Source organism: Cetorhinus maximus, chromosome 1 (assembly GCF_964194155.1).
Source record: "Cetorhinus maximus chromosome 1, sCetMax3.hap1.1, whole genome shotgun sequence".
NCBI classification, from domain to species: domain Eukaryota; kingdom Metazoa; phylum Chordata; class Chondrichthyes; order Lamniformes; family Cetorhinidae; genus Cetorhinus; species Cetorhinus maximus.
The window spans coordinates 130,255,670-130,544,027 of NC_135879.1; the positions used below are offsets into that span (position 1 = coordinate 130,255,670).

Genomic DNA, 288,358 nt, shown 5'->3' on the forward strand with positions numbered 1-288,358 from the left:
GCCATTTTACGTGAATGGGCCAATTAAGGTCTGTCCAGCATAATACTCAGCCGGTAGCGCTCACCTGGACTGGCAAGGGGAGGAGGGAGAGTTGGGGCCAGTGCTCTTTCACACATGCGCGCGAAAGAGTGCAGCAATCTCCCTGAGGCACATAGCTGCCTCAGGGAGATTGAATGAATATTAAAATCATAAAAGAATTGATTTTAAAATTTATTTAAACATGTCCCCTCATGTGACTGTGTCATCCCACTCGTGGATGAAGTTTCCTGAGAAACGCGAAGGCCACTTGGGCTTTCCGCCTGCCCGCCAACCTTAAGGTTGGATGGGCAGCGTTCTCAAGTGGCTCAATTGATTACTTAATGGCCTTAATAGGCTATTGACATTTCGCCGGGTGCGCAGCTGACTCCGGTGCGTGCCTGGCGAACGAAATATCGCGATGGCACACAATGACATTGGGACGCACGCCCGATGTCATTGCGCGTCCCTTTACGCGTCGTCGTGTCGGGCCCGCCCCTGCACGCTGTCTGGAAGATTCTGCCCCAGGTTTATTTCTAACTTCACCCAAGAATTCTCTTATATTTTATGATATCTTAGAATCATCTACATCTGTCAGGACCACCCAAACATATGCCACAGTCCTCTGGAGAATTCTCCTCATCTCCAGCTATTCTCAGTGGTAAAACTTTGATTTACCCTCTCTTGACTGTAGATGTTTCAATCCTTTGTTCTGGTTACTTTACAGTATTTCCAAGATAATTCAGCTGAGTAATTTCTTTTGCAATAAGACATTTTGAGGCCCACAGTAGATTCTCCCACTAGCTTCAAACTAAGGAATCTTCAGGCCTCTATTCCCTCACAAAATTCAAACTGAGATTAAGCCTTATAATGAAGTTAGGTTTTTACTCTACTTACAGTGTAGGTCAATCTGTCATTTACTTTAGCTATCTTCTTTCAGTGAGCTGCAAACCACACGGGGTCCAAATTGCAACTAACTCTCTCAGCAAACACCCAGATAAATTGAAAACCAGAGAGTCCCCTAAGCTCCACCCAATTCATTGATGACATAGCCTACTTTGAGCTGTCCTCAAACTGACCTTTGGACTAGTTATCTCCCATTTACGTTTCTTTATTGATCTGATGCAATAAATGTGTTTTCCAACCTTTCAGGGTTTATTGAATGCTTTAAAACTAATTTAGCTCTACCTCCAATAACAAATATTATATTCTAACACATGTGAACCATAAACTAGATATTCACATTGGGGTGTGGGAGTAGGAGGGTGGGGGGCATCTGACATTGGAGTAGGGGTTGGGGGGGGTCAGATATCATGGAGGGTGGGCATGTGTGGGTGTGGTGATGTCAGACATCAAGGGGGTCCAGACATCGGGGACTGGGGGAATACAAATATTGGTGGGCGATGGGGGCGATGAGACATTGGGAGGGGCGTGGAGGGTACTGGACATTGGGGAGGGGTCAGACATTGGGTGCAGGGGTAGGGGGGTGCGTCAGACATCGGAGCGAGTGTTGGTGGTCATGGGGGAGGTCCGTCGGGTCAGGAGGGGGTTCAGATCTGCAGGGTGAGGGGGAGAGGCGGGTGTCCAGTCTGGTCGGATGGGGCGAGGGAGTGTCGGTACTGCCAGGAAAGTGGGTTGTCGGGGCTCAGGTTGGGTTGGGGGGGTGGGGCTTGAGTGGGGTGAGGGGTTACCTCAGGTCGGGTGGATCGAGCTTGCGGGGAGGTGGGGGGTCAGATAGGGGCATGGTGTCAGGCCTTCCAGGGTGTTGGGGATCGAGCTGCGCATGTTGGGGGGAAATCCCATGGAGAGTCGGGGGTGGGGGGTGAAGGTTGTGGGGAATACCGTATGGGGGGGGTAGTTGGGAGGTTGGGGGTGACCCCTGGGGGTTGGGGGGAGTCCTGGGGGTTGATGTCTGTGTCTTTACAATAGTTACCCAGAAGTAGAAGAGGTTTTAATTCTTCTAACCTATTCTGAGTAACTATTTGTGTGACACAGCCGGAACAATCCAAAGTTTGTGATTTAAATTGCATTTTCAGATGGTTCCCAGAGCAGGGCAATTGCCCAGAGGAAGTTTGCACTTCCAGGCAATTGCCATGCAAACCCTGGCCTTTGAAGTTCCAAGAGGGGATCCCCAGTGCATCTTTGAGGTCCCCCCCAATCCAACGCTGAGGATCTCAGAACTTACAGCCCATTGACTCTGTCTGAACCTCTTTTTGTGCACATCAACTCTCTCTACAATATGTATTTTCTCCTCCACCAATATCATCGTTTTTCCTTTCTCATCCAATCTATCCCTCCCATATTTCTGGAAGAAACACACATTTATATAGCAACTTTCATGACTGTCAGACATCCCAAACACTTTACAACCAAGGAAGTATTTTTGAAGTGTAGACACCGTTGTAACATAGGAAATGTGGCAGCCAATTTGTGTACAGTAAGTTTTCACAAACAGCAATGTGGTAATGGCCGAAGGCTAGATTTTACAGGGTGCCGTGTTCCCCACACCCACCCTGACCAACTAAAAGGTCAGCCAGGAGCCTGCCCATGAGAAAGCTGGCTGTCCTGCAGCCCTTTTAAACTTTGCAAGGTTGTTGTACAAATAATTGTAGGGGAAACATTTTATCAACATCTACTAACAGCTTTGAATCAGGGAAAGACTTCCAGTGCCATTTGGAGAGGAAGTCCTCTTTAAAGAACTGCCAGTCAAATCGTAGTCCCAGCAGTATCAGGTTCAAGCAGTAGCCAATGCTGAGACTACAGGCAGCTCCTGAAGACGAGGGGTTTATGAAGGCCAAGATGAAGATAAGTCTGGCGTATCAGTGGGCCCAGGCTGGCAGACCCCAGGGAGGTGGGTGACTGTGGTGACATGGTAGGGGGCCGGGCTTGAGAGGCCGGAGAGCGCAGAGTAAAAGGTGGGGGCTGTGAACTTGAGTGTATACTCCAAAGGCCACAATGGATCCCCAAATGAGATCCCTGATCCCTTGCCTGACACCAACATGCTCAGTAAAAGCTGCCAGGCTTCAAACATGCCATTAATTGGCCACTTATGAGCCTCAATTGGCCCCAGGGCGGCGGGCTGCCCAAAGCTTCCACTGGCCCCTCGTAAAATGGGAGACAGGTTGGAGCTGGGTGGGAAGGCACTGGCAAGGCCATGCGCTGCATTTTACAAGCCCACCTGCCTTCAAACAGACCAGTGGGAAGCATTAAATCCAGCCGCAAGTAATCTGTTTTTGTGATGTTGATTGAGGGGTAAATATTGGCCAGGTCACCGGGGCTAACTCCCCTGCTCTTCTTCAAAATAATGCCAGGGGATATTTTATGTCCAGCTGAGAGGGCAGACAGGGCCTAAGTTTAACATCTCATATGAAAGGTGGTATCTCTGACAGTCCCTCTGCCCTGGAGTGTCAGCTTAGATTTTGTGTTCAAGTAATGGAGTGGGATTGAAGCCCACAACCTTCTGATTCAGAAGCAAGAGTTTTACCCACTGAGCCACGGCAGACACAAAACTAAATCTAATTCCTTCAGTTTATTTCCCCATGCTCTGAACATTGCAATATTTATCTTTCTCATGTTCATGTTTAAAGCAACTTCTTTTCCCTAGATTTTTCTCACCAAGCTGTCATTCTTTTATTTCAGTTTTCCCCTGCTTATAACTGATCATTTTGATTTTCCACCTCTACTCTTTCTTTTTCTCCATAGATGTATTTGATTAAGTTAACACCAGCTACTCGAAACTCCCACACCCTGTAGGACCAGCATATTGCTGCTCCTTTCTTATAATAAAGTTGAATTATAGTTAACTTTATATTCTGAAATTTTAATTTACCTAGTCTGTTCCAATTTCTTTCTAACAAAATTCACATTTTGAAAGTACTTTATTCATTCTGTTCCCATTTCACTTTGTTATCAGCTCACCACTAATGCCCTGTGAGCATTTACATCCAACCAAGAGAGAAGATGGAGCCTTAACAATGCAGCACTTGCTCAGTACTTCACTCGTATCAGCCTTAATTATGTGCTCAAGTCTCTGGGATGAGATTTGAACCCTTTGCTGTCTAACTCAAAGGCATCTCAGCTACCTACAGAGCCAAGGCCTGTAATTTAATCATCTATTTTTTAATTAACAATTTTATAGATCATTTAATTTATTTTCTTAGGTGTAAATGTGTTTTCCACTTCCCTGTCCAGGTCTAGTATCTTACAGTTTTGATGAAAGGTTCACATGCACAACTCTTTTGGGGACTAAATTGAATGTGTGATTAACCTATGTCCATAGCTTCCTGTGTAGGCAGCATGCCAACTTCATGCTACCATTTGCATGATTGCTACTTGAAGCCCACCACCAAACATGCTGTTGAATGGCTGCCTGTTTCAGCAGGGTGCCAAAGTTCATATAAGGTGAGCATCACTTAAAAGCAGTATGTGTTCCATGTGGTGTGTAAAATGACTATTGCCCTAAAAACTTTATTTACAAAAGTTGACAGAGGGTACATGACAATGACAAGCCACTGTGCACAAAGGCAACAGTGCATAAAGGCATTTCTCCAAACATCCCCCTTTTCATAAAAAAAGAAAAAAATTTAATTCACTATCATTTGCAGTTGCAAATTGCCAGGGGGGGGGGGGGGGGGGGGTGCGGTGGGGGCGGTGGGGGGCATAGTAGTAACATCACTGGCCTAATAGACTAGTGATCCAGATGTCCAGGCTAATGCTTTAGGGACATGGGTTCAAATCCCATCATGGTAGCTGACAAGTATCATCAATTGTCGTAAAGACACACTTGGTCACTAATGTCTTTTAGGGAAGGAAATCTGCTGTCCTTACCCAGTCTGGCCTACATGTGAGTCCAGAACCTCAACAATGTGGTTGACTGTTAACTGCCCTCTGAAATGTTCAGTTCAAGAGCAATTAGGGATGGGCAACAAATGTGGGCTTTGCCAGGGACATCCACATCCCATGAACGAATAAAGAAAAAAAATTGCCCACATACATGGTCTATATGGGATGTCATGACTGGATCTTTAGCTTGATGTTCAATACATTGCACTGACTGATGTGGTCCTTAATCTCATTGCTCATATTTGGCTAGTAGAACGTTTCACTTGCCTTCCTCAGACAGGACTCGATGCCTTGATGACTTGCACGGATGTGTTTCAGCAACTCTCTTTCTCATCCTTTTAGGGATGATGACTCTAATTCCCCTTGTACAAGTCGCCATCTTGGGTGATCACTTCTTCTCTGTATGCTCAATACTCTCTTATAGCAACAGGTGTGTCACTACTTCCAGTAGCACTTAGAGAGTTGCATCTTGTTATGTAGTTCTCTTGATCTAAGCAAGATGCTTGTCTGTCAGATTCAATGTCTCTGCTGGGTTGATGACTTCCAGAGCATGCCTTGCTTTTGCTTCTCATTGAATCTGGAAGATTTCACATCCTGTACTAGCATTATCAACTTCCTTCAAAGGGAGTGCAGCTCTCCACAGCATGTCAGTGATGCACATCTCTTTCTGCTTGTATTTCGCTTCCAAATGATATCTCTACAAGTAACACCCTTTGCAGATGCTTTGGAGCAGATAGAAGTGGTTTGAGAAAGGTGATTTGAAGTGGCTTGTGGTCGGACTCTACCATGACTTTCTCTCTCCCGAACGAATACTGATTAAAATGCTCGCAAGCAAAGACAATAGCCATGCACTCTTTCTCTATCTTTGCATAGCGTCATTCAGTTTGCGTTAATGTTCTAGATGCAAACGTATCATTGCTGCATGAAGATTGCTTCAAGTCCTGTTTTACTGGCATCACACTGCAGGGTGGCTTTGTCATTTACATTGTACCTCAGCACTAGCGTTGTTGTCACTAGCTGTTTGATGCGACTGAAAGCTGCTCCTTGTCCTGTGCCCTGATACCAATGAATATCCTTTGCAATGAATGTGCGTAGACATTCACACTCTGACGACAAACTGGGCAAGAACTTGGCAAGGTAATGCACAAATCACCTTCACATCTGTTGGTTGTTGCATCTCTGTTACAGCTCGCACATTATCAGGATCAGGGCAAAGGTCTTTCACTGTCCGTCATCTTCAAGAGCAGTTTTTTCTTGTTCAGATTCATGTTCATTTGGTGAGCTCTCTGTAACAGTCTCACTAGATTCTGATTATGGACTGCAATAGCTGCTTCCATTGTATCTCCACATTCATAGACTAGTAGATCATCTGTGATCGCTTCTACTCCTGGAATGTCATTGACTTTCTCATGCTGTTGGTGTTGATACTCTTCCAGAGCAGTAGAAATGCCAAACAAAATGCACGACCACCTGTACCTCACAAATGGTATCCAGAATGTAGTCAGGAAACTGCAGTTTTCATCCAGCTTCATTTGCCAGTATTCATCCTTAGCACCTAGGGGAAATAAAGACCTTTGCCTTGACAAGTTATGTTAAAATGTTTTCAATGGTTGGCAGAATTCGTCAAAGCTTTATTGAAGTCCTTTGGATCTAAGAACACTCTCAGCTTCAACGTTTTTTCACTGCTACCATGCTGTTAATCAAGTCTGTTCGGGTTGTCACTTCCTTGATTGCTCCCATCTTTTCAAGTTCCTCCATCTTATCTTTCAGGCTGGACTTGAGGGCAGCTGGAACGCTGCTTGGGAGATGCTGAGTTGAATATACACTCTCATCTACTTCAAGGAGATAGTTACCAGGACGACATCCAAGACCTGTTCAAACATCTTTGTAATTTGTTAGTATCAGTTCAGCAGTCAATGGCTTAATATTATGCAAAACATTACAAATCTCTTCTTGTACATGGTGGATTACCAGGCCAAGATTTTGACTTGTTTCAGCCAAGATGAGGGTATTTTGCTTAATGTCTACTATCTGGAACTTCAGATCTTTTTTTTTGCCTATTGCATTGGGCTTTCAGATAGGTTTGTCCACTTGGGGTGAGTATCATTTCATCATATAACCTCAACAGTACCTTCAACAGCTTCATTTGGGGTGAGTATCATTTCATCATATAACCTCAACAGTACCTTCAACAGCTTCATTTTCAGGTCACCATCTTGTGCAACTTCACACAGGTCTGCAAAGCTCATGATGTTGCGTGCAGCACCAGTGTCTACCTGACACTTCACATTAACTTGATGTGCTCCTTCTGCAGTCATCATTCCAAAAGTCACAAACAATCTCAACTGATGTCACCAATATTGCAGATACCAGTGTCTAAAGTGCCTTACAGGGTATCACAGCAATCCAGCAATTTGTCCTCCACAAGATTTTTAGCATTGCTAAGCCAGTGTCTCAGCGGGTGGCAATCACTCCATAGGGCATGAGCCTGCTGTCCTTTCTCAGGATGATAACATTTGTCTTCCCATTACTGCCACCATCACCAGCATCCTTGCTGTTGCCTGTCAGCCAGCCAGCCCCAAATGTTACTTCCCATGACAAGATGGTGCATTCTAAAATTGGACTTTCTAAGCTCAGGGCTGTTCTAGGTCAGCCTGCAAGGCTATCTGCAGTCTTTCCCAGTGAAGATCATATGAAGATAAGACATAGGAGCTGGAATAGGTCAATTGGCCCTTCAAGTCTGCTCTCCTATTCAATAAGATCATGGCAGATCTTCTACCTCAACTCCACTTTTCCACTATGTCCCTTAATTACCTTAGTACCCAAAATTCTATCAACCTATGCCTTGAATATACTCAACAAATGATCATCCGCAGCTCTTTGGTTTGCAGAACTCCAAAGGTTCACTGCCCATTTGAGTGAAGAAACTTCCCCTCTTCTCAGTCCTAAATGGCCAACCACATATTCTGAGACTGTGACCCTGTGTTCTAGATTCCCCAGCCAGGGGAAATGTTTGCTCAGTATCTATCCTGCCAAGGAGCGATGGGTAGATTCACTGTTGTTGGAGATGGTCATTGCCTGGCATTTGTACGGTGTGAATGTTATTTGCCACTTGTCAGTCCAAGGCTGGATATTGTCCAGGTCTTGCTGCATTTGGACATGAACTGCTTCATTATCTGAGGAGTCGTGAATGGTGCTAAACATTGTGCAATCATCAGCGAAAATCCCCACTTTTGACCTTATGATGGAAGTAAGGTCATTGATGAAGTGGCTGAAGATGGTTGGGCTGAGGACACTACCCTGAGGAACTCCTGCAGAGATGCCCTGGAGCTGAGATGATTGACCTCCAACAACCACAACCATTTTTTTTTGTGCTAGTATGACTCCAACCAGTGGAGAGTTTTCCCCTGATTCCCATTGATTCCAGTTTTGCTAGGGGTCCTTGATGCCACACTCAGTCAAATCCGGCCTTGATGTCAAGGGCAGTCAATCTCACCTCACCTTGGAAGTTCAGCTCTTTTGTCCATGTTTGAATCAAGGCTGTAATGTGGTCAGGAGCGGAGTGGCCCTGGTGGAACCCAAACTGGGCATCAGTGAGCAGGCTATAGCTAAGCAAGTGCCGCTTGATAGCACTGTTGATGACCCCTTCCATTACTTTACTGATGATCGAGAGTAGATTAATGGGGTGGTAATTGGCCGGGTTGGATTTGTCCTGCTTTTTGTGTACAGGACATAACTGGGCAATTTTCCACATAGCTGGAAATCTATCCCATTTAGCACGGTGGTAGTGCCACACAACATGATGGAAGGTATCCTCACTGTGAAGGCCGGACTTCATCTCCACAATGACTGTGCAGCAATCAAACCTGCCGATGCCAGTGTTGTAGCTATACTGGAACAGCTTGGCTAGGGGCGCGGCAAGTTCTGGAACACAAGTCATCAGTACTATTGCCAGAGAATTGTTAGGGCCCACAGCTATTGCACTATCCATTGCCTTCAGCTTTTTCTTGATATCACGTGGGGTGAATCGAATTTGCTGAAGACTCGCATCTGTGATGCCAGGGACCTCCAGAGGAGGCCGAGATGGATCATCCACTTGGCATTTCTGGCTAAAGAATGTAGCAAATGCTTCAGCCTTATCTTTTGCACTGATATGCTGGCCTTCCCCATCATTAAGGATGGGGATATTTGTGCAGCCTCCTCTTCCAGTGAGTTGTTTAATTGTCCATCACCATTCACGACTGGATGTGGCAAGACTGTAGAGCTTAGATCTGATCCGTTGGTTGTGGGATCGCTTAGCTCTATCACTTGCTGCTTATGCTGTTTGGCATGCAAGTAGTCCAGTGTTATAGTTTCACCAGGTTGACACCTCATTTTTAGGTATGTTTGGTGCTGCTCCTGGCATGCCCTGCTGCACTCTTCATTGAACCAGGGTTGATCCCCAAGTTTAATGGTAATGGTAGAATGGGGGATATGCTGGGCCATGAGGTTACAGATTGTGTTTGACTACAGTTCTGCTGCTTCTGATGGCCACAGTGCCTCATGGACACCCAGTCTGTTTGAAATCTATCCCATTTAGCACGGTGGTAGTGCCACACAACATGATGGAAGGTATCCTCACTGTGAAGGCCGGACTTCATCTCCACAACGACTGTGCAGCAATCAATCCTGCCGATGCTGTCATGGATGAGGATAAGGATGAGGTCAAGTATGTTTTTCTGTCTTGCTGGTTCCCTCACCACCTGCCGCAGACCCAGTCCAGGTCTCGGACAGCTCGGTCAGTAGTGGTGCTATCGAGCCACTCTTGGTGATGGACATTGAAGCCCCCCCACTCAGAGTACATTCTGCACCTTCAGTGCTGCCTCCAAGTGGTGTTCAACATGGAGGAGCACTGATTCATCAGCTGAGGGAGGATGGTACATGGTAATCAGCAGGAGGTTTCCTTGCCTATGTTTGACTTGAGACCAGGGAAACTGCCTCCCGACTCTATACCACTGTGCTGCCATCCCTGTTGGGTCTGTCCTGGTGGTGGGACAGGACATACCCAGGGATGGTGATGGTGGTGTCTGGTACATTGATTTTGTATGCTTGTATTTTTACTTTCTGGTCAAGCAAACGCTGTGATGGTCATGAACTGAGAGAAGGTGAAGGACCATTTGGTGTTCCGTATTGGTATCACAGTTAGATGAGTTGATCAAGGGCAGCCCAGCTGGAAAGGGGATATGTTAATTGCCTTCACCCTCCCTCTTCCTCCTCCTTCTGCTCCTCATCTGATTGCCATATAGCTGGCAGCAAGAACTGTGTCCTTATGATGGCGAGGTTCTGCAGCATGCAACACATCACCACAAACCTTGACTCTGCCAATGACCGTAGGGTTCCGCCAGTGGGGTCCAGGCAGCCGAAGCATTTTTCAGCATCCAAATTGCCTATTCTGTCACATTTTATTGGGGCAGAATCTTTTTTGTAGTATTCATGCTGCCCACGTGCACATGGGTTGTGTATCAGAGTCATGAGCCATGTCATCAAAGGATAGCCCTTGCTATAGAGTGTCCACTCTTCTGTTTGTCATAGTTGCTGAAAGGCAGAGGCACAGTGGACTGCCACAGAAGTAAGGCATCAATACTGTTGCCAGGATGCTGGGCACTGACCTGCATGATATGCTGCATATATGCTGCATGTACCAATTTGGAAATGAGTAGTGGAGTTCCTTTTGGTTGTAGTACATCTCAGAGTTGAAATGCAGTGCCTACAAAATGGCATTTGTGTGCCCAATATCACAGAGAAGCTTTTAATCCTCATGAAGCAATGTATTCACTCCGCCAACTTCTCTCTGGTAAGATACATCCTCTTCTTCTACAGTATAATAGTAATAATAATCAGTTTTTGTCTCTCCAGACTGTTTTGACTGGTAATTTTAAGGGAGCCATCCGTTGGTCAGTTTTTTTGGTGAGCATGCATGGTGCACGTGGAGGCATGTGGGCACCTGGTGGACTGGAACGTGTGGTGCACATGCAGCTGCCAATGGTCAGTAGCAATGGCAGCAGTGGGGTGGAAGGTTTGGTGGAGAACACAAACAGTGGAAGGAGAGGGCTGGCATAAGAAGGATGCAATGACATGGGATGGAGACTGCATTGGAATGTTGGATAAGATGGTGGAATTAGTTAAGTGTGGCAAAATGGCAGGGACAATTCTGTGATACAACTTATTATTCAAAAGCTATTTATTATGCTAAAATGAAGCTTCAATAGATTTGAATGAAAATGTTTTAGAAAAACTGTGAGGTGAATTAAAAGAATACACCAGCATTGATTTGTTATGGCACAGCTGATGGTAAGTGCTGATCTGCCCAAATCTCAGAGGGAAGCTTGAAACAGCTGCCAAAACATTTTTTTGCAATTTGCATAGTATGAGGAGAGGTTCTGAAATCAGGAAATTATGTCCCCAAACTACTGGTGATTATTTTATAGTAGAGTAAACGTTTATTAAAAGAAAATGGCAGACAAAGCCTTAGTGGCTTGCTTGTTTGCAACAGTGGGAAGCAATCTGGGAAATGTTGAAATTTTCACCTGCTCCACCCTGGAAAGAGCCCGATGCATTAAAGTTCATTCCACCATCACCTCCACAGCCACTTGCAATGCTGTTCTTACTGTGCTCAGAATTGCCCATCTGAGCCTGCAGCGGGTGGTAGATTTAGTAAATCACCAGATCTCTGATGAACTATTCCATACTGAGGTTCAGGTAGGACAGTTGCTCCCTAAACAGCCTGGATGGATACAGCCTCCTGCTGTGAGCCCTTCTCCCCCTTCCCCACTCGTTCTTCCAGTCATGCTGTAGTCCAAGAGGATTGCCCCTTAGAGCAAGTGGTTGGTGCAGAATCCTTGAAGTCAGAACAAAGTGCTTCAGCACATGCCACACCACTCCCTGTACACTTAGCAATTTTAAAGAACTCTGGACATCACCAAACGCTGCTGCAGTCGCAGCAATAGCAAACAGAATTCAATCAGTAGCTATCTTTCAAATCAGCAACTAGCCTGGCTGAATGATCCCTTTAAATAGCGCTGTTAGTTGGGGGGGGCGTCCTTCCAGTGTTCAGTTGTGTGTGCTTATGACAGGGTGTTAGCGAGAGTGTTGAACTCCAAAGATGCTGATTATGCCACAAGCTGCCTACTTTACACACAGTGGATATTCCCTGTGCCCCTGCTAACGCCCCCCAACCAGAAATGTTCACCTCCACCGCCAATTCGCAGCCTAAACGGCGCCAGCCAGGCACTAAGGAGCTGAGTTAAAAACAAAAAAACTGTGGATGCTGGAAATCCAAAACAAAAACAGAATTACCTGGAAAAACTCAGCAGGTCTGGCAGCATCGGCGGAGAAGAAAAGAGTTGACGTTTCGAGTCCTCATGACCCTTCAGCAGAATGTCAACTCTTTTCTTCTCCGCCGATGCTGCCAGACCTGCTGAGTTTTTCCAGGTAATTCTGTTTTTACTAAGGAGCTGAACTTTGCAGCCTTTATTTATCTCTACGGATCCTAGTTGATCTGCGGAGAGTTTTCAGAATTTTGTTTTCAAGAGTCTTAGAGATTCTAAACCTTTAGAGATTATTTTAGGAACAGGCAAGCTCCAGGATGTAAATTAGAAGAAGCTGTAAATTGCACAGCAGATTTGCTCCCGGCACTGAGTCTGCGCAGAAGCCGGGTGACGGCCGGATCTATGGTTGCCATGGTGACCGGACGCCCCGCCGCGTTGTACCGTGGGAAGACAAGGGGCACGGCTGCGCACGCGCACGCGCACGCGCACATGGACGGCGCGGCGGTTCCCGGGAGAAGTGGTCCCTGAAGAAAATAAAGTGAGAGATGAAGGTGAGAAAGGAGTGTGGCGCCCGCTGTTCTGATATCATCAGCTCTCCGGGTTAAGGGAAGAGTTATGCGTGCTAACAATTTTTGGGTTATTCATTCACGCCCCCGTTCTCACTGTAATTCACCTGGATTGATGAGCCACCGCAATTTGCAAAGGCCTCAGCCCCCACTCCCGCGGTTACCATGGAGACGGGGCTGGTAGTTTCAATGAACTTTAGTCCCTGAAATCCAAAGGACCCAGAAACTATTCCTGCCGAGACACGGGGATTCTACCTCCCCCGTAGACACTGCTCGAATAGCATTCCCAACCATCACACTCCCCCTCCGTCCCAGTGCGTTCACCACTCGCCTATCTCTTTCACTAATCCCTGACCGCACTCACTAACAACCCCCGCCATTTCTCCACTCCCGAAACTCCTTATCCCCGCAATCATACTTCCACGCCGTGCACGCTACTTCCCACACACTCGTTTAGGAGGATACTGTAGGTTTTCTGGACTAGATTAATCTGGAGACATGAGTTCACATCTCTCCACATCACCGAGCCAATTTAAATTTAGTTAGTTAAATAAATTTGGATTAGAAAGCTAGTAACAATAGTGTTAACCATAAAACTACCAGACTGTCATTTAAAAACTCATCCGACTCTTGAATGGAATCTGCTGCCCTTACCTGGTCTGAGCAATATTTGACTCGACCTATAGCAATGTGGTTAACTCTTAACCACTCTCAGAATTGGCCTGGCATGCCACTCAGTTGTACCAAATCCTTACCACAAAGTATAATACGAACAAAACCAGTCCAACCAACTAGCCTTGACCTAGGCTTCAGATTCAGACAGAACAAAGACACACCCTGCCCAGTTGAGCCTGCAAAGTCCCCCTCTCTAGCATCTCTGGTCTTGTGCCAAAATTGGGAGTGCTGTTGCACATGCTCATAGAATCATATCTTTCAACCAACATCCCAGACTTGTCCATTGCAATGCCTGGAAAGTGGCAGCACAGTGGTATTCAAATGGGAGGAATCAACCCTGGGAGTCCTCAACTTTGATTCTAGACCCCATGAAATCTCATGGTATCAGGTCAGACATGGGCAATGAAATCTGCTGCTTACCACATACTGCTATCCATCCCTCAGCTGATGAATCAGCACTCCTCCATGTTGAACGCCACTTGGAAGAGGCACTAAGGGTAACAAGGGCACAGAATGCATTCTGGGTTGGGGATTTCAATGTCCATCATCAAGAGTGGCTCGGTAGCACTACTACTGACTGAGCTGGCTGATGCCTGAGGGACATAGATGCCCTACTGGGCCTGCAGCAGGTGGCGGGGAAACCAACAAGAGGGAAAAACTTACTTAATCTCATCCTCACCAGTCTACCTGATACAGGTGCAACTGTCTGGTATTATTTGTGAGTGGCCACTGTACAGTCTTTGTGGAAACAAAGTCCTGTCTTCAAACTGAGGACACCTTCTGTTGTGATGTGTGGCAATACCCCTGTGCTAAATGGGTTAGATTCAGAACAGATCTAGTAGCCCGAAACTGGACATGCATGAGGTGCTGTCGGCCATCAGCAGCAGCAGAACTCTACTCCGCCATAACCTGTAACCTCATAGCCTGGAATATGCCTCAATCTACCATTACTATCAAGCCATGGAACCAATCCTGGTTGAATATGGAGTGTAGAAGTGCATGCCAGGAACAGCACCATGTGTACCTAAAATTAAAGTGCCAACCTGGTGAGGCTACTACACAGGACTACATGCATGCTAAACAGTGGAAGCAGCAAATACTCAGCAGTCAGGCAATCAAGTTCTGATGAAAAGTCATTGATCTGTTTCCACAGATGCTGCCTTCCTTGCTGTGTGTTTCTAGCATTTTCTGTTTGTATTCCAACACACTCCTGACTTGTGCTTTGTAGATGGTTGTCAGGAGGTGAGTAACTCATTGAAGAATGCCCAATTTCTGACCTGCTCTTGCAGCCACAGTGTTTATGTAATTGGTCCAGTTAAGTTTCTGGTTGTTGGAGGTCAATCATCTCAGCTGCAGGAGATTGCTGCAGGATTTCCTCAGGACAGTGTTGTAGGCCCCACCATCTTCAGCTGCTTCATCAATGATCTTCTCTCCATCATACAGTCAGACATGGGGATGTTCACTGATGGTGGCAGTGTTCTGTTCCATTCATAACTCCTCAGGTAATGAAGAAGTCTAGACAACATTCAGGCTTTGGCTGATTAGTGACAAAATATCTTTCATGCTACCCAAATGCCAAATACTCAGCAAGCAAGAGAGAGTCTAAGTACTTCCCCTTGACATTCAATGGTATTACCATCATCAAACCTCCCACCATTGACATCTTGGGGTGGGATCACCATTTGACCAGTCTTTACTTCCCATCCTGCAGGACCTTTGACATTTTTGGCTGATTTGGTAACACTGGCCTCTGATTCAAAAGTTTGTGGATTCTTGCTCAAGTCTTGGACTTAAGAACATAATCTAGGCACATGCTTCATTCCAGTATTGAGGCAGTTATGGGTGATCACAGATGTCATGTTTTGGTTGAGTCATTAAACTGAAGCTCCGTGTGCCTATTTAGGTGGATTTATAAGATCCTCTGTCGTTACATGAAGAAGAATAAAGAATATTCAGTGCCTTTTTATCAACACAACCAAAAACAGATGAACTTATTTGATATTTTGTGGTGATTCTGTGTGCACATTGGGTGCTGTCTTCTACAGAACAACAGTAACTATATTTCAGAAAGAAATGAATTGGATACAATGTCCTATGAGATCTCCTGAGGGTGAGATGATGCAAAATGTCATTGCTGATTTGATATTTATCCTAAGGTTCTAGCCTTAGTGCACCAATATCCTTTCTTACCTTTTCCTCATTACATATTTCCTCTTGGAGTTAATTTCTACATGTGTTGATGTCATTTTTCTCAGGGATTACTTCTGTGCTGTCAGATTGTTTGTCCAACATCAAGTCATGGATGAGTCAAAACTTCCCTCAGCTGAACATCTGGAAGACCAAGCTGCTTAAATTTGGGACCAATTAACAATGCTAATCTTGTTTGGATTTCATTGCACAATTTAGCTGCTTGCCAGATATATTCAGCCTTGAACTGAGTTTCAGACCCTTCCATCATGTGCTTCTTGTTGGTCGAAAACATCTTGGGAAAGTTTTACTTTAAGGAAAATGTTGAACATGGGTAAAGGAGGAAGGTGGAAAGGCTATTTAAGGAAATGAAAGCACAGCAGAGGAAGAGGGTTTTAAGGTGGATTCTGAAAGAAGGGAATTTGAGGGTAAGACAAACAGAACTGGGCAGACTGGGAGTTTGAAGGGGACTGTGTGATGGAAGTAGGAAACTTAGTGCAAACAAGGATGTGGGCCGTGGCACATGTATGAGTTGAACCTTTGGAGGATTTACGTGCGACACAGTGGCGAGGTTGGAAATAGGAGTCGAGCCCTAATAAGAGTTTTTTCCTAATGAAGTGATGTGGGCAAGTAAACTGAGCTTGGAACCAAGCTGAATTACAAGTCTAAATTGGCAGCTGGACAATTTGATGACATCAAGGCAAGAAGTACTGACAAAAGCTGAAGAGGATGACCTTGCTCTTACCAATATTCAACTGGAGCAAGTTTTGACTTATTCAGGCTTTGATAGCAATTTGAAAATGTAGCTGTCCATCATTAAGACTGCCTCCATGAACCTCTGCCAAATTGTCCACCTCCATCCTTAACTCTTTTGGAGCTTTAGCCCTGTATTCAATACCTACAGACTCATTTTATTTTTCTTTTAGCACCCTCTGCTGGTCTCATGATTTCCATCCCTCTCAAATAATTTGTCCAAAACTTTGCTACCCACACTGCTCTTGTCTATCTACATCACTCCTCTGTTCATCAATATGATTGGCATACTTCCTTCTACAAGAGATGATGGAAATGCAACCTCAGAATTTTGGTGACATCAGATGAGATTACCTGCTGCACTTATCTGATTGTTGAACAACTCCATCTGGAAAGGCAAAGTCTGTCACAAGTCCCACACATGAAGTTGTGTCTTGTGGTGGTGCGGGATGATCTCTGCTGATGCCTTGTTTGCAGATCTGACATCTGTGTAGAGCTTCTGAAACCACATGTCATGGTGGTGGCGAATTCTGCCTACAGATTGTGTCACAATTTACATTGATTGTCAGCTAGAGTTTCCCGCTTACAAAAACAAAAATACCTGGAAAAACTCAGCAGGTCTGGCAGCATGTGCGGAGAGGAACACATTTAACGTTTTGAGTCCGAATGACCCTTCAACAGAACTAAGTATAAAAAGAAGAGAGATGAAATATAAGCTGGTTTAAGGAGGGGTGGGACAAGTAGAGCTGGATAGAGGGCCAGTGATAGGTGGAGATAACCAAAAGATGTCACAGACAAAAGGACAAAGAGGTGTTGAAGGTGGTTGATATTATCTAAGGAATGTGCTAATTAAGGGTAGAAAGCAGGACAAGCAAGGTACAGATAGCCCTAGTGGGGGTGGGGTGGAGGAATCGAAAAAGGCTAAAAGGTAGAGATAAAACAATGGATGGAAATACATTTAAAAATAATGGAAATAGGTGGGAAAAGAAAAATCTATATAAATTATTGGGGGAAAAAAAGGCCATGGTCCATCTCTGACACTTCCCTTCCCTTCCTTGACCTGTCTATCTACACCTCCATCCCCCACCGGGATAGTCTGATGGCTCTCCGCTTCTTCCTCGAACAGAGGCCCGAACAATCCCCATCCACCACTACTCTCCTCCGTCTGGCTGAACTTGTTCTCGCACTGAACAATTTCTCCTTAAACTCCTCTCACTTCCTCCAAATAAAGGGTGTGGCTATGGGTACCCGCGTGGGCCCCAGCAATGCCTGTCTCTTTATGGGGTATGTGGAACATTCCTTGTTCCAGTCCTACTCCGGCCCCCTCCCACAACTCTTTGTCCGGTACATCGATGATTACTTCAGTGCTGCTTCATGCTCTCGTCTGGACCTGAAAAAATTTATTAATTTTGCTTCCAATCTTCACCCCTCCGTCATTTTCACATGGTCCATCTCTGACACTTCCCTTCTCTTCCTTGACCTCTCTGTCTCAATTTCTGGTGATAGACTGTCCACCAATATCCATCACAAGCCTACCGACTCCCACAGCTACCTCGACTACAGCTCCTCACACCCCGCTTCCTGTAAGGACTCCATCCCATTCTCTCAGTTCCTTCGCCTCCGTCGCATCTGTTCTGATGGTGCCACTTTCAAAAACAGTTCCTCTGACATGTCTTCCTTCTTCCTTAACCGAGGTTTTCCACCCACGGTGGTTGACAGGGCCCTCAACCGTGTCCGGCCCATCTCCCGCGCATCCGCCCTCACACCTTCCTCTCCCTCCCAGAAACATGATAGGGTCCCCCTTGTCCTCACTTATCACCCCACCAGCCTCCGCATTCAAAGGATCATCCTCCGCCATTTCCGCCAACTCCAGCATGATGCCACCACCAAACACATCTTCCCTTCACCCCCCCCGGCGGCATTTCGTAGGGATCGTTCCCTCCGGGACACCCTGGTCCACTCTTCCATCACCCCCTACACCTCAACCCCCTCCCACGGCACCTTCCCATGCAACTGCAGAAGGTGCAACACCTGCCCCTTTACTTCCCCTCTCCTCACCGACCAAGGGCCCAAACACTCCTTTCAAGTGAAGCAGCATTTCACTTGCACTTCCCTCAATTTAGTCTACTGCATTCGTTGCTCCCAATGCGGTTTCCTCTACATTGGAGAGACCAAACGCAGACTGGGTGACTGCTTTGCAGAACACCTTCGGTCTGTCCGCAAGCATTACCCAGACCTCCCTGTTGCTTGCCATTTCAACACTCCACCCTGCTCTCATGCCCACATGTCCGTCCTTGGCCTGCTGCATTGTTCCAGTGAAGCTCAACGCAAACTGGAGGAACAGCACCTCATCTTCCGACTAGGCACTTTACTGCCTTCCGGTCTGAATATTGAGTTCAACAATTTTAGATCATGAACTCTCCCCTCCATCCCCACCCCCTTTCCGATCCCCCCCCCCTTTTTTTCCAATAATTTATATAGATTTTTCTTTTCCCACCTATTTCCATTATTTTTAAATGTATTTCCATCCATTGTTTTATCTCTATCTTTTAGCCTTTTTCGATTCCTTCACCCCACCCCACCCCCTCTAGGGCTATCTGTACCTTGCTTGTCCTGCTTTCTACCCTTAATTAGCACATTCCTTAGATAATATCACCACCTTCAACACCTCTTTGCCCTTTTGTCTGTGACATCTTTTGGTTATCTCCACCTATCACTGGCCCTCTATCCAGCTCTACATGTCCCACCCCCCTTAAACCAGCTTATATTTCACCTCTCTTCTATTTTCACTTAGTTCTGTTGAAGGGTCATTCGGACTCAAAACGTTAACTGTGTTCCTCTCCGCAGATGCTGCCAGACCTGCTGAGTTTTTCCAGGTGTTTTTGTTTTGGATTTCCAGCATCCGCAGTTTTTTGCTTTTATCTTAGAGTTTCCCGCTTGTTATGTTTGATGTTAAGGGATTTCATGTCTCTTTTGATGGCATCCTTGAATGGGAGCTTTGAGGGCCCTGCTGGTGTCTTGGCATGGGCTATCTACCCATATAGCGTATCCTTGGGGATGTGGCCATCTTTCATCTGTGCCCAAGACAGCGAAGCCTACTTTGCATGATTAGTGCTAGCATGCTTGGCATGTTTGCCCTAGAAAGGACTGTTTCATTGGTGACTTTTTCTTACCATGTGATGCTTGGCACATCCTCAGATGGAAGTTATTGAGCCTTTTCTCTTTCTGTTTTTTTAATTCATTTATGGGATGTGGGCATCGCTGGCTGGGCCAGCATTTATTGCCCATGCCCTAATTGCCCTTGAGAAGGTGGTGATGAGCTGCCTTCTTGAACTGCTGCAGTCCATGTGGTGTAGGTACACCCACAGTGCTATTAAGGAGAGTGTTCCAAGATCTTGACCCAGCAATAGTAAAGGAACAGCGATATATTTCCAAGTCAGGATGGTGAGTGGCTTGGAGGATAACTTCCAGGTGGTGGTGTTGCCATGTGTCTGTTGCCCTTGTCCTTCTAGATGGTCATGAGTTTGAAAGGTGCTGTCTAAGGAGGCTTGGTAAGTTCCTGCAGTGCATCCTGTAGATGGTACAGACTGCTGCTACTGTGAGTCGGTGGTGGAGGGAGTGAATATTTATAGATGGGGAGTCAATCAAGCGGACTGCTTTGTCCTGGATGGTGTCAAGCTTCTTTAGTGTTGTTGGAGCTGCACTCATCCAGGCAAGTGGAGAGTATTCCATCACACTCCTGACTTGTGCCTTGTAGATGGTGGATAGGCTTGGGGAGTCAGGAGGTGAGTTACTCGCCACAGGATTCCTAGCCTCTGACTTGCTGTTGTAGCCACAGTATTTATATGGCTAGTCCAGTTCAGTTTCTGGTCAATGGTAACCCCCAGGATTCAGTGTGGGATTCAACGATGGTAATGCCATTGAATGACTAGCGTGTACATTGTCCAAGCTATGCTTCAACATTTATCAAAATACTCAATTCAAAATTCTCAATCCGCTTTATTACTTGGCCACCCCATTCATTTGCATTCCCCTCATGCCCTCAGCTGATGTTCGTACTGTTTGGTTTTCTTTCATTACTCCATCATTGGTGGCATCTGAACCCTACTCCCTGCTAAACCTTTCTGCCAACTTATTTTTAAAATCTTCCTCAAAACCTGTCTTTTTGACCAAGCTTTTAGTAAACTTACTAGCTGTTTGGCAACTATTCCTCCTCTAAAATGCTTTGGGACATTTCATTACATGCAAAACACTGCATCAATGATGGGCAACCTATGCTAGTGAGTAGACCACATCTCAGTGGGCCGCAAGATTGAAATTGGGTATGTGCACTAACTGTCACCCCATGAACAAGATTAAATACATTTAATACGCACTGACTATTTCATAGAGTTATAGAAAATGATTAATGATTCATATATTGATAGAATTGTCATCAACTTCAAATGGTAAAAACTAAACAAAACTGATATCACCTCGTTGCAAAATGGCCTCCCTTTCTGTTCAATAATAAAATAATCCAGCTCCCAACTCTCTTTTACCATTCTGCCCTTGTCACCAATTTTCCTCTTTTTACTTCCTTCTTCTTCCTCTGTACTTTTTAGTTTTACACTTGATTCTCCTTCTTTATCATGCCACTTCAACAAAAAGCAATCTATTATATAATTAGGGGCAAACTAAATTACTGGCAAAAGTAAAAAGTGCAACCTCCCACATACATTGGTGTCATAACCAAGTCTGTCTCCTGGGATAGGATAATTTTGCTAACTGTGCTTGTGTACCTAGAACTTGTGGGGCACGCCAGTTGAACTGTAGCAGCGCTTTGATTAGATGCAGAGAGAGCACATGGCTCTCAGTCAATATTGTGTACAGTCAGCATGCCCCTCACTTAACGTGCCCTTGCTTTGCGTGCATATCACTTTAGTAATACAGGTATAACACTTGGACGGAAACCAGCGGAATCTGGCAACCCTGTGTGCGGGCAGCGGTCAACAAAATCTCTCACAGGCCACACTCAGAACCCTGATGGGCCACAGGTTGCCCACCACTACACTACATAGATAGAAATTCTCTCTCTTCCCCCGGGGCCAGATATAACTCCCGTAAAAATACTGTGTTGATGGGAATGCCTCACTTCACCCCTGACCAATGCTTCACAAAGTCAGTCTTTAAAAAAAAATGGAAAAAGTTAGAGTGACTTGCAAACTCTCAGAACCGCAGAATCTCACAGTGCAGAAGAGGCCCTTCGGCCCATCAAGTCTGCACCGACACGTGAGAAACACCTGACCTACCTACCTAACCCCATTTACCAGCACTTGGCCCATAGTCTTGAATGTTATGATGTGACAAGTGCTCATCCAGGTACTTTTTAAAAGATGTAAGGCAACCCGCCTCCACCACCCTCCCAGGCAGCGCATTCCAGACCGTCACCACCCTCTGGGTAAAAAAGTTTTTCCTCACATTCCCCCTAAACCTCCTGCCCCTCACCTTGAACTTATGTCCCCTAGTGACTGACCCTTCAACTAAGGGGAACAGCTGCTCCCCATCCACCCTGTCCATGCCCCTCATAATCTTGTACACCTTTATCAGGTCGCCCCTCAGTCTTCTCTGCTCCAACGAAAACAACCCAAGTCTATCCAACCTCTCTTCATAACTTAAATGTTTCATCCCAGGCAACATCCTGGTGAATCTCCTCTGCACCCACTCCAGTGCAATCACATCCTTCCTATAATGTGGCGACCAGGACTGTACACAGTACTCCAGCTGTGGCCTCACCAAGGTTCTATACAACTCCAACATGACCTCCCTACTTTTGTAATCCATGCCTTGATTGGTAAAGGCAAGTTTCCCATATGCCTTTTCCACCACCCCACTAACATGCCCCTCCGCCTTCAGAGATCTATGGACACACACGCTAAGGTCCGTTTGTTCCTCAGAACTTCCTAGTGTCATGCCGTTCATCGAATACTTTCTTGTCAAATTACTCCTTCCAAAGTGTATCACCTCACACTTTTCAGGGTTAAATTCCATCTGCCACTTATCTGCCCATTTGACCACCCCGTCTATATCTTCCTGTAGCCCAAGACACTCAACCTCACTGTTAATCACCCGGCCAATCTTTGTGTCATCCGGAAACTTACTAATCCTACCTCCCACATAGTCATCTATGTCGTTTATATAAATGACATATAATAGGGGACCCAGCGCAGATCCCTGTGGTACGCCACTGGACACTGGCTTCCTGTCACCATCTGTCTCCTACAACTAAGCCAATTTTGAATCCACCTTATCAAATTACCCTGTATCCCATGTGCATTTGCCTTCTTTATAAGTCTCCTATGTGGGACCTTGTCAAAAGCTTTGCTGAAATCCATATAAACTACATCAACTGCACTACCGTCATCTACACACCTGGTCACCTCCTCAAAAAATTCATACTTATAGAGAGACATCTTCACTAACAATGAATGGAGTAAATGTGCCCCAATTTTTAAACACTAGACGCTGAGGAACTGAACAGAACGGTAAGAAGAAAGAACAGATGTAGTGGCCAAGCATTTCCATTTTGGGTGCAATCGGCAATTGGACAGAGATTACGCTCAAAACTGCTCTGGTTTTGCAAAGTGAATTTTTTGCACAAGTTTCTGCTCAAATTCATTTGCACATCATCTGTAAAATCTGCCAACACAATCAGGCAACCATTTAGAATATATTTTAAACTTTACATTAAGGCATATCCTTTGATATATTTAAGAGGGTAACCTGGGGCAATTTCATTAATATAGCTGAAAATAGATTTATCGTAAATAAGCATTTTAATAAGATTGCCTCAAATTGTGATCAATTTGATTTTAAATGACTCTTAAAAAACTGTACAGAACCATTTACTAGTTATATTAGTATACAGTAGTCAGCCCTCTAGTAAATTACAAAATAGTTCAAGCTTTAAAAGGTGCCTATTGATGCCCTTGTGCCTGAAGAGAAAAGCTTAATTTTAACAGCCTCAGAAAATGGGCACAGTTAGTGGAAAATCACTGTGATGATTAATTGAACCTGAGGGTGTGGCCAGTTTTTAGCACAATGTTTTTAAACCAGCACAAAAGATTGTGGTAACTTGATTTGCGCTGGATGTAATTTTTGTTTGAAATTCTTTAATCTTTTGCATTGCTTTAGCTAATTTTGGGTAAATTACACTGGAAATACTAGTACATCTTAGTGGAAAGTCCAGGACCGTGCCATTCACATCTCAGGATGTTTCAAGGTATTTCATAGATGTTGAATGGTTAGCATTAATGAAAAGAGATGTGGCAGCCAATTTGCACACAACAGGGCCTCACAATGTTGGTTGAGGGAATAAATATTGGCAAACAATGGGAAACCTTCTCTACCCCCTTCCCCAAATAACACTTCAGGTTCCAAAATGAAAATGCCTGTATTGAAAATGCACAAACGTGTTTAATTTCATGCAGAAGCTAATGATTATATGATATACCTCTCTCAGGTGGCAGTGGAAGTGCAGGATATTGTAAATGAAGTTGTACCATCAGATACCTAAAGACAGCACTGGGCCTGATGGCATTCTTGTCAGCTGTTCATGGTCAGGAATTTATGCAAAGCTATAATTGACAGGCTAAAGCCAGAATTTGGGACAATGTAACAGCAGCTTGTATTTGTAGCTTCTTTTAACTTAGTAAATCATGAATATTGCTGAAAAAAGAGATTTGTTTTTTTGTCAAAGCTTTTTTGTCTTGCACTCAGCAGGACAATTCACAAGAAAATACCGATGTTAGTAGATACAACGTATTTATACTGTATGAAAATAGAGTGCTGATTGATTAGCAAGTAGAGTTTGGAAGAGGCGTTGTGATGGAGAATGCACCAGTTGATGGTTACTGACAGTTAACTGCTGAAATTTAATTCTTGGCAGTTAACTGTCAGTCTACCAGAGTCCACTTGCTAACCAATCAGCACTATCTTTTCATATTGTATAAATATATTGTTTCACCTGACATCAGTATTTTCTTGTGAATTGTCCTAATGAGTACAAGATGAAAAGCTTCAACAAAAACCGCCTCTCTTCAGCAATACTCAAGTTCTGTACCACTAAATGACTATTAATAAACAATGTCAAACAGCAAAGAAGCAAACTTAGCTGGAAATTGATAACTGGAAGAATAAGGATGGAATGGTTAACAGTGTCAAACATCACAGGGAAGTTAAGAAGGAGAGATTAAGGTGAAACTGTGGATACGGTGAAACTGGGCTGAAGGATTCTGAGAGGGAATTACACTAACTGAATGTTTAAGGACTTTACTTTTAAGGTGTTATCTTTGGCTTAGTAGTAATAGTTTCATCTCTGAACAGAATGTAGTTGGTGCAAATTCAACATAAAAGACTTGATTACATAGTCTAATTTGGCACTTCTGTGCATATGGAGGAAATGCTGTTTTTGGAGGAGAGGTTACGCCTGCCTTCTCCAGTGGATGCAAAAGCTCCTTTGGCACTACTCAAAGAACAGCATTGCAGTTCTTCTGGTGTTCTGACCAACATTTATTTGTCAACCAACACCTAAAACAGATGATCTGGTCATTCATTTTATTGTTGCTTGGCAGAGCTTGCTGTGCTCAAATTGGCTGCCATGTTTCATACATCAAAATTGAGACTACACTTCAGAAGTACTTAATTAGTTATAAAGTGCTTTGAGGCATCCTGAGATCATGATGGTTCTATATAAATGCAAGTCTTTCTTCAGAAGGTTTGAAGGTGGAGAGGGGAGCAGGTAGTATCAGCAGTTGAATGCATTGTTTCAATCTTTGAGATGTGGAAATCCATGACCTCCTGAGAAAGTATTTAATGTGAAAAAGATGAAGCAGAAGAAAAGAGGTAGCTTGTTGTTGAGTAGATAAATCTAGGATTTTCTTGACCTTTTAGGACAATATTTGAGTACGAGTGATTGGGATGAGAAAAGGGAGGCACAGTGACCTGGATTTTGTAGTCAGTGACAAAGTGGTAACGTCGCTGCTGACCCCCAGGCTGCCCACTAAGATCCAGTGATCTCTGTGATGTAGATTTCACCTTTCCCAATGTTAACCTCATACCAGCATCAGCTCAAGGGAAACACCGGTGTCCAGCAACAGTGATATAATCAAACAGACTAAACAGCCAATCACATTGAAGAAACTTCAAATACAGCAAACCAGCAAGTAAAAAGCACTGATTATCCTTCGTTTTTTATTGATTTCACAGAGAACAAAATAAAAATCAGGATATACACAAACATAGTTTGGGATTGAGGGAGAAGCTGAAATATTATAAACTTTAAAAATAATAATTGTTATTTTAAATACCTATACATCTATTGAGTTCATTCATCATAATGAAGAAATTTGACATTCCACGAATATAAAATTTATTTTTCAGGGCTAGGTTGTTCAGGATTAATTATGAACTTAGTACACTGTTTAAAAACCCAATTACACCTCATTCAGCATGGCTTTTTCAAGGGTTTTTACATCGAGACTACTAGCATAAAAGTGGAAGTTCACATCAATTCAGGTGATTTCTAAGACTTTGTAAGATTAAGATTTCTGCAGGGGCATAAACCATTCACCCTGTGGAGGAATGGGAAAGCAATGACAGCAGCTTCTGGATTTCTTCATTTAACTGCGCATGTGTCAGAAGTTGTTTCAGTTTCACAGTTCTGATGATTAAATTGTCAGTGTTCTCTGTCATTATTAGAACCACAAAATTCAGGCCATCTTTATTTTGGATCATTGAGCAAGGTTTGGTGGTGAACAGCTAGGCCAGTTGTGCTGCAATTGCAGCCTTCTGCTTTAAGGGCATAGAGATGACAGTTGCACTAGGAAAATGGTTGGGATGATGTGGCATAGTGAGTGTCTGGAGGATAGTGTTATTCATGTTATTCAAGGGTAGAGGGTAATTTAGAGCATACACTTCTTCATAAGTAATTTGTTCTATATTGCATCTGAGAATGCGTGATGCTGAAACTGAGTGTAGAAAGTTTTCTATTCATAAGCATGAACAATTTTTAAAGTGTCTTGCAGTTGGGCTGAGATGTACAAAGGTGGAGGGATCAAGAAGAATTTCAGAGTACATGAGCATGATGGCTGAAGATTGGAGTACAGAGAAAAGAAGGGGCACATATATATTGGTCTTGGAAAAATTGAAGTTGACCATTAAAAATGACAGAGGGATCCCAGATATTAATAGACCTATTAACCTAAGATCTGTGGGGAAATTGCCAACGTCTTCGACAAATCTGATTGAATTCTTTGGAGAAGTGTCTAAAGTAGTGGTTAGGGGAATGTCTATTGATGTTATTTTTACGGACTTCTTGAAGGCATTTGATAAAGATCCTCATAAGAGATTGTTAGCTAAAGTTGAAGCTCATGGGATTAAAGGCAATTATTGACCTGGTTATAAAATTGGTTGAGCAGAAGGAGACAGAACATAAGGATAATAGGCAGGTACTCTAACTGGCAGTCTTTGAATAGTAGTGCATTGGAACCTGTGTTTGGGGCTTCAACTATTCACTGTGTTTCATTAATGATTTAGTTGCTGGATTAGAAAGCCACATATCCAAATTTGCCACTGACACAAATATGGGCAGCATTGTAAGCAATGTAGGTGGAAGCTTAAGATATTAATAGATTATGTGAATGGGCAAAAGTGTGTCAAATGGATTTCAGAGTAAGCAAATGTGAAGTCATCTACTGTGGACTTAAAAAGAATGGTGAAAAGCAAGAAACACTGGAGGTCCAAAGAGACTTGGTAGTCCAGATACACAGATCAATAAAATGTCACAAACAGGTCCAGAAAATAAACAAAAAGGCTAATGGAATGCTGGCCTTTATATCTAGAGGACTAGAATACAAAGGGGCAGAAGTCATATTTCAACTATACAAAGCACACCTGGAGAACTGTGGGCCTTTACGGATACCACACCTTAGGAAGAATATATTGGCCTTGGAGGGAGTGCAGCTTGGATACATGGATTGAGGATTAAATTATGAAAAGAAATTACACAAACCAGTGTTGTATTCCCTGGAAGGCTAGAGGGTGATTTCACAGAAGTTTTCAAGATATTAAGAGGAACTGAAAGGATAGAATTGGATAAACTATTTCCACTAGTTGGGGAGTCTAGGACAAGGGGACATAGCTAAAGATATTAAAATCAGACCTTTCAGGAGTGAAATTAGGAAATATTCCTTCATAAAAAGGGTGAAAGAAGTTTGAATTCTCTTCTGAAAATGACAGTTGATGCCAGATCAATTTTTAATTTACACAGAAATTGATAAGATTTGTTAACAGAAGGTATTAATGGATATGGGACAAAGGCAGCTGAGTATATGGAGTTAGGTCGCAGATCAGCCATGATCTCATTGAATTGTGGAACAGGCTCGAGGGGCTAAATGGCCTACTCCTGTTCTTATATCCCAATAAATTTGTCTAAATATTCACTTTGCATTGCTGTTTTTTGGTTATTTGAGTAAATGTAGTTCCTGTAGCTAGACACGGCACTCTAACCATAGGTTAAAACTAATATTTTTGTGTTTGCAAAGATCTTTGTTTATTGCTCTTTTTCATGTGCAGCGAGTATTTACCATCTCGGAGAAAATCGTTACAGGCAACCTTGTACAATACCACTGGCAGAAAACACTGGGAAATTATATAGCTATCACTGGGTAAGCCACTTACATTTTCAATGCAACCAACCTGCTGGAAGACCAAAATTTTTATGTCATAGATTGACAGTTAAGGCATGACTATTACATATGATTAATGGCATTGTCTCAATATTATAATATTCTAATGGATTGTCTGTTTCGAATCTGCAAAAATTGAAGGGTAATAATATTCCTAGGCAATATGATTGATATTAATGTACTAGTTTTATTGGCTTCATGTTTAGTGCAAACAGTTCACATAAGATTTACATTGCTGGTAAAACAATCTTTTAATATAATGTTAGGTGGCTGTCATGTTTTTGGAATTCACACCAGATATTCTACTCGGGTTTGATATCGTGAACCACTTCTGTAGGAAAATCTCGCATCATCTACGATTTAGTGGACCTTAACTAAAACAATTGCAAGACCAATGGCTCAGAGATCCCTTCCCACTATATCCAATTTATTGAAACATTTTTTACCACCATGTGATTTTCCTCCATTTGATAGACAGATTGATACACAGGCTATGTATTAACAGTGTATTTAAATGAAGGATGCAAATTAACATTATGCTATGCAAAGGAGTATGCAATGGTAATTATAAATTTTATTATTCACTACAATTTGTATTCAAAACAATAAAAACCATTTCCATTAGGTACCTCCCAATTGAAAGCAGTTGCTCATTTCAACACTACAGTGGAGTCAGCACTCTTTTGGGTACAGGTTGTTGACAGCTTAACCATTGACTGACCAAGACCTTGGTTCAGACAACCTCAAATAAAGTCCCAATCTTTGGACTTTCAATCCCAGTGCTTTGAATGAATAGCTAATCATTTTCATTGGCCAATTTTGGGATTCTGTGAAGTTTTAGCAGAATGAAAGTTACCTAACAAATTAGTGGTCTGGATTTTGCAGTCAGCATCAAAACAACTGCACCTATGGTTAACTCTGAAATAAAGTGCAAAATTACCTAATGCAATGGTGAGGGTGAGAATTTCACTTGCAAGGAGAGAGGATTTCCTCAGCATGGGTCTCAGTGTGGGTCTACAGCGTTCTCTAATGCAGGCAAAAAGGACAGATCACGTGGTGCAATGAATAGAAGCCACACCCACAGAATCTATCAAAACTAAGCTGCAGCAATAGTAGATTCATGTTAAAAAGTCATTGAAGTAAAAGATTAAGTCAGATTAATTTGAGCACCATCATTTTAGAAAATCATAAATTTATATGTATTTTGAAAAAGTGAGATAAATTATGTTGGAATACTGTTTGAAAGTCTTTAAATTAAATAACTTAAAAAGTCAGATCTCTCCCACAGCCGTTCTGAAGGTTGAAATGCCTTCCAGCATCAGTGTCCTCATTGCAAAATGTTTCCATATGATCTTTCTGCCCGTCCTAAAATGTTGTAGCGAAAATACTTCGTCACTAGTGAGCAGTCAGCCTAAATTCTCACCCGTACCATTTCTTCGATTTTAATCTTAAAGTGGGTGAGTGTAATAGTGAAGTGTCTGGAGCAGCGCAGAATAGCCCACCACAACTTCCAGATTTATGTGCTAAAATGCACACACGGAGTTGCTGGGCCTCTCACCATGCAATCACAGTGAACCGAATGCTGACATTTTTGTCATTAACACAGCAAAATCCAGGCTCGCGTCTTTGATTAATTAAGATTGAGCACCATTCTTTAACTGTGGCATGGGATGCTTGTCTTCCAATTGTTTTAGCTCTGATAATTAAAACTAATTTCTTCTTCAAAACAGCCATTAAAGATACTACCAAACAGGTAGACTTAATGCCTCTCCATTCAATTTACGTTAGTATTTTAAAACACTATTTCACAGAAACTGCTGCTTAATCACACATTGATCTTTCTCTGCTTTTATGGAATTCTTATTCTCTGTGCCTTGTAAATTAATTTTGCAACCACAATTAACCCTGTGTGCCTTCTTTCCAGAAATAAAGTATTCAAATCAATAAACTAATATAGATAAAAAAATACATTATTATTCCACCTGTCTTTGTGAGACCTTTTTTGTCCTATAGTAACTTTAACATAAGTCCTTTTAAGGCAGAACAGGCTAACCAAGTTTCAATCTTCTCTTGAAAAATATAACCTGTACATTGAGATAAGAGAACACTTTTTGTTCTAAGTACTATTGTCTTTTTATAGATAATATTATAATATAATTGATTGTAAATTACTTCAGTTTTTAAAACCATCAATTACAGAGACTCAAAGTAAGGTATCTCTAGACCACTCCCATTGTGTCAGTTAAGGGGAGTAGCATTAACTATCTCTATTACAAGTAGTGAATAGGTGCAACTTCAAAGCAGCTGAGAGGTGTCAACTGTGGCTCAGTTCATAGCACCCTCGCCTTTGAATCAGAGGGTTGTGGGTTCATGTCCCACTCCCGGAAACCAAGAACTGTGATTGTACTCGAAAAGAGTTGCAATCTGTGACTGTTTATAACTCGAAAGAGTTTCAAAGCAGCTGAAGAGCTGCTCTGGAGCACACAAAGCTGTGACACAGGCACCTGAATTCCCAACATGTAGCATGTTCTCCTGCGCTCAAGAACAACTTGCAGACTTGATGATAGCTAGTCACTTCCTACTGTTTATTCTTTGAACCTAATGAGAAGTACCAAGCAATTACCTGTCTAGCAAATGCCAGCTTCACAAGGACTGTTTCCTTGTACATTTCCCACATCCTAAGATTTTTTTTATTAATCACTTCATAATCAACATTTGTTGATTTTGTATGGTTATGTGCTCCTTAACTTAGAGCTGAACGTAAAATACAGTACTCCGCAGATTTTTATGGTTATTACTACTGTTTTAGATTTGAAAGTAATAGTAAAAATGGTCTGACAATTAAATATAGTTGCCAATAAATATCCAGCTTAATCATTTAGATTTTTAAGAGTTTGCACATGTCATTGCTTTAAAATTGATTGGAGACTTGTTCATTTGTCTTAGGTCAGATCATATGGTGAAGATTTTTGATCGGCATGGACATAAAAGAAATGAAATTAGCCTTCCAGGGTAAGAACAACAAGCACAATATTTTGAATAGCTGTTTATAAAATTGCAGAATGCGTAATTAAATTTATTACAATCACTTTTTATTTTTTACTTCAATTTTGACTATTCAGGGTGGCCTGCTTTGTAATCATGCTGAATTTTCTGACAAAATATTTACCATTTAATTTGTGTGTTTATTTATTAATAATGCATACTAGTAATTAAATACAAAATTTTAGAAATGGGCAAGTTCAACAGATGACTTGTGAGAAAAGGAGTCCAAAATTAGAAAGCTAATATTATGAGAATAAACTTGGATTTTTATTTAATTTTTCTTGTGCCATGTAGAGTTTGTGTTTCTATGGACTGGGATAAAGATGGAGATGCCTTGGCTGTGATTGCTGACAAATCAAATACCATCTACTTATGGGATGCAAACACACACAAAACTACGCAGTTGGATAGTGGTATGAGGTCAGCTGAAGTAAATTTTATTTTTTTGTGTAACACTTGATTTTTTTAAAATGTGGACAGATAGTTAGAAATATGGATCAGCAAAAGTTATTTTTAAGTTTTCTATCCTTACCAAGGGCTTTCTGGCTTATCTGATAAATATATGTGCAAAGTCACAGGCCAACTATGACTTTTCCCTTTGGATAAATAAAATATATAGTTGAATTTATAGCCATTGATGTGTTTTGTTCCTTATTGTTAAGCAAATAGGACTATAATCCTTATAATACAATAATTTCCCAGGTGACTATCCCTTTTAAGGATGGTAGACTTGAACAGTTTTTATTACAGTTAATGTAGTTTAATATCTACTTTGCTTGAGACAAATGTTGGCTAGGGACACGGCTAGTTCTGGAGAACAAGTCTTCAATACTAATGCTGGGATGTTTTCAGGGCCCATGGCCTCTGCTGTATCTGTTGCCTGTATATTTGTGATATAGCTAGTTTATCACGCCAAAGCTAATGTCAAATTGTATTTTTTAAGAGCTCATATTTCAGAATATTAGGATCAGTTGATGGAATGGGCTTACTGTATTGGTGGTGACTTTTTATCATTTACTAGAAGCTACTCCATGCTCCAAAGGAAGCACATTTTCATTTTTCAGAACATGTTGGTTTGTCCAGGAATATACAGTGATTGTTACCGTGGTCGGCCGAGCTTTAATAATCCTTGTGATAATGCAATCCCGATCACATAATATGCACAACTGAAAATAGACTATTTTTTTTTAATTGTTCATGAAATGTGGGTATCACTGGTAAGGCCAGCATTTACTACCCATCCCTAATTGCCCCTGAGAAGGTATTGATGAGCTGCCATCTTGAAACATAATTTCTTGTGATGTAGGCATACTTGAAATGCTGTTCAGTTGGAAGTTCCAGGATAGGGAGGGAGTGCAGGAGAGCATGCCAGGAATAGCACCGGGCATACCTGAATATGAAATGCCAACCTGGTGAAGCTGCAACACAGGTCTACGTACGTGCTAAACTACAGAAGGAACATGCTTTAGACAGAGTTAAGAAATCCCACAACCAATGGATCCAATCAAAACTCTCCAGTTCTCCCTCTCTCAGTCGTGATTGGTGGTACATAATTAAACAAATAACCAAAGGGGGAAGGCCCATGAACATCCCCATCCTTAATCATGGTGAAGCCCAGTAGGCCTGTACAAAAAATACACAGCTGAAACATTTGCAACCATCTTCAGCCAGAATTGTCAAGTGGATGATCCATCCCGGCCTCCTCCTGAGGTCCTCAGTATCACAGATGCCAGTTTTAAGCCAATTTAATTCTTGTCACAATATCATGAAATGGATGAAGGCAATAGATACAGCAGAGGCCATGGGCCCTGACAACATCCTGGCAGTTGTATTGAAGACTTGTTCTCCAGAACTAGCCATGCCCCAAGCCAAGTTGTTTCAATACAGCTACAGCGCTGACTTTACCTGACAATGTGGAAAATTGCCTAGGTATGTCCTGTCCACAAAAAGCAGGACAAATGCAGTCCGACCAATTACTGCCTCATCAGCCTACTGTTGTCATCAGCAAAGTAATGGATGGTGTCGTTGACGGAGCTATCAAGTGGCACTTACTCAGCAATCATCTGCTCACTGACGCTCAGTTTGGGCTCCACCAGAGCCACTTGGCTCCTGACCTCATTGCAGCCTTGGTCCAAACATGGACAAAAGAGCTGAATTCAGGAGGTGAGGTGAGAGTGACTGCCCTTGACATCAAGGCTGTATTAAACCGAGTGTGGCATCAAGGTGCCCTAGCAAAAGTTTGTGGGAATCAAGGGAAATACTCTCCACTGGGTGGAGTCATATCTATCAATAAGGAAGGTGGTTGTGGTTGTTGGAGGCCAATCATCTCAGTCTAAGGGCATTGCTGCAAGAGTCCCTCAAGAGAATGTCCTAGACTCAGCCATATTTAGCTGCATCATCAAGGACCTTCCTACCAGCATAAGGTCAGAAGTGGGGATGTATGCTGATGATTGCATAGTGTTAGGTACCTTTTGCAGCTTCTTAGATACTGAAGCAGTCCCGGTTCATGTGCAGCAAGACCTGAACAACATTCAGCTTTGTCTAATAAGTGTCAAGTAACATCTGTGTCACACTAGAACCAGGCAATGACCGTTACAGCAAGAGGGAATCTAACCATCTCCCTTTGACATTCAATGGCATTACCAAAACTAAAACCTCACCATCAATATCCTGGGGTTTAACATTGACCAAAAACTTAACTGAAATAGCCATTTAAATACTGTGACTACAAGAGCAGGTCAGAGGCTAGGAATTCTGAGGCGAGTGACTCAGCTCCTGAGCCCCTCCACCATCTATAAGACACAAGTCAGGTGTGTGATTGAATACTCTCCACTTGCCTGGTTGAGTGCGGCTTCAACGACATTTAAGAAGCTCCACAGCACCCAGGTCAAAGCAGCCTGCTCGATTGGCCCCCTAAGATCACCTTAAACATTCACTTCCTCCCACCGATGCACAGTGGCAGCAGTGTGTACCATCTACAAGATGCACTGCATCAACTCAACAGGGCTCCTTCGACAGCGCCTTCCAAACCAGTGACCTTTAATACCTAGAAGGACAAGGGCAGCAGCTGCATGGGAACACCACCGCCTGGAATTTCCCCTCCAAGTTATGCACCATCCTGACTTGGAACTATATCACAGTTCCTTCACTGTCACTGGGTCAAAATCCTGGAACTCCCTTCCTAACAGCACTGTGGGTGTACCTACACCATATGGATTGCAGCAGTTCAAGAAGGCAGCTCACTACCACCTTCTAGAGGGCAATTAGGGATGGGCAACAAATATTGGCCTTGCCAGCAACGCTCACATCTCAAGAAAGAACAAAAAGAAGTGCTGTTGACGGGTTTGAACCAGTAATCTTCCAGCTTGCAGGTTATCAACTGACCCTACTGACGTGAAAACATAGTTGCGTTTAGTCTCCGGAGTGTTTTTTGTATTCAGGAAACTACTTATGTGACTATTAAATAATAGTAAGCAATTCTCCTACATTCTCCTTTTGTCCCTGTTAAAGCCTTGCTACTCTTATGGCCTAGAGTGGATGGTTGACAAACCTTCATATATTTTGTCAATGATACTCTTGAGCTGGTCACTAGAAAGAAAATAAAGAAAAAGCTTACATTTATATGGGTCTTCAGGGAATACAAAAGTACTTAACCAATGAGGTAATTTTGAAATGTAGTCATTATTGTAATGTAGGCAAATCCGCAGCCAAATTGTGCACAGAAGTGTTCTGTATACTGTAGTAAGATGACTGTCTGGATAATCTGTTTTAAATAATGTTAGTTGAGGGATAAACGTTGGCGAGGATACTTGTAGAACTCCCCTGCTCTTTGAATAGTGCCATGGGATTTTTAACATCCACCGGAGAAAGCAAATGGGATTTTGGTTTAATATTATAATTAAAGACTGCATCTTCAACAGTGCGGTACTTCCTCCATAATGTACTGTAGTCATCCTGGATTACCTGCTCAAAACTCTGGAAGGGGCTTAAACTTGCGACCTCCTGACTTAGAATGAGAGCGCTACCACAGAGCCAAGGCTAATACCTTGAAACAACAGGAGGATTAAAACAGAGGCTAGTGATTCTCTTCCCTCTCCAGGATCAGTCAAGCCTTTTGCTGATTGAGCAATTAGCATTCCACTCTGTACCATGGTGCTTTCATGCCCCACTGTTCTGATCAACAAACAATTTGGATTTTAAAAAATAATGAAGATACAGGAGGGGATTTTTAAAATTGAATTCGTGACATTGTTTCCAATTTTGGAAATGATGACCAAATCAATAAAAAAAGGAACTTATGTCATAATATTGATTTATGAAGTAACCTGCCGATTAAGTGTATCTGATGCAGGATGTTCTCTTTCAAAAAGAAAATCAACAAAATTGCTTTTTCAAAATGTATTGAATGGAGTACACCTTCAAGTTAGGTATAAAAATACATGGAGCTGAAGTAAAAAGCTAATTATGCACTTGGGACTACATCAAGTTTATTTTATTCAAAAGAAGTTAGGTGAGCTGAGTGGAATTTTCTCTATCCATTTTTTAAAATTGTACTTCAAGCTCTAAACAAGATGCTCATATATAACTTTTTAAGAACTTCCAACAATTTCAAGCTAACTTGGAGTTATGCCTCTGACCCTGAGAGGGAATCTAGCTGACCTGCTTTCATCTAGTTATAATGATAGATGAACTTCAGGAATGTCCCTTTTGCCAGCCAGCTGAATTTGGAAGAAATAGCATCTATGCAGATACAGCAGATCTGCCTAGATGATAACTCAACCTGGTTGTTCTCTTTCCTCTGCAAGAAGCCAAGACAGCCCTTCTCCAACATCTCCCCTTGCAAAGTACAGTGAGCTTTAATACCACTCCACCTCAGTTTGTCATAATAATGAGTCATACTTATGTTTTTTCCAGGGACCAGATGTCATTTCTGATGTGGTCAAAAGCAGGATCACTACTTGCTGTTGGAACAACCAAAGGAAATCTGCTTATCTATAACTTACAGACCTCCCGCAAAGTTCCAGTCCTCGGTGAGTAAAATATGACCTATCTTGGTACTTCTTTTCTTTTAGATTCCTTTATTTTTGAAAACTTGAAAAGCAATTAGTCTGATGCAATATTTTATATTCCCCAATGTGTAATGGAATAAGTTTTATATTTAACCCTTTAACCTAGAATTTCCTCTCATGTAATTGAGTTAAATCTCTGGTGAACTAGTTTACCACAGAAACGTAAACTTGACCTCAGCTAAGGGTTGTTTAAATTTGTGAGATGGGCATCCTTGTGTCTTCCATCAGGGAGGCAAGCTGGTTTTGCTCCAGCAGGCCGTCGAAGCCTGTGACATTTTCCAAACTTGAATGGAAAATTGTAGCCAGATTCCTTGTATCCAAGTTTCTAATTTGTCCTTTTGACATGGGAAGCTCCATGCCAGGAATCCAAGTTTTTAAGGTTAAACCTAACACAGTTTTACTATCCATTTTTCTTTCCAAGCCTCCATCAGTCCCTGTCATGAAACAGTAGTTAGATGTATGGGGGTGGATCTGGAATAATTTTAGTGTTGAATTTAGTTTTACTTTTGTTTTTCTTAAATGTATAAATTTCAGGCAGCACACTAGTGCGTCGTCTTGATGTAGCAATGCTGGGGAGATGACTGACCTCCATTCGCAGTTCCCAACATTAACTGTTCTGAGATTGGCATGGGGAATTAAACTTCTGTCCCCTGATACTTGCGCTAAGGCACCCTAAGTACAAATATCTTTAAATTTTCAATTTGTTATATAAATTAAATGATGTATGGTTTACAGTGGATGGACAATGAGAGTTGTTTACTGAGAAGTAAATGAGAATGATGAACTTGAACTTGACTTGTGAAGGCTCAATTTGCTTATAGTTTATTTTTCTGTTATATACATTTTCTTCATGTGGCTGACTTGTGATGCTGTTGTAAAACACATTCAAGATTAGAGCAGCATAATGGTGGATGCCTTGAATGTAGCTCCATGACTTTGCATGGCTGAAGATGTGATTTTGAAGCTGCATTAGATTTTAGCTGATTCATACTGGTACCTGGCAGACTGTATAGTAGTAGCTCCCTGTTTAGCTTAGATACCGTTCTTTGTTATAATCGAAAAAACACAATATCAAAATGCCCTTAGCTCACTCACAACGATCCAATGCAAGTGAAGCTCGAGGCTATAAGATGTGTGCCCTTCATAGTTTGGTACACTGAGTCATGCAACAGATGGGCTTCCTCTTCCCCATTTACAAGAGGTTGAGTTGTGGCAAAAGTGGGATTGGGAAATGGTGCAGAGATGGGAAATTCTGGTTTACACCAACCTTTTGCTCACCAAAATGAAAAGGGATCAGCCTCATAGCAGGCATTTGGCTTTGGCAGTGTTCTTCTCACAAACTGTTGGTGACTAGTAAGTTTGAAATGTGGCATTGAACTTGGATAGCTGGAACATTAAAATCACTGCGCTTCACAAGCTGTTTTGTATATATCCTTCCCACACTATAGCTATTGAGGCAACTCTGAGGCTTGTGATAAGACCATGCTTATACATTTCAAGATTTGATGTCTTCTGTGATTGAATTATAGCAAGGCAAATAATTAGTCCTAAAGCTATGACCTCTAATTTGTGGAACAACAGTTCACGGGGTATGATGTGAATCCATGCTATTTTCAAGTGCTTGAATGCCAATGAGCTAGAACATTTTATGGCACGTTTTGCAGCTTAGTGTTCCTCTGATATCCTCCTACTCAGGGAGGGCTCAATATGTGTATGAAAAGGTCAGGATGAAACTGAGAATTGAAGCACTATGTGTTCTCAATATTGGGTTCATCTGTTGGAATTTTATAGACCTAGTGGCTTGGGAAATTCAGGTTTCAGTGCTGTTTCCCTAATATGTTCCAGGCTGTGTTCCTGCCTTCTTACAAACCCAGCAACAGAAATGAGCACTCTGATCCGGTGTGGCACAACAATCTCCAGATCAAAGCTCCTTTATCCTATGGTAACCACATACTGCACATTAGCTCCGATTGCAGAAGAACACAAGCTACTATGTCAGTGTTAAATTTCCATTCCCTATTTGAAACATTCTTATGGTTCCTCAAATGAGATAGCCAGTTAGTGCTAGCTTTTCATGCTTTTGATAAGTGCTCATTAGAAATTGGGTTGAAGCTGGCTTGGAACCCATTAGGTTTTTATAGGACCTTCAGGAGCAGGATAGGAGAAGGGGAGGGGACAGAAAAATAGGGAGGAGTTGCGCTTGCCTGCAATCCTGACATTGTGACATCGGTTCAGCGTTTTACAAGCAGTGGAAAAGACCCAACACGGTGTTGCCACTGCAGCGTGGTGGGACTGCAATTATACTTGTTGACAAGGCAGTTAAGAATAATTTGCATGGACCTGACTGGGATTTTACATGGAATTTGGCACTTTACGAATGGTGCATGGGGATCATGGGCCTTCAGATCTCTCACCGTTTAAAGTTGGTGGATCCGAGGCTAGGCCTCGGTGCCATATCTGGAAGTCAGCCATTTTGAATCTATTGGTTGATTGTTATAGAGACTGATCATTTTTAAAAAGAAATTTGAACTTTCAATTAATAGTTGAATAGATGACATGGCAAAATTTCACATTTTAAGGTGTTTACTGTAACAAACAGACTAAAAGCACCATTCCTTAAACACTATTTTTGTGGGCAACATATACTTTAAACTACTGAACAGAACTTCTATCACAACTGAAAAAACCCACCATGAAGTATACTTATGCTGTCATTTAAGTAGACATTCGATTCTCTGGAACCAGTTGAAAATGATTCTTAGCTCCCAAGGGCTTATTTCTGATCTATTCCTTTCCCATCCTGGAAACTTTTAACTCCAGAGCTCTCTTTCATGGTGCAAGTTTTCCTAAAGACTTCTCCTGCTAGCTAAAGCAAGGGTAATCTTTCAGCCTTGTTTTAACTCCTCACAAAATTAGGTCTTTCCAATCTGAGCATGAGCTGCCACCCGCGAACTAGGGGGAGGCGGTGGCATAGTGGCATTGTCACTGGCCTGGAAATTCAGAGACCCAGGGTAATGCTCTGGGGACCCGGGTTCGAATCCCATCGTGGAATCTGAAAAGCCTAATGATGACCATGAAACCATTGTTGATTGTCGTAAAACCCATCTGATTCACTAATGTCCTTTAGGGAAGGAAATCTGCTATCCTGGTCACCTGGTCTGGCCTACATGTGACTCCAGATTCGCAGTAATGTGGTTGACTCTTAAATGCCCTCTGAATTGGCCTAGCAAACCACTCAGTTGTATCAAACAGCTAAAAATTCAATAAAAAGGAATGAAACCAGGCAGAAACAGCACTGTGGGTGTACTTACGGTTCAAGAAGGCAGCTCACCACCACCACCACCTCAAGGGCAATTAGTGATGGGCAATAAATGCTGGCCTAGCCAGCAATGCCCACATTCCGTAAAATGAATTTAAAAAAGAATTTCGACCTCCAGCTGCTCTCGCTCGCTCTCTGTCCCTCTCCTGAACCCTGGCAAACTAATTGTGTCTTTGAGTTTCCAGGGATATCTTAGAAACCTTTCCTTCCTCAAAGCTCATCTTCATTGCAACATAAATCACAGTGGCCTTGTATCCAGGTAGAAAGGCTGATTAGCTATCCTTAAGGTGGCAACTCTCTTTTATCTTGAAAGTAAATGGATAGTTTTCAAGCTGACAAACTCAGCACTTTTCTTGGACTTTGGAGACTCACAGTCTATCCACTGTTAGCACACAGCCTACTGCCATTGTCTCCAAGTGAGAACATCTTGCAGTTTCTTCCCAGTAAAACAATCTGGGCCCCATTTAATCTCTAATAATCAAACTACCAAGGCTTGCTATCAGTCAGACTTCAGAACAGGTCATATGATCCCCTTCATTTTATCTTAAGTTAAAGACACAGTCCCAAAACGTAACAATCTTATAAACCTCATAATTGTGAGGGAAAGAGCAAGGAGCAGAGGCCATTGCTAGCCTGTGGCAGAAGGCCTTTAAGGGTCAGAGTTGCTTAGGGTGGTGGTCTCTCTGTGAAAGTGGGAGCTGCTAAAGGTAATCTCTCTGCAAGAGTGGGAGCTGCTTAGGTTGGTGGACTCGGAGCAAGGGATGCAGAGGAACATTAGTGCATGTTGAGAGAGAAGTAGCAAGGGGAAAGTCCCAAGGGAGGTCGACTCTACAAGTACAACGCACAAGAGGGGGAGAGCCATAGCATTCATATGCCCAGTCTTCACCCGTGCAGAGGAGTGGCACAGAGGGAGGGAGGACCAGGCACCAGTGGTGCAATTGCAGTAACAGCAGTGACACAGGGACTGACATCAACCAACCATGTCAAGAAGGGCCTATCCGACTGAGTGTGTATTGGACTCGCCTCAACTACCTGTGAATTTCTAGGTGGCAGTATCAGCAGTGACTGCTGCTCTCACTGACTTATGCACTATGCTTCAGAATGAGCTGCAACCTCTGGGCTTCAATGTGCACCCAGTACCTGGTCCTAAAGATCATTGTGGCACTGAACCTTTATGCTTCTGATCTTTCCAGGGATCCACTGGGAACATGTATGGGGTCTCCCAGGCAACAGCAAGTTGCCACATGGCCCGGTCCTGCTGCAGCAACCCTTATAATTGTTAGTCTGGGGTGGTTTAGCATCAATGTCCCAAAGGTGAAATGATAGTATGTAAACCCACTCTGTCGCTGAGATGCTTGTCTTTTATTCATTCTAGAGGATTTAATCTTTATTCCTTCTTTCACATCAATATCTCAGGGAAGCACACAAAACGGATTACTTGTGGTTGTTGGAGTTCCCAGAATCTGCTTGCATTGGGTAGCGAAGACAAGACGATAACTGTCAGCAACCAGGAGGGAGATACCATTCGGCAGGTGAGTGGGAGAACATTACAACCTGGATATGCCAGTTGGTGTCATTTAAATACTGGTGATTTATTTAAAATAGGCTAATGCCTTAAAATGGCATTAAAATAACCCCAATTAGAGAAAATAGGCCTAAAGGTCTACAGAACTTTTGCACAAAATCTGTCTGATCAGATTTACAATGGAGTTGCAGGTAGCAATTCATTCAAGGGAGGCACATGATATGAATTACTCACAATGTAATTAGAATGTTCAAACAAGTTCTGAATTTGAAGTGATCCAAATTGAACATGTTTGGATTAATTTGAAGAAGATACGATTCAGGCCAGTCTATTGTTTTTTATGTACTGGATTCTTTTAAAAGTGCTGATATTTATTAATAGAGTGGCAAAATGTCCCTTATAATAACTTTCCCAACCCTCAGGTCAACACCTGTCACCTGTGGTTAGATTGTTAGCTTTTAAGTTATTGCCTTTTATTAATTTAACGTTCAATATCTAATTCATTGTATAATTCCTGATGTAAATGTTCAACTGTTTATCTAGGATGGCAGGATCTTTAAGAGGGTGCAGATTTATGGTACCAGGTACAAGTTATGTGGAGAGACTAGAGAAGTTGAAATTATTTGCCTTAAAGCAGAGAAGATTACAGGGATATTTTAATAGTGATATTCAAACTAATAAGGATTTTGATAGAATAGGTAGGGATAAATTGTCTCCACTTCTTCTTTTCTATGATAATGACAACAAGAATCAGATCTCAATATTGTTATGATCCCCGTGGAGACCAATAACCTAAAAAGACTAACTTACCAAACATCCCCAATGGAAGAAACTGATTAAACATGAATCAACAGGCAAATTGTATTCATGAGAAACTATAAATAACACTTTACATAGCTGATTTAACAAAGACTGATCTTATCGATTTTCTGGAACATATGGTACCAACATCAGCCACGAGGTCCTTCAAAACTCTGTCTTCCTCAAGTAGATTTCCTGTTCCTATCTCCACACAGAAGTTAATCACCCAAATCTCCTCCAGCAGCTGCTCCCAACCAACCTGAGTCTCACAGGTACGGTTTTCACCAAAATGCCCAGCTCTAGTTAATCGAGCGCTGGATGAAGTAGTGGTACAAATATAGATAAATGGTTTTTATCTAATCGCCATTACAGATTCATGGTTACATGGTGACCAAGGTTGGGAATAAATATCCTAGGGTGCACAATACTTCAAAAAGACAGCTAGAAGGTCAAAGGAGTAGGGGTAGCTCTGATAGCAAAGGATGGCATAAGGATATTAGTGAGAAAGGATCTTGGCTCAGAAGATCATGAAGTAAAATCAGTATGGGTTGAGATTAAGGCTAGCAGGAGTCAGAAAAACCTAGTGGGAGTGGTTTATAACCCACCCCCCTAAAAGTACTTATATTGTGGACAGAGCATTAAACAAGAAACTATTGGAGCTTGTAACAAAGGCAGATTGGCAAGGGTGGTCGAGAAGATCAGTTTGTAGAATGTTATTGTGACAGTTTCCTGGAGCAATATGTTTGGAAACAACCAGGAATAAAACTTTTTGAAACCTAGTATTGTATAATGAGGCAGGGTTAATTAGTAATCTCATAGTAAAAGATCTTCAAAGCAGAGACAGGAGAAATTATCATGGGGAATGAGGAATTGGCAGGGACATTGAACAAATATTTTGTGCCTGTCTTCACAGTTACATGCAAGAAATAGAGGGCAATGTAGGTGATAAGCAGAGTGAGGAAATTAAGATGATTAATATCAGCGGAGGGAAAAGTATTGGAGAAACTTAAGGGACTAAAATCCGACAAATCTCTAGAACCTGATGACCTATAGCCTAGGGTTCTAAAAGAGAAAGCTACAGAGATAGCGGATGCACTGGCTATGATTTCCCAAAACTCCCTAGATTCTGGAAATGTCCCAACAGATTGGAAGTTAGCAAATATAACACCTCTACTTAAGAAAGGAGGGGGAAAGAAAACAGAGAATTGCAGGCCAGTTTGCTTGACATCAGTCATCAAGAAAGTGCTGGAATCATTTATTGAGATGGTGGGTAGGGGGGATGGTCAGTTGTGGGGGTGGTGGTCACGTGATCATTGGGGGTGTTCAGATGGCTGGGATGGTCAGGTGGGCAATGGGTTGGGTGGTCATTTAGGGTAGTCAGGGAGAGGAGGAGAATTGGGGAGGTGGGGAGGTGAGTTGGGTGTTCCCGGGGCGGGTCATGAGGATGGGGGTGTAGGTCAGGAAGTTAGTTGGGGGGTGGTGTGTGGGGTGGTAGCTGGTTGGTGGTGGGGGATAGTTGCGGGTTCCCATGGAGGTTGGGGTAGGGAGAGTCCCATGGTATGTCGGGGGTGAGGTGGGTGTGTATTCGGTGGGTTGGAGATGGTAAGTCAGTGGGAGGTCCCTTGGTGGGCCGAGGGAGGTGGGGATAACGCATGGGGGTTGGGGGAGGCGGTCAGTACTATAGATACCCAGATGTTAGAAGTGGTTTTAATTCTTCTAACTTTTTCTGGGTAAGTATTTCTGTAAGACAGTAGGAACCATCTGAAGCTTTGATTTAAATCGGAGTTTCGCATGGTTCTCAGTGCAGGGAAATTTCCCAACAGAGGTTTGAACTTCCCGGAAAATTGCCGTGTAATCGTTACATGGGGACTTCCAGGAAGGGGGTCCCGCAGCATATCTTTTGGGATTACCCCTGGATACGACGCCCCAGAGATCAGAAGTTAGGAGCCAGTGAAGTTGAAAAGAGATATAAACAGGTTAAGTAAGTGGGCAACAAGATAACAGGTGGAGTATAATGTGGGTAAGTGTGAGGTTATTCACGTTGATCGTAAGAATAGAAAAGCAAAATATTTCTTAAAAGGCCTGAAATTTGTGAATGTTGATGTTTGAAGAGACTTAGGTGTGTTCATACAAGTAAGGCAAAAAGTTAACACGTAGGTGCTGAAAGTTATTAGGAAGGCAAATGTCATATTGGTCTTTATTGCTAGGGGATTGGAGTACAAGAAAAAAACAAGTCTTGGTACAATTGTGCAGAGCTTTGGTGAGACCACTCCTGGAATACTGTGTGCAGTTTTGGTCTCCATATTTAAGGAATGATGTACTTGCATTGGAGGCAGCACAGCGAAGGTTCACTAGGCTGGTTCCTGGGGTAATAGGGTTGTCCTATGATGAGAGGCTAAGTAAATTGGGCCTACATTCTCTGGGATTTAGAAGAGTGAGAGATGATTTCATTGAAACATACAAGATTCTGAAGTGGCTTGACAAAGTAGGTATTTGGAGGCTCTTTGTGCTGACTGGGAAAATCTAAATCACCAGGGCACAGTCTCAGGAGCCAAGGGATCGACCATCTAGGACTGAGGTGAAGAGAAATTTCTTCACCCAAAGGGTGTGAATCTTTGAAATTCTCTACCCCTGTGGGTCGTGGATACTCCATTGTTGCCTATATTTAATGCTGGGCTAGACAAATTTTTGGTCTCAGAGAAACAAAGGATATGGGGAGCCAACAGGAAAGTGGAGTCAAAGATTAACATCAGCAATAATTGTATTGACTGGCAGAGCAGGCTTGACAGACCACATAGTCTATTCTTCCTATTACTTGTGTTCTTCAAAATAACTGAATTGGCGACAGTAACTTTCTTTTTCTTATCCCTTCAGCTAAATTCAGCCTTCAGGCACCCTCCCTTTAGCTGTCCCACACACATGCACTCTCCTCAGCTGCCTGTACTCTCCTGCTGCTGAAATTTGATCTCTGGCAGCTCTGTGTCTTCCTTTTAGTTTCAATCAGCTTCTGTTTCTTTAACAGCCTGAGGGGACAATCTGAATTACCAGAAACCCAAAATCACATCCCCTTTTCCCAAAAACCTGACAGCCTCAAAAAATATACAGGCTTGGAAACCAAAGTTAGTGCACCCACTAACATTCGCTAAGCCACCTAGAGATAACAATTCACATACACTTGCCCACTGGTCCTGCAAACCACAGATTTCATCTAAGTTAGATTTCTGGTTTAACAGCGTGGGTATCTTTTAGGCTACCTGTGAATTTCCTCTGAGGGCAGTGTTCAATTATGTGCTCCAGGGTCTGTTTAGGAGCTCCATAATCACATGACGGGGACACTTTAATCTTCTATTTCTGGAGACTATAGCAGCATCTACCATGATTGATTCTGAGGTGGTTGATGGTTTGCAAGGAAGCTTTGACCCTTCAGGTTACACTGTGTGGGGTCTTCTATAAGGAATCCATTTGGTATGTTGCAGTTCTTCCAAACATTATGCCATTTGTCGTTAAGGCTGAGGCGGGATTGCTGAAGGGCTTTGGCAAAGGCCCAAAATAGCCTTCTACGTTTGAGGCAGGTTGGTGATAGGTTGGTCAAGTCAGCCTGGATTGGCATATCTTTGCTGACGTAGCAGTTGTTTTCTCTAGGCACTGCATATTTGCAGCATAACTGCAATGTTTGCAAGCATAAGCAGCCAAGGTGTTAATGCTGATAAAAATGTATTGGTGATAATTTTCACAGTAGAGTTCAGCTGGACATCAAAAGATTAGACATATGGACTTGATAGCCATGCCAGATAACAGTACTCTGCAGTAATGTAAGTGTTGCCATATGGAGGGATTGACCACCTCCTTTCCAATTGGATCTAGCAAATTTCTGGATCAGATTCATCCCACGCTTTAGTTTCTTCCCAAGGTTCTGGAGATTCTGTGATACAACAGGGTGCGATTGAATGCGACTCCTAAACGGGAGGAATTTTGGCATGGTTTACCTCTGCCACAAGAAGAGCTAGGTTTCAGAGCTTGATTTGTTTAATGGGTTTTGAGGTGGAATGCCGCAGTGACAGTCTTTTGTGGATTTGACTAAAGTTGTCAACGAAGAAGAAGGCTTCCATCCTTTGTAAATTACTCATCAGGGTCTTCTCAGTGGCAGCCAAATCCTTTTTTGTGGCTAGGGCAATGTCATCAGCTTATACAAGCTTGCAGGACACTTTGGGCAAATCACTACTGTGAATAAAAACAAAGTGCTGGAAATACTCAGCAAGCCTGGCAGCATTGGTAGAGAGAGAAAGAGTTAACATTACTCCAGAACCCTCATATTTGACTTGAAATGTTAAATCTGTTTATCTCTCTACAAATGCTGCCAGACCTGCTGAGTATTTCCAGCATTTTCTGTTTTTATTTCAGTTTTCCAGCATCCACAGTATTTTGCTTTTATTTACCAGCTGTAAACGTTGAATGACAAGGGTGCCAGGTCAGAACCCTTTAGGAATCAGTTGTTCATATCTGTCATGAAACTATTAATATATATAATATCATTGGAAAATATTTTTCTTTTAAATTAGAGGTTTAGTCTGTGGGTATGTCTTAATTGGATTGAAGCCTGGGTGCTTTGATGTGTACTAGTTTTGAGATGTAAACAGAGTGGTCGAGTGCGTTTGCATTTTTTTGAACAGAGCATTCAAGAAGTGGGGTGAAAACTAGCACCTATCTAGCCGAGACCAAGCAATATGTTTATATTACTAATAAAATTGGTATTATGAAAGTGCTTTTATTGTTAAAAGGTGGAGTTCAAAGAGGCTAGTTGATACAATAAGAATTTACATTCAATGGGCTGTGCTAGGTATAACAAAGCAAGACACTTCCTCCTATCTCTCCCTGGACCATGACCTCACTACTGAACATCAAGCCATTGTTTCCAGGACTGTTACTGACCTCATCTCCTCTGGAGATCTTCCTTCCACAGCTTCCAACCTGATAGTCTCCCAACCTCAAACGGCCTACTTCTACCTCCTACCCAAAATCCACAAACGGGACTGTCCCGGCAGACCGATCGTGTCAGCCTGTTCCTGCCCCACAGAACTCATTTCTCGCTATCTTGACTCCATTCTCTCTCCCCTTGTCCAGTCACTTCCCACCTACATCCGTGATTCCTCTGACACCCTACATCATATCAACAATTTCCAGTTCCCTGGCTCCAACCGCCTCCTCTTCACCATGGACATCCAATCCCTCTACACCTCCATCCCCCACCGGGATGGTCTGATGGCTCTCCGCTTCTTCCTCGAACAGAGGCCCGAACAATCCCCATCCACCACTACTCTCCTCCGTCTGGCTGAACTTGTTCTCACACTGAACAATTTCTCCTTAAACTCCTCTCACTTCCTCCAAATAAAAGGTGTGGCTATGGGTACCCGCATGGGCCGCAGCTATGCCTGTCTCTTTATAGGGTATGTGGAACATTCCTTGTTCCAGTCCTACTCCGGCCCCCTCCCACAACTCTTTCTCCGGTACATCGATGATTACTTTGGTACTGCTTCATGCTCTCGTCTGGACCTGGAAAATTTTATTAATTTTGCTTTCAATCTCCACCCCTCCATCATTTTCACATGGTCTATCTCTAACACTTCCCTTCCCTTCCTTGACCTCTCTGTCTCAATTTCTGGTGATAGACTGTCCACCAATATCCATTACAAGCCTACCGACTCCCACAGCTACCTCGACTACAGCTCCTCACACCCCGCTTCCTGTGAGGACTCCATCCCATTCTCTCAGTTCCTTCGCCTCCATCGCATCTGTTCTGATGATGCCACTTTCAAAAACAGTTCCTCTGACATGTCCTCCTCCTTCCTTAACCGAGGTTTTCCACCCACGGTGGTTGACAGGGCCCTCAACCGTGTCCGGCCCATCTCCCGCGCATCCGCCCTCACACCTTCTTCTCCCTCTCAGGAACATGATATGGTCTCCCTGGTCCTCACTTATCACCCCACCAGCCTCCACATTCAAAGGATCATCCTCTGCCATTTCCGCCAACTCCAGCATGACGCCACCCCCAAACACATCTTCCCTTCGCCCCCACGGCAGCATTTCGTAGGGATCGTTCCCTCCGGGACACCCTGGTCCACTCCTCCATCACCCCCTACACCTCAACCCCCTCCCACGGCACCTTCCCATGCAGCCGCAGAAGATGCAACACCTGCCCCTTTACTTCCCCTCTCCTCACCATCCAAGAGCCTAAACACTCATTTCAAGTGAAGCAGCATTTCACTTGTAGTTCCCTCAACTTTGTCTACTGCATTCGTTGCTCCCAATGCGGTTTCCTCTACATTGGAGAGACCAAACGCAGACTGGATGACCGTTTTGCAGAACACCTTCGTTCTGTCCGCAAGCATTACCCAGACCTCCCTGTCGCTTGCCATTTCAACACTCCACCCTGCTCTCATGCCCACATGTCCATCCTTGGCTTGCTGCATTGTTCTAGTGAAGCTCAACGCAAACTGGAGGAACAGCACCTCATCTTCCGATTCGGCACTTTACAGCCTTCCGGACTGAATATTGAGTTCAACAATTTTAGATCATGAACTTTCTCCTCCATCCCCACCCTCTTTCTGATTTTTCCCCATCCTTTTTGTTTTTTCCAATAATTTATATAGATTTTTCTTTTCCCACCTATTTCCATTATTTTTAAATGTATTTCCATCCATTGTTTTATCTCTACCTTTTAGCCTTTTTCGATTCCTTCACCCCACCCCCACTAGGGCTATCTGTACCTTGCTTGTCCTGCTTTCTACCCTTAATTAGCACATTCCTTTAGATAATATCACCACCTTCAACACCTCTTTGCCCTTTTGTCTGTGACATCTTTTGGTTATCTCCACCTATCACTGGCCCTCTATCCAGCTCTACTTGTCCCACCCCCCCTTAAACCAGCTTATATTTCACCCCTTTTCTATTTTTCCTTTCTGTTGAAGAGTCATGCGGACTCAAAACGTTAACTGTGCTCCCTTCCACAGATGCTGCCAGACCTGCTGAGTTTTTCCAGGTATTTTTGTTTTTGTTTTCGATTTCCAGCATCCGCAGTTTTTTGCTTTTATGACAACAAAGCAACCGTTTTGTGTGTGTAGAGCAGAGGCAGTGTGAGATCAAAAGCAGCTGTAAGCCTCCAACTGTCTCCACAGGAACCAAAGTGAAAAGAACCTCATTTTGAATCCGTAAAGTGAAAATGCTTTGCCCGGTGTTTGGTTAAGTCTTTGGGTAGCTGTTACCTTAATGGAGATTAATTTGGGAATTTGTTAAAAGTTATGATTGTAGTAATTTGTAGCCATGTGTATATATTTAACTTGTGTAAATTAATAAAATGTTTCATTTAGTTTAATATAAAACCTCTTGAGAACTGGTGGTATGATCCTGAATTTAGGGTTGCATCTCAAACATAACACTTAAAATTATGGGTTATGACAGTTGTTTAAGGTTTTCCTCTGAGATTTTTAAAAATAACTCAGCTTTACCATCTGCTCAGTCATAACAATATCTTTGTCCTACATCTGCTCTTCTGAATGCCAGGGTACACAGAGAAGCATTGGTTGTGAACCATGGAGTTGAAAAGATAGATCATTGTTCTCCAAGGCAAAATGGTGAAGATTTGAAAAGCGGTTCATGCTTCCATATTGCATAATGTACCACTGTTAGGTTCACGAGTGCCATAACACTCTTGAGTTGGTATTGGAAGCCTGCTTCAGTCTATGTTGCGAAGTGCTACCTTTTGGTTACAGTAGTTACTGCTGCTCTGGAAGCCTGCTTGCTCCTTATGGATGGTTGGCTTGATGATGGGGGCTAGTCTATGAAGTAGTAGCTCCACCAACAATTTGTAGCAAGTGCAAAGTAGAGATTGGGCATTGCTGGAGGCCTCTCGAGCATTCTTCTCCTGCTTCAAGAAGGAAATTATTTTAACCTCCCCCACATATACGGAAGTTTGCTAGTTGGCAGTACCTCGGAAAAGAAAGAGGTTATCCATCTCTTTCCTTTGGTTCCCAGTGCTTTTAAGAATTCTGGGTAAATGCTATCTAGACAAGCAGCTTTTTCAGATTTGATTGGCAACAGGACTATGTTTAATTTGTACAAGAACGTACCAGACATAGTTGACTATTTTACTGCCAGCATCAAGTTTGACAAAAGCTGCCACGTTACTTGGTGTTGAAATTCCTTGTCCACTGGAGTCTTTGATGTTTATATCAAGTGGAACGCAATGTCTTCAGGTCTGATATTACTCCTGTGTTTATAGGTGAGTTTCGTATTGCTAAATTAAAGGAGCAGGACCTATGCTTTCCTGCTAGAGTGAGTGAAGTTAGTCATCTCCACAAAGCCCTTCCAACATTCATGTCTCATTGAGTTCAAATGCAGGAGCTCCTCCATTTGCAGTGCATTCTAATAATGTGTTTTTGTTTTAGCGTGGTTGGTAAATTAGGGACATTGTCCAATGGTGCTGCTGCCATTTTTCAGTGCAGTTATGGAGTCTTTTAAAACCAAACTGCCACTTGCCACTTCCCTCCCTGACCCTCCTGCTTGCCAATCTCTTTGCCACTTCCCCAACCCTCCCGCACTCTCCCTACCCCTCACAGCTCCCCTTGTTCCATGTTTGAATCAAAGGGTGACGATCATGTGGCATTCCCACCCTTTGTGTGTTTATGCTTTTGCTTTCTCTGCATAAGAGGACAAGCAGCTGAGACATTGACGAGAGAAGACCTGAATGGGATCCCTCCTTCGCCCCTTTCTCTCTCTCCAACCTAACTTGCAAATTATTTTTATTCATTCACGGGATGTGGGCTTCACTGGTTGGGCCAACCTTTATTGCCCATCCCTAGTTGCCCTTGAAAAAGTGGTGGTGAGCTGCCTTCTTGAACCGCTGCAGTCCATGTGGTGCAGGTACACCCACAGTGCTGTTAGGAAGGGAGTTCCAGGATTTTGACTCAGCGACAGTGAAGGCATGGCGATATATTTCCAAGTCAGGATGGTGAGTGACTTGGAGGGGAACTTCCAGGTGGTGGTGTTCCCATCTATCTGCTGCCCTTGTCCTTCTAGATGGTAGTGGTCATGGGTTTGGAAGGTGCTGTCTAAGGAGCCTTGGTGAATACCTGCAGTGCATCTTGTAGATGGTACATACTGCTGCTACTGTGCTTCAGTGGTGGAAGGAGTGAATGTTTGTAGATGGGCTGCCAATCAAGTGGGCTGCTTTGTCCTGGATGGTGTCCAGCCTCTTGAGTGTTGTGGGAGCTACACTCATCCAGGCAAGTGGGGAGTATTCCATCACACTCCTGACTTGTGCCTTGTAGATGTTGGACAGGCTTTGGGGAGTCAGGAGGTGAGTTAATCGCTGAAGGATTCATAGCCTCTGACCTGCTCTTGTGGCACAGTATTTATATGGCTAGTCTAATTCAGTTTCTGGTCAATGGTAAGTCCCAGGATATTGATAGTGGGGGATTCAGTGCATTTGGACATGGACTGCTTCAGTATCTGAGGAGTAGCGGATGATGCTGAACATTTTACAATCATCAGCGAAAATCCCCAATTCTGACCTTATGATGGAAGGGAGATCATTGATGAAGTAGCTGAAGATGTTTGGGCCGAGGATTCTACCCTGAGGAACTCCTGCAATGATGCCCTGGAGCTGAGATGACTGACCTCCAACAACCACAACCATCTTCCTTTGTGCTAGGTATGACTCCAACCAGTGGAGAGTTTTCCCCTTGATTCCCTTTGACTCCAGTTTTGCTAGGGCTCCTTGATGCCACATTCGGTCAAACGCAGCCTCGATGTCAAGGGCAGTCACTCTCACCTCACCTCGGAAGTTCAGCTCTTTTGTCCATGTTTGAACCAAGGCTGTAATGAGGTCAGGAGCTGAGTGGCCCTGGCAGAATCCAAACTGGGCATCAGTGAGCAGGTTATTGCTAAGCAAGTGCCGCTTTATAGCACTATCGATGATCCCTTCCTTCACTTTACTGATGATGGAGAGTAGACTGATGAGGCGGTGATTGGCTGGGTTTGATTTGTCCTGCTTTTTGTGTACAGGACATGCCTGGGCAATTTCCCACAAAACCAGGTAGATGTCAGTGTTGTAGCTGTACTGGAACAGCTTGGCTAGGGGCAAGGCAAGTTCTGGAGCAGAAGTCTTCAGTGCTATTGTCAGAATATTGTTAGGGCCCGTAGCCTTTGCAGTATCCAGTGCCTTCATCAGTTTCTTGATATCATGTGGAGTGAATCGAATTTGCTGAAGACTGGCATCTGTGATGCTGGGGACCTTCGGAGGAGGTCGAAATGCCTCATCCACTTGGCACTTCTGGCTGAAGATTGTAGCAAATGCTACAGCCTTATCTCTTGCACTGATGTGCTGGCCTTCCACATCAATAAGGATGGGGATATTTGTGCAGCCTCCTCTTCCAGTGAGTTGTTTAATTGTCCACCACCATTCACAACTGGCTGTGGCAGGACTGCAGAGCTTAGATCTGATCTGTTGGTTATGGGATCGCTTAGCTCTGTCTATCACTTGCTGCTTATGCTGTTTGGCATGCAAGTAGTCCTGTGTCATAGCTTCACCAGGTTGACACCTCATTTTTAGGCATGCCTGGTGCTGCACCTGGCATGCCCTTGTACACTCTTCATTGAACTAGGCTTAATCTCTGGCTTGATGGTATTGGTAGTGTGAGGGATATGCTGGGCCATGAGGTTACAGATTGTGTTTAAGTATAATTCTGCTGCTGCCGATGGCCCACAGCGCCTCATGCATGCCCAGTCTTGAGTTGCTAGATCTGTTTGAAATCTATCCCATTTAGCACGGTGGTAGTGCCACACAAAACGATGGAGGGTATCCTCAGTATGAAGGCGGGACTTCGTCTCCACAGTGACTGTACGGTGGTCACTCCTACCGATACTGTCATGGGTAGATGCATCTGCGACAGGCAGGTTGGTGAAGATGAGGTCAAGTATGTTTTTCCCTCTTGTTTTTTCCCTCACCACCTGCTGCAGACCCATTCTAACAACTATGTCCTTTAAGACTCAGCCAACTCAGTCAGTAGTGGGGCTACCGAGCCACTCGTGGTGATGGACATTGAAGTCTCCCACCCAGAGCACACTCTGCGCCCTTGCCACCCTCAGTGCTTCCTCCAAGTGGTGTTCAACATGGAGGAGCACTGATTCATCAGCTGAGGGAGGGCAGTACGTGGTAATCAGCTGGAGGTTTCCTTGCCCGTGTTTGACCTGATGCCATGAGACTTCATGGGGTCCGGAGTCGATGTTGATGACCCCCAGGGCAACTCCCTTCCGACTGTATACCGCCGTGCTACCATCTCTGCTGGGTCTGTCCTGCCGTTGGGACAGGACATACCCAGGGATGGGGATGGTGCTGGTGGTGTCTGGGACATTATCTGTAAGGTATGATTCTGTGAGGATGACTGTCAGGCTGTTGCTTGACTAGCTTGTGAGACAGCTCTCCCAATTTTGGCACTAGCCCCAAGATGTTAGTAAGGAGGACTTTGCAGGGTCGACAGGGCTGAGTTTGCCATTGTTGCATCCTAGGTCGATGCTGAGTGGTCCATCCGGTTTCATTCCTTTTTTGAGATTTTGTAGTGCTTTGATACAACTGAGTGGCTTGCTAGGCTATTTCAGCGGTCTTTTAAGAGTCGACCACATTGCTGTGAAGTTTTCAAATGCTGTTCGCTAACTGTGACCACCCAGAGGTTCCCCTGCTGCAGGCAGAGACTTCTTGAAGGAAATCAACCCCCCCACACAGTCTCCAGAAGAACAGCCAAATCAGCCATCTACGCCTTTAAATCACCATGACGTCAGAAGCATTGGGACCACCAAGTGAAAGTCACAAGACCACCGAATTCAGCCTGAATCCAATCAATTCACCAATGTCTACAGACCATACACCCCTTTTATTTCTCTGGGCTTTAATCTGATTCAGCTATCCTTCCTCCATTCTGTAATCTATTTGTGTGCGTATGTGTGTGTGTGCGCATGTGTGTGCAAAAGCATTTTTATTAATTTTTACTTGGACTGGATTAAGTATAATAAAGCTAACCTCTTTCTTTGTTAAAACACAAGCAAACCTGCCTGATTGTGTCTTTTATGATCACAACTGTAAACACTCATTAAATTGGCAAATATATCCTCTTCACAAAAACCCTGTTACAGTCAAACAAGGAGTGGAAAAAGAGGGGAGCCACTCGGCCCCTCCTCACCTGATCGTAGCAAACTTCACTTTCCCACCTACTCCTCATATCCCTTGATTTATTGAGAGGCAAAAGATCTGGCTATCTCAGCCTTAAATATATTCAGTGATGGCGAATCCATAACCCTCAGGGATAGAGATTCACAACCCTTTGAGTGAGGAAATCTCTCCTTATTTCAGTCCTAAATGAGCAGCCCCTTATCCTGAAACTGGAGAACCAGGAGAAACCGGGTTTCAGTATCTACCCTGTCAAGTCCTTTCGTAATCTTCTATGTTTCAATGAGATCACCGCTTATTCTTCTAAACTCCAGAAAATAGGACTAATTTACTCAGTCCCTCATCATACTGACAACCCTGTCATCCCAGGGACCAATCTAGTGAACCTTTGCTGTACTGCCTCCAATGCAAGTATAATGTTGCTTAAATATGGAGACCAAAATTGCACAAAGTATTCCAGGTGTGATCTCACCAATGTCTGGACACTTGTAGCAAGACTTCTTTATTCTTGTACTCCAATCCTCTTGCCATAAAGGCCAACATGCCATTTGCTTTCCTAAATGTTTGTTGTACCTGCATGCTAACTTTTTGTGTTCCTTGTACACATACACCCAAGTCTTTCTGAGCATCAGCATTTATAACTTATATACCTTTTTTTTAAAAATTCTGCTTTTCTATTCTTATGACCAAAGTGAATAACCTCACACTTCCCCGCAAATGCTCCATTTGTCACCTTGTTGCCCATTCACTTAACATGCCCATCTCTTTTAGCTGCCTGTTTGTGTCCTCTTCATAGCTTGCATTCCCAAAGTTTTGTATCATTAACAAACTTAGATAAATTACTCTTTGTATCTTCTTCTAAGTCATTAATATAGATTGTAAAAGCTGAGGCCCTAGCCCTGATCCTTGCAGCACTCTACTAGTCACAGCCTGCCAAATTGAAAATGCCCCATTTATCCTTACTCCATGATTCCTGTCTGTTGACCAGCCATCTATGCAAGCTAATATATTATCCTCAGATTCATGAGCCTTCATCTTGTGTACTAATCTTTTTTGTGGCACCTTTTTGAATGCCTTTTGGAAATCCAAGGATACTACATCTACTATTTCCCCTCTATCTACCTCACTAGTTACATCCTCAAAAAAAACTATAATAAATTAATGAAACAAGATTTCCCTTTTGTAAAACCATGTTGACTTGATTTAATATTGTCCTAATCTACTGTGCTTTTCTAAGTGCATTGTTAAGACTTCCTTAATAATAGATTCCAACACTTTCCCAATGACTGATGTCAGGCTAACTGGCCTGTAGTTCCCTGTTTTCGCTCTCTCTCCTTTCTTGAATAGCAGTGTTACATTTATTAACTTCCAATCTGCAGGGACCAGAATCCAGGGAATTTTGGAAAATCATAGTCAGTGCATCTACTATGTCTGCAGCTATTTCTTTTAGAATCCAAGTAAATAGGCCATCAGGTCCTAGAGATTTACCAGATTTTAGCCCCTTGAGTTTCTCTAGTACTCTTTCTCTGCTGATATTAATTAACTTAATTTCCTCATGCTTATTAGCTTCCGGGTTGCCCTCTCTTTCTAGTATACAACTTGTGTCCTCTGCTGTGAAGACAACCACAAAATATTTGTTCAATGTTTTTGCCATTTCCTCATTCCCATGATAATTTCTCTTGTCTCCTCCTTTAAGGGACCAATGTTTACTTTAACTACTCTCTCCTTGTAAAATCTCCTACAACCTGTTTTTATATTCCTGACTGCTTTAATCTCAAATTGTACTTTTTCCCTTTTTGGCAGCTTTTTTTGTGCCCTTTGCCGGTTTCTAAAACACTCCCAATCCACAGATTTACTCTTGTTCTTTGAAACACTATAAGCCTCTTCTTTTAATCTAATACTATCCTTAATCTCCTTAGTAAACCACTGATGGATCCTTTTCACTGAGCTTTTGTTTTTCAATGGAATGTATTTTTACTGAACATTTTGAACTATTTCTTTAAACTTTTCCCTGTGTTTTTTTACCGCCATACATTTTAGTATTTTTACCCACTCAACCTTAGCTTGTTCTCTCCTCATACCTATGTAATTGGCTTTGTTCAAGTTTAAGATGCTTGTTTGTGATTGCAGTATGTCATTTTCAAGCTTAATCTGGTATTCAGTTGTGTTATGATCACCATTTCCCAGTGGATCTTTTTACTGTGACATTGCTAATTAACCCTGCCTCATTGCAGAATACTAGATCTAAAATAGCTTTATCCCTAGTTGGTTCCAGATCATACTGACCCAGGAAATTGTTACAAAAACATATTGCTCCAGAAAACTGTCAGGAAACGTAGGTCAGCGAGCACAGGCGTGATAGGTGGTGCAAGTAAGGACATGGGCAGCAATGCTTTGGATGACCTCAAGTTTACAAAGGGTAGAATGTGGGAGGCCAGCCAGCAGTGCGTTGAGCTAGTCAAGCCTAGAGGTAACACAGGCATCGACAAGGGTTTCAGCAGCAGATGATCTGAGGCAGGGGTCCTGTTGGGTGGTGTTACTGAGATAGAAATAGGTGATGGCACTTGTTCTTAATGATGGCACAGATATGCGGTTGGAAGCTTGTCTCGGGCTCAAATATTGCGCCAAGGTTGTGAACAGTCTGGTTCAGTCTCAGACAGTTGCCAGTGATGTTGGATAAGCAGTCTGATAATTTGCAATAGTGGAGGAGTTGAGGGGGCTGGTGAAGAGGTAGAGCTGAGTGTTGTCAGCATATATGTGAAAACTAACACTGTGTTTTCAGATGATGCTACCGATAGGCAGCTTGTGAATGAGAAATAGGAAGAGGTCAAGGATAGATCCTTGGTGACCACCAGGGATACTGGTGCAAGAGTGGGGAGAGAAGCCATTGAAGGTGGTACACTGGTTACGATTAGAGAGATATGAATGGAACCTGACAAATGAAATTCCTTGATGGATGACAGTGAAGAGGTGTTGGAGGAGGATGGTATGGTTGGTTCTGCTACTCATGCTTCTTGGACATTTTAGCCGTTTGGAACATAATAAAATTAACATAAGTAATGGACCCTCTTATCCTAGCAAAAATGATCTGATGTAAAGACCACTGAATGTGTCCATAGTCTTAACCTCAGCTCCTTACGTGGCCTCTTTAACATAAGTGAATACTCTTGATTATGAACTTAATGTCCTGCTGTGGATTTATAGAATCATAGAATGCTTACAGCACAGAAGGAGGTCATTTGGCCTGTCGCGTCCGTGTCGGCTTGCTGCAAAACCAAGTCAACTAGTCCCACTCCCATGCCCTTTCCCTGTAGCCTTGCAAATTTTTCATTTCAAGTTTTTGTATAATTCTCTTTTGAAAGCCAAGATTGAATCAGCCTGCACCATATTCTCAGGCAATGCATTCCAGATTTGAGCCACTAATTGCATCTAAAGTTTTTCTTCATGTCACTGTTGGTTCTTTTTCCATTCACCTTAAATCGGTTTCATCTGGTTGTCAACCCTTTTGCTAATGGGAACAATTTTTCTCTATCTACTCTATCTAGATCCCCTCAGATTAAATCCAGTTTTGATTATTAAATAGTGATCCACGCTTTCTCTATTGTCCTCTGCCTCAACTGTTTCTGTTTCAACAGACCACAGTGAGAGCAGAACCAAGTGATGTGCAATTCTCTGTGATGAAGACAGATGAGCGGGCATCAGTGGGAGAAAGCACGGTGAGTTCAAAGGAAAATCTGCAAGTATTTTTTAAACAGAGTGATCACCCAGACAGCAGCCAGCAAGGCAGCGCTTTGTTGTTAAGTTGTGCCCTTAGGAAGGTTTTTTAACATAAGAAAAACATTGAGACCGCTGAGGCTTATTTCACTTAGAGGGGTTCTCCTCTGCCACTCGAAATATGGTTGGGAGGAATTCTGGCTTCCAAATGTTGAAAGTGGAGCCGTTAATAACGTGCAAGGTTACGGGGATAAGGCAGGGGTGTGGGACTGGGTGGAATGCTCTTTCATAGAGCCAGTGCAGATTCAATGGACAAATGGTCTCCTTCTGCAAGGTAAAGATATTGTGATATAAGTAAAACAAAAGCAGAAACAGAAATACCTGGAAAAACTCAGCAGGTCTGGCAGCATCAGCGGAGGAGAGCACAGTTGACGTTTCGAGTCCTCATGACCCTTCAACAGAACTAAGTAAAAATAGGAAAGGGGTGAAATATAAGCTGGTTTAAGGGGGGTTGGGGTGGGGATGGTTGTTGGGACAAGCAGCCAGTAATAGGTGGAGATAACCAAAAGATGTCACAGACAAAAGGACAAAGAGGTGTTGAAGGTGGTGATATTATCTAAAGGAATGTGCTAATTAAGAGTAGAAAGCAGGACAGGCAAGGTACAGATAGCTCGTCGGGGTGGGGGAATACTAAAAGGGCTAAAAGGTAGAGATAAACAATGGATGGAAATACATTTAAAAATAATGGAAATAGGTGGGAAAAGAAAAATCTATATAAATTATTGGAAAAAACAAAAAGATGGGGGAAGAAACGGAAAGGGGGTGGGGATGGAGGGAGTTCAAGATCTAAAATTGTTGAACTCAATATTCAGTCCGGAAGGCTGTAAAGTGCCTAGTCGGAAGATGAGGTGCTGTTCCTCCAGTTTGCGTTGAGCTTCACTGGAACAATGCAGCAAGCCAAGGACAGACATGTAGGCATGAGAGCAGGGTGGAGTGTTGAAATGGCAAGCGACAGGGAGGTCTGGGTAATGCTTGCGGACAGACTGAAGGTGTTCTGCAAAGCGGTCACCCAGTCTGCGTTTGGTCTCTCCAATGTAGAGGAAACCGCATTGGGAGCAACGAATGCAGTAGACTAAGTTGAGGGAACTACAAGTAAAATGCTACTTCACTTGAAAGGAGTGTTTGGGCCCCTGGACGGTGAGGAGAGAGGAAGTGAAGGGGCAGATGTTGCATCTTCTGCGGTTGCATGGGAAGGTACAGTGGGAGGGGGCTGAGGAGTAGGGGGTGATGGAGGAGTGGACCAGGGTGTCACGGAGGGAATGATCCCTACGGAATGCCGCCAGGGGGGGTGAAGGTAAGATGTGTTTGGTGGTGGCATCATGCTGGAGTTGGCGGAAATGGCGGAGGATGATCCTTTGAATGCGGAGGCTGGTTGGGTGATAAGTGAGGACAAGGGGGACCATATCATGTTTCTGGGAGGGAGGAGAAGGCGTGAGGGCGGATGCGCGGGAGATGGGCCGGACACGGTTGAGGGCCCTGTCAACCACCGTGGGTGGAACACCTCGGTTAAGGAAGAAGGAAGACATGTCAGAGGAACTGTTTTTGAAAGTGGCATCATCAGAACAGATGCGACGGAGGCGAAGGAACTGAGAGAATGGGATGGAGTCCTTACAGGAAGCGGGGTGTGAGGAGCTGTAGTCAAGGTAGCTGTGGGAGTTGGTAGGCTTATAATGGATATTGGTGGACAGTCTATCACCAGAAATTGAGGCAGAGAGGTCAAGGAAGGGAAGGGAAGTGTCAGAAATGGACCATGTGAAAATGACGGAGGGGTGGAGATTGGAAGCAAAGTTAATACATTTTTCCAGGTCCCGATGAGAGCATGAAGCAGCACCGAAGTAATCATCGATGTACCGGACAAAGAGTTGTGGGAGGGGGCCGGAGTAGGACTGGAACAAGGAATGTTCCACATACCCCATAAAGAGACAGGCATAGCTGGGGCCCATGCGGGTACCCATAGCCACACCTTTTATTTGGAGGAAGTGAGAGGAGTTTAAGGAGAAATTGTTCAGTGTGAGAACAAGTTCAGCCAGACGGAGGAGAGTAGTGGTGGATGGGGATTGTTCGGGCTTCTGTTCGAGGAAGAAGCGGAGAGCCGCCAGACCATCCCGGTCGGGGATGGAGGTGTAGAGGGATTGGATGTCCATGGTGCAGAGGAGTCGGTTGGGGCCAGGGAACTGGAAATTGTCAATGTGATGTAAAGTGTCAGAGGAATCACGGATGTAGGTGGGAAGGGACTGGACAAGGGGAGAGAGAAGGGAGTCAAGATAGCAAGAAATGAGTTCCGTGGGGCAGGAACAGGCTGACACGATCGGACTGCCAGGACAGTCCTGTTTGTGGATTTTGGGTAGGAGGTAGAAGTGGGCCGTCCGAGGTTGGGAGACTATCAGGTTGGAAGCTGTGGAAGGAAGATCTCCAGAGGAGATGAGGTCAGTGACAGTCCTGGCAACAATGGCTTGATGTTCAGTGGTGGGGTCATGGTCCAAGGAGAGTTAGGAGGAAGTGTCTGCGAGTTGATAAGTAAACTGCTTAGCAACAGCTCCCTTATAGATTTCTAACCATAAAATCCAATAATATTACCCCAGGGTAAAACTCCTCAAACACTTCCAGTCTGCCATGGATGTCCAAAAGAAAGATTCAGAAACAGACTGCTTTCTGAAACAAAGACTTTCCTGGTCTCACTGGATGGTTGTTTTAGATTTCACACCTTTTCTCAGCAAAGAGCTGGTCTCAGGACATCTCCCCCACATAGTCACCACAACTGACCTAAACATCTTTCCTTAAATATCTCTTTTCTCTTTCATCTTAGAATCCATTGTTCTCAAACACCTCTTCTAACTCAACTTTTCCAAATATAAAAATCTTTCATGTTTTCCTATTGCCTCCACTTTCGGGTCAAATAAAATTGAATAACCTTCCCATGTTTACATACGAAACCGTTGTAAGTTGTAAAAGTCTCTTGTCCCTTCTAAACTCCCCTTTGAAATTAAAGAAATTTAACAGCTGAAAAATTAAGTCCCTACTTATCTCAAAATGCAATTTTTTAAAACCCAACCTATTTACTTGAAAATCCAACTTCACCATAGCTTCTCGTTACAAATGCATGCATCTGGCACCTTTATGCTTTTACCTCTCAACTCCCACAGACAAGCTGTCTCTATGAATCTTGCCCCCAGTTTAATTAATAATGGACACACACACACCGACACACATCCCTCTTTACAGAATACCACCATGTTCAAAAATATTTTTAAAAATAACATCCATCTTCACAGCTATTAGGGAGGGAGTTCCAGGACTTTGACCTAGTGACTGTGAAAGAACAGCGATGTAGTTCCAAATCAGGATAGGTGTGTAATTTGGAGGGGAGCTTGCAGGAGGCAGTGTTCCCATGTGTCTGTCCTTGTTCTTCTAGCTGGTAGGAGTCGCTGATTTGGAATGTGCTATCAAAGGAGCCTTAGCGAGTTGCTGCAGTGCATCTTGTAAATGTTACACACTGCTGCCACTGTGTGTCGGAGGTGGTGGGAGTGAATGTTTAGGTTGGTGAATGGGATGCCAATCAAATGGGTTGCTTTGTCTTGGATTGTGTCAAGCTTCTCGAGTGTTGTTGGAGCTGCACTCATTCAGGCAAGTGGAGAGTATTCCATCAAAGTCCTGACTTATGCCTTATATATGGTGGACAGGCTCTTGGAAGCCAGGAGGTGAATTACTCACTTCAGAATTCCCAGCCTCTGACCTGCTCTTGTAACCACTGTGTTAATATGCCTGGTTCAGTCAAGTTTCTGGTCAATGGTAAACCCCCCCCATTATGTTGATGGTACATGCGTACTTTCCCCTGGCCATGGGAAATGTGGAACTGGTGGAATTTCTGACGCGGAATGTCACCCCAACAATTCCACCTCTGATTCAAACCCCTCCCCCTGCCCCCCAGCCTAGGAGTTTTGGCACCAGATATTTAAAGAGCTATTGTTCTTATAAAATTGAGAGCTTTGGAGCCGTGCTTCTGATCATAGGTCTTAATGTTATTTTTTTATTCATTTACGGAATGTGGGCGTCACTGAGCCACCCCTAATTGCCCTTGAAACTGAGTGGCTTGCTAGGCCATTTCAGAGGGCAATTAAGAGTCAACCACATTGCTGGAGTCACACATAGGCCAGACCAGGTAAGGACAGCAGATTTCCTTCCTTAAAGGACATTAGTGAACCAGATGGGTCTTTACAACAATCAGCAATTGTTTCATAGCCATCGTTAGACTTTTAATTCCTGATTTTTTTTTTATTGAATTCAAATTCCATCACCTGGCGTGGTGAGATTCAAACCCGGGTCCCCAGAGCATTACCCTGGATATCTGGAGTACTAGTGCAGTGACAATATCACTACGCACAACCTCCCCGATGATTTAAATTCTATGATTAAATTACTGATATACCCCACACCCCCTGTAATCATGAGAACAATAAGATAATCCTATGTGTCTCAAAGATGGATTTCAGCTTAAAATAACCTACCTATTTTTCTGAGAGTAAAAATTCATTTAAAGCGTGGAGATGATGTCAGAGCGAGTGCAGGTTTTCTGTGTATTGCTTGTTTTCCAAAGCGCCGGTGTAGCTTCGCCCTGGGTCAAGACTCTTCATAAGACTTGCAAATACCTTCTATTTAAATGAGTTTCTTGATCAGGAATGGAAATACCCTGAATTCTGATGAAGGGTCATCATTGACCTGAGATGTTGGGCAGGATTTTCTGTCCCCAACACCGGCGGGCATTGTTGCAGGTGAGATGGGAAAACTTGGAGAGCTGTTAAAAGTCAACGACTCTCCAAATTTTCCCATCCCACCTGCAACGATGCCCGCCGATGTCGGGGCCAGAAAATCCCGCCTGTTAACTCTGTTTCTCTCCGCAGATGCTGCCTGACTTGCTGAGTATTTCCAGCATTTTCTGGTTTTATTTCAGGTTTCTAGCATCAGTATTAGTTTGCATTTGGAAATGCTCTTATTAATTAATAATCAACCACCACAGCTAACAGACATCACATGCCTTATTTTTAAATAATAACCCCGAGTTCTAGATTCCCCCACAAGAGGAAACATCCTTTCCACATCCACCCTATCAAAACCCTTCAGGATCTTATGTTTCAATCAAGTTGCCTCTTAATCTTCTAAACTCCAGCGGACAGAAGCCTAGCATGTCCAACCTTTCCTCATAACACAACCCGCCCATTCCAAACATTAATTTAGTAAACCTTCTCTAAACTGCTTCCAATGCATTTACATCCTCCCTTACAATACTGTGCACAGTAGTCCAGATGTGGTCCCATCAATGCCCTGTATAACTGAAGCATAACCTCCCTTCTTTTGTATTTAATTGCCCTCGCAATAAACAAAAACATTCCGTTAGAAACATAGAAACTAGGAGCAGGAGTAGGCCATTCGGCCTTTCGAGCCTGCTCTGCCATTCAGTATAATCATGGCTGATCTCTATCTCAATGCCATATTCCCGCTTTCCCTCCATATGCCTTGATGCCCTTAATGTCCAAAAATGTATCAATTTCTTTCTTGAATATACTCAGTGACCTGGCCTCCACAACCTTCTGTGGCAGAGAATTCCACAGGCTGACCACCCTCTGAGTGAAGAAATTTTCCTCATCTCGGTCCTTAATGGCCTGCCCCATATCCTGAGACTGTTTACCCCTGGTTCTAGACTCCCCAGCCAGGGGAAACATCCTCCCTGCATCTAGTCTGTCTAGCTCTGTTAGAATTTTATTTGTTTCAATCAGATCCCCTCATTCTTCTAAACTTTAGTGAATACAGGCACAGTCGAATCTCTCCTCATACAACAGTCCTGCCACCTCCGGTAACAGCCTAGTGAACCTTTGTGGCACTCCCTCTATGACAAGTATATCCTTTCTTAGGTAGGGAGACCAAAACTGCACGCAATACTCCAGGTGTGGTCTCACCAAGACCCTGTATAACTGCAGTAAGACATCCCTACTTCTGAACTCAAATCCTCTTGCAATGAAGGCCAATATACTATTTGCCTTCCTAATTGCTTGCTACTCCTGCCTATTTACGTACATTGACTTCTGTACAGGGACGCCCAGATCCCTTTGTACATCCACATTTCCCAATATATCACCATTTAAATGATACACTGCCTTGCTGTTTTTCACAGCAAAGCATATAACTTCACATTTATCCATGTTTTACTGCATCTGCCATGTGTATGCCCACACACACAACTTGTCTAAATCTCCCTTGCAACCTCCTCACATCCCTGCCCAGTTTTGTGTCATCAGAAAACTTGGAAATATTGCATTTGGTTGCCTCATGCAAATCATTTATGTGTATTGTGCATAGCTGGGGCCCAAGCACTGTTCCCTGTGGTACACCGCTAGTCACTGCCTGCCACCCGGAAAAAGAACCATTTATTCCCACTCTCTGTTTCCGGTCTGTCAACCAATTCCCAATCCATGCCAGCATGTAACCCCCAATCCCATGTGCTTTAATTTTGCCCGCTAGCCTCTTAGTCGGACCTTATCAAAAACCTTCTTGGAATCCAAATACACCACATCCACTGGTTCTCCCTTACCTATTCTACTAGTTTCATCCTCAAAAAACTCCAGTAGATTAGTTAAGCATGATTTCCCTTTCATAAACCCATGCTGATTTTGTCTAATCCCGTTAATGCTTTCCAAGTGTTCTGTTACCACGTCTTTTATAATAGACTCTAGCATTTTCCCCACTACTGATGTTAGGCTAACTGGTCTGTAATTCTCTGTTTTTCTCTCCCTTTTTTAAATAGTGGGGTTACATTTGCCACCCTTCAATCTGTAGGAACTGCTCCAGAGTCTATAGAATTTTAGAAGATGATCACCAATACATCCAATATTTCCAGGGCCACTTCCTTTAGTACTCTGGGATGTAGATTATCAGGCCCTGTGGATTTTTCAGCCTTTAACCCCATTAATTTCTCTTGCGCCATTTTTTAACTAATACTGATTTTCTTCAATTCCTCCCTCCCACTAGACCCTTGGTTCCCTAACATTTCTGGGAAATTATTTGTGTCCTCTTTTGTGAAGACAGAACCAAAATATGTGTTCAATTTTTCTGCCTCTTCTTTGTTCCCCAATATAATTTCCCCTGTTTCTGACTGTAAGGGACCTACATTTGTCTTTGCCAATCTTTTTCTCTTTACATATTTATAGAAGCTTTTACAGTCAGTTTTTATGTTCCCTGCAAGTTTGCTCTCGTACTCCATTTTCCCCTTCTTGATCAATCTTTTTGTCTACTTTTGCTGAATTCTAAACTGCTCCCAATCCTCAGGCTTGTTGCTTTTTCTGGCAGTTTTATATGTCTCCTCTTTGGGTCTAATACTATCCCTAATTTCCTTTGTAATCCATGGTTGAGCCACCTTTCCTGTTTTATTTTTGTGCCAGACAGGAATGAATAATTGTTGTAATTCACACATACGTTCCTTAGATATTAGCCATTACCTATCCTCTGTCAACCCTTTTAGTAAGGTTCCCCAATCCATCATTGCCAACTCACACCTCATACCCTCGTAGTTCTCTTTATTTAGATTCAGGACCGTAGTTTCGAATTCAACTTCTTCACTCTCTATCCTAATGAACAATTCTATCATTTTTTGGTCGCTCTTCCCCAAGGGACCCCGCACAACAAGATTGTTAATTAATCCTTTCTCATTGCACAGTCTAGGATAGCCTGCTCTCTAGTTGGTTCCTCAACTTATTGGTCTAGCAAACCACGTACACACTCCAAGAAATCATCCTCCAGGGTATTATTGCTAGTTTGGTTTGTCCAATCTATATGTAGATTAAAGTCACCCATGATTACAGTTGCACCCTTATTGTATATGTCTCTAATTTCCTGCTTAATGCCTTCTTTTGCATCCCCATTACTGTTTGGGGGCCTCTAGATAACCCCAACTAACGTTTTCTGCCCCTTGGTGTTTCTTATCTCCACCCAAACAGGTTCCACATCATGATTTTCCGAGCCAATATCCTTCCTCACTATTGCATTGATTTCCTCCTTTACTAACAATGCTACCCCACCTCCTTTCCCCATTTGTCTGTCTTTCCTGAATATTGAATGTCCCTGGATGTTCAGTTTCCATCCTTGGTCACCCTGCAGCCATGTCTCTGTAATTGCAACTATATAATAACCGTTTATATTTATTTGCACTGTTAATTCATCTACCTTATTGCAAATGCTCTGCGCATTAAGATACTATGCCTTTAGACTTGTCTTTTTAACCTTGTTAGTTATCTTCGGTTTATTTTGCACTATGACCCCATTTGTTTTTCACCTTTGTTTTTTCTGCCTTCCACTTTTGCTTCTTACTTTTCTGTTTTTTGTTTCTATCCCTCCTCTATCTCCCTGCTCAGGTTCCCATCCCCCTGCCATTCTAGTTTAAACCCTCCCCAACCGCACTAGCAAATACCGCCTCGGGGACCTTGGTCCCGGTCCTGCTCAGATGCAACCTGTCCTGTTTATACTGGTCCCACCTTCCCCATAATTGGTCCCAATGTCCCAGGAATCTGAATCCCCCCCCCCCCCACCACCACACCATTTCTTCAGCCACAGATTTTTCTGATATATTCTGTTATTTCCACTCTTGCTAGCACTTGACACTGGTAGTAATCCTGAGATTACTACCTTTGAGATCCTACTTATTAATTTACGTCCTAACTCCCTATATTCAGCTTGTCGGACCTCATCCCTTTTTTGTTACCTATGTCGTTGGTACCAATATGTACCGCAACCACTCGCAGTTCACCCTCCTCCTTCAGAATGCCCTGCAGCCTCTCCGAGACAACCTTGACCCTGGCACCAGGGAGGCAACATACCATCCTGGAGTCTCTTCTGTGGCCGCAGAAACGCCTGTCTGTTCCCCTTACTATTGAATTTCCTATCACTATAACCCTGCTACTCTTCTTCCTCCCTTCTTGTGCAGCAGTGCCACCCGTGGTGCCATGGACTTGGCTCCAGCTGCTTTCCCCTGAGAAGTCGTCTCCCGCAACAGTATCCAAAATGGTATATCTGTTAGAGAGGGGGATGGCCACAGGAGACTCCTGTACTACCTGCCTTCTCTACTCTGCCTGGTGGTCACCCACCCCCTTTCTGCCTTTTCAGTCTTTACCTGCGGTGTGACCGCCTCACTGAACGTGTTGTCCACAATAATGTCAGCATTGCGGATGCTTCACAGTGAATCCACCCTCAGCTCCAGCTCTGAAATATGGTTAGCCAGTAGCTGCAGCTGGACACACACTTCCTACACACATGGCCGCCAGGGATACTGGAAGTGTCCATGACTTCCCACATTGTGCAGGAGGAGCACATCACGGGTGCGAGCTCTGCTGCCATGACTTCCCTTTAGATTAAGCTTGTTAACTACTCCCTTTAAAGAATACTAATTACACTAGGGGCCTATTTCCACTCCAAACACTCCCATTACAGTCAAAAGTCCTCACCTTATTTTGTTTAGGTTAATGGACTACAGCAGATTAATTAGTAGAAAAAGTAGAAGTACTCACCCGTTCCTACTTATCAATCAGCTGCCTCCCCTCACTTTTTGAATCATGATGTCCTTGCGCCGCTTTCAGCCCCGAGTCTCCCTGGAACTCTCGCTCTGTCCTCGTGCCGTTTCAGCCCCGAGTCTAGTTGCCGGTCTTTTTAAATGTCCGCTCTGACTCTCAGCTCCCGCTCTTTTTAAACTTCCACTCTGACTCTTAGCTCCTGCTCTTTTTAAATCTCCGCTCCCGCTGTTTTTAAATCTCTGCTCTGACTCTCAGCTCCCGCTCTTTTTAAATCTTACCAAGGCCGCCGCTCACCTTGCACTGCCTCCCAGTCCCACTCTAGGGGACCACCAGCTGCTTTATCTGCTCCCTCCTCCCGCACCGTTTCATCTGCTCTCGCGCTCTAGCGCTGTTTCATCTGCTGCATTGCTCTTGCACTGTTTTTTCCGCTCCACTGTTCTTGTGCTGTTTTATCTACCCCCTCTTCTCGCGCTGTTTTATCTACCCCCTCTTCTCACGCTGTTTTATCTGCTCCCTCTTCTCACGCTGTTTTATCTGCTCTGCTGCTCTCGCACTGTTTTATCCACTCCCTCCTCTCGCGTTGTTTAACTTTCCTAATTACTTGCTGTACCTGCATGCTAATCTTTTATGATTCATGTGCTAGGACACCCAAATCCCTCTGCATCTCAGAGCTCTGCAATCTCCCACCATTTCGATAATATGCTTCTTTTTTGTTCTTCCTGCCAAAATGGACAATTTCGCATTTTCCCATATTATACTCCACTTGCCAGATCTTTGTCCACTAACTTAACCTATCTATATTCATTTGTAGCCTCCTTATGTCCTCTTCACAACTAAATTTCCTACCCATCTTTGTGTCATCAACAAACTTAGCAACCATATCTTTCAGTCCCTTCATCCAGGTCATTTATATAAATTGTAAAACATTGAGGCCCCATCACTGATCCCTGTGGCACACCACTCGTTATATCTTGCCAACCAGAAAATTACCCATTTGTGCCTATTCTCTGTTTCCTGTTAGCTAGTCTATCTTCTACCCATGCAAATATGTTACCCCCTACACCATGAGCTTTTATTTTCCACAATAACCTTTGAAATGGCATCTTATCAAATGCCTTCTGGAAATCTAAGTACAGTACATCCACCGGTTCTCCTTTATCCACAGCACAAGAGCTCAAATAAGTTGGTTAAACATGATTTCCCTTTTACAAAACCATGTTGACTCTGCCTGATTAGAATTTTTCTAAGCGCTCTGCTATAACGTCTTTAATAATAGCTTCTAACATTTTCCTTTAGACAGATGTTAAGTTAACTGGCCTGAAGTTTCCTGCTTTCTGTCTCCCTCCCTTTTTGAATAATGAAGTTACATTCGCTATTTTCCAATCTAATGGAACTTCCCCAAATCTAGGGAATTTTGGAAAATTAAAACCAATACATTAACTATCTCACTAGCCACTTCTTTTAAGACCCTAGGATGAAGTCCATCAGGACTTAGGGACTTGTCAGCACGCAGCTCCAACAATTTGCTCAATACCACTTCCCTGGTTATTGTAGTTTTCTTGAGTTGCTCCCTCCTTTCCATTTCCTGACTTACAGCTATTTCTGGGATGTTACTTGTATCCTCTATAGTGAAGACCGATGCAAAATACCTGTTTAATTCATCTGCCATCTCCTTATTTTCCCTTATTAATTCCCCAGTCTCACTTTATGTAGGACCAACGTTCACTTTCTTGATTCTTTTCTTTTTAAAATATCTATTTAGAAACTCTTACTATCTGTTATTATATCTCTAGCTAGCTTTCTTTTGTACTCTGATTTTTTCCCTCCTTATCAATCTTTTAGTTGTACTTTGCTGTTTTTTATATTCTGTCCAATCTTCTAACTTGCCACCCATCTTTGCATAATTATATGCTTTTACTTTAAGTTTGTTACTATCTTTAGCTTTTTTAGTTAACCACGGATGGTGGGCCCTCCCCTTGGAATTTTTCTTGTTGGAATGTATCTGTTCTGTGGATTCTAAAATATCCTCTTAAGTGTCTACCACTGCATCTCTATTGACCTCTCTCTTAACCTAATTTGCCAGTTCACTTTAGCTAGCTCTGCATTCATCCCATCATAATGGCTCTTATTTAAGTTTAAAATATTAGTCTTGGACTCACTCTTCTCTCCCTCAAACTAAATGTAAAATTCAATCATATTATAATCGCTGCTACCTAGCACTATGAGGTCATCAGTTAATCCTATCTCGTTATACAATACCAGGTCCAGTATAGCCTGCTCCAGAACGTGCTGTTCTAAGAAACTATCCTGAAAACATTCTATGACCTCCTCATCTAGACTACCTTTGCCAATCTAATTTTTCCAGTCTATATGTAGATTAAAATCCCCCATGATTATCATCGTACCTTTCTGACAAGCTCCGATTACCTCTTCCTTTAAAATCTGTTCTAATGGAGTGGGGACCATACGTGTGTCTTTCCTGCCTGGTTTGTATGGTATAACAAGTTTTTAAAACAATTTGCCCAATGATTTTGGAATACTTGTTCTAAAAATTACTTTAAGTAATATATTTTCAATCTTCACAAAACATACTCTAACAAGGTTATGTTGATTGTAGCTTGTCATTTTTTTTTGGCCTTTATTACTAGGTGAGTTCAATTGTAGGCAAGAAAACACTCTTCCTATTTAATTTGAGTGATCCTGATAACCCAATTGAGTTGGCATTCCAGCAACGCTATGGCAGCATCATATCATACAGATGGTGAGTTTATATTAAGTTACATTTATAGAAATTAAAGCATGTTTGAATAGCCAGGAGGGAAAAGAATCTATGCAAAAGCAGAGTGTGCTGCACTGTTACAGATTTAGTGGCACTATTTGAAGACCAGGGAATTCTCTTGCACTCCTGGCAAACCTCTTGAGGACATTAAAGTTGCTAAAAAAAATTAAAGTTCATTCTTACTTTTTTTGTTAGTCTGGTTATTGAGGCAATCTGAATATTTTATACTCTCAACTACACAAAACTAAATAAACTGTAAAATTTCAATTTATTCAAGTTTTAGTCTGACTGTTTTCACTCAATGGAGAGACAAAGGCCACGATTTTCCAACCCCGTCATGACGGGATCCACAGTAGGAGACTTGGTGGCCCAAACACAGGTCCATTGACTCTTGATGGGGCCAGATGATCCCAGTGGCAGGTGGGGCCAGAAAATCCCGCCCAAGGCCGGAAACCTAGTAATTCAGCAAGTGTTGCCTGCATTTTAGCTTTTAGCGCTGACCTTAATCTTGTATTTTACTGTTAATATTTCAATTAACATAAAGTCCAGTGTTTGATATGCAGAACAAATCTGATTGACACTTCTTACTATAATATGATAGACATTTAAATTGCACCTCAGAAATGTAAAATGCTGTGATGTACAAATAATATTGGCCTGTTTTCAATAAATACTTACTGTTTGCATTTTGTCTTATATAGCATGACTAATACTTTTTTTCTCCTTTTTGTAATACTGCAGCTTTTGTTCTATTTCAGGTATGGGGATGGGTACATCATGATTGGCTTTTCTCAAGGCTACTTTGTAGTAATTTCTACACATATCCGTGAGATTGGCCAGGAATTGTTCCAAGCTCACAACCATAAAGACAGTCTGACAAGTATCGCCATCTCACAGTCTCTGAACAAAGCTGCTTCCTGTGGAGACAATTGGTATGTTATATTGTAACTCTCTTTACTATTTCAATCTATAACATGTAGTCTGTCCATGCACACATTGCAAACTTACAATAAAATTAATAATGCATTAAGACCAAGGGAGCCAAGACAGAAAATTTTAAGCCTTGTTTACGTTTTTGGTCTTTGGAAAATAGGAATGAATTTAAAAAATATTTCCTGGTGAATTTTGTAGCTGTGGTGAAATGTCTCAAATACCTGAGCATACAATAGGCCTTCCAGATGTCATTTTTCAATAATGGTTCAGTATTACTCCTCACGTTTTGATCACTATCAATCAAAAACTTGTGTGCATTTTCAAATGCTCAGGGATTCTTCAATTAAGGAACCTCTGATGTTTATGACTGTGGCAACCACTACAAAAAGGTTAGAAATCCAGACTCTGGCATCTGGAAGCATTTTGACAGGGGTTGGAATTGAGTAGTGGAATTGGTCCAAAATCCAATATAATGGAAAAGATAAAAGGCAGACCAACCTTTTGTCCCCTTCACTGTCAATTCAAACTACATGAAAGTGCTGTGGATTTGGTTTGGAAGGGTTGGGGTGTGCACCAAAAATTGAAATGAGCGTATAGCATGGTAACACAAAAACTGGGCATGTGGGCATGATTCTCCCTCTTTCATTGTGTGTAAGAACCTGGTCATCAAGTACAAGGCTTTCTTGGTGTTGCACAGGCTTGGCCCATAGCTTTCTCCTGCACCGCGGTAGTCACCAAGCCATCATCTGCCTTATGTAAAAATTGAAAATGGACTGTGTTCGCAGGGGCATGATGTACAAGTCTCTAGAGAAGGCCGTGGCGGGGAAGGCATACTCAATGTTGCCCTGATCCTGATGGCCACCTTTGTGTGCAACTGCATCAAGCTGTGCATAGGCTCCCAATACGCAAACACCAAGGACAGAATTTTCCCATTGGCGTGCGGGGGCGTCCCACCGACGTGTAAAATGGTGTGTGGTGCCGTCAGGCGAGTGTCCCGACGTCACCTCGTGCCATCATGATATTTCATTGGGCAAGCGTGCGATGATCTCCGATGCGCGCCCGCTATTAATTAATGGGCCACTTAAGGCCCTTGAGGCGCCAATTGACGGTGATTTCTCGGCACCCATGCGACCTTCGGGTCATCACACTGGCGCAACAGACAGGCGAGTGGGACACATTTGTATAAACCTCATCCACGGGTGGGATAAGAGGGCTCAGTGGAGTCGCGAGTGTGCGCTATCAAATATTGATGTTTCAAAGTTACTGATACTTGCCTGTGTGATCTGCAATACTTCAAAACGCATACCAGCTGCTTGGACTGGACTCACAACCTTCAGGTCAGCACTCTGCAGTGAACAATTGTTTTTGGGCCTGCAGGTTTCAGGAAGCCTTCCCTTAGCCTGGGAATGGGAGTTGAACTCTCCACTGGAGGCACCTCCTCTGAGGAGGAAGGGAGGGCTAGAAGGGGGAGGAGGCCAGGAGTTCACATTCAACCTCCAGGGAAGCCACCTTTGGGAGGAGAGGCGCAGGCACAAGGGGTGCAGGGCCAAGAGGTAGTCCAAGGCGGAAAAGGCCGCAGAAGATGCCACTATCCTGCTGCCAGGGTATACAGGTGGCGAAGCAGCTACCTCAATATGCCTGAGGTGCAGTGGCGAAGGAGGCTCCATATCTCAAGGGAGACAGCCAACTTCATCTGTCAGATAATTGGGCCTGAGATCTCCGCTAACTGTGTGGGTGGACACCCCATGCCAGTGGCTCTAAAGGTCACAGCTGCCCTCATCTTCTATGCCTCTGGCTCCTTCCAGGGGTCGGTGGGTGATCTTTGCAGCGTCTCCCAATCAGCTGTCCACACTTGTGTCAAGCAGGTTACAGGCACTCTTTAGGCGTGCACTGACCTTCATCCACTACTGGTGGGACCAGGCCAGCCAGATAGAGCAAGCCAGAGGCTTCACGGCCATTGCTGGCTTCCCTCGCGTCCAGGGTGCAATAGACTGTACACATGTGGCCATCAAGGCGCCAGCAGGTGAGCCCGGTGCCTTCGTCAACAGGAAGGGCTTCCACTCCATGAACGTGCAGATAGTGTGTGATCACAGGATGCAGATTCTACAAGTATATGCAAGGTACCCAGGCAGCTCCCACGACATCTACGTCCTCAGACACTCCCAGGTGCAGGAGCTCTTCAGTGCTCCAGCCCGGCTGGATGGATGGCTGCTGGGTGACGAGGGCTATCCCCTCAGAAGGTGGCTCATGACGCTTCTCCACCATCCAAGAACAGAAGCTTAGCAGCGGTATAATAGGAGCTGTGGTGGAGAGAGCCATTGGTCTTCTCAAAATGTGCTTCCGAAGCCTGGACCATTCAGGGGACGCACTCCAGTATCCCCCAGATCGTGTGTCGCTGATAGTGGTTGAATGCTGCGCTCTCTACAATCTTTCGCTGGAAAGGGGGGACGCTGTGGACGAAGAAGATGTAGACGCAGTTGCTGCGGCTGCACATGATGAGTCCAGCAGTGAGTCCGAGGATGAGCACGCACAGGGAAATGCTGAGGGGGTAGACGCTGACCCGGGCATACTCCAGGGAGGCGGGGGACACACGGGAGGCTTTAATCCAACGAACCTTCAGCTAACACACCACATATGGATCTCCAGGACAAGCTTGGGCTGCTCTCTATACTCAATACCTGAGTGCAAATCTGCCTGGATAGGAATATTAACTAAGGGCCTTGTCAATAAAGCTGAAAATCTCACAAATCACTCATAACATTATTGGTAGCCATCCAACTGCAGAAGAAAAGAAACACCCTCAGCCATGGTGACGTGTCTGAATTTAATATTATAACAAAAGGAACTTAAGAGTACAAAATGACAAAGGTGTTCAACGTCACACCAACTCATAAAGGCCTTATCTCGGGCCAACACAAAAGCACCAGTGATAAAGCCGTGGTGTGCCTAAGGTGCCTTATGTTTACTTTTTCGGGTGCTACGTCTTGGTGCTGCCCCCTCGCTGGGAGTGGCATCTGAGACAGCCTGCTCACTCTGCTGTCCTGTTGGCCTCGATGACCTTGGTGGCTGTCCTCTGGCCCGTGGAGCCTGTGCTGGCCCCGCCTGGGAGGGAGCTGCCAGTTCCACAGCTGGCATCTCCCCAGTCATCGTAGCCTCATCGGATGCAATGGTCACTGGCAGAGGGGCGGAGGAGCTGCTGCCCTCATCCAGAGTGCCCTGAGAGGAGCCTGCAGAGACGATAGGCAGCTGCTATGCCAACATGAGGTCGCTTTGGACTTCCCTGTTCACCGTGGATGGATGGGTACCGAGCTGGGAAACTTGGTGCCCAGACCATCTCCTACACTGGCACTGACCAGCTGAGGTCAATGCCGATGTGAGGGCTTGCTGGTCCGAGCGCATCCCCAGAAAGCCCTGATTGGTCTCCTGGAGGGGAGCCTCTCCACAAGAGCTGCCAACCTCTCCATGGAGGACGCACGGCGCCCAGCCATGAGGCTCATTGCATCGGCAATGGTCCACGTAGACTCCACCACCACGGACACCAAGCCAAGCATAGCCTCATGTATCTCCGCCAGATGCTCCCGCACACCCTGCTGTTGTTCCTGCGTCATGGACAACTGCAGAGGCACATCATCAGGCTTCAACTGAGCATGTGCCTGGTCCCCTGCAGTCGTCCGGCTGCTGGCACCATGGGCATTCTCTGTCTCTGCCAGCTCTTCCAGCGACTGTGAAGTGCCCTCACTGCTGTGCCCCGGGACACTAGCCGATGTTCTAATTCCCACCGAGGTTCTAGTATATGCCTGATGCCTGCCTGGCAGAGATAGTATGATGCTGATGAGTCCAAGACATCTGGGCCCTCAGGTGTGAGAGGGGGCCCCCGCTGCTCCTCCTCCTGGCTCTGCTCCATTGATGCTGAAAGAAAGGACAAGGACATTTGATTAGTTAACGTGGAGACAGTGTCAATGTGCACCCACATCCCCCGGATCATTGTGCGCTCATCCTTTCATAAGCAATGGTCAAGCCATGTTGCAAACCTCAATCACTGAACATTCAGCAGTGCCATGGCTGCTGGGAGAACAATGGTGACCTCACTTCTGGGCAAACATACCTGCCTGTGGCACTCCAGCCTCACTGACACCAGTGGACCTGGGCGCATGGCACCTCTCCAGATCTAGGGCCTCCAGCTCGAACTGGCTAAGTGTCACCACCTGGGCCGGCCCTCCACCAGTCCTCACCTGCTCGGCAGCATTATGTGCATTCTTCTCCTGAAAAGGAGAGAAAAGCATTGATTAGTGCTAATTGTACGTGGATTAACTTCACAGACGACCCACCCAACCAGAGTGGGACATTGCAGGGCTGCAGTGCCTCCTCATCCCGCTGCTGCCGAACACTCTCACAAAGATGCTCGGCCTGTCCCACTGTCCCCCCAACCCCGGCAAAATGCTGCCTACATCACATTTGGCACCACGCCTTCTAACCTTCCATAGCAAGGAGGCGCAAGCACGTGGAGCGCAGAGGGCAGCAGATCGATCAGTGCCACACCACCTTGAAGCTCCCCTCCCAGCATGTCATCTCCCTGACTTTGACATGTCCTGGAATTCCAGCACTGCGTCTAGGTGCAGCTCCTCCACGTTGCCCCCAAAACAGTAATGTGGTCTCAGTGTACCACGTGCTGCGGGTGCAGAACCCATCTCTTCACCACCCTCGCAGGGAGACCTCGGCATGGGCAATATCTGCTGGCCCACTCAGTGAAGGACACATCCCATCAATGATTCAATGCAGTCAATACACTCAGACTTGGCGGGGTGGGGGGGAAGCCTACCTGCTGGGCTAAGTGTCTAATGCCAACATGGTACTCACCCTTCCCAAGCGCAATAGGTCGTTCAAGCACTTGCGGCACCGGATCCAGGTGCATCGCACCATGTCATGGGAGCTCACTATCTCCGCCACCTCCTCCCAGGCACGTTTGGTCATGTGGGGGGGCCTCTTCCTCCTGTCCTGGGGTACGAGAACCTCCTGCCATGCTGCCACCTCCTCGAGGAGGGCAGCAAGGCAATCATCCGAAAAACGAAAGGCACATGCCCCCTGCCCTACCCTCTTGCATAGCCTGCTCACCAGCAGCGCTCTGGGGAGCCCTTCCAGTACCCATGTTTGACAGCCTTTGAAAGGCTGCAGCAGCTTTTTTAAACAGGCTGCCGGGTTGCCATTGGACCTGGCGGCATTGCAGTCCCGCAGCCGCCTGCCCACTCCCACTGCCCTTGGGAGCCGCGAATTATGCCGAGTGGGCCTTAATTACTCCGCCCGCGTAAAATGGCGGTGTGGACCCAATCGCGGGTGCTGGCAGGACATCCTTTTAGAGCCTGATTGATGAAAAAATTAACTACCACGCTGAGATTTACAACTCTTTACAGTAGATATGTGAATAAAAGTAGAACTTGTAATTCAAAATGAAGTAAGATTATTAACTGGTACTTGACCAGAAGTTGGTGCCCTTTTTCTTGTGCTTTTTCTTGGAGTAACCCCAATGCTTCTTGAACTTGTTTAAAGACAATAACTGCATTATTCTCAGACCTCAGTCTAAATTTCTTCCAAAAGTAATCTGGATTTCTCAAAAGTTGAAAGCTGTAAGAATAAGTGTTCAACGGGAAAGGAGGAAATACTTCAAGTGCACTTGGTGTGTAATGCACGCCTGTTAACCTGCATTGGTTTGGGTTGCAATACTGTGTTGAACTTTGGTGCAGGAATCTTGTGATGATTGCATTCAACTCACCAAAGTGGCTGTTTAAAAAAAATAATTGTCTTTACCTGGTAGTCCTTTTTTTTTAACTTCAGAAACCACCGGATGCATGTGTTAGATTCACAAGTATAATTTCAGAATCAGACTCTCAGAATCATAACAGTCCAGGAGGCCATTCAGCCCGTCGGCTCTCTGAAAGAGCATTCTACCTAGTCCCACTCCCCTGCCTTATCCCTGTAACCTTGCACATTCTTTTTTCAGATAGCAATCCAATTCCCTTTTGAATACCTCGATCAAACCTACCTCCACCTCCCTCTCGGGAAGTTCGTTCCAGGTGCCAACCACCCTCTGGTGAAAAAAATTCCCCTCGCATCACTTTCACTCCTTTGCCAATTATTTTTAATCTGTGTTCTTGAGTGGGAACAGTTGCTCACTATTTAGCTGTCCATACCCCTCAGGATCTTGACTACCTCTCTCAAGTCTCCTCTCAGCCTTCTTTCCTCCAAGGAAAACAGTCCCAACCTCTCCAATCTTTCCTCTTAGCTACAGTTCTTCATCACTGGAATCATTCTTATGAATCTCAACTGTACTCTCTCCAATGCCTTCACATCCTTCCTCAAGTATGGCACCCAGAACTAGACGCAGTACTCCAGATGAGGCCTAACTAGTGTCTTATACAAGTTCAACATGATCTCCTTACTCTTGTGCTCAGTGCCCCGATTAATAAAGCTTAAGATGCAATATGCTTTATTAACTACTCTCTCAACCTGCCCTGCCAGCTTCAATGACTTATGTACATCTACACCGAGGTCCCTCTGTTCTTGCACCTCCTTTAAAGTTTCTCCCTTTATTTTATACTCCATATTCTTCCTGCCAAAATGAATCAGCTCACACTCCTCTGCATTGAACTTCATCTGCAGACAACTTCATTATCTGCCCAATCCACCAACATGTCTATGTCTTTTTGAAGTTCAAGATTATCTTCGTCACAGTTGACAACGTTTCCGCTTTTCATATCACGCAAATTTTGAAATCGTGCCCTGACCTGAACAGCACAGTCTAGGTCGTTGATATATATCAGGAAGAGCAAGGGTCCCAACACTGACCTGTGGGGAACTCCACTACAAATCTTCCTCCAACCTGAAAAACACCCATTAACCACTAAGATAAAAGCAAAATACTGCGGATGCTGGAAATCTGAAACAAAAACAAAAATTGCTGGAAAATTTCAGCAGGTCTGACAGCCGTTTTGAGTCCGTATGACTCGATGTTCTGATGAAGAGTCATATGGACTCGAAACGTTAACTCTGTCTTTCTCTCCACAGATGCTGTCAGACCTGCTGAGTTTTTCGAGCAATTTTTGTTTTTGTTACCTATTAACCACTGCTGTGCTTTCTGTCACTCAGCCAATTTCTTATCAAAGTGCCTACTTTCCCTTTTACTCAATGAGCTGGAATTTTGCGTACAAGTCTGTTATGTCGCACTGTATCAAATGCCATTTGAAAATCCATATACACCACATCAACAGCGTTGCCTTTTTCAACATTTAATGTTTTTTCCTCAAACAGCTCCAGCAAGTTAATTAAACATGATTTTCCCTCAATGAATCCATGCTGGTGTTCCTTAATTATCCTGCACTTGTCTAAGTGACCATTGATTTTGTCCCGAACTATAGTTTCCAGAAGTTCCCTACCACTGAAGCCAAACTGACTGGTCTGTAGTTGCCAGCTTTATCCTTGATTATTATTATTATTATTATTATTATTATTATTAATAAGGTATCTTATAATTTGCTTGAATTTTATATCAAATATTCAGCAGTACACACCACAGCTCTTTAAAAGTGTTTCCAAACTGCTATTTTACTAACTTATTCTAACGAAGGATTCCTGTTTATTGAGTACAGTGTCTCTTCTGATCTAGTAATCCTAATATATTTTCTTTACCAGCATTAAGATCCATGATCTGTCAGAACTGAAAGAGATGTATGCTATTATAAACCTGGATGATGAAACTAAAGGTAATTGCTTTGGAAAAAATTATGTGTGGAAAACCTAGCAACTATAACACGTGAGCATTGGCTTACTTTTAGGACACTTTAGGAAGAGCTGAGGTTGTCGAGGTGCTATATTTTTGTTCTTTTATGTGAGAAAAATAAGAACTGTCAGATAAAGGTACTTTTCACAGATACGTTTCTGTGAGTATGACCGTGTCAGGCTGTTGTTTATCAAGACTGGGACAGCTGTCCTAACTTGGACCATGAGAAACTGATTGACCAAGGTAATCGGGGCTGGGTGGGGTGGCAGGGGTGGTGGTAGGTGGTGTCACTAAAACAGCTAATGGGCAGTGAGTGGAGGGAGGAAGCATTTATGGAAATAGCTGAGTAGAAGAGGATGGCAACCAGGAATGAGCCTGTAGCTGACCTGGGAGCAGTGGTGGCTTAGAATGGACCTGCTGCCAGCCATTAGTGGAAGTTGGTGATTTACAGCAAGCTTATATATACCAGGGTTGAGGTGGGTAGGAGGTGGAAATTATTTCTTTAAGCTAAAAAAAAAACTTTCAAAACTTGAAACAGGCAACATCACTTCTGAGGCAACTGGAATGTTTTAAGTGTGCTGAGTGTCAAGACTCCGAGTCTGTCTGAATAACAGTGTTTTAGCTTTCGGTATGTATAACTGAAGTATTTGGAGCTCTTTGAAGTGATATAAGGTATGATGTGACAGCTTGTAGACGCTAACTTAACAATAGGAAATCATTTTGAGGTGCCATCCAAAGGCATGAAAGAAAAGGTAACACCCAAGTTGGGGGTGTAGGGCATATGTACTGAATTGAATAGGTGATTGAATGGTAAAAGCAAAATACTGCGGATGCTGGAAATCTGAAACAAAAACAAAATGCAGGAAAAACTCAGCAGGTCTAACAGCATCTGCGGAGAGAGAAAAACAAAGTTAATGTTTCGAATCTGTATGACCCTTCTTCAGATTGAATGGTTATATTTATATTCGGGAAATCAGTTAAAGCCAAGTTTGTTTTGGATTAGTGTTTATTCACTGTCTTTAAGTTTCATGTATAGTATCCTTATTGTTTTAATTTCAAACTTTCAGGTCTGGATCGGCTATCTTGGACAGATGATGGACAGTTGCTCGCTGTATCTACACAGCGTGGAACATTGCATGTTTTCCTTACAAAACTTCCAGTTCTTGGAAATACATGTGGAACTCGCATTGCTTTCCTAACCTCTCTGCTGGAGGTCACAGTGACCAATCACATCGAGGGAGTATGTGTGCAATTATAATATTACCTTGAAGTTTAGTTTTTAAATTAGTTGACTAGTTATGAAACTTAATATTTATTCTTTACAAACCTATATCATTTGCAAAATCAAGATTATGACAGTTGGCGCTGTTTGTTCCCTATGACCCCATTCTATCATTTCAAAATAAGACACCTATAAAATTTGGAGGAAAAATAATTTAGTTGGATAGGAAATGTTTTGCATCTTATGTGGCATTTCATTACTGACTCAAGTGAGTTTTTTTAATAGATGTTTGCAAGCAGTGTTATATATCAAACCAATTAGTGGGCATTTCTGGTCTGATGTATTTTTAAAAGGCTAAATTAAATATCTGCTTTATTCCGTCGATAGCCAGAAATATCTGTTTGAGCCATCATGTTTAAAAGACTTGGCAAAATAGTTGAACTGAGCAAAATGCTCATAATACAAAAATAAACAAAGTTGTTAGAGATATATAGAAAGTATGTCAATATCTGTAAAGAGAAAATGCTTATCAGAGCTGGCTTATAAGTCGCTAAGTAAAATGTAAACTTACACAATCAATTGAATCGCAGATAATTAGATTTTTACTACTGTTAATGATTAACACAAAAATGTTGAAGTTTATAGAATTGGTAAGATCACTGAGCTCCTAGGAGAGCAACCAGTACCCAATGAAAGGTGATGTATTTATGGGTTTCTGAGTCTAATTGTGACCAAAATCTACAGTGACTCATTCGTCTTGCCTGCTTTGGGTTCTTTGCCAAAAATATCCCACAGCATTAGATACGAAGAACAAAGATTTTTTATCACTTGGTACACATAGAGAGTTCCACTAAATAACACCTACCATTGAATGGACATTTGTTATTCCTCATTGTGAATTATTTGTCATACTTAAGAGTCAAAAGCAAAGGAAATATTGCCACATGCTGCCCATGGCGAATGAATGAAATAGGTATAGTTTCATTAGAGAACATGTAGATCATGGCAAGTCCATTAAACTTATACCAACCTGCATTCTGTATTTATTTCTCTACAGGAACCACAAATTACAGTTTCTGTTGAAGTAGAACCTAACTTTATCGCTGTCGGCCCATATCATGTGGCTGTTGGAATGAATAATCGAGCCTGGTTTTATGCTCTTGGAGAAAATCGTAGGTTCAGATGAATGTTTTATATACATATCAACAATTAATGAAATGTTTCAAAGGATTTACTTTACTGTATTTAACAGCAATGAAGAGAAACTTAAATATAAGTAAGAACATCCCAAATTATAATGGTAAATATGAATTGCATTTTAAATTTGTTTGTGAACAATTCTAATGTATACCACGTTGCTAAGGCTTCCTCAGTAGATATTCAAGAGTTTTTAATTTTTCCTAATTTTATCTCTTCACCCTGTTCTGTGAAATTTTTGCACATTTTTTGAAGTAAGTTGGTGCCGATCCAAATAAGAAGTTAGACCGGCCATTTAAATGTCTTAAATCAACTCAGTAGAGTTTATGACAAGTTTAGAAGAAAATTAAAATATCTGACATCCAATTTCCACAATAACATAAGACTACTTTCTCGAAGAAGAAAGCAATATTCTGTTGAGGAGTAGCTCCTCCTATCTATACTAATAAAGGCTACCCTACAAGAGGAAAAAACAGCTCTTGCGCTGCAGATATTTGGAAACTGAGTAACAATGACTATCCTTTGTTTCTCACAAATACTGTGTAACCATGAATGTTCAGCTACTGCCTCTGTCCTGTCCTATCTCACACCTCTTAGCATTATTTCATACTGATCATAGTAATTAGTATTTTTAGCTCACCAATTTTATTCATAATACTTTGTGCATTAACATACATAACTCCAACTTCTGTCTATTTGGCAATCTGTTTTCTTTTGATACTAAGTCAGGAATGAGAGTAAATAATGCAGATGGGAGCAAGAGGTTGCAAAGGGACATAGACTAAGTGAATGAGCAAAATCTGGGCAAACGGAGTTTGATGTTGGCAGGTGTGAGGTCATCCACTTTGGACTCAAAAAGGGTTAATCAGAGAATTTTCTAAATATTGAGAAACTAAGCAATGTAGAAGAGCAAAGAGATTTGGGAGTGCAAGTGCACAAATCATTGGAAGCCAGTTACAAAAAATAATCAAAGGGCTAATGGAATATTGGCTTTTATCTCCAGGGGGCTGGAATACAAAGAAGTGTTGCTTTAATTGGATAGGGCTGTGGTTAGCCCTCATTGCGAGTACTTGCGAGCTTTGGGCATTTAACCTCGGGAAGGATACATTAGCATTGGAAGTAGTAATTCTCAGATTCACCCGAATGATACTGGTGCTTAGAGGGTTAAATTATGAAGAGACGTTACATAAACATAGCTTATATTATCTTGAGTGTAGGAGATTAAGGTGAATTGATCAAAGTGTTTAAAATGGTAAAGGGATTTGATAGGGTAGACACAGAACAACCATGTCATAGTGGGGAGAGGGGAATCAAGAACAGGAATACATAAGGGTGAATTTTCCTCACCCCACCGTCGCCCTGGTTGAAAAGTCGGTCGGCACCACGCCGACTTCAAATCTGGCTGCCCTGCTGTGATATGCTGGGGCAGCCTTAACAAGTTCGAGTAAGATTCCCAACTGTCAGGGAGAGGAAATCCTGCCTTTGAGAGCTGTTGGCCAATCTGATTGGCCAGCAGCTCATAAAGCCCCAGCAGCACCAGAAATAATTAGTGGCCACTACAAGGAGTCGCGAGAAGAGCTGAAGATCTCTCCTGGCTTAAGGTAGGTACAGGCATTTTGATCAGGTAAGTTTTCATGACTCTAGCAGGGGGAGGGGAAAAAGATTTTAGAGGCCGGGGGCACAAAGTAGAGTACCATCTTAGGGGAGGGGTCTCTCCCCCCCCAGCAAAGGAGGTACCCATCCTTCCTCCCTGCCTTTCAGCCCGAACTGTCAAAAGTTGCAGGCTGGCCACCTTCTTGCAGCCTTGCCCAGCTGCAAGTATTATTGCAGCGGAGGCGGAATGAGGTCCTTAAATGGCAATTAATTGGCAACTTAAGGGCCTCAATAGGCTTAAGGACAGGCAGGCTGCCTGATGCCTTGCCTGTCCCCTGTAATATGGACGACAGGCCAGTGATTGGCGGGAAGGCAGTGGGCTGGCCACCTGCTTTATTTTATGTACTCTAACCCACCCACCCCCCCCCCCCCCCCGCCCCCCACCCCAACCCCGCACCTTCAAATAGGCCTGCCCGGGGGGCTGTAAAATTCACCCCATAATCTTAAAATTGGGGCTGGGCCATTTATGAGTGAAACCAGAAAGCCCTTTTTCACATAAAGGGTAGCAGAAATTTGTAGCTCTTGCCCCACAAGTGTGTGGGTGTTGAGTCAATTGGATTAACAGGAGTGAGGTACATAGACTTTTCTTGGATAACAAAGTATATGGAGCAATGATGGGAGAATTGAGTAGAGGTGCTGAACAACCGTGATCTAGTAGACTGCCAGAGTAGGTTGAATGGCCTACTCCTGTTTCTAAAATTCCTACATTACTCTATCTTTATCTTGTTTTTATTTTGAGATCTCTGCCCGAAGGCAGGTCCACCCCACAGCGCCATGATCTCCACCAAGGATAGGGCAAGGAGGCAGGTTTGTATATGGCACTGAGAATCAGTGGTGGAGGGAGTGAATGTTTAAAGTGGTGGATGACATGCCTTAGGGATGGTTTTCTGGAGTAGTGTGTTGAGGAACCGACTAGAGAACAGGCTATTTTAGATCTAGTATTATGTAATGAGAAAAAGTTAATAATCTTTTAAAAGAACTTATAGGGATGAGTGGCCATAATACGTTGGGCCAGAATTTTACGTGCCGCTGGCGGGCGCTTGCCCGACCCGAATGTAAAATTGCATGAGATGACGTTGGGCGAGTGTTCCAACGTTATCGTGCACTCGCGCGATATTTCGCTTGGTGGGTGCATGCAAAAGTCGGAAGAGCGCCCACTGACAATTAAGCGGGCAATTAAGCAGTTGTAAACGATTTTTTTTGTGGCCCGCCCAACCTTACAGTTGGCGGACGGACCAATCGACTAGGCAGGCTTTACATTTTTGATGAAACGTCATCCGGGGTGGGACGAAATCGTTAGGATTTAAAATAAAAAGAAATGTCGGGAATTTTTTTTTTGAGGTAAGCTTTTTGGTGCTTGATTGTGCTGTATGGACGTTTTTTGCAGCATTTTTGTGCTTTCTTTTATTACTTGGAGGTCTGCAGCTCCCTGAGGCATCTGTCTGCCTTCAGGGAGCTCAGTGGAAGCGCTCACCAGCACCCGCGATGACGTCGGCACCCGCCCTCTTCCCACCCCCACCGGCAGTGCTGAGCCTTTCTCCAGGCACGTTTCACGCTGACTGGGCATTAATTGGCCAGCCAACATGAAATCGGAGTCAGGGGATGGCTTTCTATCTGCTCCCGGGCCCGCTGATCGCACATGCCCGACGAGCGCAAAATTCAGGCTTTAGAATTTTACATTATGTTTAAATGTGATGTAGTTCAATCTGAAGCCAGAGTGTTAAATTTGAATATGGAGTACTGGAGTGCTGTGTGCAGTTCTGGTCGCCACATTATAGGAAGGATGTGATTGCACTGGAGGGGGTGCAGAGGAGATTCACCAGGATGTTGCCTGGGATGAAACATTTAAGTTATGAAGAGAGGTTGGGTAGAATTGGGTTGTTTTCGTTGGAGCAGAGAAGACTGAGGGGCGACCTGATCGAGGTGTACAAGATTATGAGGGGCATGAAGAGGGTGGATAAGGAGCAGCTGTTCCCCTTAGTTGAAGGGTCAGTCACAAGGGGGCATAAGTTCAAGTTGAGGGGCATGAGGGTTAGGGGGATGTGAGGAAAAACGTTTTTACCCAGAGGGTGGTGACAGTCTGGAATGGCTGCCTGGGAAGGTGGTGGGGGCGGGTTGCCTCACATCCTTTAAAAAGTACCTGGATGAGCACTTGATGTCATAACATTCAAGGCTATGGGCCAAGTGCTGGTAAATGGGATTAGGTAGGAGGTCAGGTGTTTCTCATGTGTTGGTATAGACTCGATGGGCTGAAGGGCCTCTTCTGCACTGTGATTCTGAATAAAGGAAATATTGAAGGTATGAGGGGCAAATTGGCTGAGGTGGATTGGGAAAATATATTAAAAGGAATGATGCTACACAGGCAATGGATTGTCTAAATAATTATTGCATAATTTACAGCAATTATACATTCCTTCAAGGCACAGAAACTCAAAAAGAAAAGTTAGTCAACTGTGGCTAACAAAAAAAGTTAAGGATTGTATAAGATCAAAAGAAAAGGCCTATAAAGTTGCCAGAAAAAGTAGTAAACTTGAGGATTGGGAGTATTTCAGAATGTAGCAAAGGAGGACTGATACAGAAAGGGAGAATAGAATATGAATGTAAACTAGCAAAAAAACATAAACATGGACTGTAAAAGCTTCTATAGGTACACTAAAAAGGAAATGTTTGGCTAAGACAAATAAGGGTCCATTACAGGCAGAGTCAGGAGAATTTATAATGGGGAATAGAGAAATGCCAGAGAGGCTAAGTGATTACTTTGTGCCTGTCTTCATTGAGAAAGATATAAGAAATCTTCCAGAATTAGAATCCCGAGGGTTTAGGGAGAATGAGGAATTGAAGGAAATTAGTAAGAAGGTTATATTGGAGAATTTAATGTTGATAAGTCTGCAGGACCTGATATTCTACATCCTAGAAAGAGGTAACTATGGGGATAATGGATGCATTGGTGATCATCTTCCAAAATTCTATAGATTCTGGAACAGTTCCTGCAAATTGGAAGGCAGCAAATGTCACTCCGCTATTTTAAGAAGGGAGGGAGAGTGAAAACAGGGAACTACAGAACTAGCCATATGTCAGTAGTAGGAAAATGCTGGAATCTGTTACAAAGGATGTGATAAATGGACACTTAGAAAGTAATGACCTGATTGGGCACAATCAGCATGGATTTATGAATGGAAAATCATGTTTGATGAACCTGTTGGAGTTTTTTGAGGATGTTACTAACAGAATTGATAAAGAGTAGTTGGTGGGTGTAGTGTACTTGGATTTTCAGAAGGCTTTCGATAAATTCCCCCACAGGAGGCTGGATAGTGAAATTAAAGCACATGGGGTAGGAGGTAATATACTGGTCTGGATTAAGGATTGGTTAACAGGCAGAAAAAGAGAGTAAGAATAAACGGGTCATTATCGTGTTGGCAGGCTGTGACTAGAGGGGTACCACAAGGATCATTATTTGAGCCCCAGCTGTTCACAATATATATCGATGTTTTAGATGTGGGGACCAAATGTAATATTTCGAGGTTCACGGATGACACAAAGCTAGGTGGGAATGTGTGTTGTGAGAAAGATGCAAAGTGGCTTCAAGGAGATTTGCATAGACTTAGTGAGTGGCCAAGAGCATGGCAGATGAAATATAATGTAGAAAAATGTGAGGTTATCCACTTTGGTAGGAGGAACAAATGTGCAGAGTGTTTCTTAAGTGGTAAGAGGTTAGAAAGTATAGATGTACGAAGGGACCTGGGTGTCCTCATCAATAAGTCACTGAAAGCTAATATGCAGGTGCAGCAAGCAAGTAGGAAGGCTAATGGCATGTTAGCCTTTATTGCAAGAGTATTTGAGTACAGGAGTAGCGAAGTCTTGCTTCAATTGTACAGAAGCTTGGTTGGACCACACCTGGAGTACTGTGTGCAGTTTTGGTCCCCTTACCTTAGGGAGGATATTAGTTCCATAGAGGGAGTGCAATGAAGGTTCACCAGACTTGTTCCCGGGATGGTGGGACTATCCTATGAAGAGAGATTGGGGAAACTGGGCATGTATTCTCTAGAGTTTCGAAGAATGAGAGATGATCTCATTGAAACCTACAAAATACTTAAAAGGATAGACCAGGTAGATGCAGGTGAGATGCTTCCCCTGGCTGGGGAGTCTAGAACCAGGGAACACAATTTCAAAATAAGGGGGAAGCCTTATAGAAACGAGATGATGAGAAATTTTTTTACTCAGTTGATTGCGAATCTTTGGAATTCTCTACACCAGAGGGCTGTGGATACGCAGTCATTGAGTATGTTCAAAGCAGAAATTGGCAGATTTCTAATTACATATTTCAATAGCGTAAAAGGATATGGGGATAGTGTGGGGGGAAAAGGCATTGAAGTGGATGATCAGCCATGATCGTATTGAATGGCTGAGCAGGCTCGATGGGCTGAATGGTCTACTCCTGCTCCAGTGTTCTTATGATCAAGCAGGCTGCTTTGTCCTGGATTGTGCCGAGCTTCTTGAGTCTTGTTGGAGTCGCGCTCCCAGTCAAGTGGAGAGTATTCCATCGCACCCCTGACTTGTGGCTTGTAGATGGTGGGGACAGACTTTGGAGATACAGGAGGTGATTTACTTGCTGCAGCATTCCCAGCCTCTGACCTGCTCTTGTAGCCACAGCATTTGTATGGCTGGTTCATTTCAGTTTCTGGTCAATGGTAAACCACAGGATGTTGACAGTGAGGGATTCAGCAATGGTAATGCCATTGATGTCAAAGGGAGATGATTAGATTCTCTTTTGTTGGATATAGTCAATGCCTGCCACTGGGTGGTGTGAATGTTATTTGCCACTTATCAGCCCAAGCTGAATGTTGTCCAGGTATTCTGCATATGGACACGAACTGCTTCAGTATCTGAGGGGTCACAAATGGTATTGAGCATTGTGCAATCATCAGTGAACATCCCCACTTTTGACCTTATGATGAAGGGAAGGTCATTGATGAGGCAACTGAAGATGTTTGGGCTTAGGATACTACCTTGAGGAACTCCTGCAGTGATGTCCTGGGACTGAGAAGATTGGCCTCCAACAACCACAACCATCTTCCTCTGAAGAAGAGTCATACGGACTCGAAACATTAACTCTGTCTCTCTCTTCACAGATGCTGTTAGACCTGTGGAGTTTTCAAGTATTTTCTGTTTTTGTTTCATCTTCCTTTGTACTAGGTTTTACCCCTGTTTCCCTTTGACTTCAATTTTGCTAGAGCTCCTTGATGCCAAACTCTGTCAAATGCTGCCTTGATGTCAAGGGCTGACACTCTCACTTCACCTCTTTAGTCCAGCTCTTTTGTTAATGTTTGGACCAATGCTATAATAAGGTTAGGAGCCAATATAGAATGTTAATTTTATTGCAAAATGTGCTGATTAGTTTGCTTTTTTTAAAAACTTTTTAGGAGTGGAAAAGTTAAAAGACATGGAGTACTTGGGCACAGTAACTAGTATGTGCTTGAATTCTGACTATGCAGCAGCGTTGTTTGAGGGAAGAGTTCAGCTACATATGGTAAATATGCAACATGGTTCAAATTTTGCATTTTCGTTCCAGTCACCAGTAAATGTTTTTTTGACTATGTGTTTCTAGCTAATACAAAAGACAGGCACTGTTAAGTTCCCCCTTGCTTGTCCACCCAGGATGAACCTACTTATTAGAGTTAATAAAAAGAGAAAATGCTGGAATAATTCAGCAGGTCTGGAGCATCTATTGAGAGAGAGAAACAGAGTTAACAGAGCTTCTCTTTAGCTCTGAAGAAGAGTTATACAGACTCAAAATGTTAACCCTGTTTCTCTCTCCACAGATGCTGCCTGACCTGCTGAATTTTTCCAGCATTTTCTGTTTTTATTTCAGATTTCCAGCATCCACAGTATTTTGCTTTTATTCTATTTATCAGAGCCTTGGTTTGCAGGATTATCAGGATTATTGCCGTTCTCGATGACAAGTTGAGCCCTCCAGGCCTTATAAATCAGCTATCTTTTCTTGCTCTTACTGGAAAAGTATTTATGGATAGGACTTACATCATCATCATTATCAGCTTTATTACCCATCACTGACATTACAGTTTGTCTGCTACACTCAGCACAACCAAATTAAGAAAACTCAATTTTTTAAAAACACAAATAAAGCAATTTATATAAACTAGAATGAAAAATAAGTTTGGCAGGGATTTTAAGTGAATTTTATGTTCATGCAAGTATTCATGCATTCATACATTCTCACTGTCTATGAAATAATTGGAACTGTTTTGAGTTACTACCTAATGATTTCCTGATGGCTATCCAATTTGTTATTTTTTTTCAAATCATGTTCCTTATTTCTTCCACCCCCCCACCTCCCAACTGACTGATTTAATTTGACCACACTAGATAATTGAAAAAATACCATGGATTTACAGTTAGTCCTAAGACATCAACAGATTGTTTAAGATGCAAATTTAATTATTAGCTAATGGTGTCTAAACTACCTTTTGTGGTCAGCTTAATTTAGGATCATATACCTTATGTGGAATTATTTTCTATAATTTCAATAAAATTCAGTTGTTGCTAAATTAGAACAAATTAGTCAACCAAAATTGGTAAAAATGCATTTATTGAATACTGCTGAAAGAGAGACATGTTGCTGAAGCTTTTCATCTTTCACTCATCAGCACAAATGCAAGAATGCCAAATCTCAAACAATCACAATAATTTATATTTGTTTGTCCTAATGAGTGCTAGACAAAAAGCTTCGGCAACATGTCTCTCTTTTCAGCAATATAAATTCCTAATAATTTTATTTCTATTTTTTAAATTTCTTTAGTTTTATTTCTAGTATTTATAATAATTTGTTTCTAGTTCACTCTTATTTTTGGGGCCAGTATTCCAGTTATTTGCTGGAGTGGTAAATAAAAATCATCTGCATTGATACTTAATACTGAACCAGAACAATGTGAAACTAAAGTAGTGCTTAGTGAAAGCCTATAAATCATATTTATAAGCCTGAACACCACAGAAATTGATCCTTTCTCTAAAAAACATAGGTGTAACTTGTATCTGTCTTTAATTGAATCTTTTTCTTAAATTGAGAGCTTTTGCACATATCAAGATTTATGCTTTTTATGTTCATATTTATATCAACAATGAAATTAATGTGTTAGATACTGAATCTTCAGTACATTGCGCTCAATGCTGAACCAGGTACTGAATTCAAATGAATTTTAGTTTTAACAAAGTACTGCTCTCCAACCCTGCAGTCTTCATGAGATCAAAAGCGGAACTGGGCTATTTGCTGGGCAGGCAAAATTATTAAATGTTATTTTATTTCATTAGCTGATTATTTGAAAACAGAGGAACACAACATCCAGCACTATGTTATTCTTAATCTTTTTTACATGTCACAGCACTCCAATATAACCACAGGAAGACTCCGGTGACAGCACTGATCCTGTTACACAATCAGCTATTGATGCAAGAAAATAAACTAATTTAAAACTGGAAAGGCTTTACATATGTGATTTATATACAATGCTATGGTTCTTAGGCTTAGCCTCACAAATGATTTTAGTCCACCTTCCCTTAAGTAACACATTCTAACTAAATCAAAAGCCTAATGATTTTGTTTTCTCATTTGCTCATTTCCAACATCGATTTTGTGCTCCCAGTTATAATACAGATTGTTCAGAAAGTGCAGTTTATTGGAATTGGCAGGTCAATAAGTATTACTTTAGTTTAAAAGTGACAATTATCTGATCTAGTTATTGCATATTTTTAATTAATGTAATTGAGGTTAAATCACTAAGAGAAAGATTTATTATATATATATGTATATATCACATATAGCATATATATTTATATATAAGTAACAGATTATTCCTAATATTGCACTGTGGAATAGTAGCATACAAATGTTTAATTAATTTGTCTGAAATGCTTTTGTCTGCTATTTTAGACCAGGTATTAACCCATTTATTTTAAATGAATTAATGCCTCCACCAAAGTAGGAAATAAAGAAATTTCAGATGAGTGCGTTAAGCAAGTGTACACTGTTCTTCCTTCTAGTGTAATTTCAAGGCCATTTTCTCTGGTTCCAGTTTCCTCTGGTACTTCACTGGTTAACATGTTTGCATTAAATTCCTTTGTGCACTATTTTAATGCAATTGTTAAATCTGTTTTTTTTAAATAACAAAGAAATGTTATGCAACTATTAACTAGAACTAATGGAACTCATTACAGAGGCTTACTATCTGTACCCTTTTAAAAATAAACTAGAAAATATTTTCTTGTATTTAAAAATATACGTAATGTATATTCAAGAATTAGCATATAATTTGCACCCCTAGACATTTCATATTACATCATTGTTTCATACCATGACCATCTTCACAAGATTGCTGTCACGTTGTTGTGCTTCAGTTTCCCAATCATTTTGGTACAGTGGTGCTTCATTCCTTCTCGTGAAACCTCCAAGCTAATTGATGCTATGACCTTCTGTACTCAAACATACCTCTGATCTGCTGTGGTTGATCACATGGCATTGTCCTCACATCCATGGTTCTCCAGTGCATTGGGATTCTCCACTTGAACACAGAACATTAACGGGGAAACAAATAGAAGTCTTCAAAATTAGGAAAGGCTTCAGGAGGTTAAATAGTAAAAAAATTGTCTCCAATGGATGGTGAATCATTAATATGAAGCACAAACTCAGGATTTAACTAGATCTTTTTCACAGAGGTTCACTGAATGCTTCATTAAAGGTAGCTATTGTGGCAGAAATTGGAACATCATGTTAAATAGAATTGGTTATGTATTTGAAAAGGAATGACTCAAAAGAGCATGGGACCGTGCAGTGAAGTAGAATTAGAATAGTTGCTCCAATTGAAGAGCTAGCACTAGCATGGATGAAATGTCTTCTCTCTCTTGTGATTTCTGTAATAGAACAGTAAAGGAGTTAATTACACATCTCATTTACACCAAATGAATTCTAAAATCTGTTTACTAACTCTCATTAAGACCCACTTATTTCAAGTGAAGTCTACCATTCTGAACATTTCAGTATCTAAATTCTGTGTTCTGTGTGCTACTACATGAAAGTAGGAATAAGGAAATTAAGAATGGCTGATGTCACTTTGTGACTTTCATTACTATGTACTCACATAACCGAGTAATGTTTGAAGCTGCACTTGGGCTATTTACAGAGAGAGGAATGCAGATGAAATGAGCTGGAGAACTGAAAATAAGAGAAGAAATTTGGACCAAAATGAAATATTAGGAAGACTAATTTCTGATTTTCCCAGAAGTGCACCAGCTGCCAAATTGAAAACAGGCAACTTTTAAGTGTCCAAGGCACCCATTTGACATAGGTATGAGGTGCCTTGCATATGCAAATTAGGGGTCTTAACACCAGATGTAGAACCCGTATTGAAATTGGTTTATAAATGGACAGATCCATAAGGGATGCCACGGAAATAATGGCATGAAAAATATTTAAATGTTCATTCCTGTGGAGCTAGGATTGTTCCTCCTGGTTCACAAAAGTACTGAGGCTTGGGTTTTGCCTTTCCCCAGGACCTATCTGCATGCCCGGCTGCATTTCGTCAAACCCCAACTGGTGAACTGCATTGGGATGCCCAAATAGCGTCTGCAGCTCTCCTGTTTCATCGATGAGGCCTTATCCTGAATTTGGTTTCTCCTCTTCCCAATGTATTAGAATTGTGTTGCCTTTTTCACACCTAAAACTTGTATCTATTGAATTTCATGATCAGTATTGATTATACTACATTTTATATATTTTCTATGTTAAACATATGCAGCTTATTCTTGGTGATTTGCTTACTAGTGTAAAGCAGCAGTTGGTAAACAGATAAGGGGAACATAAACTGCGTTTGTTATTTTCTGTCCATAGGAAATGTTCAAATGCAGGCTTGGAATTATATGCATTTAGAGTTTTTCATTGACTTTTAAAAAGAAAATTTCAGAACCTACCAATCAAAACTACCACAGACACAACAGAGGAAAACAATTTATGACTACTAACTTGGAAAATTTCTAAAATGCCTCATGGAAAATAAGGAACATTAAGCATTGCTATAATCAGTTTGCCATTTTTAAAAATAGCTCCTGGTTGCCCTCTATTGGTAAAGCTGTTGTGTTCATGCTCAGTACATTTAAGGGCTTTGGACTTGAAGAATGCTCCATATCTGTGATGCAAGGTCTCTGTTCCCATTACATTGTTTATGTCTGAAGTAGGTACAAACATTCATTTCCTGTACAAATGGGGTGTGAGTGATGTACTCATTTTACTGTCTCAGTGATGAGCGGATCCAATTTGGGGAAATGTGTCCTGAAGAAGTGCCGTTTATTGGACGGGAACAAAGATTCAGAAGGATGATGATTGTGCCAGAGGCCTTTGGTTACTCTCTTTGTGCTGGCCTGAACCAAATGCCATTACTGCAGTTGCAGAGTGGATTTCTGTTCCATTTCCAGGGACAAAGCCCTGTGAAGGGCTTGGGTAATGACTTGAACCTGCAAATAGTGATTCATTCAGATCAGATGGAGTTCATTTTGGCTTGTGCCCAGATGGATTCAGGTGCAAAATTGTCCTCTTTATCTCAGGATCTGAACCATTAGCACACTCAGCTTCTAGTTCACTGTTAGAAAGGAATGAGTATATTTTAGAATTCCAAATAAGTTAATTATTTCTGGTATATTGACACTTTAAATGAGGAGCTGGATCAGTATTTGTTGAAGAGGAGAAATAAGGTTTAGACCAAGGTGGACAGAAAAGTCCACAATCGAATAATCATGGACCATGGGTGGAGTGGACTTGATGACCAGAATGGCTTTTCTCACTCTATGCTCCTATGTGTTGTAACTTACTATCAATGTCAAAGAAATTTGCAAATTTGTCATAGTTCTTATGTTCTGTCTGAATGTTCATGTTAGTGCTGTTGGAGGGTGTTTTCAATTCATTGACATTGAAATGTAGCATTTTTATAACTAGTGAGTCATTTAGTTTACTTAGCATTGGGAAGAGTATTATGAACCCTCCTGATTTGGTTGCAGATTGAAATGGAAGGTGTTGAAGCCCAGGAGGAAAGAGAGACTCGTCTTTTTCCAGGACGTGATGACAAATGCCGAGTCACATGTCACGCACTTACTGCTGACTTCTTGGTCTATGGAACAGATGTAAGTACCATATTAAGAAATAGAGGAGCAAATTCACAGGGAAATTACTCAGAGCTATGAACTATTGAGTAATGAAAATGGGAGACTAACCACCTAAATATTTAATGGGACAGTGGATTGTGTTAAGGGCAGAGAAGGGGAGGAATTTCTGAAGTGTTTTCAGGAGAACTTACTTGATTAGTATGTTTCTTGCCCAACGAAGAAGAAAGCATTGCTGGATCTAGTCCTAGGGAATAAACTTGTAGAATGTCATAAAAAAGACTTCCATTTATATAGTGCCTTTCATGACCTCACAACAACCTAAAGTGCTCTACAGGCAGTGAAGTACTTTTGAATTGTAACCACTGTTGTAATGTAGGAAACGTTGCAGCCAATTTGTGCACAGCAAGCTCCCACAAACAGCAATATGATAATGGTCAGATAATCTGTTTTTTGTGATGTTGATTGAGGGATAAATATTAACCAGGATAACTCCCTGACTCTTCTTTGAAATAGTGTCTTGGGATCTTTTGCATCTACCCAAGAGGTCCATCAGATGGGGCCTTGATTTAACGTCTCATCTGAAAGACATCACCTCCAACAGTACAGCATTCCCTCAGAATGCTATCCACTGAGCAGGGCTGACACAGTGGAGGAACAGCTCAGCAATAGTGATCATTATATCATAAGTTTAGATGAGTTATGGAGAAGTTAAGAGTAATCTAGAATGAAAATACTTAACTGGGGGCTAATTTCAGGGAATTGAGGAGGGATCTGGCCCAGGCAAATTGGAGTCAAAGACTGGATGACAGAAATGTAATGGAGTAATAGGTGGCCTTTAAAGAGGAGATGGCGTGGGAACAGTCTAGGTACCTTGATAATGCAAAGGAGAATCAGGCTGAACATAAAAAGTACATTAGAAAATTGAAAAGGAAATGAGAGGGACAAAGAAACATTATGAGAATAGACTGGCAGCTAACGTAGGAATCCAAACGTCTTCTACAGGCGTGTTAACAGTTAAAGAGTTGACAGAGGAGCAGTGGCCAATTCGGTACTAAAATTGAGATCTAATGGTGCAGGCAGAAGGAATGGTTGGGGTCGTAAATGAGTACTTTGCTTCAAAAAAGCTGGCACAGATTTGTTGGGCCGAGTGGCCTCCTTCTGTACTATACCACTTTGTGATCCGGGATCCAATGCAATGAAATGTGAATTAATTGCATTCATTTGATTTATTCCTCCGCTAAACCCTAAATAGAATTTTCTTGATCTGGTATAGTACAAAAGGAAGCTGGATGCGTTCATGGTAAAGGCTGATAGTGCATACAGAAAGTAGTTGAGTTGTTAGTTGATGTTCCTCACGTTCTCAAGGCCACTTTAATCCCATGGTCCAGTCTATACAACAGACAAGGCCATCTCTGTTTATCTCCTTCTATCCTTCATATCCCCATGTTTCTTTCCAGTATTTCCATCTGTGTCGATCCCTGGTTTAAAAAAAAAAATCCCCCAGCCACTTACAACTGCACTTTCTAAACCTCAAGTGGCTAACCTTTGGCTCTCCATTTGTTGCAATATTTTGCAGTTCCCTCATGTCCATCTTCGATGCCCTAGCCTTCACGAATCCTCTACTGTGTCCGCTTCTGATCAACCCTCCTCTGGATGTCGGAAATGACCTCATCTAAATGAGAATAGAGGAGCAAAACTGAAGCCTACCTTGGTGTCCAGGTTGAGCACCTTATCTGAAATCCCCAAAAATCTTGTATATAGAAGGTGCAGTTGATCTGATGCCTCTCAAGATCCAGTGTTTAAGAACTGATATGCAACTAAAAGTTAAATCCCTACCTACCAGTAACTGGATAGTTAGCAGTAAGATCCAGGGGTCAAATTTTCTCAGCCCCAGCCCCACTTCGAGGATGGAAGTGGGACACAGGAGCCTCAAGGAGGTAGGTGGGACCCAGGGACAATAGGGCTTTACTTTGACACTTGCCTGTTGGCAATTTGCATAAGGACCTGGGGCATGTGAAACTTCCATCCACTTAGACATGGCCCCATGGCACCCAAGATCCCCAGCTAAAATCCCAAATCCAGCTGTAATATCAGCTCCCTTAAAAGGGGGGCAGGTTAAAAAGAAAACAAAGTTCTCTGCTGGTGGTGCTGTTAGGTGAGTGGCAGGCCAGTGCAGCTTTGCCCACCCACTCCATCACCCTTCTCCCTCCTCTGGAAAATGTCTCAAGATGCACACATATTGATGTGGGTGATCATTATTTACATGCAGCATAAGTAACCTTGACCATGGGTATTCCAATGGAGTCAGGAATGGTCCTTCCTAGTACTCTGCTACATTTCTGCCAGTAATGTAGGGTCATGGATTTTTGTTTCCCCTCCCTTCTCACAACTTACCCATGTAAAATTACTCAAGAACTTGCATTGAGAGTATTGACAATATTTCCATGACTTTCTTGTTCAGACTGGCATCATCCAATATTTCTATATTGAGGACTGGCAGTATGTGAATGAGTATCGCCATTCAGTCAGTATTCGTAAAGTTTTCCCAGATCCCAGTGGGACCAGAATGGCATTCATTGATGACAAGAGTGATGGGTTTGTCTACTGTCCAGTAAGTAATGCTGTTTTCAGTGTCATCAAGCATCATGACATTATCATACTGTGCTTCTGTTCTCATTTAATGAAGTAAAACACACAAAAATCTCTAAATGGAAGTGTAATGATATTAGTAATTTATCAAGTAAAATTAAAATATTCTTCATTTGTTTATTCCCCATATTAAAAAGATGATCTTTTCAGCTAAACACACTTTCCTTTTTTGGTATCCTGAATGGACTCTCAGCTGTATTTACAGTGCAGGTTATTGTAATTTTAGGAAAAAGTACTCCCAAAATTTTTGCATTTTGTATGCTGTGCATTTTTAAGTTTGAACAATTTTTGATTCTCATTAACCTTGTTCTTTTAAAGGTGAATGATACTGTACATGAGATCCCAAACTTTCCCACTACTGTTAGAAGCATTCTCTGGGAACACTTCACAATGGACAAAGGAGTCTTTGTTGCTTATGATGATGACAAAGTGTATACCTACGTTTTTCACAAGGACACAATTCAAGGTAGCTTAGTTGTAGCTGCATGAATCAAGCATCATGAAGTTGTCCTGCTGTGCTTCTGTTGTCCTCCTTGTCAGGAATAAAAAGCAAATAGGAATCTCAATAAAGAAAGTATAATGAAAACAGTAACTTTTCCATTAATGTTGGCGGCAGGCCAGGAGCCCCGGCGGCAAATAGATAAAACATGAAACCTCATCCAGCAGCGGGATGAGGTTTCATGCAGGGTTTCAAAAATTTTAATAAAGTTATTATGTAAATTATGAACATGTACCATCTCATGTGACATTGTCACATGAGGGGGACATGTTAGGGAATTTTTTTTTCTATTTTTAATATATTTCCATGTGGAAGCAATCTCCCTGAGGCAGCACTTAGCCTCAGGGAGATGTACGCTCTTTTGTGCGCATGCGTGAAACAGCGCACTCTTGCTTTTGGGGAATTCCCCACCCTCCCCGCCCATACAGGAAGCGCATAGCGCTTCCCGCCGGACACCACGCTGGGTGAGCCTTAATTGGCCCGCCCACGTAAAATGGCAGCGGGGCCCGTTTCTCCGGCGGGGATCGGCCCGCCGGAGATTGGGTCAGGCCCGCCCGACAGGCAGAAAATTCTGCCCAAGAAGTTGGAGTAGGCCATTTGGTCATTAGAGCCTGTTCTACCATTCAACAAGTTCATGACTGATCTTTACCTCAGGTACTATTCCCATATGGTTGATTCCCTTAGTGTCCAAAAATTCATTGAACTCTAACTTTAATATACTTAACAACTGAATTCTGGAGTAGAGAATTCCAAAGGTTCACAACCCTTTGTGTGAAGAAATTTCTCTTGATCTCATTTCAAATTGCCAACCCCTTATTCTGAGACTGTGACCCTGTGTTCTGAACTTCTTAGTCAGAGGAAACATCCTCCCACCATTTACCATGTCCAGCCCCTTACGAATTTGATATGTTTCCAGGAGATCACCTCTCATCCTTCTAGGAAGTATACTCCATCTCTCCTCATACGACAATCCCCTCATCCAAGGAGTCAGTCTGGTGAACCTTCATTTTACCCCCTCCAAGACAGGTACATTTTTCCTTTGGTAAGGAAACCAAACTGTGGACAATAAAATGTAATATTCATTCCCATTTGTTCTGCTCCTACAACTACAACTAATTAAGTTATCATCTACCTTGAGAAAGTTGAGTCCTTTCTTCTTTCTGTACCCCAATGAATATTATCCCATATTGTATAGGAGGCCTATTTTTGCATTCTGCCTTCAGTTCCATTTCTCCCTTTATTTTCTACAACAATTCTTTTAATGCTGTAGTTTAGGGGAAAAGTCCTTCATTGCTGATTTAAAAGTTACGTAATAGTTGTATTATTAGTCAAGGGGTATATTTTCTCTCCAGTTTTGTCTCTGATTTTCTTCGCTCTTAACTTCTGGGTGTATTCTCTTAGCACATCCAAGCCACAACTTTTCACATGAACATTGAAATTTTAGCACATGAGGTCATTTGGATTTCAAGTCTGCACTGAAGTGCAGTTGTAGGCTCAGTTTATGCAGTCTCACTTTCCTTCTTAATTTTTCCTCAAGTAATTAGGCAGCGCCTTTTTGAATACTGTAACTGATTTAGTATTGATTGTCATTTATAAGATCATAAGAAATACGAGCAGGAGTAGGCCATGCAGCTATCCAATAAGATTATGGCTGATCTGATTGTGCTCTCAATGACATTTTCTTATCCGTCCCCTGTAACGTTTGCCTCCCTTGTCAATCAAAAATCTAACTCAGCCTTGAATATAGTCAATGACCCAGCCTTCACATAGCTTTTTCTTCTAACTTAAGCACTGATACAAAAATTGTTAAGATCATGGCCTTTTGTCTTCAGTTTAATTGCCAGTAGAAATTATTTGTGTGTCTCCAATCTTCTCAGTTTGAGAAAATATAGCTCAGACCTGATCCATGATATTGTCTTGGTAAATTTGCATTTTACTTTTTCCATGGCTGTGGTGTTGGACCCAAAAGCGCACACTGATTTCCACAAATAGCTTAACCATGACTTCTAGCTTTTGTATTAAATCAATAGCAATGTGCATTTGTATAGCCTCTTTAAAATAGAGGCATAGTCAGAGGCGCATCACTAGACAAAAATTATGCAAAGAAGGAGCTGCAAGAGCGGGTGACCAAAAGCTTGCTCAAAGAGTTGGATTTTAAGGAGGGTCTTAAATGAGGGGAGGGAAATGGAGAGACAGTGAGGTATAGGGAGGGAAGTTCAGAGCATAGGACCCAAAAGGCTGAAGGCACAACTGCCAATGGTGGGGAGGAGGTGCACAAGAGGCCAGAGTCAGATGAGTACAGAGATCTGGGGAGAATTGTGCAGCATGTTACAGTGATAGGAAGAGGTGAGGAATTGAAGAGAATTAAATATGAGGATTAGGTCAAGAACAGAAAAGAAAAAGATAGACTTGCATTTATATAGTGCCTTTCAGGACACTCAAAATGCTTTGCAGCCAATGAAGTACTTTAGAAACATAGCTACTATTGTCGGAAACATAGCAGCCAATTTGCGTGCAGCAGGATCCCACAAACAACAATGCAACAGTGATCAGATAATCTCTTTTGTGATGTTGACTGAGAGATAAATATTGGGCAGAACACCAGGGAGAACACCCCTGCGCTTCTTCAAATTAGAATCTTTTACATCCACCTGAGAGAGGAAGCAAGGCCTCTCGCTAATGTCTCACCTGAACAACAATGAAGCACTCTCCAGTACTGCACTGGGAGTATCAGGTTAGATTTTTGTTTTCGAGTCCTGGAGCAGGACTTGAACTCACAACCTCTGACTCAGAGGCAAGAGTGCTACTCACTTGAGCCACAACTGACATTGTGGTTGAACAGAATTTGATGTGGGGTAGGAAATGGGAAACAGAGTTAGCTGATGTTTACAGAAGGCGGAGAATAGCCAGGACAGCATTAGTATTGTCAAATCTGAATTTGAAAAGGGCATGGATGAAGGTGTCAGCAGCAGGTGGACTCTAGCACGGTTGGAGACAGGTGATATTAGAGGTTGAAGTAGGTGGCCTTTGTGATGGAAACTATGGGGAGAATTTTCTCCCTGTCAGGCAGGACAGTCAGGAACGGAGGGCGGGCGGGCGCGGAGCTGATTGCCGCCTGCGATTGGCTGCACGCCACCATTTTACGTGGGCAGGCCAATTAAGGCCCGCCCAGTGTGACGCTCACCCGGTAGCGCTGCTACCTGTGCGGGCGGGGGGAGGAGGGAGAGTTGGGGCCTGTGCTCTTTTGCGCACATGCATGAAGGAGTGCAGAAATCTCCCTGAGGCATGGAGCTGCTTCAGGGAGATTCAGAACATACTGGAAACTTTTAATAAAGTTAAAAATTATTTACACATGTCCCCTCATGTGACAGTGTCATGTGAAAAATTTATTTATTAATTTAGTAAACCCTTCATGAAACCCCATTCCACCCGTGGATGATGTTTCTTGAAAAACGCGAAGGCCGCTTGGGTTCTTTGCCTGCCCACCAACCTTAAGGTTGGATGGGCAGCCCTGTCAATTATCTCAATTGGTTTTTAAATGGCCTTAACAGGCCTTTGACAGTTTGGCAGGCACACAGCTGCCTCTGGCACGCGCCAGCCGAATGGAAGATCGCAATGACACGCCGAAGAGAAAATTCTGCCCTATGTGAAATTGATGGCTCAACTCAGATGAATAGAATACTAAAATTAGAAGCAGTCTGGTTCAGCCTGAAGCAGTGGTTGGTGAGGAGAATGGAATTAGTAGCAAAGGCATGAAGTTTGTGAGAGGGATGGTAGATGATAGCTTCAGTTTTTCTCATATTTAATGGGAGGTAATTCAGGTTCATTCAAAAGTAGATACTGGCACAAGCAGGCAGACAACACAGTGGTAGTGCAGATGTCAAGAGAGCTAGAGATGAGTGTCCTTGCATCCATTTGGGAGCTGGCCCCATATCTGTGGATGAAATTGCCTAGATGAGGAAGAGAAGGGGGGCCAAGGATGGATCTTTGTGTGATATTGTAGGTGCAAGGGAATGATGAGAAGCCATTGCTGGAAGTGCTCTAGCTACGATTGAATAGACAATAGTGGAACCAAGTGAGAGCAGTCCCACTAAGCTGGATTACTGAGCAGAGGCATTGTTAAAAGAGCTACACCACATGGACTGCAGCGGTTCGAGAAGGCAGCTCACCACCACCTCTCGAGGGTAATTAGGGATGAGCAATAAATGCTGGCCTAGCCTGCAACGCCACACCCCATGAGCGAATATAAAAAAGAGGTAGAGAATGATGAGGAAAGACAGTGTACAGTGGTCATGGACTCAAAAGTTGTCATTTGTGTTGTGGCAAGGGCAATCACCTAATTAGAGATATTCAAATATGGAGTTGCAAGAAAGATGGATTTGGAAGGCTCCAACACATTCAAAGACTGGGGAGGAAAGGTAGAACCCTCTCAATATAAACTCCAAAATTTAATTTCTTGATTTATTTAATCTGTCCATCAACTGGCCGTAATTACCAGAACTCCTTTACACTGAGCGGTTTACCATTTAAAGTATATTTCCATTTTTTTAATCAATTTTTTTTACTTTTGTTCCTAACATACATTCCTGTGTTACTCTTCATCTGGTGCAGCAATCCATTTCTTAACATTTTGCTTAATTCACAGGTTCCAAAGTCATACTGGCAGGTGGTACTAAACTTCCATTTTCTCACAAGCCACTGTTGTTGTATAATGGAGAGCTAACGTGTCAGACACAGAGCGGGAAAATCAGCAGTATTCTTTTAAGCACACACTCTTTCCTTGCTGGTTTAAAGGACCTTGGACCTAGTGATCTTCAGCCAATGTTGACCCAGTGTTTAATGCTGAAAAGGTGAGATAGGTTTTGTAAAGAATAATGAAAACATGCTAGTTGTGTAGATAGCAGCAAATTGATTTAATGAAAAGTTGTCTGAATTTTGAAATGCTGTTTTTAATCCTTTGATTAAGAAATTTAATTGACGTTAATAGTTTCTGGAATTGAGTTCACCTTAACGAGTGCAAATATGATGGTTGTAACAGCAATTATTCTGAATAGGAGGAGAATAAAAACACAACAAATTGCATTGTGTTCCATTTTCTCACAAGTTACTATTGCTGTATAATGTCAGAGTGTGTGAAAATTAGCACTTAAGCTTGGAAAACTTGGAAGTATTGTGAACTGTGAATAGGATAGTGATAATGGCAGATGAAATTTAATGCAGAAAAGTGTGAAGTGATTCCTTTTGGTGGGAAGAACTAGAACAGCATATAAAGTAAAGGGTACAGTTCTAAAGGGGGTGCAGGAGCAGAGGGGCCTGGGGGTATATGGCACAAATCATTCAAGGTGGCAAGGCAGTTTAAGTAAATGGTTAATAAAACACATGGAATCCTGGGCTTTATAAATTGGGCATAGAGTACAGTAGCAAGGAAGTAATGAAAACCTGTTTAAAACCCTGGTTTGGCCTCAAATGGAGTATTGAGTCCTATTCCGGTCACCACTTTAGGAAGGGTGTGGAATGTGTTAGAGGGTGCAAAAAGATTCACAAGAATGGTTCCAGGGTGAGGAACTTCAGCTACATGGATAGTTTGGAGTAGCTGGGTTTGTTTTCATTGGAGAAGAGAAGGTTAAGAGGAGATTTGATAGAGATTTTTAAAATCATGAGGGGTCTTGACAGAGTAGATGGGGAGAAACCAGAGGACACTGATTTAAGGTGATTGGCAAAAGAAGCAATGGTGACATGAGGAAAAACATTTTTACAGAGTATGGTTAGGCTCTGGAATGCTCTGCTTGAGAATGTGGTGGAATCAGATTCAAAGGAAGCCTTCAAAAGAAAATTGTATAATTATTTGAAGTGAAAAACTTGCAGGTCTACAGGAAAAGGGAGGCGGAGTGGGACAAGGTGAGTTGCTCTTCCGGAGAACTGGCATGGACATGATGGGCTGAATTGTCTCCTATGCTGCGATTCTAAGCACACGCTCTTCTCTTGATGATTTAAAGACTTTGGCCCTAATGATCTCCAACCCCACATTGACTCAAAATTGTATTTTTGTGGTGTTATGAAAGTTTTGAAAAGTTAAATATATTCTGTCTCATCACCACCAGAAATTGATAGTATATCATCCTTTCTATACCTGGAAGGGGAAAAATAAGAACACTTTTAAGTATATAATATAGATAATTAACAATTAACTGGTTCTTCCCTGCACAGTTGAAATCTAATAAGATAGATATTCAGAGTTGGGAAGAGTTTCACGGTGTATTCTGATGTTCAGTGTTTGAAGCTGCAGGCACACTCAATATAAATTGCTCAAAGACAGAGTGTATGAAATTCATTTGTTCCGATTTATAGACGGGGGTCACAATTTGTGACCTGCCCTTATCCTTTCAGATCGAGGTAGTCAAGACACAAAATTGATCTACCCACTGCATGACCTCAGCACCATTATCTGCACTGGTCTCCTCAGGCGACAGCAGCACTGTTTGCCATTCACATAGTACAGGCAACCTGCTTTTTCTTAAAGGTAGGCTGCCTCTTAAAAGGAAGTTGGGAAAAAGGATTGCTGCAATGAAAATTCTTGCAAACTGAACAACAGGGCACACAGAGGTATCCACCCTCAAGAATGCAGCCTTGGAGCCATTTGTGGTGCAGGTGGGCAACAGGAAAGACACCATGGCCCCGTGAAGAGGCTAGGAGACCCTCAAAAGCCCCTCTCAGAAATGAATGGAAGCTGGTGGCCAGGAAGGTCAACTCCCAGAATCTGGACCCAGTGCACATCAGTGCACAAGAAATCAAATGATCTCATGTAGATAGTTAATGTCAATGAATGCATCTTCATATGACATCTCTTAACCACCACAAAACCGACTTCTCACACTGCTCAATGCACCACATCCCCATCACTCAGCTAGAAGCAGTCCATGGCACTCTTGTGTTACATCCACATACTCTACCTCATCCTTATACCTAACAATACTGCCGCCACACTTACCTCACTGTTCCCATATATTTCCAGCTATTTAGCTATGGCAGGCAAATCATCCAAACAGTGTGTTCGACAATCATGGCGTTCTTCTTTCTCTCTTGCAGGACAGGGTGGCATACAATAGAAGGGAGCAGATCAGACTTAATCTGGCAGGGGACAAAGGTGCCTGCATTGCCTAAATCCAAATAGAAAATGGTTCTTTGCATCATAGGGCCAGCTGCATGGGGGCCCTAGCATTCAAAACTGCATGTTTCTGCCCTATGCCACTTCTCAACTCCCAGCTCACACTCAGCCTGCTACCTGGCAAGATCATGGTGTGACCATGGACCTCTTGCTTCCCACCCAACCCCTTTGCATCACAACACCCTTCCCCTTCCAAGTTGCTGTTTTCAGACACGCAAAAACTGCTGCTTGCATAGACTCAGCAGCCCAAAGAGGAAGAGAGGGAGCAACAGCACAGCACTGATGAAGAGGTCCTATCATGTGAACTGACCCTTGCAACCATCAACTCAGACACTGGCACTGCACTTAGTTTGGAGGCTAGCATAGGATTGGGATCAGCACTAGACATGAATGGACTGCAAGTAGGCCAGGGGTAAAGGATGGTTCATGTGCCAGTTTACTGTATGGCAAGGTAGCAGATGAGAACCTCAATATTAGGACGGCATACTGGAGAGCGGAGATGTGACTGCACACTGCAATGCTGAGTGCATTGGCTAGCCTGCCAGACAGCCTGCTGTTACTGTCAAGGAGCATGGGGAAGTCAAGTTCCAACTTGGCAGAGGGCATAGCAGAGAGATTTCGCTATCCTCTGATCCATCTTCCTGCCGTGCTACAGACCCGGAGGCACTGTTACTGCTGCCCTCATACCTGTTGTGTAGACAAGTCACCTACTCCTCTGCCGTCCCTATGAGGAAGTGACGACACTGGCAAATGCACCAAAATTCCCCCAAAAACATTACAGAGCACTTTCTAACAGATAAGGTTCAAATAGTTGTTTGATAGTACAGAACTTGAGTATTGCTGAAAAAAGACATTCTGTCAAAGCTTTTTTGTTTTGCACTCATTAGGACAATCACAAGAATACCAACATCAGAGAACCAAATCTTTATACTGTTTGAGAAGAGAGTGCTGATTGGTTGGCAGGTGGACTCTGATTGGTAGTGGTGCTGCCATGGAGAATGCACCAGTTAACTGCCAAACATTGTTTGAAATTTAAACCAGGCACTTTGACTCTGATTGGTCAAGGCATTACCCTGAGGAATGAACCAGCGAATGGCCATCACTTATTTTGTTTAGCTGAAACAGGCGCAATGTGGGTACATGTTCTTTCTGTCTGCAAAGAATAGGGCCCAGTGTATTAATATACTTAGCTTCCAGTACGCACAAATGTGTTTCATAAATTAAAGTTGCATAAATTTTACCTGCCTGCAATCGGGGTGCTTGGCCCTTTAAATAATGGTAGTACAGGGACCATCTTGCTGTTTCACGCCTTTTTTTAAGAGTGGACAATGCAAGTGTTGCTGGGGCCTGTGATGTCCGATTTTGGTATCCTGACATCACATCAGTTGAGTGACTTCAGGATAGCGCCATTTCCACATGTTCAGGGTTCAGCTCCCTGCATACCTATCAATTAAGATTGTTGTGCAGTTTCACAGCAATGACTAGCCCGGGGAATTAAGGTAAACCTGCGTTGCAACTGTATGTGAATGAAATTTGCTGCCATGTGCTTTTATGCTTTAATTTTTTTTATTCATTCATGGGTTGTGGGCATTGCTGGCTAGGCCAGCACTTATTGCCCATCCCTAATTGCCCTTGAGAAGCTGTTGGTGAGCTGCCTGCTTGAACCATTGCAGTCCTCGTGTTGTAGGAATACCCACAGTGCTGTTAGGAAAGGAAATATGACAAATATGAATATTCTAAACAGGGAAACTTTTTTGCAGCACCACCCACAGGTTATCATAGATGTGTTGACACAATTACTGGAAATTTTCTTAAAGAAAGTTTATAGGCAACTCAACATACCAAATTCTGACCTTTTTAAGGGAGACACTCAACCTAATTGTAGCCTCTCATTGCTCTTCTGGCTGTGCCCAGCACAGAGTTTGCGTCTAAGATGCCCCTGGTCTCTGTGGCTTAGTACTATACCATATAATGCACATATCATGCTTAACATCCAAACTATACTGAATTCATATTATTATCAATTTTTCTTGTGACTCTTGCAGGTTTAGTGAAGCATGGGATGTGTGCAAAATACTTAGTGACCCTTCAGCATGGACTGAGTTCGCTCGTGCTTGCCTCCATCACATGGAGGTGGAGTTTGCAATTCGTGTGTATCGTATAATTGGAAATGTCGGAATGGTAATTTCACTGGAGCAAATCAAGGTTGGTCCAGACGAGGATAACTGAAAATATATTTATTAATGGCTAATTTATAAAATAACAGTATACACATTCTGATTACATTTATCCATCAAATTATATTTTATTTCTTCTAATGTCTTCATTAAAAAATTTACTTAAAGGTCTCAGCCTTCCCAAAAGCCTGGGCTTGAAGTTGATGTTTTTGGCCAGAACCCTGACTGTGCAGTGAATTTGGAATGTGCAGTCCAAGCATATTTATTGCACCTTATTTCCCCAGAAAAGTCATCTATACCTAATACCCTATTCCAAATAAATTTGAAGTACAAGAAGGTAAATTTCAAAAGCTTAAGTGAGGTCAAATTTACACATTGGCCAGAATTTTGAGGTCAGCGGGTGGACACAGTCGGCCCCGGGACTGGCCAGGAAACCGCCCACTGCCCGTGATTGGCCCGCAACCGTGATTTCACGCTGGCGGGCCAGTTAAGGCCCGCCCAGTGTGAAACGCGGCTCCTCATTGGTTGGGAAGGGGTGGCTGCCTGTCGGCTGCCGGGTCCAATGGCGACCCGAAGGACAGTTTAAAAACGGCTCAGGCTGCCCCTGGAAAGCTGCTATGGAAGAACGCCCCCTCTGTGTCTTCAACATTCGAGTAATGGAGTCGAGTGTGGCTGGACACGGCAGGTGGAAGGGCAGGCAGGGTGGGCATTCGGCCCTCGGCTTTTCGGATGAGTGTCTCATGGTCCTCCTGGAGGAGGTAGCTGCTAAAAGGGACACCCTTGTCCCCAGAGATGGGAGGAAGAGGCCATCGCACCTCACAAAGAGGGCATGGAAAGAGGTTGCAGTGCTGTTTAGCAGCCATAACGTGATGCAGCACACACGGGTGCAGTGCCAGACGAGGTTCAATAACTTGCTGCTCTCACGGTGAGTACTGTGTTGGCATGGGTCAGTGTGCAGAAGTGTTCAGGTGTGGCCGTCCCCCTGTGGACCTCAGGGGTGCTAGCGTCTTAGTGCCAACTGTCAGTGTCGCCGGAGCTGGCCAAGGGAGTGCGCCCTGGCTGCCTGGACTGAGTGCTTGCAGCTCGAAGGCCATGACTTGGATGTGTCCTGCGACTTGTTCCTCAGCTGGGGTTGGCCAGGCTGCAATGACGCTGCAGGTAGAGAATGGACTAATCAATGCTCCTCTGTCCTTTCAGGAGAAGACAAGCCATAACCAAGCAGAGAGGGCACGTACAGGCGGAGGCCCACCCAACCTGCTGCTGCTCACCAGGTTTGAGCAGGACGCCCTGGAGCTGGGGAGCCAGCGTGCTCAAAGTACAACTGGGCATGGAGAGGCGGGGGTGCCAGACACAGGTAAGAGTGCAGTGCAGAGAGGTGAGAGTTTCAGATTGTGCAACCATTCTAGTGTAGTCTCTTCATTGATGGGAGCCTCATACTTGGAGTCCCCATTGATCATTGAAAGACGATGGCACAATGGTGCAGAGCTCCATTGGCTCACTAGGGTGCCTGGCATGCACAGTAATCGTGTGTGACTTAAACTAACGACATGTCCTTGTTCTCCCTTAGATTCGCCAGCACCAAATTGCTCTCTGGACCCCGAAGGGCCACCCCTGATGCCAGAAGACCACTGGACTACATTTGCACCTACGTCACACCCACTCTCGGAACCAGGCACTAGCACAGATAACACCTCAGTGGGCATTAGATCGGCGGCTAGAATGTCGGTGCACATTGGTTTGAGGTGCAGGCGGAGGCAGAGAGTGCCCAGGGCGCCAGCAATCGGAGGACTGCTGGAGACCAGGACGACGCTGAGTCAAAGGCAGATGATGAGCCCCTGGAGTCGTCCATTAGGTGGCAGATGCTGGATGTCCATCAAGCTGTGCAGGAGAATCTAGCAGAGATCCCTGAGGGTCTGCGTGCCATGGCCTCCGTTATGGAGGAACCCACGTAGAGCATGAGCACTGCATTGACCCTCATGGCCGAGTGCACTACCTCCTCCATGGAGAGGGCGGCGACTCTCATGGAGAGATAGTTCCAGGGACAGAATCAGGGGTTCCTGGGATTGCTTTTGGACCTGCAAGCCCTTACACAGGCACTGAGCTCAGGTGGTCAGTGCCAATGTGGAAGATGGATGAGGCACCCAGTATCTCAGCTAGATACCCTTCCATCAATGGCGAGCCGGGAGGTCCAGAATGACCTCACGTTGGCGCACGAGCTGCCTGTCATCTCTGTGGGCTCTTCTCAGGGCGATCCAGATGATGGCAGCAGCTCCTCTGCCCCTCTTCCAGTGACTTTGGTATCTGATGAGGCTGCGATGACTTGGGAGTTGCCAGCCATGGCACTGGCACGCAGGACCAGCACAGGCTCCACTGGCCAGAGGACAACCGCCAAGGTCATCAAGGCCAACAAGACGGCAGAGTCAACAGGCTGTCTTAGATGCCACTGCCAGTGATGCGGGGGCACCAAGACATAGCACTTGGAAACGTAAGTTAAAGGCACCATGAGCACAAGAGGGATAGTTCACGGGTGACTTTTTGTTCATTTATGTTTGGTTTATATGTCTGCTGGTGTGGACATCAACACCAGTAATGGTAATGTTATTATGCTTTCAATGTGACAATAACATTAAATTTGCTTTTGTTCTGATGGCCTGAGTATGTTTCACCTTTTTTCTTCCTGGTGCAGGGTACCCCAGTGTGTAATGCTGGACATGAGTGGCTGGATACTTTATTGCACAGGCATTGAATGATCTTTGGACACAAATGAAATGGTCATTTCAGACATCTGAGATGTAAGCGGCAGCCCTGGCATGAGTTGAAAGTAGATCTTTGGTAGCCTAAGGAGCGTTGGATCAAGGCGTCCCTGGTGTCCCTGCCTCCCTGGAGGTTACCAAGGTCTGCCTCCACGCCCTCAGCGTTCTCCTCACCATGCTTCTCTTTCTGACTCACCACTGGATTCATCATCTGTGGCCTGTGCAGCTGCGTCAAGATCCTCTTCCTCCAGTGGGTCCCTCCTTGCCCGTGCCAGATTGTGGAGAGTGCAGCATGCAACCACTATCAGAGACAACCGCTCTGGGGGGTATTTTAGTGCACCCCCTGAACATCCCAGGCATTGAAGCACATCTAGAGAAGACCTATGGTCCTCTCTACCACCGCCCTTGGGAAGGCATGACTCCTATTGTAACACTGCTCTGACTCTGTTCTTGGGTGGCAGAGAGGCGTCATGAGTCACCTCTTCAACGGATAACCCTTGTCATCCAGCAGCCATCCATCCAGTCAGGCTGGAGCACTGAAGAGCCTCGGCATCTGGGATTGTCTCATGGGAGCTGTCATGGGAGCTGCCAGACTTTCAGATTGTGCATCCTGTGGTCACGCACTATCTGCATGTTCATGGAGTGGAAGCCCTTCCTGTTGATGAAGGCACCTGGCTTACCCGCTGGCGCCTTGATGGCCACGTGTGTGCAGTCGATTGCACCCTGGACGCTGCGGAACCCAACAATCGCTGCAAAGCCTCTGGCATCGTCCGTATGGTAAAGAATAAAGGTCAGTACCCCCCTGAACAGAGCTTCTGTCACCAGCTTGACGCAACTGTGGACAGCTGATTGGGAGACTCCACACAGATCCCCACTGAGCCCTGGAAAGAGCCGGAGGCATAGAAGTTGAAGGCCACTGTGACCTTCAGAGCCATTGGCATGGGGTGTCCACCCACACAGTCAGAGCTGATCTCAGGCCCGATCATCTGACAAATGGAGGTCACCCTCGCCTTTGAGAGGCAGAGTCTCCTTTGGCATTGCACCTCAGACATATAAAGGTAGCTGTACTGTTGCCTGTAAACCCTGGCGGCAGGATAGTGGCGTCTTCTGCAGTCCCTTCCGCCTTGGACTTCCTGCTGGCCCTGTGCCCCTTTCGCCTGCACCTCTCCTCCCACAGGTCCCTCCTCTGGAAGCTGCATTGGGATACCTGGCCTCCTCTCCCTTCTGCTCCTCTCTTCCTCAGAGGAGGAGGTGCCACTAGCGGAGACCACAATCCCTATTATCAGTGTAAGAGAAGGCTGTCTGATTCCTGGAAGGGCCTACACGGTCTGCCTTGCAGACACCAATAAGTCCTGAAATGAAGCCTGGAAATGCTAAGAATGAAGCCCTGAACAGAGATGAAGCTGCCATATACCAATAAGTCACCAGCAGCAAACTACCTACCAAACACCTCACTACTCACACCGGCAATGTTGCTGACCCTTTTTATCCTGCCCATGGATGAGGCTTTTGAGAATGTCTGCTGGCCGTCTGCCCGTTTTGCCCGTGCAACAAGCACAAAATCGCACAGGCAACAAAAAATTGGCATCAACTGACTTTTTAATGGCCTTAACTGGCCTCTTAATTAATGGCGGGCATGGTTCTGGCACCTACCCGCGCCCGCCGAGTGAAATATCGCACGTGTGTTCAATGACGTCAGGACACTCAGCCGATGTCATCGTGCGTTATTTTACACTTGTGTGTGTTGGGTGCGTGCCCGCACGCCAAGTGAAAAATTTTACCCATTGAGTTTTTCTTTAAATGCTTGTGTGAGAGTGAAGGTAAAGTAACTATAGTAGTTATACATATGTGCCTTTTGTGTGTTCTATGCATTTCAGAAAATGTATTAATCTCAGAGAGTGGGTGGAATTTTCTGTGCCCGCTGGCGGTGGGTGTGATAGGTGGCGTGAGCAGACAATATGGCGCGATTGGTTTCATGATGGCGGGAAGGCAGGACGCGATTTTCCACTCAGCCCACCAACGGCGGGCCGTGTTTCCCGCCATTGGTCATCGGGAACTTCGTTATAATACATCAGCATATCATTATCAGGCCATCCCGCCAGGCTGTGAAAGCAAGGAGAGATAATTATTGCATGGCAGTGGCCTGTGAAAGAGGACATATCACTCACAGCATGGTTGTCTGTTGGTTTTGCATTGCTGGATCCTCACTTGGTAGAGCAGCACCCACCTCACCATCAGCACAGGACCGGTCCAGATCATGGCCAGCCAGCTGGATGGCTCCATTTTCAAAGTCCGTGAGGACCTTGATTTAGGGCATTCCGCCATCAGTCTGCGACCTCTCCCTCTTGTTGTGTGCCAGCTTGTCCTGCATGGATAGAGATGGAGAAAGTGTAAGTAGGACACCTGCCAGGCCAGATGACAAGTATGCCTGGCCTGTGTGGGTGTTGAGTGGTCCCATGGATGGGATGAGGACAATGACGGTGAGTGTGAGAGAGTGAATGGTGATGTCCCATGAACTAGCAGTGAGTGAGGGCCCTGTGGATGTGTGATGGGTTTGTGAGTGTGTGAGTTGAGAGTGATGAAAAGAGTGACTTACCCTAGCAGAACAGAGGAGATCATTCATCCTCTTGCGGCACTGGGTGGCTGTCCACTTCTGAAGGGCGTTGGCACTGCCACTGCCTCCCAAGCCGGATTGGTCATGTTGCTGCCCATCCAGATTGGGGGTGCAGGACATCCTGGCAGACCTCCACAGCATTCAACAGTCGCTCGAGAGACCCGTCTTTAAACCAGGGGGCTACAGTCCTCTTCAGTTTCAGGGCCATGTCTTCCGTGCAGCAGTGGTGAGCTGGAAGTACTGAGATGTGTGCTTGCGGCTGGACTTTAAACATGGTGCCCGGTGTGATGCAGCAGCAGGGTGATAACGGGCGGGCGAATGAGAGCCCGCCCCCCATGGAAATGACGTGTTTCCCAGGAGTGCATAAATAATGAGGCGGGCTTGGGACAAAACGGTGTGAAAACCCACCATTGCGGCCAGTGGGTGAAACTTCATTTTGCCCTCCTGCTACTGCAATTAGTGCAAATTTGGGAAAATTCTGCCCAGTGTCTCTGTTTATGTTGATGTTCAGTTTTCAAAAAACAGTGAATTGTGAACTGTGTTCCTCTCCGCAGATGCTGCCAGACCTACTGAGTTTTTCCAGGTATTTTTGTTTTTGTTTTGGATTTCCAGCATCCACAGTTTTTTGCTTTTATCTTAGTGTTTAATTGACTGCCACTTCTCTTCAAGGAATGCCTACCTTGAAGAAGTATTGCTCTTCTCTCCGTCAGGATTTTCGTATCTCTCTTTTGCCTTGTTCACCTTCATTGCTTTCCATTTCTCTCCTGGTGTTTGATCTCCACCTATCACTGGCCCTTTATCCAGCTCTACTTGTTCCACCCCCTGCCTTAAACCAGCTTATATTTCACCTCTCTTCTATTTTTACTTAGTTCTGTTGAAGGGTCATTCGGACTTGAAACATTAACTGTGTTCCTCTCCGCAGATGCTGCCAGACCTGCTGAGTTTTTCCAGGTATTTTTGTTTTTGTTTTGGTGAATTGTGAAGCCTACTAGTTATTTCACACTTTGGTTTGTTGACAGTTAGAAAAGGTTACTGTCAATCACTCACCTGTGAAATAGGCTGTAATTTCAAAAATACATGAGACAGGGAGAAATGCAGTTTTATTCCTTACTCTAATTTGATTTTTTAATGTTACATTTTGAAAGCAAGGAATGCCTCTTGGATGGACACAAATTGGAGAGTAGGGATGATGGATAGAGAGAAAGTGGGTGAATTGAGAGTCGTACATGCAGAGAATGTCAGACAATTCCATTCTTTATTCTAATTTGATTATTTTTAAGTTTTAGCTTGAAAGCAAGCAGCCTTTTGAGGGAAACATATAGGAAAGGAGGGAGCTGTTTGTAGATGAGATGGCTTCAAGCTTCTCACCAGCTAATCTTGGGAGGAATAAATGTGACAGGGGTTGCTGTGAATGGAAGATAAAGGATAGGTACGTAAAACATTGGAGCAACAGGAAGGTAGCATAGAGGTAAAGAGTAAGGTGTCATGAGGGGAGTGAGCAGCTGGTAGGAAAAAGTAGGAATGTGGGAGAGAGGCACCCACTGAGGGCCACATTTTCCCTCCTAAATGAAACCCACAGTCATTGGTGGCTCCCTTCCCTATTGGACAAAGCCATATCACTTCCCATCTGAAAGCAGAAAGCCATTGGCAGAAGGGTGTAAGTGCAGTGTGACAATTTTACATAAGCAGTTTCCATGATAACTTTTGAACCAAGAATTTATAATGACAATGTAAGAATAAGGATAGAATGTTTGATTTTTAAGTTGGGAGCAAATTACCTAAGTGACTGTGGCAACCTTCAAAATTATAGCCTGTAATTGATGTAATGTTTAGTAGTATCACCAGCACTGCATTAACTATCAAAAACTAGTTAGAGAAAGGTATTTTATACCATGGCTAATTATATTTTCATATTGGATGCAATGATAGTATTATATTTCCATGAAACTACATTGTGATTTATTTGAAATGAACTCTAACTTTCATCAATGTGTCAAAAACTTCATTCCAAGATTTCTCCAGAAACACAGTCACTCTGATCACTTTCAGTACAAATATGTCTGCTTAACTATCACAACCTTACCTTGATCAAGCAGTAAATTGTCCAGCATTCCCAGACCATCTCACTCGAGTGTCACAGGTCATTGGTAATTGCCAATCAACTGTGTTATCAGAGTATACAGTGAAAAGTCTACTATTGAACAGTTGATTGTTAAAGGGAAATCAGGGTGTGAGATTTGCAGACATGTTCCTACTGTTCAGCTGTTTGCAGCAATACTGCCAAAAAATATACTGCAAACCTTCTTCTCAACCCTATGTACCAATAGGGTACCATCAAAATATCTATTAGTTCTTTGCAGGCTGACAGAGGTGAGCAGTTGTAGAGCACAGTTTAAAAATTGGGATACATTATCACAATCTTTCTTTTAACACTGTTCCATCGTTCTCAAAAAATGTAATATACTTCAGTGCAGTGTTATTAATATTTCAGGGAATAGAAGACTACAACCTACTAGCTGGACACCTTGCAATGTTTACAAATGATTTCAATTTGGCACAGGATCTGTATTTGGCCTCCAGCTGCCCAATTGCTGCATTAGAGGTAAGAAGCTGAATGTTATTTTAACTAGCATCCTTTGACCTTAAGGATGTTTGAATTTTTAAGGGAGTGGTAATCCTGTCTTTTGGTGCAGTGTTTTTCTTTCACTCTTTAGAATATTTGTTTTATTTTGCTGAAGACACAATATCTCTCTTAACATCAGCAAACATGAGACGAAAGCTGTTTAAAAATTGTGGCTAAAAAGTGATGGATTTGGTTTTAGTAAATGTTTTTTTTAAATCATGACGAAAATAAGTAGTTTTTTAATACGTCACAATATGTTGTTAGTAAAGCAGCAGACAGAGAATTGAAGACCTTAACATATTGCACCACAGGGTTGTAGCATATGGGTTTACACTTTGGTGCTACCATGCTATTGTAGGGAGACAGAATGCAGGGTTTAGATGTCTTCCTACAGCTTGTGTATGGCTGCCTGTTGCCTATCCTACACCAAGTTCCATTCACCAATAACCCCTGATCTCACTTACCTACACTGCCTTCCAGTATCTCAATGTCTCAAATTTAAAATTCTAATTGTCATGTTTAAATCTCCTTATTGCCTGACTTCTTCCTATCTCTGCAACATGCCCTACAATCAGGCCCAAACTCTCCATTCCTCTGACATTGGCTTCTTTGGCATATCCCCCTTTTAACTCCCCAATATTGGCTGTCATGTCTTCATTTGCCTAGACCTTGCATCCTATAATTTACTCCTAAGCTTCTCCACCTCCTTTTGCTTCTTTAAAATCCAAACCTTTGACCAGGCTTTTGGTCACCTCTTCTAATAAATGGCTCATCACACATTTTTTTTTAATAGCACCTCTGTGAAGTGCTTTGGGATATTTTTCTACACTAAAGGCACTATATAAATGTAATTTATTATGCCGTTTTTGGATCTGGTTACCAGCTCTCTCAGCATTGTTTAATGCAAGGCAGGGGCGGGCACGAAAATGGACAGAAAAAAACACGTCAATTTGATGATATCACATCATTTATTTTGGTAGAAGTGATTATCGATTGAGTGTACCTGCTTTCTCAGTCATTTGAACCATGTCCAAGCTAGTCTTAATGTGCTGTTTGTTTGTTCCTGTTTTCCAGTCTGATTTTAAAGGTGTTAAAGCAAAATATCATTTGAAAAAAATCAATGACTAGAGTTGATTTTTCACTTTGTACTGCTTTGCAAACAAAAAGGCTCGTTAGAAAAATAATGGCTAGGAAATATTTTGTTTACAAGTTTCTCATTGTAGGGTAAGCTTCTAAGAAAGATTAGAAAATGGAAATTAATATCGCTTGTTAAATGGATTTTCAAAGTTGGCTATAATTAACACCTCCAGGAAATGTTTTGGGTTTTTGCTGCCTGTGTAACATACTAATATTATCTATGCATTCTCTCCTAAACATGCTGAATGTGGAGCTATTTGTAGACAGTGTCTTAATGTTAGAATTTTGCCAGAATTAGTATAACAGGAGGGTCGGAAGGGAAGAGTTTGCTATTTCCTCATTTATTGAATCTCTGCATACAAATAGGATACTACCATTGCCCATAGAATCTTCTACCATCCAAAGAGCCATTCCGTGTTGCTACATTCTGGCAGGTGGAGCTGGTGAGAGCCCCACATCGCCCCTTATCAGGAAGGCTGAATTAAGTGTCAATCAGGCACTTAACCAGGCAGTGGCGGGCCATCTCCACGATCAAGGACACCAGGAGCAGAAGTCCTGCCCGCCGAGAATTGCCGGCCAATTGGAGGCCAGCAGATCGTCATTGCTCGGCAGCACCACCTGAGAGGCCCTGGCTGTTGCCGGTACTAAATCCACCCGAGGTCCAAGATCACTGATGGACCCAGGTATAGGTGAGTGATGGAAGGGGAGTTGCTCTCAGTCCCCCACCCTCCCCTACCCTGCCCCTCAATCAGGCACCGAGTGCCTTTGAATGAGGGATACCCATCCCCATCCCAGAGCTTGCAAGCAACCCTGGCAAGTTTTACTTTCCAGGTTTCCCACATGGCGAGTCCCTCGCCTGCCACTGGGTGAATACCAGGAGGAGATGGATGAAGCCCTTAGGTGGGCATTAATTTCCCAGTTAAAGGGCTCAATTGGTGGCGGGGTGGGAAGGCTTTCCATGGGCTTTCCTGCCACAGACTTAATTGGGACAGGGATGGGAAAGCGGTGAGTCCCAACCACCGCCCTCCCACCTGATTAAATGCCCCCTGCCACCAAACTCAGCACGGGGAGGGCATTAAATTCTGCCCTCTATTTCTTTTGCCATCAGATCTATGTTTCCCACACTAGAAAGAATTAATAGTGCTATGAGTTCTCTTTTACAAAACATAGGAAATACCTATGTTATGATTCTAAGGCTTGAAGAGAGATTTTTCTTTTGTAAGTTACATCACAGCAGAACTTCTGACTCTGATACTTGGTCAGATCATGTGCTACCACATCAGAACATCTGACTGACTTCACAACTTCTAAAATGTCCCATGTGAAGAACCAGAGAGGCCAGTAGGATTGAGGTTCACTGGAGACTGTTCTTAATTGCCACAATGATGATTGTTGAATCTTTTAAACCTATAAAGTGATGTCTTTAAAACAGCATAAGGTATATTAATCATGCAATTAAATAGAAATTGGTTAGTTGTGGTACAGCTGGGTTTCCAGAAGGCATTCATAAGGTGCCACACAAACAGTCAATAGGGAAGATAAGGGCTCATGGAGTTGGGGGATAGATAAAAGATTGGTTAACTGACAGGAAGCAGAGAGCGGACATAAACTGGGCATTTGCAAGCTGCGACTAGTAGAGTGCAGCAAAGATCAGTGGGGCCTCAGCTGTTTACAATGTATATTAATGACTTAGATGAAAAGGCAGAAAGTAAAGTATCTAAGTTTGGTGATGATATGGAGGTGTCAGCTGTGGCTCAGTTCATAGCACCCTCGCCTTTGAGTCAGAAGGTTGTGGGTTCATGTCCCACTCCCGGAAACCAAGAACTGTGAATGTACTCGAAAGAGTTACATGCGATCTGTTGATAACTCGAAAGAGTTACAAAGCCACGTGGAAAGGTAAGCTGTGGGGAGGACACACAGAGGCTGCAAAGAGATATAGACAGTTTAAATGAATGGGTAACTGGAGTATAATGTGGGGAAGTGTGAAGTTATTCACTTTGGTCGTAAGATTAGAAAAGCAGAATGTTTTTTTAAAAGATGTGAAACTTGTTGATGTTCAAAGAAACTTGGGTGCACTCATACAAGGGGCACAGAAAGTTAGCACACAGGTACAGCAAGCAGTTAGGAAGGCAAATAGCAATGTTGGCCTTTATTGCAAGGGGATTGGTGTACATAAATAAATAATTCTTGCTACAACTGTACAGGCTTTGGTGAGACCACATCTGGAATACTCTGTGCAGTTTCGGTCTCCATATTAAAGGAAGGATATACTTGCATTGGAGGCAGTACAGCGAAGGTTGACTAAATTGGTCCTTGGGATGAGGGGGTTGTCCTACAGTGTCCTATGATGAGAGGTTGAATAAATTGGGCCTGTAGTCTCTGTAGTTTAGAAGAATGAAAGACAATCTCATTGAAACATGCAGGATCCTGAAGGAGCTTGATAGTGTAGATGCTGATTGATTGTTTCCGCTGGTTGGAGAATCTGAAATATGGGGGCACAGTCTCAGAATAAAGCGGCTGATCATTTAGGACTGAGATGTGGCGAAATTACTTCACTCAAAGGGTTGTGAATCTTTGGAATTGTCTACCCCAGAGGATTGTGGTGCTCCATCGCTGAATTCAGTGGCCTAGTGGTAATGTCACTGGACCAGTAATCCAGAGGCCCAGGGTAATGCTCTGGGACACTGGTTCGAATCCCGCCATGGCAGATGGTGGAATTTGAATACAATAAAAATCTGGAATCTGATGATGACCATGAAACCATTGTCAATTGTTGTAAAAACCCACCTGGTTCTCTAATGTCCTTTAGGGAAGGAAATCTGTCGTCTTTACCTGCTCTGACCTACATGTGACTCCAGACCCACAGCAATGTGGTTAACTCTTTAAATGCTCTCTGAAATGGCCTAGCAAGCCACTCAGTTGTAACAAACTGCTACAAAGTCATAAAAAAGGAATGAAACCAGACGGACCATCTGGCATCGACCTCGGCACCGGAAACAACAATGGCAATCTCAGCCCTGTCGACACTGCAAAGTCCTCCTTACTGGTCAAGCAATAGCCTGGGTATGTCCTGTCCCACCGGCAGGACAGACCCAGCAGAGGTGGCGGCACAGTGGCATACAGCCAGGAGGGAGTTACCCTGGGAGTCCTCAACATCGACTCTGGACCTCATGAAATTTCATGGGCAAGGAAACCTCCTGCTGATTACCACATACCGCCCTCCCTCAGCTGATGAATCAGTGCTCCTCCATGTTGAACATGACTTGGAGGAAGCACTGAGGGAGACAGGGGCGCAGAATGTACTCTGGGTGGGGGACTTCAATGTCCATCACCAAGAATGGCTCGGTAGCACCGCTACTGACCAAGCTGGCCGAGTCCTAAATGACATAGCTGCTAGACCGGGTCTGCGGCAGGTGGTGAGGGAACCAACAAGAAGGAAAAATATACTTGACCTCATCCTCACCAACCTGCCTGCCACAGATGCATCTGTCCATGACAGTATCGGTAGGAGTGACCACCACACAGTCACTGTGGAGACCAAGCCCCGCCTTCACATTGAGGATACCCTCCATCGTGTTGTGTGGCACTACCACCATGCTAAATTGGGATAGATTTTGAACAGATCTAGTAACTCCAGTCTGGGTATCCATGAGTTGCTGTGGGCCATCAGCAGCAGCAGCCCGGCATATCACCCACTCTACCTTAACTACCAAGCCAGGGGATCGACCCTGGTTCAATGAAGAGTGCAGGAGGGCATGCCAGGAGCACCACCAGGCATTCCTAAAAATAAGGTGTCAACCTGGTGAAGCCAATACACAGGACTACTTGCGTGCCAAACAGCATAAGCAGCAAGTGATAGATAGAGCTAAGCTAAGCACAACCAACGGATTAGATCTAAACTCTGCAGTCCAGCCACATCCAGTCATGAATGGTGGTGGACAATTAACAATTCGCTGGAAGAGGAGGATCCACAAATATTCCCATCCTCAATGATGAGGAGCCCAGCACATCAGTGCAAAAGATAAGTCTGAAGCATTTGCTACAATCACCAGCCAGAAGTGCTGAGTGGATGATCCATCTTGGCCTCCTCCAGAGGTCCCCAGCGTCACAGATGCCAGTCTCCAGCCAATTCAATTCACTCCACATGATATCAAGAAACAGCTGAAGGCACTGGATACTGCAAAGGCTATGGGCCCTGACAATATTCCGACAATAGTACTGAAGACTTGTGCTCCAGAACTTCCGCACCTCTAGCTAAACTTTTCCAGTGCAGCTACAACACTGGCATCTACCCGGCTATGTGGAAAATTGCCCAGGTATGCCCTGTACGCAAAAAGCAGGACAAATCCAACCCAGCCAATTACCTCTCCATCATCAGTAAAGTAATGGAAGGGGTCATCAACAGTGCTATCAAGCAGCACTTGCTTAGCAATAACCTGCTCACTGATGCCTAGTTTGGGTTCCACCAGGGCCACTCGGCTCCTGACCTCATTACAACCTTGGTTCAAACATGGACAAAAGAGCTGTACTCCAGAGGTGAGGTGTGAGTGACTGCCCTTGACAGAGTGTGGCATCAAGGAGCCCTAGCAAAACTGGAGTCAATGGGAATCAGGTGGAAAACTCTTCCCTGATTGGTGTCATACCTAGCACGAAGGAAGATGGTTGTGGTTGTTGGAGGTCAGTCATCTCAGCTGCAGGACATCATTGCAAGAGTTCCTCAGAGTAGTGTCCTCAGCCCAACCATCTTCAGTTGCTTCATCAGTGACCTTCCTTCCATCATGAGGTCAGAGTGGGGATGTTCGCTGATGATTGCACAATGTTCAGCACCATTCTTGGCTCCTCAGATTCTGAAGCAGTCCATGTCCAAATGCAGCAAGACCTGGACAATATCTAGGCTTGGGCTGACGAGTGGCAAGTAACATTCGCGTCACACAAGTGCCAGGCAATGACCATCTCCAACAAGAGAGAATCCAACCATCACCCCTTGATGCTCAGTAGCATTACCATCACTGAATCCCCAACTATCAACATCCTGGGGGTTACCATTGACCAGAAACTGAACTGGACTAGCCATATAAATACTGTGCTTACAAGAGCAGGTCAGAAGCTAGGAATCGTGCAACGAGTAACCCACCTTCTGTCTCCCCAAATCCTGCCCACCATCTACAAGGCACGTCAGGAGTCTGCTGGAATACTCCCCACTTGCCTGGATGAGTGCAGCTCCAACAACACTCAGAAAGCTTGACACCGTCCAGGACAAAGCAGCCCACTTGATTGGCAGCCCTTCCACAAACATTCACTCCCTCCACCACTGACGCACAGTAGCAGCAGTGTGTACCATATGCAAGAAGCACTGCAGGCATTCACCAAGGCTCCTTTGACAGCACCTTCCAAACCCATGGCAACTACCATCTATAAGGACAAGGGCAACAGATAGATGGGAACACCACCACCTGGAAGCTTCCCTCCAAGTCACTCACCATCCTGATTTGGAAATATATCACCGTACCTTCACTGTCGCTGGGTCAAAATCCTGGAACTCCCTTCCTAACAGCACTGTGGATGTACCTACACCACATGAACTGCAGCGGTTCATGGAGGCAGCTCACCACCACCTGCTCAAGGGCAATTAGGGATGGGCAATAAATGCTGGCCCAGCCAGCGAAGCCCACATCCCATGAACGAATGAAAAAAAACACAAGTTCCATCATGGCAGCTGGTTGAATTTAATTAATATTCAATTTAATTAATTCAATTAATAAAATCTGGAATTGAAAGCTAGCTTCAGTAATGGTGACCATGAAACTAACATTGATTATCGTAAAAACCGGACTGATTCACTCATGTTCTTTAGGGATGGAAACCTGCCATCCTTATCTGGCCTGGCCTACATGTGGTTAATATGGTTGACCCTTAATAGTCAGCATGCCATTCAGTTCAAAGGCAATTAGGGATGGGCAACAAATGCTGGCCTTGCCAGTGATGCTCACATACGTTTTAAAAATTTATTGTTTCATGGTAAGACTGTGAAATACAGATTTTTGCTCTCTCAGAGAATCAAGGGATATGGGGATGGGGGGAGGAAAGTGGAGTTGAAGCCCAAGATCAGCCATGATTGTATTGAATGGCAGAGCAGACGTGACAGGCCATATAGAGTACTCCTGCTCCTGTTTCTTGTGTTCTTGGAAGATATCTGATCGTGTATTAGCTCAGTGGTTCCCAAACTTATTCCTACAGTGACCCCATTTTGAGGCTTGAACATTGCCGTGACCCCAGAGTGTGAGCCAGGTGGGGGGCGTGTTCAGAGGATGAAAAACTGCAAGAGTGGGGGTGGGCTATGAGAACGGAGAAGGTGGAGAGCTATGAGAGCAGGGGGAGTGTTTACACTGCTGGGTTTTTAAAACAAAATCACCTACCTTTTCACTGGCTCTTTTAGACCTGGAATCGGACCTCAAAACTAGGTCAGTTAGGCCACCCCCACCATTGGAAAAGAATCACTAGGATTTATAAGGGCATTGCAACTCAGTGCAAGCTCTACACCTGCCAATGCTGCCTTGGAGCTCACAACCCCAAAATCTCGTCTCACAACCCCATTGGGGGTTGCAACTACAATTTGGGAAGCCCTGTTTTAGCTCATTGTAAAATATTTATTGCTCTTTCTGATGCATGAGTTTTATTTCTTGAATGATGTTTTACTTTTATCATGCAGATGCGGAGGGATCTACAGCATTGGGATAGTGCTCTGCAATTAGCTAAACGGTTGGCTCCAGACCAGATCTCGTTTATCTCCAAAGAATATGCAATTCAACTAGAATTTACGTATGTATAAAAAGGGGGCTCTTTTATGTTGGAAATATAATCAATAATCGTCCCATCAATAATCGTCCCATGTAATGCCAAGTTACTATACAGTCTACTCTTATTCAGTCACTTAGTGAAAATTACTTGCTTTTTTCTGTCTATTTATGTTGTTTAATTTGAATTACTGGATCATTTGAATTTCTTTGAGTAACAAGTTACTTTGAATTTTCATCCGAGTATGCAATGCATGAGATTTATTGGTACAGAATTTGGGACTTCAAAAGGAATGGAGTTTTTTTTATCATTCTCTTAGTTTGCAATAATTAGGCTAACTATTTATTTCTCTGTCCTTTCTTGTTGAGATACATGTTCGCCTTTCTTCTATTCTTGTCCTAGAATTTACCAAATTGTTTTATTGTCTTTGATAGTTTCCAATAGAAGTACTAATATTTCATAAATAATGTTTACTCTATTACAATGCCCTCTTTTCTACCACTGAAACCTTTTTGCATGTAAGTGCACCTAGGTTTTGTGTTAGTTCTTTAATATAACAGTGCTCATTAAATATAAAAATCATTGTTTATCTTTGTTTTAAAAAATCACTTATTAAGTATGTGATCTCACCCGCGTTTCCATGAGTTACATTATGTAGAAATAAAGTTACAAAACACTGCGAAATAGTCTTCCCCTTTTTTGGATTAATGAAACCATTTTTATGTCTGTCACATCAACCAATGTGTTTTTCAGGGGAGACTATGTGAATGCATTGGCACATTATGAAAAAGGCATGACCGGAGACAATAAGGTAAGGTAATATTGTAGATTAAGTTGTCCCTTTTAATGGATCGTAACGAAGCATTGTCTGATTGCAATAATGAACTTTACGCAGCTAACATTATCTTGTTTCAGAAATAATCTCAGACAATTTTAAACCTAGGATCTCACTGAATGCTCAAAATGTTCGACATTAAACCAGATTTTGTAATCGATGTATAATGGTCCAGGACAATTGGTTTTGCTGTTCAGTTGTGTGTGTCAGGTGTGGCTCACTGGATAGCACAATTGCCTCTAAGCCTAAATAGCTTTAAGTCCCACTCCAGAGGCTTAAGCACAAAAATCCAGGTTGACACTTCAGTGCAGCATTGTGTTGCACTGTTGGAGGTATTGCCTTTCAGATAAGATGTTAAACAAAGGCCTCATCTGCCTACTCAGATTATTTTTCACATTTTTGGAGAGCTTCTTCCAGACAGAAGTTTGAGCACAGTTATAGAACATAGTTTATTTAATAACTAACACTGATGCTGGTGATCAACTCCACCATTTGACTCATCTGTCCTTTTCTCCCTTTTTCTGTCTCATTTCTCTCTCATTACTTCTCCTTCTTCCTCCCTCAGAGAGCCTCTGAGGTTAGCCTTATGCACCAAATTTCCTCATTCCAAGGACTGAGAAGGCGCAACTCCACCTCCTCATCGCTTAGCCCCCTCAGTAAGGTTGCACTGGTGTGACTTCAGCATCTCACAGTCCCAACAATTGCAGTAGATAGGATTATAAATTGTTGCCACTTGGATCACTCACTTGCACCTCTGTAGTGTTACCTGTCTTCTCCCTATCTGACCCCCTATTGGGATTACTTATGCTTCATTGCTATTTCTTGGCTCAATTTCTTTGTGCCAGTCTCCCACACTCAAAGGATCATTGCTCTTCTGCACAACAGTACATTTCTTGACCATATTTGTGCCTGCCTAATTAATTTACATGCGCTGATTGTTTTTTTTCTCTACCATGTTCTTTTCTGCATAGTACGTTGACCATGATGATGCTTGTTTAGCTGGAATTGCAAGGATGTCAATACGGATGGGGGATATTCGGCGTGGAGTCAACCAGGCTATCAGACACACCAACAGAGTTCTGAAGAAAGACTGTGGTGTTATTCTAGAGAGTATGAAGGTATAAGATGATCCCTGGATTAGTCAGTGGATAAGTGGAACTACAGAGCATAGAAGTCCCAGCAGACTCAAGTAGCAGGAACGATAGTAGATATATCAAGACAACTATAGAAAAAGTATCAATATGGGAACCCGCACTGCTTCTCACAAGAACTTATTTAAGGAGAGTGGGGTAGAAATGCAACTTGGGTAGTGGCACAAAATTGGCCTGTTATATGTAACACCTGATATTCAGTTCCTTTGACTGCAATAGAACTGAATATCATATGTTGTGTATAATGGGTGACCTATCCAATATTGCCTGTTTTACGCCACTGCCAAGCTGAATTTCTACCTCTGTGTGTTTACGTAGGTGGAGATTCAGGATAGTAAGTGACAAGAATTTTGGGACTCTCTGCCATGCTTTATAAAGTTGGTTAGTTTAGTGGTAGCGATGATGCCTCTCAGCCATAGGATTGTCGATTTAAAATAAATCTAGAAAATATACTTCTGTTTAATAAATAGGCATTTGGAAGAGGCATTAACAATGGGTCACAAGCCTATTCTTTAGAGAAACTTGTTGGAGACTGGAGTGCTGGAGTGTATCACAAAGGCTTCCCATGAAACCAAGAAAAAATATATATAAAAGTATATGCAGAATGTCATGTGTGCTTTTAAATAAGTTATTTTCTTGACCTAACATTTTCAAGATCAAATCTTAAATTAGAAAATATATATTGGGCAATAACAATTCCTGCCTTCCTGATATCGGTGCTTTCAGGGAGATCACACATTTATTAAGCACATAGTGTGTCTCATCCATACTGCTCTTTGTTAGTAATCAAGTCTATATATGCACAAATACACAACAAAGTCCTGGGGCAACATTTTCCCCCTGTTGGGGGGGAAGCGCGGGAGCGGGCACTGACGGGTGGCCTTCTGATCGGCACCCCTGGCTCGGGGAAGCACAGTCATTTTACGTGGGCGGGCCAATTAAGGCCTGTCCAGCATGACGTCCACCAGGAAGCGCTATGTGCTCCCTGTGCGGATTGGGTGGGGTGGGGGGATTCCCTCAGCTGGGAGTGCGCTCTTTCGCGCATGTGCGTGAAAGAGCGCACAGATCTCCCTGAGGCAAAGTGCTACCTCAGAGATCGGCTCCGATTTAAAACTTTGATTAACCTTTTTAAAAATTTTCCCGGCCATGTCCCCTCATGTGACACTTTCACATGATTTGGGACATGTCCATGAGTTCTATTGAAACCTTTCTTAAAAATTTAAATACCCTCACGAAACGTAATCCCGCCCATGAATGAGGTTTCATGCTTTTTCTGAGGTCCGCCTGGGCTCCTGGCCTGCCCGCCAACCTTAAGGTTGAACGGGACAGGTCCATCAATTAAGTTAATTAGTTTTTTAATGGCCTTAACAGGCTGTTGACAGTTCGGCGGGCGCGCAGCCGATTCAGCTGCGTGCCCACCAAACTGAAAATCTAAATGACACGGGGTGACGTCAGGACGCATGCCCAACATATCCCCTCGTCATTTTATGCGTCGGCGAGCGGGCCCCGCCCCCGCTCGCCGACTGGCAAAACCTGCCCCTAATGTATGCAAGTTGTTACTAATCCCTAATTTTCTCAAGTAATATACCTGCTTTGTTACATAGAGGTTTAGTTATTACCTGCTACAAATCATAAGATCCACATATTTTAGAGTCATTTTAACAGAAGAGAAAGATAATTGCTATTTAAGATACTCTTAACACATTATGTTGCTAACTGCAAAGTAATTTTGGGCTATATTTTATAAGTAAGTACTCCCAATGCAGAGTTACAAGTAGTAGGAGTACATATCAGGAATTTAGGCATTAATCAATGCCCAATATGCATTCTGGTCACAAACCGTGCAATCAGAGCGCTAATTTATAATGTCTTGCCCTTTGTGGTTTCAATACATGTTATTGTATAAGGTAGTACATATATTAGCATTTTATTTAAAATCTTCTGCTGAAATAACCCTTGATATGAAATTCCTATGTGAATCCCATTAAGGAATTCTTTGAAAGGTACAAATATTGTGAAGGGACATCAGTCAAAAGTAGTTTGTCACACCATTGGGATTGATCTTTTCAGAGACTTATTGATGGCCTTTTTCCCTTTGATCTCTGTGTTTTAGCAAATAGTTATTGAAGAGTTCGAGTTATGGAGTGCATATCCTGTAAGCAGTTTCTTAACAGCCCAGTCCATGACATCAAAGTTGTTGATGTTCTTGTTCTGTATCACATCCCTACATTTTCCCCTGTGAAATGTTGTAATACAGAACACCACCAAGGAATCCTATAGAATAGCATTATTTCAATAAAAAATAGAATTTTGTTTTAAGAAGCTGCCATTTTTGTAGTATGTAATTGCAACTTCCAGTACTTCCACACTATAATTCTCTCTCAATATTATGGAACAAAGTTAAATAGAGACACAAGTTAAATCCAGAATCATTGAAGTCTATGTTATAAATTGGTTTTCTGAACTGTAATCTTGTTAATGTTTATGTTTTATTCATAGCAATTCTCTGAGGCTGCTCAGTTATATGAGAAAGGACAGTACTATGACAAAGCAGCGTCTGTTTATATCCGTTGTAAAAACTGGTAAGGAAATGTTTACTGATGTATCAAAGTTCTTTTTAAAAGGAATACATTATGCATTACAAACTGTGTCTAATAACATGTTTGTATCTCTAGTGGTTGACTCTTGGCTGATGTATGAACTTAATGTGTTTCTTATTGTGGAAAAGAAATAAGCATACTTGGCGAAAAAAATCTGTTCCCTTTTCTGATTTTGTAGTTCTTTTCCTCTATAAAACACTAAACTAATCAGAAAGGGAAGTTTTATTTTAAATTAGTGTCTGCAACAGTTTCAAGTTTTTACAGTGGAAGAAATCAATCAGAATCACATTCAACTCTTTTTCAACCATCGTTACAGCTTCCTCTACTCTGTAACTAGCAAACATAGGAAAGTGTGTAGTTACATCCTAACTGCTTCATAGCCGGTATATCCACTCTTTCTGTAGCTTGTTGAACTTCTGGAAGCCATTGTAACCTGTTTCAGCCTGGCTCCCTGCACCTCGTCGTCTTATGGTTCTCTAACCTGGTCTGCTAATTGTCATTTACTCTATCCCAGATACTCATTCCTGAGTCTCTGTTAACTCTATTGCTCTTGACACAAGTCAAGATGGGCTGGTACACACTGGAAGCACACATTCCACAGTCTGAACTTCCACATGACACAATCTCCAACTGTATTTTAGTGGGTGGTATGGATTGGGCATCTTCACCTTTAAAGACACGACAGGGGCATACGCAATTACAGCCAGGATATGGAGTAAAATAAGTGATAATGTGGTCCTATAGAGGTGCCACTGAAAACAGGCCCGGAGATCACAGTGCACAATTAAGCAATGCGCTTTGAATAGAAGGTGGGCAGCACTCCAGCTTCATGCTGTTTGCTCATTATAATGATTTCTGCATGCAGCCATTACTCCCCACACTGTTTATTGGTTGCATGTATCAGCAGGGGACCCAATATTGTGAGTGGCTAAAGGTAGCCTGCAGTACTTAGCTAACCTGCACCTCTTTAAGGCATTCTGTAAGGGCATTGTAGCTGCAATTGGTGCTGCAAGTTGTTCTACAAGTGAGTCTGGCCTGGAAAAGAGTGAAGTATGGCTGACCATGGAAATGCGTGAGCATCAGGGTTTTTGGATGCTGCACTGGAGGTCTTGCCGGAAGAGGTGGAAAAAAGGTGCCCTGTACCCTCAAGGGGCCCAGAGACCCTCCAGACACATGCTCAGAAACCAATGGCAAGGGATAGCAGAGTAGGCTAATGGCAGGAGTATAAGTCCAGGAACATGGATTGCTGAGGCTGTGACCACTGCAGTCCTGAAGCCATGAAGATGAGGGTATCCAAATAGTCACTTGGTAGTACTGGTATTTCATAAAAAAAGAGACATACTGTCGAAGCTTTTTGTTTTGCATTCATCTGGACATATACAAAGGGAACAACAATTTATACTACATGAGAAAAGGGGTGTGAATGGTTGACAAGTCAGCTCTGATTGTTTGAGACGTTGCAGAGGTGAATGCAGCAGGAAGCTATTGTCCCACATGCTTTTGTTTATTCAAAAAAGGTGCAATGCCTGGACATATTCCCTTTGCCCGCAGAGGTCAGGTCCCTGCATATGAATGTATGTAGTTCCTAGCAAGTGTAAGTGATCTGCATTGCAAGCTTGACTGATAATCTTAAATTGGTTGTTAGTGTAATTCCTGGCACACTCTGGATTGTTCACCAAGTGCTGCGCAGTCGCAGAATCACATCTAATGTTAGGCATTATGTTCTGAGTTTTGCAAGCACAGGTTAGTTGAGTATCGTCAGAACTCTGCCTATTGCGAGCAGCCAAAGGGACGTGCTGTTTGTTACAATCCGCCAGTCGTTGGGATGTACGGCCTACATACCTGGCATCGTACTGGCAATGAAATTCATATACCACCTTACTCATTTGTGTGGTAGGCAGAACATCTTTTGGCTTGATAGCATCATCCTGTTAGTGGAAAACACCGCTCGTGTTGCCACTGTATTCAAAAGCAACATCTAAAAATAGCTGCAGTGGAAGCTCAAACTGCTGCCTTATGCTTCTCAAATCCAATGTTCAAAGGGACTTCCAAGGTGCACAGCACTCTAAAAATCTGCTCTCCAGCAAAGTGCTGGAATTGCTAAGGTGCCAGCCTGGAAGGGTGGCAGTGGCCCCGTGGCTCCATTGTCCTCCCACCCCTTGTTGATGGCTGTCAGCCAAATAACCTAGACTGCTGTCACCTAGGCTGAGATGGTGCAGTTTGCAGTTTAGCCTCTTCAGCCCAGAGCTGCTTGAGGTCACAATCCAAGGGCATCTTCAAACATCTCGACCAAAGGTCAACAGTTTTCTACCCGCCATGCTGTAAACACTGGGGAAGCACCTCATAAGAGTATGAGGGCAGGCAAAGACACACAGAAGAGGCACTAAAGAAATGCGTAATGGTGATTACCTTGTTTTTGTATGCACACTGGCATGATTTAATTTATATATTTTATATTGGAATGTACATTTTCTGTTGGCTTTTACTTTTGCATTTTGGCAAAGAGGACAATGTAATGGTCAGTGACAGAGGGAAGGTAGTCTTGGTGATTAGTGAATTGGATTGAAGTTATTGGTAATGCTTAGTAATTATTTACTCATGCTGAGCAGAAAGGGACTGTCTACGTTGTAGCCTCCCATCCTCTTCCTTCTCATATGTCTCCTCCTTTTCCACCCTCTCCTCTGTCTCTTCCTTGAGCTGCTGCTTCTCGCCCTTAACGCATTCGCAAGGGCCATTCCCTCATGATGGTAAGATTATGCAACATGCAGCAGCTAACCTTGAGAGCCACTCAGTTGAGTGCTGTAAGGCTTCTCCAGAATAGTTCTGCAACAAAATCATTGCTTTAGGTTGCTAAAATCTTCTCTTTCATGTGGCAGCATAGCTTTTCATATGTGCAGGTGGCGCACATGTGGGTTGTGCACCCGAGTGATGAGCTGTGTCATCAGCGGATAGCCCTCGTCTCCCAATAGCCACCCTTGGTTTGCTATGGACGTTCAAATGCAGCTGGCACAATGAAGTGCCACAGAATAAAGGCATCATGACTGCCAGGATACCAGGCTTTGACCTGCATGATTTCCTGCCTATGGTTGCATGTTAGTTGGCCATTTAATTAGTGGAGCCCCATTCATTTTCAGTGTATGGCAGAGTTGACATGCAGTGCCCAAAAAGCATTGTGCATGCAGTCAATGGCATCCTGCACCATGGAGAAGCCTGCAATCCTAGCAAAACCATGTGCTCGCTTCACCTGCTGGTCTCTGGCAAGTCAGAATAAAATTTTCTCTTTGAATAGAGAGCTGCAGTGGCCTCCCTTACATGACAGTACATGCCAATCTGCGAGATATTGCATATATTTCCAGTTCCAGCTTGGAAGGAGCCAGTTGCGTACATGTTTATCACCGCAGTCACCTGCATAGCTACTGACAGTGTGGTCCTTTGGCTGCAGCAGGTGGCAGATTTCAGCGAGGACGTCCTTATTGAAGCATATATTGTTCCTCGCTGAGGTTTGGGGAGAAGGATTACTCTCTAAGCATCCTTTGTGGATATGGATGCTGGCCTCTTTATCCCTCCTACTTTCTTTTCTAGCAGCTTGTCCTGCTTCAGCACCTCCCACACCACTCCCTGTAGAATTTTGCAGCTGGAAAGAATTATAGAAAGTGCCAAATACTTGTTCAATCGTAACAGCAGCCAGAAGAAATCAGCCATATTTATTAATGAGTTTGATGATGGAATAGAAAGCCAGATATCTAAATTTTCTGATGACACAAAAATAGGTGGCATTGTAATCAATGTAGATGGAAGTGTAAAATTACAAAGAGATATTCATAGATTACGTGAATGGACAAAACTGCAGCAAATGGAATTAAATACAGGCAAATGTGAGATTATCCAGTTTGGACCTAAAAAGATTATAACAGGATACCTGCTAAATGGTGAAAAGAAAGAGACAATGGCAGTCCAAAGAGAATTTGAGGGCCTATATACGTAAGTCATTAAAATGTCATGAACTGGTACAGAAAATAATCAAAAAGCCTAATGCTGGCCTTTATCTCTAGAGGATTAGAATACAAGGGAGTAGAACTCATGCTTCAACCTTACAAGCCCAGTTAGATCACTGACCACCTAGAGTACTGTGAACAGTTCTGGGCACTTCACCTGAGGTGTGATATATTGGCCTTGGAGAAGTGTAGTGTTGATTTACTAGAATGATACCTTAACTGCAAGGGTTAACCTACATGCTGAGATTAAACGAACTAGGGTTGTATTCTCTGAAATTTAGACGGTTAAGGGGTGTCTTGATTAATATTTTCAGAACATTAAGTGGAACAGATAGGATAGATAGAGAGAAACTATTTCCTCTGGGTGGGGAGTCTAGGACTTGGTATAAACTTTTAATCAGCCCTTTCAGGAGTGAAATTAAGAACCATTTCTATACACATATACACAAAGGGTAGGAAAGTTTGGAACTCTATTTCACAAATGATGCAAGATCCAGTGTTCATTTTAAAACAGAAATTGATGAATTTTGTTAACCAAAGGTAGTAAGGAGTAATGGGGCAAAAGCAGGTTTATGGAGTTAAGTTGCAGATCAGCCATGGTCTCATTGAATAAGAATATAAGAATGGTGATTCAGACACGTGAGGCTAAATGGCCTACTCCTGTTTCTATGTTCCTAAGTGAAAAGAATGAGAGGATTTGTTTATTTATTGGGCTAGTGAACCTGACAGTAACCACAGCTTTTGTTTTCAGATTATATGGTCCCTGTGACAATTGGGACCTTTCTGCTTTATCTTTGTGGTAAATTACAATAGAAAGTCTTATATGGTACTGTTGCTTACTAAGCTTCAAAAACCAAATTGTAAAGAAAGCACATATAAATCCTTGCAAATGGATTCTAATTTGTATTGTTTTAATAGATATTTAAATATTGTGCATGGTTGAGCAACTTGCTATGTCATTTGGCTTCTTTGCATTATTTAATTTATAAATTATTCTAACAGGTAGTTTTAGTCAGTATACATTGGTCTACAGGAATATTTTACACTGTCTGGAAGCCACAGGAGAATCTGATGGGCTTCACACATGATAGAGGTTAATTGTGAAACCTGGGCATGGAAGGGGTCACCAACAGTGCTATCAAGCGGCACTTGCTTAGCAATAACCTGCTCACTGACACCCAGTTGGGGTTCTGCCAGGACCACTCAGCTCCTGAACTCGTTACAGCCTTGGTTCAAACATGGACAGAAAAGCTGAACTTCCGAGATGAGGTGAGAGTGACTGCCCTTGACATCAAGGCCACATTTGACTGAGTGTGGCATCAAGGAGCCCTGGCAAAACTGGAGTCAATGGGAATCAGGGGGAAAACTCTCCATTGGTTGGAGTCATACCTAGCACAAAGGAAGATGGTTCTGGTTGTTGGAGGTCAGTCATCTCAGCTCCAGGACACCACTGCAGGAGTGCCCAGGTGGTGTCCTCGACCCAACCATCTTCAGCTGCTTCATCAATGACCTTCCTTTCATCATAAGGTCAGAAGTGGGGATGTTCGTTGATGATTGCACAATGTTCAGGACCATTCGCGACTCCTCAGATACTGAAGCAGTCCAGGTCCAAATGCAATAAGACCTGGACAATATCCAGGCTTGGGCTGACAAGAGGCAAATAACATGCACCACACAAGTACCAGGCAATGACGATCTCCAACAAGAGAGAATCTAACCATCGCCCCTTGACACTCAATGGCATTACCACTGCTGAATTCCCCCACTATCAACATCCTGGGGGATACCATTGATCAGAAAATGAATACTGTGGCTACAAGAGCAGGTCAGAGGCTAGAAATCATGCGACGAGTAACCCACCTCCTGACTCCCCAAAGCCTATCCACCATCTACAAGGCACAAGTCAGGAGTGTGATGGAATACTCCCCACTTGCCTGGATGGGTGCAACTCCCACAACATTCGAGAAGCTTTTTTTTAATTCGTTCATGGGATGTAGGCATCACTGGCTCGGCCAGCATTTATTGCCCATTCCTAATTGCCCTTGTTTGGAAGGCATTTTTAAGAGTCAACCACATTGCTGTAGGTCTGGCGTCACATGTAGGCCAGACCAGGTAAGGACGGCAGATTTCCTTCCCTAAAGGACATTAGTGAACCAGATGGGTTTTTACAACAATCAGCAATGGTTTCATGGTCATCATCAGAATTTTAATTGCAGATTTAATTTTTTATTGAATTCAAATGCCACCATTTGCCATGGTAGGATTTGAGCCTGGGTCCCATAGCATTTCCCTGGGTCTCTGGAATACTAGTCCAGTGGCAATACCACTAATGCCACCACGTCCACTATGACACGGCCCAGGACAAAGCAGCCTGCTTGATTGGCACCATATCCACAAACATTCACTCCCTCCACTACCGACACACAACAGCAGTGTGTACCATCTACAAGATGCACTGCAGAAATTCACCAAAGCTTCTTGGACAGCACCCTCCAAACCCATGACCACTACAATCTAGAAGGACAATGGCAGCAGATAGATGGGAACACCACCACCTGGGAGTTCCCCTCCAAGTCACTCGCCGTCCTGACTTGGAAATATATCGCCGTTCCTTCACTGTCGCTGGGTCAAAATCTGGAACTCCATTCCTAACAGCACTGTGGGTGTACCTACACCACAGGGACTGCAGCAGTTCGGGAAGGCAGCTCACCACCACCTTCTCAAGGACAACTAGGGATGGGCAATAAATGCTGGCCCAGACAGCGAAGCCCACATCCTGTGAATGAATAAAATAAAATACCCAGTGCACAAAGCCACAAATTTCAGTTTATTGGAGACTCAGTTTGTTTATGAAAACCAGTATTGAGCTGCAAACACTAAAGTGTTGAGAGAGGGCTCAAAGTTTAACAGTCAATTCACTTGTGAAATTATAAGCAATTTACATCAACCCTTTTTACAAAGCACTTTCAGATTAGAACACAAAAGCATGTAATGTCACGTTGGTAGATCAACTTGTAATAGATTTGAAAAGAAAACTCCAATATTTTCATATACTGCGTAACTATTTATTGTTTTTCATACTATTGCTCAAAAACATTTCTGTCAGATGCAGCCATTCTAAAGATCTTTTATTTTGTAACCCAGGGCAAAAGTTGGAGAGCTTCTCCCTTATGTAACATCTCCCAAGATACACCTGCAGTATGCAAAGGCAAAAGAAGCTGATGGAAGGTACAATCTTGTACAAGTGGAATATAACTACTGTAATTGGAACGTTGTAATAAGAGTAGACCTGTCAGCTTGTTCTGCAATTCAGCTACATCATGACTGACCTGTACTTCAACTCTATTTATTCACCTTTCATCTATCCATATTCTTGCCTAACAAAAATATGTTGTTCTGTCTTGAAAATTCCAATTGACCCAGTATCCACAACCTCACGGGGGAGAAAATTCCACCTTTCTAGTACCTTTCATGCAAAAAAGTGCTGCCAGACTTCATTTCTTTATGGCCTGGATCTAATTTTAAGATTATGCGCCCTTATTCTGAATTCCCTCACAAGAAGAAATGGTTTCTCTGCATCTGTTCTATCAAATCCCCTTTATCATGTTAAACACCTTGATTGGATGACCCCCTCATCCATGTAAACTCTAAGTTGTAGAAATCAAGTTTATGCAACCTGTCTTGATAATTTAATTGACTCTTAAAACTGTTCATGAACAATTTACACTGATCCTTACGAACGCCTTTAGTTTAATCCAATATATCACTAGTGGTGTTATGTTACAGGTGCTTATTCCACAGACCCAAATTACACAGGGGGCTATAAGATAAATTTTAATGTGAGAAAAGTCAATGGAATAGTCTGCTATTATCCATAGGAAAGAGATTAAAAATGTCATTTTAGTGATAAATACCTGGGAATATTTTTAACATTCAGTTTGTGTCCGCTTCATTTACTCTGAAGCCAAAGCAGTGTGAGTACATCATTGCTTATCTCAATTTGATTTGGGTCATAAGAACATTAAAAAATAGGAGCCGGAGTAGGCCATTAGGCCCTTTGAGCCTGCTCTGCCATTCAGTAAGATGATAGCTGATTCTCTACCTTGACTCCGCCTTCCCACAGCATCCCCATATGTATTAATTCCCTTAGCACCAAAAAGATATGGACCTCTGTCTTGAATATGCTCAGCAACTAAGCATCTACAGCTCTGTGGGGTAGAAAATTCCAAAGTCTCACAGCCCTTTGAGTGAATTTCACACTATCAATATACCAGCCATTTTGAGAGTAGCTTTAGACTCCAAAAACTGATTGGTTTGCGGCAGCCGGGTAGTTACAATTTCAAACACATCCCAACCCACCTGGACCCACCTACTTGCACCTTTAATGGAGATGAGACAGGAGGGTGGATGAACAATCCACTCTCAGGTTGGTTGCTGAAAACTTTTAAAGAGCCCCCCATTTTAACAAGGCTTTTATTTTTAACCCCTGCGGCCATGTCTCCCAAGCCTCAGGAAGCCCAATAGGTAAAGGAGGTAAGAAGGGTTGGATCCCAAGTTAAGTGCACTTGCAACGCTGTTCATGGGGCTAGGAGAAGCAGAAGTGTCTCCCACCTCCCCCAAAAAACTTAGCCAGCAAATACCCTACCGCCACAATTTCTGACCCCTGATCATCTCCCAACACTTCCTACCCTGCAATCTGTCCGTTTCCCACCACCTCCACAACCACCCCCCTCCACCAAATCGCCCCACCCGCAATTTTCCCATGTAATCTGTTATCTTCCCTGACCTTCTTGTGATAACTAATCCTCCAACAAAGCTTTAAACCCCTAACCCCACGATCAGTGCACTCCCGCCACCCCTTCCCCCACCCCATCCTCTCAAAAACATGTCGATAAACAGTGTAGAAACCCTTCTCATCATCACCATACTCACAGTAACATGCAATGTTGAAATAATCCCCCGTAATCATTGCCTTTCGACCATGCTCTGAACCTCCCCCCACCACCACAATCACAACCCTGCCAACATTCTACCCACCCCTCCCCGCAATCACCTTTCTCCCCATGGTCTACTCACCTGCCACGGTCTCTCTCCTCCTAACCTCTCAAATTGTTGCACCCTCCCACAACCCATCGACCACTAAACCTACCTGCTCCTTTGCTGTAACCTTGTGCTGCAACCCTCCTTGCACAACAGGCAGCCAACCCTGTCAATCAAGCTGGTTGTTGGGTGGGATCCTAGATGAACCTTCCAACAGGGTTTGTTGCAAATTTGAATTACTTGTCTTCAGATCCACTGGACTGGATCTGCTCATCAGATGTTCCAGAATGTTGAAGACAACTAAAAGTAGTTTCTGAAACTAGTCTCTCCCACTGACCAAGGACCAGCTTTAGACAACCTCACTGTTGCAAGTGATGCAAGCAATGGTGGATTCTTTTTTGTTGCCAACTAGGAAAGGATAACACATTGTGAGGTACCCATTATATTATTAAAGCTACATCCTATGCCCCTGCAGCATAGTTTGATCAAATCATCTAAGACCCTCAACTACACCAATGGCTATGCAGATCAGAAGTCTTCTGCCATTCTGACAATTGAGTAGGTTCGACTGCATCAAGAAGAGGATGTGTTTTACATGCTACTTCATGGTTGCTAAGAACTTTGGAAAATTTTATTCTGTACTGGATCTTAGGGCACTTAAAAAGATACAGTTCATGGTGGTGCTACTGCCTCACATCATTGACTGATGTGGCCCAAAAACAGCAGCCAGAATGTCGTAAACTTCAGTTTTAGTAGGGCCTTGATGTCAAAGGGAGTCACTTTCATCTTACCCCTGGAACTCAGGGATTTTTGGACCACGGCTGTAATGAAGTCTGGAACTGGGTGTTTCTGGCAGACTGAGCATTGGTGAGCAAGTTACTGGTAAGCAAATGCCACTTGATAGCACTGTTGATGACTCTGTCTTTTCACTTTTTTGATGTTTAAGAGTAGGCTGATGGGACATAATTGGCTTAACCTGGTTTTTTTTTTTGTTCAGGACATACCTGGGCAATTTTCCATTTTGCTGGCTAGATGTAATCCATCAGAGTCAGCATGGTTTTCTGAAGAGTAAATGGTGTTTGACTAATTTGCTAGAGTCCTTTGAAGATGTGACAAGCAAAGTGGATAATGGGGATCCTGTAGATGTAGTATATCTGGACTTCCAGAAGGCCTTTGATAAGGTGCCGCACAAGATTAATACACAAGATAAGATCACACGGAGTTAGGGGTAATATATTAGCTTAGATAGAGGATTGGCTAACCAACAGAAAGCAGAGAGTCGGGATAAATGGGTCTTTTTCTGGATGGCAAGCTGTAACTAGTGGGGTGCCACAGGGTTCGGTCCTTGGGCCCCAACTATTTACAATCTATATTAATGACTTAGATTCAGGGACAGAAGGTACAATAGCTAAATTTGTAGATGACACCAAAATAGGTGGGAAAGTAAGTTGCAAAGAAGAAATAAGACATTTACAAATGGATATGGACAGTTTAGGTGAATGGGCCAAAATTTGGCAGATGGAGTTTAACGTGGATAAGTGTGAGGTTATCCATTTTGGTTGGAAGAATAAAAAGGCGACATTATTTAATTGGAGAGAAACTTCAGAATGCTTCAGTGAAGAGGGATCTGGGTGTCCTCGTGCATGAATCGCTGAAAGCTAGTATGCAGGTACAGTAGGTATTAAGGAAGGCAAATGGAATTTTAACATTTATTGCTGAAGGAATAGAGTAAAAAAATAGGGAAGTGTTGTTGCAACTGTACAAGGCATTGGTAAGACCGCATCTGGAGTACTGTGCACAGTTTTGGTCCCCTTACTTGAGGAAGGATGTAGTTGCACTGGAGGCGGTTCAGAGGAGGTTCACGAGATTGATTCCAGAGATGCGGGGCTTGTCTTATGAGGAGAGATTGAGCAGTTTAGGCCTATATTCGCTAGAGTTTAGAAGGATGAGAGGAGATCTAATTGAGGTATATAAGATACTAAAGGGGATAGACAAAGTAGAGGTGGAGCAGATACTTTCCCTTCATTCTAGAACGAGAGGCCATAGTTTTAGGCCAAGGGGTGGTAGATTTAAATCAGAGATGAGGAGGAATTACTTTTCTCAAAGGGTCGTGAATCTGTGGAATTCACTACCTCAGAGTGCAGTGGATGCCAAGACGCTGAATAAATTTAAGGAGGAGATAGACAGATTTTTAATTAGTAATGGGTTGAAAGGTTATGGGGAGAGGGTGGGAAATTGGAGTTGAGGCTGAAATGAGATCAGCCATGTTCGTATTAAATGGCGGGGGAGCCTTGAGGGGCTGAATTGCCTACTCCTGCTCCTAGTTCTTATGTCAGTATTGGACTGTACTGGAACAGCTTGGCTAGAGACCAAGTTGGCTAGTTTTAGAGTACAGGGCCAAGATTTTCACATTCATGCCAACTCTGGAGGCCTTTAAAGATGAGTGATCAGGGTGGGACCTGATTCTGGGATTCCCGCCCCCGTTCCCGTTTCCAGCAATTTTCGCCAGCACAAGGTAAAGGCGCAGGTAGAGAGCCTGCAACTTGCACTCCTGACCTGGCCAGCTCCATTGCAAGGATATGCATCTTATGCCAGCTCACCACCACTCCCCAGCCCCCACACTGCCCCTGCAATTTTCATGAAGTCCAGCCAGCTTCTTGAAGACTTGTGGTTCGGGGCTCCTCAGAGGAGTTGTGAACCATCGTCTGGATCTGGGATCCTTTTGACAGCTAAGATTACAAGGACTTACCCATGCTCCCCCCCCCCCCCTTCCACCCACCTCCTCAACCCCGCTATCCTCCATGCCCATTCATCAAGTATGCACTGTGTTCGGAACCAATGCACCATATAACAGTGGCCATGCTCATGAGAAAACTGAGAAAAAAATCTCCTTTGACAAAAACTGCTGCCCTTCATAGCATCAATAACAGAAGGTTTACCTCACTTCACACCTCTTAATCTTGTCCAAATATACTTACAGGTACTGAAATACCAAATCAAAGAAATAACAATTTATTATAACCTCATAAAGATGTCAGACAATCAAAGCTAGCACCCCCCCCCCCCCCCCCCCCCCCCCCCACCCCACCCCGATGTGGGAGTGGCTGTAACATCAGGACATCTAAATTACATGCCAGTGGTTGATTTTGAATATTTATGAGGTTTCCATCGATAATGGGTGAGTTTCCCGCTTGCTTATCCTACCGCAAATATAATTGAGAACCATTTCTCCGCCGCTGGGGTTCTGATGCGCCATCTCCTGCATGATTGTCTGAGCCTGCACACCACCTTGCCCACTCTAGCAGGCTCCAAAAAATCCAACCCCATTAGTAAGCCTTGGAGGTCAGCCAGGAATTGATAATGAGGCCATATGGGGAAACAGGTGTCTGGCCATCTGTTTCTGTTGATGCAGTTCCCAGATGGTCTCATTATGAATTCTTGTCTGAGCTCCAAAACTTACGAATGGAATCAGCTCAGCAAGGGTCTGTTAGACGGCTTGAAGGGGAGTGCCAGCTTTGATTGATTCACATCTTTGAGATTATAATAAGTTATTCTTTCTTTGATTTGGGGTTTCAATATCTGTATGTTTATTTGGAGAAGATTAAGAGGTGTGAAGTGGGATTAAGCTTCTAATTTTAATACTTATGGACGGCTGTGTCTTCTACCTTTTATAAGGCTGTAAGAGCAGCAGTTTTTTTCAACTGAGATTTTTTTGGGCGTTTATTTTTTCATGAGCATTATCAAACACTTGTCATTTATTATATGGCTTACTGGTTCTGTACATAGTGCATACTGGGTGAATGGGCATGGAAGATGCAGGGGAGGTTGGAGAGGGCATGGGGGACGTGAAGGGGCATGGGGACACTGGGTTTGGGAGGCATGGAGAAGGCTTGGGAGATGGGTGGGAGTGGGCAAAGGGGTGTGAGGGCTAGAGGGCCTAATGACCTTTAATACAATTCAGCCAAAATCCCAGAGATTCGAGGTGGGTCTTCTAACCAGTCTGCCTTGGCACTCGTCCATCCCCAAATTGCCTTTAGAGGCAGTGAGCCCAACTCCATCATGCCCCCATCTCCCCGGAACAGGAATATGGTGGGGAGGGGGTCATTTTAAAGGAGATGAATCTGCCAAGTTGGAAAGTTTCCCAACTCAACCCTTCTGCCTCCTCCACGAAAATCCAACCCCAGGTCTTCAGTACTACAGCCAGGATATTGTCGGGCCCCATAGCTTTTGCTGCATCCAGTGTACCCAGCCATTTCTTGATATCATGGGATGTGGTGGAATTGGCTAGAATTAGTGCTAAATATTTTAATATCCAGTCTTTATTTTTGGATCTGGTTGCGAAGGTGTCTTGTTGTGGGGAATTTATTATTAAACTGCTTTCTTTTGTGACTGAATTCTAGATATAAGGAAGCTGCAATGGCATATGAAAATGCCAAGGACTGGGACAACATGATTCGAATTCAGTTGGATCATCTCAGCAATCCAGAAGAAGCTGTTCGTATCATTAGAGAAACTCAGTCAATCGATGGGGCCAAAATGGTAGCCAGGTACACAGGCTGGCTTAATCAACTATAATTAATTTGCAAATGTTCTAGGATTATTGTGTCCTAATAGATTTCTGCTAAATGAAACAGATTTGGTCATGAACGCCACACTAGTTGCTGCATTTAAAAAACAACTAAGTGTGACCTTGTCCCTTGTCTCAGTCGAAACAATCTTGCCTCTGAGGGTCATAGATTCAAGTTTTAATGCAGAATTTGAGCATGCAATCTCAAAACTTTTAATGCAGTACTGAAGAATTGGTGCATTGTCCAAGATGCCATCATTTATATCTGAGTTTAAACAAAGCCCTGTCCACCTGTTCAGTTGGATGTATAAGATTTCATAGCCACTTATTCAAGTTTTCCAGGTCTCCTGGTCAACATTTTTTCCTCGGCCAACACCATCAAAGCAGATTAACTAAGCTTTATTTAACTTGTTGTTTATGTTGTATTCAAATTGACTGACATTTACCCACAAAACCATTGTCTGCACTTGAAAAGTAATTAACTTGGGACATCCTGAGATTGCGAAATATGCTAGTTCATTTTTCTTTTCTAGTTGGTTGTAATTTGCTTTTGTTGACCCGTTATATGCTGTGCTATAATCAAAACTTTAAAACACTGACCCTTTGTAAACAAAAACTTAGGTTTCCTTCAGATAATATTGTGTTATTTAAAAATTAGTGTTTAATATTAATGATGTACTAGCTCTTATAGAGAGGATTTTTTTCTTTCTTTTTAGGTTCTTCCTGCATCTCGGCGACTATGGCTCTGCCATCCAGTTTCTGGTGATGTCTAAGTGTAATGATGAAGCCTTTCAGCTTGCACAGCAACACAATCAAATGGAAATCTATGCTGAAATTATTGGTAAGTCCATATTTAAGAGAGGGGCTGGGTTGAAAATAAGCACATACAGCACAAATACAAATTTAGGATCTGCATTTGCAGTAGTTTTTCAGGTAACTTGGTTTAGTGGTCAAAAAAGTGGGAGACAATATTGAATCAGAGTTGTATCAAACAGCAAAAAGCACACAGATGATTTTTTGCCCTTAATGGTTGTATGAATTTTTATTTCAAAATAATTGAAGGATGCAATTAAGAGTACAAGTAAACCTAATACTAATTGTACTAAGGCACACATTTAAAGCCCATTGCCCAAGTGTAGCAAAATAATATTTCTGACTTGGCAATGACGTTTTCTTTCCCCTCAGATCATTTTTGATTTTGTCTACAGCTCTAGTACTCCTTGTTTCTTCCATCTTCTTTCTCCCAATTTCCTCACCCTATGCCACCAGGACCCAGGTGCTCTCTGATAGCTCACTCTCACCTGAGGTTCACACATACATTTTCAGCAGGGATTGTTGGATTGCCAGATAGTGATTAGGAGCAGAAACCCTGGCCAATTTCCAATTTTCTTCTCCATATTACAGGAGCCTAGTGCCTTAACTTGGCTTATTCAACACTGACTGAAGATTGAACCTGGGACTAATCTGATCTGCATTGCTCAGCTATTCACCATGTCTGCCAACTCAATTGTTTTCCATTTCCTCAAAGTTTTTTTTATAAAAGTATCTGCTTTCTCTCCTAGAATTTAGCAAAATATTGTTAGTTTAGATTAGATTCTAGCATGTAAGATTACATATGCTTCTCTGCAGGTACTGATGCGAATAATGAAGACTATCAGAGTATAGCATTGTACTTCGAAGGTGAAAAGAAACATTTCCTGGCTGGCAAATTCTTCATGCTTTGTGGCCAGTACACACGAGTGAGTACTTGTGATTTATTTTGCTTCCCCTTCCTAGGTCAGTGTATTTGAGATGGGTGCAACCAAGTAAGTGAGAGATAAGTTGATAGGTTTGCTATAATTATAAATGGGTTATTTCAGAGAATGCCTAAGATTTAGGCCTGGATCTTCTGCAGAGTAGCAATCATTGTTGGATTGCTGCTCTGTTCAAACCTTTCCATGCCTCAATGCTGTTCTGCATTTCTTGCCGGGATATCCGAGCCCAGCTTCTCCAGGAATGTGGAGTGCAGCGTCCTTTGGAGAACTCCATCACAGTGCTGCAGTATAAGGGGAAAGACAACACTAGCTGCTGTAAGGTAAGTTTAAATGTCCAGTATAAATGTTAGTGAATGGATGAGTGGATGAATGAGTGAATGGGTAGGTGGGTGAGGTAAGTGGGTAGGGTAGTAGGTGGGTGAGGTGGGATATAATGAGGCCGGTACACAGGCTTAGCATTGGAGTTTCCACTTTAATGTTGTTTCGTGCTGGGACTGACGTAGCATCACGTGACCCAGTCGGTGCCAATTTAGAGCGGCCTCCTGCTCACTGCCCCTCTTGCACTCACTGCCTATCTCCTGTTTGCCGCTTCCTTCCCCAACCCTCCTGCTCACTGGCTCTCTCCCATTCACTGCTTGCCTCCCCTACTCTCCCGCTCACCCTGACCCTTCTGCTCGTTACCTTTCTCCTGCTCGCCACATCCCTCCCTGGCCCCCACTACTCCCCGATTGCTGCTTCCATTCCTGCCCCTCCACTCACAGTTCCTCTTGCTTCCCACTCATTTCTTCCCTCTCCCTGCCCCTCTCACTGCGAGGGTTTCAGAGAGGGAGCAGGAGAGGGAAGCAGCGAGCTGGAGGGTTGGGGAGTGGGTGAGCAGGCAAGTGGGAGGGAGGGTTGGGGAGAGGGAGAGGCAGTGAGCGGGAGGGTCAGGGAGTAGAAGAGGTTACAAACGGGAGGGCTGGGGAGCAGGAGAGACATCAAGTGGGAGGATCAGGGAGTGAGAAATGCAGCGAGTGGGAGTTAAGTAGAAAGAGTTAGCATATTTTTTTTTATAGTTTTAAATCTATTTTATTTTACTCTTGTTTCATTTATGCATATAGGAATCCAGGAATGTAAAGTATTTCAGCTTACAGGGCTTATATAATTATAATGTTTTTTTCTGATGAAAAATATCCTACAGAACCTAACTATAGCTTTTACATTGGTTGTAATGGGAAAATCTGATTCGTTTAATATTTCATTTAAAGTTGTACTTTTCAGGAACACAGTGACAACATTAAGCTCTGTGCAGTATAAATTGTTGCTCTCTTTGAAACTTGGCACCCTTACATTTGTACTGACGAGTGCAAGACAAAAATCTTCGATAGCATGTCTCTTTTTTCGGCAGTACTCAAAATTACATTGCTTGAAATTAATGCTATACTAGCCATCACGTGTAGTGGACAAATTGTATTTGCCTGAATGCATCACTGGTGGTGGAAACTGTATGGTGTTAAGGGTATGGCAAACTGTGTGCAAGATTGCAGAGGACATAGGCAGGTTAATGAAGTGGATGAGGTGGTGGAGGATCCAGATGGCAGGGCATGCAGGAATGGGTGTGCACATCGAGATGCTGGCTGCATTGTCTGACCTGCCAAACAGCCTCCTATTACTGTCAATGAACATGGAGAATTCTGGCTCCAACTTGGTGGAGAGCATTGGGAAGAGCTTGCCCTCCTTGCAATCTCTGCTCCATTTCCCTGCCATACTACAGACTTAGAGGCACTACTGCTGCTGCCATCCTTAGCTGTTCTAGCCTGTGTGGGCAGGGCATGTACTCCTCCACCCTCCCTATGAAAATACAGCAACATTGCAGCAAATCCAGCAGCTGAACGCAAAAGACCTCCAGAAACACTTCAGAGAACTTTCAGACACTTTGAAAAAGTTGTCAAATATTACCTTACCTTCCATTTGGAGGTCCGGCCCTTTAAGGAGCAGTAGTACAGGGCCCATCTTGTAGCCTCACAACAGATCTTTGATGAACAAATACATACACAGGACTTGGATGGCTCAAATTTGGAACTGACAGCATATCAGCCAGTTGGCTGTGTGACATCAGGATAACAGTTTCCAAGTCTTCCTGAACACAGAATGAACATACCTGCATACTTCTTTCTCATGTATTAATGCCAGGCGGGCCACTCAAAATGGTAGGCAGTGCATCCTGCCCCCAGGCAACAGCGGTTGGGCAGTGTTATGCAACTAAATTTCTAGTCCTACCTTTTTAACCAAACTTTTAATCATATGTCCTGATATCTCCTTATGTGGCTCAGTGTTAGATTTTGTTTGATAATGCTACCATGAAGGACCTTGAGATGTTTTTCTATGTTAAAAGCACTGTGTAAATGCAGATTTTCTTGACACAAATATTGATATTTATTTTAAAGGAATACACACTACTAACTTTATTCTGACATATTTTGTTTAACAGGCATTGAAACATTTCTTGAAATGCCCAGTATCTGAAGATGGCCAAGCAATTGAGATGGCCATTGAAGCGGTAAGAGTATGGTAATAGCTTGTTATAGTTAGACATAAAACAAAGGCTATTCTTTAACATTCTATGGAACAGCAATCCTTTGAAGCTGCAGTAACTATTTTATAACTATATGGAAAGAGCTTAACTTTCAGTGTAGAAGAAGAAATCCATAATTTCTCTAAATCAGTAGTGTTAGTGTTAACTAGCAATTCAAGGTTAAAAATGCATGCGATATATAGCAGTAACAGAGGTTGTGCCAGCCTACCAGAATATCAGAGATCGGATGCTGATAATACAGCATTATCCAGCTTGGTTACTGGGTGGTAAATTTCTTCATCTTCCCTCTTCCAACCATTGATTGGGAAGTTGAGTGACTCTCCCGGGGAGAATAAAGCCCTGAGAAATTCCACAGCTGGACCATCCTCTTATTTTAAAAGAGAGAAATCTAGACTATGAATGGAATTAGATTTTCAGCCCGGCTATGTTACGGAACATAGTTACCTTGCAATTTATGGGCTGTAACTTCCTCCTTGGGAAATTGTAATTGCTTGAGAGATTTTTTTTTTGCCTCTTTGCTGCTTTTAGGAAATTTGAAATATTTGTTTGAATTGCTGTATCAGGACTCTGAGGTGTTGTACCTGCAATGTAGAGAAAATATGGGAGGGCATTTTTAATCCTTGGTAAATTTGTTGCTCCCAGTTGTGATTGGGACAGATCTATCTGAGGTTGATGACAAATTTGTCAGAGGACAGCAAGAACTTCTTCTGTTTGTACTTTTGCAAGATTAGACTTACCAAGAATTAAATTCTAACTGATCAGCTAATCTAATGGGTGAGGGTGATACAATGTATTAAATAGTGTGTTTTAATGCTATAGTTATGCCTAGTTATATGAAAGATATTCTGACCATGCAAAAAGATTTGCTGAGGGGCATCCATTATATGATGGTTATGCCTCCTGAATAGTTGAGTGTTTTTGCCAAAATGTAAATATATTCAAAACTTTATTGGAACAAAAGGAGCAATGTGAGCTGCCATATTGCAGCAAGTGTAGGAGGAGCTGAGGCGTGTTCTGTTGATCTGTTTCCTATCTTTTATGCAGTCAGCAGTGTGTTCCTGAGAATGAGGTGAGAGAGTTTTATTCTCCAGTATTTTTGTTCCATTTTACTTCGTACGATTACTGAATGGAAACTTATAAAGCCAAGGTTTTATTCCAAAAAAAATCAAAATATTTCTGTGTATGTTATACTCATCTTCATTACTTCTTCTCCATATACTACAAAACTGAGCCAAAGCTACATTTTGTATGGTGTGGAAAGGACAGGTTTATGACCCCCCAGTGTTACTGCATCTTCAGGGATCAGCAATTTGTTCCTTATCCTATTAGAAGATTGTGCTTACTTCTGCATTATGAGAAGGGTATTCTTGTAAGGGTATAGAAGGCCCTACAGAATTGGTGATTTATTTTTTAAGTTGTGTTTTTACTTTTGCAAGGTTGGACAAGCCAAGGATGACATGCTAACTAGTCAGCTGATAGATTATCTAATGGGTGAGAGCGATGGGATGCCCAAGGTAACTCTGATCCAGAATTATATGTGCTAGATATTTTCTTATTTATTTTGCATGCTACATTATGTACCTAATTATGTATTAATGTATTTTATGTTTAACCAATTTATTAGAGCTCTTTGAAGGAGTAACATGTGCTGTGGATGAAGGGGAGCCTGTAGACGTACTGTACTTGGATTTCCAGATGGCATTTGATAAGGTGCCACATCAAAGGTTATTGCGGAAAATAAAAGCTCATGGTGTAGGGAGTAACATGTTAGCCAGGATAGAGGATTGGCTGGCTGGCAGAAAACAGAGTATGCATAAATGGGTCTTTGTAAAAAGTTGAGGCCCCAGCACACACCCCTATGGGACTCCACAAGTCACATCCTACCAATCAGACAATTTACATCAATGACTTAGATGAGGGGACTGAAGGCATGGTAGCTAAGTTTGCAGACAACATGAAGATAGGTAGGAAAGTATGTTGTGAAGAAGACATAAGGAGTTTGCAGATGGATATAGATAAGTTGAGCGAGTGGGCAGAACTCTGGCAGATGGAGTATAATGTAGTAAAATGTGAAGTTGTTCACTTTGGCAGGAAGAATAAAAAAGCAGAGCATTACTTAATTGGAGAACGACTGCAGAATTCCGAAGTGCAAAGGGATCTAAGTGTTCTCGTGCATAGGAGTAACATACAGTTAGTATGCAGATACAGCATGTAATCAAGAAGGCTAATGGAATGTTATTCTTTATTACAAGAGGAAATGAACATAAAAGTAAGGATGTTATGCTTCCGTTATACAGGGCATTGGTGAGGCCACATCTTGAATACTGTGTGCAGTTTCGGCTTTGGAACTCTGCCTCAGAAGGCAGTGGAAGTGGGGTCATTGAATATTTTTTAGGGAAGAGGTAGATAGATTCTTGTTAGGCAAGGGAATCAAAGTTTATTGGGGATAGATGAGAATGTGGAATTCAAAACACAAACAGATCAGCCATGATCTTATTGAATGGCAGAAAAGGCTCAAGGGGCCAAATGGCCTACTCCTGCTCCTATTTCGTATGTTACTAAGATTGTATTATTCAAAGTAATTTCTTGAGGTACTTGATTCTGCTTTGGTATTGTGTTTACTAAGTGGATGCAGTGCCTATTACAATGCACATAGATTTTTTCACATATTATCTTTAAAAATATTTCTATCATATATGGCTTATTTTGAGTTTAATGACCCGATTGGGATAATAACCTGCTTTTTAATTTTTTTTTTAAATTATGATATACCTGAACTATTAACTGTTTTATGTTTGACTGCTCCCATGTTTCAAATTATAATGTGTTTGCAATGTTTAGTTTCAGCAACAAAATGACTGATCTTTGATCTTAGCTCCCTGGTTGCTGAAGTAGTCAGTTTAGTGCAATGCAATGTAAAACACATTTGAAAATTCCCCAGTTTAGTTTGCAGTGGAATTCTGTTGTAGAGATATTGTCCTAGATTTCTGCTGTAGCTTGAAAAAGAGTATGCTTTAAAATGACAAGAATTTTTTCCTCATTTTGTTCTCTGGATGTTTTATTTTATTCTTTAATGGAAGGTTGGCGCTAGCATTTGATGCCCCATTCCTAATTGCCCTGGAACTGAATGGCAGCTAGGAGTCAACCACATTACTGTGGATCTGGAGTCACATGTAGGCCAGACAGCGGATTTCCTTCCCTAAAGGATATTAGTGAACCAGATGGGATTTTTCTTTATCGACAATCAACAATGGTTTCATGGTCACTATTACTAAGACTAGATTTTATTAATTGAATTTAAATTCCAGCAGCAGCCATGGTGGGATTTGAACCCCTTCCCCACATCATTAGACTGGTCCACTGGATTACTAGTCCAATGACGTTACCATTACGTCATCATCTTCCTGAGGTGTGGGCAACACTGCCAGGGTTTCATTTACTGCCAATTTCTTATTGCTCTGAGAATGTGGGTAGTCCTCCTCTTCCTTGTGATGATGCTAACGTCATGGTGTTGAGTAGATACGGAATTCCAGGATTGTGTCCCATTAACAATGAAGCAGCTGTGATTTGTGTCCAAATCAAGATGTTGTGTGAAAGGAAACTGGAGGTGTGGGTGTTCTCAGAAGATTGCTACTCCTGTCCTTCTCTTTGGTGGAGGTCATGGGGCTGAGAGGTGCTGTCAAACACAAGGGAATAACCTATTTAACTTTAATTAGACTGAATAGACAAGTAAAAGGGCAAAAGAAACAAAATGGGGTTATGGTCTGAAATTTTAAAATCAGCGTCAAGTCCAGAAGAGTTGTGAAGTGTCTAATTGAAAGATGAGGTTATGTTCCTCAAGCTTACATTGAGCTTCACTTTCCTTTTCTTTGCATGTTTTGGTTTTTCTTTTTTTGCCTTATTTTTGCTTTCAGACAGCAGGACAGTTTAGGCATATCTTTTATAAAAACAAAAAACTACTGCGGATGCTGGAAATCCAAAACAAAAACAGAATTACCTGGAAAAACTGAGCAGGTCTGGCAGCATCGGCGGAGAAGAAAAGAGTTGACGTTTCGAGTCCTCATGACCCTTCAGCAGAACTGAGTAAAGTTAGGAGAGGGGTGAAATATAAGCTGGTTTAAGGTGGGTGGGAGCGGGGGGGGTAGAGAAGTTGGGGGTGGGGTGGTTGTAGGGACAAGCAAGCAGTGATAGGATAAAATATCTTTTATTCCTTTGTGTCTTTCCTTGCCCCATTACCATTCCATTTAGCCCCCTAAGACTAACTCTTAAGTCATTCAATCTCTCCTGTCTTCCACCCTATCACAGATCTTCCTTTTGGCCTTGTCCAACCCGCCCCTTGCATAAAACTATTACATCTCTAACTTTTGCCAGTTCTGATGAAAGATCCCTAACCTGAAACGTTAACTCTGTTTTTCTCTCCACAGATGCTGTTTGACCTGCTGAGTTTTTCCAGCATTTTCTGTTTTTATTTTAGGAGCCTTTGAAGTTTAACTAGTTATTTTCAAAAACCATTTGAAACTTGGGAATTTTGGAACAACTTTTTGATGATCAGGACAGTGAGGACAATTAAGTACTTTACAAATTATGAAGTGTTTTTTTTAAGCAGATTTTATTTTTGCTCATTTTCCAAAGGAATAGTAGGAGTAACAAATTCCTGCATTTCTTCCATCATTTATTTGATTTTAAAAATATCAACCTTGAGCTCTGGGAGGAGGGTTGTCAGGATATTGATTTCCAGCTAAATATATTTAGCATATTTTTTTAATTCTGTTTTAATGTAACAAATTCAATCATCAGACTAGCATACTAAAAAGACTCTTTATCAATTTTATGTGCAGTTATTAATTGCTAAATGACTGAAATATACAAATTTGCATGTAAAGTTTAATACTGTGCTTTTCTTCCCCATCCCACCACCCTCCCCCAACTTTTTCCCTTCTCACCTTGCCAATATAGGATGCAAAGTACCTTTTCCGACTGTATATGGCATTGAAGCAATATCGAGAAGCAGCCAGAACAGCCATAATCATCGCCAGAGAAGAACAATCTGCAGGTATGATCATCTATGCAAGTGAAAAAAGCTATATTGAAGCCTGTATTTTTTTCTCTTTTTGCGCAAACCTTTATGGGATAACTGTTACAAAATATGCCGTTCTTAAAAATTATTTTCCATTGTTCCTTCCAACAATGTGTTTATTGTCATCCTGGAATAACCCCAACAAAGTTAAGCTTTTAATTGGCAAGATTCTCATGACTAATAACTGTATTGACAAAAACACAGTGTAACGATTCAAGTTTCTCCCTATACTTTCTCTTATTCTAATACAGTTCCTATGAACTGACATCAGAAGTGGTACACAAAGTAACCTTGGATTGTGTACTCTGCGAACAATAGATTTGTTTGTTGTTTTTAGATTTCTATCGCACCCGCACACATTGAATTATTTCATAACGAACGAATATTGGCTGAACAATGGGATCTAAATTTTAGAGAATTACTCTTGTAAGATATATTAATGTCAGAAGACAATTAATATGTCGTATAATTGACTGCCAATTCATTTACAATGAGTTGCTGAAGTCAATCCAAATAATGTAACAGCTTTGATTCTGTGTATGAAAAGATTAAACTGGCAAACCTGACAGTTGAGTTGCTTTGGTTAGCTTCCACTAGAAATAATTGTAACTAAAGATGGAGAAATGCTTGCAGAAAGTGAATAGTTGTCTGTTCTCTGCCAGTTAGTGTCTTTCAGGAATTATTAGGTGATCTTCCATTGTTTTCAATTTCAAGCTCTTGCAGCTTTTTTGTTTCAATATTGCCTATTGAAAATTAATCTGTGAATAATCAGATTGCTAGTGACCAATTCTAGAAACTCAGTTCTCTTTAAATAGATGCAATAACTCTAAATCCCCAGAGAACTTCATGTCTGTCATAGATTAATAGCCTAACAAGACAGTTGTACTCTAATTGCCAAAAAGTAAACTGCAAAATTCAATATATGTGGCAGATATTGAGAAGGCAGTGAGATTTACTGTATCTTTTGCTTTGTTTCAGGAAACTACAGGAATGCACATGATGTGCTATTTAGTATGTACACAGAGCTCAAGGCACAGAAAATCAAAATCCCCTCAGAAATGGTAACAAACCTTATGATTCTACACAGCTATATTCTGGTGAAGGTAGGAAACTAAAACCACTCATGTATTCTATTAGGATGGAGATTTTAGTGCCTGGTGAGCATTGTACTACATGTTTTCTGGGTGTTGGTATTTTAAAATATTCAAGTGCTGAACAGTCAACTCTTAACTGATGCGTTCTAATGTGCTTCATGCACATATACCACTCTGGATATAAAGGGCTATTATGAGCTATTAATGGAAAAACACCACCAATTGTAGGAAGGTAGTTCCTCCACTACATATGCAGGTCCTCCACTACATATGCAAATAGAACATTCCTGTTTTATCATAACTTCAAAATATGCCACATATCAAAGTCAATGGAAATGAGAATAAGGAAGATGAATATTGATGCTTTATCCAATACCGTCCATTTTATGCCAGCACCCCTACCAAATCTCTCATCTAAATTGGGGTGGGGATATTCTGTATGTATTTCCTCAAAGAGAGAGAAGGAAAATTCTTGAACAAATCAACCTCTTGTGCATCTTAGTGGGCAAAATTTGAAGAGGTTATTTAGACATTTATTTGAGTTATTTAAGCAAGTTTATTTAAAAATGGTCTATGGCATGGAAAGTGGTTGTCCTATTTCAGGGAAAGCATGAGTAGAATTAAACTATTAGCAGGAATTATTTAGATTTACAAGTGCAAGGAGCTCATGGACTTCTTTGTCACAAAGGTTGTGTCAATACAATCAGCTGCCTCTGCCACACCCTTCCCTTCCACTGGCCCACCTAGTCAAACTTCCTTTAAAGCTCTCCTCTGCCCTAGCCCTGAACTCACATCTTTCTCTAGTTTCTCTCCTATCTCCCCTCATGCCCTCCCTGAGCTCATCTTGTCCTTGAGAACCCACAACCTGTTCCTTTGATCATATTCCCACTAAACCACTGATTACGCCACTTCTCCTGGTTATTGTAAACCATTCTGTCTTCAGGTGTTGTCCCGCTCTCCTTTAAACCTGCCGTCATCACCCCTCCGCTCAAAAAGCCAAGCCTTGAACCTAGCGTCTTTGCAGACTACTGCTCATCACCAACCACCTTTTCCTTTCCACAAGTCTTTGAATCTGTTTTTGCTTCCCAAATCTGTTCCCATCATTCCCAGAATTCCACATTTGAATCCCTGCAATTATGTTTCCACCCCTGCCACAGTAACGAAATGGCCCTTATTGAAGTCACAAATGACATCCTATGTGACTGTGACAAAGGTAAACATTTCCTCTTCATCCTTCTCAACTTGTGTGCAGCCTTTGATAGAATTGACCACACCATCCTCCTCCACTGCCTCTCCACTGGCATCCAGCTGGGTGGGACTGCTCTCACCAGGTTCCATCCTTATCAATCTATTCATAGCAGGAGAATCACTTGCAATGGCTTCTCTTCCTGCTCCTGCACTGGTTTCCCTCAAGGGCCTATCTTTGATCCCCTCTTATTTCTCATCTACTTGCTGCCCCTCAGTAATACTGTGAAGACACAGTGTTAGTTTTCACATGCACATTGATGCTATCACCTCTCTTGACTTCTCCACTGTTGCTAAATCATCAGACGGTTTATCCAACATCTAGTGGTACTGGATTAGCAGGAATTTCCTCTAATTAAATATTGGGAAGACTGACGCCATTGTTTTTGGTCCCTGCTCCAAACTCCGTTCCCTAGCTACCAACTCCATCCTTGTCCCTGGCAACAGTTTGAGAATAAGCCACATTAAAATTTAACTTAGTGCCACATTTGACCCTGAGATGAGCTTCCAACCTCCTATTTGTGCCATCATTCAGGCCACCTATATCCACCTCTGTAATATTGCCCAGCTTCATCTCAGCTCCTCTGCAGCTGAAATCCTTATTCATGCCTTCATTACCTCTAGACTTGACCATTCCCGTGCACTCCTGGCTGGCATCCCACATTCTATCCTCTGTAAACTTGAGGTCATCCAAAACTTTGCTGCCCTTGTCTGAACTTGCAGCAAGTCCCATTCCCCTATCATCCCTTTGCTCGCTGACTTACATTAGCACCTAATTAAGCAATATATTGATTTTAAAATACTAATCCTTGGTTTCAAATCCCTCCTTAGCCTTGTCCCTCCCTATCTCTGTACTCTCCTCCAGCCCCACAATTCCCTGAGACACCTGTGCTCCTCTGATGCTGGTCTCTTGTGCATCCCTGATTTTAATCGCTCCACCATTGGTGTCCACACCTTTAGTTGCTTAGGCCCTAATTTCTGGAACACCCTACTGCCACCTCACTTTCCACCTTTAAGACACTTCTTTGGTCATCTGACCTAATGTATTCTTATTATGCTTATTGTCGTATTTTGTTTTATAATGCTCCTGTGAAGCACCTTAGGATGTTTCATAAAAGTGCTTTATGAATATAACTTGTTTTGTTTCATTTTATTAATTGAAGATGTATCTTCTCTTTGTAGACTCATGTGAAGCGTGGAGACCACATGAAAGGAGCAAGGATGCTCATCCGAGTTGCAAACAACATCAGCAAGTTTCCATCTCGTAAGTATCTTGTGTGAATGGTGTGATTACTAAAGGGACAGTAGAGTACCATCGCTTTTGGTTTTTCACAAAAATCCAATCCTATTTCATTACTACAAGCTGGTGATATTGTTAGTTTTCAGAATAAATATCAAATTCCTATGGAATTCATAGGCATAGCATAAGGCCTCTTAGGCAGAGAAACTGGGAAGAATTTTGCCCTTGATGGGCAGGCAGGCAGCCGATACGGGCCCCGCTGCCATTTTAAGTGGGCGGGTCAATTAAGGCCCACCCGACGGGAAGCGCTATGCGCTTCCTGTGCGGGTCGGGGAGAGATTCACCACCTGTCAGAGTGCACTCTTTCAGCCACTGGATGAGGTTTGTAAAAAATTCACCTACCCGCCTGCCCATTGGGCCCGTGCACGGGCCCCTCAAAATCGTCAACAGTTGGCAAGTTAGGGCCTTAACGAGGCCTTTAATTAATGGCAGGCGCACGTCCCACTGCATAGTGCACCTGCTGACCGAAATATCGCGCTGACGTCGGGACGTTCGCGCGACATTTTAAGCTCTGGTATGTGGTTCCTGCCACCCACACACCAGCCAGAAGATTCTGCCCACTGTTTACTTTGTGGAAAAACAGAAACAGTCCCTAGAAATGTTGAGGTGTCTTGGTTCAGGCGTGCATGTTGACAATCTCAAGTTGTGTACGCTTTTATCAACACAAGTGTCTAGTAAGGGCTAGCAAATGACCCTCAGCATGAGGTAAACTAAAAATTGACCTTGAGCTAAAGTGATGGACAGGGGATAGATGAGCATACTGACATCTTGGGTACCTGTCCTGTATTCATTGGTTAGAAAGACTCAAACAAGTGATTGACATAGGGTAAACTACCAGCCCCTCAAAATAAATTATATTCGCTCGGAGATAGGGGGCAGTCCTTGTCAGACAGGCACCGCCTTCAGATGGAAGATGGACTAGGAATAAGCAAGGAAGACTCCGGGGAAGGGGGGCGGGGAGCATTCCCTAACACTTCCAACTAGAGAACAGAATGCTGCCACCACAAGCTACTGAGATTAACACTCTCTGTACTAACCATCCATACATCCCCTTGGGATCTGTGAACCACTCTCACGGGTCATATACTTTTCCTGTCTGTTTTGCTAATGCATCATATCTAAACTGTTCTTTCTTCATAAACTACCTTGAAATCACTTATGAGTTTTCAACCACCTATCTTAGGTAATCTGTGATTCACAAACCCTAAATCTTACAAACTGGCTTCAGGAGTGGGATTCACAGTGGCCGAGATATCACAGAGCACTGAAAGAGGAGTTGGAGGTGACAGTGGATACGAACACCAAACCCCTCCTCACGTCAAAATAGCAAATTTTTAAGATCTCACATCCAGAGTTACAGAAAGGTTTCCTTAAACATCTTCCTAGCTGCTTGCTGCCTAGAGTTAAAGCAGGAGATGGACCGGGCACTATGACCAAAGGTTCGCTCAAGGCCCTTATGACCCTAAGAACAGCGTGAATGGCTTATTTCTCTGGGATTCTTACGTAGTTAAGATGGGAGATCGGGAGAACCCCTGCAGAATTCCAAGGCCCAGTTGTTTTTCTAATAAAGTCATTATTTTCAGCATGATAAATTTTAACACTATCTCTAAAATAAACACTGCATGGAATCACTCATATAAATCTGGATTGATACGCAATCGTATGTTACTTTGTATGTTTCTTGTGCTTATCCAAGGCAGGATAACCATGTTATGAAACATATTTTATGCAATCAGTGATTAGGGACTCAGTTTACTATTTGCATTAGCTAGATGTAGCTCAAAATTTCTAACCTCTTGCTTCAGAATATAAGACACTTTATGCATCTTGCATTTCTTATTAAGTATATCTCTAAGGAATAATACTTAATTCCAACCTCAATATCTTTAAACCATGAATTAAAAAATGTTATTTTCATGTATCATCATCTGTCCTTTCATATATTAATAGAATACGTACCCTGGACTTTAGCTAAGTGGTCACACAGAGTCAGCACAGATTCTAAAATGCCAATTAAAATGGGAGCACAGCTAATTTTTGATTCCTTCTGTAGTTTTAGCATCTTGCAACCATACAAAAAAAAAACGAAGAAAGAAGCACTTGTATTTCTATAATCCCTTTCACGACCTCCAGATCTCCCAAGGCACTACAGCCAATGAAGTACTTTTGAAGTGTAGCCACTGTTGTATTGTAGGAAATGCAGCAGCCAATTTGCACAGTTTTACAATGATAGTGCCCAAATAATCTGTTTTTGTGATGTTAATTGAGGGATAAATAATGGTCAGGACACAAGAGTAATTCCCCTGCTCCTCAAAATAACAACATGGGATCTTTTACATCCACCCTAGAGAGCAGAACGAGCCTCAGTTTAATGTCTCATCAGAAAGACGGCACCTCTAACAATGCAGCACTCCATCAGTATTACACGTGTCATCCTAGATTTTTGCACTCAAGTCTCTGAAGTAGGACCTGAACCCAGAGCTTTCTGACTCAGAGTCGAGAGCACTACGCACAGTGCTGATAGGTAAAGACCAGTTGGTCATATGCACACCATCTTTCCTCCCACTTATGCAGCCACAAATATCTGGGAGAGGCAAATGTCAAGTAATGCTTTTCGTAACTCGGCTGAGATTGCATTTCATTTCTGTATGATAAATGATCCTTTTTAAACAATATTACCAATTTGAATTCAAGGACAACTTTAATCTGAAGAGTCTTAACTACATAAAACTAGATTAAAAATTAAAACCACTAATAGCGGAGATACTTGACTTTCATTCCATCTGTTGATAGATTCTGATTTCAGTACAATAAATACAGTTTAGCAGCACCATAATCACAAAGCTTCAAAAGTTGCCTTTGCTTTCTAGGTTGTTCAATGCTCTTATTTGCATTTTTTTTTTGTCAGATATTGTGCCCATTCTGACATCAACAGTAATTGAATGTCACCGAGCAGGGTTGAGGAACTCTGCCTTTAGCTTTGCTGCTATGCTGATGAGACCAGAGTACAGAAACAATATTGATGTTAAGTACAAGAAGAAGATAGAGGCTATGGTTAGGTAAGAATCGGCTTCAAGTGTCACTTGAAAATCTTCAAAAGTTCTCATATTTATGGTGAATCTTCTTGTGTTAAACAGTAGTCTTTGGTATAATGCACTTTGTTTAGAACTTCAGAGTAAACATAGTCACACATAGCCAAAAGAAGACAAGTATCACTGTATTATAGACAAAATATGCTAGACTTGATACCTGGTATTTTCTGCATTACTTATCTTGGATGCAGTAGTGAAAGAGGGAGGGAGTGCAGCGAAGGTTTACCAGACTGACTCCTGGGATGGCAGGACTGACATATGAGGAGAGATTGAGTCGGTTAGGATTATATTCGCTGGAGTTCAGAAGAATGAGGGGGGGATCTTATAGAAACCTATAAAATTCTAACAGGACTAGACAGGGTAGATGCAGGAAGGATGTTCCCGATGGTGGGGAGTCCGGAACCAGGGGTCACAGTCTGATCATACGGGGTAGACCATTTAGGACTGAGATGAGAAATTTCTTCACCCAGAGAGTGGTGAGCCTGTGGAATTCGCTACCACAGAAAGTAGTTGAGGCCAGAACATTGTATGTTTTCAAGGAGTTGGATATAGCTCTTGGGGCAAAAGGGATCAAAGGATATGGGGAGAAAGCGGGAGCAGGCTATTGAGTTGGATGATCAGCCGTGATCATAATGAATGGCGGAGCAGGCTCGAATGGCCTACTCCTGCTCCTAGTTTCTATATTACTGCAGTTAGCTTCAGTGCCAGTAGACTTGGAGGGGAATATAAAGAAATTTCAAAACATCTGTTTAGATCTCTATTATATTAAAACAATACACCTACAGGTAAGCCAGTCTTAGAGGCTCTGAAATTGGGTTTCCATGGCGCCGCAGGTACAGAAGCCCCAAAGGGTCGAAAATGGTGCAGGCCACATGTCGGGCCACTTCCAAATCAGTGCCCCAGGCTGAGAATGGCTTCAGAAGCATCAGCAGATCCCAACTCTATCCTAGCCTCTAAAATTCATGCAGTGTCAATATGTGATCTAATGACTGAAAGTGCCAGTTCAAGTGACATGCTTTTTTCTCAGAGGTCTGGCACTGCCCTCTTTCTCCTGGGGCTGATTGTTACTAGGATCTGCTGCTTGATGAATGATGAGGGTGTAGTATATTGAGCAGCATGAAAGTCTAGTGGTGCAATGGGAATGAGATATACTGTGAAGATGCATTCACTGACCTTGACCACACTCGTGAGGTCATTATTTCTTCTGGCACTGTGCCAGCTCCTCAAGGCCAGACTCTGGGAGTTGACCTCCCTGGCCACCTACTCCTATTCTCTTTGAGGGCCTCCTATGGGAACATCTAGTCCCTTCTCCTTTTCGCTTTCATTACTAAGGCATCCGGCACCAAATCTGTGAACCACAGTGTCCTCTCTCTGCCCTGGTGCTCTATTTCCCTTCTCTTCAATTTCAATCAGCAACAGCTTCAATCACTGAATGCAGTTTTCCTTTAAGAGGGACAGACTGCTTTTAAGACCTGGAAGTTGGATGGAATACATGCTTGCTTCATGCCGTTAGGATCCCTGTTGAACATGCAGCCAACCAAGTGTTTGTAACATTAGGCTGCACACACAAATCATGCAAATAAGGAGGCGGCAAAAAGTTAGCCTCAACAGGAAAGGGTGAAAGCTGATCATGACTCCCACATCCAAAAATAGGTGCCAGCAGATGTTTAACCCAAAACATTTCATCCTCAAAAGCTACAAGTTCATCAGGCAGTGGTCGGCACGTAACGTCTTAGAGGCCCTGAGGGAAAAGGAGGGTGGATCCTGTGGGATGGTTCCCCGAGCAGCCTGTCAAGTCATTTGGCAGAATGCCTCATCGCCAGAACTTTCCAACAAGCACCAAGACGTAGCTTGGCTGGTGGTGAGAAAGGCCCTCCCCATCAGATCCTTCCTACACGCCAGGAGTCTTCCAGAGTGGAAAGTTATGGATTGGTCAAATATTGGGGGATGTGAATCTTCTTACTGGCCTTTATACTGATTAGTGCCTAGTTGTTTATTTTGGGACAATACTTAAAAGTGGCATATACCCAATGTAAAGGGCTGTAAGTATGTGACTTCCACATCAAGCATTTGCTTGTTGCTCTTGTCAATTTGCCCATTGCAAATGTACACCAGGCACAAAAGTTACTGAAACCTGGTAATACATGTAGAGTGTTTTACTTCTTTCAAAACATGACTTTGTGAGTAACACTAGAGAACTTCTAATATTTGTGAGCATATTGAGTAATATATATTATATATCAGATCTGTGGCATTACTCATGGTCATGAGAGACTTTGGCTGGGATAGAGGGGATGTTGGGGAGAAAGAAGCCTTCTGTTGTGTGGGGGGTTGTAAAAGGAAAGAGGGAACTTATTTTGTTACAATATTATAAAAGTTTGCAATGAAAGATTTATTGATCATTTTTACCAGGCGGCCTGACCAATCAGAGGTGGAAGAGTTTACTTCGTCATGTCCATACTGTGCTTTTCAGTTGCCAGAATGTGAGCTGCTCTGTTCAGGTTGTAAAAACAACCTGCCTTACTGTATTGTTACTGTGAGTATCAAAAAATGGCTGCACCATTCTGTATCATAATGGAGGGCAAAATTCAAAATTGCTTTTCTAACATTTCATTTTAATTTAAAGATTGTAGGAGTCAGATTTTTTACTTTATCTATTATTTATACTTCTGACAGTGTGGTTTAATTATATCCATTGTTCATTTTAATTTACCAAACACAAGCCTAGGGATCTGTTAGCATAGTTTGCACTCTGATGCTTGAGGATCAATTTGAATAGCTGAAATCCAACCCAAGTAGTTGGAGAAATGCCCCAACTGTCGTTAATTTTCACATCATTTCTAAGCCTCAAGTTTTACTGTTTTCTTAAAAAATATACCCTGGGATGTGTATAATTTTTTAAAATTAAAGTTGAGATAAATGCAGACCTTTGTCTCGAGTTGGCTAGGCTGCTACACAGAACTGCCATTTTGTTCCTTAGCCTAGAACTTCACCTAAATATGCAATGATATTATCCACTCTCAGGCTTAGAAACTGGAATATTAGCAGCCTCCTTTGATGCTGACAATCCTCCAAAGTATTTAACCATTTTTCCACTTTAAATAGTTTTTCTTTGCAGCAATATTCAAGGGGCGGGCGGGCGGGGGGGGGGAGGGAAAGTGTACAATTTCTTTCTGTGAAGTGTTAGCATTAGGTTGTAGTAATGAATAGAAACTTAAACCAAGGCCATGTATATCACAGTATTCAGTACAAGCTAGCAAAATGCACACTTTGAATTTGTTTCATCAGGGCCGGCACATGGTGAAGGACGACTGGACAGTTTGCCCCCACTGTGATTTTCCTGGTTTGTACTCAGAATTCAAAGTGTAAGTAGGAAGCATTTGAAAGTATTTTTTTCTCTTGTAAAGTCTCAAGTTGTAGTACCAGCAGGAGGATATTGTGGCTTTAACTGTTGTCTGTTGATGGGAGGGGAGCATCTTAAAGATTGGTTCTACTACTGGGTTGTATCTGTATCCCTACTGTGCTAATAGTTTGCTTTCAGGGGCACAGTTTATTTTAACATTAGAAAGCACAAACATGCATTAATCACTAATTTAAAGACTTTTTTGGTATCTTTAATAGTCTGCTAGCTACAGAGAAAGCTTGTCCTATGTGCTCAGAAAAACTGGGTGCGGAGCAGCTGTCAATTGTTGACCCAGCACCATACCTACAACCAGATGAGGCTGATTAGTGAGCAATGCTGAATGGAAATGCAATGCATAAGGTACAAGATTTTAAAAATACACTGTGTATGTGGCGAGTAAGTGATTGATTATATTTCATCTTTCCCAAAATAAGGGCAGTACTACCATCAGGTACTGTCAGTTTAATAGTAGTTTCGCATTTAGAAGTTCTGGTTAACGTGAGCCAAAAAGGTTGCACACAAACTTGGATCTACTAAAACACTCAATTGTTTCCTTGGTCAATTAATTGAGAGAATAATCCAAGGACTGGTCACCTTAAGCACGGTAGCTAGATACAGAAGGCAAAGGTCTGTCAGTAAATATTCTGGTATCTGGCAGTTGCTAAGATTTAAAATAAATTCAAAATTAATTTTTAAATGTAATTCAAACTCAGTACCCACTCATTGGTATGATTGTGCGTTTTATCTAACTTGAGCTAACTTCTGGGGCACATCAGGTTGATATTTGATCTTATGCAAGTGTTGGTGGCTGCAACCTTTAGTGGATTAAAATCTAATCTAAGTAACTATCAAAATTCTTTTAATAACAACATCCAGATACTCCTAGGATATTGCTGACAAATACATATTTCATGAACATTATTTGGAGTGTTCCTTTAATGCTAATTGAATCTCTCTGTACTCTGCATCCTTCATAAGAAATAAGAGCAGGATTAGGCCACACAGCCCCTTGAGCCTGCTCTTTGACCAAAACTCCACCTTCCTTTCCAGTTAAAAAAGGAAACTGCTCAATAGACTGCTATGCTGCAGTATTCTTTTAAAATTAACAAATATGATACATATTTTCTTTCCTTGAAACCTGCTCTGATTATTCATCTATTCCATGTACACAAAGCCACAATTGAGCCTGTCATATTCTAAAAAGTGATTTGAGTTGTGAACAATTCAGTTAATATTCTATGCCTAGTGTGGGACAGAGCAAAAGATGGGCAACATTTTGGCACAATTAGCTTAATCATCCATGGGTGGCAGGGGCGGGGGGGGGGCGTTACAGCACAGGAGACTATTTGCTTAATCATGTCCATGTTAGCTCTCCATGGAGCAATCTAGTCAGTCCCACTCCCCCTCTTGATCTCTAAAGCCCAGTGGGTTTATTTCCTTCAAGTGGCCATCTAATTTGAAATTGTTTCTGCTTCCATCACCCTTGCAAGTTCCAGGTTTTTACCACACCATCTTCCTCATCCCCCTGCATCTCTTGCACAAAACCTTAAATCTATATCCCTCAGTCCTAGTATTTGTTCCAAGGAGAACAACCCCAGCTTTTCCAACTTATTCTTATGTAAAATCCCTCATCTCTGGAACCATTCTGGTAAATCACCTCTGCAGCCTCTCAAAGGCCCTCAAATCCTTCCAGAAGTGGACACTTGTGCCCTAACCAGAGTTTTAACTTTCCTGTTTTTGTACTTAATACCTCTCTTTATGAAGCCCAAAATTCCAGATGCTTTGCTAACCACTCTCTCAATAGGTCTTGCTACCTTCAAAGATCGATGCACATGCACCCTCAGGTCCTCTGTTTCAGCACTCTCTTTTACAACTGAGCAATTAAGTCTATATTGCCTCTCCCTATTCCTTCAGCCAAAATGCTTCACCTCACACTTCTCAGCATTAAATTCCATTTGCCCATTCTGACAGCTTATTTACATCCTGTTGCAGTTGATTGGTATCATCCTCACAGTTTGCCATACCTCCAAGTTTGGTATTCTCTGTATGCCAAGGTCCAAGTCATTTATATGTAGCAAAAAAAAGTGTTCCTAGCACTGACCATTCAGGAACACCACTGTCCACCTGTCTGATAACAATTCACTGTTTTCTGTCCTTAAGCCAATACTGACCTTCAAATTTTGTTAACCAGCTTTCTATATACTTCATCAAATGCTTTCTCAAAATCTATATATACATCCATTGTGTCACTTCATCAAAAAATTCAATTAGTCAAGCATGATCTAGATATTACAAATCTGTAATAGTTATCCTTAATTAACTTAAACCTCTCCAGTACCTGTTGATATTTTTCCTGATTAATAATGGGTAAAGGTTTTAGAAACAATAATGTTAAACTAATTGGCCTATAGTTGCTAGGACTGCCCGTGCACCCTTGATTAAGGGTGTCACACTTGCCACTCTCCAATCCTCTGGCACCTTCCTCGTAGCTAGGGAAGATTATGTCATACCTTCCACTAAACGCTGTCCCACTTTCTTCAGAAATGTGAGATGCAAGCCAGTCGGACCAGGTGACTTATCCACCCTAAGCCAGCCTATCCTGTACCTCCTCTCCCTCATTTTTCATCTTATTCATTGCTTCTACTAAAATTGTCAGATTCTGCATCCTTAGTAAACACCAATGCAAAGCTTTTGTTAAATATTCTAGCCTTGTCCTGTACCTCTAAGCATATATCTGTTTTTCCCTAATAGGAACCACGCCACCTCTTACTACCCATTTGCATGTCGGTAGGAGGTATTTGGGTTCAGTTTTATATAACAGCCATTTTATTTTTATCCTCTGTCGATTTTATTTTCCTCTTCACCTCCTCTCTCAACCTGGTGTTTTTGACCTGGTTCTCACTTGAATTCACCAGATATGCATCATACACCCTCCTTTTTTGATTCATCATAGTCTCATCTTCCTTAAAGATCATCCATTGTTCTGTTCCAATTCTTCCTGTCAGTCGTTGGTTCTATTTTACCCTGAAATTAGCCCTTCCAATCTAGATGTTCTTTTTAAAAATCATTCCTCACTTTTCTCCATTACTAATCTATACCTTATTTTATGATAATCGCTCTTACTCAAGTGCTGCTTCAGAAACTTTACCCAGCTCATTTTCCAGCATCAGATCCCAGCAATGACTCCTTTCTGGTTGGAACAAAATCATACTTGGAGGAATCAGTGATGTGGAAATGTCACTAGACTAGTAATCTTACCATGGTGGCTAGTGGAATTTGAATTCAATTAATAAATCTGAAATTAAAAGCTAGTCTCAGCAATGGTGACAATGAAGCCGTTGTTGATTGTCATAAAAATCCATCTGGTCAGAGAAGGAAATCTGCCAGGCAATGACCATCTCCATCAAGAGAGAATATAACCAGCTCTCATTCTCCTGCTATTAACGTGCTGGGGGTTACCATTGACCAGAAACAGGGAATTCTGGGGTGACTAACTCATCTCCTGACTCCCCAAAGCCTGCCCATATCTACAAAGCTCAAGTCAGAAATGTGATGGAATACTGTCCATTTGGCTGGATGAGTTCAGCTTCAACCACACTCAAGAAGCTGGATAGCATCCAGAAAAAAACAGCCCACTTGATTAGCACTCCTTCCACCACTGACACAGTGGCAGCAGTGTGTACAGATACACTGCAGAAACTCAAAAGACTCTGGTAGTACCTTCCAAACCCACGACCTCTACCACCAAGGACAAGGGCAGCAGATACATGCGAACATCAGCACCTGCAAATTCCCCTTCAAGCCACTCACCATCCTGACTTGGAAATATATCGCTGTTCCTTTACTGGCTCAAAATCCTGGAACTCCCTCCCTAACAGCACTGTGGGTGTACCTACACAATATGGACTGCAGAGTTCAAGATGACAGCTCACCACCATCTTCTTAAGGGCAATTAGGGTTGGGTAATAAACACTGGCCTAGCTAGCAACACCCACACCCCATAGAAGAAAAAAAACTGATCAAGGAGGCTCTTTTGAAAAGTTACCTCCTTACCTTTTACTCAGCCATAACCCCAATCAATATTTGGATAATTAAAGTCTTCCATGTCATTATTGTTCTTGCACATTTGATTTTTTTGCAGATTTGATCCTCAACCTCTCATGATTTGGAATACCTCCAGTTGCGTGATCATACCTTTTTTCTTCTCAACTCTGACCAAATGGTCTCTGTCCTTGCCACCCCACCTCTCTTCATTTTCTCTATCTTTTCTGAACACTTGAATATTCAAGGATATGTGCCCGGTTGACACCAATTTTAAGTCACATTTACCTTACAGTATCGCCACGTCATATTCCCAAACAGCTATTTGTGCTTGTAACTCACCAACCTTTCACCATTTGTGCACTTCATACATGCATTTTCACTATCCAGTACTAGTTGCTGAAAAATATGCATGTACTGATAGTGTGGCAGCAGATATGGCTCAACTATGATGCCTCCTAATAGTCAGTTTCAACTCACAAATGTTCAGTTGCTAATTAAGCAGTGTACTGCAGGGCTGCTGTAACTTCTGGTATTGTGCCCACGAGGGAATGGAAATTAGAAAAAGATAAAGAAAAATAATAAACTTACTATGAACAATTGTACTGAAGAAATGGTACCATCCAAATCAAGTTTTTTTTTCTGCTTTACACAATATCCCACAATAGCATTTACACTAACACTGACTTACCTGGTGTTCGTTTTCCATGAGGCCCTACTGTAACCTAGCTTACTTCTAAAGCAAGTGGTTTAATAGTTAGAAAGAATATATTTTAGATTGGAAAATAACAATTGTGACTTCTTTATTCAAAAAAGGAGACAAAGCAGGAAATTACAGGTCAGTTAGCTTAACATCTGTAATAGGGAAAATGTTAGATGGTATTAGTAAAGGTATGATAGCAGGGCACTCAGAAAAATTCAAGGCAATCAGGCAGAGTCAACATGGTTTTGCGAAAGGAAAATAATGTTTAACCAATTTATCGGAGTTCTTTGAGCGAGTCACATGTGTTGTGGATAAAGGGGAACCGGTGGATGTACTGTCCTTAGATTTCCAGAAAGCATTTGATAAGGTGCCATATCAAAGGTTATTGCAGAAAATAAAAGCTTATGGTGTATGGGGTAACATATTGGCAGATGATTGGCTGGCTAACAGCAGGGTTGGCATAAATTGGTATTTTTCTGGTTGGCAGGATGTGACGAGTGGTGTGACACAGGGATCAGTGATGGGGCCTGAACTTTTTACGATTTATATAAATAAGTTGGACGAAGGGACTGAAGGTATGGTTGCTAAATTTGCTGATGACACAAAGATAGGTAGGAAAGTAAGTTGTGAAGCAGCCATAAGGAAGCTACAAAGGAACATAGGTTAAGTGAGTGGGCAAAGATCTGGCAAACAGAGTATAATGTGGGTAAATGTGAAATTGTCCATTTTGGCAAGAAGAATAAAAGAATATCCAAATGGTGAGATTGCGGAGGGATCTGAGTGTCCTAGTGCATGAATCACAAAAGGCTCATATGCAGGTACAGCAAGTAATTAGGAAAAGCAATTGAATGTTATTATTTATTGTGTGGGGAATTGATTACAAAAGTTATGCTTCAGTTGTACAGGGCCACATCAAGAGTATTGGTCATCTCATTTAGGCAAAGATGTAAATATGTTAGAAGCAGTTCAGAGAAGGTTACTAGACTAATACCAGGTATGGGCAGGTTGTCTTATCAGGAAAGTTTGGACAGGTTAGGCTGGTATCCACTGAAGTTTAGAAGCGTAAGAGGCGACTTGATTGAAACCTTTAGAATCCTGAGGGATCTTGAAAGGGTGGATGTTGAGAGGATGTCTCTTGAAGAATTTAGAACTCAGGTTCACTGTTTAAAAATAAGGGGTTGCTCATTTAAGACAGATGACAAATTTTGAGGGTCAAGAGTCTGTTCCTCAAAAGGCAGTGGAAGCAGTCTTTGAATATTTTTAAAGCAGAGGTAGGTAGATTCTTGACAAACAAGGGGGTGAAAGGTTTTCTGGGGTAGGCCAGAATGTGGGATTGAGGTTACAATCAGATCAGCCATTATCTTATTGAATGGCAGAGCAAGGCTTGAAGGGCTGGGTGGCCTACTCCTAATTTGCATGTTCATATGTATGTATTAACTTAAAACAAGTTATTACTTTGAGAAAAAGATTCATGAAGTCATTTATTCAAGATTTCCCCAGTGCCTAGTTTACTATTTCCATGTTTTATTTTAACTTAACATGGATTCAGATCCATTTATCTAAGAGTGCCAAGCAAAGCTGTTTGTAGTATTTTCTTAAATCATTTTTCTTTAAATTCGGTAGAACACAACTGTCTTTATTTAATTGAGCAATGATCTTTTCCCAACCCTTACAATGCCTTCTAGTAAGAACCCATGCATATGAGCAATATGAAGCAACTTATTAGAGTTTTCTTCTCATGTCCACTTGGTAGGTCCTAGGCACCTTCAGCCAAGGGTAGCTTACTTTGTTCACAATGTGGTGTGAACCTAATTAATTCAACTCTATGGCCCAACCTCAGCTGTCATTAGCCAGAGCACCTGTCTACAGGTAACACTAACCATCTGACCTCTGCCAGCTCAATAAATAATACTTAGTCTGAAACACTTAGTAATTCTGCAATATGTATTACCTGCTAAATAGTGGGCATCAGATTTTTGCCTATACCCATGAATTCATTTCGAACTGGAAAGGGGAAAAAATTCTTATTTGACAGCTGTACTGGTAGTACTGTGCACATTATTTTTCTTTCAAATTGGCTGCCTTGTTGAAAGTACCCATTCATATTTTTAGTTCAACAGTACTTTGATCTGATATTCACATGAAAACAATTATAAGCCTTATCAACTATTGATTGCTTCACTGTGTAATAATCAGAGATTAACTGGAAAAATCACCATCAATAAATTCAACTGCACATGAATTTCAAATGTATACAGTCCACTGTTGTAATATATCCCATTGTGTATGATTGGTGGGATGGGGATGGAAATGAAAAACTAAGATTTGATATGGGCCAGTGATCCATTCTGCCAGTTTACAACCCAAGGACAGCATTAATGTTTTGTCATTTGTTTCACAGATCCAACATCATTTATCCATTGTTTCAAGCCCCAGGAGCAGCTCTTTTGTGCATGTCTACATTCTATACACATTCCCTTTTTAAACATATTTATGGTCAAATTGTAAATACCCTTTTTTGAAGAAATGCAAATTAAGTTTATTATGTATTAAAGTTTGTGAACTTGAACCTGTTTAATGAGCCTGTTTTTTTTTATTCTATGCTGACAGTAAATCAGTTATTTGAACATTACAATATGGAAAGCTAGTTCAATTTCCACCAGTGCACCGTGTCTAACCATCACAATCTCACTCGCCTGCAGCCTCTTGCAACATTCATGAATTATACTTGGAACAATTACTGCATGGTATCTCAGCCTCAATTACATCAATCTTGTAATTCAGATTTTTAATTTTGAAAGCATCAAACAAATTAGCTTAACGGAAGGTACAAACTGCATTACTATGTGGGGGACTAACTTGCAGGCCTGGCTATAAAAAGTGAATGAATCCTTGCTAACCAGTCCCCTTTATAAGAGGGTCGATTTAAAAATTTAATGCCCAAAAATTGACCATGGCCATAGAAAGTGGATGCCATATTTTGACAACATTCAGAGCAAAGGACACAGGAGTAGTGGGAAATCTGACAGACACCAGCCCCACTTCAGGTTATACAAGCAGCCTGTAATGGGACTGATGCAATTCCACCTATCTACAATTTCCAATATAAAATCTTTAGGTTAAAGGCCTGTCATTTGAAGGTCCACCCAGACTCCTGAAGAAATTTAGACCTTTTCTTGTCTTTTCTTTTCTGGATAAGTTGCAGAATGAATAGCAAGCTTGCTACAAGGAGGAAAACAGTAGGGGTTAGTTATTCAGACTGGAAAAAGATGCAAAGTGATGCACAATTCACAAGGATTGTGTCCGGGACCACTATTCACCATCCAGGAATCAGAAATACAAATTTCAAAATTTGCAGGCAACACCAAATTAAGAGGTGTAATTAAAACATAGGATTGTGACCAAATACAGGAAGGCATAATAAACTTATTAAATGAGCGTAATTAGCAAAAAGAACTCAAATGTGAGGTACTACATTTTGGTAGGAAGAATAAGGGAGCCACATACTCCTTGGGGAATAAAAGTGTTTAAATGGAATGGATGAGCAGAGGGATCTGGGCACAAATCACTAAAGGTGGCGATGCAGAATAATAAAGCCATTAAAAAAAAAGTACTGGCATTCATTTCAAGAGATAGAATTAAAAAGCAGAAAAACGTTATATTAAACTTGTACAGAACCTTGGTTAGACCACAAGTGGAATACAGTGCACAGTTCTGGTTTGTATATTTAAAAAGGATATAGAGGCAAAAAGGATGACACAAGAACTAAGAGGTTATACGTTTTGGGGATGAATGAATAGGCATGCTTTTTTCTCTAGGGAAGAGAAGACTAAGGGGAGACCAGATAGAGGTCTTGAAGATTATGAAAGGCTTTAACGGGGTAAATGTAAAGATGATACCACTAGGGCCACAAATATAAGACAATCATTAACATCCAATAGGGAATTCAGGAGAAATATCTTTACTCAAAGCGGTTAGAATGTGGAACTCTCTACCGGAAGGAATAGTTGAGGCAACTGGCAGAGGTGTATTTAAGGAGAAGCTACATAAATAAGGAGCAAGGAACAAAGGATGCATTGCTGAGGTTAGATGAAGTAAGATGGGAGGAGGCTTGTGTGGAAAAAGACCCACATGGACCTGTTGGGCTGAATACCCCGTTTGTTTCTCTAAACAGTAACTAAATAATACTATTTTACTTATTTCTCCAATTCAGTCAATATCGTTTTAAACTCAAGTTATAAATATACCCTTGAACACAAACTTTAGATCTCTGCTCAAATCTTATGTCGACAAGTTCTATATACCTTGGGTCTTTGTTGCTCCTCATTGCCCTAGTTTTATCCTTTTATAAATGAATTTAATAATGAGTTTTTTTTTCATTTTTTGTTTTACATTAAATCCTGATTGATTGCCTCTTCATTTTTTGACTTTTTTAATTCTAAATTTTAGACATTGGAATTTTTAGCTCTTTAGTTACTTCCAGACAAATGCTTACTTTGAACTCCAAAGTCAGTGGTTTTGAATAAATATTCTGTACACTCTGTACACATACACTTCCTGAAATGTATTATGCAGTTAACATACCTAGTTGTCCTAAAAAGCTGTTACTAGCAATTATTTCATTACTACCATTTTATGAGTCTTTTATAATTGTTGCTTTCTATAAATCAATTTATCAGAAAGCAAACCAACCATTAGACCACCTTCCACAGGAATGAGTTTCCTCATTCTTCACAAGACATTCACGGTTTGAAGTCATAGTGAATGGTATTAGTAACAAACTTGTCTGCCATTTTAAAATAGCAAAATTTTAGACTTGGTTGTTAGTAGTACTCAAATCCATAAATCTTCACCTTGACATTAGTCCCACTCCAGGATAAGCAATACAGTGACACGCCAGAGTAATATCACACTGTCAGAAGTGATATTCTTCAGATCCCATGTGCCTTCTCCAGGAAATGTTAAAGTTCCTATGAGAGGAAGCTCTCCTGCTCAACAAACACCACATAAAATGACCAATAAAAACCATACTGGTCATTCATGATCCATCGAGTACTTTGAAATGTTTTTATGGGATTTGATAAGGCACTATATAAACGCAAGTCTTACTTTTATCTTTCATATTAACACATTTGTTACAGGGTTGCCCCCCCCACTCCCCCCTCCCCCTCAAAGCAGCTGAAATGGGAAGTACCAGGGCAATGCCTTGACCAATCAGGGCCAAGCTGCCCGTTTTAAATTTCAAACAATGCTTGGCAGTTAACTGTCAGTCCCTATCACTGGTGCATTCTCCATGGCAATGCCACTGGCCAACCAATCAACACTCTCTTCACACACAGTATAAATTATTGTTTTCCCCTTATACTGGTATTCTTGCAAGTGTCCTGATGAGTGCAAGATGAAAAGCTTAGACATGTCTCTTTTTTCAGCAATATACCATATTATACAAACAGCAAAACAAAAAACTCTGCCAATGACTGAATGAAACCTGGGGAATCAGAGGGCCAGGTACCAGCTTAACACACAGACTGCTGGAATATTGATGGTAACGAGACTCTGCAAAGTATAGCATGTAGCAATGTCTACTTAGTCAGTGATGCTTCCTTGTTCATTTCAGGATGTGTTTACGAGCAATGTTGCATTCCCTTCCCCTCATCATCCTGCAAGCAGAAAGCTCTTAGTGAATGAGTAAAAAGAACCAAATCAAAATGTATTCTTGAGTTAACAGCTTCATTCTTATGGGGGCGATTTGACATTTCTGTTTCTGTAGTCACGACATAAATCTACATACTAGACTTTGTATAGCCTCACAAATATAAAGTGCAGAACTGTGGGTTTGAATTATTTGTGCGGAAGGGATGATGGGTGCCAGGCTGGCAACACAACTTCACCACACTGATATTGCTATGGGCATTGAGGGGCAACCCAGCTCCAAGCAAGGCCACAGTAAGAGCAGACCAATGCTTGTACAGATTCTGGTACACAGATCTCAAAGCTCGAGAGGCCGCTGCAGGGAATAGACCAGCTAATCCTTAAATCTGATTCTCAGCAGTTTCCAGTTGTGTCTGCACAGGAAAGTAACACAGGAATCAATGTTCCTGGGTGCAGATGAGACTGCAAAAAATTACTTTATTCAAAAGGAACTTGCGCCACATTTTGTTAATGTACAGCTTCAAAAAATACCTAAAGGATAGTTTTTTTTTTTGCATTGCATATATACAGTGAATAATTCTCACACACAGCTCTACTTCAGTGAGTAAAGACAGTAAATAAAAAGTTAAAGAATCCAAAATAAACTGCGTTTGGGCATGAATTGTCATATTGAGCAGCAGACATTGAGCCTGGTCTCTGCAGTGCTGTTTTCTGTCGGCAGAACTACAGCCAGTTAAAAAGCAGCTGATCTCTGGACAATATCATTTTGCTGCCTTTCGTTTCCCCTTGTCTTTTCTTCCTTTCTGCTGTGGTATTTTTTCTTCCATTCTGCTCTTTGCTTTAGGCTTCTTTGGCTAAAAGGAAAAACAAATTATAAAGAATCTTAACCATGAAATCATTACACTGCAGGGATAAAACAATTCAGGTGAGTAACAAGTCAGGGGATAAGGCAGGCTATTCAACTACCCAAACCTAGTCCTTCCTGAGGGAAGTTCTACATAGTACTCCTGTTTCCAAAAAGATAACTAGAAAAACTGAAGAACGTTCACCTAATCCAGTACCTTCACTATTCAGCCCTGGGCTCATTGTCCTCCAGGCAACACTGCCCCTACATAGATGCTTTCAATCTCAAAAAAGTCCCAAACCCTGTTCAACTAAATACAAGTTATTAAAAGACATTGTTCACCCAACAAACAAACCCTCCTTCCACATGTCACAGATCTGCTCAGACTCATTACTCCAAAATGAAATGCTCATAGGCCATGCTCAGGTCATCACATAGGCTTCTTCCCATGTTTTAGGTGCTTTTATATTTCACGGGTCCTGTGTCAGTGCAGCAGCTCCCACCATGTACAACTGGATGCAACAGACTTCTATGACCAGGAAGGTCAGGTTCAAAATCTCAGGTTGAGAAACTATAATTCTGAGAAGAGACTTGAGATATTGGTATTATCACTGGAGACTTTGATTTAAAGTGTCACCAAGACAGTGAGGAGAAAGACAAAGAAGTTTCTTAAAGCAACGAGTTGCTGGAGTTTGGAATGCTTCGCCACAGGCAGTGGTTGAAGCAGAGACCATTGTTTCTGTTAAGGACGAACAGATAAATATTTGAAGTAGAGGTCAATAGAACATTATGAGAGAACAAGAAATAGTTATCTTTGGATTGCTCTACCAAAGAGCCACACAGACAACAGGATAAATGGTTTTGTTCCATGTTGCAAACTTCAAAGGTTAAAAATATGGGGTCTTGCTGGTCTTGAGAGGATTACTTTTCAATGCAGTTTGGCTGCACACGTCCATTGCCACTGGGACAGATCTTCATGCAAAATAAACACATCTTTAATGCACATCATGCCCAAACTACCCCAGTCCATTTCAATAGGAGATATGTGCTCACCCCTAAATTCTCAACTAGGTACAATCCTCAACTCATCAGTCCAATCCATAAATTATAACCCAATCAGCTATTATTCCTGGGTAGTTACTTGTTCAGTTTTCATATAAACAATCTGCAGCTGGGTCGAGAGCAAAGCTGCCGCCTTTCCCTTGGACTCTTTCACAAACTATCCTATTTATGCCATTGCTCTTCCACGCCAACCCCTCTTTACAGAACATCTTCATTTAGTTCCTCAATTTTAAATAACAAATAGTCCCAGGTAGAGTTCTTCAGCCAATATTCTGCTTTAAATCATTTAATTCCGCGAGGTGAACCAAATGGTTTAAAATAAATGAGGTCATACCTTAATCATTCCATCAAATTCTAGATTATCCTCTGCCTCTGATTGCACATTCTCTGTCTGCAATTCATCATTGAACTCAGAGTCCAATGATGATCCAGCTGCGCTTCCACGTTTCAATTTCTTTACAGCTTGCAGTGCATAGGGGGTCAAGTGTGTCTCTCTGTTATAGGTTCGAGTAAACGCAGCTTTCACCTGGGTGGCGCAGGGGAGAGATTGGAGATGACGTTAAGTAATCTAGACAGTTAAGGATCACACAGAGTATTGGGTCTAACGCAGCTGAGAAGTTTAACAGTATTGGGTTCGTGTCACATTTTGAATTTTGCTTCGACTTGGAATATGCATCAAGTTCAGTTTCACTAAAGACAGTATGCACCAAAATGGGTTTGGAGTTACCTTGGGATCTAGTTTCAAGAAAGGATCGGGTCGACCACCCCAGCTGCTGATCTCCATGATGCAATCCACGTCCTCTTTCATCAGATAATATGCATCCATTGTTTCAACTGCCTCTTGAACACCATTTGTTCCCTGAAGTGTCAAAGGCTGCACCAGGGTGTCCCGCAGGTAAGGAAGATAATCCAGGTTTATAGCCCGCTTACTGGCGTGTGTCCTTTTACGGGTTTTAGAAGTATAGATGTGAGAGGTTGGAGAGAGTTCAACAAACAGAGAAATTAAAAACCATCTTCATCTAAATTTGGTATCCGTTAACAGTTGGTATTCTTCCTCTGACTGATCAGATCATGGGATTAACTATAAATATGGACTACATGTCATTCAACAGGAAGTACATCACACTAGAAACTACCAAGCACTGAGCTGGCCAACACTTGTGTGTGTCACTCCGCTAAATGAAGCTACACACTCTCCCACCTTAGATTTTCTTGCTCCCCAAAGTACTGACTCAACACTGGCTGCACTAGTGCCGTGTTTGGCTTGTTCAGAACCCAAGTTACCATTCCTAGTGTGTAAACCTAAACCCTGAGCACTGATGAGCTGTACCTCCACCAATGGGTTACAAATCACAAGCCACTCTGACCCGATGTACACGCCCATCCATATTCTAGCAGGGGTGACTTATAGATATCAGGTGCGGTAAACCTGGTTGATTTCGACCCCTACCCCCACTCCCATCCCCCTCCAAAGTTAGAGGCACCAGGGCCAATTGCAATGCTGCCACTTCAAACTCAAGGTGTTCAGCTACATTAGCAATGATTGGGGATCAAACCTGGACCTGTATAGTTCAGTATCATACTTCCCATTAAGTTTATAGGAAATTCTTACAACGAGGTCTTTTTTTTTAAATACAGCAATGTAAATGCTGGTGTAAGTGGCTGTTCGGCTGAAATCCCATCTCCATACCTTAAGCACATGTGCCTAGTAAGTTCTTGCACTATGCGATCGTGCTTGCCAGTGGATGAGAATTTTCCCAACCAACTGGGGAAACTTGGAAACTGCGACATGTATCCCCTCATCAACTCACCAGGGATTACACTGGCATAAACGGCCTGCAAAGCAACAAGACAGGAAGACTTCAACAGTCCGCAGAAATTTAGTGAAACATTTATTATATTTTCACCACCATCCTTAATTCATACCAGGGTTCATGGCCCAGGAGTTGGGAATGCTGCTGCCATTAGGACTTTTCAGTGCTGTTTTCTGGCCTCCCAACAGGAGGTACAATTCAAGAAAGGCAGGTTATATTTCCTCTGTTCTCCTTTATCACATTTTGTTCCATTCCACCCACTCAGCCTGAAGCTAATGTAACTGACAGAGAAAGCCAGGTCACGGCAAAGAGGAAAGCACCATACTCTCTCGAAATCAAAAATAGATTCAGAGGTCTAGAGTCCTTCTTGCACATTAGTGCACTCTTGTTATACAGTTCTTTAAAATCTCATCTTCAAATTTGCAACCAATTCTTCAATCTAGAGTATTCTTATTTCATTCTTTTAATTGTTTGATCTATCAGTTATCAGGCCAGCTTCTATGTGCAATTAATGTTCAGCTTTTATTTCTTTTTCATGTATTTGTAGAATCAGAATTTCTGCATAGATAACAGTTACAATCAAGGAACGGAGATTATGGCGCACCTTCGTTATCGCAAATATCACAACGTTAGAAGGATATACCTTCTCTATTTCATCAGTGATGTACTAAACAAGGTTGACCAAATCAACATTGAGGAATTACTGTAGTTACTTTCAAGTGCAGCGGCTACACAAGCAAATTGAGTAGCCATTTAGATACAGCAAGATCGCATACAGCAGTCAGAGACCGATAGACTGAAGTCTCCTTACACCTAATTGGTCCCACCAAGCCAAATAAGCAACAACTTCAGCACAGCTGAATTTCAAGCTTCACTAGCAGCAAGTCAGGAAGTGAGTTGTACTGAATAAAAGATTTATTTACATCAGGCCTGAATTGATTTAGACAAATGCACGAGCACCTTCGTTCTTATTTTGTTTAAGGTTAAATCTAAACCAGTCAAAGCTTGACTTGAAAGAAAGGAACAGCCAGCATTTATGTGGGACTTCACAAAAGAGTAATTATCTAGTACACCTGTTATGTAAAGAAAAAACATCTAAGATATAGATTCAAGGTTGTTATGGAAAAGGACAAGAATGGGCCAGAAATCAGAGTTCTAAACTGGGGAAAGGCCAATTTTAATAAGATCGGAGATGATTTGGCCAGAGTGCACTGGGAGCAGCTGCTTTTAGGTAAATCTGCGCCAGACCAGTGGGACTCATTCAAGAAGGAAATAGGGAGAGTACAGGGCGAAGAAATTGCAGTAAAGGCAAAGGGTGGGACCAACAAATCCAGGGAACCCTGGATGTCGAGGGATATACAGGATTGGATAAAGAGAAAAAGGGAGGCTTATGGCAGATACCGAGGGCTCAAAACAGCGGAGGCCCTAGAGGAGTACAGAATGTGTAGGGGGGAAACTTAAAAAGGAAATTAGGAGTGTAAAAAGGGGGCATGAAAAAACATTGGCAGGTAAAATAAAGGAAAATCCAAAGTTATTTTACAAGCACATTAAGAGTAAGAGGATAACTAGGGAAAAAGTAGGGACCATTAAGGGCCATAGTGGTAATTTGTGTGTGGAGCCGGAAGACGTAGGTAGGGTTCTAAATGAATACTGTGTGTCGGTGTTCACAAGTGAGAGGGACGACATGGGTATGGAAATCAGGCAGAAGGACTGATATAATTAAAGAAATTAGCATAGAAAGGGAGGAAGTTCTCAGTGGTCCGGCAGGCTTAAAAGTAGATAAATCTCCAGGCCCAGATGAAATGTATTCCAGGCTGTTGAGTGAGGCAAGGGGGGAGATAGCAAGGGCGCTGACAATAATTTTCAATACCTCTCTGGCCACAGGAGAGGTGCCAGAAGACTGGAGGACAGCCAATGTGGTACAATGTGGTATTCAAGAAGGGAGGAAGGGATAAACCAGGGAACTACAGGCCAGTCAGTCTAACCCCAGTGGTGGGGAAACTGTTGGGAGCAATTCTGAGGGACAGAATTAATCTACACTTAGAGAGGCAGGGATTAATCAAGGATAGTCAGCATGGTTTTGTTAAGGGGAGGTCATGTCTGACCAATTTGATTGAATTTTTCGTAGAGGTGACCAGGTGTGTTGAAGAGGGCAATGCATTTGATATGGTCTAGTTGGACTTCAGCAAGGCTTTTGATAAGGTTCCCCATGGGAGACTGATAATGAAGGTAAGAGCCCATGGGATCAAAGGCAATTTGGGTCTAGAATTGGCTGAGTGGCAGGAAGCATAGGATGATGGTCGAGGGGTGTTTTTGTAACTGGATGCCTGTGTCCAGTGGGGTCCCACAGGGATCGGTGTTGGGTCCTTTGCTGTCAATGGTATATATAAATGATTTAGGCTTGAATGTAGGAGGATTGATCAGTGAGTTCGCGGATGACATGGAAATTGGTGGGGTGGTAAATAGTGAGAAGGGTACAGACGGGCTGGTCAGATGCGCTGATCAGTGGCAAATGGAATTTAATCCAGATAAGTGTGAGGTGGCGCACTTGGGCAGGACAAACAAGGCACGGGAATACACGATGAATGGTAGGACCTTGGGAAGTATTAAGGATCAGAGGGACCTTGGTGTGCATGTCCACTGGTCCCTTAAGGTAGCGGGACAGATAGATAAGGTGGTTAAGGTGGCATGGGGATACTTGCCTTTATTAGCCGAGGCATAGAATATAAGAGCAGGGAGGTTATGCTGGAACTGTATAAAACGCTGGTTAGGCCACAGCTAGAGTATTGTGTGCAGTTCTGGAATCCGGATTATAGGAAGGATGTGATTACACTAGAGAGTGCAGAGGAGATCTACCAGGATGTTGCCTGGGCTGGAGTGTTTTAGTTATGAGGAGAGATTGGATAGACTGGGGTTATTTTCCCTGGAGCAAAGAAGATTGAGGGGGGATATGATTGAGGTGTATAAACTGATGAGGGGCATAGATAGGGTAGACAGGAAGGAACTTTTCCCGTTGGTGGAGGGGTCAATAACCAGGAGGCATAGATTTAAGGTAAGGGGCAGGATGTTTAGAGGGGATGTGAGGAAGAATTTTTTCACCCAGAGGGTGGTGGGAATCTGGAACTCACTGCCTCAAAGGGTGGTAGAGGCAGATACCCTCATAACATTTACGTAGTATTTGGATATGCACTTGCAATGCCATGGCATTCAAGGCTATGGGCCTAGTGTTGGAAAATGGGATTAGAATAGTTAGGTATTTGTTTGACCGGCATAGACTCGATGGGCCGAAGGGCCTTTTTCTGTGCTGTAGACTTCTATGTCACATAGCGAAGTTCCAAGAACAGCAAATGAGACAATCAGCTAATCTGTTTTTGGGGGCATTGGTTAAGGGAGAAATGCTGCCCAGGAGCTTGGTAGAACGCCCTGTGTTTATTTGAAAAGCTGCACAGGAAATTATTTAATATGTGCTTGAATAAGAAGAATGAGTTTAACATCTCACCCAGAGAACTACTTTGCTGTTGCAATACTCTTTCAGTAAGTGTCTAACCAGATGATAGATTTCTGTCCTGGATTGGGGCTTGAACCCACATTCTTCTTAGTTGTGTTCAATGGAGTAAAACTGACATATGGCATCATAAATATATTGGTTTGTTATCAGTAACTTGGCAAGTAGCCTACAACTATGGAAACCAACTTCAAACCATAATTTCAGAACTTAAGAAACAAAATTAATTTCACACAATTCAAAGTGAGGCACATTTTGGGATCAATAGCAGGTTTACAAAGTAACAGGAAAGAATAAGAGAAAATGCCTTCCTACTCAACACACAACACCTCACACCAGCACTGACCTGAGTGGGGAGTAGGTTCCATGCCTGCAGAGAACGGATTCGTTTATCAACAAGGTCCCCATCACAGATACTTTCTGCTGTCTTACTCAACAGCATGAGGTGCTTCCTCATGTTTGTCCTAGGACATAAACACAGAACACTACTAACAGCAGCAAGTGAAGTAGGATTCAATGACTAAACTCATCATGTAATGGGTAACAAATGAATCAAATGCTGAGGAGAGACAGATGGGAACATCCAGATCAGTAGTTCATTAAAAAAACATTCAAAACAACAAAGGGAATGAAACTCAGCAACTGTCTAAACAACAGGATGCAAGTGTTTAGACACAAAACTATTCCAAATCAACATTCAGCATTCTGGTTTTACAGTGCACACTGTGCAAATGTTTCCTGTTATTGGGAAACAGTGCATTTACCAAAAATTGTGAATGCCAGTTATTCACCCCAAAACAACCCTCTACCCAGTTTCCTAAAGTACATGCTTGCTGTTGTAGAAAACTCCAGCTTGTGATTCTACATTTTTCAGTTATTGTCATTCCAATCCCCCTCTGCACAGCATTCTGAGCAGGGTGACAACACTACAGAAGGACTGTGCATGACATAAATATATTAGTGATATATAAACTTCATACAATTCTGTCCAAGGCTCCTCAGAAGCACCTTCCAAACCCACGACCACTACCACCTAGATGAAGATCAGGGGCAGCAGACACCGGAAGTTCCCCTCCAAGTCACTCAACATCCTGATTTGGAAATATATCACCATTCCTTCACTGTCACTGGGTCAGAATCCTGGAACTCCCTTCCTAACAGCACTGTGCATGTACCTACGCCACATGAACTGAAGTGGTTCAAGAAGGCAGCTCACCACCACCTTCTCAAGGGCAACTAGGAATGGGCAATAAATGCTGGCCCAGCCAGTGACACCCACATCCCGTGAATGAATAAAAAAAAGTGAGATACCTTCATCGTGGTCATGAGAAGCCGAAGTGATTCAAGGGCCAAGATCTCTCACACACACCCCTTAAAAGTTCTATATATAATAATTAAATTGTGTTTGGACAGAGGATCCTCTGAAACTATTCTGCCGTGTCACCACCCCTTATATCATTCTATTGGTCTGGTGTTGAATCACCTAGGTTTAGCCTTCATCGGCAATTGAAAGGTCTCATGACCAAATTACTTCAAGTCAACAGATGACTAATTGATTGTATTATTGAACCCAAAATAACTTGGTTCTCCTGGATTGTTAGGATTTTATTTTTTAATTTATTTAATTTTAGACAGATTGCTAACAGTATCACCAGCTGAGAACACACAAGTACCCCAAGCCTTACAGTGCTTCAACGTTTTTAGACAAATTCAACATGAAAATTCAACATGAAAATATGTTTTAAAAGAGGTTACACTAAATATAAAACGACAGGACAAGGGGAGCAGGCCAATACTCTGCTACTTACCCAGCAGCTGCTGGCTTCACATGCAAATAGTTTTCTTGCACAAAAAGTGGTGCTATTGAGTAATCATGAAAGAAGAGGTCGGACTTGTCTATAAGGCTCATGTGGACAGTTTCCTCCCCAGCAGCAAACACTTTTCTTACAACATCAAAGGGACCCTGGAATCAGGAGATTGACTTTTTTTGTAAGCACTGTTTATATAGATTATTTTTTAAATATAAGCAAAATGGTGCATTTATCTAATGGAACATCCAAAGGGGTTTTCTTTGTTTTTATCAAAGTTCAAGCCTTGCTCAAAATAATAGCATCACCACAAAGCACCTATCCCAATATAAGACACTATTGTACTAAGCAAGATGAAGTGTGCAGTGTAATTTTCCAAAAGATCTTTTTTTCTATTTATATCCCTTTTCCTTTTGCAATTTTTCCTGGGAGTACTTGATACAAATGCTGAATATGCTAAATGGAAAATGTGCTCCACATTCCAGCTTTAACATCAATATTCCTGAGTAGAAAATTCACCAATAAATAAGACTCACCAAATTATACTAAACTAGAGAAAATATCATCAGTGTTAGGATACAAATTCAAGAGTGTTTGGAGGGAAGCCCAAAACACTACAAATTATACTTTACATAATTCTATTTCTATAATATGTTCAACAATAAGAAACAGAATACTGTCTAAATGATGGCCTCACCATTTTAATATCCTTCCTGGTCTTGCTGCCATTTTCTTTTGCTTGATCATAAGTCAATGTCTTGTTTTCCACACACCACATACTGAGATTATGCAGAACCTAGGAAATGTGGGAAAGAAAGACATGCAAGTTACAAAGTCAGTGATAGCGTATCTGAACATGCAGGGTTCTTGCTGGGTTTGTGGATAGAGTAAATTATAAGAACATTTTAAACAACGAGGGCCCTGTTTCAGAATAGAAACTGCATGCTGATGAGTTCCTCCACCGACCCGTCCATCCACACATTAGTGTCATGGAACACACCACAGCTGGAGGGGGGTGCATATAGCCCTTGATTCCAAGACTTGCTAATATCTCCCAATTGCCTTCCACTATGAGCTGCAGGAGGGATTGACTATTTGGTACCATTCCCAGTTGGCAAGGATCAGACCTTTAAAAACAGTGAAGGTCCAATGAGGGACGGCCAGGAAGACAACATCTGGTATGTTGTTTTTTGAATGCAACAGGGAGAGGAGAGTGGAGTATTTTCTAACAAATACCTCCAACAATCAGGCCACGAGAGGGATTTAATATCCAAGTTTTTAATCCGATGACATTATTGCCAATGCTATTTAAATTTCTACTGAAGATACTGTGTACCCAGTAATTGTAAAATGAGCAAGTGTGGATTGCCCAAGATACTCGTATACAACTTGTATAAGTCCCTCTCGCAAGCAAAGGCGAACTCTGCATTCAAAAGCTTTCTGTAAAGTAATAACGGGAAATCAGGGAAGTAAATTAATTGAAGCTCGTGCCCAATACTAAATGTTACCAGTAAAACAGAGTCTGCACTGTTAGAGGAGCAAAAAGGTCTGATGTCCAGGTACACAAATCACTAAAAACTGGCACACAGGTGCCAAACATAATCAAGAAGGCTAATGTACTTATCAAAGGGGTTGAAATAAAAAAAGGGAGAAAATAAAGATAAATACAGAGCCCTGATCAGACCACATCTGGAATACTGCATCAGATTTGAGCATTTTACTCAAGATGGTTAAGTGGCCTTAGTTTAGCACAGATTCATCAGAATGCTACCACAACTTGATTAGGAGGACAGGTTGCATAAAATCTGTTTGTATTCCCTTCGGCATAGAAGATTGATGGGTGATCTGATTGAAGTGTTTAAATTGCCATAAGGATTTGATGGGGCAGATATGGAGAAACTATTTTCTCTGGTGAGGAAATCTCTAGAACAAGGGGACATAATCGCATAATTAAGGCTAGGCCATTAAGGATTGGAATCAGGAAACTCTCCCTCCCAAAAGGCCGTGGGTGCTTTCAAGACTGAGATTGACAGATTTTTATTAGGCATGGGTATCAAGGGTTACAAGATAAAAGTGGGCAAATGGAACTAAGGCACAGATTAGCCATGATTTAACTCATTAGTGGAACCAGTGCAAGAGGCTGAATGTCCTACTCTTGCTCCTAATTACATCTGCACAAACTCGTTCAATGATCCTCAGCCCTGTAACCCCAGCTTCTTTTTGAAGAGCAGTCTGCCTTTGCTTTATACGTTTCGATATTTTATTTGTTCCCATTTTCAGTTAATTCTGGGAATAATATACAAGTGATGAAGTTTTAGCAGCTGCGTATTAAGTGGTTAAATAATACTGAAAACCATGTCAAAAGGGACATTACTAGACTTGTATCAATGTTACTAATTATTGCCTCTGAGTCTAGGTAAAGATTTTCAAATTATTGAGGTGCTGAGCAGATACCTGCAAGTAGGCAGTTCTGTAACCTATCACATTACAGTCCTGAATCTCACAAATACAAGCATTCTGTCAAGAACTCGAGTTCTGCACCAAAATTTCATTTCACTAACCTGTCTGATATCCTGATTGGCTGCAAGTATAATTTCATTCATAGCTGGAGGGGGAATCTTCAAGCCTTCTTTAAAAGCAACAGTCATCATTGCACCCTGAAAAATAAGGTTTACAGAAGTTATCGGAGGCTCAAATGCATCAGCATTGCTACAGAAATTACACAGACCATAACGTGAATATTATTTTCAGTATTGTTTATTGGTGTCTGTGGACAGTGGCAGCTGTAAGTTACTATAAAATAACTGTTCTGAAATATAATGCTGCCTTTGTCCCTGTGGAAGATATTCAAATTTACTACACTTTGGACAATTGCTAAAGCAACCAGGCCTATGCAATGCATTGAATACAATGTTAACTAGTTCCCAGCCCTCAACTCACCCACCATTTGTACCCAAGCATGTATGTGAGAGAGAAGTTACATCCAGTTTTCCTGTAAATATGATAAGAGGGGACAAAAATCTGAATAGGGTGGTGACGACTTTGGAAGCACAATTTACACAAAAGAATCAATATTTGGGTGGTTAAATAATGTAATAGTCATAGTTGCTACCTGCATGGCAGTGCGACCTATACACAAATTTAAACAACCAGGAAACCACGCAGTAGCAGAATGAGAGTCATTGGCACAACAGATGAACAACTCTTCAAGTCTGACTAAGATAAAAGCAAAATACTGCGGATGCTGGAAATCTGAAACAAAAACAGAAAATGTTGGAAAAACTCAGATCTAGCAGCACCTGTGGAGAGAGAAACAGAGTTAACGTTTCGAGTCTGTATGACCCTTCTTCAGAGCTGAAGAGAAGTGGAAATGTGATGAAACTTATACTGTTTAAGGGGGGATCGAGCAGGTGTAGCTGGGTAGATTACATTACCATTGATTCACCTATCGCTGGCCTTCTATCCAGCTCCACCCCACTTAAATGGTATAAATTTCATCACACTTTCACTTCTCTTCAGCTTTGAAGAAGGGTTGTATGGACATGAAATGTTAACTCTGTTTCTCTCTCCACAGATACTGCTAGACCTGCTGAGTTTCTCCAGTATTTTCTCTTCAAGTCTCACCTTGATTTGTTCTACTCGAGGCCGCTGGAAGCGGAGGTCAAAGCAGTAATTAGCCAATGAGCGGATCTTGGGATGGTTTCGATCATTACACATACAGATTATAGGAATCTTGGTTTGTTTAATGAGAGAAATCAGTTCCTGAAAAAGAACAAAAATACATCCAACATTACAACCAAGCTCCTTTTAAGGTAGTTAGAGCAGGCACTCTAAATCTGCCCTCTAGCATGACAAGACCAAGAGAAGAAAATCACAACTAGGGGAGGCAGTGGCGTAGTCACATTGTCACTAGACCAGCAACCCAGTGACCCAGGTTAATGCTCTAGGGACATGGTATAGGCAAGTTCATGTTTAACAATTAGTTTGTAGTCTAGTTATGTGCAATGATCAAGTATCGAAGTATATTAATCAATTAACCTACATATTTGGCTTAATTGTAATCAATGTAGGACACTATTACCATGTGACTACCCCTTTGTATGTAGTTGCATCATTATTTGACAAGTGATATATACCACACAGCCTGTGTAAAGCTACGCTTGCATGATTTAATTGCAGACAATTGCAGTGAAGTCAATCCTGGTTGAATAAGCCCAAGTCTGGAACCATTACACTCCCCAGCAATTAACACTTAACTGCCCTCTGAAATGGTCAAGCAAATCACTCAGTTCAAGGGCAATTAGGAATGGGCAACAAATGCTGGCCTTGCCAGCAAAGCCCACATCCCATGAAGGAATAAGAGAAACTGTGAATTCAGAGTCTACACAGATGTCAGATGACATCACACCTCAATTGCTGCATACTGCTTTCCTTTGTTGCTCTGTAGATCTTTGCTTCTCAGATTAGGAGGTGGTATCAAATCCTGATATCTTATTTCACCATGATGGTGAGAAAAAGGTTTTTCTATGCATCCTGAACTTCTGTTTTCCCCTTCATGGTAGGATTCGAAGGATTCGATTGGCGAAAGTTACCCTCTGGTACCTCAGCCAAGGAAAAATTCTTCATCCAATGTCCACATTGCCACTGATCCCAAAGCAGCCTTCATTTCAAGTCCAAACATGCCACTGCATCTAGGACAGGATTTTCCAGATTTTCTTTTCCCTAATTAGTCCGATTTTTGTCAGATCACATTGCTTTCAGGTAGGGAGCGTATATATTGTCCTGGGGGACAGGGAGATTGGACTCCTGGGTTGTTTGCTTTTTGTGTTTGTCAAAACTCTTAAGAGGGATCATTGAATGGAGCTCAGGAACAGGAATTCAGGTTAATTGTCCTCATCTTAACCCAGCGGTGCTGAAGCCAATTGCCACACACTTTAATTGCTGCTTCAGTTGAGATCAGCAAACTAAACAGAATGTGGACTCCTTTGTTCCTTCACTCAACCACCTTCCTCACTCCCCAAACTAGAATTTTTCTTTCAGGTTAATATAATTTGCACTAGTAGCCCAGTGGTACCAGTTTAGTAAGCTAGAGGTCAGGAGTTCAAATTCTTATGTCATGATCCAAATGTGAATTCGATAAATCTGGTACTTTTTTCAGCTAACACCAGAAAGTGGCTGTGCTGGATTCTCGTAAAAACCAACTCATTCACAAATAGTAAGCGAACCAGTAACACTACCCAGTCTGACCTACATGCGACTCCAGTCACATATTTCATGGTTGACTCTCAATGCATCTCTGGCAATAGAGATGGGCAGCAAATGCTGGATGATCATGTCCCAATAACGAAAAAGAAAACCTCACAGAAAGTAAGTGCACATTGGCGGGGATGAAAAAAGACACAATCAGTATTACAAAATCAAAGTTCACTGTATGGAAGTCACCTGCTCAATCAACACCACAGGAAATCTGTAACAGTAGGTCACTAAAGTTCACATTAAATACAATGGGTCTGAGTATCTCGGAGTAGCAGAATCGGATTGGAGGGAGGCCACATCCCCTTTTTTATGGCACTAGCTGCTGTAAAGCAGGTAAGTTTCAAGGTCCAGCCAGTCTTTGACAAGCCAGGGAGAAGGTAAGTGTACAAGGTAAGTGGTTAGGACTGGTGGGGGGGTAGGAGAGCTCGGCGGTGTTGGGTCAGACCCTGGCAGGAGGAGCAGGGGAATCAGGCCTTTGTGGGAGAAAGAGTTTCATGGGGTGGGGAGGTCCATGGGGTGGTTTGGGAGGTGGTGTGTCTGTAAAGTAGTTACCCAGAAGTTAGAAGTGGTTTTAATTCTTCTCTTTCTGGGCAACTATTGATGTAAGACAGTCACAACCATCCGAAGTTTGTAATTTAAATTGCATTTTCTGATAGTTCCCAGTGCAGGACAATTGTCCATCAGAAGCTTATTTCCCAGGCAACTGCCGTGCACATCTTAGCTGGGAACTTCTGGGATAGGAGAGGGGGGTCGGCATTTCCCCAGCGCATCTTTGAGGTACCCCACAGTTGCACAGCCCTGGAGCTCATAAGTTACAGCCCATTATATTATTGGAAACACCATACTGCAAATACAATGATAAACAGTAGTCCCTGTTTTCACAGCCACTGTGTGCTCAAACAGATATTAAATGCCATGTCTTGTTTAGAATTCCCTGCTTAAATTATTGAAACGAATAAGCTTCTACACTAAATGAAGCAGTCAAATTGTTACCTGTATTCCTCCCCTGTCCTCATTGCCAGCCATCCCATCCACCTCATCCATGATTACTAAGTGTTTGGTGCTTACAAATGAAGTTCCTGAAAAGAAGAAAAACAATTCAAAATTGTAGAAGAAAATCTCATCAGCCATTTGTCAAACTGTACCAGCTGTGTACTGACAAAACTGATCTGGACCCGCTACATGCGTCAGCACTTACCAGAGTAGAATCCTTTGATGCTCGTGTTATTCAGCGACTCTGCTATCACTTCCTTCAGTGTGTTTTTGCTGCGAGTGTCACTGGCATTCAGTTCAACATAGCTGTACCCCAGATCCTTCCAGAGAAAAAAATACAACTTGTATTGTCAATATTGTTTTTAAACATTGTTACATAAATGAAGTCCCAAGGATCAAGGCTCTTGTTGAATGCCATCACCAAAGTCAGAGGGTAGAGAGAAGGCAAGACAAATAAAGGAACAAGGATTAGGTGGCATTAAGCTTGGGATTGATGGGGTAGGGCTTTTGTTTGAATTGAAAAACTTAGGAAAAAGCAAGTTCCTCTGTTCAGATACAAACTATCAACTGACACATTTGATGAGTGCAAGAAATTACATTAACTTCGACTTATATCTATATAGTGTCTTTTATGTAATGAAACATTCAAGGTGCTTCACAGGAGCATTACAAAACAATGACAAGTCACATAAGGAGATTTTAGATCAGATGACCAAAAGCTTGGTCAAAGAGGTAGATTTTAAGGAGTGTCTTAAAGGGAGAAAGCGAGGTAGGGAGGCAAAGAGATGTAACAAGGATATTTCAGAACTTGGAGCCTAGGCAACTGAAGGCAAGGCCACCAACGGTGCAGCAATTAAAATCAGGAATACACAAGAGGCCAGAATTAGAGGAACACAGATGTCTCAGAGATTTGTGGAGCTGGAGGAGATTATAGGGATAAGAGGAGCGAGGCTATAGAGAGATTTCAAACAAGGATGAGAATTTTAAAATCAAAACATTGCTTCAGCAGGAGCTAATATCGGTCAGTGAGCACAGGGATGATATGGGAATGGGATTTGGTGAAAGTTAAGGCATAAGCAGCTGAGCTTTGGATGACCTCAAGTTTACGGAGGAGGGCAGGACGTAGGAAACCAGCCACTGGTTTAGTACACTGGAATAGTCAAGTCTTGAGGTAACGGAGGCATGAGTGAGTATTTCAGCGGCAAATGAGCTGAGATAGTGGCAAAATCAAGTGATGTTATGGAGGTCTTTGTCAGAGGGAGGTCATGCCTAACAAATTTGATTGATTTTTTGAGGTGACCAGGTGTGTAGATGAGGGTAGTGCAGTTGATGTAGTTTATATGGATTTCAGCAAAGCCTTTGACAAGGTCCCACATGGGAGACTTATAAAGAAGGCAAATGTACGTGGGATACAGGGTAATTTGATATGGTGGATTCAAAATTGGCTTAGTTGTAGGAGGCAGAGGGTGATAACAGAAGGATGCTTTAGTGACTGGAAGCCAGTGTCCAGTGGCGAACCACAGGGATCTGTGCTCGGTCCCCTATTATTTGTCATTTATATAAACGACATAGATGACTATGTGGGGGGTAGGATTAGTAAGCTTGCGGATGACACAAAGATTGGCCGGGTGGTTAACAGAGAGGTTGAGTGTCTTGGGCTACAGGAAGATATAGATGAGATGGTCAAATGGGCAGATAAGTGGCAGATGGAATTTAACCCTGAAAAGTGTGAGGTGATACACTTTGGAAGGGGCAATTTGACAAGGAAGTATTCAATGAACGGCATGACACTAAGAAGTTCTGAGGAACACAGGGACCTTGGCGTGTTTGTCCATAGATCTCTGAAGCCAGAGGGGCATGTTAGTGGGGTGGTGAAAAAGGCATGTGGGACACTTGCCTTTATCAATCGAGGCATAGATTACAAAAGTAGGGAGGTCATGTTGGAGGTGTATAGAACCTTAGTGAGGCCACAGCTGGAGTACTGTGTGCAGTTCTGGTCACCACATTATAGGAAGGATGTGATTGCACTGGAGGGGGTGCAAAGGAGATTCACCAGGATGTTGCCTGGGATGAAACATTTAAGTTATGAAGAGAGGTTGGATAGACTTGGGTTGTTTTCGTTGGAGCAGAGAAGACTGAGGGGCGACCTGATCGAGGTGTACAAGATTATGAGGGGCATGGACAGGGTGGATGGGGAGCAGCTGTTTCCCTTAGTTGAAAGGTCAGTCACAAGGGGGCATAAGTTCAAGGTGAGAGGCAGGAGGTTTAGGGGGGGATGTGAGGAAAAACTTTTTTACCCAGAGGGTGGTGACGGTCTGGAATGCACTGCCTGGGAGGGTGGTGGAGGTGGGTTGCCTCACATCCTTTAAGAAGTACCTGGATGAGCACTTGGCACGTCATAACAACATTCAAGACTATGGGCCAAGTGCTGGTAAATGGGATTAGGTAGGTAGGTCAGATGTTTCTCATGTGTCGGTGCAGACTCGACAGGCCGAAGGGCCTCTTCTGCACTGTGATTCTGTGAACAGAGACTGACATTGCCAAACAGAGAGCCAAGCAGAAGGTGGAAATAGGCGATCTTTGTGATGGCACGAATACAAGATCAGAAGCTCATCTCAGGGTTAAATTTGACAGCAAGGTTGCAATCAGATTGGCTTAATCTCAGACTGCTGCCAGGAAGAGGGATGGAGTCAGTAACTAGGGAATGGAATTTGGAGAGGGGACCGAAAACAATGGCTTCAATCTTCCCAAAATTTAATTGGAGGAAATTTCTGCTCCTCTATTACTGTAGTTGGATAAGCAGTTTGATAATTAAGCAAAAGTGGAGAAGTCAAGAGAGATGGTGGTAAGGCAGAGCTCAGTGTCATCAATGTACATATGAAAACTAGTGCTGTGCATTGGGATGATGTTGCCAAGGGACAGCAGTTAAATGAGAAATAGGAGGGGCCAAGGATAGATCCTTGAGGAACACCCGAAACAGCAGTGCAGAAGCAGGAAGAGAAGCCATTGCAAGTGATTGTCAAGCTATTTCCATTATAGCTACTCAGTTCCTTATCAGATGTTTTCTGAGGTGAGTGTGCAAAGAGTTTTGTAAAGTTTGCATTTCAGTTTTGATGTAAGTATTCAATGTACATTCTAATTAATTACTATTCCCTTTAATACTGAAATCAACTTCATCTCAGGTTTCAGAGCTAGTATTTCAAATTCTTCTCTGCTCGAAGGACAGCAAAAGGAGATCTGATTAAGTTGTTTAATATATTGAAGGGTTTGGATAAAGTAAATAAAAATAAACTGTTTCCAATGGCTGAAGGGTCAATAACTGGAGGGCACAGATTTCAAGAAATCAATAAAACAGGGGAACCATGAGGAAATATTATTTTGTGTGACAATTTGGACTGCACTACCTGATAGGACGGTAATATAGATTCAATTGTAGCCTTTAATAGGGAATTGGATAAATATTTAGAGAAAATATTACAGGAATATGGGGAAAGAGCCAAAACATGTGACTGAGCGTTCTCAGAAAGAGCCGTTGCAGACTTGATGGGCCAAATGGCCTCCTCCTGTGCTCCTGTTCTGGGTAATGGTGACAACAGGACACGCCAATACCTTTCTTTGTCCATTTTCTGCACAAAGCTTTCTTCTTAGATATATTTACTCCTTGCTGGGGTACAATTCCACAGGCTCTAATGGCACACTAGTACCTCACTCAAAAGGCCATTCTTCACCAAAGCCTTAATCAGGATTGCTGGCAGGTTAATTTGCTGAAGGAAGCATTACAGGCCAGTCATTTTCTGTCCCCATCCATCTGTGCAGGTCAACACATTAGATAAATGCAGTTTGCCGCCTGGAGAATTTTGTGATATTAATTTTTACCTGTTTGATCTTGGTATCAGTTTGGTTAGATTTATGCATCATATGCTCCAGTGTTTAAAACCAGAATTTTCTCATGCAATCAAAATGCTTTTCAACTTGCAAACAGAATGTGGCTCGGAGAAATGAGCTCTCATGAATGTCTGTCACTTAATGATTCTTACGAATGAATAATAATTCTACTTTATGAATCATAGCAAAGTACCAAGTAAAATAATGATGTTGCATTGTCCAAGATTGGACACAAACATCTCGTACTAAGGTGGTTGGGCACAAAGGTTTCAAAAGCCTTCAACTCAGGATATCTTTACGGTCCTTTTTTTTTTAATTGACGAAGAATGTTCATATGAATTGGAAATGAAACATTTACAAAGACTTGCGTTAGGTGATACTGTTAATCTCCAGGAACTTCTAAAAGAGTATGGTAAAATAAACAGGACTGGAGCTCCTACTGAAGTCTGGTCAGGTCAAACCTGGAGTGCTATGTACACTTCTGGGCACTACTGGAAGCCATCTAGGCCTTACAGACGATGCAGAGGAGAGCACTGAGGCTGATTTTCTAACATTTTGTTGCAAGAGTCACGACGACCGAGTGAAGGAAGGTCAGTGAAGACGATCGATTAAGATATTATGTCAGCTGTAACTGAGTTGGCAGCATTCTCACTGCTGAGTCAGAGAGTTGTGGGTTCAAGTGTGACTCCAGGACTTAAGCACAAAAATTAAGTCTAACACTCCAGTCCGTGCTGAGGGAGGTATCACTGCTGGAAGTGCCATTTTTCAGGTGAGACGTTAAACCTAGGCCCCATACACTCTCAGGTGGATATAAAAGATCCCATGGCATTATTAGAGCAGGGAAGTTATTACCAGTGGCCTGACCAATAGTTATCCCTCAATCAACATCACAGAAACAGATCATCTGGTCATTATCATATTGCTGTTTGTGTGAGCTTGTGGTGCACAAATTAGCTGCAGCGTTCCCTACATTACAACAGTGACTACGCTTCAAAAGTACTTAATTGGTTATAAAGAGCTTTGAGGCGTCCTGTTGTTGGGAAAGATGCTATATAAATGCAAGTTTTTCCTTTTTTTAAAAAAAGAGACATTAAATGGTGCCTTATAAAAAAGATACAGGTGATACTCAATGGGAATAGAAAGAAATTCACCTCAACAGTACTTTCTCAAGCTGCAGACATAAGAAAGGCAAAAGGGCACAAATTGAAGGCTGTTATGAGAGGGCTCTATAGTTTGGAAGGGTTTTCACAGAAGAGACACACCCGGACATTGGACTCATTTAAGAAACAAGTCATTACTGAAATAGGGGTAGGGCAGGATTGGCATTCTAGCAGAATTTGATCAAATGGGCTGAACAGCCTACTTCATCAGAACCTAGCTGTGAAATCTGCAGATGTTCAGTTCAGCATGAACATAATTATCTTCTCCAAAAAAAAAATGTACCATCATAATGCTTGCTGCAGGGAGGAAAAAAGTTAAGCAGGGACCTGAGGGAGACAGCAAAAGTATAAAAAGAGCAGGAGAGAAGGCCGAGGAGAAAAGTCTTCGATTGGCGAGCCCAGACATCAAGGCACACAAGGCAATTGGAGAGTAGCTGGTGAGTTTTTTTTGTCTGGGTCTGGGACAAATCTTAAGTTTCTTTCTGGTAAGTTTAGCTGGCAAATAGAGAAAGGGCAGGACAGCTCAGTCCCACTGAAAGCACATCCTGTTCAAATTCTAGGATGCTTCTCATGTCCTGGACAACCACTTGTGCAAGAAATATTGTCAGCTGGAGGAGCTTGAGCTCAGGGTTTCACAGCAGCAGCTGGCATCACTGCAGTGCATCCGAGAGACTGAGAGCTTACTGGATTTATTGAATCTAAAGGCGGTCACCCAATTGCTCAAGAGAGGGAGTGGGTGACTGCCAAACAGATAAGGAGGACCAGGCAGATAGTGCAGAAGTCCCACGATTGCATCTTGCTCTCTAACAAGCATTCAGTTGTGGATACTGGGGAGGGCGATTGCCCCTCTGGGGACCACAACCAGAGCCAAGTCCATGGCACCATAGGTGGATCAGTTGTATCGGGAGATGGGGTTGGTGGGAGAGGTGTGTGGGAGACGCGCATAAAAGCAATAGTGATAGGGGCTACAACAGTTCGGGGAACAGACATTTCTGAAGCTGCAGACGTGACTCCAGAATGGTATGCTGACTCTCTGATGCCAGGGTAAAGGATGGCACTTAGTGGGATGCAGAAGATAACTCTCAATGCCACGCACTTTTGAGTGCAGACATAGGCAGACAGTACAGATGAATGCATGGCCATAGAGATAGTGCAGAAGAGAAGGACTGCTGATGAAACATCATCGCCCTGAAGCATTAACTCAGCTTCTCTCTACACAGATGCTGCCAGACCTTTGAATATTTCCAGCATTTTGTTTTTTTCTTTTTCAGCTTTCCAGCATTTGCAGTATTTTTTTGGATAGGCTAGGGTTGTTTCCTTTGGAACAGAGGAGATTGGGGGGAGATTTAATTGAGGTATACAAAAATATGAGGGGCTTAGATAGAGTGGGTAGGAAGGACCTATTTCCCTCAGCAGAGGGGTCAATAACCAAGGGCATAGATTTAAAGTACATGGAAAAAGGATTAGAGGAGAGTTGAGCAGAATTTCTTTTCGCCCAGAGGTGGTGGGGGGAAGGGGTCTGGAACTCACTTCCTGAAAGGGTGGCAGAGGCTATGAGGTTTCTGCATTTAAGAAATATTTGGATACACTTGAAGTTCTCTAGCCTAGTGGTCTACGGACCAAGAGCTGAAAAGTGGGATTAGTTTGGATCACTCTTTTTCAGCTGGCATAGACTTGATGGGCTGCATATTATGCATGTCCCATAATTTTTTTATGTTTGTAATCTCAAGTCCAGTATTATTTCCAAAATACAAGATTATAGGATGTGAAATTTGCTCAATGCTTCTATTGAGTGTCGCTCAGAAGATTGCACAAATTGATTGTAAATATATATCAATACTTTCACAATTTCTCTTTTATGCCAGTCTATTCAGTGCTCTGAATTATCCATTAAATACTGTGCATTGCTAGGAGAGAAATGAATACAAAGACCACCTAGTTCTCATTGTGACATATGCTTGTAAAATGCTGAGATAACTTGAGATTGTGACATTTGTGTTTTGGCATTAAGAAAATTCTTTGCACTCAATGTTGCCGCATTAAGCCATTGCTGCATTTACAACGCTGACAGAAAGCTGCAGCATTGTTTGCAGTTAGTCATTCAGTATCTTCCTTTACACTGCTTGGCTGAAATTGCTTTGCTCTCTCTCAGGAAAGAGTTCTGTGCACTCAGGCAATTATATTTTAACTGCTTGAAGAACAGCTGCAAATACTTAAAGAATGCGAGCAACCAGATCTGCGCTGTAAAAAATAAATGAACTGCAGGTGGCTTTAAAGGTAGAAGTCCAAGAGACTGATTGTTTACTCCAGCTAAGACTTAGAAAGTACCAATGAGAGACAACTTACTCCAAGATATCAAATTGCATTTTTCTGGATTTATACTGTAACTGTAGTGTTACTGCAAAATGCAAAAACTGCATTATAAATGCACCACATGTTAATCATGTAAGGGAAAGACATGTTATTCTAGCACTGATGTGGTCTTACCTTACAGACTAGGGTGGCTGTGGTTGTTTTACCTACACCAGGAGGACCAGACAGCAGAGCAGCTTTGAAACTTGAACCGTCGTCCTTCCCACCAAATTTAGCAGATTTCACTGTACAGAGACATTAAAAAAGTAACTGCATGCTATACATTATACAGCCAAAACAGTGCACAATTTATTACCAAGTGAAAGCAAATAGAGCTATTTTTGTACATTGTAAGTGACCTTGAGATTCCCTCATTAGTAATTAATTGGTGATCTCTGCACTGAATGGACCCTGTAGCTGGCAAAAGAACCAGAGGGAAGATCAGGAGAATTTTTTTTTTTAAAGCAGCAGTTAGATGATCTGCATTTCCTGAAAAGTTGGAAACAAATGCAATAATTTTCAAAAATGAATTGGATATATAATTTACAGGGGTACGGGGAAACAGGAGAGTGGGGTTGATTGACATTAAAAAAAATAGCCAGTACAGACATGGACTGAATGGCCTCGATCAGTGCTGTTCTATGTTATACCATTATTGTGAACCATTATACTAAGTTAACTAAAATTAAGCTTCCGTAAAAAACAAATGAACTGAGTGTGGAAAGGGTTAGATTCTGAGGCCAGTACTTCAGAAAAACATTTCTAATGGAGAAATAAAATTCTGATTTGGAGGAAGTAAACTGCTCGAAGATCAGTATATAGTTAAAAAGACAAGTAACGGTTGTGCTCATGAGAAAGGAAAGGACTGCTAACAAGCAAAAAAGACCTCAAGGATGGCTAAAAACATGATAAGGAAGAAATATGATAAAACATGATAACAGATGTCAGGCCTTAATTTTATGTTTCATGATAATTATGCCACGAGAATGGACATAAGTGGATTATAAAAGTCAGTGGAGAATAAGTGAATGCTTTCATCTAACAAGAGAAGTCAATGCGAGACCAGGAACGGCTGCATGACAGAAGAGCTGACAGTTTGACCAGGCATAAGGACACAGGGTTCTCTGAGAAAAGAAAGCAGTAGGCCATCTGCTGAAATATTAAATGATAGGTAAACTTGAAAGAAATTACAGCCGCCGTCTCCACCTATTCACAGGTCAGATCAAAACCAAATAAATGCCCAAAAGCAAAATATGGCAGATGCTGGAAATACTCAGCAGGTCTGGCAGCATCTGTGCAGGTAGAAACAGAGTTAGCCTTTCATATGGAACCTTTCATCAGAACCTGGAACGGTCACAGACCTGAAATGTTATTTTTGTTTCTCTCTCCACACATGCTGACAGACCTACTAAGTATATCCAGTGCTTTATTAATTTCAAACACCCAGATGAGCTTGCTAGTGACTTGGGTCATGTAATATACATCAACAGTCCAGAACAGGCTAGTTGTAGTTAGTAATTAACAAACACTGTACAGGAAACACATCAATCGCAGGGCAGAATACCCAGCATGGCAGCAAATTTAAAGAGTTGCTGCTGTGCCTTAGGGGCTGCCACAGATTTTGTCAAAATATGGTTTGCCGCAAGAATTCCATTCACTGCTTTGCAATTACTGGTTGAAGGCAGCACACGGGTCCAGGGAATAGAAAAAACAGAGTACTGAAGGTCATTCTGAGGGGAGGTGCAGCAAACGAGAGTTTGCCTCTGTGAAGGAGTGGGTTGTTCCTCTCTCCCTGCCCCCCACCATCCTAAGAATCTGCTTTCTGATGGAGAAGGCAAGCACAGTTTCATACGGACAGAGGTTGTCACATGGCTGAGCAACATATCTCACCAAGATGAGAAAGGCAAGTCTACCCTCCATTTAGTTGCTTCAAGCATAATGGTACAGCAAGCCTAGAACAAAAAGACTTTCATGTAAACGGCTGCACTTTGACTGCGAATGGTTTCGTTTCTGTTTTTATTACCCCAGCCTATATTCATAGGTGGCACACCTTCAGGTTTTTTAAATCTTTAAACGATGTGGCTCAATCAGGAAACTTTGGTCCAATCATGTATCTTTCACCATTTGGCATGTTCACTAACTCTTGCATACTTTAAGAGATATGGTGGCTACTTGCACTGTATCGCCTGTGCTCTTCAAAGCTCCAACATTTCAATTTGGTTCAATATGCATGAAAAAGCATAAAATGGAAATGGGTGTCAAAAAACAAGTAATGGTTCCTCCAACCTCAAACCCCAACTCCACTTGGGAAATGACAGACCATGAAGTGGGCCTGGAATCAAAGCAGCCAATCGAAGAGGCTTATGCTGCTGAGTATATCCCAGTTGCAATGCAGATGTTTATTCTTGTTCTCCATCATCCACATGCCAAAGCAGTCTAGTCATTTACAAACCTTGTAGGCATGACAGCATCAGAGCATTCCGAGTATCGTCAAGTCACATGCAAGGAGTATTTTCACTGATACAATTGTTAACAGATGTTGCTTCTTGGTTTCTATAGAGAAAGTCACAGAGGAGCTGCGACCCACAGCTTGAGGATGTGGAGACAAAGCATCAGTGCAGGTACATTCACTCTAGGATTTAGATTGATATTCAGGACAGTGCACCAGTAAAGCACACAGGATATGCAGGGAGGTACAAGTGGAATTGGCAGAGGAGCATGAACTGACTGGTGAGTCAACTCAATGACCCCTTCAGCTTCCTCTCCCTTAACAGGGGTTGAGTATTTTCTTGGGAATGCCCTGATCCAGTATCCATGAGTTTGCTTTGTCGGAATTCACCAAGCAGAGGAATTGGTGGGACTGTATCCTAATATGGGACCTCACTGCAATGCTGTGATGTACTGCCACACAGATCAGTGGACACCAGGTTGGGCGAGTTGGGGGAAAATCTGCCTGATTTTACAACCTTAGCAAATCAAATTTAAAATTTTCAACCCTGTAATCAAATCCCATTGACCCCCCAACCCCATGATCCCCTAACTCTATAACATCATCCAACTCTACAATACTCCTAGCTCTCTGTATTCCTCCAATTATGGCCTTTTATGCACCCCCAATTTCCCTCACCATTCCAGTGGCAGCCATGCCCTCACCTAAACCTATCCCTCCTCCTTTAAGAGGCTCTTTAAAACTTAACTCTTTGAATAAGCCGTAGTCACATTTCCCAAGCCTCTTTAGGTACCTGGAAGGGTCAAATTTTGCCTTATTACACTCCCACTCCCATGAATGAATCCTTGCAACATTTTACTAAGGTTCCAAATAAATGCAAGCTGTTGTGCACATGCACACAAACACATGACTTGAGAATATTTACCACACAGGTCTGTTTGCGCAGGTACAAGGCACAGGTATATTTCTTCATCACTCTCACACTTTCTGAAAAGAACTCAAAGTGACTATGCAGAGATTTAAACTGTCTAGGCTTCAAAAGAGCAGGGATTGCATGAATTCTAAAGGACAGGTTGCTTTGTTGTAACCATTTATAATATGGATGGTACAACCCTGAATATTAACCAATTCTGACTGAACAGACACTGCATCAAGAAGTTATGTCATCCTCACCTATAGGTTTGCTGTCGCCAGAGTTGTTCACATGCCACTTTTTCAACCAGCGGACCAGTTTATTTGCACAGCTCTGCTCCCCTTGTTGTCCTATTATATTCTTCAGCGCTGCAGGTTTGTATTTATCCACCCATAGCAAACTCTGCTCTTCCTTTGCTGAAGTCGGAGGCTGAGGTTCACACTTCAGTGCAGGCTGATTGGTAAAATGTTCTGCTTTGAATGAAATACTCCTCTTCATACATCTCAAAGACTCGCCAGTCTCGGGTGCTGATGGACTGCTCTTTTTACCTTCAGTTTGTTTCTTTGATACTGTCGAGGTGTCCTTGCTGTGTTCACCTTTTTCTGTGATCTTTCCAGCTTCTCTTGAATTAGCATTTGATTTTTTAACCTGCAATTTTAAAAGCGAAGAAAATAAAATCTGTCTGCATCAAGTCAAAGCAGCTTAGATTAATACATTTTGGTTTAAAGAAAAGTTTTCATTTGCACAGAAGTGCTCATTAACTAACACAGAACCAAAGAAAGCAAATCATTACACAAAAATGTCAATCTTTCATACCCAAGTACGTACACTTTTGAAGTGTTGTCATTGTTAAAGATGGGAAATTTGCACACTCAACAAGAATTACAAATTTCAAACTCAATAATCTGTTCATAACTAACACACAGCAAGATTTCAGACCATAAGGTGATAAATAGGATCCCACAATGCATTAAAAATGGGCAGCTGTAAACATCAAACTTAAATTCTCAAATTTTATGAGCGAGCTGTCTAACGGATTTGAACATGCTCCAATGACCTTTTGTTTCCTCTTGTAGTAGTTAACATGCAACACTAAAAGCATGGCCCACACTAAGCTTAGGACGTTGCAAACCTTAAATTTGTTCAAACTCTTAAGATAATAAATATTCTTATCTGAATCACAAATTAAATCAAAAAGGACTGATTTCACATCAAAAATCTGTAAGCCAGTCTGAATAGTAATTTCAAATTGATTAAGTGGCAGTGTTAAAGTGGAACACATTTGGCAAATGTCAGCAACTTTCTGGTTTGTTGAGAAAGGGTTAAATGTTGCCTTTATCCAATCTAAATCACCATAGGACACATCAATGTGATCACAGTTGCACTTATTCGGATCTGAGATATATACTTAAGTGTTTTATTCCAACAAATATACAATTAAAATTTCAAAATATTGGCAACTAAAGACCTTATTCCAGGAGAGTGGGGGGAATGAGAAAAAGAGGAATAAGAATTATATAACAGTGAAAAATGAAAAAATCCAAACTCTACTAATATACAACTACAGGATTATTCTCACCATAAACATTCCTCATGCAGTATGGTACACAGCCACACAAACCTAGGCCCCATATTCAATGTCTGATTTGTGCTGAATTAGCTGATCTAGTCAGAGAAGTGATGGAGGGTAAAACAGAATTGTGTTTGGACTAGGTAAAAGGGAAATGTTGGCAAACAGTCAGTTTTTCTACATGATTACTTTCAGAAGGCTTATGGCATAAAAGGAAATGTAGCAACATGGATAGAAAAGGGTTGATAGACAAGGAACATGAATTAGGAGGAAGATGCATAGCTCATACTGGAAATGGCTGAAAACAAAGCTGGGTCCTCTTTTGTTCTCAACACATCTTGATGATTTGGACTTGAGAGAGCACAATTTTAATCTTTAGTGGCAAAACAGAAATAGGTTTGGCAAACAGTGGAAGATTTAAGGAAGATGGAGAGGTTAGTAGAATGGGTAAACAGCTGACAAAGACAATTTAATATTGATAAGGAGGGGTAGTACATTTTCACGGTATCTTTACAGTGCAGGAGGCGGCCGTTCGGCCCATCGAGTCTGGCTTTCTAAGAGCATTCCACCTAGTCCCACTCACCTGCCTTTTCCCCGCAGCCTTGCACATTCTCTCTTTTCAGGTATCAATCCAATTCCCCTTTGAATACCTCAATCAAACCTGCCTCCACCACCCTTTCAGGAAGTTTGTTTCAGACTCCAACAACCCTCTGGGTGAAAAATCTTTTCCTCACATCACTATCACTCCTTTTGTCAATTATTTTGAATCTGTACCCTCTAGTTCTTGATGTTCTCTTGAGTGGGAATAGTTTCTCACCATTTACCCTGTCCATATTCCTCAGGATCTTGAATACCTTTATCAAGTATCTTCTCTGCCTTCTTTCCTCGGAGGAAAACAGTCCCAACCTCTCCAATCTACCCTCACAGCTACAGTTGTTCATCCCAGGAATCATTCTTGTGAATCTCCTCTGTACTCTCCCCAAAGTCTTCACATCCTTCCTTGAGTATGGCATCCATTTTGGCAGAAGGCAACCAGGAATGAGAGTACACACTTAATGGAAGGAAACTCTGGGCACAACCAGCCTTGCTTCCTATTTCAGCCAATTTCTCAAATCATTTCTGAAGTACTCCACTTATGCAAGCCTTGTGGACCAATCTATGCGGCACTGTATCAAAAGCTTTGCTGAAATCTAAATAAATAAACATCCACTGAGTTCCCTCTGTCTACAAGTTGTTAACTGCTCAAAGAGCTCCAAGAGATTAATCAGACATGTCCCTCCCATAAACCAATCCTGACTTCCTCTTAAAGTTTATATTTTCCCTGGTGGTTCACCATTTGTTCCTTCATGACACCCTTCACCACTTTTCCCAAGGTGAATATGAGGCAACTGGCCTGTCCGAGCAGCCAATCACATTAAGAGAGTTTTACAGACCACCTCAAGCAGAAATTAAAAGCACTAAAACAGACCAAGTTAAAGACTGGAATATACACATGGGATGAAGGTAGAAGCTAAAATATTCTGAAAAAATGTTTTAAAAAATAAGTTGAAAATATTTAGCTTAAAAAATCTAGGAATTAATCATTTAACAGCAGTCATGGAACAATGATTTTTTCAAGATCAGTTCTGTCGTTCATCAGATTGCATTAATCATGTCGTCATCTGAAAATCCAATTATCCAGTTATATCTGACTGAACAAGGTGCAACATTTTAAGGAATTTCTAAGAGCGGTGTAGGGGTCGGAAAGTTAAGAGTTTAAAAAGGATTTCAGCGATTGCTGACTCTGAGCAGGAGTCACAGCACAGCCTAAATGACAGATCGCAACTTCAAGATTTCTGCGCTAAACTGTGTATGCCCGACATCTAGAAGTTGTGGTGTTATGATACAGCAGTTTTTAAAAGCGGAGTTATTTAAAATCCCAGAGGGAAACTTTAAACAACTGTCATAACCTATATTTAAAGTGGTATGTTTGAGATACAACTCTAAATTCAGGAATGAGACCACCAGTTCAAGAGGTTTTTATACCAAACTACGAGACATTTATTAATTTACACAAGTTAAACATATACACTTGGCTACAGATTACTACTATCATAACTTTTTAACAAATTCCCAAACTAATCTCCACTAAGGCAACAACAACCCATAGACTTTAAGCAGACACCAGGCAAAGCATTTTCACTGTACAAATTCAAAATGAGGTTCCTTTCACTTTGGTTCCTTTGCAGGCAGTTGTGGGTTTACAGCTGCTTTGATGTTAAATGCATTTGTCCTGCACACACAAAACTGCTTTCTGTTATACCCAGCACTTCTCTTTGAATGTAAATTCTCATTGAATCACCTGGCCCTTTGAACTCCTTTCATAGTACCAATTTTATTAGTAATATAAACATTGCTTGGTCTCTCCGAGCTCAGTGCAATATTTCACTCCACCTCTTGAATGCTCTACTCAACAAAATGCAGATATACCTCTCTGTTCACATCTCAAAACTACTATGCATCAAAGCACCCAGACTAGCTGGCTTTAATCCAATTAAAACACACAGACTAAACCTCTATTTTAAAAAATATAATTGCCAATAACATTATATACATTAACAGCTTCATGACATGCGGTCAGTTTCAGGGAGGTAATGACAGCGAACACAGAGTTTGCCATCAACCCTTCCCACAAAATGCAGCCCAAAATTTTCAGGAACGAAATAGCCAATGGCACCAGGGATGAAGCGGAGACAATGAGCAGACAGGACATCACAGCAACATCAGAACCGATCTGCAATCTATTTAGTTCCAATTTAAAATTGTAAATTCATCAATTACTCATTTATTCTTATTATGCCATTAGATAAGAAGCTTTGGACATAACCTATGGTTGAATCTAACTCACATAACCATGATTTATTAGGTTAATCCACTTGTGGTACACGGATCAAACCAAGGCAAGTCACCTACAAAATTGGAGAAAAGTAAATGGCCAAGGAAGAGCATTAACTGCATTCAATGAGGCATGTACAAGTTATATCACCACAAGAAAAACAATGTGGATATTAGGTGGTAACTTCATTAACTCACTGCCATAACGGAAGCAAACAATCAACAATTATTTTAATCAAAAGGATACAAATACTGACTAACTCATAGCTGTTATCTTGGAAATATGGCAGAACACAAATCTAGAGCATTATAGATCAAGTGCTTTAACTCTTTAAAAACTGACCTCATCTTCAGCTGCAATCTCATACTTGGATCTCTTTCCTGGCATTATACGGATTAGATCCAGCAGTCCATCTTCATCAATTTGTTTTGTTCCAAGACTCTCTGCCTGAAAAAGTTTTTTTAAAAAATAAATATAACTAAGCTTAACTTCAATGAATACAGCTTTCAAAAAAGTTCAATATTATAAACTGCAGGTCAGCAAAGAATGATAAGACAGAAATTTGAAAATGCACCAAACATCCGATCTCTCCCTAGTTAGAATGTCACTGCTTGAGCAGTGTGCACACCAGTCTTAAAAATAGTGGAGATACAGTCTGTTGTAGGAGTGTTGATGATTCTGTGGCATTAAAGGTAAACTTTGTGATATTTCAATTACAAAACTGTAATGTAACATTCTGCTCAAGCAGTGTGCACACCAGCAACGACTGGTGATTTTGATACTCACTTTGTCCAGTTTTGCTCGTCCACCTTCTCGGCCAGTCACCAGGTAATTTGTTTTTTTGCTAACATTTCCTGTCAGCTTCCCTCCGTGGCGTTCGATTAAAGATTTGGCATCATCACGTTCCATTGACTCCAGGACTCCTGTAATAACGAACGAAAGTCCTTCCAAGCAGTTCTCAGCTCCCTTAATGATAAGAATTTGAAGAATCATTCTATTCGGTAGGCTTTTTGACGTTTGAGAGGACATGACAGAGCGAGACAGCAGTTTAGAGGCTAGAAGTAGAAGAAATGCTCATCAGATGATAAGCTTTTTCTTTAGTCCTTTACAGGAGTGCAAGAGTGCTATTAGCAAAGTCTACCCATGTTTCGGAGCAATAGATGGACATGGCCTTTACAGAGATTTAAGAGCTGATGAGAGGAAAAGAAAGTGATTGACAGGATATGTAAAAAATTTCTTGGGGGGAACAGCTCTAGCAATAGAAAAGATGTGAGAACCCCATTTAAGCACACTGGTGACACCAGGTCAGTACATGAAGAAAGACTAGGGAATAGCCAAAATGATAAGAATTGCTACAGGTCGATTTTGATTTGAGAGGTGAAGAAACTAATTCTTCAAAGAATGCAAAGAAACAAGACTTTCATTGATCCTTTGAAGGTGCAATAATTCAAGCACTGCACTGCAAAAGCAATGAAGGTTATAACTTAGAATATATAGGACAGAAACAGGCCATTCCACCCAATCAAAACATTCAAACGTTGATGCTCCATTCGAGCCTCCGCACAGAGGCCATGAAATCTAAAAGTAACTTGAATGTAAAGGAATTTTTTCAGCAAAAGAGTGAAGACGATTGGAAGACGAACACAATTAAGTTCTCCAGAACAGGACACTCAAGAAGTGCAGCAGCTGATAGCATACAAGTTGTAACAACCTTTGTAACTATTACAGCAGTATGTGCTGCTCCTTTCTCCCTTAAGCAAAGCAGTATCTTTACAAATCCTGACCACCAAAAGTCTCAATACAAATGCTGACTCTGTCAGCTGGGAATGAATGTCAGGTGCTGAGGTCAAGGTCAGCACAAACAACTTTCTCAGCCCAGTGACACCAATCCCCGATTGGCTGGAGACTTCAGTCTGAACTGGAAGCACAAAAGCGTTTAGTTTTCTGCTTGCATATGCCCAAAGACATCTTGGAATTAAACACAAACGAGAGAAACAAAATGGATTCCCTTTTCGCTGATGTTCAGATAATTAATCTCATAGGAGTGGCCACAGGATAGGATGAGGATAAATGACAGAGCACTCTCAGTAAGGGGCCCATCCAGTATTGCTACTCCAGCAAATTTCCAACCTGCAACCTTTTGAGTGGATGCGTTTTCAAACCTTTTGGTCCCCACAATGCAAAAAATGTCCTTTCCCCTTCTCTATGCCATTTGGAAGGCATTCAACAACCACACAAGCTATATCCCATGTCTTTGCCAAAGTTATTCAGACAACTGTCAATGCCACTGCCATTGAGGATTTATTTACCTAGAAATTTCTTTTTGAAGTTCACTCAATTATGCTTTTTCTTCCTTCCCCCTTCTGCTTCAGAACATCTGGGTGAGAGATTTTCCATATGAACGAGTGTTCTCAAGTTATCATTTGCTCAAGCTTATCCTATCCCTATCCAATTCCCTTTTATACACATTCCCCAATAAGCAATTTGGAGCAAGGTATGCAGCCTAATTCCCCACCCCTTATTCTGGAGCGCTGAAGCCATTTACAGCAACCCTATTGCCATCTGGCTGTCAATATCAAAACCGGCCATTGGGAAAATCATCTGGGATCTTCCTGGTCCATCATGGGGGTGGGAGAGGAAGAGTGGGCCTAACCAATTCAGCTATGGGGAGGAGCTGCACAGCGCTCCTTATCTGGCAAGCATTTATATATAGAGCCCATCTTTCTTCCGTTTTGATCTGTAAATTATAAAAACCAAAGAATTTTACAGTTCAGATGGGAGCCATTTAGCTCTTCACACCCAACCCAGCTTTCTTATAAAAAGCATCTACTTAATTCCAGTCCCGTGGTCTACCCTCATACCCAGTAGAAGTTGATCATTTTCAAATATTTATGCACTTCCCTTGGAAAACCATAATGAGCTCACACCCTTTTCTGATGCATTTAAAAAATAATCTAACTTCTCCCTTTGTTCTTTTGGTGATGGTCTTGAACCTAGGCCCTTTCATTACTAATTCACCAACCAGTGTGAATAGATTTTCCCTAATTGCCTTATTAAAAGCCTTCCAAAAACACCATTAATTCCAATAAAAAGAGCCTGTTTGCCAGAAAGGAACAGGGTACAAACTAAGAGTGCATCAGCAGATTAGGCCAGATATTGCAAAAATGGTAAAAAGACAGATTTCAAGGCTCTGTATCTGAATGTACATAGCATTTGTAACAATATGGATGAATTGTTAGCACAGACAGAAATAAATATGTATGACCTGATAGCCATCATGGAGACATGGTTGCAGGTGACTAAGGCTAGGATCTGAATGTTGAAGGGTCTTTGACATTTCGAAAAGATAGGAAGCTAGGAAAAGGTGGTTGGGTAGCTCTATTAATTAACAATGTCAATAGTTACAGTAGTGAGGGTTGACCTTAGCTCGAGGGCATGTCAGAAAGGTACCATAATAATCATGAGTGACTTTAATCCACACGCAAATTGGATGAATCAGATTGGCAAAGATAACCTGGAAAATTAGTTCATACAGTGAATGTGGAACAATTTCTTAAGCAGTGTGTTCTCGAGCCAGCCAGGGAGCAGGCTATTCTAGGCCTGGTAATGTGCAATGAGAAAGGATTAATGAATAACCTCATGGTAAAGGAGCCTTTAGGTGAAGCAATCATACGTTCAGTTTGAAGGGATGAAGTGTAGATCTGAGACTTGTGTTTTAATGCTGAATAAAGGTATGAAAGCAGAGCTAACTAAAGCGAATTGGGAAACGATGTTAAAGTTAAGACAACAGAGATGCAGTGCAGGCTTAAAGAAATAGTTAATAACTCTCGGCAAAGAATCCATTATTAAGAAGGTTATAGCGGGATACTTAGAAAATCAATGTGATCAGGCAGAGTCAACATGGCTTTGTGAAGGGGAAATAGAGTTAACTAATTTACTAAAGTTCTTTGAAGCAGTTACAAGCAAGGTAGATAAAGGGCAACCTGTAGATGTGGTGTACTTTGGATTTTCAAAAGGCATTTGATAAGGTGCCACATCAAAGGTTACTACATAAGATAACAGAATATGGTGTAGGGGGTAATATATTAGTATGGACAAAGGATTGATTAGCTAACAGGAAGCAGACAGTAGGAATAAATAGGTCATTTTCAGGCTGGCAAGCTGTAATTAGTGGATTGCCACCGTGATCAGTGCTGGGGCCTCAACTATTCACAATCTACATCAATGACTTGGATGAAAGGACTGTATGTATGGTAGCTAAATTTGCTGATGACACCAAAATAGGTAGGAAAGTAAGTGTCAAGAGGAGGTAGGGAGTCTGCAAAGGGATACAGACAGGTTAAATGAGTAGACAAAAATTTGGTAGATGGAATATAATATGGGAAAACATGAACCTGCCCACTTTGGCAGGAAGAATAGAAAAGCAGTATATTATTTCAAATGGAGAGAGATTGCAGAACTCGGTGGCATACAGGGATCTTGGTGTCCCGGTACATGAATCACAATAAGTTAGTTATGTAGTACAGCAAATGATTAGGCAGGCAAATGAAATGTTGGTGTTTATTGCAAGAGAAATGGAATATAAAAGTAGGGATGTTTTTCTACAGCTGTGCAGGGCATTGGCGAGACCACATCTGGAGTACTGCATACAATTTTGGTCTCCTTATTTGAGAAAAGATAACTGCATTAGAAGCAGTTCCGAGATCATTCCTGGGATGAAAGATTGAACAGGATGGACCTACATCCGTTGGAATTTAGAAGAATGAGAGTTGATCTTATTGAATCATATAAGATCCTGAAAGGGGTCGATAGGGTGGATACCAGGGAGGATATTTCCACTTCTGGGACAGACCGGAGCTAGGGGAAACAGTTTAAGAATAAGAAGTCTCCCTTTTAAGATCGAGATGAGCAGAACATTTCTCTCAGGGGATCGTTAGTATGAGGAATTCTCTTCTCCAGAGAGTAGTGGAGGCTGGGTCATTGAATTAATTCAAGGCAGAGTTAGGGAGATTTTTCATTGACAAGGGAGTCAAGAGTTATTGGCAGGGGCGGTGGGGGGAGAAAGTGGAATGAAACCACAACTAGATCAGCCATGACTTTACTGAACGGTAGAGTAGGCTCAAAGGGCCAAATGGCCTACTCCTGCTGCTAAGTGCTATGTTCTTAAGTTCCTCACCCTTTGCCTTATCTTAAAGAGTCTCCTCTTCATGGATATGACATTCTTCCAAAAGGAAGATTCTATCTATCCTAACCAACGATTGGTACGGATATGGCATTACCTCTGTTTTTTGAAAAAAAACTGAACTTATCACCACTTTTAAAAATTAAGGTATCTGAACCTCTAAGTTTCTGCTCTTTAAGCAAAATAATTTAATGTGTATTTTCCTTTCATTCTTGTCTTCAATGTCAATTCTTTTAACAGACTTCTTCAGTTAATTGTACTGTACACTTTTATGCTATCTGCACAGTGAAATTGTACCAAACATAAGTGCCTGTTGTCTGTCCATTAAATGTACAAAAATGAATTAAAGGGACATCCAGTTACTCCCCATATGATTGTGCTTTAGTCAGCATGGAATTTAATTTGAACATGTTGTACCATCACAAATAGTACAATAAAATCTAACTGTAGAAAACATCAGAGCAAATGATTGTTATACATTTAAAAATAATCTTCCACCGTGGCTGAATATATATGGATGACACATACCATAAACCCATGCAATAAATTTTAAACAATTTTCTAATCCATACATGTTAATTACCATAAAAGAATGCTGCAGTGTATGCTGGTTTTCAAACATAACTTCAACGGAAACTATGAAAGTGAACTTACCTATTGTTCAGAACTACAAATATTTGGTCAGCTTGCTTCTGTATATTTCTGCCAACTTACCCGAGGGATTTCTTTAGACCCCAGAGCTCGAGGTCCATCACGATTCAGGAAGCTACGATAGGCCAGGTAATTCTGACGCTTCTTTTCAGTGCTCTCTGGGTTCTTGGACTACAGAAATAAAGATGCAAACAGCGCTCTCTCAGTAGCTGCCTTCAAAATGCAAAGCTACCACAAAAGAACCATTCTGATCTAAACAGCATACATTTCTGCTTAATGTGTTCAACAGCAGCGAGCTACAGTGTGGAAGTTAAGGATTAACTATATATAGCCATTCCTTGACATTAAGACAGTAGTTATCCGAGATGTAAAATAAAGGAACACATTTTAATACAACGCACTTAGTGTGTTTGACCCAACTGTTTCAATTCTTTCATTCACATGAAATCTAGTCAGCCCCATTTTATTAGTTTGAGGAGGAGAAGTCTAAATAGTTTCTCTTCAAAGTAATACTAACATATACTAGCATATATTCCTGGATTTCCTGCACTTCTACTCTCAAACCATGCCAAAACTGTGACCCATAAAAATACATGGAGTCAATCCTGGACCGTTACAACACCTCTCAATTAGTGGCATATGATGGAAGTTGGCCCAAAGCAGCAGGGCTCTAACTGTGCCAGGAATCTGATATCTGTCTTCCATCAAGGCATAAAATAGATCAGCATTTTAATAATTGTTTTACACCTTGGCATGAGGGGTAAGGCCAGGTAAGGGGGAAGGACTTTGAACAGGAAATATTCCTTTCCCCTTTAATTTGAAAGGAACCACAACCTAAAGTGACCCATCATGCATCTGACCAGCAAATGTGACCAAGTGCTTCCTACCTCAGGTTTATTTGGGGATATTTTCTCCCCTTTGTTTGGAGACATCTCTTTGTTTGGAGAGACAGTGCTCTCTTCTTTCTCTGGAGAACTCTTTGTTTCTCCTTTCTTCGAAGATCCAGTTTTCTCTTCTTTCCTTGATGAAATTCTCTTCTCGTGGGCTGGTCTTGTTGGACTGTTCTCTATCACTCGTGTCAATTCTTCCTTACGTTTCATAATGGCCAGTTTTGTACTTGTTTTGACTGGAGATGTTTTACTAAATGACTTTTCCACTTTAGTACTGGAAGATTCAGATGAATGTTGAGAAAAAGTCCTCATACTTTGCGTTTTGCTACCTACCAATTTTTCAGTGCAGTTTTTCACATTGCTGTCAGTTTCACTCAACATCTTAGCTGAAAATGAAGAGAGAGATTGATTTGTGAATTTTTTTTTTAATTTGCACATTTAGGTGAGGATGCCATGGAATGGAACCTTTCAAGGATCCAGTGTTAATATTAAGCTTTCCCAGGTATGACTAAAGAGTAAAGCTCCTTCTGCTTCAGTGATGTCCAACCACTTTCTTTTTCTGCACGCTCAGTTGCTTACCATGGAACCCCACAGGGAACAAATAAACATTTACACCAGATTCAACTGTTTATTAAAAGTGACACTGTGCACAATATTTGAAGGTCACTGAAGCTTAAGAGAGGATTCACCAAGATGCTGACTGATATGAGGAAATGAAAATGAAAAGACTTGAAAGGCTGCATTTTTTTTTTCATTGGAACACAGATCATAGAGTGATGCAATAGCAAGTTTTTAAAATAATGAAAAGATGGGACAGGGTATATATTAAGATACAGGGCTGTGGGAAGAGAACAGGGCTGTAGGATCAGTTTTAGACTTCTATAGCAAAGGGTTGGCACAACACAATGTGCTGAATGAAATCCTGGTTTGTGAAATTCAAGTTCCATAGCAGCATTTACTTTGAAGAAAAAGCTATTTGCTGCCTTTGTTATTTCAGATGGTGCCATAAATTTTACACAGCTCAACTAGGAAAAGCGCTTTAAAACTTGACTTAAAACTTTTTCAAAACGTTCAACAAAAATACATTCCGTTGAAAACAAAAACCCAGCAAGACAGACTCATCCATGGCTCACCCAGGAAGTTAAGGATAGTATTAGATTAAAAGAAGAGGCTTATAATGTTGCAAAAAAAAAACAACAGTAGCAAGTCTGAGGATTGGGAGTGTTTTAGAAACTATCGAGGGTCACCAAGAGGTTGATGTGTCTGTCTTCACAGTAGAAGACATGAGCTTCATACCAGAAACAGATGGCAATCTAGCGGTTAAAAAGTGAGGAAATACAGGAAATTAAACTTATGGGACTAAAATTCGTCAAATCCCTGGGACCCAATGGCCTACTCCCCAGGGCTGTAAAATAGATAACTGCAGAGGTAATGGATGTGCTGGCTATGATGTTCCAAAGTTCCTTAGATTCGAGAACGGTCCCATTAGTTTGGAAGTTGGCAAGCTTTACAGTGCTTTTTATGAACGTAAGGAGAGAGAGAATAGTGAACTAAAGGCCAGTTAGTCTAACGTCAATTGCTGGGAAATGCTGAAATCTATTAAGGAAGTCTTAAGAATGCACTTGGAAAGGAATAGTACAATTGGTAAAACCATGTTGACTTGTTCTATAGACAAGATAAGGGCTCATGGAGTGAGGATAATAGATTAGCATGGATGGAGGATTGGTTAACGGATATAGGATTGGTTAACGGATATAGGATTGGTTAACGGATAGAAAGCAGGGAATGGGCGTAAACGGGGCAATTTTCAAGTTTGCAGGCAGTGAATAGTGGAGTGCCACAAGGGTCAGTTTTGGGGACTCAGCTGAAGAGACACTAATGTATGAATAAGCTGTGAGAAGGACATACAGTGTTAATTTTATTCATTTACGGGGTGTGGGCGTCGCTGGCTGGGCCAGCATCTATGCCCATCGCCAATTGCCCTGGAGGTGGTGGTGGTGAGCTGCCTCCTTGAACCGCTGCAGTCCATGTGGTGCAGGTATACTAGTACAGTGCTGTTAGGGAGTTCCAGGATTTTGACCCAACGACAGTGAAGGAATGGCAATATATTTCCAAGTCAAGATGGTAAGTGACTTGGAGGGGAACTTCCAAGTGGTGGTGTTCCCATCTATCAGCTGCCCTTGTCCTTCTAGATGGTAGTGATCGTGGGTTTGGAAGGTGCTGCCTAAGGAACCTTGGTGAGTTTCTGCCGTGCATCTTGTAGATGGCACACACTGTTCATCGGTGGTGGAGGAAGTCGACGTTTGTGGATGGGGTGCCTATCAAGTGGGCGGCTTTGTCCTGGATGGTGTCAAGCTTCTCGACTGTTGGAGCAGCACTCATCCAGGCAAATGGAAAGTATTCCATCATACTCCTGACCTGTGCTTTATAGATGGTGGGCTGGCTTTGGGGATTCAGGTGGTGACTTACACGCCACAGGATTCCTAGCCTCTGACCTGCTCTTGTAGCCACAGTATTTATATGGCTAATCCAGTTCATTTTCTGGTCAATGGTAACCCCCAGGATGTTAATAGTGGGGGGATTCTGTGATGGTAATGCCATTGAATGTCATAGCGTGATGGTTAGATTCTCTCTTGTTGGAGATGGTCATTGCCTGGCACCTGTGGGGGTTGAATGTTACTTGCCACTTGTCAGCCCAAGCCTGGATATTGTCCAAGTCTTGCCGCATTTGGACCTGGACTGCTTCAGTATCTGAGCAGTTGCAAATGGTGAACACTGTGCAATCATCAGCAAACATCCCCACTTCTGACCTTATGTTAGAGGGAAGGTCATTGATAAAGCAGCTGAAGATAGTTGGGCCGAGGATCTACCCTCAGGAACTCCTGCAGTGATGTCCTGGAACTGAGATGAATGACTTCCAACAACCACAACCATCCTCCTTTGTGCTAGGTCTGACTCCAACCAGCAGAGAGTTCCCATTGACTCCAGTTTTGCTAGGGCTCCTTGATGTCACACTCGATCAAAAGCTGCCTTGATGTCAAGGGCAGTCACTCTCACTTCTTTCAACCATGTTTGAACCAAGGCTGTAATGAAGTCAGAAGCTGAGTGACCCTGGCGGAACACAAACTGAGCGTCAGTGAGGAGGTGATTGCTAAGCAAGTGCTGTTTGATAGCACTGTTGATGACTCCTTCCATCACTCTACTGATGGAGAGTAGACTGATGGGGCAATAATTGGTCAGGTTGGATTTGTCCAGCTTTTTGAGTACAGGATATACCTGGGCAATTTTCCACATAGCCGGGTGGACGTCAATGTTGCAACTGTACTGGAACAGCTTGGCTAGGGGCGCAGCAAGTTCTGGAGCACGTCTTTAGTATTATTGCTGGAATATTGTCAGGGCCCACAGCCTTTGCAGTATCCAGTGCCTTCAGCCTTTTCTTGATGTCACATGGTGTGAATCGAATTGGCTGAAGGCTGGTATCTATGATGCTGGGCACCTCTAGAGGAGGCCGAGATGGATCATCCACTCAGCACTTCTGGCTGAAGATTGGAGCAAATGCTTCAGCCTTATCTTTTGCACTGATGTGCTGGGCTCCTCCATCATCGAGGATGGAACTATTTGTGCAGCCTCTCCTCCAGTGAGCTGTTTAATTGTCCACCACCATTCACGACTGGATGTGGTAGGACTGCAGAGCTTAGATTTGATCAGTTGGTTATGGAATCATTTAGCTCGGTCTATCACTTGCTGTTTATGCTGTCTGGCATGCAATTAGTCCAGTGTTGTAGCTTCACCAGGTTGCCACCTGATTTTAAGGTATGCCTGGTGCTGCTCCTGGCATGCCCTCCCCTACACACTTCATTGAACCAGGGTTGATACCCTGGCTTGGTGGTAATGGTAGAGTGGGGGATATGCCAGGCCATGAGGTTACAGATTGTGTTTGAGTACATTTCTGCTGCTGCCCCACAGTGCTTCATGGTTGCCCCATGTTGAGTTACTAGATCTGTTCGAAATCTATCCCATTTCGCACACAACACAATGGAGGGTATCCTCAGGTGAAGACGGGACTTCATCACCACAAGGACTGTGCAGTGGTCACTCCTACCAATACTGTCAAGGACAGATGCATCTGCGGCAGGCAGGCTGGTGAGGATGAGGTCATGTATGTTTTTCCCTCTTGTTGGTTCCCTCACCACCTGCCGCAGATGCAGTCTAGCAGCTATGTCATTTAGGACTCGGCCAGCTCGGCCTGTAGTGGTGCTACCGAGCCACTCTTGGTGATAGACATTGAAGTCCCCCACCCAGAATACACTCTGCATCCTTGCCAGCCTCAGTACCAAGCAGTGTTCAACATGGAGGAGCACTGCTTCATCAGTTGAAGGAGGGTGGTACTTGGAAAACAGCAGGAGGTTTCCTTGACCTGATGCCATGACACTTCATGGGGGCCAGAGTCAATGTTGAGGACTCCAGGGACAACTCCCTCCCATCTGTATGCCACTGTGCCACCACTTCTGCTTGGTCTGCCCTGTCAATGGGGCAGGGCATACCCAGGGATGGTGATGTCAGGGATGTGATCTGTAAGGTATGATTCTGTTAGTATGACCATGTCAGGCTTTTGCTAGGCTAGTTTGGCAGCACTCCCAATTTTGGCACAAGCCAGTAAGGAGGACTTTGCAGGGTCGACAGGGCTAGTTTTGCAGTTGTCGTTTCCAGTGCCTAGGTCGATGCCAGGTGGTCCATCTGGTTTCATTCCTCTTCATTGACTTTGTAGTGGTTTGATACAACTGAGTGGCTTGCTAGGCCATTTCAGAGGGCATTTAAGAGTCAACCACATTGCTGCAGATCTGAAGTGAGGACAGCAGGTGAAGACTTCCTTCCCTAAATGATACTGGTGAACCAGATGGGTTTTTACAACAATTGACAATGGGCTTTTAATTCCAGATTTTTTTTTTAAACCGAATTCAAATTCCACCATCTGCCATGGTGGGATTCGAACCTGGGTCCCCAGAGCATTACCTTGGCTCTATGGAATACTAGTCCAGTGACAATACCACTATGATTGTTCAGGGAATCTAAAACATGGGAACACAGACTCAGGATAATGGGCCGATCATTTATGGCTGAAATAAGAAGAAATTATTCCACTCAAAAGGTTGTGAATCTTTGGAATTCTCTATCACAGAGGGTTGTGGATGCCCCATCGTCGAACACATTTAAGGCTGGGATAGACAGAATTTTGGTCTCAGTGCATTAAGGGATAGGGGGAGCAGGCAGGAAAATGGGGTTGAAGCCCAAGGTCAGCCGTGATCATACTGAATGGTGGAGCAGGCTCAATGGGCCATGTGGTCTACTCCTGCTCCTATTTCTTGCGTTTGTGTGTTCAACTTCTGTGACAAAAAACAAATTTATTTAATGCTTTTTAAACAGAAGAACAGCGATGGATGAGAGTTGCCAAGGACTGACCATACATTTTCCTAAAATCTGAGCATGACATTCGCAGGCTAACTGGTGACTCGTGCAAGAACAGGAAGACGCTTCATCCATTGTTCACTGTCCATCTATCCTCTGCCAGGGTAGCGGTTCACCAACAATACATACTTTCTTGCGCCTCACTCAGCAGTTAGCCTTCATGTTTGAGCTCAAGGGAGGACGTATGCACAGCATCCAAACCCCAAAATTTGCACTTCTAGCAGGAGTCATCAAAGGCTTCTTAACTGGGTCACTAACAAACTCACATTCAGCAACTGGAGCATCCAATAGCGTAGTGAAAAAACCAAAAGGTCAAAGGACTGAACTAGCCCACAGAACCAAGTTTACAACACAGCAGGACATCATTCAGCACGTTTCATCCGTGTCAGCCCTTTGCTAACGCAATCTAAAACAATCCACTGTCTTGCTTCCCCACCCCCCCCCCACCCATGAATTTTGCATCTTCGTCTAATTCTAAGCCTTTCATGATTAAAAAAACCCTACTAAATCTCTTCTTGGCTTTTGCTACTTCAGTAGGTAGAGCCCTAGAGTCTCCTCATAACTATAGTTTCCTACCCCTGGGATCATCCTGGTAAATGTACACATGTTATGGCTTTAATGTCCTATCCATAATGGAATGCTTGACATAACACACACAATTACTTAGCCAATAATAAAATAAAAACAGAAAATGCTGGAAACACTCAGCCAGTCTGACAGCATCCGTGGAGAGAGAAACAGAGTTAACGTTTCGAGTCCGTATGACTTTTCTTCAGAGCTAAAGAGAAGTAGAAAGTGACAGAATTTATACTGTTTAAGGGGAGTGGAGCAGGTACCTCAGGATAAAAGGTCAGTGATAGGTGGGGGCTAAGGAGAGATTGACAAAGATGTCATGGACACAAGACAAAGGGAGTGTTAATGGTAGTGGTAAGGGCTAAAGAAGGTGCTGATTGTGGCATAAAGGCAAGAAAGCAAAAGGTGTGAATAGCAGAACAAGGGTCAGCACTCTGAAAGAACAAGTTAACAGGTGGTCCTTTTGGGGGCGGTGGTTGGGGAAAAAGGGTAGAAAAAGGGATAAAAGAGGAGGATAAAAAAATAAATAAAAATAAAAAAAGTAAATAAAAAACTGAAGGTTGTAAAGTGCCTAATTAGAAAATTAGGCTGTAAAGTGCCTAATCAGACCCCTCGGAAGTCCCAATGCAAGGACTCCGCAGGAATTCAACTACCAATTGACAATTCCCCAGACCCTCTGAGAAAGTCCCCAACTCAAACTTAGCGTTGGAGACTTCAGACAGTTCCAACTCTATAGTTACCAGGGAAATATTAGACAGAAAAAGACGTGTGTAACTCCTGGGTAACTATACAACTGACCCCCCACGCCACCACAAACTCAACAATGACACGGCCCCCGATTATCCCCACCCAAACCTGACCTCACCACCCAACCCGGCTGGCACCTTGCTTACCCTGCCACCTTATCCACTTACCTCTCTCTCACTCATGTGCTAGCTCACTGAAAAACTATTTAAAAGTCCGATAGCTTTTCACTCTGCTAGTGAATGAAGACTTATCAAAATACAGCAGCTGGTGCCATAAAAAGGAGATGTGGCTTGGATTCCCCCAATGATTCTGCACTACGAAAGAGTCAGCGAACAGGTACTGCCTGCATTTCTGTAGAGGTCCAGTTCAGAAGTTTGGGCCAGAAAAACAGAGCTCCATCTTAGTGTAAAAAAATAGGAGCGGAGTGGCAATCCAACGGCAGCTGCCACTCCTCAGAAGATTCAGAGCATTAACTGTTTCTTTCTCCACAAATGCTACTTGACCTGAGCATTTCCAGCATCTACTTTGGAATTCTCTGTTCATTCACTCTGCATCTTTCCACCGTGTGTACAATTCCATTCCTTGTTTTTCCTCCCATTGTCTCACCCTTCCCCACATTAAAATTCCACCTCCTACCTGCCTTTCCATTAACATTATCCCAATATTAGGGTTTGCTGCAGCATAATCCAAAATCAAATGACTGACCTAAGCAGCTTCGAATTCGCTGGAACTGTCAGTGATTTAAGGGTTAAACAGCCTTAGCACTAGCCTTGAGGCCTCTGGAAAGTACATAACCACATTTTTTTTAAATGTGCATTTACCAGAATGTTCTGTTGCCTGTTCATCTGTTTTTCGGGGTTCAGCCTTTACAACCAATGATAAAGACAGTTCCTGGCCTTCAGAATCAGTGCGTGCCTGAAAAGGATTGGAATAAAGTCAAATTTTGAAGAAATAATTAGGGAATGGGCCTGTAATAGCCTTAATTTGGTATTGGTTTGAAAAAAAATATACTGCTTCTGCAATCCAATAAAATAAAGGTTTCAAAAAATACTGAGAGCCTGGTTCCATCTTTAAGCTTCATACCTGCTCACCTGATGTTTACATTCCTTGTTGAGCTACTGTTCTACCTGTACAAGTCTATTCACCTATGGAGGGTGAATAGGTTTGTACAAGCCAAGCATTCGACATCAAGCACTAGCACCACCTGGCAGGGGTTCCTGGGCAGCATTCAGCAGCAGCAGTGTCGGCTTTGATTTTTCTCCTTTCTAGCCCTGCGCCAGCATGACTAACTAGTTAGTGTCAGCATTGGCAGGGCACTAGCACTCTTACCTCAGTCAGAAACGTGCGTGTTCAAGCCCCACTCTAGGGGCGAGCACTGCATTATTGGAGGTTTTTTTTCAATTGAGATGTTAACCATGCCAAGGTGAATGCAAAAAATCCCACTGCAATCTTTGAAAGAACTGACATTGACTCTGAGAAAATAGCCTTCTGAGCTCTACTATTCTATGATTCTTTAAAGAGCCAGGAAGTTCTTCCATTATAATGGCTAAAAAATCTTGTTATCAGTGGAACACTGTTGTGCACAAATTGACTGCCACATTTGCCTACAATAGTGAATAGTGAAAAGCCTTCAGCAAGTCCCAAGGATATGAAATGCATTTATATACATGTAAGCTTTTTCTTTCTTAACCCTACTATTGCCTCAATTAAGATTACCTAACTTAGTAAACTAAGAAACAGACATTCTTGTCTATTGTAGGCAAATGCAGCAGTCAATTTGTACACACAGACTTTCCCAGGGTCACAAGCTCAACAAGGTCTGCTCTGGAGATTTGATTCTCCGGGACGTTATGAATGACGGAACTGATAAACGTGATCCAAAACCCATCAGTAGGACAGGCTTGAAAAGCACACTGGTGAGCTGCTTTCGATCATGCTTCCTTGGTCTTTTTCCATATATTTTAAGAAAGCAAGTCCATTTCTTCCTTCCACATCAATAATGACAAATACATTCCTTGCATAGAATTGCCATTGCTAGATTTCAAAGTGCCACTTTTTTGCTACTAGTTGCAAATTAGACATTTTCAAGTTAAGTACTATAATGAAATAAAGTCTCCGATCTGTTTGGAAATCAGTTTTATTGCTTTAGCTTAAAATGGTAAATTATTTCAAAAGTTACCTTTTTGTTTTTTGGCAGCTCATCCAACATGGCCAATGTTTTCGCAAATCTCTCATCCTCGTGAAGCTGTCTCTCAAGCTGAAAGAAGTAGTTAAGAACTTTTTTTGAAAAACAAAATGGACAAAAAATGATAAGCATTACACAATTGCGAGATTATTTGCAAATATTTTCCTCATAACGAGTGAGTAAACAAAGTTACCTGTACATATTAGGTGTCACAATCAACTTGGGGACAATGATTTGCAACAGGCAAACCTGCATATGGTATGAAGAGAGTGGCACAAGCCAGAGAGAAAAATGGTTGAAGTCAGGTAAACCATCCCTGTCAGACACCAGTTGACAAGAGAATGGGGAGGCCTCAGCCAATGAGGATGAGAATCGCTATGCCAAAGGAAAACAAATTTGCTGGCACAGGTACTCGCATTATATTACGCTGGAGGAATGATTCTAATTGAGGCCTTATCTGCCACCATTCAGGAAGGGGGAAAGTTTCTCATTTCAGAATACTTTAAGACCATTCTAGAAACAGTAAGCTGTGTGGCTAACACACACAATGCAACATTCACCAAATTAACTCGAAATTCAAGCAAATCATGAAGCACTTCTCAGGAGTTAGCGAAAATATTCACTTCGGCACTTATGTTTACTGTACAGATTACATAAAAGTGGATCAATTCTAGAAAACAAGATATTGCATTAAAAAGAAACCACTAGGAACCTGCATCTTCCCTTTAAAAGCATAATAAGTCTTTCAGCTGCTGTTACCTCGGCATCCTCTTCAAGCTGCAGCTGGCGAGCTAGTTCCTCATCATCTATTGTGGAATCGGTGCTGCCTGAAGGCTAAGATGAGAGAAACCAAGTTAAACAGTTTCATTTTTCCTCAATTTGTTGACTCTTTTACTAGTCCATTGTTCCACATACAGCATTCACTAAGCCAATTTCCTCACCTAGCCAGACATCAACCGCACATAAGCCTTAGTAGTGCATATCATCTGGGCATTTAATTGTGTAGAGCATCAGGGCAGACCCAAGTCTTGACCTCACACACATGCTCCTTTCAAAGCCACGACCAATTTTGCCTTCCCCAATCCAAGAGAATTACAGTCAAATGCACCTCCAGTACTGGTATCTCAGCTGAGGTCAGCTACTCGACACAGGGCAGGCCTTGAAACTGGAACATTCCTGGTATGACTAACTCAGAGCCAATGATTTTGCCCCCAACTACTTTTTTAAAAACATTTTAACTCCTCTAATGGTCAAATGGGCAAAGGGATCATCAAGTGTACAACTAATCTATACAAAGTAGTCCCAGATTAAATTCCCAGTCTCTGTTTAGCTAACTTACTTCCACCTGTGGAAAGCGTTAAATTGACTTTAGAATTCCAGAGAGATACATCAATCACCCTTACCATGGCACAAATCAACTGGCTAGGATGGCACTGAGCCATTCAAACCAGGGGTATGTGAGAGTGTGGCTTGAGTCTGGGAGTCATGGCCTAAGGAGGTGGGTTTGGTGGGGTGGGGGGTGGGTTTGGGTGGCGTGATGGGTGTGCAGTGAGTGACATTCAAAACCCAATCAAGTTCTGCGTTAGTTGACCTATAATAGCTTCAGCAACTCTGGAAAAGGAGACAAGATAACGCCATAGCTAAGGATTCCTCCTTCCAAATACCCAGATGAAATGCCTTTCACAACCAAATAGTCCCTTAAAATGCAATACCTAAACTTGCGTGAAGAATAGCTACCAGAAAGGGTCAAAGATTTCAGGAGAGAAAAATAAAGAGAGAGAGAGAGAGAGAGACAGGAAAGACAGACTTTAAGTTCATAAGCATCCAAATCATGGCTGACTTCATGAAAGCAAACAATTGTGAAAGGGAAGAAGAAAGGAGTTCGGAGTTATACTCTTGTGAAAAGTCTATTATGGATGGTCCCTTACAAAAGGTAATAATCTAGTCAGTTGCACTTTGTCCAGAAAACCCAATTCCAAATAGAACCAAGGTTAAATGATAAAGACAGGGATTGTAAACGTATATTTAAAAAATCCTTACTGCTTTCCTTTTGCTAGCCACCAGTTTTTTATTTGATCTCTGCACATTGCTTGTGCCAAAGTAATCACGCACTGAAGTGCAGGTGAATTTCACTGGACTTGCTGGTTTAGGTTGCGCCAATTTGACCTGTGATTTAGTGTCTGCGGACTTTCCAGAGCCCGATGTTCCAGGGTGGCTTCCATTTTCTCTGGGTTTCTGGGTCATCTTCCTACTACGCACAAAATCATCCTCTTCATCTTCCGATGATGCCAAGAGAAGGTGGGGGGGGAAATACATGTGATTAACGAACAGTGTTACCAGTGTCCTAAAGGTTGAGCAATACTAAGTATTAGATAACACAAGTGCATATGAATGCTGGTTTTGAAAATATACTTTCAAATACAATCAATAAATCACACTGCAGAATATCTAACCTCTTTAAATGTACAGGATATAACTCATTTCTTCCAGGGATTTGTCAAGAAATCTTCCATAAAGCTGAGTCTTTTATTCTCTTTCAAAACCCAACTGTGCAGAGATAATCTAACCTCTCCAAATTTCAATGGCTTTACTGATATGTGATAGTGAGAAGATGGAATTATGAAGTACACTACATATATCCCTGGATACTTGCTGAAGATGCTAGTTAGGTGCTAAAACTATTTTCTTTATTCTTTCACACATGTTGGCGTTGCTGACTAGGCCAGCATTTATTGCTCATCCCTAATTGCCCTTGAGAAGGTGGTGGTGAGTTGCCTCTTTGAACCGCTGCAGTACGTGTGGTGTAGGTACACCCACAGTGCTGTTAGGGAGTTCCAGGATTTTGACTCAGCGACAGTGAAGGAACGGCGATATATTTCCAAGTCAGGATGTTGAGTAGCTTGGAGGGGAACTTCCAGGTGGTGGTGTTTCCATCTACCTTCTGCCCTTGACCTTCTAGATGGTAATGGTCGTGGGCTCGGAAGGTGCCGTCTAAGGGGCCTTGCTGAATTCCTGCAGTGCATCTTGTAGATGGTACACACTGCTGCTCCTATGCGTCAGTGATGGAGGGAGTGAATGTTTGTGGGTGTGGTGCCAGTCACGTGGGCTGCTTTTTCCTGGATGGTGTCAAGCTTCTTGTGTGTTGTGGGAGCTGCACTCATCCAGGCAAGTGGGGAGTATTCCATCACACTCCTGACTTGTTCCTTGCAGATGTTAGAAAGGTTTGGGGAGTCAGGAGGTGTGTTACTGACCTCCTGAGTCCCCAAAGAATTCCCAGCCTCTGACCTGTTCTTGCAGCCACGGTATTTATATAGTTGGTCCTGTTCAGTTTCTGGTCAATGGTAACCCCAGGATGTTTATAGTGGAAGATTCAGCAATGATAATGCCATTGAACGTCAAGGGAAGGTGGTTGGATTCTCTCTTGTTGGAGATGGTTATTGCCTGACACTTAAGTGGTAAGCAACATTCGTGCCACACATCAGCCTAAGCCTGGATATTGTCCAGGTCTTGCTGCATTTGGACATGGACTGCTTCAGTCTGGGGAATCGTGAGTGGTGCGGGACATTGTGCAATCAACAGCAAACTCCTGCCTTCAACCTCCTATACTGTTTCAATGACGTTCAAGACAAGCTCAAGGAACAGCGCCTTAGCTTTTTGATTAAGCACTTTACAGCCTTCCAAACTAAACACTGAGTTCAACAATTTTGGATCATAACTACTGCCCCCATTTTTTTTCCCCCCAGGTACCAGTCGTTGGTCATGATTCTACCAATCTCATTTGCATTTCATCTAGACCCATCTCTTATTTTGTTACTTGTCCCAACACCACTTCTTTTTGCCTTTTGTCATTTAATGTCTCATGCCTTCCTTCTTGTTCTCCAGCCCCCACCACCCACTTTTCCCTGCCTCTATACTGGTTATTTTTTATTCATTCACAGGATGTGGGCTTCACTGGCTGGGCCAGCATTTATTGCCCATCCCTTGAGAAGGTGGTGGTGAGCTGCCTTCTTGAACCGCTGCAGTCCATGTGGTGTAGGTACACCCACAGTGCTATTAAGAAGGGAGTTCCAGCAACAGTGAAGGAATGATGATATATTTCCAAGTCAGGATGGTGAGTGACTTGGAGGGGAACTTCCAGGTGGTGGTGTTCCCATCTATCTACTGCCCTTGTCCCTCTAAATGGTAATGGTCGTGGGTTTGGAAGGTGCTGTTGAAGGAGCCTTGGTGAATCACTGGTACACACTGCTGCTTCTGTGCATCGGTGGTGCAAGGAGTGAATATTTGTGGATGTGGTGCCAATCAAGCAGGCTGCTTTGTCCTGGATGGTGTCAAGCTCCTGGAGTGTTGTGGGAGCTCCACTCATCCAGGCAAGTGGGGAGTATTCCATCACATCCTTTTAGATGGTGGTCAGGCTTTGTGGAGTCAGGAGGTGGGTTACTCGTCACACGATTCCTAGCCTCTGACCTGTTCTTGTAGCCACAGTATTCAAATGGCTAGTCCAGTTCAGTTTATGGTCAATTGGAACCCCCAGGATGTTGATAGTGGGGGATTCAGTGATGGTAATGCCATTGAATATCAAAGGGCAATGGTTGGATTCTCTCTTGTTGGAGATGGTCTTTGGCTGACACTTATATAGCACGAATGTTACTTGCCACTTGTCAGCCCAAGTCTGGATATTATCCAGGTCTTGTTGCATTTGGACATGGACTGCTTCATTATCTGAGGAGTCGCAAATGGTGAACATTGTGCAATCATCAACGATCATCCTCACTTCTGACCTTATGGAAGGAAGGAAGGTCATTGATGAATCAGCTGGAGATGGTTGGGCCGAGAACACTACCCTGAGGAACTCCTGCAGTTGGGATGCCTGACCTCCAACAACCACAACCATCTTCCTTTGTGCTAGGTATGACTCCAACCAGTGGCGTGTTTCCCCCCCCCACCACCCCTGATTCCCATTGACTCCAGTTTTGCTAAGGTTCCTTGATGCCACACTCTGTCAAATGCGGCCGTGATGTCAAGGGTAGTCACTCTCACCTCACCTCGGGAGTTCAGCTCTTTTGTCCAAGTTTGAACCAAGGCTGTAATGAGGTCAGGAGCGGAATGGCCCTGGCAGAACCCAAACTGAGCATCAGTGAGCAGGTTATAGCTAAGCAAGTGCCACTTGATAGCACTGTTGATGACCCCTTCCACTATTTTACTGATGATCAAGAGTAGACTGATGGGGCGGTAATTGGCTGGGTTGGATTTGTCCTGTTTTGTGTACAGGACATACCAGGGCAATTTTCCACATGGCCGAGCAGATGCCAGTGTTGTAGCTGTACTCGAACAACTTGGCTGGGGCGCAGCAAGCTCTGGAGCACACGTATTCAATACTATTGCCGGAATATTGTCAGGGCCCATAGCCTTTGAAGTATCCAGTACCTTCATCTGTTTCTTGATATCACGTGGAGTGAATCGAATTGGCTGAAAAGACTGGCATCTGTGATGCTGGGGGCCTCCGGCGGCAGAAATAGATCATCCACTCGGCACCTCTGGCTGATGATTGTAGCAAATGCTTCAGCTTTATCTTTTACACTGAAGTGCTGGGCTCCTCCAGTGAGGTGTTTAATTGACCACCACCATTCATGACTGGATATGGTAGGACAGCAGAGCTTGGATCTGATCTGTTGGTTGTGGGATTGCTTTGCCCTGTCTATCACTTGCTGCTTAGGACTACTTGCGTGCCAAACAGCATGTGTTACAGTTTCATCAGGTTGACAACTCATTTTTAGGTATGCCTGCTGCTGTTCCTGGCATGCCCTCCTGCACTCTTCATTGAACCAGCACTGATCCCCTGGCTTGATGGTAATGATAGAGTGGGGGGTATGCCAGGCCATGAGGTTACAGATTGTGTTTGAGTACAATTCTGCTGCTGCTGATGGCCCACAGCTGCAGATGCCCAGTCTTGAGTTGCTAGATCTATTCGAAATCTATCCCATTTAGCATGGTGGTATTGCCACACAACACGATGGAGGGTATCCTCAATGTGAAGGCGGGACTTTGTCTCCACAATGACTGTGCGGTGGTCACTCCCACCAATACTACCGTGGACAGATGCAACTGCGGCAGACAGGTTGGTGAGGTTGAGGTCAAGTATGTTTTTCCCCTCTTGTTGGTTCACTTACCGCCTGCCACAGACCCAGTCTGGCAGCTGTCATTTAGGACTTGACCAGCTCGGTCAATGGTGGTGCTACCGAGCTACTTTTGGTGATGGACATTGAATTACCCCACCCAGAGTACATTCTGCACGCCTGCTACCCTCAGTGCTTCCTCCAAGTGGTGTTCAACATGGAGGAGGTCTAATTCATCAGCTGAGGGAGGGCGGTACATGGTAATTAGCAGGAGGTTTCCTTGCTCAAGTTTAACCTGATGCCATGAGACTTCATGGGGTCCGGAGTCGATGTTGAGGACTCCCAGGGCAACTCCCTCCCGACTGTATACCATTATGCTGCTACCTCTGCTGGGCCTGTCCTGCCGGTGGGACAGGACATACCCAGGGATGGTGAAGGTGGTGTCTGGGACATTATCTGTAAGGTATGATTCTGTGAGGATGACTATGTCAGGCTGATGCTTGACTAGTCTGTGACAGCTACAGTTCTCCCAATTTTGGCACTAGCCCCCAGATGTTTGTAAGGAGGACTTTGCAGCGTCAACAGGGCTGAGATTGCTGTTGTCGCTTCCAGTGCCTAGGTCGATGCCAGGTGGTCTGTCTGGTTTCATTCCTTTCTTGTGACTTGTAGCGGTTTGTGGCTTTCAGATGGCATTTAAGAGTCAACCACATTACCTGGAGTTACATGTAGGCGAGACCAGGTAAGGACGACAGATTTGCTTCCCTAAAAGACATTAGTGAACCAGATGGGTTTTTACAACAATGGTTCCATGGTCATCATTAGACTTTTAATTCCAGATTTTTATTGAATTCAAATTCCATCTGCTGTAGCGGGATTCAAACTCAGGTCCCCAGAGCATTGACTTGGGTCTCTGGATTACTAGTCCAGCAACAATACCATTACGTCATCGCCTCCCCCAATGTAAACCTGTTACATTTCTAACTTTTTCCAGTTTGGTCAAGTCACTGGCCTGAAACATGAACGGCTTTCTCTTTCCAGATTCTGTCTGACCTGCTGAATATTTCCAGCATTTTGTATTATGATTAAATGTTGCTTTCCATTCAGATCAATTTCTTGAACCAGACAGCACTGGGTTCCAAATGTAGTGCGGTAGTCTGACTTGGCTATCAGAGAACCTTATTCACTATTACCCAGAAGCAGCATGAGCAAGAACTCCACAACAATAAGAAATGAGTCTGTACAATTCCTCCCCAATTAATCTGACCATCACTTCCAGTTATGCATTATCTCCAAATATCAAAGTTAAAAAACAAGTTTGTGCTACTGCAAAACTCTCGTCCATGCCTTTGTTACCTCCAGGCTTGACTATTCCAATGCTCTCCTGGTCAGCCGCCCATTCCCCATATAGTTGAGCTCATCCAAAACTCTGCTGCCATATCTTAACTCTCACCTAGTGCCATTCACCATCACCAGCGTGCTCGATGACCTACACTGGCACCTGGCCAAGCAAAGCCTCCATCTTAAAATGCTCATCCTTGTGTTCAAATCCCTCCATGGTTTCACAAGTCCATCTCAAACCTCCTCCAGCCCTAACAGAATATAAGAGACAGCAGCTGACAGCCATTCAAGCCTACTTTTTCAAAAACTTGCTCTGCACTATTTTGTCAATCCAAGTCCATGGGGAAAACAGCCTATGGCCAAAGCCAAATTCTAGACAGAAAATATAATGAACAGCAAAACTCAACTTGCTTCAGAAGTTGCCTCCTATTTCACATCTTCTCTGCTTCCCACAGACCGCAGATGGGGAAAGAAATTAACAGATATTTCCAAATACATAACCATGTCTGCTTTTGCATGCTACCCTCATAAAACTAAAAATCACATTTCCAGAAATAACTTTACACTGTTACTCGGATTACAACTCAATTAATTAAAAGAAGTGGGGAAGAAAAACTCAAGTGACATTTCCTGGAAAATTGGCATGTCCTAAAAAGGGTCCAGATTTGAAACGAATGGTCTCAAATGCAATGAGGTGACTGGATAGGAGGTTCATCTCGAATGTCTGGATTTTTTTCTAAGCCATCCATGACAGTCACAATGACAGTGATACTTTCAGGGAGATAGGTGACTGAAGATTTAATCTTGCTTATTATGACAACATTTAACTTCAACAAGTTGTGCAATGCCTATCCATACAGTATACTGGTAAAATACACCAAGCCCTAGTTTTATCTGGCCCGCTCATGCAGAGTAATTCCAAGTGTCAAGGTCAAAATCATATGTTACTATCTCTGAAAACAGTGGTTACAGGAACAAAGATGGGCCGTTGCACAACTGGAATAGGTAATAATGCCAAGTGTCACAGTTCAAGGACACTCTTTTACTGTTTTGGTATCTCTGAACAAAGGTCACAAAGTGTGAATCGTTCCCATTTACCACACCTGCCCTCACAGATTCTCAGTTAAAAGGGAATGTGCCATTTCCCACAACTTTTAGTGTTAATCTCAAACCTTTAATCATAAATAGCTAATCACAATTGCTTCATGTGCATTATCCCAACATCCAGATCAAATTAATATCTTTCATTTTTAGTTTACGCTCCTTGGTCAGAGGCATGATAGATTGTGAAAATCCCTTTTGGGAAAGCTTTGGGTATGCTATGAATGCAATGTTTTATAAGATGATGACATTTTCACAGAATCACAATTGTTACAGCACAGTTCCTTCACTGTCACTGGGTCAAAATCCTGGAACTCTCACCCCCATCCCCCCAAAGCACTGTGGGATTACCTATGCCACATGGACTGCAGCAGTTCAAGAAGGCAGCTCACCAACACCTTCTCATGAACAACTAGGGATGAGCAATAAATGCTGGCCCAGCCAGCAAAGTCCAGATCCCATGAATGAATTTTTTTTAAATGATGGCCATTTGGCCCGTCGTGTCTACGCCAGCTCTTCAAATGAGCGATGCACCTCATGCCATTCCCCTGCCTCTCCCATAACACTGCACATTCCTTTTCAGATAATAATCCAATTCGCCCTTGAATGCCTCAATTGAACCTGCTTCCACCACCTCTCAAGCAGTACATTCCAGACCTTAATCACACACATGAAAAATTTCTCCAGTCTCCATTGTTTCTTTTGCCAATTTTCTTAGATCTGTGCCCTCTGGTTCTCAATCCTCCCACCAATGGGAACAGATTTTCCCTATCTATTCTGTCTAGGCCCCTCATGATTTTGAATACCTCTATCAAATCTTCTCTTAACTTTCTCTTCAGTTTTGCACTCTCTCTTTAATTCAACATAAAATGGAATAGTGAAGTAGGTCATGATGGGCAGAAGTCACAGCAGATCACAAGTCTGTGTGGCTTGGTTATCATGGGGACAGGAGGGCCCAGGTTGAGACTTCCCGGGAGCAAGGTGCAAAATGTTCACACTTCAAAATAAAGGCAGGGACATCTGGGCTGACTGTGAAAAGGCCGTCAGTCTGAGTTTTTGGACAGAGAGAAAGAGGTCTCAGAGACAAAAGTTTGCAGCTGGTGTGGTCAGCAGAGAGATTAGGGCTACAGGTCCTCTGCGAGCTACTAGGTAGAACATAGGGGGGAAGACGGTCTCTGGCCAAAGAGACGCATCCTGTGACACTCTGAAGGCTCTGGAAGATCTGTCCTGATGAGGCCAGGAAAAGAAATCGCTGGAATGGACCTTTCTGCTGATAATTGGTTCTGGAATTCTCAGGTAACTAAGGGAAGCAGCTATTGATAGTCACTTGACATTCTGGCTCGGCGAAACAGGGAGACGTGAATCCAGTGGAAGATGAGAGCGACTATGAACTGTTTCCTATAAAGACTGCAATCCTGTGTAGAGCGTTTTATAGTTGTACGTATGCAAGTTATCAGTCTCGTTTATCACTCAATGTATCCCAAAACGTGCAAAGGCAATGTGTCTAATTTGCAGCTGAATGTTAGTACCCAAGTGTTTCCAGTGCCCATCGAAGCATGGCTCATCAGAATTTATCACCTTCAGGAGGGGAGTGAAGAAAATTTGCCATTAGGGAAACACTTAAAAGACAAGCTCAAATGAGGTGCAGCATAAAGTAACTGACCTGCTTTAAGTGTTACAGTAAAATGGATCTGGGTGATGTCAGGTGCACTATCCACAATTCCAGCTATACAAGTTCACCCAACGGCCCATATCATTGCCTCCACCTAACCATCGTAGTGTGAAAAAGGTGACCAATAATCAGACAAATTTTGCATGAAAAGGCACAATAGCCTTTTCAACATCCTCCAAACATTCACTGAATAACACAGCAGCATTCCCCAATCATCTCGGCCCAAATCCTTCCCAACAACTCAGGCAGTTACTCATGCAACTTTTCAAAGAACTCAGTGGATTAGCATTGACTCTGATGGAAGTTCTTCCTGTCCCGCCTGTAGCTACTCTTAACAGATCTACTGTCATGTTCATTTGTCTTGTGTCATCCTAATACATCCGATATAACTCATGTGCAACCACTTGGTGATGTCCATCATCCAACTACACCTAGGTCAAGCCATCTTTCTGCTGCCCTCTAGAAGAGATTTCTGTAGTTTTTCAGCTCTGATCAAAAGCCCAAAATACTGGCATTTTCCATGGACGTAAATCCATCCACATCAATGACTCAAAATAAAACCCTACTAATTTCTACTCTGGCGTAATGGCCAATTATTTTGAACTTTATCCTTTAATCTGAACCACAGCCCTGTCAGTCCTACCACAATGTCACCTTCCAATGCCACTCTCCAACTTGATAGTGTGGGTTAACAGTGTTGAACAACTGCACAACACTCAGCAGGACTTTAAGCAGTTAATTATTCAGCTACATAACCAGTGGCACTTTTGAGAGTCATTCCTAAACTACAGTGAAAGTGCTTTCCTCTGGATAATAATTCTGAAAAACAGCCCTACCAGAAATATTAGTTTTCTTTCCCCAAAAGTGAATTAACATATTGTAACAATAAAAGCACAAAATGTTGTAGGGATCAAAGGTCACTCCAGCTGCATCAGGGAAGACAAGTAGCAGCCCCAGAATAATCACACTCTCCAATGCTATTTCTGCCTCCACTAAGATTTATCCGCACAATTTATTTTTCTAGTGACAAGCGAAATATAAGGACTGACCAGAAATAAACCATTCCAAGCTCTATTTTTTGAATAAATTAGACCATAATGTTAAATATTTAAACTGCATACCAATGTTTGATCTTTTGAAGGAGGATGGTAAGTTTTTATTGAAGTGTTACTATCAGTGCCATGCAATCAATTTAAACAAAATATGAGTTGAATCGATGGAGTGGGTCACCAGCTATTCCCTGCCTTGGCATGTTAGATACTGAAACACAAACAAAAGGCTGATTTATTCCACAGCAGGTACAGCTAATCAAAAGTAAAACTTCTGATGCAGCCAACTGATAAACTGAGTACAATGTGTAGATCGGCACCTATTTTACACAAAAGACAAAGTCTAGCCCCTTACTAGATCTTGACAGACTCAAAAGCCCTGGCTCTGGGAGAGAAACCAGTTTAAAAGTGCTTGTTCTGTAAAACACTCTAATCTACATCGACAAACTACTGTTTTTAGATCATTGTAAACCCGCCTTGTATCACTCGTTCTGTGCTCTATTTAAAATATTACTTACTTTGAAAACTACAAACTTTTTAATTAGGTCTATAAATGGCAGTCACAGTCAAAGCCTCAAATGGAATTAGGACTAGCTTGTATAGGTCAGCTGCTCACCATTTTCACCAGGTACGCTAGAGCATGTGTGTTTTTTTAAATAAAACAAATTTTTAGGACAAGGGCATTTAGCTCAATAAACCCACTCCTGTTGGTTGATTTTTAACTCAGATTTTTGCCTTCTCACAATTTCCCTCAATTCACTTTTGCTCTAGAAACAGATTCACTTGTCCCCTAAATTAATTTATTGCTTTAAACTCCCTTCTCCCCGAGTCCTGCAGCCCAACTTTTGCCATGGGGCTTCCTCACCAACGTGCAAGTGTATAAGGTGGTGATCCAACCAATGCAGTCGCAGTTTACACCAAATGACAACGTGCATTATTACGTACAATATAAGCAAAATACGACAGACACTGGAAACACTCAGGCCATGTGGTGTTCCTTTCTCCAAGACGCTGCTCAGGGTAATAAAGAATTAGACAAGGAAATTACAAAACCATTAGTAATAAACTTTCAAAGCTCCGTTGATGCAAGAATAGTGTCAGAGTCTGAGAATTTACTAAAGTCACTCCATTACTTAAGCGGGGACAAAGAGAAAGAAACCAGGTAACTTAGTAAGAGGCACACAGTCAGAGAGGGGAGACTTTGGTCTGAGTGGGACAGAGACCAACTGAGTATATTTGGGAATTTGGTTCAAAGTGGGAATTCGGTGCACAGGGGGAAATAGGTGCTTTAGGTAAGGTTTACTGCAGGAAGTAGTGTGCTGAGCGGGGAGTTTGGTTTAGGATGGAGAGGGGATGCTTTTTCCTACTACGCTTTTTCAGCCTCCAGTATTTGATTTCTACTTTGTTGCAACAGAAGGAGCAGGTAAACCAGTAACTGCTATTATAAGTTTTATCAGTATTGTAAGTACTGTATTGTTTTATCAGTATTGTAAAGTTTATTCGCAGTGCCGAAACCTATTGGGAGGTGTGGGCTTTACTGATTATTAATTAATTAGCAATTATTAATTAATTAACACATACTGGAGATGGCAGGGCAGGTGATGTGCTGCGATTGCAATAAGTGGGAGCTTCTGGATACCGGTGTGATCCAGGGCAAACACATCTGCAATAAGTGTTTGCAGCTGCAGGAACTTCGGCTCTGAGTTATTGAGCTGGAGGCCGAGCTGCAGACACTGTGGCATATCAGGGAGGGGGAAAATTACCTAGACACTATATCCCAGGAGGCAGTCACACCCCTTAGGATAGGGCCTTCTGATTTGGTCAGTGGTCATGGACAGGGGGGTGTGGCTGCAAGTGAGGCAGGTAAGGGGACCTAGAGAGCAGCAGTGCAGGAGCCTGCACCCTCGCAATTGTCCAACAGGTGTGAGATTTTTTCAGCTTCTTTGGATGAGAGCGGGGGCTGCAGGATGGATGAGCTGACTGGTCATGGCACCGTAGTACAGGAAGGATTCAAGCTGGGGTGGGGGGGGGATAACAAGGAATATAGTGGTGGCAAGGGACAGTATAGTCAGAGGGATTGACACCATTCTCTGCAGCAAAGGGCGCGAGGCCAGGCGGCTGTGTTGCCTGACTAGTGCCAGGGTTCGGGACATCTGCTCGGGAGTAGAGAGGAGCTTTCAGTGGGAGGGGGAGGGCCCGGTCATCATGCTTCATGTTGGTACCAATGACATAGGCAGGTTAAAGGAGGTGGTTCTGCTTAATCAGTATGAGGAGCTTGGCACCAAATTAAGAAACAGAACCTCAAAAGGTCATCACCTCTGAATTATCACCTGAGCCACGTGCAAATTGGCATAGGACAAATCAGATTAGGGAGGTGAATGCGTGACTCAAAGACTGGTGTGGGAGAACTGGGTTCTGGTTCGTGGGGCACCGGCACCAGTACTGGGGAAAGTGGAATCTGTACCACTGGGACTGTCGACACCTGAACCGTGCTGGGACTGGTGTTCTTGCAAGCCATCTAACTAGAAAAGTAGAGACGGCTTTAAACTAAGTAGTGGGGGCAGGGGATCAAATTTGGGAAGATAAGGTAAATCAAAAAGCAGAGACAAAGCAAAAGAGAAAGGTATTATTACAGAAAATGAAAAACAGACCATGACAGGAAGGGATAGAGAGTACAAATCTAACAGCAAATCAATAGATGAGACAAGAGGTTATAAAAATATAAGGATAAAAGTAAAGTCTCTATATCTGAATGCACGAAGCAGTCAAAAGAAAACAGATGAACTGAGAGCGCAGATAGAAATAAATAAGTACAACTTGATATCCATTACAGAGACATGATTGCAGGAGGACATGGATTGGGACCTGAATATTAAAAGGTATAGGACATTTAGGAAGGACAGGAACCGAGAAAAAGGTGGAGGAGTGGCTCTGTTAGTTAATGATGGTGTTAGCACAATAGAGAGGGAAGGCCTAAGTTCAGGAAACCAGGACGTGGAAACTGTTTGGGTAGAGGCAAGAAATGGTAAAGACAAGTAGTCACTTGTGGGAGTCGTCTACAGGCCCCCTAATAGCAACCAAATGGTAGGGTGGAACATAAAGGAAGAAATTATGGGAGCTTGTCAGAATGGCACAGCAATAATCATGGGAGATTTTAATCTATACATAAATTTATAAACTGGAAAAGTCAGATGGGCAAAGATAGCCTAAAAGAGGAGTTCACAGAATGTTTCCAAGATAATTCCCTGGAGCAGCATGTTCTGGAGCCAACCAGAGAGCAGGCTATACTAGACCTGGTATTATGCAACTAGGTGGGATTAATTAGTGATCTCATGGTGAAGGCGCCCCTAGCACCCATAACATGATTGAATTTTTAAACTCAATCAAGGGCAATTATGAGGGCATGAAAGCAGAGCTGGCTGAAGTGAATTGGCAAATTAGGTTAAGAGGTAGGCCAAAAGAGATGCAGTGGCAAACATTTAAGAGAATATTTCAGAATAAATTTCAGATACATTCCAACGAGTGACAAAAAGTCCAAGGGGTGGACACACCATCCATGGTTAACTAGAAAGGTTAAAGATAGTATCAAACTTAAAGGAAATGCATATAATAGTGCTAAGAAACTTGTAAAGGTCAGAAGATTGGACAGAATACATGAACAGCAAAGGATGACTAAAAGATTAATGAGGGAAAAATTAAGAGTACGAGGGAAAGTTAGCCAGAAACATAGAAACAGGTAGTAAGAGTTTCTGTAAATATTTTAAAAAGAAATGAGTTAACAAAGTGAGCGTTGTTCCTATAGAAAGTGAGTCTGGAGAATTGATAGTGGAAAACAAGGAAATGGCAGATGAATTGAACAGATATTTTACATCAGTCTTCACTACAGAGGATGCAAGTAACATCCCAGAAGCTGTTCAAATTTGGAAATGGAAGGGAGGGAGGAACTAGGGGGAAAATTACAATCACCAAAGAAGTGGTACTGAGTAAATTGTTGGAGCTGCGGACTGACAAGTGCCTGGGTCCTGATGGACTTCATCCTAGGGTCTTAAAAGAAGTGGCTAGTGAGATATTTGATGATTTGGTTTCAATTTTCCAAAATTCCCCAGATTCAGAGAAGGTCCCATTAGATTGGAAGATGGCAAATGTAACTCCATTATTCAAAAAGGGAGACAGACAGAAAGCAAAAAACTACAGACCAGTTAGCCTAACATCTGTCGTAGGGAAAATGTTAGAAGCTATTATTAAAGAAGCTATAACAGGGCACTTGGATAAGTTCAAGGTAATCAGGCACAGTCAACATGGTTTTGGGAAAGGGAAATCATGTTTAACCAACTTACTGGAGTTCTTTGAGGAAGTAACACATGCTGGGGATAAAGGGGAACCAGTGGATGTACTGTACTCAGATTCCCAGAAGGCATTTGATAAAGTGCCATATCAAAGGTTAATGCAGAAAATAAAAGCTCATGGCATAGGGGGTAACATATTGGCATGGATAGAAGATTGGCTGGCTAACAGGAAGCAGAGAAGGCATAAATGGGTCTTTTGCAGGTTGGCAAGATGTAATGAGTGGTGTGCCACATAGATCAGTGCTAGGACCTCAACTGTTTACGGTTTATATAAATGACTTGGATGAAGGGATGGATGCCAAATTTGCTGACAACACAAAGATAGGTGGGAAAGTAAGCTGTTAAGAGGACAAAAGAAGGCTGCAAAAAGATATAGATAGTTTAAGTGAATGGGCAAAGATTTGGCAAATGGAGTATAATGTGGGAAAATGAGAAATTGTCCATTTTAGCAGGAAGAATAAAGGAGAGGCATATTATCTAAATGGTGAGAGATTACAGAGCTCAGAGATGCAGAGGGACCTGGATGTCTTAGTGCATGAATCACAAAAGGCTAGTATGCAGGTACAGCAAGTAATTAGGAAGTTAATAGAATGTCATCATTTATTGCGATGGGAATTGAATACAAAAGTAGGGAGGTTATGCTTCATTTATATAGGGCATTGGTGCAACCACATCTGGAGTATTGTGCACTGTATTGGTCACCTTATTTAAGGAAGGGTGTAAATACATTGGAAGCAGTTCAGAGAAGGTTTACCAGACTAATATCTGGAATGTGCGAGTTGTCTATAAGGAAAGGTTGGACAGACTAGGCTTGTATCCACTGGAGTTTAAAGAGTTTAGGCAACTTGATTGAAACATAGAAGATCCTGAGGGATCTTGACAGGGTGGATGTGGAGAGGATATTTCCTCATATTGGGGAATCTAGAACTAGGGGGTCACTGTTTAAAAATATGGGGTCGCCCATTTAAAATGGAGATGAGGTGAACATTTTTCTTTCAGAGGGTCGTGAATCTTTGGAACTCTGACTCGCTTCGTGAAAAGGCAGTGAAAGCATAGAGTTACACAGCACAGAAAGAGGCCCTTCGGCCCATTGTGTCCGTGCCAGCCATCAAGCACCTATCTATTCTGATCCCATTTTCTAGCACTTGGCCCATGTCCCTGTGTGCTGTGGTGTTTCAAGAGCTCATCTAAATACTTCTTAAATGTTGTGAGGGTTCCTGCCTCCACCACCCCCTCAGGCAGTGTGTTCCAGATTCCAACCACCCTCTGGGTGGAAAAAAATGTCCTCAAATCCACTCTAAACCTCCTGCCCCTTACCTTAAATCTATACCCCCTGGTTATTGACACCTCTGCTAAGGGGAAAAGTTTCTTCCTATCTATGCCCCTCATAATTTTGTATACATCTATCAGGTCCCCCGCAGTCTTCTCTGCTCTAAGGAAAACAACCTTAGCCTATCCAGTTTCTCTTCATAGCTGAAACACTCCAGCCCAGGCAACATCCTGGTAAATCTCCTCTGTGCCCTCTCCGGTGCAATCACATCCTTCCTATAATGTGATGACCGGAACTGCACACAGTACTCCAGATGTGGCCTAACTAGCGTTTTATACAGCTCCAACATAACTTCCCTGCTCTTGTATTCTATACCTTGGCTAATAAAGGCAAGCATCCCTTATGCCTTCTTAACCACCATATCTACCTGTGTTGTTGCCTTCAGGGATCTATGGACATCTACACTAAGGACCCTCAATACTTCCTAGAATCCTACCATTCATTGTGTATTCCTTTCTATGTTAGTCTTTGAATATTTTTAAGGCAGAGGTGGATAGATCCTTAGTAAGCAAGGGGTGATAGGTTATTGGGGGTAGGCAGGATGCAGATTTGAGGTTACTACCAGATAAGCCATGATCTTATTAAATAGTGGAGAAAGCTCGAGGAACCAAATGGCCTACTCCTGCTCCTTGTTCATATGTACAGGTCTGCCAGTTTATCTGGTGTAGGGAAGCTATTAGAATCTGTTATTGGAGATAAAGTAACTGAGCACTTGAGCAAATATAAACTGATCAAGGACAATCTTGCCTGAATAATCTAGTCGATTTTTTTTTGGGAGGTCACTCAAGGTAGACAACGTAATGCCTATGGGCATTATCTATAAGAACTTGCAGAAAGCATTCAAAAAAATCTAATACAAAAAGATTACTGGCAAAAATGGAAACATAATTGGTGGTAGCTTTTTGGGTTGGTTTGGGTGGTTGTACAGAAAGGGTGCGGATAAATTTTAGGTACTCAGATCGACACAAACTGCGAAGGGGTGTTACCCAGGGGTCGGGTCTGGGGCCTCAACTTTTCACCATACTTATTAATGACTTGGATGTACAACTCTGGTCCTTCATCTAAGTTTATGGAATACATTAAAATGAGGGAAACAGTAAATAATGTAAATGGGATCCATGAAGCTGCAAAGAAATGTAGTTAGATTAAGTGAATGGGTAAAACTATGGCAAATAGAGTTTAATATGGACAAGTGTGAGGTCATCCACTTCAACCCAAGAAAGATAAATCAGAATTTTCTAACTGGCAAGAAACTAGGAATTGTAGAGAAGCAAAGTGATTTGGGAGCCCAGGCACACCACTCACTTAAAGTTAGTGGACCAGAACAAAAATCAATCAAAAAGGCGAATAGAATAATGGCCTTTATCTCAAGAACCCCGTATTAGAAAGGGAAGGAAGTTATCTTTCAGCTGTATAGAGCTTTGATCAGATCCCATATAGAATACCACATTCAGTTTTGGTCACAGAACTTCAGGAAGGATATCTGGCTTTGGAGGGGTTAAAATACTAATTCTTAATTTTCTAATTCCTAAAAAGGAGTTTGAAATGTACCACAAATGCTAATCGGAAATGAAATTCATGACTTACTAATGTAAACAAAACTGAGTATTGGCCCAACCACGAAGTGTTGTTTCATAGCATTAAAAAGCTATTGGTCAAAGGCGGTTTGAAAAAAAGTCAACACGCTTCTGACTGAAGTCAAAAGTTACAAGTTCAAGGCAGCAAGCACCATTACTGGCACAGATCCTACACAAACATGGTCCTCCCAGCTGCCTAGGCATGACCAGTTATCATCAGACTTTCTAACATCCAATCTCCTGTAATAGTTTGTTTTCCATCACAAGTGGACCGCACCACTTTAAATTATAGCTTGAAAGTTCTGAAATCAAACGAAGAATACTAACAATAAAACTTACTGGCTGAGATCAATGAACAGAAAAAGAATTGGCAAACTAGGCAATCTGTCACTGCCCTTATATTTCACAAGAACTGAGACCTATATATAGGAACACAGATCAAAACCGTTTCTTACCAGTTTCAGAAACCACAGTAACATTCTCTGGTTTGGAAGGTTTTACAGGCTTGGAGGAGGAACTCTTTTTGGATTTCTTATCTGGAGGAGACGCTTCTGATTCAGAATCTGCAGTACAGTAACACAGGTGTTTAAAAACATACATTTCCTTCTGAATATCAAATCTTATACCAATACAAATCCTCTCAAAAAAACTGAACTGACTAGCTTGCACTGTGGCCTAGTAGGTAACTACACTATGTGGTGTTGTAATAAATCACACAAGGACGGATCTCAGTTCTTTATCTCCCATCCCCAGATCAGATAACACAGAAAAAGCCACTAGAGAACGCAACTGCCATTGCAGAATATTGCAACACAGGAACATGTTATGCCTCCCTTTTGTGTTCTGCTGCTCATCATTGTACCCATGGTATGGAGGAGGGAAGGAAAAAACACAGGCATCTCATCTCTGCCAGATGGTAAGTCAGTGACCCTGCTGGTCAGGATCAGCACGAGCTATGATGCCTTCCAAAGTCAAATTACTTGCCAACCTGTCTAGCCTTGCATATTTGAGAGAGGTCAGTATTTGCTGCCCTCAGGGTATCAAGAATCAACCATGCCGTGTGGGACAGGAACCAGCCGTAGAATGGGCCAGGTAGGGGATATTAATGAAAGTAGGGCTTTAATGACAATCCAGCAATTTTAACTCATGAATAATGATAATAAAAGTTTACAACTGTTTCTGCCGCACAGCACAAAGTACTTAACCTCACTGAAAACATTGATATATTAACAAGGTAAGCATTTCCAAGTACTTTTTTCAGTTTACTTGGTAAATTGCCAAGTAAACTGAAAAAAGTACCTGGAAATGCTCCTGAACAGGTCTAAAGTCAGCACATCCCATTGCAGAACTGAATATTTTTAGAATGACTGCAACACACTTATACAAGCAGAACATACCAAATGAGCAATGAAAACAGAAAAGGAGGGAAACAGGGGTTAATGTTTCAGATTGATCACCTATCATCAGAATTGATAAAAGGTGATCGACTCTGAAACGTTAAGTGTGTCTCCCACCACAGATGCTGCCAGACCTGCTAAATATTCCAGTTTTTATTTCAATATTTCCAGTATCCGCAGTATTTAACAAATAAGTCTCTGATAGCTTTTGACAATGTAGATTATTCTGTTTATACCAATTATTTGTAATTTAAATAGTGTTGCAGGGAGATGAAATGTTTGTCTTCTCATCTCCCCTACAACATAGAGCAGATAAACAAATTACTCCCAAGTATCTGCAATTATCTGCCATTTAGGAGGTGGCGGTGGCATAGTGGTAATGTCATTGGACGAGCAATCCAGAGGCCCAGGTTATTGCCCTGGGGACGAGAGTTAAAATCCCACCATGGCAGCTAATGGAACTTGAATTCAATTAATAATCTGGATTTAAAAGCTAGTCTCAGTAATGGTGACAATTAAATCATTGTTGATTGTTGTAAAAACCTCATCTGATTCACTAATGTCCTTTAGAGAAGGAAATCTGCCACCCTTGTCTGGTCTGGCCTACATGTAACTCCAGACTCACAACAATGTGGTTGACTCTTAAATGCCCTCTGAAGTGGGCTTAGCAAGCCACTCAGTTGTATCAAACCACTACAAAAAAATCAATAAAAAGAGAGTCCAGAAGAACACTAGGCATAGACCTAGGCCACAATGCCCAGGTACACCCAGCTCTTTCAACCCTGCAAAGCCCTCCTTAATATCATTGAGGACTTGTGCTAAAATTGGGAGAGCTGTCCTACAGACTAGTCAAGCAACAGGCTGTCAGTCATACTCACAGAATCATACCTTATGTCCCATACATCATCACCATCATCCCTGGGTAGGTCCTGTCCCACCTGCAGGACAAGTCCAGCTGAGGTGGCAGCACAGTTATACAGTCAGAAGGGGAGTAGTCTAGGGAGTCCGGACCCCATGAAGTCTCATGGCATCAGCATCAAGTCAAACATGGGCGTGGAAGCCTCCTGCCGATTACCACCTATTGCACACTACGCGCCCTCCGCGCCTCTCTCAAGCTGATGAATCTAAGACTCTATGTTGAGCATCACTTGGAAGAAACACCGAGGATGGCAAATACACAGAATATACTCTGGGTGGTGGACTTCAATGCCCATCACCAAGAGTGGCTCGGTGGCAACACTATATTGGTTTAAGTATTCATATTTTATAATTCTGCTAATTTGTGCACTTTCCAATTTCTAACTTGGTATAGTGCTTGTTGCTCCAAGTTAGTTATGTTATTAGTTTTTTTCATTCTTATGGGGTGCACAGACTTTTGAAAACTAAGTGAAAAACTAAATTATTTTTAACAACTGCTGCTGGTAGTTTCCACAATCTACTCTGAGGTTAGAGAAAGAAAAATTCAAAGTGGTTTAAAATGCTAATGGCATCATACTGGTAATAGGAGTGGTGGGGGAATATTGGGTGAAGCCAGGTCTGGGAGAAACAAGAGAGGGAGTGTGGTGGGAAGGCCACCTGGGGATCTTACATGCCCCCATCTACACCCGCCTGCCTGCAAACCTGCCAGGGGGACTGTAAAGATTTGCCAGGTATTTCCTGCAATACTTTATATACCGGCAATTGTATTGCATACTTCCTAAGCAAACAATTCTGTGTTTCTGTATCTAAGCATATATGTAATTATGCAATAGGTAATTATGACAATTAGTAAACATTTTGTAATCACTAGAAAAGAAATTGCAGGGCTACGAGAAAAGGGCTAGGGAGTGGGACTAGCCGATTTGCTCTTGTAGAGAGCTGGCATGGACACAATGGGCCAAATAGTCTCCTCTGTGCTATACCCATTTTATTATTCCATTCTGCTAGCTGAGTCCTTAAGGACATAGCTGCTAGACTGGGTCTGCAACAGGTGGTGAGGGAACGACGAGGAAAAAACCAACGACCTCATCCTCACAAATCTACCTGCCACAAACGCATCTGTCCATGACAATATCGGTAGGAGCGACCACCACACTGTCCTTGCGATGACAAAGTCCCATCTTTACATTGAGGATAATCTCCATGTTGTGTGGCACTACCACCATGCTAAATGGGATGGATTTCGAACAGGTCTAGCAACTCAAAACTGGGCATAAGGTGCTGTGGGCAAGTAGCAGCAACAATGTATTCAACCCCAATGTGTAACTGCATGGCCTTGTATGACCCCACTCTACCATTATCATCAAGCTAGGGGAATCAATACTGGTTCATTGATGAGTGCAGGAGCTCAGGACAGGAGCAGCACCAGGTCTACCTAAATAAGTCAACCTTGTGAAGCTACAACACAGGACTACTTGCGTGCCAAACAACAGAAGCAGCATGCAGCAGACGAGCTAAGCGATCCTACAGCCAACAGATTTAATCTAAGCTCTGCAGTTCTGCCACATCCAATCGTGAATGGTGGTAGACAATTAAACAACTCTCTGGGGGAGGAGGCTCCACCATATCCCCATCCTCCATGATGGGGGAAGCCTAACACATCAGTGCAGAAGGCAAGGTTGAAGCATTTGCAACCATGTGTAAATGATCCATCTCAGCCTTCTCCTGAAGTCCCCAGTATCACAGATGCCAGTCTTCAGCCAATTTGATTCACTCCACGTGATTCAAGAAATGGCTGAAGGCAAAGGATATGGGCCCTGACAACATTCTGGCAGTAGTACTGAAGATTTGTGCTCCTAGCTAAGCTGTTCCAGTACACCTACAACACTGGTATCTACCTGGCAATGTGGAAAATAGTCCAGGTATGTCCTTGTCCACAAAAAGTAGGACAAATCCAACTCAAGTCAATTACCACCCATCAGTCTACTCTCGATCATCAGTAAAATGATGGAAGGTGTCGTTGACAATGCTATGAAGCTGTACTTACACAGCAATAACCTGCTCACTGGTACTCCTGGTTTGCTTGGGTTCTTGATGCCACACTCCGTCAAACTCTACCATGATGTCAAGGGCAGTCACTCTCACCTCCCATCAAGTTCAGAATTTTTGTCCATGTTTGGGCCAAGGCTGTAATGAGGTCAGGAGCCGAGGGGCCCTGGCAGAACCCTAACTAAGCTAAGGGCACGGCTAGCTCTGGAGCACAAGTCTAAAGTACTATTGCCAGGGTGTTGTCAGGACCCATTGCCTTTGGAGTAAGTGAGCTCAAACTGCAACCACAATGCTAAAAAGCCACAAGAAACAAGCTTTGACAATTTTTGTCACATGACTAATCCTTTCCTCATCAATACATTTAAAGCCTTTTAATAAAAACATGCGTATCAGGAAAATCTCTGGCTCAATGTGCCACCTGTCAGGGGTGGGAGGGGGAATAGCCGCCCTCAGTCACAGTAGTGATATGGACACTACAACAGCCTCAACTTCCTTACGTTGGAGAGAGTAAATTCAGTCAGCAATCCCAGTCCCAATACCTAGCCATTAATGCCTGCCTAAAATTTAGACATCTGTATGTCTGCTGAAGACAAGTTCTGCAGGTTCAGCTGTGAAGCTCTCTACTCGCCTGTCAATGCTAATGATAAAGACTCACTCATGAATAATGATCACACAGACAAGATGTCAGACAGCAACCAACATCAGTGAAACCATACCCTAAGAATGATTCAATAACTTTACAGGATAAAAAATTGGAGAGACCAGCTCTCTCCCAGATACCTCATTATGCATTGATTATATTTACCTGAATCATAAATAATGTGCTTTTTCCTGTGCATTGGCTTTTGCTTTCCTGATATTGAATTGGGTGAACCTTTTTCCTGAAAACACAAAGCAAATAAAGTGTACACCATTAGATCAATGTTGGACAGTCCTGAAATAAAAACAGAGAATATTGGAAAAACTCAGCAGGTCTGGCTGCATCTGTGGAGAAACAAAGTTTACATTCAAGGTCGTACGACTCTTCTTCAGAGTTGGACAGTCCTGTCTATATTGCTCACTGCCTTGGATGCAAGTTGGCAGTCCTTGTATTTGCCCCTTATTTCACCAAAGCATTAGAGAGCGAGCAAAATAGTCAGAGTCATAAAATGAGCATAAGGTAACTGACCTTAACATCAGTTTTCTTCTTCGTGTTCGAAGTTCCCTTGCCAACATTTTTAGTTTGGTTCTTTTCCAAAGCCTCACTCCCAGGTTTTTTCCCAGTAGGGAGCCCACCAAAGAATCTTCTGATGTCCTATGAATAGAAAAAGGTAAAATTCTCTCAAAATATTCCCCAGTTGTTTGAGAGATAATTGTATTTCCATCATAGAAACATGCATAGGCTGGTGCCCCAAAATTCAGAATGGGCTAATAACATGCACACTAAGGTTGGCAATTCATTGACACGCAGTGTCAGAGAACTGAGTTACAAGGGAACATTGAAAAATACTGGAGACTTTTCAGCCCTGGTAATAAGCAATATGGAATGGTAAATCTAAAATATTATTTCTAACCAGATTGAAAGATAATGACATGGAGACATGACTTCAAACTAGCAAAAAACAAATGTTTTATGGATTATTCACAAAGCGCTTCACACAAGGATACATCAAATGGAGCCCCAGGATACTGCAGACCAAATTGGTAGAAACATTTTAGAAAAAAATTAGATGTTACAGTTGTAGAGTATAGGGCCTTTCTGGAACTCAGGGGCCAAAGTGACTAATTTTATGACTTGCTCTGGAAAAAATTCTGGAAACCAACAGCTAACATGTTTTACATAATAAATCCTAAGATTTGAATGATTCTTCCACTTATTTTCTTGTCAATTATCTCTGATCCTTCCTGAAACCTTTAACTCCTCACTGAGCTGCAGTTTCACAGGTGCATGTCACTCCCTCACAGATGTGGAAAATTACCATGCTGTGTCAGCAAGCACTCCTACCATGCAGGTCTCAACCAACCCCAGTCCGATCCTCAACCAATGTCAGTACACTCACACTTCCAAGAGCAGCAAATGCCTAGCAATCTTCCCCTGTACAAATCAGGGGTGCAAGAACCAACTGTAATGCTGCTGCCAGCATCTCAGTCAAGATAAGCTGACTCTGCAACAGCCAATCATGGCATACTGAAGGAGGCCATTTGGGTGATTATGCTTATGTTAGCTCTAATGAGTCAAACTTCCTTGTCCTTCTACCATTGCCCTTTAGATTTTTTCCCCTTTCAAGTATTTATCTAATTCCCTTTAAAATGCCATTAAATTTGCTGCCAATACCATTTCATGAACAGCATTCCAGATCACAAGTGTAAAAAAAATGTTCTCTAAGTCATCCCTGATCCTTTTGCCAATCACTCTGTTTATCAACCATTTTGCCGCTGAAAAGTTTCTTCTTATTTCCTCTATCAAAAACATTCATGATTTTGAACCCTTCTATCAAAACTCCTCTTAGCATTCTCTGCACTAAGAACACCACCAGTGTCTCCAAATAATGAAGTCCCTCTTCCCTGGTGCCATTCTAGTAACTCTCTACTGCACCCTGTGACATCCTTCGGGGAGCAATTAATCCACTCAAAAGAAGCACAGGTAGAATTCAATTTTTCAAAAAGAAATTAAGCTGCAAATATTGGGCACACTGTGTGGCGGTACAGTTGAATGCATGATACTTCGCCATGTACATATGGGGCGGGAGGTGGGGGTTTTATACAGTCTGGAACAATTGGATGGTATTGCTCAATAGCAACACAGACTTCATTCATACATCAGGGTTTCAAAGCCTTGTCCTGATTCAACTGCTTTCTGTTGTGTCCTCTCCCAACTTCTGAAAGACATCTCTAAAACAGCAAAAGTTCTAGTTTAATGACCATTTTCAGTTACAGAGCTGCATTCGACATCAGCCTGTATTTTAGCAGCAGTGTTGTAACGAATGAGATGATGCTGCCGCCTCCAGGGGTGCAGAGATTCACCTCAGAACATTGTTTTATCTGGTAGCAGTAGCTCCCCCAGGATTGGGATTTCATGCCATTGGAACTAGATAGTAAAATGGCGTTAATCAATATTTGGGGAATGGGGCAGGGAGTAGGCAAGGAACAAAAACAGAAAAACTTCTTTCACAACTACACAAGCAACCTGCTTTTCTCGGTACTGTACATTAGCATCACTTGTTTTACTGTGGTAAAGCCAGAGTCCAAAGAGTAAAGTAAAACACAGGGTATATGATACCTTTATGGACAAATGAAATCCCAAGACATGTGAAAAATTCTGGAGAGGGCGTAGGGAAAGCACAATTCCACATATCTTTTGAATGTGCCAAAGATTATGAACATGCCAGCAATCAAAAAGACAACTCTTCACCTCCATGAACTCAAATGAAACCACACTACCTTCTAAGACTTCTCATCAGAAAAATTTCCTTAAGGCCAATGGTGGAAAAATTTCCAGGATCCTGCTGCTTAAAGTTTTTCGTAGTGCATCGTACTGAAGTGACCAAAGATACCTCACCCAACTCAAAACAACTAAGGAAGAAATGTAGAAGATGGCTGAATCCAAAGAAATGGCTTACTGCCCAATAGATGGGACGTGAGACAACTTGGTCCTAATTCTTGGAGTATTTCTGAAGAAAGCAATGAAACCAACCATCATAATACTAAACCAGTCACTGCATGGGTGACTAAAATCAAGTCTCAACAACATGCATTTATACAACACCTTAAAATGCTGGAAAATGTCCAAACAGGACCAGTATTGAACACCATTTGACATTTCATATTAGGAAGTGACCAAAAGCTTGATCAGAGATGTAGATTTGAAGCATCCTTAAAGAAGGAAACAAAGGTAGACAGAGGGAGAGGTTTAGGGAGGAAATTTCAGAGCTTAGACAGCAGCATAGCATAGCCACCAATGGTCAGGCGAAGTAAATCCAGGATACACAAGAGGCCAGAAATATAAGAATGTAATAATTTCAGAGTTAGAGTCTGGAGAAGGTTACAGAAAAAGGGAGGGGTGAGGCCATGGAAGGATTTGAACACAAGGATAAGAATTTTAAATGAGGCATTGCTGGACCAGCAGCCAATGAAGGTCAGCAAGCACAGGGGTGATGGGTGAATGGGACTTGGTGCGAGTTCAAATCTTGGCAGCAGACATTTGGATCAGCTCAAGTTTAGAAAGCAGAGGTGGGAAGTTGGCCAGGAAAGCATTGGGGCTGTCAACCAGGCAAAGATATAATCTGCTTCTTCCTCCCTCTGCAGGGGGAAGGCAGAATGTGATATTGAATGTAATGATCTTATTACACGGTGTAACAAGTTTGAGGGCTGAATGGCCTACTCCTGCACCTAATTCATATGTATGCAGGAAACCTGATAAAACACCTTCCAAGAATTGTACACCAACAATCACCAGTCACAGTAACATTTGTATAACTAATCATTCTCTGTGAACTGCAGGAAAATAATGCTGCACAGTCAAACGCATCTATTCTCTATTTGCGTGCCAACAACTAAAGGTTGAGTTCAAAAATGATTGAGCTCTCTAAGTGGCGCCTAGCTACAACTGATTCTATTGCCCCTGATTCAAGTATTCAAACAGGAGTCCTAGTTTTAATTTACCCTTTCTCCAACATATCTAAAGATTTTGATATGCAAAAGGTGAACAGCTCAATAAAAACATTCAAGCCTAAAATGATATTCCAATTCCCCTCCATCAGTAACTTTTTATATAAGTTGCACTCTTATTCCACGCACTCCTCAATGACGCCTGAGGCAGATGGATGACAAGTTTCCACCAGCACTGCTGTAGAATCAACAGCCGAAATGCACAACACATGTTTCTGGGTTAGGCTAGGAACTCACCATACAGGCAAGGGCAGACCCACTGCCCACAAGTCCACTCAAAAAAAAAACCTTAAAGCATGCATAAACCCATTATTGCATTACATTCCACAAAGAAAGTAACTCCCACCTTAAAAACTGAATCAAAGGCAACATTTTTTTTTAAAATAAACTTATTCCAACAGCATGTTAACAGGAAGAATAGTAATTCACTGCAGTGGACAAGAGCAGACAAGAGTTCAGTCAAATCATATGGTCCACACGTTAACTCTTTGGCAGAGAAAAAAAACATTACAAATTTGACAAGCAGCTGACGAGTAAACTCATCACGTCACCAAGCAGCTACTTCAAAACACATGGAAGGTAGGGAAAAGTTGAGAGCCCGCACTTAGCAACAGTTGATTGGATTAAATGCAGTACAAAGGCAGGTAGTTACTCATGAAGAAAGGCAAGTCCAGACATGAAGGAAAATTACTGAAGGGGAAGCATTATGTGGCAAAAAGAGGGCCAATAGGGGAGAGCAAAAGACTTGGGTAGAACTCATTAACATGCAGAGGCTGCAGTGTTTAGTTTTAGTCCTACTCAAATAAGTGCCTGGTGGAATACAGGAAGAATGAGTGACTATGCTTCACTGTAGTCTGCTCATGTAACTTCTCTTCACGCTGAGCTTAAAGGTAAAACGAAAAAACTCTGGCATCTATGACTCAAACTTAATTCAACTTAATAATTAAAGATTAATTCAAGATTCCACTACTTATCTAAAAGCAAAAACCCTAGCCAACAAAAAGTGAGCAACAGGTGGTTTGATGGCCCAGTGAACCTATCCACTAAGTCATAGAGCCATACAGGCTAAGAAAATCCCAGGTTCTATTCTGTTTTTTACCCACTTAGCCAAGACAGCAGGAAAGTGCCTCAAACTCTTGTTCTCTGCCCTGTAACTCCTGCCGAAACTGCATGTGTAGGCATCAGATGAAGATATACTCAACTGTGATGCCCAGCCTGATCATTTTCAAGGCTCACAAAAAACGCACTTTGGGTGAGGTATAGGAGGATAACCATTGCTGATATGACCATGAGCCAGGCAAGTGCCAACACTAAGAGCAGGAAGGAAGAACTGAGCTCAATTACCAACCCCACCCCGACTGTATGACTTTAATGATGCACATTCAATGAAAGCTGACTGAAAGAGAGAATCTGGTCATGTTATTCCTGTACAACCATGCTCCAGGCTTCCATAGCCCTCAACTCCACAGTTCTGATGCCAAAAAAAGAAAATTCAAAATGTGGAGTTTTTCTAAACGAAGTGTTTATTTCACATTCTGGTACAAGAACAGCAAAGTGTGTTACAACTGAGTACAATGTGTGACATCAAAATAAACCCTCAAACTGGAATCATGCATGGCTTGTAACAGGTCCTTAAATCAGCAGAAAGCCCAGACTTCATTCAAACGGATAACTGCACTATGTAGCAAAATCAGTCAGTGCCCACCAGGAGGAAGATCCACCTTCCCCTGGCTTTTCATTTCACACAAGTGCATCAACCCAGCTGTAGGTAAATTTCTCTTCAGCTTTTGTGTTGTCCATTCCCAGTTCCAACTTCATTCACAATGGGGCAGTCACCTCAATTCACTTTCCAGATGAGAAACACTTCACACCAGGAAAACCAGCATGACAACTGCATGGCCCTAAAATATAAAATTTTACAAAATCAATCCCATTAAATAAAAGTTACAGATGTTAACATTGTTATATTCAACATCCATTGGACATGTATGTAAACTTTGATGTGCAGGAGGCCCTATGCTAACATTTGACTAGCGATTTCATTTTTTTAGTGCCTGCCATTTATGAAATCTTACATTAATCTTGGAGAACAAAGGATATAACTCAGACAAACTGAAGTAATATCACAATCATAGAGGTGCCCTGCCCTTTCTTTAAACCAAGGGAGAAGAGGAAACAAATGTTGATTTATTTTGCATCACAACTCCTTCTTGCAAAAAAACTAAACATTATGAAATATTTAATTAACTCAGGACAAGTTCCTGATTATGGAATCCTCCAGTTTCTTTCACTTCCCAATTAAAATTATTAAAAATATCCCAACAGCAATTTTTGAAATTAAACCATTTACAGTCCTACCTCAACATGTGGATTTCATGCCACTTGCTGTGAAGGTCCAATTCAGCACTGCTGTAATGTTAAAATGGGTTCTTTTTCTTCAGGGTGCTTGTTGTCCAGTTTTGGCTGTCTGCAGTAATGCCACAGCAGAATAAAGTTGGAAGAGAAAGGATCTTTTCACATTGGCAGTCTTTGAAGTCACGAACAGTTGATGTTCCTGACCAACACAACATTTGTGCAGTCAGGTACAGATACTGCAGTTCAAGGTTCCTGGTCATTACACACATTACACTTATGCACACAGAAAAAGTTTTGGCAGAGATCAACATTACAATACACCTTTATTGTCAACTTGTAGTCTCAGTAGAAGCAAGAGCCAGTACAAAACTAGCAGAAAAACAGCAAGGGCAATCATATCTTCAAAACCCAATTCTGCCCTATTTAGATTGATATTCTATACAATATGATCCAAGTACATTAGTCCACTTCATTCTCCCAGCAACATTTGATATAGTGGACCATACCATGCTCCTCAGTTTTATATCTGTGGCACTGGTCTCGCATTCCATTTTTATCTATCCCACCGCAGTAAGTATATCTCCTGCAATACGTTCACCTCCAAATCAGCCCATGTTGATCAGCCCTTATTGACAGACAAACTTGAGGAGTCCCTCATCAATCCAGGGACTCTCATAAGCAAGCCCTTATCCAACTCCTGGAGTGTGTAAAGGCTTCAGCCTGTAGGATTTCTGCTCCAGAAGTGGTCTCTCCCAGATATCATCATCCAAAACTCTGGATGGAATTCACTTCCCTTCTTCACACTCCATCCGGGCCTGAAACAGGGGAATTTAAGCAGGTGTGAACCCACAGACCACATTCACTAAAATCAATCACCTTTATTGGATCAACTGCACACCCTCATGGTTTTCATTTATTACTCGACCGATCAATTCAAAATATCTTTCAATAAGTCACGATTTGCAGTCCCACCCAACAGAGCTCACGACAAGTAAACATTTCCCTGAGAGCCTTTGCTATTTTCAGTGTAACATTCACAGGAATGGGCCCGACAGAAGATTCCGGCTGTGGTTACTCGGCCCAGACAAGAGTCAAAGAACCAGCAAAGCCACTGAGTCCAACATCAACTTAAAACAGGGGGAAATGTCCGAATAAAGAGGCGTCATTGGGAGCGACGGACCGGGGGTGAACCTCGGAGAAGAGAGGGAGAGGGAGATGGGGCCCGAGCCCGGGCCCCTGGGCCCAAACCGAAACTCTCGGGCCTGAGCTGCGACTACAAACCCCGGGTGGGAACAGCAGCGGCGGCGGGTAACCGAACCTGGAACTGGTCCCTGTCCCCGTCCCCCTCTCACCATGTCTCTGTCTCTATCGCTCCTTCTCCGTCTTTTCCGCCACTACATTTGGCGCCAACAAATTTCAACGCGCAGGCGTGCGGCGCACGGGGATGAGGTCAGGCGGGGACCCGGATGTGCTGGAGGTTTGATTGACAGGTGCAGAGTCACTGGGAAAGTGGGTCAGTGCATTGAGCTGTTCTGCAGCTCTATTGTACCCAATGCTGGACAGGCACTGAGTGTCCTAGAAATGTCACAGCGAGATTTAGAGCGCTAAGTATTGAGATGTATCACCAAGAAGAAACAAGCCAGGTGAAATTAAAGCTGTGCTAGTCTTTAGCTCAGCATGTGTCTATTTGGATCGTTTCCTTACATATATCACCTCACCAGTTAGCTTACAAAGGGGCAGGCCAAGTTAAAGTAGCTCCATTTTGTGGCTTAGCATTGCAGCCTCTATACTCAAATATACTGTCAGACAACAGAACAGACATCAGCAGTCACATTTGTTTGTGCTTTTACTCCAACTCTTTCTAATCACAGAATTGTTACGGTGCAGAGGTAACAGAAAAGGTCAATGAGGGTAATGCTGTTGATGTGGTATACATGGACTTTGAAAAGGCATTTGACACAGCGCCACACAACTGACTTGTGAAAAAAGTCATTATCCATGGAATAAAAGGGACAGTAACAACGTGGATACAAAATTGGCTGAAGCATCGGAAGCAGAGAGTAATGGTCAATAGATATTTTTTAAGCTGGAAGAAGGCTTGCAGTGGAGTTCCCCAAGGGTCAGTAGTGGGACCCTTGCTTTTCCTGATTTATATTAATGATCTAGATCTTGGTGTGCATGGGACAATTTCAAAGTTTGCAGATGATACGTAGCTTGGGAGTGTTGTGAACTGCGAGGAGGACAGTGTGGAACTTCAAAAGGACATAGACAAGTTGGTGGAGTGGGCAGATAGGTGGCAGATGAAGTTCAGAGAAGTGTGAGGTGATGCATTTTGGTAGGAAGAACATGGACAGACAATATAAAATAAGGGGTGAACTTTTGAAGGGGGTGCAGGAGCAGAAAGACTTTGGTGAATATGTACATAGATCATTGAAGGTGCCAGGACAGGTGGAGAGAGCAGTTGATAAGGCTTATAGTATCCTGGGCTTTATTAACAGGAGCATAGAGTACAAGAGCAGGGAGGATATGCTGAATTTATGTAAGGCACTCGTTAGACCTCAGCTGGAATATTGTGTACAGTTCTGGGCAACATGTTATAGGAAGGATGTGAACACATTGGAGAAATTGCGGAAGAGGTTTTTAAGAATGATTCCAGGGATGAGAAACTTCAGCTATGAAGATAGATTGGAGAGGTTGGAACTGTACTCCTTGGAGAGAAGAAGGCTGAGAGGAGATTTGATAGAGATGTTCAACATCATGAGGGTGCTGGATAGAATAGATAGGGAGAAGCTGTTCCTGCTCATAAAAGGATCATGAACGAGAGGGCACAGCTTTAAAATGATCTGCAGAAGAAGCAAGTGTGACGTGAGAAAAAACTTTTTCACACAATGAGTGGTTCGGGTCTGGAATACAATGCCTGGAAGTGTGGTGGAGGCATATTAAATCGAGGCATTCAAGAAGACATTAGATGATTATTTGAATAGGAACAATGTGCAAGGGTACGGGGAAAAGGCAGGGCAATGGCACTAGGTTATAATGCGCATTTGGAGAGCTGGTGCAGGCATGATGGGCCGAATGGCCTCCTTCTGTGCTGTTAAGCTTCTGTGATTCTGTGAACCTAACAAAGAGTCTAGCGAGAAACTACCTTTGGGGGTCAGGGTTAGATAAGGGCATAGAAGACACAGTGGGCTGAATAACATGGTGTCATGCCGACGGCAGGTTCCGCACCCGGAAGTCAATGGCGTTCCAACTTCCTAGCCTGCCGGAGTGTGCCCAATAATATGTTAATTGTCGCCAATATACAGCGAGGGCAGGTGATAGGCCTTCATCCAATGAGTGCTGGAGTGCAGGATGTCCGGTCTCGGAGGTAGCAGGCCCTGACCCAGAACAAAGTCATGGACAACACTTTAAAGGGCCCCCTGGCACAGGACAGTGTCAGGGGACCCAGCAGATGAGCTATCTTGTGGATTCACTGTACAGACAGACACTTGTGCAGTTTCCAGTCTTGCAAGGTAAGCGCATTTAAATTTTAGTTAATCTCTGCAAAGCTTGTCACTCTTCATAGGTGGCATAATTTTTAAACTTCAGCAAGTCTCCTACCTTTTGGTATTGAGGATTTGTACATTTGTTATATGTTTTCATACTTGGATAACTGCGCCATTGGAGCAAGGGGAAAGGTGGACTAGAAGGGCCAAACCAGTCCCTAGACTCAAAGAGGACTCACTTAGAGTACTCCTTTGTGCAGTTTTGGACTGACGTGAGCAGCTCATGCCAACCCTGGCAAGAGAAGAAAGCCTAGCCAGACAGGTGCTGCATGGGAGGAGGTGGCCAAGGTGATCAACAGTATGGGCATTGTGAGAAGGACTTGGTCCCAGTGTCAGAAAATGCTCAGTGACCTAATGAGGTCAGCCAGGATGAGTATGACCTCAGTATGAGTGGTCTTGGTCCAGCGTGCTAAAGGTCTTGCTAGCGAATGCAGGAAGTAAGTGAGTCTTGCTGCTCCTCAAAGGCAGCATGATTCCACCACAACACTACTGCCCTGGACCATACTATTGTGCATTTCAAACAATAGTCTACTTATAGTGAGGCTGGTTTGCAGGATGACCTTATGACTCATGAGCATAAGCTCTAGGCTGGCAAGTACTGAACTCATAACAGGTGGGAGGCATACCATATGAATGCTTGAAATTTTTGATGAATGCTCTGTGTCAAATCTTTTCAGGAGAAGCAAGCCCACAATACCTACAGGAGAGCCCATACAGGTAGGGGTGTTCCAAATCTTGAAATGCTGGTGCTGATGGAGTCCGACTGCTCCAGGCACATAGGCAGAAGAGAGATTGAAGGAAGGTCTGGCTCTGGTGAGATGACAAAAGGCTCAAACTGATTGAAAGGTTACTGAAGATTTAACGGAGGTTGGCATTATCCAATGTGGCTGGTGAATATAGTTCACACATTGAAACCTTGACAAGCTTCATCATCTGAAGCTGCACATCATTGTTCAAGGTACATTGCATCTGCGGAGTGTAATCATTCATGTTGGACAGTGAAATGGTAAATGTATGTCATGTGATAGGGCTGATGTGGCAAGGTTTTTGATATCCGATTAACCCCTAACTGATGTCTCTCTGTTACCGGAGAAGTCTCTTTAGCGCAAGCTCTGCCAGAAGCCATGTAGCAACCTCCCTCCAAGGACGAAGAGAAACCCTTGGAGGATACAACGTCACATCCTCCCACAGCACCCAGCGCCGCCACAGATACTGGCATGTCGACAGGGAAGATCGTGTCAGAAAGGGGTCATGCACACACTGCTGAGAGCACTTCACATTCGCACATACAACTGCAAGAGAGTGTGGTGGAGCCAGCCTTGGGCAGTCGGAGGAGTGTCCGGGTTGATCCAGAGACTGATTCTGCATCAGATGATAAGCCTCTGGAGTTGTCTGTAAGGCAGCAGAACTGGATGTCCAGCGTGAGGTCCATGAAGATTTGGCTAATATACCAGAGGGTGGCTCTGGCCCGGACTGTGGAGGGGTCCATCCAGGCCATGTGCACTGTGATCACCCCACTCTTCAGAGCACCAAGCATCCTCCATGGATAGACTGGTGACTGTCCTGGAGAGGCAAACTGAGCACATTGCAGACACAATCGTCAGGATGCGCTCTCACATGCACACCATCACCCTGGCTCTGAACTCAGGGACATAGAGCCAGGGCAAGAGGGAAACTGGGAACTTGGTCCTACACCCAGCTCCTGGAACCTCACTGGTGGACCAGCCAGTCCTAGTGGCAGAGGGTGGGCAGCAGCTGCCTCCATCTGGAAGTTCCTCTCATGGCATTTCTGATGTAGGCAGCATCTCCTCCATCCATCAGCTTTTGACACAGGCCTCAATCATTGCCGTGGCGACCAAAGATTTACACGTGTGTAAGCAAGAATCTCCTGAAGTGGATGTTAATTGCCCTTTGAGGATTGTGGATACACACACATCTCGCATATCCTCATGTTGATGTTGTTATTAAGCGCTGTGGCTGTGTGACTGGTGTGTGGAGGTTAAAGGAAGCAATAAAAGGTTGAGGAAGAGCAGGAGGAAATGTGCACATGGGAAAAGGAGCACCAAGATTGCCCCAAACCACTTCTATTGCAGTGGCAAGACACACTGTTCAAGACTTTGGCATATTAAAGCATCCCTGGTGTCATGGCCATCCATGCAATCATGGCAGGGCCATCAACTGGAACATTGCAGTAGTCCCTCAATTCTTCATCGCACTCGTCCACAGAGGATTGGCCCCTATCTGACGTGCCCTCATCCTCCAGGGCATCTCCTTTTTGGATGGCAATGTTATAGAGTGCACAGCAAACCACAACCATCAGGGACACGTGAGGGGGAGATCTGTTTAGGCACCTTCAGATCTGTCCAGGCTTCGGAACCTCATCTTTAGGAGATTAATGGCCTGCTTCACTATTGCCCTGGTGCTGCTGTGCCTCTCAATGTACCTCCTTTCTGCCTCACATCCTGGAAGTAGCTGTAAATCAGCAATTAGAAGGGAGGGAGGAACTCAAGAAAATTACAATAACTAGGGAAGTGGTGCTTAGCAAATTGTTGGAACTGCAGGTTGGCAAGTCCCAGGGTCCTGATGGATTTCATCCTATGGTCTTAAGAGAAGTGGCTAGTGAGATAGTTGATGCTTTGGTTTTAATTTTCCATAATTCACTAGATTCAGGAACGGTTCCATTAGACTGGAAAATAGCTAATGTAACTCCTTTGTTCAAAAAAGGGAGGGAGATAGAACATAGGAAACTATAGGCTAATTAGCTTAACATCTTTTATGGGGAAGATGTTAGAAGCTGTTATTAAAGGTGTTATAACAGGGCATTTAGATAAATTCAAGGTAATCAGGCAGAGTCAATATGGCTTTGTGAAAGAAAAATCATGTTTAACCAATTTATTGGAGTTCTTTGAAGAAGTAATAGGTTCTATGGATAAAGGGGAACTGGTGAATGTACTGTACTTAGATTTTCAGAAGGCATTTGAATAGGCGCCTCTTCAAAAGTTATTGTGGAAAATAAAAGCTCATGGTGTAGGGAGTATCATATTGGCATGGATAGAAGATTAGCTAGCTAACAGGAAACAGAGTAGGCATAAATGGCTCATTTTCTGATTGGCAGGATATAACGAGTAGTGTACCACAGGGATCAGCGCTGGGGCCTCAACTCTACAATTTATATAAATGATTTGGATGAAGGGACTGATGGTATTGTTGCTGAATTTGCTGATGACACAAAGGTAGGTAGGAAAGTAAGTTGTGAAGAGGAGTCTCCAAAAGCATATAGATAGGTTAGGCGAGCGGGCAAAGATCTAGTGAATGGAGTATAACATAGGAAAATGTGATGTTGTTTATTTTGGCAGGATGAATAAAAAAGATCCATGTTATCTAAATGGTGAAAGACTGCAGACCTCTGAGATTCAGAGGGATCTGGGTATCCTAGTGCAAGAATCGCAAAAGATTAGTATATTACCGCAAGTAATTAGTAAAGCTAATTATATTGAGTATTACTGAAAAAAAGGATATGCCAAAGCTTTTCATCTTGCACTTATCAGGACACCTTGTAAGAATGCCAAAATAAGGGGGAAAACAACAATTTATACTGTTATGTGAAGAGAGTGCTGATTGGTTGGCAAGTGGACTCTGATTGGAAAGGACGGTGCCATGGAGATGGTGACTGACAGTTAACTGTCAAGCATTGTTTGCAACTTAAACCAGGCAGCTTAACCCTGATTGGTCAAGGTATTGCCCTGAGGAATGAGTCAGTGAATGGCTGTCACTTACTTTGTTTAGCTGAAACAGGCGCAATGTGTGTCTATGTTCTTTCTGTCTGCAAAGAACAGGGCCCTGTGTATTAATATATGTAGCTTCCAGTACACATAAATGCGCCACATTGCGAACCTGACTGACAATCTTAAATTGGTAGTCAGCATAATTCTTAGCATACATTGCACCTGTTTCAGCTAAACAAAATAAGCAACAGCCATTGACTCATTCCTCACGGCAATGCCTTGACCAATCAGGGTCAAGCTGCCTGGTTTAACTTTCAAACAATACTTGGCAGTTAACTGTCAGTCATCATCACTGGTATATTCTCCATGGCAACGCCTCTACCAATCAGCACCCACTTGCTAACCAATCAACACTCTCTTCACATATAGAATAAATTGTTGTTTTCCCCTTATATTGGTATTCTTGCGAAGTGCCCTGATGAGTGCAAGACGAAAAGCTTCGACATGATTCTTTTTTCAACATATTATTCAGGCCAGTGAAGCAGTGTAGAGCATGTCAAACAGTAGAAAAGAAGACACCATTGGTACCTTTGCAACCATGGGAATGGCCAGTCAGATTGTGGCAGAGGCTGCAAATAGATTTTACAGACTTTGAAGGGCAACAGCTATTCATTGTGATAGGTAGCCATTTTAAGTGGGTTGAGGGGTTCCTGATGAATTGAACAACAATGAGCAAAACTCTAGATAGTTTCTTTGCCACTTATGGATTCCCCGAGGAGATTGAGTCTGACAGCAGACCTCAGTTTTGTTCAGCAGAATTTGTACAATCTATGAGAATGAATGGGGTAAAGTACACACTAGATTTCCACCATATTATCCTGTTTCCAATGGAGCAGCAGAGAATACAGTGGAAATTGTTAGGTATGCTCTTGTTAAGAAAACGCTAGATACTAATTGGAAGAAACATCAGTTGGAAACATCACATTGGATCACAAACTGGCAAATTTTTTATGTTTCATAACACACCTCACACTGCTACTGGCAGGACGCCAGCTGAATTGTCTCTTAGATCATAGCCTTAAATGAGGTTTACATTGCTGAAGCCAGGTTTAGCACAGTCAGTAGAAGAGGAACAATCCAGGCAGAAAGAGAGTCAAGATAGGGGTAGAATGAGAGAAAGAAGTCTGAAGTTGAACTAAAAGGTTTGAGTGAAGAATCATGATCACAAGTGGTTGAAGAGGAAAAGTTGTGAAGATATGTGGTCCTTGCACATATTTGATAGGAACATAGGACTTAGGAGCAGGTGTAGGCCATTTGGCCCTTCAAACCTGCACTGCTATTTGATAAGATCACGGCTGATCTGATTGTGCCCTGAATTCCACTTTCCTGTCTGCCCCCATAAACCTTGTCCATCAAAAATCTTTCTAACTTAGCCTTGAATAAATTCAATGACCCAGCCTCCATTGCTTTTTGGGAACGAGAATTCCACAGACTAACGGCCTTCTGAAAGAAAAAAAAATCTCCTCATCTCTGTCTTAAATGGGAGACGTTTTATTTTTAAACTGTATCCCCTAGTCCTAGTCTCCCCCAGGAGTGGAAAAATCCCCCCGGTATCCACCCTATCAAGTCCCCTCAGGATCTTACATGTTTCAAAAATACCACCTTCATCCTTCTGAACTCTAATGGGTAAAAGCCCAACCCGTTCAACCTTTCTTCATAAGATAACCACTTCATCCCAGGAATAAGTCGAGTGAACCTTCTCTGAACTGTTTCCAATCCTTTTTCTAATAGAGACCGAACTGTACACAATACTCCAGATGTCTCTCCAAGGCCCTGTACGGCTGCAGTAAAACTTAAAAGAATGTTTTACCTGCTGGCCGCAATGGCGGCTTTTCATGCCGTATCGTCCCAATCCCACCTCATTAATCATGCATTCCCAGAAAACACGCTGCTTCACTGGCGGGAGGCCTCCAATTCGCCTGCCACGCCATCACCTCATGCTGGGTGCCATACTTAAAGTGCAACTGCGTGCACACCTCTCAGTGCATCCAGCCTGCTGCACAGAAGACATAGCCCCGAAAGACAAGAATACTGCAGCCCCCTGGTTCAATAATGTGTCCCTGGAATGCCTTTTAGACACCATGGAGGCCTGCCATGATGTCCTCTACCCCCACTCTGGGCGACGGCCAGCAAGCAAAGTGACAAATCTGGCATGGGAGGCGGTGGTAGCGGTGGTCAGTGCCAATGCCCTGCAGAAAATGACAGCCAGCCAGTGCTGAAAGAGGATGAATGATCTCCTCCATTCCACCAGGGTAAGCTGCGCTTCTCATCACTCTCAACTCACACACTCACAAACCCATCACACATTCACAGGGATCTCACACCTCAAGGGACAACACTAGTAACTCTGTCACACACACCCTCACATCTCCATCAGGCTCATATCCTCTCAAGCACGCGTCCTCATCCCGTCCATGTCTCTGCTCACCACACAAACATTCCATGCAGTGCCATGTGTCCTGCTCATACTCTCTCCATCTGTTTCCATGAAGAAGTTGGCTCATATCAGCAGGGAGAGGTCCCAGACCAGGAGTGGAATGGCCCACATTAGGCCCCTCACTCACTTTGAGGAGCGTGCCAGTGAGCTGACTGTTGAGGATCAGGACCGTGCCTGTGGCGACAGTGAGGTCAGCAGCGAATACTCACGTGAGGATCCTGCACCACATCATCCCTCTCTCAATGCAACTGTTAGTACTCTCTCTCCTCACTTTGACTCTACTGCCATGCACTAATTATCTCTACTTTGATTCACAGGCAGCTCTGCCAAGCGACTGACACCCTCAAACACTCAGCCCTTCAGCTCCATTCAGGTCCTCACCTCCAGCCAAGAGGACACCTCCTCCATTGAAGAGCTGGAAATAAGCAGCATGGAAGACCCATCACAGCGCTTACCCACACCCTCCACCAGCGCAGAGACACACATCTCTGTGGGATCTAGATCTAGGGTTCTAGGCTCGGGTTCACAATCTGGTGGTCACCGCATAGACATGTGTCTGCAGCAGGAGGAGGCAGGTTCAGCCGAGCTCCCCGGCACTTGGAGCACTGCTAGGGAAGAGGCATCTGTGAGGTCCGAGTCAGATGACAAGCTTTGGATTCAGCCTTCCAATGCATCGTAGTGAGTCAGCAGAAGGCCTAGAAAGGTTAAGAAATTCTGATCACAATTGGTTGCACAGGTGAACACATTTTGTCACTTTATAACCTGAAAATATATTCTCTTTCCCCAAATAGTGTGTCATGGTGTTTTTCAGCTGCACTGACAGGCTTCGTGAGTCCTCCGGCTGTATCCCATCCCCACCCCGCCGCTGCCCCAACGAGCAGCTCAGCTGCATGCAGCCGGCCCACGAGTGACTCTGGAGAGAGAATTGCGTGTGTGACAGGGCCTTTCAAAGACTCATGCAATCGCTCTCCCATGCATCCATCCTCCTCCATCACACTCACCTCAATGTCCTGAGCATTTTCAATGCTACCTGCTGGGGTTCTCTTTCAGTTGTCCATCTGAGCTGACCTGCATCTCCGCCCACCCACTCCCATGTAGTGCCTGTTCCCACCCAACACAAGTCTCCTTTCACTTTCAGTTTTAGAAGCATGGTGCATGTAACATTTGGCTTTTGCTCCCCCATCCATTCCCCTCCCCCAGTCACCCATGTCCTTTCCCCCCATCACTGTCAGCCTCCAGGCTTCATCTTCCACCTCCCTACTGTCACCTACCAGCCAGAACCCTTTTCTTTCAGGGATGCACAGGTGAATGTGCATGTTCCCTATCTTCCCAAAAATCCCACCCCCATCCACATTGACCTCCTGACCTCCTCCTTCCCACCCCCAGGATCCGTGTCTGCCTCTGAGTCCCCACCAACCACCCTCGCTGTCCCTTCTACTGATACTGTCTAACCCTCACTGTCCCACCCTACTGGCTCACTCTGCTCTCTCCCCTTCTCACCATTTCCACCCTAATTTCGCTACCCAAGAGGCAGTCATCAACTCCACAGACCCCTCCCTTGCATGTACACCTGAACTCCCTTACTCTTTTTATCCCCAGACTCCTGTTCCCCTCCAGACTCCTTCCCCCCTCTGGACTCCTTCCACCCCCCCCGGACTCCTTCTCTTACACCTTCCTCCCTCCTTACACCTACCTCCCCAGTTGCCGTATTCTCCTCCATTACATCCTCCTACCCCCATACTCCTTCCACCCCTCTCAATCTCACCCCCCGACACCTTCATTTCCCCTCTACCAACCTCACCCCCCAACACATTCATTCCTCCTCTCCCAACCTCAGCCCCCCTGATACCTTCAAACCCGCCCCCCTCCAAACCTCAGCCCCCCTGTTGGATCCGGTGCCCTGGTTTGTTGGGGCTAAAGGATCCGGGTTGCACACTTGTTTCAGGGTGACTGAGTTGGTACAGAGACAGAGAAAATCAGGAGATTGTTGTTAGAATAAACACATGCTGTTTATTTACAAAAGGAACTCAGCAGCTACACTTGTGTGCTTACAACTCAAAACTCTGTCGTTACTCTTCAGATTTTAACTCAAGACTACTCTGCAGAGGTAGCCCACGCTACTCTGCTATTGGGTATCAAGATCATGTGATCTTCCATTGCAACATTTGTCTTAAAGGTATATTACATATCAGATCACTACACCCCCCAATACCTTAGTTTCCCCCAATCCCAACCTCACTCCATCACCGACACCTTCATCCCACCCCACCCCCAACCTCACCCCCCCGACACACTTTCCTCTCCCAGTCAACCCTACACCTTCGTCTCCACCCCCTCGACAATCATCAGTTGCAGACCATGGCCAAGACACTGAAGTCCTGAAGCAGGCCCTCAACGATGACCTTCCATCTTCCGTGAGCTGTTTCGCGGCGGAGCCATGTCCATGAGAATCTACCCAACATGCTATGCAGGTTCCTCCGGGGTCCTGTTGCTGTCAGACTCCAGCATCTTTTGCTACTCGGATGTCTGCGATGTGAGCAAGGCCCTGATGGTAAGTCCCGACTTCTGCACATCACACTTGTCAAGACCTGCTCTGCCCTGGCATGTTTTCCCACTGACGTGGGTAGTAAATTTGACATGGGGTGACGATTCCGGTGAGCTCAGCTTATAATGGTATGCAGATGTATTGCAATGAAGTTCCTGGCATTCGGCGACCCGTCATTAACGGGCGCAGTGGACGATTGCAAACTGGTTTTGCGATGGCACGAAAATTACTTTTGGCCTTCCCGCCACATTGTCCACTCATGCCCACCATTATGCCAGCAGGCATGAAAAATTCCGCACTTACTTTCCTATCTATCTTAGTGTCATCAACAAATTTAGCTACCATACATTCGGTCCCTTCATCCAAGTCATTAATATAGATTGTAATTAGTTGAGGCCCCAGCACTAATCCCTGTGGAACTCCACTAGTTACAGCTTGTCAACCCTGAAAAAAATTTATTACTACCCTTTGCTTCCTGTCAGCTAACCGATCCTTTACCCAAACTACAATGTTACCCACTACACCATGAGCTCTTATTTTATGTAGTAATCTTTGATGTTACACCTTATCAAATGCCTTTTGGAAATCCTCAAAGAACTCTAATAAATTAGTTAAACACAATTTGCCTTTCACAAAACCATATTGAGTCTGCCCGATTATTTATGATTTTCTAAATATCCTTCTAATACCTCCTTAATAATGGATTTTAGCAATTTCCCTATGACATATGTTAGGCCAACTGGCCTATAGTATCCTGTTCTCTGTCTCCCTCCTTTTTTGGATAAAGTGTTAAATTAGCTATTTTCCAATCCACTGGGACCCTTCCAGAACCTAAGGAGTTTTAGAAGACTACAGTGAATGCATGTACCATCTACAAGGCACAAGCCAGGAGCGTGATGGAATACTCCCCACTTGCCTGGATGAGTGCAGCTCCCACAACACTAAAGAAGCTGGACACCATCCAGGACAAAACGGCCCGCTTAATTGGCACCACATCCATAAACATTCACTCCCTCCACCACCAACGCACAGTAGCAGAAGTGTGTATCATCTACATGATGCACTGCAGGAAGTCACCAAGGCTCCTTAAACAGCACCTTCCAAACCTACGACCACTACCATCTAGAAGGACAAGGGCAGCAGTTAGATGGGAACACAACTACCTGGAAGTTCCCCTCCAACTCACTCAACATCCTGAATTGGAAATATATTGCCGTTCCTTTACTGTCGCTGGGTCAAAATCCTGGAACTCCCTTCCTAACAGCACTGTAGGTTTACCTACACCACATGGACTGCAGCAGTTCAGGAAGGCAGCTCACCACCACCTTCTCAAGGGCAACTAGGGATGGGCATTAAATGCTGGCCCAGCCAGCAAAGCCCACATTCCATGAATAAATAAAAATAAATAAAAAAATCTCTGCAGCCGCTTCTTTTAAGATGCAGACCTTCAGGTCAAGATATTTGCAAGTGGAAAGGTGAGATTTGTACATATAGATCATATTTTACCTTCAGAGGTTCACGAAGAAGAAGGAAGTTGGGAAGAATCTAATGTATTTGATGAATCAGATGGCTGGGATGCGAGTACCAATAGTTACTCCAACACAAGTTGTGCCTGAAACCAGTTCAAATCTAAGCCAGGGTCAGACAGATATGTTTGATGAAGTGGAAATTCAGTTGGAAAGTCCAGGTCAAAGTCAGTGTTTGTTGGAGAAAACCTCTCAGAGATGGGTCAAGACCTAGAACCCCCAAGTTCTGATAGTTTGAGTCAAGAAAGGAGGTATCCTCTTAGGAATACAAAACAGGTGGTTTAGTTTGCTTTACAAATAAAGAAAAAAAATATAAGGTTGTATGGAACTTGAATATTGTGTAACCTTTTCATTAAGGATGTAATAGTACCCTCATGTGGCCATTCATCTATGTATGTATGTACATATATAAGCCAAACCAGATTAAACTAGTTCCACTTTATACCAGACTCCGTGTTATATACATGAATGCGTTTGTCCTGCAAAGATATTACACCACCAATGGAAACAGTTTCTCCCTCTTTATTCTGTCCAGACCCTTCATGATTTTGAATATCCCTATCAAATCTCCTCTCAGCCTTCTCTTTCCTAACTGAAGTTCCTCATCCTTAGAACCATTCTTGTGAATCATAAGCAGATAACATGTTTTGCACTGTCCAATGTTTGTTTTAACTGGTCCAAGATCTAGGTGAATGATAGCAAATTCCAAAGGTTGAATAAAGAACCCTTACCACTGTATACCAGCTAACTAGAATGTGCCACCATGTAATTCTCCTCTCTTCAATCTACCTCGCACCAAGGAAGATGGTTTGTTGGAGGTCGATCTTCTCAGTCCTGGGACATTGCTGCAGGTGCTCTTCTGGATAGTGTTCTAGGCCCAACCATCTTCAATTGCTTCATCAATGATCTTCCTCCATCATAAGGTCAGAAGTGGGAGGATGTTTGCTGATGCTTGCATAATGTTCAGTACCCTTCATGGATCCTCAGATAATTAAGCAGTCCGTGTCCACATGCAGAAGACCTGGACAGTATTCAGGCTTGGGCTGATAAATGGCAAATAACATCCATGCCACACCAGTGCTAGGCAATGACAATCTCCAAAAAGAGAGAATCTAACCATCTGCCCTTGACATTCAATGGTATTATCATCACTGAATCCCACACTCTTAAAATCCTGGGGGTTACCATTGACCAGAAATTGAACTGGGCCAGCCATATAAATACTGTGGCTACAAGAGCAGGGCAGAGGCTAGGAATTCTGCACAGAGTAACTCACCTCCTGACTTCCCAAAGCCTGTCCACCATCTACAAGGCATAAGTCAGGACCGTGATGGAATACTCTCCACTTGCCTGGATGAGTGCAGCACCCACAACACTCAAGAAGCTTGACACCATTCAGAACAAAGCAGCCTGCTTGATAGGCCCCATCCACCACCTTCAACATTCACTTCCCCCACCACTGACACATAGTGGCAGCAGTGAGTACCAACTACAAGATGTACTGCAGCAACTCACCTAGGTTCCTTTGACAGCAAATTCCAAACCCACAATCTCTATCACCTAGAAGGACAAGGACAGCAGATGCATGAGGACACCGCCATCTGCAAGTTCCCCTCCAAGCCACATACCATCCTGACTTGGAAATATATCACCGTTCCTTCACTGCCATTGGGTCAAAATCCTGGAACTCTCTTCCTAACAGCACTGTGGGTGTACCTACACCACATGGACTGCAGCAGTTCAAGAAGGCAGCTCACCACCACCTTCTCAAAGGCAACTAGGGATAGGCAATAAATGCTGGCCCAGTCAGCGAAGCCCATATCCCGTGAACGAACAATAAAAAAAGACCAAGACGCAGGTTATCAATGAACAAGCAATTTATTTAGATGAACAGGTAAATGAACAGCATGCAGCATGAAAGTGTATTTTCAAAATGATGCATATACAAAAAACAATTAAAACACTTCCCTTGAGCTATTTTTCAACAAACTATATCACTCTCTGTCGGCCCAAATTACATTTTTTTTAAGTATTGCCTCCCTGAATGACCCTAAGTCTCTGAACATGTTTTCTGTTCAAATCTATGGGAAGGAAATGTGTGGAAAGGTTATTTTCTGCAGCTTTTAAGACAGTGCAGGACAGTGAGGTTCAACATGATTGAAGAGGTTATCTCCTACTTTGCCTTTTCTCTGTACTTTCCCCAGGGACCACATGAGGACAAATTAATTTTCAAAACAACAATGTCCGTCTTTGCATACTGGCCACACAAAAACTTCAGCAAAAACCCATTTCCAAAAACAATTTACACTGTTTCCTGTCCTCCTCTATATAAGACGTAGTAAAATCAAATAGAAAGGAATGATAATTTGGTTCATAAAATCATGCCTAATAGCCACTCAAGTTAATTAAAGGAACCACCTGTTAGACCACAGCCAAGTTTAGAAAAATAAAAATTTTCCTCCTGCCTCAACATTAAAGGAGTATGTGTAGCTGCCAGCTGCTCCCCACCCCCCAATCCCAATCCAGTCACCCAGCCAACCCAAATTCTTCACTTAGCTGAATGACGCCAGCAGTGGCCTGATCTTCAGTCAAGCTTTGCCAGCAAGTTATCCAATGATCACTGCAGCTCACTTGCTCACTGGAAATGAGAACCTAGGTCCAATATTAGGGACGGCCAGTCATATCTAGCCCACGAATCAAGGGTACTTACAAGTGTAAAGGTCAAAATCATACTTTGTAAACACTTACCTGACAGTGGTAATAGGAACAAAGATGGGCCATTGCACAACTGGAATTGGTAATAATGCCAAGTGTCACAGCTCAAGGATTCTCTTTTACTGTTCTGGTATCTCTGAGCAAAGGTCACAAAGTGTGAATCGTTCCCATTTACCACACCTGCCCTCACAGATTCTCAGTTAAAGGGGAATGGGCCATTTCTTACAATTTTTTGTGTTAATTGCAAAATTTTCATCACAAGTAACTACCCGCAGTTGCTTCATAAGTATTATCCTAAAATCCAGGTCAAATTAATAACTTTTGTATTTAGTTTACGCTCCTTGGTCAGAAGCATGATGTTTTTCCTCCATTAATAATTTTGTAAACTGCCCCAGCGCAAACTTTCAGATCAGACTCCAAAGTCGGAACCTCTTGTCCTATTTTTCCTCCATCTCGTTGTTCCTTCAACATCAAAAATAAAACTGGGATCTGGCTGGGTGACTGGGTCAGGGTTGGCCATGGGGGAGCAGCTGGCAATTACACATACTCCTTTAATGTGGAGGCAGCAGAATCCAATGGCATTAACCCTATCTCATACAGACCGGAAAGCCCTGGGTTGGAGTACTTTGAGCATGGAATATTGGCACCCAAAACTTCCCCTCGCATCCAATTTGCAACCATAAAATGGAAGCAACGAGGTTCAATTTCTGCTCCATAACCCATGAATCCAGCTCTTTACTATCTGAGTTCTACAAATGGAATGAGTTTTACATTTGCAATTCAATTTTGAAGTGCACACTGTATAATGCGAATTGTGCTGCAAGTTGTCTGTGGCACAAATGTGCGGAATCTTGTCAGACAACAAAAGTTAACTTGACACGAGTCACGAGTGGACTGCTTTGCCACAGTTATATTGCAAACATGATTTCAATTGCAAGGAAATGAAGTGCCTGTGATACTGTGATTGCGACAATCGAAGCTTTCAAGACTGATTTTTATTCGTTAAGTGTATCAAGGGATATTGGAAGAAAAGTGAGTAATTGGAGTCGAGGTACAGATCAGCCATGCCCTAATTGAATGACAGGACAGGCTTGAGAGTCCATATGGTCCCTCCTGTTCCTATACTGCATCACTCTTACCGGTGAGTTGTCTCTAGGCACATATTGTGGCATTAGTGAATTAGCATTGTGTCAATTCCAGCATAACACTAGTTCCAAAAAAAAGCAAGTGCATCCTAGAACAAGTGAGGCTCTGAGGTAGCCATCCAACAAGCACGATCCACAATTCGAGGGAAATGGAATCCTGTGGTGTAACATAAGGGCCATGTGAATAAGAAGTGTGGTCTTGTGAGCTAATATTGTTAAATCCAAAGAAAATACACTTAATAGATATTCCTTTTGACACTTCTAATGATGACAGAGGTATAATTCATAAATTTTGGTGACTACATGCATGGGTAGAAATGTAGCAAAGCTGCTTTTCCTAAAATAGTCCCAACAGAATTGCTAACCTATCTCTTACATTCTCTCAGGAGTTGAACACCCAGCTGTTAATTTCCAACATTTTGTGTTTTTATTGGCCTAGATCTTCTGGTCTCTGGATTGTCAGAGGCCGGATGTATGACCCAAGTTGTGCATCAGGACCCCATGGAAGTCCTAACGCGCTGACAACTGTGGGAATTGCCCTGGGAGTTTGAACTTCCGATGGGCAGTTCCCTGCTCCCAGGGACTCTCCGCATATGTCTCCAACTCTGAGCTAGAGTCGGAGACTTCGGATGGTACCACAATATGTACCTGAATAGTTGTCCAACAAATGTTAGACAGAAAAATCCTAGTCTAATTCCTGGGTAACGACAGAACTGAGCTCTCAATCAGTCACAATATCACCAACACCACCGCCCCCCCCCCAACGTCCCAATTCCCCGTCAACCCCCCGACCACTCCAACTACCCCTCTGAATCTACCGACTGCCTCCCAACAGGACCCAAACTGACCGCCCCCACCCCCCGATCTGACCACCCCCAACCCGACTACTTCTCCAGACCTGACCCGATTATCCCCTGACCCACTTACCACCTCACCCACCTGCCACCCCACATAAGTACCACCTCACCCTCCTGCCACCCTACTCACCTGTACCCATCTGCTACTCTACCCACCTGCCACCTCACCAACCTGCCACCCTACCCACTTAGCTCACCCACCTACCCACTCTAGTAACCTTCTCGTTCACTGTGCTGGGGTTCCCAAAGGGAGGCAGTGCCCTGCATTTCTGAAGAAACTGGGCTCAGAAGACCCGGCAACAAATGTGGAGCACCGTCAAGGTGTGGAAAAGTTCCAGTGGACTGGCCGATGATTGCCGCTTCGTGGAAGATCCGGGCCATTGTTACAATACATTAAGGATCAAATGTCCCTCCAGTTATATCAAGGGGAGACAAGTAGCAGCCCTAGAATAATCCCATTCCCCAATGTTATTTCTATCCCCACTAAAATTTATCCACACAATTTATATTTCCAGTGATAAGTGAAATATATGAACTGACACAAACTAAGTCAATTAAAGTTCTAAATATAGTTTTAATAAATTAGACCACAATGTTAACTATTTCAACTGCATACCAATGTTTGACCTTTTGAGGGAGGATGGTAAATTTTTATTGCAGTGTTATTTATCAGTACCATACAAACAATTTATAGTAATCTGAGGTGCAAAACACCTTTAAGAGAATGTGAGCAGATTGACCATGTGACTGTATTACCCAAATGCTGTGTAGCGCAGAGGACAATGTTAATCAGTAGTTTAGAATAGGGTCTGGTTGGAGAAGCACACATTGTGTTAGTGTTCTGTTACTTGTATAAATAAACTGTATGTGCTTCATCTTACATTGGTCTCTGTGTCTGCAGTATTTAGTTTGCCAGCTCACTCACCGATAAATAGGAATGCAACCATGTTCACGAGCAAAGCAACCTGACAGAAGGAACATAACAGATGACGAGGCAAAACACAACCAGTTGACGACACCAAAGAAAGACGCAAAAATTCCACTTAAGTGAATCAGCCGTGACTTGCAGGCCGACTGTAAGTACAGCCCTCACCATAGTCTTCAAAGTTATCTCCCACCAGTAAGCCACAATTTGGCCACATCGAACCGTTTGATCAGAGCACCGATGACAAGTCACATTATATTGAATGCCTTGCGTTTTTCTTTTTGGCCAATGACATATCGGGGGAGGAGAAGATGCGGGCGATCCTCTTATCAACATGCGGCAGTAAACCATACGGCCTAATTTGTAGTCTAACGGCACCCAACGCCCCAGATTCCAAGAGCTTTGATGAGTTGGTAAATCTTGTGAAAGGCCACTTTCAGCCGAAACCTTCGGTAACAACGCAGTGTTTTAAATTCAATTTGAGGTGTTGCGCCCCTGGAGAGACAGTCGCTTGTTATGTAGCAGCCTTAAAACATCTGACAGAGCACTGTGAGTTCGGGATGTAGATTAATGACGTGTTAAGAGACAAATTAGTATGTGGGATTAACGAAGACGCTATTCAAAAAAGGCTGTTGTCAGAAACAAATTTAGACTTCAGCAAGGTGCTGGAGTTGGCGCTCGCAATGGAGAGTGCAGTCAGGGATTCAGAAGAAATCAAGCGAGCACAAAATGGCACCGTTCTTCACATCGGGAGGAAAGCACCGGTTACAAATGGCACGAAAACACTGGACTCTGCGGAAAGGCAAGAAACAACCGCCATTAACAGACCAGCAAAAAGCAATGGTTTAACAGAGAAAACCCACAATAATAATGGCAGAAATGGAACCAGACAGCCTGCAAAGGAACGGCAATTTAAAAAAATCTAGTGTTTCTACTGCCATCATAATGAGCACATTATGCGATATTGTAAAGACAGATCGAGACAAAATTTTAAACAAAAAGGTAGAAATCGTGAAGTCCACATAGAGGGACCATAAGAAACAGAGTCCGATATTTACTCACTACACAACTTAAAAATGGGTAAAACGGAGCCAATCCACGTGACAGTGAAAGTCAATGGGAAACCCACCCGAATGGAAGTGGATACAGGGGCATCCACGACAGTTATAGGGGAACATACATTCAAACATCTGAATGGAGGAGACCACTCATTAAATCTGGAAAATTCAGATGCTAAATTAAAGAAGTATACTGGTGAAGACATATGAGTAAGAGGTATGTGCAAGGTTCCAGTACAATATGGAAGCCAGTCTGCTAACCTACCCCTGGTAGTGGTAGCAGGGGAGGCTACTTGGTCGGAACTGGTTTAAGGAAATAAAGTTGGAGTGGACCAAGATTTTTCAACTCAGAATGAAAGATCTGCAAGAATTATTACAGAAATATGCCTCTGTGTTCAGGAAAGAGCTCGGGAAGATTCCGAGGCTGCAAGCTAAAATCCACATGGATCCTGGGGCAACCCCCAGATATTTGAAGGCGAGGCCGGCCCCCAGTGCATTACGAGAAAAAGTGGATATTGAATTGGACAGGCTAGAAAAGTTGGGGGTCTTATAACCTGTACAGTTTTCTGAATGGGCAGTGCCCACAATTCTAGTACTAAAGCCTGACCAGAGTGTGCGATTATGCAGGGACTACAAGTTGACTGTTAACAAGGTAGCCAGACTTGACAGGCATCCTGTACCAAAAATTGATGAATTGTGCTCCAAGCTGGCAGGGGGAACTGCATAGACAAAGCTTGACATGAGCCACACTTACCAGCAAGTCGAGCTAGAAAAGGCCTCTCGGGATTATGTGACTATCAACACACATAGGGGGTTATATCAGTATACCAGTTACCCTTCGGAGTCTCATTGGCTTGTGCCATTTTCCAACGGGCTATGGAACATTTTCTCCAAGGTCTACCCCATGTGGTGGTTTATCTTGATGATGTCCTAGTAACAGGACTAACTGATGAAGAGCACCTGGCTAACCTGGAAGAGGTATTGAAGCATTTCTCACCAGCCGGAGTACATTTGAAAAGAGAAAAATGTATCTTCCAAGCAAAAGAAGTGGTTTACCTGGCTCATAGGGTCAACTCGGAGAGCCTTCAACCAGTAGAAGACAAGGTGAGAGTATTCGTGAGGCGCCAGTGCCGAAAAACGCCATTGAACTCAAGTCCTTCTTGGAAATGGTTAACTACTACGGCCGTTTTCTCCCAAATTTGTCAACAGTACTGGCTCCATTATACAGGTTACTCAAGAAAAACCACAGGTAGACTTGGCAAGCTCCACAACAACAGGCTTTTATGATAGTAAAGCAGTTGCTACATTCACCGGCCCTGTTGGTACATTTTGACCCAAAGAAGGAATTAATTTATCCTGCAATGCATCCCCTTATGGAATAGGGGCAGTACTCTGGCGCTGAATGGCGGATGGCCCCGAACAGCCCATTGGTTATGTCTCAAGAACACTCAGTGTTGCAGAACAAAGATATTCACAAATAGAGAAAGAAGGCTTATCCATTGTATTTGGCGTTAAGAAATTCCACCAATACATCCATGGTCGCCACTTCACCATTGTATCCAATCAAAAGCCACTACTAGGCTTGTTTGGGGAAAGTAAGGCAATATCCCCGGTCGCCTCGGCATGCATCCAAAAGTGGGCACTGATTCTAGCTGCCTACAAATATACTTTTATCCACCAGCCGGGAAGCCAGATTGCAAATGGCGACGCACTGAGCCGATTACCTCTAAAGGGCAGCAATGTGAATGTCCCCATCCCTCAAAAACTTGCCTTGTTATTAAACTTTCTGGATTCGTCACCAGTACATGCCAAACAAATAAGAGAGTGGACACACCACAATCCAGCTTTGTCTCACATTGGGGAACAAGTCTTGCAGGGATGGTCTAACGAGCCAAAGTCAAACAAAATGAAGCTCTATTTTAATAGGAGATATGAGCTCACCTGCCAGGATAGCACATTGCGGTGGGGAGTGAGAGTCATTGTGCCTCCGAGAGGAAGACAACCATTATGGACCGAATTGCATAGTGCTTACCCCGGCATCTCTAGAATGAAAATTTTCGTGCACAGCTACTTATGGTGGCCATACTCCTGTCCTATCACATATTGGTCGAAGGTCGGATAATTAGGAGACATGTAGATCACCTCAGGAAAAGGGAAACAGATCTACAAGAAAGGATGCGCCAAGCATTCCCATTCCACCACATGTGGAAGGAACTCCCCTTGGTTTGGAAGCACCTGTAGGATCTGTAAAGCCTGAGAGAGTCGAAGAGACAAACTTACAGGTTCCTACTGGAGAGCCTAGTGGACAGGTGATTCCTGAGAGGGAGGCCTCGGATAAACCATTCGAAGTCGTAGAACTACATCGTTTGACACGTTTGAAGAAGCCTCCAGAGAGATTGAATTTGTAAATAGTTTATTTATGTAAATAGTTGATATATTGTAAAGATTGTAAATTGTACTTTCAAGTAAAGGGGGAGGGATGTGGTAATCTGAGGTGCAATACATCTTTAAGAGAATGTGAGCAGATTGCCCATGTGACTGTATTACCCAATTGCTGTGTAGCGCGGGCTACAATGTTAATCAGTAGTTTAGAATAGCATCTGCTTGGAGAAGCACACATTGTGTTAATGCTCTGTTACCTGTGTAAATAAACAGCACGTGCTTCTTATATTGGTCTCTGCATCTGCAGTATATTGTTTGCCAACTCACCCACCGATAGATAGGAGTGCAACCATGTTCGCGAGCAAAGCAACCCAACAGAAGGAACATAACACAACTTAAACAAAATATTTGAGTTGAATCGATGGAGTGGGTCACCAGCTAGTCTCTGGCCTTGCCATGTTAGATACAGAAACACAAACAAAAGGCTGCTGATTTATTCCACAGCAGCTACAGCTAATCAGATGTAAAACTGTGATGCAGCCAACTGATAAACTGAATACAATGCATAGATCTGCACCTTTTTAGAGAAAAGAACAAGGTTAGCCCCTCAATCTTCACAGATTCAGATAAAACCCCTGGCTCTGGCAGAGAAACCAGTTTGTTCTGTAACACTCTTAACTGTGCATCTGAATCAAAGGTTCCAAATAATGGAAGGTCTAATTTATCAATAACAAGGGCCCTACAATCATTTGTAGTACAGGCCTTGTACTGAAAAGCTCAAGGTCGCAGTTCACTTGAATCTGTTTAATGTCTATTGACAAACCACTTTTCTTAGATAATTGTAGATCTGCTTTGTATCCTTCACTCTGCACTTTCTTTATGAATTGTTTATTTTTAAAACTTTTTTATTGGATCACAGCCAAAACCTCAAATATCTCTTGTTTAGATTTAAATTAAATTTAGACATATTGCTTAAATTTATCTAAGGCTGGAATCTTCTTTTATTTTTTCAACTGATGTGGGCATCACTTGCAGAGCCAGCATTTGTCTCCCATCCCTAATTGCCCTAGAGCTGAGTGGCTCGCTAGGCCATTTTAGACAGCAGTTAAGGGTCAACCACATTGCTGTGCATTTAGAGTCACATGTAGGCCAGACCAGGTAAGGACAGCAGATTTCCTTCCTAAAAGACATTAGTGAACCAGATGGGTTTTTACAACAATTGACCAATAGCTTCATGGTCATTCTTACTGAGATTAGTTTTCAATTCCAGATTTTAACTAACTGAATTTAAACTCCACCAACTACCATGGTGGGATTATGAACCCATCTCCCCACAGCATAGCCTGGACCCCTAGATAACTAGTTTAGTGATATTGCCACTACACCACCATTTGCTATTGTGCAGTTGGCAACAGGAAAGGAGTTGGGAGGTTGCACTTAATTGTGTGGGAGGCGAAACGCTAACTTCCTGAAGGCGGGATGAAAGTAGGGAATTAAGCTTGTGGCAGAATGAAAGTGGATCATCTTCCCTACGGCAGGTGGCAGGGATCTATTTGTAATGTTTTAGCTTATGTCAGGAATGCTCATTAACATCATTTCACCAGATTAAATGGTACCTTAACAATTAACTTTGCAGCAAAAGTAAAACACCTGCCTTCAGATTCCCAACAGGTTAAAGGTGGCATGCAGCGGGTGAGGTAGTCTTCCTGGTGGATTTTGACTGAGTAGGAGCTGCTTTTTCATGGAAAGTTTTGTTGGATCACAGGAGAGAAGGCATTGATACATGGAGATTGGGTTTTGGCTGTGCAAAGGGAATCGGGTCATGACTGACCAAAGGAGGGAAGGTGGGTTGTAGCAGATCTATGAGGCCTTGTGGGGGAAAGAGGAAGGAAGCTGGATTACACAGAGAAGGTCAATATCCGCAGACAGGAGCTTAAGCATGATTGTGGGGAGATCCAGGGTGAGAGAGAGTGGTGAGGTCCTGAGAGTCGAGGATAAGAGAGGGCCAGTCAAGGATGATGGAGAGAGGTTCAATGATGATGGATGGCAGGTCAAGGGTAACGGGGACAGGTCAAGGATAAAGGGGGGGCAGATCGATGGTGACAGGGGCAGCTTTAAGATGAGTGACAGTTGAGCAAATGTGATGGTGGGTAGCTTGAGGGTCAATGAAGGCAGGGCAAGAGTGATGGAGGGAGTGTTGCAACTGATGGAGGGAAGGTCGAAGGTGACTAAGGGAGGGTGCAGAGTGATGGTTTCAAGCTCCAGGGTCCAGGAACATAGCTGCAACAACACAAAGAGGTCTCCAGAGTACAGGTCAAGGATGGAGATGTCCAGAGTGGTGTAGGTGGAGACCAGGGTGTGGCCAATGAAAAGTATAGGGTTCCCCATTGGTCAAAAGTTCTTAGGTAAGGAGGGAGGTCCATAAATACTGCGCTGACCAGATATTTGCCTACCTCATGTCTGCAGATCACCTCAGGCAGACAAGATGGGCGCATCTGGAGAGGAAAGGGCAGAGGGTGGCCCAGGGCCAGGCACAGCGATGACCAGAACACCAACAAGGGGTGCAGCAGAGGGTCAGGCACCTCAGGATGCTGGCAACTGGGCCCAGTGAGATGCCGAGCAATGGTATGTGATAGACTATGCCACAGGCAGTGTAAAGACCTGAAAATGGCAGAGGGGCAATGTCAGATGTGGCTGATTATGTCAAGGGATCCTGTTACTCACCTCTGTCAGCTGCTTCAGGATGACCTAAGTTCCCGTGGACTGGGAAGCAATCCAATGCCAGTAGCTTTAAAAGTTACCGAAGCATTGAATTTCTATGGCACCAGATTGTTCCAGGGCTCCACTGGGGACATATGTGGCATCTCGCAGTCAGTCACTCAGATGCATCAGGGAGATCACCAATGCCCTGTTCATAAGAGCTAATTCATTTGTGTAATTCACCAGAGACCCCAAGAGCTAGGCAGGCGGAGCTGTGGGTTTCACTGCCATCGCTGGATTTCCACAAGTACAAGGAGCAGTTGATTGTACAGATGTGCTTCTAAGAGCTCCCTGGGAACAGCCAGCAGCCTTCATAAACCGAAAGGGCTTTCACTCTCTCAATGTGCAGCTGGCGTGTGATCGCCACAAATGAACCCTGCAGATCTGCTTGCTTTCCAGGGAGCTCTCATGACTCTTACATCCTGACCCACTCTCAGGTGCCACAACTGTTTGTTCCCCCTCAGCAACTGCAGGGGTGGATCCTGGGTGACAAGGCTTATCCACAGAAGACCTGGCTCATGACACCTGTATGGAACTCACAAAGCCCAGCACAGGAGAGGTATAATGCCTCCCATGCCTCAACAAAGACAACAATAGGACAGACCATCCGGCTGCTGAAGATGAGGTTCCACTATCTGGACTGTTCCGATGGAGCATTGCAGTACATGTCACAGAGTGTCTCCAGGATCATTGTGGTCTCCTGTGCCCTACACAATCTCCTGCAGCAAAGGGTTGAGGAATTTGCAGATGGGGAGATGGAGGACCTGGAGGCCTGTTCAATAGAGGCAGAAAGGGAAAAGCCTGATGATCTTGAGGGAATGCACAGTGCGGCTACAGCTGCAGATGCCAGGGTGATGGAGCAATGCGCCTGACGGGCCCATGACACCCTCATTGAATGCCGATTCCAAGAAAAGTTGCTGAGACCGCTTGAGTTTCTCCTCAATAAATGTCACGGTGGAAGTGTCAGCAGGTTCAGCACACTTTTTCCAGACCAATCTACATTTCCATGACCTCTGACACCGAGAAAGAACAATGTGGCAGGCCCTTGGCACAAGCAAGTCCAGTTGCATAGTTTCATCAAAGCCTTACAAACCTGTGATTTGAAGGGAACATAGGAACAGGAGTAGGCCATTTGGCCCCTCGAGCCTGCTGCATCATTCAACTAGATCATGCCTGATCTTCTATCTCAATGCCATTTTCCTGCACAATCCACATATCCCTTGCTATCTTTAGTATTTTGAAATCTATCATCTATGTCTTGAACATACTCAATGACTGAGCCTCCACAGCCTTCTGGGGCAGAGAATTCCAAAGATTCACCAGTCTCTGAGTGAAGACACTCCTCCTCATCTCAGTCTTAAATGGCCTGCCCCTTATTCAGGAAATCACACATGATTGAGTGAGACATGCACCAAATGCTGGCAAAGCCTTGATAACAACTCTATGTAGTCAACTGAATGCCTTGCTCAATTAGACAAGAACTGCTGATGGATGAAAAGCAGGTAAACACTACCTGCTGACTTGCCAGCCAGGTTCCAAACCCCAACCTCGAAAATGTTGCCTAAAATAGAAATCTGCACATGTCAAGATATTCAGAGATGCCACTATTTCTGAGGCCACACAAGAAATGGTGTTTCCATAGGCCCACATCACCATCATTGGTGGTCAATGAAGTGCCTCGCCATTAAATGCACCCATCAGTTTGTAAAACTTCCAACATAATGATCATTAAACACACATGAATAAAGTGATCCAAACCATATATTTATGGCTCTTATAATATCCATGCAATGAATGGACACCCATGCCACCTTGTGCCGTTACAATTTTTTCATCGCAAGTTTCCTAACACTATGCCTTGGTGCAACTCCAACATCCACGGATGAGATGGAGGCAGCCTGCTGAGTGATTTGCCCTGTTGGCTGAGGTGACCTTGGCTGTCGTCCTCAGGTGATCCAAGGCCTAGAGGGCTCTGGACTGCTAAGAGTCTCCTGCATAGATGCAGATGCATGCTCTTTGGCCCCAGCTGCTGGAGACAATGGGGACACTGGCAGAGGGGAGGAGGAGTGGCAGCGCACCCTTGGAGCACCCTGAAATGATGCCCCCAGGGTGGCTTGCCAGCACTCCTCAGTGCACGATGGCACCTCCCTGAGTCCAGGAGGAGAAGGAGCACCTGGAGGGAAATCGAGATGTCTCCTCCCACTCTCGTCTAGCCACCACTGTGTAGATGTGGGGGGTCGCTGACAAGGCCAACTTTGTTGCCCATCCCTAATTGCCCTTAGCAACTGAGTGGCTTTCTAGGCCATTTCAGATGGCAGTTAACAGTCAACCACATTGCTGTGTGTCTGAAGTCACATGTCGACCAGATAAGGACAAGGTAAGGACAGCAGATTTCCTTCCCTAAAGGACATTAGTGAACCAGATGGATTTTTATGACAATCGATGATAGTTTCATGGTCACTATTACTGAGACTAGCTTTTAATTCCAGAATCCAGGTCAGATCATATCTGACAGCTGCAGAATGTTCTGCTGGAGCTGGCACTCCATGGCGGTCATCAACCTCTCCATGGAGGAAGACACGTGCTCACATGCCAGAGCTAAAACAGCACTCAAGGCTTGAATGGACTCCTCCTCCTTTCGTTCAAGGTTGTGTATGGCCTTGGATATCTCTACCAGATGCTCCCCTGCCTGTCTCTGAACCAACATCAGGGGCAGGATTTTGAGAGTTGTTGGGCGGGCACAGCAGGCGGGCCCAGGAGCAGCTGAGAAATGGCCCGCTGCCCGTGGTTGGCCCCCGACCGTGATTTTACGCTGGCTGGTCAATTAACGGCCAGCCAACGTGAAACACGCGCTGAAAGGCCCAGCACTGCCAGGGTGGGGGCGAGAGGAGAGCAAGTGTTGAAGTCTGCGCTGGTGCGGCGGACTGCTGACAGAAAGCTCCCTGAAGGCAGAGAGCTGCCTCAGGGAGCTGAAGAATATTAAACCCTTAAATAAAGATTTTAAAATCATGAAAAAAGTTTTCGCACATAAGAATCACTCATCGAAACATGTTGATGATAAAAATTCTGCCCAAACATTTTTATTTTTTAAAAAATATTATCGGAAACCTCATCCCACCCTTGGATGAAGTTTCCTCAAAAATCCAAAGATTGCCTGGCCGATTCGCCTGCCTGCCAACTGTAAGGTTGGACGAGCAGCGAAAAATAAGGGTTAATTAACTGATTACTGGCCTTAATAGGCCTCTTAATTGTTGGCGGGCGAGCTGCCAACTCTTGTGCATGCCCGCCGATTGAAATATTGCGAAAGTGGACAATGACGTCGGGACGCTTGCCCGACGTCATCGCACGCTATTTTACGTCTGATTGGGTTTGGCACGTGCCCATCTGCGGGACATAAAATTCTGCCCCAAGTTTCTTACATTTTTTTCTAGAGGAACGTTATCAGCATGGGGCTCAGCATGAGCCTGGTGTCCAGCAGTCCTCCGACTGTCAGAGGCCTCGGGTGTCAAATCCTCCATCAGCTGCAGGGAAGTGTCTGTGATCTGTTCACTAGATTGTGACAACATTTGTTACTCCCGTTTCTTTAATGGTTGTGCTAAACTGAAATTGAATGGAGTATTTCAGCTAAGGTCTAAGCACTGATTTATTAAGGTTTACAATACCTTCATTGCTTTTGTGCTCCATGCCTCTATTTATAAACACAAGGGGCAGAATTTTCTGGCTGGCGGGGGGACGGAGCAGCAGAGGGCATGGGCAGGCACGGACCCGATCGCCACCCTCGATCAGGTCTGCGCCGCCATTTTACGCGGGTGGGCCAATTAAGGCCCACCCAGCATGAATCGCGGCTCCCGAGGGCAGCGGGAGTGGGCAGGCGGCAGTGGGACTGCAATGACCCCTGGGTCCAATGGCGACCCGGTGGCTTGCTTTAAAATGTTGCTGCAGCCTTTCCAAGGCTGTGAATCATGGCCAGTGGAAGGGCTTCCCAGAGCGCTGCAGGTGAACAGGCCAGGCAGGAGGGTAGGGCAGGGGGGGGCACTGCGCCCCTCGTTTTTCCAATGATTGCCTTGCTTCCCTCCTCAAGGAGGTGGCAGCGTGGCAGGAGGTCCTGGTACTCCAGGACAGGACGGGGCGGGTGGGGGGGTGGGGGGGGGGGGGCGAGTCCCCCCCACATGACCAAACGTGCCTGGGAGGAGGTAGTGAGCTCCTACAATGTGGTGCGACGCACCTGGATCCAGTGCCGCAAGCGCTTCAATTACTTGTTGCACTCAGGAAGGGGGAGGACAATGTTGGCATTGGTCACTTAACCCAACAGGTAGGCTTCCCCCCCTAGTGCTGCGCCCCACCAAGTCAGAGCGTAGTGACTGCATTGAATCATTGACGGCGTGTATCCTTTGCTGGGTGGGCCAGCAGATATTGCCCATGCCAAGGTCACCCTGAGAGGGTGGTAAAGAGATGGATACTGCACCTGCAGCATGTGGTACACTGAGACCCACATGACTGTTTTGGGGGCAACCTGGAGGAGCTGCACCTAGGGGCTGTGCTTGAACTGCAGGACATGTCCAAGTCAGGGTGATGACATGCTGGGAGGGGAGCTTCAAGGTTGTCTGGCACCGATTGATCTGCTGTGCTCTGCGCTTCACGTACTTGCGCCTCCTTGCTATGGAATGTTAGACCGTGTGGTGCCTGATGTGATGTAGGCAGCATTTGGCCAAGGGGGTGGGGGGGTGGGGAACAGGCCTAGCATCTTTGTGTGAGTGTTCGACAGGAGCGGGGTGAGGAGGCACTGGAGCCCTGCAATGTCCCACTCTGGTTGGGGTGGGCTGTCTGCGGAGAGAGTCCAGGTACAATTAGCACTAATCAATGCTCTTCTCCCCTTTTCAGGAGAAGAATGCACAATGCCACCAAGCGGGTAAAGACTGGCGGCGGCCCAGCACAATTAGCAATTCTCAGCCACTTCGAGCAGGAGACCCTAGATTTGGAGAGGCGCCATGCGTCCAGGTGCACCGGTGTCGGTGAGGCTGGGGTGCCACAGGCAGGTATATTAGCACAGCAGTGAGTTCACCATTGTTCTCCCAGCAGCCATGGCAGTGCTGAATAATCAGTGATTGAAGTTTGAAACATGGCTTGACCATTGCTTATGAAAGGATGAGCGCATAATAATCCGGGGGACAGGGATGCAAATTGACATTGTCTCCACGTTAACTGACCCAATGTCCTTATTCTTCCTTTCAGCATCATCGGAGCAGGGCCAGGAGGAGGAGCAGCAGAGACCCCTCTCACACCTGAGGGCCCTGAAGTCTCGCCAGCGTCACACGATCTCTGCCAGACAGGCACCAGTGCAGATACTAGCACCTCGTTGGGAGCTAGAACATCAGCTAGTGTCCCGGGACAGAGCGGTGAGGGCACTTCACAGTCGCTGGAAGAGCTGGCAGAGACAGAGAGTGCCCATGGCGCCAGCAGTCAGGGGACTGCAGGGGACCAGGCACATGCTCAGTCGGTGACTGATGATGTGCCTCTGGAGTCGTCCAAGACACAGCAAGCGCAGGAAATGCGGCCGGGTGTGCGGGAGATAAATGAGGCTATGCTTGACTTGGTGTCCGTGGTGGAGGAGTCTACGCGGACTATCGCTGAAGCAATGAGCCTCATGTCCGAGTGCCATGCGTCCTCCATGGAGAGAGTGGCGACTCTTGTGGAGAGGCTCCTCCAGAAGATCCATCAGGGCTTCCTGAGGATGCGCTCTGACCAGCAAGCCCTGACATCAGCATTGACCTCAGCTGGTCAGTGCCAGTGTGGGAGATGGTCTGTGCACCAAGTTTCCCAGCTCGGTGCCCATCCATCCATGGTAAGCAGGGAAGTCTAAAGTGACCTTACGTCGGCGCAGCAGTTGCATGTCATCTCTGCGGGCTTCTCTCAGGGCACTCCAAATGAGGGCGGCAGCTCCTCCGCCCATCTGCCAGTGACCACTGCATCCGGTGAGACTGCGATGACTGTAGAGATGCCAGCTGTGGAACTGGCAGCTCCCTCCCAGGCAGGGCCAGCACAGGCTCCACAGGTCAGGGGATGACCGCCAAGGTCATCGAGGCCAACAGGACAGCAGAGTCAGCAGGCTGTCTCAGATCCCACTCCCAGCAGGGGGCCAGCACCAAGACATATCACCCGAAACATAAACATAAGGCACCTTAGGCACATCACAGGTTTATCACTGGTGCTTTTGTGTTGGCCCAAGATGAAGTCTTTATGAGTTGGTGTGATTTTTAACACCTTTTTCATTTTGTTTCATTAAGTTTCTTTGGTTGCAATATTAAATTCAGACATGTCACCATGGCTCAGGGTGCCTCTTTTCTTCTGCTGATGGATGGTTTCCAATAATGTAATGAGTGCTTGGTGGGGCATTGAGCTTTATTAACAAGAACTTTAGTTAATGTTCCTAACCAAGCAGATTTTGCACTTTGGTCTCGAATATGAAGCATACAGCCCAGGCTTGTCCTGGAGGTCCATATGTGGTGTACACCTAAAGGTTCATCAGATTAACGCCTCCCGGGTGTCCCTGCTTCCCTGGAGTATGCCCCGGTCTGCGTCTTCACCCTCGGCGTTCTCCTGTGCTTGCTCATCTTCGGACTCACTGCTGGACTCATCGTGTGCATTCGCAGCCACTGCGTCTACATCTTCTGTTTCCACGGTGTCCCCCCTTTCCAGCGCAAGATTGTAGAGAACGCAGTATGCAACCACTATCAGCGACACACGATCTGGGGGGTACTGGAATGCGCCCCCTAACTGGTCCAGGCATTGGAAGCGCATCTTGAGAAAACCAATGGCTCTCTCCACCGCAGCCCTTTTGGTGCCGTGGCTCCTATTGTACCACTGCTCAGCTTCTGTTTTTGGATGGTGGAGAGGCATCATGAGCCACCTTCTGAGGGGATAGCCCTTGTCACCCAGCAGCCAACCATCCAGCCGGGCTAGAGCACTGAAGAGCCCCGGCACCTGGGAGTGTCTGAGGATGTAGGCGTCGTAGGAGCTGCCTGGGTACCTTGCATAGACTTGTAGAATCAGCATCCTGTGATCACACACTATCTGCACGTTCATGGAGTGGAAGCCCTTCCTGTTGATGAAGGCACCGGGCTCACCTGCTGGCACCTTGTTGGCCAAATGTGTACAATCTATTGCACCCTGGACGTGGGGGAAGCCAGCAATGGCCGCAAAGCCTCTGGCTCGCTGTGTCTGGCTGGCCTGGTCCCAACGGTAGAGGATGAAGGTCAATGCATGCCTGAACAGAGCGTCTGTAACCTGCTTGACACAAGTGCAGACGGTTGATTGGGAGACACCGCAAAGATCACCCACCGACCCCTTGAAGGAGCTAGAGGCATAGAAGCTGAGGGCAGCTGTGACCTTTAGAGCCACTGGCATGGGATGTCCACCCACACAGTTAGCGGAGATCTCAGGCTCAATCATCTGACTGATACAGTTGACTGTCTCCCTTGAGAGATGGAGCCTCCTTCAGCATTGCACCTCAGACATATTGAGGTAGCTGCTTCGCCACCTGTATACCCTGGCAGCATTTTCTGTGGCCCTTTCCACCTTGGACTACCTCTTGGCCCTGCACCCCTTGTGCCTGCACCTGTCCTCCCAAAGGTGGCTCCCCTGGAGGCTAAATGTGCACTCCTGGCCTCCTCCCCCTTCTAGCCCTCCCTCCTCAGAGGAGGTGCCTCCAGTGGAGAGTCCAACTCCCATTCCCGGGCTAAGGGAAAGCTTCCTGAAACCTGCAGGTCCAGAAAAGATTCCTCACTGCAGAGTGCTGACCTGAAGATCGTGAGTCCAGACCAAGCAGCTGGTATGCGTTTTGAAGTATCGCTGATCACACAGGCAAGTATCAGTAACTTTGAAACATTAATATCTGTCAGAGCACACTCACGACCCCACTGAGCCCTCTTATCCCGCCCGTGGATGAGGTTTATACAAATGTATCTTACCCGCCTGCCCGTTGCGCCCATGCGCCGACCTGAAGATTGCACGGGTGCTGAAAAATCACAGTCGATTGGCGCCTCAAGGGCCTTAAATGGTCCGTTAATTAATGGCAGGCATGCATCGGAGATCATCACACGCCTGCCCAACAAAATATCGCGATGGCACGCTATGACGTCGGGACGCTCACCTTATGTCACCACGTGTAATTTTACACGTGTGCGTGCGGGGCCCGCCCCCACACGCCAACGGCAAAATTCTGCCCAAGGAGATTGATGCTTTATTAACAGCCTTCTCAACTTGTCTTGCCACCTTCAAAGATTTGATTTTGCAAACCCCCAGGTCTCTCTGTACCTGCACCCCCTTTAAAATTTCACCATTTCGTTTATATTGTCTCTCTTAATTTTCCATCCAAATGAATCACTTCATACTTCCCTGCTTTAAGTTTCATTTCCCCTGTGTCTGCCTATTTTATCAGTCTGTCCTGTTACTATCCTTCGCATTGTTCACAACATTTCTGAGTTGTGTCATCTACAAATTTCAAAGTTATGCCCTTTATACCCAAGTCTAGACCATTAATAAATATCAAAAATAACAGTGCTCCTAATACTGACCTCTGGGAAACACCAAGTATATTTCCCTCCAGTTTGAAAAATAGCTCCTCACCACTACTCTCTGTTTTCTCTCTGTTAGCCAATTTCATTTTTTAAAAATGTATTCACATGATGAGGGCTTCACAAGCTGGGCCAGCATTTATTGCCCATCCCTATTTGCCCTTGAGAAGGTGGTGGTGAGCTGTCTTCTTGAACTGCTGTAGTCCATGTGGTGTAGGTACACCCACAGTATTGATAGGAAGGGAGTTCCACGATTTTGACCCAGTGACAGTGAAGGAACGGTGATATATTTCCAAGTCAGGGTGGTGAGTGACTTGGGGGGGACATTCCAGGTGGTGGTGTTCCCATCTATCCGCTGCCCTTGTCCTTCTAGATGGTAGTCATCATTGGTTTGGAAGGTGCTGTCGAAGGAGCCTTGGTGAATTCCTGCAGTGCATCTTGTAGATGGTACACACTGCTGCTACTGTCCTTCGGTGGTGGAGGGAGTGAATGTTTGTGGATGTGGTGCCAATCAAGTGGGCTGCTTTGTCCTGGATGGTGTCAAGCTTCTTCAGTGTTGTGGGAGCTGCACTCATCCAGGCAAATGGGGAGTATTCCATCACACTCCTGACTTGTGTCTTGTAGATGGTGGACAGGCTTTGGGAGTCAGGAGGTGAGTTACTCGTCGCACGATTCCTAGTCTCTGACCTGCTCTTGTAGCCACAGTATTTATATGGCTAGTCCAGCTCAGTTCTGGTCAATTGTAACCCCCAGGATGTTGATAGTGGATTCAGTGATGGTAATGCCATTGCACATCAAGGGGCAATGGTTGGATTCTCTTTTGTTGGAGATGGTCATTGCCTGACACTTTTGTGGCGTAAATGTTACTTGCCACTTGTCAGCCCAAGCCTGGATATTGTCCAGGTCTTGCTGCATTTGGACATGGACTTCTTCAGTATCTGAGGAGTTGCGAATGGTGCTGAACATTGTGCAATCATCAGTGAACATCCGCACTTCTGACCTTATGATGGAAGAAGGTCATTGATGAAGCAGCTGAAGATGGTTGGGCCTAGGACACTGCCCTGAGGAACACCTGCAGTGATTTCCATGCACTGTCCTTTTAATTCAGTGGGTTTTATTTATACTAACATGCCTATTATGTGGTACTTTATCGAGTACCTTTTGAAAACTCAGGTACACAACATCAACTACCTTCTATCCTTGACAACCCTCTCTCTTATTTCGTTGTTTCTGTTATGACGTGGCAGATAATGTGTGCCAGGTGGTCCAAATCCACAAGGGAAACTTGGTCGCACTATCACAATGGTTTTGCAATTTGTATTTATTACGAGAGGTTGTGTGCATTCAATTTAGAAGTAGTAAGTCCACCAAGATCTTTGGAGATTTTAAACATTAAATTTAAATATTTATTAACAAAATGTAAAAGATTTCAAGCACATACATAAGTCTACAAATATTTACTACTATAATAACTCCTAAAATTCCAAATTAATCTGATCCCAGTTACACCCTCTTTAAGGCAACAGTCCAAAATAGATTTTAGATTTAAAACAGAACCAGCGAATTAACACAATACCCACTTGACAGTGGAATTCCAAATGGCTTTTCACCCAACTTCAATTTCGTTACTTGGCAGACTGATGCACACATGGCTGGAGGCTTCATTAAGGCTATTTCACACACTCCTGTTAGATCTTACATGGCCTTCTTCCACAAAGCATTTCATTCTCCTTTATATATGTTGCTCTCCTTTTAATATGTAAATTCTGTTGGTCCAAGTGCCTTAGAAACTGTACCTTCCTCATAATATAAAAACTTTCATGTTACAAATATTGTCAGTAACCTTTGGGAAAAATAAACACACTCCCTAGCCTTACTTATCTGGCTGGTTGTAAACAGACTAAGATCCCTTTGAAATCCGAATCCCTTCATTTATTTAAAAATACAAATTCCCTTCACACCTTACATGCTAAGCCAGCATCCATGTTTACTCATTAGCATGTCGAGTACCTAGCTTCTTTTGATGAGTTAAAGTTTGCACTTTAAATGTAATTAAATCACACAGACAGGCCCAACTATGCTTACCTCCATAAGCCTACTTCACAATAAACCATAAAAATATTCTGAAAAATATTATACTTTCAACACAGTGTCTTATTTTATCTGAAGTTCATATAAACTTTCTGTAAAACATAATTTAACAATTTTGTTGCGAGTTGTGAGAAACAATGCTAAATAAAGTAAGATTTTTTGGATTGCAAGTTTTAAACATTTATTTTCAAATCAACTGAATGGAGTGCAAGTTACTGCTTTAAAAAGAATACCCAAACGGGAAGCCCACTCTCCACGGAATTTATGCCTCACTATCACAGAGTTGGTGTACGCCATGTGTGGCTTATAAAGTAGAACACGGATAATTTTAGGCTGGGCTGTTAAAGGGAAATTTGATATCTACTATGTTCATATATGAAGCAGTAGTTTCCAGATTTGCACACAATATAAAAAGTTGAAGCTTAGTAGATAATTCAGAGGGCCAATTGGATCCTGCAAAGGGATATCAATACGATGATGGAAAAAAGGGCAGATGGATTTCAATGTCAGTAATTGTATACAGTTTAGTTAAAAAATATAAGTAACAATTATGGTTTGTTTATAATTATATGGGATAATACAATGAGACTTTTGCTGCTATTGAGGGCCACATCAGCACATGGGGAGACCACTTATTTTCAAATCTGGTACTCTGGTGTGCTGTTTTGGGCTTCGGGGGAGCCCTGCTGAGCATCCAGCTGGGACCTGTCAGTGCGTAAACTTGGGCTTTTTGCCCCATACATGCCCTAGCTTTTAAACTAATTGAGGGTTGCTCCCAACAGGTGTAGAACCTGCTCAAGAGTGCAGCCCTTTAAATACATAGTGTCAAAGAACTGCTGCTCACCCCTCTGTACCACAACCGGGCACCACCAGCTCTGCTGACACCCCCAGCGCTGCTCACCACTCCCCAGGCACCCAAGCTTTTCTCACACACCACTCCCTCAGCCTCCCAGCTCTGTTTACCACACCCCAGGGCACTCATATCTCCTTAGTCCTGCCAATGTTAGAGCAGTGCCAGGTGTGATGGGGATGCTGGATGGGGGGGTGGGGGTGGGGGATGACAGGGGATGGTGGTGCTAGAATTAAAAATAGGTTAGAGATAAGGTAAAAACCAGTTAAAATGATTTACCTGTCATTGAGCTGAAGACAGACCTTAAGGGGCATGTATTCAGCTCGTGATATCAAAGGCGGCATGGCTTCACTGCAATTATGCCTCACCTCCCTGCTCACATTGCTGATGGATCCTTGCTGCAGCTGAGAGAACAAGTTCCCACTGCAGCTGACAAAAAAGGTAATATTGCATTTTTAAATGCAGTCAGAGGCATAAGCCATAGTTCTGCTGCTGACAAGAAGGTGTGAGCCTATAATGAAGCACCGCAAATAGTTAAAACCATAAACATTCTATTGGAATGCTGCATTTATGGTGAGAGTTATAGAACTTAATAGTTACGTAAGAAGTAAAGAAATAGGAGCAGGAGTAGTCCAAACAGATCATTCAACTTGCTCCACCATTCAATAAGATCTTAAGAAATCAGAACAGGAGTAGGCCATTTGGCCCATCCAACCTGCTCTGACATTCAATAAACTCATGGCTAATCTGATTATGGCCTTAACTTCACTTTCCTGCCTGATCCCATAACCCTTGACTCCATTGTCAATCAAAAATCTGTCTAACTCAGCCTTGAATATATTCAATGACCAGCCTTCATTACTCCCTGTGGAAGAGAATTGCAAAGCTTAGTGACTCTCTAAGGGAACACAATTCTTCCTCATCTCCAAAATGCAAGATCCTTTATTTATAAACTGTGCCCCCTAGATCTAGATTGCCCCATGAGAGGAAACAACCCCTCAGCATCTACCTTGTCAAGCCCTCTCATAATCATATATGTTTCGATAAGATCACTCTAATTCTTCTAAACTCCAATGAGTATAGGCCCAACATCTCCTCATAAGACAACTCTTTCATCCCAGGAATCAGCTTAGCGAACCTTTTCTGAACTGCTTACAATGCAAGTATATCCTTCCTTAAGTAAGGAGACCAAAATTGTACACAGGACTCCAGGTTCAGTCTCACCAATGTCTTGTACAGCTGTAGCAAGACATCCCTACTTTAATACTCCACCCCCCTTGCAATAAAGGCCAACATTCCATTTGCCTTTCTAATTAATTGCTGTGCCTGAATGCTAACTTTTTGCAATTCATGTACAAGAACATCCAGATCCCTCTGTACTGCAGCATTCTGCAGTCTTCCTCCATTTAAATAATAACCTGCTTTTCTATTCTTCCCACTAAAGTAGACAACCTTACATTTTCCCACATTATATTCCATCTGCCAAATTTTTGCCATTCACTTAACCTATCTATATCCCTTTGCAGACTCTTTGCTTCCTCCTCAAAACTAGCTTTCTTACCTATGATCAGCAAACTTCACTACAATACAATTGATTTCTTCATCCAAGTCATTAATGTAGATTGTAAATAGCCCCAGCAGTGATCCCTGTGTCAGTCCACTAGATACAGTTTGCCAACTTGAAAATTATCCATTTATCCTGACTCTATTTTCTTTTAGTTAGCCAATTCTCTAGTCATGCTCATAAGTCACTCCACAACACAATGAGCTCTTATCTTGTGCAATAACCTTTTATGTGGCACTTTATCAAATCCTTTTTGGAAACCAAATACACTACATCTACTGGTTCCCCTTTATGTGTCCTGCTTGTTACATTCTCAAAGAATTCTAATAAGTTTGTCATTTCCCTTTCACAAAACCATGTTGACTCTGCCTAACTGTGCCTGATTTTCTAAATGTCCTGCTGCTACTTCCTTAATAATGGATTCCAGCATTTCCCATTGACAGATGTTCGACTAGCTGGCTGATAGCTTCATGCTTTTTGTCTCCTTCCATATAAGATTACGAGTGATATTCTACATGAACTCCACTTTCCCACCCTGTCCCCACATTCCTTGATTTTCTTAGTGCCCAAAATTCTAGCAATCTCAGTCTTGAAAGTACTTATTGACTGAGAGTCCACAGCCCTCTGGGGTAGAGAATTCCAAAGATTCACAACCCTCTGCGTGAAGAGATTTCTCCTCATCTTAGTCCTAAATGGCTGACCCCTTATACTGAGTCTGTAACCTTTAGTTCTAGAACCTCCAGCCAGGAGAAACAGACTCTCAGGCATGCACCATGTCAAGTCCACTATGTTTCAATGGGATCACCTATCATTCTTTTGAACCCCAGGAAATATATGCCCACTCTACCCAATCTCTATATTCAAATTGAGATGCAATGATGAATCTGTATAAAACTTTTGTCAGCTCACTGTTGTGTAGTTCACGCATAAAGGAGCAAAGTTGAAGCAATAGAAAAGGTACAGAACAGCTTCATTAGGGTGTCTCCTGGTTTGAGGGAATACAAATAGAAAGAGAGATGTGAAAAACTGGAACTGTTTTAATTAGAACAGAAGAGATTACAGGGTGATTTTATAGAGGCGTTTAAAGTTATGATGGGATAGAAGAGAGTAGATAGAAACAGACAGTTGAGACAATAGTCTAGGACAAAATTAATTGGCACATTGAAAATTATGGGGTAATAAATGAAAGTCAGCGCAAATTTGTTTTCGGCAAATTGCATTTGGTGAACTTGATCAAGTTCTTTGATGAAGTAGCAAAGAGGGTTGATAAAGGTAATGTGGTTGATGTTGTACACATGGACTTTAAAAGGGCTTTTGACAAAAATACCACATAATAGACTAGTTATCAAAATTAAAGCTCATGGAATTAAAGACGCAATTGCCTAAGGGACAAAAATCAGACATTAGTGGTGAACAGCTGTTTTTCAAATTGGAGGGAAATATACAATGGTGTTCTCAGAGGTCAGTATTATGATTATTGCTTTTTGATATAGGTTCATGGCCTGGACTTGGGTATAAAGGGCATAATTTAAAAGTTTGCAGGTGATACAAAACTAAGACATGCAACATACAATCAAAAGCATAGTAACAGACTTCAGGAAGACATAGACTGACTGGCGAAATGGGCAGACACATGATGAAATTTAAGTGAAGTGATACATTACCTTTCCTCATTCTTTCTATTAAAATGTAATGGTACAATTTTAAAGGGGGCAGAAACCCAAAGATTTATGTACACAAGTCTTTGAAGTAAGCAGGGCAAGTTCAAAAGGTATTTAAAAGGCATACATGATATAATTATTGGTTTTATTAATAGAGGAATGGTGCACAAAAGCAAAGAAGTTATGCCAGACTTTTATACAACACTGATTAGGCCTCAGTTGGATTGATGTATTCCATTCTTGTACAACAAAAACAGCAAAATTTATATTTATATAGCATCATTAATGCAATGAAACGTTCCAAGGTGCTTTATGTGAGCATTATAAAACAAAGCATGACACCGAACCATAATGGAAGGTGTCCAGGGTTAAGGTCAGAGGTCCCATGGTGAAATAATAATTTACCGGCGGTATCAGCATGAAGCATTGACAAGCTGGTGTCCGAGTATGGAGACAAGTGAAGTGAGTGAAGTCCTGAAGCTGTTTCAGGGTAGAGTATTGGAGGGCACACTGTTGGGAGTATTTTTGTAGGAATGAAGATCCAGGATAGGTACGAAGTTAGTTACAGGAAGATGATGGCAAAGTTGGGGGACACCATAAAATTCAAAAGCAGCAGCGCTATCTTCTTCAACCCAGGAGGTGATTTTCTGGCCAGGAACATACTGAAGCTGAAGAACCAGAAGGATCACTGGCCAGTCATGTGCTCACCAAGAAACAGAGTTAACCTTTCAGGTATATGGCCTTTCATCAGGTTAGGAGAGTATTCAAAAATATGAGAGGTTTTGATAGAGCAGATAGGGAGAAGCTTTTTCAAGTGGCAGAAGGGTCAGTAACTGGAAGGCACTGTTATGCCTTCTGGTTCCCAGAGTCGAAATAATCAATCTTTTAGGCTCAAATGCTGGGGCTTCATCGAATATATTTCCAAGATCACAACATGTGTTGCGGACTGTTACATTGGGGCTCAGTACCTTGACTGTAGTAAGTGATGTGGCACTCTGGATACTTATGTATACATGCATATGAACATATAATTCCTAAACAATATTGGAACAATATAACTATATAACAGTATAACAGGGTAAAGAGTAGATAGGGAGAAGCTGCTTCCAGTGGTAGAAGGGTCAGTAACCAGAAAACACAGATTTAAAGTGATTGGGAAAAGAACCAAATGCAACATGAGGGAACTCAGCGAGTTCTTGTGATCTGGAAATCATTGCCTGAAAGCTGACAGAATGGTAGCA

The 288,358-nt window shown here is 42.9% G+C and overlaps 2 protein-coding genes and 1 long non-coding RNA gene across 8 annotated transcripts; 1 reads left to right on the plus strand and 2 right to left on the minus strand.

The window, feature by feature from the left end:
• Positions 1 to 12,641: 12,641 nt before the first annotated feature.
• Positions 12,642 to 167,547, plus strand: wdr19 (WD repeat domain 19). Of its 5 annotated transcripts, XM_078546254.1 has the most exons (37): positions 12,642 to 12,715; positions 27,959 to 28,050; positions 31,018 to 31,083; positions 31,411 to 31,536; positions 36,031 to 36,146; positions 40,921 to 41,036; positions 57,683 to 57,763; positions 70,021 to 70,133; positions 70,910 to 71,083; positions 78,768 to 78,838; positions 79,923 to 80,095; positions 81,135 to 81,249; positions 88,348 to 88,454; positions 93,986 to 94,108; positions 96,552 to 96,701; positions 97,058 to 97,205; positions 101,884 to 102,088; positions 106,449 to 106,608; positions 114,439 to 114,549; positions 122,417 to 122,526; positions 123,256 to 123,313; positions 124,309 to 124,455; positions 126,988 to 127,070; positions 134,228 to 134,311; positions 140,524 to 140,670; positions 141,407 to 141,531; positions 142,320 to 142,429; positions 144,915 to 144,983; positions 146,456 to 146,533; positions 149,976 to 150,072; positions 151,075 to 151,199; positions 153,618 to 153,699; positions 156,644 to 156,794; positions 159,240 to 159,363; positions 160,116 to 160,192; positions 160,449 to 160,590; positions 167,376 to 167,547. In XM_078546254.1, exons 1-36 carry the CDS (start codon positions 12,710 to 12,712, stop codon positions 160,555 to 160,557), a joined length of 4,029 nt encoding a protein of 1,342 aa, XP_078402380.1. In that variant the 5' UTR covers positions 12,642 to 12,709; the 3' UTR covers positions 160,558 to 160,590; positions 167,376 to 167,547. The 5 variants fall into 5 exon arrangements, 4 of the variants coding, with proteins under 4 accessions (XP_078402380.1, XP_078402394.1, XP_078402389.1 ...); XR_013577234.1 differs by lacking the exon at positions 156,644 to 156,794; XM_078546263.1 differs by lacking the exons at positions 12,642 to 12,715; positions 27,959 to 28,050; positions 31,018 to 31,083; ... (1 more) ...; positions 36,031 to 36,146; positions 40,921 to 41,036 and adding an exon at positions 57,186 to 57,204.
• A 3,522-nt stretch (positions 167,548 to 171,069) lies between these two features.
• rfc1 (replication factor C (activator 1) 1) lies at positions 171,070 to 248,153 on the minus strand. Of its 2 annotated transcripts, none has more exons than XM_078546291.1 (25): positions 248,051 to 248,153; positions 240,865 to 240,990; positions 240,502 to 240,577; positions 235,788 to 235,895; positions 218,847 to 219,076; positions 217,566 to 217,640; positions 216,801 to 216,878; positions 215,443 to 215,536; positions 207,833 to 208,221; positions 207,009 to 207,116; positions 201,899 to 202,078; positions 201,455 to 201,559; positions 196,928 to 197,315; positions 193,441 to 193,550; positions 186,114 to 186,228; positions 185,909 to 185,994; positions 183,284 to 183,421; positions 182,221 to 182,316; positions 180,357 to 180,455; positions 179,660 to 179,814; positions 178,198 to 178,315; positions 174,223 to 174,368; positions 173,260 to 173,473; positions 172,867 to 173,058; positions 171,070 to 171,480 (listed from the first exon to the last, which is right to left on the minus strand). In XM_078546291.1, the coding sequence occupies exons 1-25, from the start codon at positions 248,051 to 248,053 to the stop codon at positions 171,388 to 171,390; spliced, it is 3,522 nt and encodes a 1,173-aa protein (XP_078402417.1). In that variant the 5' UTR covers positions 248,054 to 248,153; the 3' UTR covers positions 171,070 to 171,387. The 2 variants fall into 2 exon arrangements, with proteins under 2 accessions (XP_078402417.1, XP_078402409.1); XM_078546283.1 differs by having other exon boundaries at positions 218,847 to 219,082.
• Positions 245,861 to 247,690, minus strand: LOC144683418 (uncharacterized). Its single transcript, XR_013577253.1, has 3 exons — positions 247,575 to 247,690; positions 246,702 to 246,810; positions 245,861 to 246,244 (listed from the first exon to the last, which is right to left on the minus strand). It is a non-coding gene; the product is annotated as an uncharacterized LOC144683418 (long non-coding RNA).
• Positions 248,154 to 288,358: the final 40,205 nt, after the last annotated feature.

Excerpts from the sequence above, each read along its gene's own strand:
- rfc1 (XM_078546283.1), bottom strand. Across the intron at positions 219,083-235,787 it reads TACTGTGGTTTCTGAAACTG|ATGAAGAGGATGATTTTGTG; the intron begins GTAAGAAACGGT and ends CATCATCGGAAG. Across the intron at positions 202,079-207,008 it reads GGTCTAAAGAAATCCCTCGG|GGAGCTGAGAACTGCTTGGA; the intron begins GTAAGTTGGCAG and ends CTTATCATTAAG.
- wdr19 (XM_078546254.1), top strand. Across the intron at positions 70,134-70,909 it reads AGCATCATATCATACAGATG|GTATGGGGATGGGTACATCA; the intron begins GTGAGTTTATAT and ends GTTCTATTTCAG. Across the intron at positions 124,456-126,987 it reads TTATTCTAGAGAGTATGAAG|CAATTCTCTGAGGCTGCTCA; the intron begins GTATAAGATGAT and ends TTTTATTCATAG.